Raw genomic sequence first — 243,793 nt, forward strand, 5'->3', positions numbered from 1 at the left:
GCCTGTAACCACTGCACAGCAAAAGACCCGAACCGGAGTATCAGCTGCGCTCAGGTTACTCCGCTAGCACTTGTCTCCCGGTTGCCATGACGACGTGGCAGCACAGGGCAGGAGACCCTAACATGAACGACACAAAAATTCCCTATCTGTGATATGTAGAGCTCGCCAGATATGGAGTTTTATTCCATAAATTTTAGTTTCTGCAAAAACATATCTGTTATGCTTACACTCAGTTATGTAGGTTTATAGGAGGTGCCTTGTGATGCTCATGCAATTACCCAGTGCCCAGTCTTTTAGACTTCTGCAATGCTAGCCTTCTCGTTTAGCAGCCACCTTTCCAGGATAAATTAGGTCCACCCCATACTCAGATGCCCCCAGGTTTTATGTATGGACAAGGTGACTATAGGAGGCTGGGCAGGGGTAAATGCAATACCGTGAGACATTCGCCAGACACAACCTTACTACTATACTAAGGCACAGATGGAGGAGTATATAAGCAGTGCACGTGAGTGCAACAATGCACAGGTTGGAATATAATCTTAACACAATCAATATGTACATGCAACAATGCCCAGGGTGTTATTAGCAATGAGACTGTATATACAATTGATTTGCAAATGCAACAATACACAGCATGTAATAAGCAGCTTAATTAAATATTAATGCAACCATACACAAGGTGGATACAATAAAGAAATGTAGGCAAAGGCAGTGCATGTGTGGAAACTCTACACCAAAACCTGAATACAAGGCTAGCTGGTTCTGATAAGGAAAGCAGTCAGACAAGGTCTCAGAATCACGGATATTAACAGGCTGACAGGTTCTCACTAAGAGCATGAACTATCACCAGCGATATAGGAGAGACCAGGAAGGGAATATAAATGGTTCTTGCACCAATCAGAACCATGTAGTCTATTTAATAAAACTCTATGCAGCTGACCTGCTGCACGTACCTTACACCCTAAGCAACGGGGAACGGCGTCTGCCTCCAGCATCCCAGTTGCTAGGAGTGTGGATTTTCCCAGCGCCCGGTGTCTGCCTGTTCCTAGGCATCGGGCAGGGAACCAGGAGACCTTGTGCCCAGCACCCGCCTGTTGCTAGGCGCCGGGCGGGGGTCAGCGAGAGGTGCGGCATCCCGGCGCCTAGGCAATGGCTGGTACGTGCACCTCCCAGCGCTAACAATATCTTCCTTCGGTATCTGCTTCCACAGACATCACTTCCAGACCCAAATGAGTCCTAGCCAAAACAACCACTCCTCTGGATTTGGAATTAAATGAGGAAGCGGCAACTAAGGACCATTGAAGCATTTGGAGTTTTTTAGTTTCAGGAGGTAAAAAGTGTGTCTCTTGTAAGCATACTATGTATAAAATAAGATTTTACTTACCGGTAAATCTATTTCTCGTAGTCCGTAGTGGATGCTGGGGACTCCGTAAGGACCATGGGGATAGACGGGCTCCGCAGGAGACATGGGCACTTTAGAAAGAATTTAGGTTCTGGTGTGCTCTGGCTCCTCCCTCTATGCCCCTCCTCCAGACCTCAGTTAGAGAAACTGTGCCCAGAAGAGCTGACAGTACAAGGAAAGGATTTTGGTAATCCAGGGCAAGATTCATACCAGCCACACCAATCACACCGTATAACATGAGTTTATAACAACCAGTCAACAGTATGACAACAACAGAGCATCAGGTCCATCCCTGATGCAACCATAACATAACCCTTATTGAAGCAATAACTATATACAAGCATTGCAGAAGAAGTCCGCACTTGGGACGGGCGCCCAGCATCCACTACGGACTACGAGAAATAGATTTACCGGTAAGTAAAATCTTATTTTCTCTAACGTCCTAGTGGATGCTGGGGACTCCGTAAGGACCATGGGGATTATACCAAAGCTCCCAAACGGGCGGGAGAGTGCGGATGACTCTGCAGCACCGATTGAGCAAACACAAGGTCCTCCTCAGCCAGGGTATCAAACTTGTAGAACTTTGCAAAAGTGTTTGAACCTGACCAAGTAGCCGCTCGGCAAAGCTGTAATGCCGAGACCCCTCGGGCAGCCGCCCAAGAAGAGCCCACCTTCCTAGTGGAATGGGCCTTAACTGATTTTGGCAGCGGCAATCCAGCCGCAGAATGAGCCTGCTGAATCGTGTTACAGATCCAGCAAGCAATAGTTTGCTTTGAAGCAGGAGCACCAAACTTGTTGGAAGCATACAGGAGAAACAAAGATTCTGTTTTCCTGACCCTAGCCGTTCTGGCTACATAAACCTTCAAAGCCCTGACCACATCAAGCAACTCGGAATCCTCTAGTCAGTAGTAGCCACAGGCACCACAATAGGTTGGTTTATATGAAAGGATGAAACCACTTTCGGCAGAAATTATGGACGGGTCCGCAATTCTGCTCTATCCGCATGGAAAACCAGATAGGGGCTTTTATGTGACAAAGCCGCCAACTCTGACACACGCCTAGCCGAAGCCAAGGCTAATAGCATGACCACCTTCCACGTGAGATATTTCAACTCCACCGTTTTGAGTGGTCCAAACCAGTGGGATTTCAGGAAACTCAACACCACGTTAAGATCCCAAGGTGCCACTGGAGGCACAAAAGGGGGCTGAATATGCAGCACTCCATTTACAAACGTCTGAACTTCAGGTAGAGAAGTCAACTCCTTTTGAAAGAAAATGGATAGGGCCGAAATCTGGACCTTAATGGAACCCAATTTTAGGCCCAAATTCACTCCTGACTGTAGGAGCTGGAATTCCTCCGTAGGGGCATTCCTGGCCTCACACCAAGCAACATATTTTCGCCATATACGGTGATAATGTTGAGCTGTTACGTCCTTCCTAGCCTTTATCAGCGTAGGAATGACCTCATCCGGAATGCCTTTCTCTGCTAGTATCCGGCGTTCAACCGCCATGCCGTCCAACGCAGCCGCGGCAAGTCTTGGAACAGACAGGGCCCTTGTTGCAACAAGTCCTGTCTTAGAGGAAGAGGCCACGGGTCCTCTGTGAGCATTTCTTGCAGATCTGGATACCAAGTCCTTCGTGGCCAATCTGGAACAATGAGTATTGTTCTCACTCCTCTTTTTCTTATTATCCTCAGCACCTTGGGTATGAGAGGAAGAGGAGGGAATACATAGACCGACTGGAACACCCACGGTATCACCAGGGCGTCTACAGCTATCGCCTGAGGGTCTCTTGACCTGGCGCAATACCTCTGTAGCTTTTTGTTGATGCGGGATGCCATCATGTCCACCTGTGGCAGTCCCCACCGACTTGTAATCTGTGCAAAGACTTCCTGATGAAGTCCCCACTCTCCCGGGTGGAGGTCGTGTCTGCTGAGGAAGTCTGCTTCCCAGTTGTCCACTCCCGGGATGAACACTGCTGACAGTGCGCTTACGTGATTCTCCGCCCAGCTAAGAATTCTGGTGGCTTCCGCCATCACCACCCTGCTCCTTGTGCTGCCTTGTCGGTTTACATGAGCCACTGCGGTGATGTTGTCTGACTGAATCAGAACCGGTTGGTCGCGAAGCAAGTTCTCCGCTTGACGCAGGGCGTTGTATACGGCCCTTAGTTCCAGGATGTTGATGTGAAGGCAAGTCTCTTGACTTGACCACAGACCTTGGAAATCTCTTCCCTGTGTGACTTCTCCCCACCCTCGGAGGCTTGCATCCGTGGTCACCAGGACCCAGTCCTGAATGCCGAATCTGCGGCCCTCTAGAAGGTGAGCGCTCTGCAGCCACCACAGAAGAGACACCCTGGCCCTGGGGGATAGGGTGATTAACCGATGCATCTGAAGATGTGATCCGGACCACTTGTCCAGTAAGTCCCATTGAAAGGTCCTCGCATGGAACCTGCCGAAGGGAATGGCCTCTATGATGCCACCATCTTTCCCAGGACTCGAGTGCAGTGATGCACTGACACCTGTTTTGGTTTTAATTGGTTCTTGACCAGTGTCATGAGTTCCTGAGCTTTCTCTATCGGGAGATAAACCCTTTTCTGGTCTGTGTCTAGAATCATGCCCAGGAAAGGCAGACTAGTCGTAGGAACCAACTGCGACTTTGGAATATTTAGAATCCAGCCGTGTTGCCGTAACACTTCCAGAGAAAGTGCTACGCTGATCAGCAACTGCTCTCTTGATCTCGCTTTTATGAGGAGATCGTCCAAGTATGGGATAATTGTGACCCCTTGCTTCATCAGGAGTACCATCATTTCCGCCATTACCTAGGTAAATATTCTCGGTGCCGTGGAGAGACCAAACGGCAACGTCTGAAATTGGTAATGACAATCCTGTGCCACAAATCTGAGGTACGCCTGATGAGGTGGATAAATGGGGACATGAAGGTATGCATCCTTTATGTCCAGAGACACCATAAAATCCCCCCCTTCCAGGCTTGCGATGACCGCTCTCAGCGATTCCATCTTGAACTTGAACCTTTTCAGGTATATGTTCAGGGATTTTAAATTCAATATGGGTCTGACCGAACCGTCCGGTTTCGGGACTACAAACATGGTCGAATAATAACCCCTTCCCTGTTGAAGGAGGGGAACCTCGACCACCACCTGTTGAAGATACAATTTGTATACTATTTCCCTCTCGTGGGGGGAAGCTGGTCGGGCCGATTTGAGGTATCGGTGAGGGGGCATCTCTTCGACTTCCAGCTTGTATCCCTGAGACACAATTTTTATTGCCCAGGGATCCACCTGGGAGTGAACCCACTTGTGGCTGAAATTTCGAAGACGTGCCCCCACCAGGCCTAGTTCCGCCTGTGGAGCCCCAGCGTCCTGCGGTGGATTTTGTAGAGGCCGTGGAGGGCTTCTGTTCCTGGGAACTAGCTGTGTTGTGCAGCGTCTTTCCTCTGCCCCTGCCTCTGGCAAGAAAGGACGCACCTCAGACTTTCTTGCTTTGTGATCGAAAGGACTGCATTTGATAATGTCATGCTTTCTTAGGCTGTGCGGGAATATAAAGCAAAAGATTAGAATTACCAGCTATAGCTGTGACCAGGTCCGAGAGCCCTTCTCCACACAATTCCTCAGCCTTGTAAGGTAAACCTTGCATATGCCTCTTTTAGTCAGCATCACCTGTGCATGTTCCACAGGACACTTCTAGCAGAAATCGACATAGCGTTGACTCTAGAACCCAGTAGACTAATGTCTCTTTGGGCATGTTTTATATATATATATATATATATATATATATAAAAGACAGCATCTTTTATATATATATATATATATATATACGTATGTATACACATACTAGGGTCTCAATGTCCATGCTGCTACAGCGCTATAACCCCATGCCGACACAATCGCCGGTCTGAGTAGTGTACCAGCATGTGTGTAAATGGACTTCAAAGTACTTTTACTGCATGCTATCTGCAGGATAGCTGAGGATAGCTGTTAAGTCAGCGCTACCTTTTGGGTAAACGTGACAAGCTTTGTCCACCCTAGGGGAAGATTCCCATCGTATCCTGGCCCTAGTAGGGAAAGGATACTCCCTGAGAATTCTTTGTGGGAAGCTGCAGCTTCTTGTCTGGAGATTCCCGCTCTTTTTCTTCATGAGAGGCGGGAAATTTACCTCAGCTTTCTTCCCCTTAAACATGTGTACCCTTGTGTCAGGGACAGATGAGTCATCAGTGATATGCAAAACATCTTTCATTACAATAATCATATATTTAATACTTTCCTGCCATTTTGGCTGTAACTTTGCATTATCGTAGTCGACACTGGAGTCAGACTCCGTGTCGATATCAGTGTCTATTATTTTGGATAGTGAGGGTTGGGAGACTCTGAATGTCTCAGCGACATAGGGACAGACATGGGTAGATTCCCTGTCTGTTCTCTAATCTTTTGTGCAATAAATTTACCTCAGCACTTAATTTCACATATCCAATCAGGTGTCGGCGTAGTCGACGGAGACACCACACACACACACATTTGCTCCATCACCTCCTTAGGAGAGCCTTTTACCTCAGACATGTCGACACACACGTACCGACACACACCACACTCAGGGAATGCTCATCTGAAGATAATTCCCCCACAAGGCCCTTTGGAGAGACAGAGAGAGAGTATGCCAGCACACACCCCAGCGCTATATGACCCAGGAAAAAACACAGCAATTTAATGTTTACCCAGTAGCGCTGTTATTATCTGCGCTGAATTATGTGCCCCCCCCCCTCTTCTTTAAAACCCTCTCTTCTACCGTGGTATAAGCAGGGGAGAGACCGGGGAACTTCCTCTCAGCGGAGCTGTGGAGAAAAAACATGGCGCTGGTGAGTGCTGAGGAAGAAGCCCCGCTCCCTCGATGGCGGGCTTCTGTCCCGCTTAAATATACATTTTCTTGGCGGGGGCTCATACATATATACAGTGCCCAACTGTACATATGTTTACTTTTGCCAAAAGGAGGTCCAAATGCTGCCCAGGGCGCCCCCCCCCCCCCCCCTGCGCCCTGCACTCTCACAGTGACCGGAGTATGTGAGGTGTGTGGGAGCAATGGCGCACAGCTGCAGTGCTGTGCGTTACCTCAGTGAAGAACGGAGTCTTCTGCCGCCGATTTCGAAGTCTTCTTGCTTCTCATACTCACCCGACTTCTGTTTTCCGGCTCTGCGAGGGGGGCGGCGGCGCGGCTCTGGGATCGGACGGCGAGGGTGAGATCCTGCGTACGATCCCTCTGGAGCTAATGGTGTCCAGTAGCCTAAGAAGCAGGACCTAGCTAGAGTAGGGCTGCTTCTCTCCCCTCAGTCCCACGATGCAGGGAGTCTGTTGCCAGCAGAGCTCCCTGAAAATAAAAAACCTAACAAAATACTTTCTCTCAGGAAACTCAGGAGAGCTCACTGAAAAGCACCCAGCTTGCTCTGGGCACAGTATCAAACTGAGGTCTGGAGGAGGGGCATAGAGGGAGGAGCCAGAGCACACCAGAACCTAAATTCTTTCTTAAAGTGCCCATGTCTTCTGCGGAGCCCGTCTATCCCCATGGTCCTTACGGAGTCCCCAGCATCCACTAGGACGTTAGAGAAATTATTTTTTTTAACTAAAGCAATATTTTCATTCATTTTGCTGAGGAATTATATCCCCCAACATTTAGAGTACCAATTTGTAAATTAGTCATATGTATATAAAACACAAATGAATATAGACGCATCACTGTTCAAAGCCATGAAGACACCCTAATAGCTAAGGATAGAAAGGGAGAAACAAGAGGGTAGAGACAAACCAAGATAATGGAGGAACATCGGGAGAAATATAAAGTACAACATTAAAAAAATATACGAGCAGAACAAATCAAAGCCAAGGACTTCAGGCTAACATTAGGATCCTTCAAAATGAGGACACTAATAACTTTGGCGTTAATGAGCTTCACACCCTAAGCCCGCATCAATATATGAGATAATGGTGGGGTACAGTAATACAGTAATTATGAAGGCAGAAAATACTTCTAACATTCAAACATTGGACTGTAAATATACATAATAAGGAGGAGAAGTACATCATAACAGTAGTAACTAGCAGATTTTAAATACCAGGTGTCACGTGAAAGGTGTCTAACAAGAAGATGTTATTTGAAGAGAAGAAAGTACACTGCTCAAAAAAATAAAGGGAACACTAAAATAACACATCCTAGATCTGAATGAATGAAATATTCTTATTAAATACTTTGTTCTTTACATAGTTGAATGTGCTGACAACAAAATCACACAAAAATTATCAATGGAAATCAAATTTATTAACCCATGGAGGTCTGGATTTGGAGTCACCCTCAAAATTAAAGTGGAAAAACACACTAAAGGCTGATCCAACTTTGATGTAATATCCTTAAAACAAGTCAAAATGAGGCTCAGTAGGGTGTGTGGCCTCCACGTGTCTGTATGACCTCCCTACAACCCACACAAGTGGCTGAGGTAGTGCAGCTCATCCAGGATGGCACATCAATGCGAGCTGTGGCAAGAAGGTTTGCTGTGTCTGTCAGCGTAGTGTCCAGAGCATGGAGGAGTTACCAGGAGACAGGCCAGTACATCAGGATACGTGGAGGAGGCCGTAGGAGGGCAACAATCCAGCAGCAGGACCGCTACCTCCACCTTTGTGCAAGGAGGAACAGGAGGAGCACTGCCGGAGCCCTGCAAAATAACCTCCAGCAAGCCACAAATGTGCATGTGTCTACTCAAACGATCAGAAACAGACTCCATGAGGGTGGTATGAGGGCCCAACGTCCACAGGTGGGGGTTGTGCTTACAGCCCAACACCGTGCAGGACATTTGGCATTTGCCAGAGAACACCAAGACTGGCAAATTCGCCACTGGTGCCCTGTGCTCTTCACAGATGAAAGCAGGTTCTCACTTAGCACATGTGATAGACGTGGCAGAGTCTAGAGTCGCCAAGGAGAACGTTCTGCTGCCTGCAACATCCTCCAGCATGACCGGTTTGGCAGTGGGTCAGTAATAGTGTGGGGTGGCATTTCTTTGGGGGGCCGCACAGTCCTCCATGAGCTCGCCAGAGGTAGCCTGACTGCCATTAGGTACCGAGATGAGATCCTCAGACCCCTTGTGAGACCATATGCTGGTGCGGTTGGCCCTTGGTTCCTCCTAATGCAAGACAATGCTAGACCTCATGTGGCTGGAGTGTGTCAGCAGTTCCTGCAAGACGAAGGCATTGATGCTATGGACTGGCCCGCCCGTTCCCCAGACCTGAATCCAACTGAGCACATCTGGGACATCATGTCTCGCTCCATCCACCAGCGCCACGTTGCACCACAGACTGTCCAGGAGTTGGCGGATGGTTTAGCCCAGGTCTGGGAGGAGATCCCTCAGGAGACCATCCACCACCTCATCAGGAGCATGCCCAGGCATTGTAGGGAGGTCATACAGGCACGTGGAGGCCACACACACTACTGAGCCTCATTTTGACTTGTTTTAAGGACATTACATCAAAGTTGGATCAGCCTGTAGTGTGTTTTTCCACTTTAATATTGAGTGTGACTCCAAATCCAGACCTCCATGGGTTAACAAATTTGATTTCCATTGATCATTTTTGTGTGATTTTGTTGTCAGCACATTCAACTATGTAAAGAACAAAGTATTTAATAAGAATATTTAATTCATTCAGATCTAGGATGTGTTATTTTAGTGTTCTCTTTATTTTTTTTATCAGTGTATATCATATGATACTAGATATAAGATTCTCAGGTGGAAGTAGAAGCTTCATCCATAGTATAATGGGAGCAATTCTTATTTTCCTTGTGCAAATAGTCTAGGCTAGGGCATCTGCTGGATTTAGAAAGTCCTAGAAAGTCCTTGTATGAAGAACCATCGAATAGCCTTAAGTAAGCCGGGTAGATCAATGCAAATTTGCATTTGGATTTAATTAAAGAGGCACAGACCGAAGCAAATGCTTTCCTCACTCTGGATAATTCAACAGAATAATCTTGGAATACTCGTAATTTATGACCTTCCCCGATTAATGGATCAATTTTACGAGAAGCTTTCCAAAATAAAACATTGGGAATACAATTGAGGCATTTAAATAACACAGGGCAAGGACGATTAGGTGTTAGACAAGTAGTATTCTGTGGACTCTCTCGATGACCAGATCAGAACATTCAGCAGTAATTCCTAGAAGTGTAGGAAGGGTATTGTGCACACAATGATCTAGGGCATGACCCTTAATAGTTTCAGTGAGCCCCACTAGGTGGATGTTACTTCTTAAAGATCTATTTTCCATATCATCTCATTTATTAATTAGACGCAGGTTATTCTTCTCTAGCGTGTTAACTTTCAATATCAACTGAGCTATGTCATGAAAATTAGCTCCAGACTGCTCCTCCATAGAAGAAACCTGGAGTGTTAGCTGTTGTAGCTGTGAGGATATATCTGTGACAGCCTGTTGCAGGAGGGTCGTCGTATATTTAATAGCTTCTACGGTGCGTCTAGTGCACAATGTACCTGTGCTGAATCTAGTGCTGAGTTCACCTCATCTATTGCTTTCTTGGCTGCCAGGGTTTCCTCCCAGGAGTCCGCACCCGGCGTCATGTTTGCATCAGCCCGTCTCGTCTCCTGGTGCGGCAGCTGAGAGTGCGGCTATTTGGTAGCATGTGGGGTGGCTTAAAACTTTTCCATGGATGTCAGGAGGCAGCTGAGAAGTAGCGAGTACCTGCGGTGAGGCTGAGTAGGCAGCTGAGAGAAAAACAATACGGGCTGGAGGACAGAACGTGAAAAACCATTTTTTTAATCGCAATAAATTTTTCTCTGTACTAAATTTCTGCTAATGGCATAACAGCATCTGTTTGTGATACCTGATAAATTTGCTCAAAACAAAAGCCAAGCATGGCATCAGAAGTAACCCCCTTTCAAAATATTTGTATTACTAAAATACAAATATTTCGATTTATTCATCAAATTAATGGGGATAACTAAACCAATATATTTCAAACCTTTAAAAGGTCTTCATTGTTTTTTAATGTTTACTATCGTAATCTACTGTTTGTATTTTTATTATTTATTAATATCTATTTTTTCTTTGTTTTTGTTTTTCAAGTTTACAGATTTAATTCAGGGTGGTAATAGAAAAATTAGGTCATTACAAGCATAATATAATTTATGTGCAAAAAGAATACCTTAACTTGAGATTGACAAAATGCAATGCTTTAATTACTCAGAGCCAATGCAATGTATTTCCTAAAACCATTAATCAGATCCGTCATGGTTAAAATACTATACTTAATCAAGTTTTCTCCTAATTAGTGAAATTATTAAGAGTAGGCTAGAGATCATTGCATTTTAACACCTGTTCAATTTCAAAGCTTTTATATGATGGTATTCTTATATACGCATATGGCTTTCTTGCATATGCAGCCAGATCTGCGTTCATCTCTGCACATGCTGGGGGCCGCCCAGCAGAGGGCAAGGCCACCCTGCATGTGTGAAGCCGCCCTCTGATGCATCGGATCTAGGGTTGACCCCTGGTGTCAGGCGGTCAGCGGGCATTTTTTTTTCCGGAGCAGCTGCATGTGACGTCACACAGCTGCACCAAAAACGCTCCCAACGTGCCTCCGTTCGGTACGCTCTGCCCCCCCAACGCCGCAACGACACCCTTCCATCGGCCGATGCTGTCAATCACACTGCGGCCGCATCCGGCAAGGATGCGGCTGCAATGTGTAAGGGCGCACATGCACACCGCGGTCAGTGCACCGACCAGATGGACGTGGCCGCTGGTGAGCGACCGTGCGGCTGTGTCCATCTCTGAATTAAGCCCTAAGACAAAAACTAAATTGAAAATCTTTGTCAAAAATAACATTGCCCCCCAAGATTTAATACAACTGAGTTGATCGCAGCAGTGTTTGTTAGCAATTGAGCAAAACCATGTGCACTGGAGGGGGGCAGATATAACATTTGCACAGAGAGTTAGATTTGGGTGGGTTATTTTGTTTCTGTGCAGGGTAAATACTGGCTGCTTTATTTTTACACTGCAATTTAGATTTCAGTTTGAATACACCCCATCCAAATCTAACTCTCTCTGCACGTTATATCCGCCCCTCCTGCAGTACACATGGTTTTGCCTAACTGCTAACAAATGTGCTGCTGCGATCAACTCATAATTAGGCCCAAGTTAGATTACAGAACGCAAATCCAACCACAAAAAATACTAAAAAGATGCAGGTACATGTGCAGCGCTCATCCTGCACATTCACCGCATTTTCTGCGGGGAGCAGAGAAAATGCGATCGCGATATAATGATATAAGAGAAAATAAGTAAAAAAAACAATAATAAACACCCTATAGATGCCTGAATAAAGAAACACAATAAAATTCCATGTTGGAGCTAGGTGAACACTGAAAGGCAGACACATATGTAGCATAAAAGGCAGACCAGGAATTTCACTTAATCAATGAGGAATAAGGGGATTTGGAATATCTGATTCCAAGAGTTTCCATTTCAAAATGTCTTTGGAGATTGGCTATAATTTGGCAACCGAGGGGGTCAGATAGTTTCCAGTATTGGGCTCAGGTTGCCCATTTAGCTATAAGAATGTGTCCTATAACATATTTGTTATGATCCTGAATTTTAAGGGGGAAATAATGTAAAAGGGAAATTTCAGGGAGTTGAGGGAGAACTCCTGTTGTAACCTGGGTAATTCATTTAAAAACCTCTGCCCATAATGAAGTAATTATGGGACTAGTCCAAAAGAAGTGTATCAGGGAATCTTCTGTCCCACAATTTTTCCAACAGGATTTAGAGACTTCGGGCCATATTCTATGTAGTTTATCAGGTGTATGATATATACCATGTATTAATTTAAACATCATTTTGGAATTATTAAAACATTTGGACATTTTGAAAATATTAAACTATTGTGGTTCAATCTTCATCTGATAAGGAAAGTTGGAGGTCTGAATCCCGCAGGGTTTGTATAAAGAGTCAGTTATCTTCTATAGGGGATAACAGTGTTCCATACCACATAGTTATACCACCCTTCTGCCCCGATAAGGAGGTATGGTGGTGGTGGGGAAAATGGTTCCTGTCGTTGTTGAAATGACTTAAGACAGATAGTATCGTACAGGACTTTAACAGTAACGATACCTTGATATAGAGACAATTCTGTAGATGTAAGTCTGGGATCAATTTTGAGACTCCAAGGAGATATTAGAGAATGGAAGAGAAAAATCATCATGTGTTTTAATTCATTTATCCCAAAATATAAGGTTGTCAGTTACACTGTTCAGAATCAGAGAAGAAGGTCTGTCTGAGGACTTAACCCATATCAGGTAATGAAGGGGAAAGGATTTAAAGAAAGAGTTTTCAATATCTACCCACAGCTTAAGAGGCAGAAGGGATAGTCACTCTTGCATTTGATCCAAAAGGCAACTTCTGCTGCTTCCCTTCCTAGCTTATGAGCTAGCACTATCATTACACTCTCTGTATCCCCGCCTTATAACTTCATCTCACCTCATCGCTACAGCAACCCTGATAATCTCATTCACATCACCCCCTCAGACTATCTCACTCTCTCCTGTGGCCTCTGGAATGCCAGATCTGTCTGTAACAAATTGGACCCCACCCATGACCTTCATCTCCTAGACATCACTGAAACCTGGATTACCCCCTCGGACACAGTTTCTCCTGCTGCTCTCTCTGATGAAGGATTCACATTCTCACATACCCCCTGACCTGGGGGTCAACATGGTGGTGGAGTTGGGGACCTACTACCCTCTAGCTACTCATATCAACTCCTACCACCAGAACACTCCCTTATATTTCCTGCATTTGAGGTCCATGCTATACGCCTCTTTCAACCTGTTCACCTTTAAGTAGCTGTCATTTACCATCCCCCTGGCATTCCCTCTAAATTCTTTGACAACTTTGCTTCTTGGCTTCCTTACTTCCTCTTCTAAGTCATTCCCTCCATTATCTTAAGTAATTTCAACATACCTATCCACCCCTTACAAAATATCCTGTCTCTAAACTCATTAACCTCACATCTTCACTTGGTCTCCCAGTAAACCTCCTCTCCAGCCCATGTGAATGGGAACTCGCTTGATTTAGTCTTCACTCACCACTGTGATATTTAGGATTTCTCCAACTGCCTGTTTTCACTCTCTGATCATCATCTGTTCTCTCTCTGCTTCTCCGTCTCTACCTCCTAAGGCTTCACTTACTATGTGCAACATTAAGGCTATCGTCACCACTTCCCTTCCTCCCTGTTTGACTCACTTCTCTCTCCTATTTTCTCTCCCCTGACCTGAACAAGCTACTTCCCTAAGCAACGCATTCTTTACTTTTGTTTTTGACTCTGTCACCCCTCCAACCATTATTCACCCTCGCAAATTGTCACCGCAACCATGGCACTCCAAATGCCCCAGATATCTGTAAAAGTGCTCATGTATCACTGACTGACAGTGGAGAAAATCATGCTCCAAGGCAGACTTCCTCCATTACAAATGTATCCTTTCATCCTGCTGTGCTTCCCTTTCCTTCTCTAAACAATCATACTTTAAGAACCATATCTCCTCTTAGTCCTCAAGCCCCCGGCGTCTTTGTCACTGTAAACTCTCTACTCTGCCCACCCCTGCCTCAACTCCTCTCTTCACTCTCTGCTCTTGATTTTGCCACCTCCTTCACATCCAAAATGGACTCCATATGAAATACCATCCTACCTGACCCCGAGCAGACTCCCTGTCTCCATTCCCTGACCCCTCCTCTCCTTCCCTCCCACTGGCTCTGACATCTGTCTTCCCTGTGTCTGGCTATAAAGTCATGGTCCTCATCCGTTCCTCACACCCCTCCACCTCCCCACTTGAACTTATCCCCTACCACCACCTCCGCTACCTCTCTACTTCTGGATGTTCCCATCTTGCCCATCTACTCAATCTCTCCCTCTCATCAGGCAATGCCCCTCTGCCTTCAAGCATGCTCTTGTCTCCCCTATTCTTAAAAACCTAACCTTGATCCAACCACTCTCTCCAACTACCGACCCATCTCTCTCCTTCCTTTTGCCTACAAACTCTTTGAGCATATAGTCTACAACTGCCTTACTGTCTTTCTTTCCCCCATCTCACTGCTTGACCCATTCCAGTCTGGTTTCCATCCTCTCCATTCCACTGAAACTGCACTCATGAAAGTCTTCAATGACCTTCTTGCTGCTATATCCAAGGGCCACTACTCTCTGCTTATTCTCCTTGACCTCTATGCTGCATTTGACACTGTGGACCACCCTCTCATCCTGCATATCCTGTACTCTTTTGGTCTGCATGATACTGCCCTCTCCTGGCTGTCCTCCTACCTTTTTGACCATTCCTTCTCTGTCTTTTCTCATGACTCCACCCCCCACCACTTCCTATACCAGTAGGTATCCCCCAAGGTTCTGTTCTTGGGCCTCTCCTTTTCTCTCTCTCTCTCTACGCATTCTCTTTAGGTGATTTCATTAGATCTTTTGACTTACAATGTCACATCTACAATAATGCTAAAATCTAACTTTCCTCCCCGGACCTCTTCCCCAATCTCCTCACTTGTATCTCCAACTGTCTCTCTGCTATCTCTTCATGGATGTCCCCTCACTTTCTTAAACTTAACATGTCTAAGTCTGAACTGATCATCTTTCCTCCCTCCCACATAACCTCACCTCCCACAATTTCATTATCTATTGATGGCACTACTATCTCCTCTAGCCCCAAGTGTGCTGTCTTGGAGTAAACATTGACTCCTCCTCTATTTCAAACCACACATTCAGTACCTCTCACAAACCTGCCGTTTCCATCTTAAAAACATTTCCAGGATCAGAGCTTTTCTCACCCAGGATGCTACTAAGACACTCATGTACTCACTGATCATATCCAGATTGACTACTGTAATATCCTCCTTTCTGGCCTTCCTGACACAAGCGTCTCTCCACTCCAATCTATCCTCAAGGCTGCTGCCCAGCTCATCTTCCTCACAAAACATACTACAACCACCTCCCCTCTCTTACAAGCCCTTCACTGGCTCCCCTTCCCATTCAGAATCCAATTCAAGCTTATCACATTCACTTTCAAATCCCTCACCCACCTTTTGCCTTCTTAGATCTCTGAACTCATCTCTCTTTACACTCCCACCCATCCTCTTCACTCTGTTAATGCATGCCGCCTCTCCTGCCATCTTATTAACTCCTGCCACTCCAACCTACAAGATTTTGCACATGCTGCTCCCTATCTCTAGAATTCTCTACCTCTCCCCATCCGACTCTCCACCTCTCTACAAATTTCAAACAGGCTTTCAACACGTACTTCTTCACCAAACTTAGCCAACTGTCCTCCTAACCCTCTTGTCCATGCTCATGGACTACCCATTCTGTGTCACCCCGGTCTTTTAGCCCTTCACCTTTATATTATAAATTCTAAAGTGCAGGGCCTTCTCTCCTCATGTGCCTTTTCTTCTCTTACTTACACTATCTTACACTCAATGGGGGTAATTCCAAGTTGATCGCAGCAGGAAATTTTTTAGCAGTTGGGCAAAACCATGTGCACTGCAGGGGGGGCAGATATAACATGTGCAGAGAGAGATAGATTTTGGTGTGGTGTGTTCAATCTGCAATCTAAATTGCAGTGTAAAAATAAAGCAGACAGTATTTACCCTGCACAGAAACAAAATAACCCACCCAAATCTATCTCTCTCTGCAAATGTTATATCTGCCACCCCTGCAGTGCAAATGGTTTTGCCCAACTGCTAAAAAATATCCTGCTGCGATCAACTTGGAATTACCCCCAATACTCCCTTTTATGGCACCTAATCCCTGGTTTTCTGTATATACCTTGTACTTATCCAACATTGGGCCTAATTCAGACCTGATCGTAGATGTGCTAAATTTAGCACATCTACGATCAGTCACACAGACATGCAGGGGGGCGACCAGCACAGGGTTAGTCCACCTTGCATATCAGGCCCGACCCCCCCCCTCCCCCGCACAAGTACAAAACCATCGCACAGCAGCGATGCTTTTGTACTTTAGGAGTAGCTCCCTGATGCCACGCAGCCGCCGCAGCCCGCCACCCCAGCGGTCCGGACACGCCTTCGTTGCCCAGACCGCTCCCCCTAAATAGTGCCCAAATGGCGCCAAAATGCCACCGGACCACAATTTCCCCCCAACGACCGCCACTGCCTGTCAATCAGAAAGAGGCAATCGCAGGGCTGAGACAGCCGTCGGCTGTCTGGCATGTGCCGGAGCACTGAAGCCGGCGCATGCGCAGTTCAGACCTGATCGGCTGCTGTGCGAAAAAGCACAGCGGTGATCAGGTCTGAATTAGGCCCATTGGCTCAAAACTGTAAGTGTTTTTGTCTTGTTTTGTTCATTTGTTTATGTACTATTACATTACTATGTAATTGGTGCTGTGGATCCCTTGTAGCACCATATAAATAAATAAAAATAATAATACTACAGATCTCTTGCCTCTCTGCTGGGACATGGTCTGAGTTGGAAGTTATCACCAAACAAATAAGCCAAAAGGTCAATCTACTAGAGAGGTAACTCCACCTTGCACTGTCTCCACACCATCCTTACCATCACCTTAAGCAAGGTATCACACAAGGATTGGCAGCCTTCCCATTGAACTTTGGTGTGGCCAGTGTATGCAACATATCTCCTACACTGGGTATTGTTGCTGTAGTAAGTGATTCTACCTATAAAGTTCAATGAAAAATACTATGTGCACTGCCACTTCCGTGGACAGCGTGGACTGCAAGGTGGAGGGTTTGCTTTCTCTGTCTATTCCTTTTGTTTTTGTACCTTTGTCTTCAATTTTGTATATGCACTTATCTTTATTTGTTTCCCCCTCCCACCTTACCACCACCCTGCGCTGCCCTCTTCAGTTTAAACTTGCAAAGTGGGCTCCCTCCAGCTCAAATAACTTCCCATCCTTGTTATACATGATGCCTACGATAGGCACGGATTGTATAAGGAAATAAATGGTTAAATAAATGGTGCTTATAATGAGAAAATGTTGTAAGGTCTTCTGAATATATTTTGGTATTGGTTGATTATTTGGTAACTAGGTGATTCATCGTGCCCTACGGGCGCTCTTCACACCGTCGGAAGGGGCTACGCCCCCTTAACCCTTGCGCGCCCTTGTGGCGTGCAATATTTCTATTATATGGAGTATTACCTCCAACCATAATTGTGTGAGTGGTTAAATATTGCACGGACAAAGGGCATGCAATGGTTAAGGGGTAGTAGCCCCTTGCAACAGCGTGAAAAGTGCACGCAGGGCCTGATGAATCACCTAGTAGCTATTATGGTTGGGGGAGTGGCAGTTGCAGGGGACATGCGGGTGGGGAGGGGTCCAGGGGTGCCGCGGGTGCGTGGGTGCCGCGGGTGGGGGAGGGGGTCCAGAGCCACCTCAGGTGGGGGAGGAGTGGTTGTGGGGGTGCCGCGGGTGGGGGAGGCGGTCCGGACCCACCGTGGGTGGTGGAGAGGTGGTGTGGGGGTGCCGCGGTTGGGGCACGGAGGTACTGCGAGTGGGGAGTGGCGGGTAATGTTTCTCCTGCTTCTCCTCCTGTAAGCAGCTAAGCCGCTGTTCTTCCTTTGGCAGTGTCTCTTCCAGAGACTCGCACAGCAGCCAAGCAGCCAGTCACTATTGTTAGCGCCGGTGTCCCAATGCGCTGCATTACAGGGAAGAAGATGCACTCAATAAACTACAGCTCCCAGCAGCCCTTAGCGCCGGAATGCTCCTGCGCTAAGGGCTGCTGGGAGCTGTAATTTATTTAGTGCATTTACTTCCCTGTAATGTGATGCGTTGGGGCACCGGCGCTAACAATAGTGACTGGCTGGTAGAACTGACTTACTCGCTGAATCAATGTAAAATGTGCGAGTGCTGTGCAGTATCAGTGACACTGCACACCCACTGCACTGCACAGCACCGTCAACTTTTACATTGATTCAGTGTCCAGACATTACCCTCCGCGATACCACTCTATCCGATACATTAGCCATCTCGGGGCTCTTAGGCCGGCAGACCAGGTGCTTTGTTGCGGAGTCAGGGTCTCTGGCAATCTGGACGCGGCTGTGGCGGGGAGGCACTTCTGTGACATCACGCGCAGAGATGGCTCCGAGGCTCCAAGAGTATGTGGCGCAGGGAGGACTGTGAAAGCCTTCCGCTGCGCCGCTTTCATACACATGTATGCCGGTGGCCACAGCAGCTTTTGTTCCACCTGCACCGCGGCTAGGGAGTGGGGATTGTTGATGCTGGAGGGGGCAGGCGGACTGGCAGCATGCAGCATGACATAGGACCATACTTGCCTTCTTTTGAAAAAGCATTTCAGTGAGATTGTGAAAGTAACACCTATAAGCGCGGACGTGTACTGCTGCATCTGAGAGGCGTGTCATGAAAATTACTTACATCAAAAGGTAAATGAGCCCCAAAGTTAGTATACTGTATACACATATACTGTAAGTGGCCATGAGAAACCTTATTTAAAATGAATGTAGCCATAGGGATCATTGTGGGTCATTCCGAGTTGATCGTAGCTGTGCTAAATTTAGCACAGCTACGATCGTAAACTCAGACATGCGGTGGGACGCCCAGCACAGGGCTAGTCCGCGCCCCGCATGTCAGTGCCGCCCCCCCCCCCCCAGCCCCGCACAAATACAAATATATATGTGGAGTAACTCCCGGCCAGCGCAGCTCCAGCGGCTGGCCGGGAGTTGTGTCTTGCTGCCGCAGCAGCTGCGTGATACGTCACGCAGCCGATGCGCCACGCCCCCCCCCCCAACGGTCCGGCCACGCCTGCATTGGCCGGACCGGGCCTACTAAACGGCGGCTTAACGCCGCCATTCAGCCCCCTCCCGCCCAGCGACCGCCTCTGTCTCAGAGGCAATCGCTGGGCACCAGCGACTGCCATGCGCCAGCGCACTGCGGCGCTGGCGCATGCTCAGTTCCGACCCGATCGCTGCGCTGCCACAAACTGCAGCGAGCAATTGGGTCAGAATGACCCCCATTGTGCCTTATAACCAATACAGGAAAATGGCACTGATGATCCCATTTGAATGTATATATCTCTAATTTATTTTTTCCCCAAGAATGTAACAGCTATATAATGGGGGTAAGGTAAAATCCGGGAGATTGCTGGTCTATTCAGGAAGTCAGGGTAATTGCTGCTATTTCAGGGAGTCTCCTGCAGAATGACGGAGGGTAGGCAACTCTGCATAGGACGCTGCAGTAAAAGGATTTTTTTCCCCCAATCTACAGTGCACAGACTTGCTGCACATGCAGTGGCATACCCTCCAGCTGTACCTTTTTGGCAGGTACTTTTTTATGGTCTGATTTTTGGCTCTCCAAACTTCAATTAAAAGTATAGAAAAAGGGGCTATGCCCCCTTTTCGAATTTGTAGCAATTTTTATGTGTAAATTGTTGGAGGGTATGTTGCTGCAGATGCAGTGGGCCTATTTTGGGGTGTGGACCTGGAGCTGCCGCTCCATCAGCCCCATTGTTAATCCTGCTCTGGGAAACACACAGCAGCCAAAGGGCAGAGCCTCCCAATCAGCTGTGGACTGGGTTTGATAGACCTGCTGCTATCCCAATGAGAGCTCCTAGCCACGCCCAGCATTATCCACACAGTCATAGAGTGACAGATCTGGGAAATTATATAGGATATTTGGAATGACTGAACAATAGCAGATTAAATTAAAAAAAGAAATGAAGCATGAGCCGTAAATAAAACCAATTGAAACAAAAATAAAATAATTGGGGTATTGGTATAATGCATAAGTATGGTATGATGGGTAGTAGACTAAAGCCTTGTCTAGGGTGCTGAGAAGCTTTGCATTGGCCCTGCATCTGCCCCCAATCATTTACTGCATTTCACTATACTGTATCATACTGTACCTTTGCTTGTGGGCTGTAAAACACTCTGGATGCATTAACTGACACTGGAGGTAATACATTGCTCAATGCATACCCACCTGAATTGATTTGATACACTTTTTGTCCCATCTGATGCCCATGCACTATTTAACTATAAATGTTTGTGTTTAAAGTTAGCTTTAACTATTTTGTAGCATTGATCATTACATCTTAACTATACTGTCTGTGTCATTGCTGCCATCTTGTGACCACATATGATTTTGTCCTTAATGTAATTTTAAATAGCTGATGTCCTCAAATTGCTATTTCTTTTTTTTGTGCCATTGCAAATCACAGCATGTTCCACTTTGGATGATGATTTATCTAAAATATCCTATTGGGTGACTGCATATTATACCAATTCCAACATTGGTTATTTTGTATGTTCAAGGCTCTATTATTAAATTCATTGTGCCATATCACCAGTGCCGGCCCGAGCCTAATTTTTGTTAGTAAGCGAAAATATATTTTGGTGCCCCTTAGTGGAATATATTGGGGCATAGTTTCCTGGGGAAGAGGTGTGGCCACAGAATAGTACCAATTCACATTACACCGCACAGTAGCGTCTGTTACTCACATTACACCGCAAAGTAAATTCACTACACAAAGTCTGATTTATGAGAGGGAGATATTTTATTAGGGTATCAATCAATATCTAGCTAGGCAAAGTCAGCATAGATTATACAGTATACAGTATAGTGTGCATATATGGGATGCGGTTAAGATTCCGACTGTGGGTATTTTTACTGCCGGGATCCTGACACCGATTGAAACCCTGATATCGGAATGCCAACACTGGTGCTGGAACTCTAACAGCCGGAATGCCGACCGTGGTAAGTATAGTGTAGCGCGTTCAGGTTATAGCTGGAGGGGGTGGAGGTTAGGCTGAGGCTACACCGGGGAGGAATAAGGTTAGGCTGCGTTGGGTGGGAGATTAGGGTTAGGCTATGGACAGGGGGGTTAGGCAACACAGGAGGGAGCATGCTTCGCCGGGATCTGTATATATCTATCTGAGCTGTCCAAGAAAACGGTTTATGTTAAATATCCATTAAACAATTTCACATCCTGTTGATGTGTCACAATAGGAAATAATACTTTTCAGATCCAACTGCCACCACTGAAAGATGTACTCAGACCTAGATTAAGCTTCAAGACCATTTTTAAGGTCCACACCTAATTCTTGGTGTCCAGAAATAAAAAAGAAACAGAAATCTGTGACCACATTTGAGAGCTGGTGCAGCAGAATCCAACCCACTTTCACTTTAAGGCAGTGGTTCACAAACACGGTGCTCAATGACCACACCCCCTCACCCAGCACCAGCACTCACCCGCAGAGACCAGCAGGAGGTAGGTAGAGAAGCCCAGCAGGAGGTAGTGTTAGAGGCACGGGGGTGGGGGACCTGGGGAAGGAATACGGCGCGCTCACTTACCAGGCCTACGTACTTCACGCCTCCCGTCCTCCACCTTCAGTCCGTCGAGGTAGCTCAGACGATACTGGCACATGTCCAGACACACTGAAGAACTTCCTGGGGTGACCTGAAAAGAATGGGGGACACACTACGCAGGGGTGGCCTACACTGGGCTCAGTGAAGGGTCATCATTGGCACTTGTGGCCTCAGACTGGGTGCCCCCGTAGTGGTGCGAAGCACCAGGGGCGACCCTGAACGAAAACGCCCAAAGGGGAGGTGGGAGAGGGGCAACATACACCACGAACACACACGAAACACCTTTATGCTCACCAGCTATATACTCTGCTTCCGCCAGACGGCTGGCCCTTCTTCTTCTTTGCTCCTGTAAGAGAACACACAACACAGCCCACGGGACGTGGCGCTGATTACGCTTTATGACGGAGAGACACTTATACAGAGGTTATAGCATGACACCGTAATACTGTTTCAACCTTGTGGTACTCACCAACGCGTACTTCCGACAGCCTACCTTTCATGGGGGCCTGGCTGTGGGGAAAACTGAGAACTCATCACACATGCGGCGTAGCGCCAACTTCTGCGAACCGCGGCCTAGCGCCGACTTTAGCAACCTGCAGCGTATTGCCGACTTAAACAACCTGCGGCGTAGCGCTGACTTCAGCAACCTGCGGCGTAGCGCCGACTTCAGCCACCTGCGGCGTATCGCCGACTTACACACCCTGCGGCCTAGCGCTGGGTCAAGAGATACCACGGCCTAGCGCCGACTTACCACACCTGCGGCGTAGCGCCGACTTCAGCGACCTGCGGCCTAGCGCCGACTTCAGCCACCTGCGGCATATCGCCGACTTACACACCCTGCGGCCTAGCGCCGGGTCAAGAGATACCACGGCCTAGCGCCGACTTACCACACCTGCGGCGTAGCGCCGACTTCAGCGACCTGCGGCCTAGCGCCGACTTCAGCCACCTGCGGCGTATCGCCGACTTCCCATACACACAATTGCGTTGGGCTTCCTTGCCCTGGATGCCCCCTACCTATGGCTGCCTATCTGGGGGGTAATGGGGGGCCTTGCGCCCTCTGCTGCTCAGGCCATGGGCCTGCCTAACTGTGGGGGGTAATGGGGGGGGGCCTGGCGCCCTCTGCTGCTCAGGCCGTGAGCCTGCATAACTGTGGGGGGGTAATGGGGGGGGGGGCTAGCGCCCTCTGCTGCTCAGGCCGTGGGCCTGCCTATGTTGCCTCAGGCCTAGTGCCTGCCTAACTGTGGGGGGTAATGGGGGGGGGGGGGCTGGCGCCCTCTGCTGCTCAGGCCGTGAGCCTGCCTAACTGTGGGGGGGTAATGGGGGGGGCCTAGCGCCCTCTGCTGCTCAGGCCGTGGGCCTGCCTATGTTGCCTCAGGCCTAGTGCCTGCCTAACTGTGGGGGGTAATGGGGGGGCCTAGCGCCCTCTGCTGCTCAGGCCGTGGGCCTGCCTATGTTGCCTCAGGCCTAGTGTCTGCTTTGCCCCACGGGCCTAGTGCCCGAATACCTGGTGGTCTAGGGGAAGGGGGGGGGAGGGGGCACCACCTGTACTTACCTGTCCAAAGGGCCACGGCTGGACCAAGCCTGGTCAAGCCGCGCCCACCGCGTTGTCTTCACCAGAGGCGGGATGGCTCCCACCACCTCCGGGCTTCCTGGAGGCTTCACCTGGGCAGCGGTGGCCCGTGCAAGCTCTTTTGCGTTGCACACCGCTGGCCCAGGGCTTCCGACGTCTTCCCCGACGGGTGTCGGCTCTTTGTACTTCACCCGGCGGGCGGCGGCGTGTAACAGCTCTTTCGCAACCGCCGCCGCTTTCCAGGACTTCCGGCGCCGTCTTCTTGCTGCAGTCTTCAGGAGCTCTTCTCTGCTCCCTCCCGGCCGACGAACTGAGCCCTCGCGCCCGGCGCTGGCTAATACAAGCCAGTGCCAGGGGGCGGGGCTATGATGCGGCGAGCCGGGATTGGCTTGCCGCCGCCACTCCTGATTGGCTGCCAGCTCACGAGCCGCGATTGGCTCGCGGCTGGCACCAAATTCAAAAAGCTGCACGGTGATTGGCGGGGCCTGAGTCCCGGAGGATGCAGGCCCGCCGCCATCACCCGCGTGGAGCGGCGGTGGATACGCACCGCCGCCCCCACGCCCACTGCCGAACTCTGCATTCCGCTGGGCAGGTGGAGACCGGACCAGGTCCGGTCCCCAGTGCCGCCCGAAGCCAGCTCTACCTCCGGCCCCATGGGACGGCGCCGGGCCGTCCCAGGTGAGGAGGGACGCGCATGCTAGTAGCAGGGCCAGTGACCGCATGAGTACACTGGCCCTCGCTACAGTACCCACTTGCCCCGGAGCGCAGCAGCAGGTAGAGGAGCCACATGTCCCGGAACACAGACCTGTCCTGGCGGCTGCTAGGCTGCACAGGCCCCTCCCCAGTGTGGGCCGGGCGGCACGTCTAGAAACGACATGGTGGGAGCTGGTTGCACAGCTATACATTTCTGAGAGAGCAGCCTGTATCCAAGGTGATCGGCTGTACGGTGAGTGATGGTGACTCACTGTCAGCAACGGCACCCTCCAATGTCCAGCTTCATAGCCCACATATGCGTCGGGCCGGCCCTGCATATCACCTAACATTAACAATGATATTACGGCATACTTACCTACTTACCTCCCCTGGATAATCCCAGAAAGGAGATGCTGCTGCACACTTCTGGGAGATCAGGGGAGGGTGCTCACGTTGTTCAGCCACAGCCCCAACATGGGAAACCACTGCAATCCACAGTCAGTCCATGGTGAAGGTGGGTCTAACTGATGCAATGTACATAATGTAGCCCCTGCCCCCTTCATATGGTGCCGGAATTCGCCTGCTGATCTCCATCCTGCCCGCTTCACTAGTAAGGCAAGTATGGGATCCGGTCTCTAGGTCGACAGTAACTAGGTCGACACTATCTAGGTCGACCACTATTGGTCGACAGTAACTAGGTTGACAAGGTTTCTAGGTCAAAAAAGACAAAATGTGCTCAACGCGTATCGGACATTCAGTCCTTCATCAGGAGATGCTCCTGATGAAGGACTGAATGTCCGATACGCGTTGAGCTTCGCTTGTCTTTTCATTTCCGTGGACCTGTTCTCCATTTCGCTCTGAAGGATCTTCCTTGGACTTGTGGTAGCTGTGGATCCGGAACCCAGCATTTCCACTCACCGTGTCCAGCTGGTGTTGCAGGAATTTCCCGAGGAGGAGAGATGCCATCTTGGTGATATGTCCATTGGATTTGATTTTAATTGCTCTTTTTACATTATTGTTCTGTAAGTGCGGTCTGTGGAATAAATCTTTATTCATGTTTAAGGACTGCTACACTATGTCTCTCTCTTCTTAAAGCATTTCAGGATGTTCAGCAAGAAGTAAAACTACATCCAAATCCTTTGTGGATTTTTCTCTGGGGCTCTGGAGAATTTTCCCTTGGTTTGTGATTCAAAGAGAGAAGTGTGTGCTGCTGCTTATATAGATCTAAGCAAAGGGAGGGCGAAGAATCCCTCCATTCCCTCAGGGTGAATCAATTCTATCAATTTTGTTTCACTTCTGTTGGGGGCTTCTATACATGGTGGTTGGAGAGCGCTACTGTTAATGCACATTTTGTCTTTTTTGTATATGTCTTCTGTGTGTTTGGTGGATTCACACATTTGTGTATTGTGTAGCTGCACCCCAGTCTAGTGCGCACGGAATCTGGAATTCTTTTCTTCTGAAGGTTTCTAGGTCAACAGGTTTCTAGGTCGACTGGTCAAAAGGTCGGCATGAGTTTTTCCAGATTTTTCTCTTTTTTTGAACCTTTTCATACTTTACGATCCACGTGGACGATTGGAATGGTAATCTGCCCAAAGCATGGCGGTTCCCGGTCACTGGCCCTCATTCCGAGTTGATCGCTCGCAAGGCGATTTTAGCAGAGTTGCTCACGCTAAGCCGCCGCCTACTGGGAGTGTATCTTAGCATCTTAAAATTGCGAACGATGTATTCGCAATATTGCGATTACAAACTACTTAGCAGTTTCAGAGTAGCTCCACACTTACTCTGCATCTGCGATCAGTTCAGTGCTTGTCGTTCCTGGTTTGACGTCACAAACACACCCAGCGTTCGCCCAGACACTCCCCCGTTTCCCCGGCCACTCCTGCGTTTTTTCCGGAAACGGTAGCGTTTTTTCCCGCACGCCCATAAAACGGCCTGTTTCCGCCCAGTAACACCCATTTCCTGTCAATCACACTACGATCGCCGGAGCGATGAAAAAGCCGTGAGTAAAAATACTATCTCCATTGTAAAATTACTTGGCGCAGTCGCAGTGCGAACATTGCGCATGCGTACTAAGCGGAATTTCACTGCGATGCGATGAAAAATACCGAGCGAACGACTCGGAATGAGGGCCACTGTATGAAGAAAACTACACCAAAAAAACATAAAAAACTCATGTCGACCTTTTGACCTATTATTAAAAAAAAACACAACACAGACTACACAGAAGGTATTGTAGGTGGGATGCAGTGAAGATGCCGGCTGTTGGGATCCTGGCAGTTGAAATGCTGATGCTGGAATCCCGACAGCCGCAGGATTCCTGACAGCGGAAGTCTGAAAAGGGCAGGAGACTGACCTGGAATACCAACGGTAATAACAGCCAGTGGGTTAGGTTTAGGAATGAAGGGGGGTTAGGTTTAGGTGCCACAAGGGGGGTTAGGCTGCAGGGGTGGGGTAGGTTAGGATTAGGCTGAGGGAAGTTGGGGTTAGGCACCCCCTGAGGGAGATCAGGGTCAGGCTGCGAGAGAGGGACGGTTGGAATTAGGCAGTGGGAATGAGGGGTTGGGTTTAGGCACCTCCATTGTGTGGTTAGAGTCAGGCATTAAGGGGGAGGTTAGGGTGTGGAAACAGTGGGTTCGGGGGCAGGGGACAGGGGGAAATACCTTCTACTCACCCCTGTCGGGATACATTGAGATCCTGGCATCTGTGTTATGAATGGCAGATCCTGAGACCTGATACCAAAATTATATTTTTTTTTAGGTTGTGTGAGTGTGTTGGCGCTTATACCACCCAAAAATGTAATAGCCCCAAATTACTGTCCTTAATGTACAAGGAGCGTATAGGCATTAAAAAAAACATATTTAATAAAACATATTGCATATACAATTCTAAATAAAAACACACATGGCAATGTGTAAAGTGGCAACAGTGCAGGTACACTTTAGTCAAAACAACCCGCCTAGGGGTGTTGCAATGAGCTTAGCTTGAAGTAAAGCAAAATAAGGTTCTGAGCTGGAGAGCACGGCACCACTGGAGGTAGTATAAAAGGAGGCCCAAAAAGCAAATATTCCTTCAGAGTCCACTCCAACAGCCAATGTACTGTCCGTGCGACAACTTTTTTCAAGAGTGGATCCGTTGCCTCCTTCTATGCTACCTGCTGTGGTGTTGTGCCCGGGACCTTCTTTTCCTTTACTTAAAGCTAAGCCTACCGCAGCAATTCCCCCCCCCCTCCCGTCACCTCATGCTGCTCACTTTGCACTGGTGAGATAGACTCACAGCCCCCTCAGCGCTACAGAGGCCGCACTACAGCTACTGCTCTCCGCCTGCGGGACCAATCCGGTGCCGGGTTCCCGTCCTGATTTGATGGACACGTAGCTTGTACTTGGCATGAGCTCCTGATGGCAGGGCAAGGACAGAGGTCTCAGATGGGGAATGGCTGCTAGCGGTGAGTGACAGGGGAGACGGCTACTGATGAAAGAGAGGGGCCTGCAGAACACGCAGCGAGTTAGAGTCCTGTGTGCGCCCCAGCCAATAGCATTCCAGTAGTGGCTAAAGCGCACACAGAACTCTGACTTACCCGCTAATTTTTAAAAAGTGAGTCCCACGTGCGCTGTAGCCTGTAAAAACGTTCTACAGCACATATTTTGAAATCACTGTAGTCCTTCAACATCATCTATTAAAACCTATGCCCAAGGACAGGGGCGGATTGGGATCGAACACCAGCCCAGGAAATTTATGGAAGCAGACCTAATGGGGGTGGAGTCTGTTGTGGGGGAGGGTTCTGTCAAGAGGGCAGGGTCACTCCTTAGTGGTCCTGATTCTGAGATAGACACAGTTGGGGTCTCCTTTGCTTTATGTTATGTTAATGTTTACCTGCGACGTTATGCATATGCTACTAGAATGCCCTTCCCTGATGTCAATCCGTACATCTGAATATACAAGGACTGAAATGCCTACTTTCAGTGTCTACTGACACTGCAGTCATGCCTTTAATCTACTTCTGATTTTATTGATTTTTCATTCTACAAACCCCTTTTTTTTTACCTTATATGTTTAAAAGTACAAGGAGAAGGAGCACACACTACATATAGCACAGTACAGGAAGGGAGCACACACAAGTAGTGAAACACAGACACAGGGGACCAGCGCAGCAGAATCTGTCCCAGTGGCCAATCCGCCCCTGATTACATACATAGCCACCACATTACATACATAGCCACCGCATTATTACAGGAATAGCACCATATCACATATATACAGTATCACTGCATTACATGTATAGCAACGCACTACACGTCTAGAACCACATTACACAAATAGCACCACATTAAACGTATATCACCTCATTATACAAATAGCACCAAATTACATACATAGCCCCCACATATGTGGCCACTGCATTACATACGTAGTCATCTCATTACATAAATAGGCTCTATAGCAGACATTGGGCAGCTATAGGGCTGAAGTACTTTGCATAAGAGATTGTCCCAGGGCTGGCTGTGAGTGCTGCCTGATCAGCTGGCATCCTGAGAACAAGGTGCATCCTGCTCCTGTCCAGTCCCCAACCATACACTGTGACCGGGGACGCCTTGACCCTTACACCATCATAATAATGCAAATAATGTCATTAAAAATAACCTCTCTGCTGGGTCCCCTTCAGTTCTCAGTCGCCTATCTGTCCAGTTCAGTGAGAGTGCTGGAGCTAAGGTGGCGGTGGGTGTAGTGAACCCGGCTCCGAACATCGCTATGCTGCTGTTCCCGGGCCGGGCTCATTGAAGAGACCTTTGGCCGGGGCCAGGGAGAGGATGCTGCTGGGCTGGTTAACTTTCTCCAGGTCCCCTGTTGGTAGAACAGCTTCACCACTTTTAACGGCTAGTGGCACCCGGAAGTCCTTTCTAGCCTAACTTCCGGATTGTGCTCCAATGAACCGCAAGTACTGGAAGCAGGGGGGCCAGTCCAGCCTGAGTATGAATCGGCCTGGATGAGGGGGATATGGGACTGGCCTATCGGAATCTGTCATGGTGTCATGGTGGGCCAATCCGCCCCTGCCCAAGGACATTGAGGGTTTAAGTCCGGGCATCTGAAATAAAAAAACAACAACAATATTTTACAGTGGTAAAAAAAAAAGAATACCTCTAAAAAAGGGAAAGTTTAGTGCAGAAAAACATAAAATTGCCAACATACCATTCACCACATGCAGTGGCAAGGAGAGGTTCAGGCTGTGGCCTTTATGTATGAGCCCTTCCCACCTAGAGTATAAAAGAGGTGTCAAAAAAAATTACATCCAGAAAATCAGGATGAAAGTAACCACTAATGCAGTAGAACCAACTGTGTGTTCAGAACTGTCACAAATTCCTGAGAGAGTCTAAAAGGTAAAGTTACTAAGCTCCCAAATCCATTCATGTTGCCGAAAATGCGTTTTAGTAATTTACTAAACACAGCAGTGTTGGGAAAATTCGTATTGAGTTTCAAAGCAGACCACACAAATACGAATCAATATTCCATTGGTCAAACGCTGTTGGTATTTCACATGCACTTCATACGACATGAGAATTTACCAAGGATTCATATTTGTAAATTTGGAAGTAAACAGCTTAAAAACAGCCACAAAAGGCTGTGATTCATACCAAAAAAGAACTTAAAGATAGAAATGCTTTGCGCTGGCGTGTTAAACATGTGTGTCTAGTTATCCATTACTCACACCTAAATTATGATGCCTTTAAAAGGGTACTAAGCACATTATTCACTTACCACTCTCAAAAAATGGCTGCAAGTGTGTGTTGTGGAAATGTTCTGGGTGCTGTGGGAGTCCTGAGACTTAGCAACCAGAATAAAAAAAAACTGCGGCAAGAAACTGAACATGGGTGGTCATTCCGAGTTGATCGCAGCCAGCAACTTTTAGCTGCTGCTGTGATCAATAGTCCACGCCTATGGGGGAGTGTATTTTAGCTTAGCAGGGCTGCGATCGCTTGTGCAGCCCTGCTAAGCTAAAAAAAAAAATCAAGCAGAAGTAGACTATGGCTGGACATACTTACCCTGTGCGATGGATCCAGCGATGATGAGCCCGGCTTTGACGTCACACCTCCACCCTCCATTGTCCTGGACATGCCTGCGTTTTACTCACCACTCCCCAAAAACGGTTTCCAACGGTCTGGACCCGCCCATCCACGCCTCCTTCCTGTCAATCTTCTTAGTGGTCGCCGCTGCGACCGCTTCCGTCGGTAGCCGCGATGTAACCCGGTGACCCCTATTGCCGGGCAACGTCGCGCACATGCACAATGGCCGCCGCGCATGCGCATTCCGCACCCATTCACACCGCAGCGTGCGAATGGGTCAAAATGACCCCCATGGTCAGGAGGTTGTGCAGATACCGCGGAGGCTGAACAGGCCTCTCTGAACGTAAATGCATTGGCCGATGACCAGGTCATACAGATGTTCCGGCTCAAAACAACATTTCCAGCTCGAAGCAACATTTTCCGTTTGTATGACCTTGTCAAACTGGACCTAGAACCTAAAAAGCACATTCACGCTCTGTCTCAGGTCTGCATAAACCCTTTTGCACTTTATGGCTACTGGCTGTTTTCAGGCTGTGTCAGGTACAGTTACTGGGATATCACAGGACACTATTTCAAGATATTTAATGCAGGTGATATATGCCTTACAGCCAAATATAGATGCTTGCACTTTCTGACTAGTGGCAGCTTTCAGGCTGTCTCAGCCACAGTTATTGGGATCTCACCCCCATCATTTCTCACTTTCCCACATGGTGTTGGATGCATTACAGCCCCATATAGATGCCTCTATTTGCTTACCTAGCCAGGAGTCACGGTGACATACAGTCAGGGTAGCTTTCATCTTGCATTGCTGGCATGCCCAATATGCTTGGTGCGATAGATTGCATAGACATACAGCTCAGACCACCTAGGGGTAGACAATACATCTATACCAGTAGACATAAGTCAACCAGGCTACTAATGTGCAGGTGGTTTGTGATGCAAATCTTAGAATTGTGAGTATTGTTACGAGGTACCATGGTGGATCTCACGACTCTTTCATCCTCAGTCAGCCATCCCTCAATGAAAAATTTGAAGTCAGACAAATGCCAGATGGGTGGCTGCTGAGAATGTAATTATATGATTGGCTTTTGTAATGCAAACACACTAACCACTATGTTACTGTATGCCTACTTTGCATTCTATACTATCTATGTGTTTCAGATTATGCAGGGTATGGCAGCTTCTCCTGGCTTCTGACTCCATTGTTGATTCCTGATTCCCCTGCTGGACACAATTCTAATTATTCGGTCAGTGATAGAAAGATGTTTTGGTGTGCTAAACTCTTGGTTTAGGTGCTTGAATAAATTTGTTTGCCTTTTGATGTATAGTCTCTTAAAGGTGACTAGAATTGTGTTCTGCTGCTGTTTTCTCCATAACATGTTTGCAACAACATCTGCCACATGATGCTGAAGAAAACAGTCAGCAAGTAGAGAATTTAATACCATCTGGCGACAGTTGGAGTACAGATGTAGGGAGGCAGGTAGGGCAGCAATTAATAGACCATCTTTCAGGTAAGTGTATTTCAATCACTGTTTGTCAATGAAAGTAGTGTAAATATATTTTATTTTGTGTTGATATTGTCAACAGAACAGTTTAAATCATATGTGTTTCACAATCATATGTGTTTACCCTATATTTGAGGTCCTCAAGGCACCCCAATGGTCCAGATTTTATGTTTATCCATGCCTTGCCACAGGTGACTTAATTAGCACTTCAGTCAATTTGATTTAACCATCTGTGCTGGGACATGGATATACCAAAAACCTGGACTAACTGCTATGCAACCACAATTCTAATATCCACTATGTTACTGTATACCTACTTTTCATTCTATACTATATATTCTATACCAGAGCTGGCCAAACCAGTCCTCGAGATCTACCAACAGTTCACATTTTTCAGATCACCTAGATGGTGCTCAGGTGTAGTCATTACTAATTAAGATGTGCTGCATTCATTCCTAACTCACAATTCTACAGATCTCCAGGAGCCCTGGAAAACATGAACTGTTGGTAGATCTCGAGGACCGGTTTGGCCAGTCCTGTTCTATACTATAGAATACTATACTATATATTCTATACTATACTATATATTCTATACTAACCCAGATTACAAGCATGCTGCTAATTCAGCGGTGAGACGCTGCCAGCAGGAAATCATCACAATACACGGGCAGCTGGAGCATCAAGTGGCTGCCTAGGCACGGCATTAAAAGAAAGCATTATCCTCTAAGAATTACCAGCCTCATACCAACCAGTATTGCCACAAGAAAAAATCAGTGAAATGGTTGAAAGCCCCTTCCCATTGACAAAGGAGAACATTTCAAGGTATTTCCTCATTTTTGCGGCCCCCGGGCCCCAGCTACATAACCGCTAAGTAAGGTACTTAACTTACGTAACTTGTCCCCCGCATATTTTATGTTGACGCCGCGCCGGCCCCGCTACGTAACTTACTTAACTTACATAACTTTCTAAAAAAAATTACTACTTATGCTACTGCTACTGTATTTCCGCTGTAGCCGACGTCGCGTGATATATCTGTTCTGTCCCCCGCTCTCTGCATATGACCAGCCGAACACACTCAGCCCCGCATATGACGTATCTTCACTAGTCAGTGAATCTGTGAGTACTCACAAGGAAAACTATCCTATTATTAACTATTTGCTGTTATAATGCAGGCTTGCTACAATATCTATTGACTTTCTGAATGGTGCCTACTTGTATCATACCATTTGGACAAACTATTGCAACATAGTAACAAACGGTCTTTTTCTGAACTCTTGATTTTAATTTCCTGGGTAAACTATTCCAATTCATTCCTAGACATAGGAACAGTATAAATATTAATTATGTGTTTTTTACAAATGTGTTTTTTTTTTTTTACTTTTATATATATATATATATATATAGATATAGATAGATAGATATATATATATAGATAGATATAGACGTCGTTCGGGCAGCACTCCCAATAAACAAACAAATGTCCCGGTGCCTTCCTAGGTACCTGCAGCAGGTCCAAATAATAGAAGCAATGTACGGCGGCACTCAGAAAAATAGACTGGTACAGCAGAGTAGTATACAACGTTTCAGGTATGATGACGGAGGGACATTAAAGCTCCGAAACGTTGTATACTACTCTGCTGTACCAGTCTATTTTTCTGAGTGCCGCCGTACATTGCTTCTATATATATATATATATATATATATATATACATACTGTAACAGGAGTCTTGCTAGAATGTGCTCTGCTACAAAAATTCCACCAGCGACCGACTCCAGGCTTGTGCAAAAACAACAAATACCTTTTATTCAGGTAGCTCAAAAACAAAGATATACATAAAACAAAGATCACTGTCTTTAGTATAAACTACCAGGGAGGTTAGGCCCTGCCTCACTCCCTCTTACTAAATAAGGAACCCTTCAGGTCCCGGCATCCTGACACTAGTGGCCCAGCCCTCCAGATCCCACTGTCCCTAGCAGGCCTATCACCTGGACACTAACTGCCTTCAGGAGCCCTGACTCATGGGAGAGACTCTGCTATAAAAAAAGACATCAGTGAACTTGAATGTGTTCAAAGGCGAGCTACTAAATTGATTAAAGGCCTAGAAGGACTGGACTATAAGGAAAGACTTACTAGGCTGAATATGTATACACTAGAAAAGAGGCGCCTAAGAGGAGATATTATTAATATCTTCAAATATATAAAGGGACATCACAAAGAGTTATCAGAGGAATTATTTATTAAAAGAACACAGTTTAGGACACGTGGGCACTCGCTGCGACTGGAGGAGAGAAAGTTCCGAACGCAACGGAGGAAAGGGTTCTTCACTGTTAGGGCAATCAGGATGTGGAATTTCCTGCCAGGGAAGGTGGTAATGGCGGACTCTGTAATTGGATTTAAAAAAGGAATGGATAAATTTCTGAATGAAAAAGCTATCCAAGGTTATAATACTTAAAATATCAACATGGTTAATCCGGGGGTAACATGAGTTATAGTAGCTAAATAGTCATAAAACATTATTTAGCAAATATGTAGAATCATCATAACTTAAAAGGGGTTGAACACGATGGGCAATTGGCCGCTATTCAACCTCAAATACTATGTGACTATGTTACTAAACCCAGCACCCAGGTGCTGGCTGATGAAGCAGCTTCTTGGGCTAAGAAGCCTATAAGACCTGGTCTGGGCCAAATGGATGGGAACCGGTCCATCCACACTTCCCATCCACCCCCAGAATCCTGTGTGTAGCTTACAGGTGGCAACGTACCTCTCCTGCCACACAATATATATATATATATATATATATACATACATCTCCTATATAATAGCCCAGATCTGTGACTCTGTGCCTGTGTGTATAACGCTGGGCGTGGCTAAGAGCTCTCATTGGGTTAGCAGCAGGTCTATAGCACCCAGTACACAGCTGATTGGGCGAGAAACACCCTCCCACACAGGTTACATCCAATGGGAGGCTCTGCCCTTTGGCTGCTGTGTGTTCCCAGAGCAGGATTAACAATGGGGCTGGTGGAGCTGCAGCTCCAGGTCCTCACCCCAAAATAGGCCCACTGCATCTGCAGCAACATACCCTCCAACAATTTACACATAAAAATCACTACAAATTCGAAAAGAGGGCGTCGCCACGGGTACAGTGACGTGACAACACCCCTTTTCTTATACTTTCAATGGAAGTTTGGAGAGCCAAAAAACGGTACAGACCATAAAAAAAGGTGCTGTACCTGCCAAAAAAGTACAGCTGGAGGGTATGCCAGTGCATCTGCAGCAAGTCTCTGCACTGTAGATAGGGAAAAAATCCTTTTACTGCAGCATCCTATGTCCTGCTGCCAGTCCGCCTGCCCCCTCCGGCATCAACAATCCCCACTCCCTAGCAGCGGCGCAGGTGGAACAAAAACTGCTGCGGCCACCGCCATAGCCTCTTTGCACCGCATACTCTCTGAGACCCAGAGCCTTCATTTCAGAGTTGATCGAAGCAACAAATTTGTTAGCAGCTGGGCAAAGCCATGTGCACTGCGGGGGGGGGGGGGGGGTGCAGATATAACATGTGCAGAGAGAGTTAGATTTGTGTGGGGCGTGTACTTCAAACTGAAATCTAAAAATAAAGCAGCCAGTATTTTCCCAGACCAGAAACAAAATAACCCACCCAAATCTAACTCTTTCTGCAAATGTTATATCTGCCCCCCCTGCAGTGCACATGGGGGGTAATTCCAAGTTGATCGCAGCAGGATATTTTTTAGCAGTTGGGCAAAATCATGTGCACTGCAGAGGGGGGGGCAGATATAACATTTGCAGAGAGAGAGTTAGATTTGGGTGGGTTATATTGTTTCTGTGCAGGGTAAATACTGGCTGCTTTATTTTTACACTGCAATTTAGATTGCAGATTGAACTCACCACACCCAAATCTCTCTCTCTCTGCACATGTTATATCTGCCCCCCCCCCCCCCCTGCAGTGCACATGGTTTTGCCCAACTGCTAAAAAAAATTCCTGCTGCGATCAACTTGGAATTACCCCCATGGTTTTGCTCAACTGCTAACAAATTTGCTGCTGCGATCAACTCTGAATTAGGTCATTTGTCCCTGTCAGTGAAGTGCTTGGTTTGTTAAACTGTGCATGTCCTTTTTAATAACCAACATACTGTACGTTTGGGTAGAAGGGCCCAAGAACAATTCCATCATGCACCACTTGTGGATTTAGATTTAGAATTACCCCCAATGTCAGAAATGACAGACTTGCACATAGCTAATGTGGACACACCTAGATGTTCCTCAGGGATTTGTGAACACACGGTTTGTTCTTCAGCCTTATGGGCATATTTATCAACATTATTTTAACTAAAAAAAAAAATTTTTCAAACCCTTTTCCCATTTTTTTGTGTCAACTAAATGTAGTTTATTGCAATTGGTGGAGAATTTGCAAAACTCTCTCAAACCCTTAATATTGCATTTTTTAGTAACCAGATTACATTTCCCATAATTGTAATGCTCTGCTTAGGTTAAGGGGTTATGCAATTAGGTAAATTTTTTACTATTTTTAGGGCGAATGAGGATTCGCACTATTCAATAGCAGGGCCTTTTTTTCACATAGGTGAAAAATTCAACAGGAGTAGAAAACATGTTTTCTCACCAATGCCTTATCACACAAAAAAAAAATAATTAAAAGGCATTGGCGGAAAACAGTTGAAAACGGGCTGTAATTGAAGGGCGGTGAAATCAATAGCTTTGAGATTACCGGAGCAAATTGATTACCCCTTAGACTTTCAATCGCCCAAATATTATGTAGCAAAGGAAGTTTTAAATAAAATAAATAATTATAAATAATATTATAAATTTATTAAAAAATATGAAAATGATGGTTCAATATAAACATATCTTAACACAAGTCAAACATTTTCTGCCTCATTAACTGAAGGGCCATGTAATCAGAGCACTCACTTGGGACTGGTTTACATTTTTATGGATGACTGCTGTGTTATGTATGAAATGCTAATGCTGCTTACTATATGGATTATTTTTTTTAATGAGTTGTCATTTATTTAATTCTAAACATAAATGACCTTGTACTGAGCCTTTTGGTGTATCATACAAGTCTCTGCTTGGATACAATAGCTGGCTCCTGTATGATTACTGATTATTTCTTCTATTCATAGCTTTTGCTTTGCCCCTGACTTCACCTTGGCAAACAATGGTAAACTTTGCTACCTGACTGGCACTGCACCAACATTCCTGACTCGAATTTTGTGTTCATAGTTTCCTTATTCTGTTGACTTTACTCATTTCAAAACACTTACCATCAAAAACTGAAGAGCATCTTAGCACCTGGAATCCTAACTGGAGGAAACTAGATGACAGAAAATTCACTGGGGTGGCTCAATAGTTCTGGGAAATGCGATCTTCAGTTATAACTGTTACTCAATACATGGATTGTATAGTCAGGTGATTGTGAACTTGTATAAATTAAAAAAAGTGTTAGAATTACAAAAGAGATTATTTCCCAGACCTACCGTTTTATTCATTACCTACTGTACTATATAACCGATTGGGTGTGTATTGCGTGATCGGTGGTCAGAAGACCGCCGGTCAGCATACCTCTGTTGTGATCTCGGCAGGGGAATGCTGGCAGGGAGGGGGGGGGGGGGTGAGTGCATCAAGCCCTTTGTAAGCTTGGTGGCATTCTGTTCCCACTCTTTGGGTGTCCCACTCTCTGCTACGCTCTTCATTTGGTGATACCCGCTGTATCAACATAGTCTGCGGCTCAGCACAGCCGGACAGCCACAGCCGTAGCTCATTGCCGCACGTCGGATTCATTACTGCCGCACGTCCTTTTCATCACTGGCCGGGTGAGTTCCGTCTGACCTCCGCTGTGAGGCCTAATACCTGTCACCAGGAGTCATTCTTACGGCGGCTACACTTACCGTCTGTGAACAGTGTCATTTGCATTTACACAAACGAGTGTTACCTTTGGAAAGGCGGCAGATATCCGATGTTATCTAAACAGTGATTTAATGAAAAAAATACAAGATCGAGGACTGCGCTTCTTGCTTCACGTGATATAATAAGCTGCTTGTGAAGGAATAAGAGGATTCCACGTTCCTCTCAGTATATACAGATAAACAAAACAAGGGTTACCTCCCATCGCTAACTTAATCAAGTGTGATGTTGACTCACACCACCCAATGTATTTAAATATCTATTAATAATAGTAAAACTACAGACCAGATAAAAATTCAATTTTTATATTTTTATTTGTTTAAGAAAAAAAATTATCATCTATTCAATGAACATTCAAACGACTAAAAATCAATAGTGATTCCTAATACCGGTATACTGTAAAATGGACATAACGTACATACATATAACATATATAGGCTAGTGATACGCCTGTTGGCGATTTACTCACTTTCTTAGCCGTAATATTTCTATTCCAAATCCAGTATGGTGTCAGATATATCACTCCAGTACTATACTCAGTTACTGGAAAAAATTGCACTTAAGAGTCCCCTTCTTATGTCTTTCGTCCTCTTATATAGTGCTAAAACTCAGTCTTCATAATGGGCTTATTACAATGGAGTCAAATGAATATAAACATCCTCTGTTATTTCCCACAGCTTTGTATCCAAAAGACTTACTGTACTTTCTTGTGGCTGGAAGCATAAACATCAGGTGTCTGCCGGCAGACGTTTGCTGGTGCCTCTGCGATCTACTAGTTTTGCCTATCTAAGCAGGCTTCATCAGGATGCCTGAGCGCACCTCTTAACCCGATATTTATGCTTCTCTGATTGTCTGTAGTCATGGTTACCCTGCTTTCAGCTGGCGTCACGTCATTTCCGCCCATCTCGTGCTTAAGCTTTTTGTCCCCTCCTCATATTGTGTGTCTTTGTTGCCTGGGCGACGGCCGCGTCACTTCCGCCCCTTTCGTTCGTGCTTCTTCTCCTCCTTGTCCCCTCTTCATATTTGTGTCTTCGTTGTCTTGGCGACGGCTGCGTCACTTCCGCCCCTTTCGTTCGGGTTTCCTCTCCTCCTTGTAGTGTGCCTTAGTTACCCGGGCAACGGCCGCGTCACTTCCGCCCTTCCTGTAGACCTTTGCTGCGGCTCTCGTTTGGCGTCACTTCCGCCCACTTGTCTATCATATCGAAGTTGTTGTGCTTTTCATATGAACGTGACTTGGCTTTCTCAGTATTTCTTTGTTCCCACTGATCGTCATAGTAACCCCAGCTTGTAATTTATTATAAATAGAAATGATCATATACATGTTTTGCCCATCATTTGGGCTAATAGAAGTCATGTTTACTTTTTATACACATTTTTTCCATCATCGGGCAGCTTTCTTAGTATATTGTCACTTATACTAACCCCAACTTTATAGTTTATTATGGATAGAAGTGGTCATATTCTCATATATATTGTGTCCATCATTAGATTTGGGTCCGAATTGAATAACATATAACATACATATAACAAAGTGATTAAAATAAATTATATTATTAAATGCACATTATGTTCTAAAACATATTTCTCAAACTATAAAATGTACTACACAAACTTATAACGAATAAAATAATTATTTATATAGTTCCCTATTTATATACTGGTATTCTATTATCTAAAACATATTTCTCAAACTATAAAATCTCTACTTAAATGGCTGTGGTCAGTATTTGCGAAGAAAAATATTGGTCCTATTTGTTTCATTGTCCTTCTTTCAAAAAGGGATGGAGGTCCCAATCTATATTGAGACCTTTTGGTATTAGAGTCCCAAGTTCAAAAATAGTTCTTGCTTCTTCCTTTAATAGTTCACTATCCCAGTCTCCTCCTCTCCATGCTTTTTGTATTAATCTGATCCCAATAAAACTCAGAGATGAGGGATCGCTGTTATGAATTTTCGTGAAATGATCCGGAATACTGTGGTTCTCTTTATTTGTCCTTATATTATTTAGGTGTTCGTTGATTCTAGTATGAAGACACCGGTAGGTCTTTCCTACATACTGAAGTCCACAGGGACATGTTAACAAGTAAATGACTCCTTTGGAGTTGCACGTGATTTTATCCTTTATCTTGTATTCCTTGCCAGTATTATTCGATTTATAACTCAGGGTGGGTTTCGTAGTTAATGTCTTTGTTTTTCTACAGACTATGCAGTTATTGCATCTATAGAAACCCGGCTCCAAATCTTTCAACCAGGTCGCCTTCCCCTTGTTATCCTTTTTCTGATAGCTTCGTACTATATTGTTCTTGATTGTAGGTGCTCTTCTGTATATTATCTTGGGTTTCTGAGGTAAAATGTCTTTCAGATCTTCATCTGTGGTCAGGATATGCCAATGTTTATGTATACTTTGTTCTAAAAGCGTACGTTGGCTGGAATAGTTGGTCAGAAAGAGTACATCCTTTCTCTCATATTTGTTCTTGTCTTTATATTGGAGGAGGTCTCTTCTGTCCACTTTATCAACCTCTTCTTTATTTTTCTCAAGATTCTTTCTGTTGTAATTTCTTTCTTCAAATTGTTTCATTAAGCCTGTTGTTTGTGCTTCATAATCTTCTTTTCTTGAACAGTTTCGTCTTAATCTTTTCATCTGGCCTTTAGGAATATTCGACAGCCATTTCGGGTGGTGGTTACTCCGAGAGTCCAAATAGCTATTACAATACACTTCCTTACTGTAGGTCTTTGTCTCAATTTTATTGTTCTCAATGAAGATGGTTAAATCCAGGAAGTTTATGCTGGTGTCACTAACTTCCTTTGTAAACTCCAGAGTAAAAGTGTTGTTGTTGATCTTAGTAATAAACTGCTCCAAGTCTTCTCTCGTTCCATTCCATAGAATGATCACATCATCGATATACCTTGCCCACAATATAAGATTCGATAGGTATTCATTATTAGTCCATATAAATTCATTCTTCCACTGAGCAAGGAACAAATTCGCATATGAAGGGGCAAAATTTGTACCCATTGCTGTTCCCTGGGTCTGTATATAAAATTTATCACCATACCAGAAGAAATGATGGTTCAACGTGAACTCAATACCTTCTAGGATGAAGTCTACTTGCTCTTTTTTCCTCTTTGATTCGTTAGTCATGATTTTCCGAATGTTCTCCACTCCCTGTTCATGTTGAATTGATGTGTAGAGCGACTTCACGTCACATGTTGCCAGCAAAAATTATTTTTTCCATGTAATGCCACTCAATAAGGATTTGTGTGGTATCCTTAATGTAACTGTGCTGTGTAGTTACCATTTCTTTAAGGAAGGTGTCAATGTAGCATGAAAGATGTGCCGTTAGAGATTGAATCCCCGCCACTATGGGTCTCCCTGGGGGAGTGTTCGCATCCTTATGGATTTTTGGCAGATGATAGAACACTGCCATCTTCGGATGTTCTGGATGTAAGAACTTATACTCATCTTTGGTCAGAATCCCTTTCTCCAATGCTTTTCTGAGGATTTTTTTCCAGATCCTTCTTATATCTCTCCATGGGGTTGTTTTGCAATTGTTGATATGTTTTGGTATCTCCCAAAAGTCTAATGCATTCCTCGACATATTTCACTTTATCCATTATAACGATGCCACCCCCCTTATCCGCTTGTTTGATGACGATTTCTTTATTCTGTTTAAATTTTTCCAACACCTCTTTCTCTCTCTTGGTGAGATTGTATTTACCTTTATATCCAATATTTTCAGGAATCCTTCTAATGTCTTCTTCTACCATTTTCTGGAATGTATTTTGGAAGTGGCCTTTTAAATGTGTGGGGTAGAATGTTGCTTTTTCCTTCAGATCCGTATGTTCAAACGGATCAGGACTCTTTCTCCTCTCTGTATTATTTTCTTGTTCTTTGCGTTTGAAGAATTTTTTCAGGGTGATCTTCCTGATAAACTTCTGAAGGTCGATAATGGTATTAAATTTATTTAGCTGATTCGTCGGGGCAAATTTCAGTCCCTTTTCTAGGATTTTAACTTCAGATGTATTCAATACATAATTACTTATGTTGAATATCCCCTGCGTTTTTTTCTGGTTTTCTTTGATCTTTTCTTTGGGCCGGTTCTTAACCCCTCCACGCTTTCCTCGTTTGTAGATACCGAGCTTCTTTTTCGTCTCCTTCTTTTTCTTGTTTCTGAATCTGGAGTTTTTTTCAGGATTGCTCCCAGATTTTGTGACGAGTTGTTCCTCTGTGCTAGTTCTAAAAAAGCATCCAGAAACGCTTCTGTATCCTCAAATTCTTCCTCTTCCATTAATTGGTGTTTATCTCCCATTCTCTCATCTTTTTGGCCTCTGTTATTAAGACGTTCCATCAAAGTTCTAGCGGATACATCCAGGGTTTCTTGATGATCCTCCCTTCTATTGTGCGAACTTCTGATTAGGGTTTCTGTGGTAGGACCTTCATGCTTCTTCTCTTTCTTTTCAAGATCTTTCTTTGTTATTTGTCTCCCCATCCGATGGTATCTATTATTCTCCATCCTTGGTTCGTATAGCTCCTCTTTTTGTGATCTTCTTTGTGGTGGCATCCTTTCCTTCTCCGGGGATCTTCGATATTCATCATTCCTTCTACTTGACTTATTTCTATAGTCTTCAAACTCCCTATTCACTACTGTATGTGGGTGGTAAGTTCTTCCTCTATGGTGATCATAGGAATCTCGTTTAGGAAGGTGTGAGTTTTAGCACTTTATAAGAGGATGAAAGACATAAGAAGGGGACTCTTAAGTGCAATTTTTTCCAGTAACTGAGTATAGTACTGGAGTGATATATCTGACACCATTCTGGATTTGGAATAGAAATATTACGGCTAAGAAAGTGAGTAAATCACCAACAGGCGTATCACTAGCCTATATATGTTATATGTATGTACGTTATGGCCATGTTACAGCAGAGGTTCCCAAACTGTGTGACGTGGCTCCCTGGGGTGCCTCGGGACACTTGCAGGGGTGCCCTGGGTTGGTGGTCCAGGACCAATTCAAATTATTCATGGTCAATATAATAGGCAAAACCAGTGCTGGTGGCTGCCAGTCATAAAATATGTGGCCAAACAGAACCAAATCTTGTCCCTCACCACACAACTGATCCTAAGGAGGACATATAAACGCGATCTACTTAATGTAAGATTTCTTTCTAAATTTCTCAATAAGAAATTTTTGGCATAGGGGTGCCGTGAAAAAAATTCTGATATTCTAGGGCGCCGTGATTCAAAAAAGTTTGGAAACCACTGTGTTACAGTATACCGGTATTAGGAATCACTATTGATTTTTAGTCGTTTGAATGTTCATCGAATAGATGATCATCTTTTTCTTAAACAAATAAAAATATAAAAATTTAATTTTTATCTGGTCTGTAGTTTTACTATTACTAATAGATATTTAAATGCATTGGGTGGTGTGAGTGAACATCACACTTGATTAAGTTAGCGCTGAGTGATTTAATGATACATTCCTGCTCCACGTATAATCTATCTTCATAAAGGACCCTGACTGCACTTTAATACAGGAACCAGCACGTGGGCACCTATCACAGGTTGCATCTTTTCTTCTGTTATATATAAAAATGAGACTGTGAAAATCTATTGCGGGAGATACAAATATATATTAACACACTGGGATGCCAGTGTTCTGACTTTTATTACCACCACCTGAAAGAGCTCATATAAATCAGTTTTACTGCATGTTGCATGCTATTTAACATCCTATTTATTATAGTCTTTGTGTGAGAACGTGCTAATTGCTATTAATTGCATGTTGATTGTGTGTTATAAATGTTGGTCTTAAGAGATACCATATAAATTGTCTTACTTATATCCAAGCCTCACTGACTCAATCTTTTCCTGTGACAGACTGCACATATTTTTTAGATACATTGTTTCAAGCGCAGAGTATTCTTTCTTTTAAAGTTTCCATTTGTAGCAACTTGGCAAGTTGTTTTTACTCAGCTGCTGAATCATTTTTCTTTAATAAGATACTTATTACTTATAGCGCCGGTCTATCACAATTGGTAACTTCTTGTCCTGATTTGTGACTTTTTAAAAATTCTTTGTCGTGGGAATAGTACCTGTTGGTCAGAATGTCGACCATCAGGATTGTGAGGGGGCGGGATGTAAGGGGAGGTAATGTGACCAGCGGTCTCCTGACTGCCGGTCACATAACTACATCCCTAACCGATTATTGCAGTGAAGGAAAATGGTTACTACACAATGGCCCTTATTCCGAGTTGTTCGCTCGCTAGCTGCTTTTAGTAGCATTGCACACGCTAGGCCGCCGCCCTCTGGGAGTGTATCTTAGCTTAGCAGAATAGCGAACGAAAGATTAGCAGAATTGCTACTAAAAATTTTCATGCAGTTTCTGAGTAGCTCAAGACCTACTCCTAGATTGCGATCACCTCAGTCCGTTTAGTTCCTGGTTTGACGTCACAAACACGCCCTGCATTCGGCCAGCCACTCCCCCGTTTCTCCAGACACTCCCGCGTTTTTCCCTGACACGCCTGTGTTTTTTTAGCACACTCCCGGAAAACGCTCAGTTACCACCCAGAAACGCCCCTTTCCTGTCAATCATTCACCGATCAGCAGTGCGACTGAAAAGCGCTGCAGGATCCACAGCAAAACTGCTAAGTTTTTAGTAAAATAACTAAGCGCATGCGCCCTGCGTACCATGCGCATGCGCATTTAGCAACAAATCGCAGCATAGCGAAAATCGGCAACGAGCGAACAACTCGGAATGACCACCAATGTGACGTCATGTTTTACTTCTGAATCTTGTTTTCTGCTTTGTGATCCTGTGTTATATACTCTGTTGTTCCACAGCTCCATTTATATGTGTTACAGACATTGTTTTCGCACATCATTTTTAGAACCGCAGGAAAACACCCAGGCAATGAGAATTTGTGTCTAATTGTTTTTGTGTTTCTTTTAAGGGTGCCAATAACCCTGCTAATGCGCCTTGAAATTGGAATTGCTAAAACTCTGGAAAAGAGAACAGATGTAGACAATGCTGAGAAATACAGGTAGGTAGTTATGCATCATGCAATATCCGTGAGGCATCTGATTGGCTCCAAATTTATTCTACAGCAGAACAACAGCCCCAAACATACAGCCAATGTCATTAAGAACTATCGTCAGCATAAAGAAGAACAAGGAGTCCTGGAAGTGATGACATGGCCCACACAGAACCCTGATCTCAACATCATCGAGTCTGTCTGGGATCACAGATTAATTTGAGCAAGCCAACATCCACAGAAGATCTGTGGTTAGTTCATCAAGATGTTTGGAACTGTCCCCCTGCTGAGTTCCTCTAAAAACTGTGCAAGTGTACCTAGAATAATTTGTGCTGCTTTGAAGGCAAAGGGTGGTCACACCAAATATTGATTTGCTTTAGATTTCTCTTCTGTTCATTCACTTTGCATTTTGTTAATTGATAAAAATAAACTATTAACACTTCTATTTTTGAAATCATTCAAAAGGGCTCCATACACTAGAACGATAATACCTGATTTCATCCAATTTCGGGCATTCATATATTGGATGAAATCGGGCATTTTGGCTGTGTTCCCGTGAGGGCCGGATCGACTCCCCTTGATCGTTAGTGCTGCACTCATGATATATCGTAATTGGATGGAAAAGGTGTGTTTTTTGTGAATGCAATATTAGATAAATTCCTAATGGATGAGGATATTCAGGGTTATGGTGCTTGGTCACGCACTATAGTTATTAAAACACAATGGCTGTCATTAAAACAAAACAGCTGACATCAGCATGAGGCAAAATTAGTCCTAAAAGAAAACTGCATTGGAGACCACCAATAGGTTGAACTCGATGGACAAATTGTCTTTTTTCAGCCTTAGGTACTATGTTACTATGTTACACATTGCACCAGGTAGAGCCTCTTATACACATAGCACCAGGTAGCCCCTTATAAACATTGCGCCAGGTAGAGTTTCTTATACACATTGTGCCAGGTAGCCCATCTTATACACATTGTGTCAGGTAGCCCCCTAAACATATTGCATCAGATAGAGTCTGGTAGCCCCTTATTCACATTGTGCTTGGTAGCACCTTATCCACTTTGCACCAGGTAGAACCTCTTATACACATTGTTCCAGGTACCCCTTATAAACATTGTGCCAGGTAGCCCCTTATATACATTGCACCAGGTAGCCCCTTATACACACTGCGATAGGTAGAGTCTCTTATACACATTGTGCCATGTAGCCCCTTATACACATTGCGCCAGGTAGCACCTCTTATACACATTGCACCAGGTAGTGCCTCTTATACACATCACGCCAGGTAGCCCCTTATACACAATGCACCAGGTAGTTCCTCTTATACACATTGTGCCAGGTAGCCACTTATTCACATTGTGCCAGGTAGCCCCTTATACACATTGCACCAGGTAGAGACTCTTATACACATTGTGCCAGGTAGCCCCTTATAAACATTGTGCCAGGTAGAGCCTCTTATACACTTTGCACCAGGTAGCCCATTATACACATTGTGCCAGGAAGCCTTTTATACACAGTGTGCCAGGAAGAGCCTCTTATACACTTTGCACCTGGTAGACCCTTATACATATTGCGCCAGGAAGCCCCTTATACACACTGTGCCAGGTAGAGCCTCTTATACACATTTTGCCAGGTAGCCCCTTATACACATTGCGTGAGGAAGTACACATTGCTCCAGGTAGCCCCTTATACACATTGGACCAGGTAGAGCCTCTTATACACATTGTGCCAGGTAGCCCCTTACATACATTGCACCAAGTAGAGCCTCTTATACACACTGTGCCACTTAGCCCCTTATACACATTGCACAAGGTAGCCCATTATACACATTGCACCAGGTAGAGCCTCTTATACACATTGTGCTAGGTAGCCCCTTATACACATTGCACCAGGTACTACACATTGCGCCAGATAGCCTTTTATACACATTGTACTAGGCAGCAAAAAAATGGCGATGGCCACACTGCGCCCTCAGCAGCGACATCTTGGGGGTTTGGGAAAGACTCAGTAGTGATGGGAGGTGGGGCACCTGTTGAGTACTGGAGACTGAACTGGGAACCTGCCGGAATCTGTCACAAAGCACGAGGTTCATTGCAGTCGTAGGCGGTGATGCCATCACTCTACTACCCACTGCTGCCCAGAAGTCTCCCCCACCATTAGAATAGATGTCAGAGTGGGTGCATGGGGAGCAGGGCTGCTGTTAGTAATTACACAAAGGGATATAGGTAGCTGTGTGCCACTGTGCGGCCAGCGGGGTGTGGGCAGATGAAAAGCGTGAGGCGGAGTCAAGGAGAGCCTCTGGGAGGCTGACGGTGCAGCAGGGGCAATTCAGATGGTGCTGGTGGGGTGACTATGGCCACTCCCTCAGGGAACAGCACCCCGATTACTCGCCCTGCTAGCCTACACCTAAAACCGCCACTGGTCACAGTAGTGCTGCAGCCCACAGCTCTACACTGACAGTCACAGCAGTGCTATACCTCACAGCCCATCAAAGTCTATCTGATACAGAAATAGTAGTGCCACAGTAGTGCTGCAGCCCACAGCCCTTCACTGATATAGTCACAGTACAGCAGCCTGCGCCCAACACCCTAATGCATTTAGTGAAATAATACTTTATGACAATATGATAATTATCTCTGGACCATTACTGTATTGCTAGTGCCAGGAAACAAGGACTTCTACCCTCCTTTCTCACAGTGTTTCCTTCACCCATTCTCCACCTTTCTCTTTTACTGATGCTACTGCAGTAAGTCAGGAGGTGCAGGAGGGGTTATGGTTAGTGATGCACATTGCACAGGTATATAATCTATGAAGCCAGTCTAATTACCCACACTCTTCATCACAAATGTTACAAAAACACACTAGCCAAACTGCAAAGTCACAGTTTTTGCACTTGATCTGCCTTCCATGTTTCGGTGCCCATGCTGCTGCTTTCCCCCGACACCTGGTGCCCGGTGGCATATGCTTGCATTGTCTCCAGGAATTGTGTGACTAGAGCACACTCTGAAAACCTTATTATGTCCTATTAATAGTGCTGCACTGTGCCCTGTGTCGGCCATGCCCTCTGATCAGGGGTTAAAGTGAGTCGGAACGGGGCAGAACTGCGTTCCGTCAGTTCCACTTGGAGACGGAACGCAGTTCCACCTCCCCCGGCTCACCTAATCCGATGTGTACCCGGCGCCGCAGGGAGATGCCGGGCACCCGCTGAGATTGTGTTACCAGCAGGCGCCCCGCTCCCTCTCCGAGTCCACAGCGGAAGCCGGCGGCAGGAGCTCACTACTGAGCTCCGGCTTCTGGCTCTGTCAGTGCACACTATGGGAGAGACGTCATGACGTCTCTCTCATAGTGCTGAGGAGCGGATGCCAGGAGAATCACAGTGGTCGGACGCGGGAGAGGGTCTTGGTAAGTATGTGGGGTTTTTTTTAAACATATGTGTGAGTGAGTGTATTAGCGGTGTGTCTACTGGGGGCAAGCTACAAGTTAGCAAGCTACAAGTTGGCAAGCTACTGGGGCAAACTACAAGGGGGCAAGATACTGAGGGCAAACTACAAGGGGGCTAACTACTGGGGGCAAACTACAAGGGGGCAAGCTACTGAGGGCAAACTACAAGGGGGCAAGATACTAAGGGCAAACTACAAGGGGCAAGCTACAAGGGGGCTAACTACAAGGGGGCAAGCTACTGGGGGCAAACTACAAGGGGGAAAACTACTGGGGGCAAACTACAGGGGCACATTACTACTAGGGGCATAACTACAGGGGTGCATTACTACTGGGGACATAACTACAGGGGGACATTACTACTGGGGGCATTACTACTTGGGGGCAAACTACTGGGGGCATAACTACAGGGGCTAAACTACTGGAGGCATTACTACATGGGGGCTAAACTACAGGGGGGCTAAACTACAAAGGGGCAAACTACAGGGGGTCATTACTGCTTGAGGGTATTACTACTGGGGGCATTACTACTTGGGGCAAACTACTGTGGGAAAACTACATGGGGCTAAACTACAGGGGCTAAACTACTGAGGGCATTACCACTGGGAGGCTGAACTAAAGTGGGGGTAATACGCTGCTAGATACGGCCCTACCTATTAATTATGTATTTTGTATTATGCTCTGGAATTGATAAATTAATACAATTTTAAGATTCAGGCATATCAACTAATCTTTCCCAGACTGCAAAGAGAAACAGTAAGCCATATAAAAGACATGCAACTCAATTGTATACAGCACAATGATGCTAGGAATGCTACTGTAATGAAATTAGATCTAATGCTAAAATATAAAGTTGGTCATTCCGAGTTGTTTGCTAGCTGTTTTCGGTCGCTGCGCAGCGATCAGGCAAAAAAACGGCACTTCTGCACATGCGTATGCAGCGCAATGCGCACGTGCGACGTACTTTCACAACAGCCGATGCAGTTTCACACAAGGTCTAGCGATGCTTTTCAATCGCACTGCTGGCCGCAGAGTGATTGACAGGAAGTGGGTGTTTCTGGGAGGTAACTGACCGTTTTCGGGGAGTGCGTGGAAAAACGCAGGCGTGTCAGATGCAAACGCAGGCGTGGCTGGCCGAACGCAGGGCGTGTTTGTGACTTCAAAACAGGAACTAAACAGTCTGAAGTGATCGCAAGCCAGGAGTAGGTCTGGAGCTACTCAGAAACTGCACAATCTTTTTTGTAGCAGCGCTGCGATCCTTACGTTTGCACTACTGCTAAGCTAAGATACACTCCCAGAGGGCGGCGGTTTAGCGTTTGCACGGCTGCTAAAAGCAGCTAGCGAACGAACAACTCGGAATGAGGGCCAAAAACAGCTCCTCTGTTTCCACTGCTATGGTAACAAGCAGACCTGGGAGCCAGAGTGAGTCAAAAATGTGTAAAAACTATATAAAATAAAAGACACATATAAAACAAATACACCAGGCAAAAAAAATTCCCTTCTTATATACCTGCGTACCATAAAGTGAAAAAATGTACGTGCTCATCAATAAATGTACATCTCATGTTTTACTATAAATACTTGGTATACTTCAAAATCTTCAAAGTAAAATGAGATGCTCTCTGGACTTATATCTTTCTAGAAACAGGCTACCACAAACTGATGACACAAATAGCTTTACAATGTACCTCAGGAAAAATAATATAAAAATATCTTAATGTAGTATTTTCTAATAGGATTTTAATACCTACCGGTAAATCCTTTTCTCTTAGTCCGTAGAGGATGCTGGGGACTCCTTAAGGACCATGGGGTATAGACGGGATCCGCAGGAGACATGGGCACACTATAAGACTTTGAATGGGTGGGAACTGGCTCCTCCCTCTATGCCCTTCCTCCAGACCTCAGTTAGAAAACTGTGCCCAGGAAGACGGACATTTCGAGGAAAGAATTTATTGTTTAAACACGGTGAGTGTCCTACCAGCTCACATCCCGAACATACCGCAGAACGTGACATTCAATAGAATACCAGCCAACGGTATGAACAATACACAGCCACATGCTGAGAGAACATGTAACACAACCAGTGTATCAACACAACCAATAATAAGACACCGCATGCCAAGGCATGCACAACGTCAGCAACATCCTGACAGAAAAAAACACCACAAGAGTGTAACCATCACCAACATGGCAGTCAACAACAACGCATTCACAGGCATGAGCAACGATAGTCACAAGCTGACTGAACTCAACGCAACATGAGCGTAACTACAACCAATACTGCAGACACAGTATGCACTGGGACGGGCACCCAGCATCCTCTACGGACTAAGAGAAAAGGATTTACCGGTAGGTATTAAAATCCTATTTTCTCATACGTCCTAGAGGATGCTGGGGACTCCGTAAGGACCATGGGGTTTATACCAAAGCTCCAGACCGAGCGGGAGAGTGCGGACGACTCTGCAGCACCGATTGAGCAAACATGAGGTCCCCATCAGCCAGGGTATCAAACTTGGAGAGCTTAGCAAAAGTGTTTGAACCCGACCAAGTAGCCGCTCGGCAAAGTAGAACCGCCGAGACTTCTCGGGCATCCGCCCAAGAAGAGCCCATCTTCTTAGTAGAATGGGTCTCCACCAACTTCGGTAACGGCAACCCAGCCGTAGAATGAGCACGCCGAATCGTATCACAGATCCAGCGTGTAACAGACTGCATATTGACAGAGCCCTCACATATGTCGAATAAAAACTATGGCTCTCATTCCGAGTTGATCGGTCGCAAGGCGAATTTAGCAGAGTTACACACGCTAAGCCTACGCCTACTGGGAGTGTATCTTAGCATCCTAAAATTGCGACCGATGTATTCGCATTATTGCGATCACAAACTACTTAGCAGTTTTAGAGTAGCTCCACACTTACTCTGCCTGTGCGATCAGTTCAGTGCTTGTCGTTCCTGGATTGACGTCAGAAACACACCCAGCGTTCGCTCAGACACTCCCCCGTTTCTCCGGCCACTCCTGCGTTTTTTCCGGAAACGGTAGCGTTTTCATCCACACGCCCCTAAAACGCCGTGTTTCCGCCCAGTAACACCCATTTCCTGTCAATCACACTACGATCGCCGGAGCGAAGAAAAAGCCGTGAGTAAAAAAACTATCTTCATAGCAAAGTTACTTGGCGCAGTCGCAGTGCGACTATTGCGCATGCGCACTAAGCGAAATTTCACTGCGATGCGATGAAAAATAACGAGCGATCAACTCGGAATGAGGGCCTATAGTGGGTAATCTGACAGGAAAAACACAGAGATACATGCACCACACAACAATGATTATACGCCCATTATTGAAAATAGTGCTATATTTCTCTCCATATAGCACTAAAACACTGTGCCCCCCTCGTTAGTACTGTATACATAGCCTTGGCGGGGACATGGAGGAAAATGGCGCTGAATCTGTTGTGAGGGCTAAGCTCCACCCCTTCCTGGCGTGCTTAAGCCCGCTAAAATATATATATATATATATATGTTGAGCTGGGGGGGTCCATATACAGCACCTACCCTATATATATATATATATATATATATATATATATGCCCTGTATATATATATATATATACCCTGTATATAAATCCTCCATAAAAGCGGCACTGGGAGACTTGGTTAAAGTGAAAAAAACGGTGCTTTTATTGTAGCATAATCGATCTACGTATCGGGGTCGCAGCCCCTTCGCCCCATCCTGACGAAGGGGCTGCGACCCTGATACGTAGATCGATTATGCTACAATAAAAGCACCGTTTTTTTCACTTTAACCAAGTCTCCCAGTGCCGCTTTTATGGAGGATTTATGTACGGGAGTATGCACTCTCGTCTAAGAGGGCACGGGAGCAGCTATATCTGACGGAGGGAACACATAGGAGTGCCGGGTAAAGTGGTTTTGTATATACCCTGTATATATATATATATATATATATATCGCTGCCCTGCACCCTCGTAAGCCGTTGGTGTGTGGGAGCAATGGTGCGCGGCGCGGCCGCTGCGTTACACTGGCGGGGGTATCGTACGCGGTGCCCGGGCACCTAGTATGTCCCTCTTGCCAGCGATTTTGGCCCTCAGTAACTTGCTGCCCAGGGCGCTCTCCCCCCAGCGCCCTGCACCCTGTGAGTGCCGTTGGTGTGTGGGAGCATGGAGCGCAGCGCTACCGCTGCGGTTACCTCCTTTACTGAAGTCTTCTGCCGTCACTAAAGTCTTCTTTTCTTCCAGTACTCACCCGGCTTCTTTCTTCTGGCTTCTGTGAGGGGGGTGACTGCGCGGCTTGGGAACAAGCAGCTAGGCGAACCAAGTGATCGAACCCTCTGGAGCTAATGGTGTCCAGTAGCCTAAGAAGCAGATCCCTTAACTAAGAAGAAGTAGGTCTGACTTCTCTCCCCTCAGTCCCTCGATGCAGGGAGCCTGTAGCCAGCAGGTCTCCCTGAAAATAAAAAACCTAACATAAAGTCTTTTAGAGAAACTCAGTAGAGCTCCCCTAGTATGTGTCCAGTCACTCCTGGGCACAAAGTCTAACTGAGGTCTGGAGGAGGGGCATAGAGGGAGGAGCCAGTTCACACCCATTCAAAGTCTTATATATACCCCATGGTCCTTACGGACTCCCCAGCATCCTCTAGGACGTATGAGAAAAATAAAAGATTTTATTCAAACAAGTAATAAAATGCCCGTACATAAAAATAGAATAGAAAGACTTATCTGATAATGGTAAAGGAACTCCTGGCCACAGAGGAACCAACCAATTATTACACAGTCCAAAATTAGGGAAGCAATGTCACCAAACCAGGCCCCAACGTGTTTCGTCCAATTAGGACTTACTCATATCGTTGTGGATGTGCTTATTAATATTAATAGGAGGGCTCTCCTTGTAGCTAGTATCTTATTTCAATAAAAAAATCTATGAGTGGCCAACAATTGCAGATCTTTATTATACCTTAACCGGAAGACCACTGCTGGTCCATGGTAAAGGGGGGTACACACGAAGCGATCGCTGCTTAAAATCTAAGCACTCTGACTAGATTGCTTAGATTTTAAGCCTGATCGCTCCGTGTGTACCCCCTACAGCGATAGCAATGCGCAGCCCCGCCATCGCTATCGCTGGTGCTAGATCGGCCTGCGGTGTGACATGAGCAGCCCCCCCCCCTGTCTACCCCCGCACGCTCAGCACACCGCGCGGTGCTGAGCGGCGGGAGAGATGTGTACTGAGAGGTTCGCTCAGCACACATCTCTCCCGCATCGGCCAGTGAGTACTGGCCTTAAGACTTGCAGTTTGTAGATCTTAAAGTACTAATATTTATCGAATAACTGCCTAACTGGACATTCCCATGCCTTACTTCTGGTCCGTGGTCCTGTTGGCTGGTGTATTCTGTTTAAAATTCCCCATCTCTGGGTTCTTGAATAGGAAGTGAGGAGTTTTTACACTTCTTCCCTTTCTTGTAAGTTATTTAATTTGTCCGGTGTCTAAATGAGTTTAAATACTTGAAACCATAACAAATATATGAAAATAAAATGCAAAAAATACCTAAATATGCTTATAATAAAACAATTTCTAATCTGAAAAGAAGGAATACTATATACTATATTATTTATAGGGGACTACCTCAAAATAATCATTATAACCTTTATAGTACAAAGTTACCAATTTTCAAATCCAATAATTTTCCCTGTGAGATGCTGTAGTTTAAGAGCTAAATCCTAACCCTGCCCCACCCCCTCCCCATTTCACCGATTGTAATCAATTAAATCCACTTGAATCTCAAAAAATAGAGGGGTCACAAAATTATAATCTTTAAAATGTTTTGATAGCAGATGTCGCTCCATACTAATTTTAATAGTCTCAATGTGCTCTTGAATGTGAAGTTTTAGCATGCTTTTGTCTTTCCTATGTACCCCATTTTGCAGTGGCATTCTAAATAATAGATGACTGAGGTGGTCAGACAGTTAATATAATTCTTTATTTGAAATTCCTTCATACTGTATTCGTTAGGTTATAAAAAATAATTATTGTTAGGTTCTGTATATCTACAAACATTGGTGTTGAAATAAAAAAAAACACATTCTTAGGGACTAGTGTTTGGGTTATTTTATACAATAGTGGTGCCCTAAGGGGTGCCAGCTGATTCATTGGCAACTGGCAGGGTACAGGAGCTTGAGTCTCACTTAAAAGGACTGGTGCTTATAGAGGGGACTAGAGCTTGGAGTGCAAGGAGATGTGGCAATATGGAAGGCTTGAACAACCCTCCATGTGTTGCACAGAGTGCCTCAGTGCATCTTCTTTGTGAGACACAACAATGTCAGCACAGAGGCCGAGCATCTCCTTGACATCAGCCTCCACATGACTGACTGAGACCTGTCACCTGAGAGAATTCAGATTGAGGTAGGTAATCTGATTTTGTTACATAGTGGTTGCGGGTAGGCACTAGCTATGCCCTACATGGCTAAACCCCATGGCACAGGCAACACACCCTGTGTAGGCCACACCTACACAAAACTGGTCAGGCCCCCATATCACTAGTCACACTGCCACAGCGCTGGTCACCACTAAATAAATTTCAACTTCAAGCCCATTTCAACCTTAATCTGGCACTGGGCCCGGCGCTACTCACTCAGCGAAGGGTTGCAAAGCAGGTAGGCGCCAGGCTGGAGAGGTGCTCTTCCGGTGCTGCATCCCTGCTGCTGCACCACCCTGTCCCCCCTGCTGCTGCTGCCGGCTACTGTATGACATGCAGCAGCATCGGCAGCATGAAAAGCCTTCTCCCACCTCACCTATGATAGCGGCTGTGTGCGGGTCCCGAAAAAAGGGCACAGCTACATGAGATGGAGGGGGCAGAGCTACACGGGATGGAGGGGGGGAGCTACACTGGATCAGGCTGCTGTACAGAGGGTGAGTAAACATTGGTGCCAGCCAGACTTAGGTAAGTGAAGTCAGGGTTGGACTGGCCCACAGGGGTACAGGGGAAACCACCAGTGGGCCTTACTGCCTGGGAGCCCACCCCCTCCTCTAGGCATCAGGTTCTAGACTGTGCTGTTACTAATCTAGTACATTACCATGCATGCACTACAGTATTTACTGTATATATTTATCTAGGGGACCAACCCATGCAAAATGGTTAGGCAATCCAATGTGGCGACTGGGCACACCCCCTCTAGAGACTGGCCACACAGCTAAACATTAGCCTCTAACACTGTATTCCCCCGGTGGGACCTACATCAGGGCCGTAACTAGGGGGGGCTAAGGGGGCATGTGCCCCGGGTGCAGGATTTGAGGGGGAACCAAGGAGTTACAGAGAAACAGGGTTGTTGTTTTTTTTACCGCCAGTGCTGTGTTGCTCCAGTGAGACAGCAGACAGGTCCCAGGGCAATGTGTCTGACCCACCTGTCTGCTCGCAGCTGGCTCCAAAGCTGTGCGGGTGAGCTCCAGTACCTGGGATCTCTCCTATGTCGGCTTCTGTCTTAAACTCTCTTCTTTGTCATGCAGTGCTGCGACTTGTGTGCAGTGCACCGTACAAGCTTTAGAAGCTCACTGTGCTCCCAGTTAGCAGTATCAATCTCCGCTTTGCCTCCCACATAGGGGGATTTGGTGTAGCTTATAGGGGGGTGTAATGCAGTGATGTAGTGTACCATATAGTGTATGTAGTGTAGTAATGTATTGCAATATATAGGGGCATGTAGTGCACTGATGTGGTGTAGCATATAAGGGGATGTAGCTAAGTGATGTAGTGTATCATATGTGGTATGTAATGCAGTGCATAGGTGCATTTAGTGTAATTATATAGTGCAGTGGATAGGAGATGAAGTGTTATGATATAGTGCAATGTAAGAGGACACACAGAGAAGCATATAGTTGAACACACTGATGGGGCATGTGACGCATAGGACATTTGAGGCACGTAGGGGAATATTGTCCAGTAGTATCCCCTTTTAAAAAAAATAAAATGATAATCTAATTATTTTAGTCTGATAGGCTTTTTGTTTTTTTGTTTTATGTTTTTTTGGGGGGGACCAAATTAGTGCCTTGCCCCGGGTGACGAAAATCCTAGTTTTGACCCTGCCTACATGCCCCAGTCTGACACTGAGTGGAGTATGAGAGAGAAGTGTGTGTGTGTGTGTGTGTGTGTGTGTGTGTGTGTGTGTGTGTTGTGTGTGTATGTTGGGGGTGTAGGGTGTGTATGTGTGTGCATTATGGATGATACTACTGGGCGCCATTATGTACAAGGACGTGACTACTGTGGGGCATTATGTATAAGGACGCTACTACTGGGGGGCATTATGTATAAGGATGCTACTACTGGGGGTCATTGTGTGAAAGGACACTACTATTGAGGGCCATTATGTACAAGGACACTACTACTGGGGGACATTATGTATAAGGGGCACTTCTGTGGGCATTATGCATAAGGATGCTACTACTGTGGGCATTATGTATAAGGATGCTACTACTGGGAGGCATTATGTATAAGGGTCACTTCTGTGGGCATTACGTGTAAGGACGCTACTACTGGGGGCATTATGTATAAAGATGCTGCTACTGGGGTCATAATGTATAAGTGTAACTTCAGTGGGCATTATGTATAAGGAAGATACTACTGGGGCACTATGTTTATAAATGGTATATTGGGGGCATTATGTATAAGAGGTACTTCTGTGGGCATTATATATAAGCTGCACTACTACTGTGAGCATTATGTGTATAAGTGGCACTACTACTGTGGGCATTATGTGTAAGTGGTACTACTACTATGGGCATTCTGCATATAAGCAGCACTACTACCATGGACATTATGTATAAGCAGCACTACTACTGGGGGTGTTATGTGTATAATGGCACTGCTACTGGGGGCATTATGTGCATAAGTGGTGCTACTACTGTGGACAATATACAGTATGTATAAGTGGCACTACTGTGGGCATTATGTGTACAAGCTTCAGTGCAATTGGGGGCATTATGTGAATAAGCAGCACTACTATGTGCAGTGTAATGTGAATAGGATTGTGCTACTGTGTGGTGTTATTTGAAATGGTACTACTGTGTGACCATGCCCCTTCCTTGTGAAAATACACCCCTTTTCCCGGGATGCGCTGACCCTTTGTGAAGTATGGGAAGGCGCAAATGTATAGTTTGCAGGGGGGCGCCGAACACCCTAGCACCGGCCCTGCTTGAACGTTATTTGCCTCTTTAAAAATAGTCAGAGTTCGGCTGGCATCCCACATGGCCGCTGAACTCGGGCGGCATTACATCCCACCCATGGATGTGATCAGTAGTTGGAGGGTGTGCTGAACCTTGTAGTGCCATATTGGAAAATCCTTGGGCCTCCAAGTAAGATATTGTAGATCTCAGTTTAGGAATACATGAACATACTGTATGGCCGAAATCAGTTGCTATTAACATACAGCATACTATAGAACCACTAAAGCAGTGGCGCCTTGGCTTGGCTGGTGGATTACCATGTTTGCAAATGTATAACTGAGATCTTAGCATTTTTTATTATTATGTAGGATTTAAATCTCTCTTGCTGATCTACTGGCAGTGTGCTGGGAGAATTTTGTTTGTTTTTTCTTGTCTAGATTAAATTGATTTGAGCAACTACCACTTTGTGTATCGCTGTTTCATAAAAAGAGGCTGTGAGCCAAGTAATCTTTTCACTTGTTTTTATGATTTGAATAAAATGCATTATATGTATTTTAGATTATTTTTTATACCAAGTTAGTATTTACAGTTCTAATCTATCCCAAGAGCTGATTTGATTGCTAACATATACTTGTTTGCCATTAGAAAGAGTTTCAGAAATATCTCTTAAACAGCAATAAGTATTTGCCTTTTATTGTTATTTTTATGCTCAGCTCTAAAAAATGTGTTATTTTTAGTGTTTTCATTTTTAGTGGTTAAAAATGTAATTATCAGAACAGATTAATGTTAAAGACATCTAAATAGGTAAGGTGTAATAATAGATAAATACTATACAGTATATCTCATGCAATTGTAAAGCGCAACGGAATTTGCTGCGCTATATAAGAAACTGTTAATAAATAAATAATGTTTTGGATAACACTAAACCGGTCTGATAATTGTAATTTCAAGCAAAAAGATATTGGGAATATGTACGATTTATCGGCGGACAAGATGCTGGCTGTCAAGATCCCGACAGCAGGATCCCGTCCGCCAGAATGCCGGCAGCGGTGCTAGCTATAGAAAGCTGCGCTGTCCACGCTGTGTGCACGGTAGCTCACTGTGCTCTCCACAGGTTATATTCTCCCTTTATGGGTGTCGTAAACACCCAGAGAGGGAGTATAGCCTGTGTTGCCGGTATTCCAGCGGCAGCATTTCACCGCATGTTGAGATTCCAGCATCGGTATTGTAACCACCAGGATCACGAAATTCGGTATATAAACCGCTTCCCAAATATTGACTAAGCTGTTATACACTTGGGTTTCCAGTAAACTGTTAACAGAATTGCATTGACAAGCACTGTACTACCACAATTAAATTATTATACATTATCACTGAGAATCTGCAATTGCATTGACAAATAAAAGTCAGTTGTAGCATGTCACTATGCACTGAGCGCTTTTCAGCCCAGCGATGTCAGCGATCATCGCTATGCATACACGTTGGGCAAAAACGCCCAGTGTGTATGCACCTTAAGATGTAATTCAAGAGTTTCTTCAGTTCTTCCTTTACTTCACCATATATATAGTTCTTCCACAATTTAATAAATCAGACATACTGTTACCCAAACATTCCCCTGTTGTTAGCTATACAGCATTAAAAAATATCAAGCTACAGTAACATGTGACACTTGAGCTGTGACAACACAGACTCCGGACTTATTACTAGAGATGAGCGCCTGAAATTTTTCGGGTTTTGTGTTTTGGTTTTGGGTTCGGTTCCGCGGCCGTGTTTTGGGTTCGACCGCGTTTTGGCAAAACCTCACCGAATTTTTTTTGTCGGATTCGGGTGTGTTTTGGATTCGGGTGTTTTTTTCAAAAAACCCTAAAAAACAGCTTAAATCATAGGATTTGGGGGTCATTTTGATCCCATATTATTATTAACCTCAAAAACCATAATTTCCACTCATTTTCAGTCTATTCTGAATACCTCACACCTCACAATATTATTTTTAGTCCTAAAATTTGCACCGAGGTCGCTGGATGACTAAGCTAAGCGACCCTAGTGGCCGACACAAACACCTGGCCCATCTAGGAGTGGCACTGCAGTGTCACGCAGGATGGCCCTTCCAAAAAACACTCCCCAAACAGCACATGACGCAAAGAAAAAAAGAGGTGCAATGAGGTAGCTGTGTGACTAAGCTCAGCGACCCAAGTGCCCGACACAAACACCTGGCCCATCTAGGAGTGGCACTGCAGTGTCACGCAGGATGTCCCTTCCAAAAAACCCTCCCCAAACAGCACATGACGCAAAGAAAAAAAGAGGCGCAATGAGGTAGCTGTGTGAGTAAGATTAGCGACCCTAGTGGCCGACACAAACACCGGGCCCATCTAGGAGTGGCACTGCAGTGTCACGCAGGATGTCCCTTCCAAAAAACCCTCCCCAAACAGCACATGACGCAAAGAAAAATAAAAGAAAAAAGAGGTGCAAGATGGAATTGTCCTTGGGCCCTCCCACCCACCCTTATGTTGTATAAACAGGACATGCACACTTTAACCAACCCATCATTTCAGTGACAGGGTCTGCCACACGACTGTGACTGATATGACGGGTTGGTTTGGACCCCCACCAAAAAAGAAGCAATTAATCTCTCCTTGCACAAACTGGCTCTACAGAGGCAAGATGTCCACCTCATCATCATCCTCCGATATATCACCGTGTACATCCCCCTCCTCACAGATTATCAATTCGTCCCCACTGGAATCCACCATCTCAGCTCCCTGTGTACTTTGTGGAGGCAATTGCTGCTGGTCAATGTCTCCGCGGAGGAATTGATTATAATTCATTTTAATGAACATCATCTTCTCCACATTTTCTGGATGTAACCTCGTACGCCGATTGCTGACAAGGTGAGCGGCGGCACTAAACACTCTTTCGGAGTACACACTTGTGGGAGGGCAACTTAGGTAGAATAAAGCCAGTTTGTGCAAGGGCCTCCAAATTGCCTCTTTTTCCTGCCAGTATAAGTACGGACTGTGTGACGTGCCTACTTGGATGCGGTCACTCATATAATCCTCCACCATTCTTTCAATGTTGAGAGAATCATATGCAGTGACAGTAGACGACATGTCCGTAATCGTTGTCAGGTCCTTCAGTCCGGACCAGATGTCAGCATCAGCAGTCGCTCCAGACTGCCCTGCATCACCGCCAGCGGGTGGGCTCGGAATTCTGAGCCTTTTCCTCGCACCCCCAGTTGCGGGAGAATGTGAAGGAGGAGATGTTGACAGGTCGCGTTCCGCTTGACTTGACAATTTTGTCACCAGCAGGTCTTTGCACCCCAGCAGACTTGTGTCTGCCGGAAAGAGAGATCCAAGGTAGGTTTTAAATCTAGGATCGAGCACGGTGGCCAAAATGTAGTGCTCTGATTTCAACAGATTGACCACCCGTGAATCCTTGTTAAGCGAATTAAGGGCTGCATCCACAAGTCCCACATGCCTAGCGGAATCGCTCCCTTTTAGCTCCTTCTTCAATGCCTCCAGCTTCTTCTGCAAAAGCCTGATGAGGGGAATGACCTGACTCAGGCTGGCAGTGTCTGAACTGACTTCACGTGTGGCAAGTTCAAAGGGCATCAGAACCTTGCACAACGTTGAAATCATTCTCCACTGCACTTGAGACAGGTGCATTCCACCTCCTATATCGTGCTCAATTGTATAGGCTTGAATGGCCTTTTGCTGCTCCTCCAACCTCTGAAGCATATAGAGGGTTGAATTCCACCTCGTTACCACTTCTTGCTTCAGATGATGGCAGGGTAGGTTCAGTAGTTTTTGGTGGTGCTCCAGTCTTCTGTACGTGGTGCCTGTACGCCGAAAGTGTCCCGCAATTCTTCTGGCCACCGACAGCATCTCTTGCACGCCCCTGTCGTTTTTAAAAAAATTCTGCACCACCAAATTCAAGGTATGTGCAAAACATGGGACGTGCTGGAATTTGCCCATATTTAATGCACACACAATATTGCTGGCGTTGTCCGATGCCACAAATCCACAGGAGAGTACAATTGGGGTAAGCCATTCTGCAATGATCTTCCTCAATTGCCGTAAGAGGATTTCAGCTGTGTGCGTATTCTGGAAAGCGGTGATACAAAGCGTAGCCTGCCTAGGAAAGAGTTGGCGTTTGCGAGATGCTGCTACTGGTGCCGCCGCTGCTGTTCTTGCGGCGGGAGTCCCTACATCTACCCAGTGGGCTGTCACAGTCATATAGTCCTGACCCTGCCCTGCTCCACTTGTCCACATGTCCGTGGTTAAGTGGACATTGGGTACAACTGCATTTTTTAGGACACTGGTGAGTCTTTTTCTGACGTCCGTGTACATTCTCGGTATCGCCTGCCTACAGAAGTGGAACCTAGATGGTATTTGGTAACGGGGGCACACTGCCTCAATAAATTGTCTAGTTCCCTGTGAACTAACGGCGGATACCGGACGCACGTCTAACACCAACATAGTTGTCAAGGACTCAGTTATCCGCTTTGCAACAGGATGACTGCTGTGATATTTGATCTTCCTCGCAAAGAACTGTTGGACAGTCAATTGCTTACTGGAAGTAGTACAAGTGGGCTTACGACTTCCCCTCTGGGATGACCATCGACTCCCAGCAGCAACAACAGCAGCGCCAGCAGCAGTAGGCGTTACACGCAAGGATGCATCGGAGGAATCCCAGGCAGGAGAGGACTCGTCAGAATTGCCAGTGACATGGCCTGCAGGACTATTGGCATTCCTGGGGAAGGAGGAAATTGACACTGAGGGAGTTGGTGGGGTGGTTTGCGTGAGCTTGGTTACAAGAGGAAGGGATTTACTGGTCAGTGGACTGCTTCCGCTGTCGGCCCAAGTTTTTGAACTTGTCACTGACTTATTATGAATGCGCTGCAGGAAACGTATAAGGGAGGATGTTCCGAGGTGGTTAACGTCCTTACCCCTACTTATTACAGCTTGACAAAGGGAACACACGGCTTGACACCTGTTGTCCGCATTTCTGGTGAAATACTTCCACACCGAAGAGCTGATTTTTTTGTATTTTCACCAGGCATGTCAACGGCCCTATTCCTCCCACGGACAACAGGTGTCTCCCCGGGTGCCTGACTTAAACAAACCACCTCACCATCAGAATCCTCCTGGTCAATTTCCTCCCCAGCGCCAGCAACACCCATATCCTCCTCATCCTGGTGTACTTCAACACTGACATCTTCAATCTGACTATCAGGAACTGGACTGCGGGTGCTCCTTCCAGCACTTGCAGGGGGCGTGCAAATGGTGGAAGGCGCATGCTCTTCACGTCCAGTGTTGGGAAGGTCAGGCATCGCAACCGACACAATTGGACTCTCCTTGTGGATTTGGGATTTCGAAGAACGCACAGTTCTTTGCGGTGCTACTGCTTTTGCCAGCTTGAGTCTTTTCATTTTTCTAGCGAGAGGCTGAGTGCCTCCATCCTCATGTGAAGCTGAACCACTAGCCATGAACATAGGCCAGGGCCTCAGCCGTTCCTTGCCACTCCGTGTGGTAAATGGCATATTGGCAAGTTTACGCTTCTCCTCCGACAATTTTATTTTAGGTTTTGGAGTCCTTTTTTTACTGATATTTGGTGTTTTGGATTTGACATGCTCTGTACTATGACATTGGGCATCGGCCTTGGCAGACGACGTTGCTGGCATTTCATCGTCTCGGCCATGACTAGTGGCAGCAGCTTCAGCACGAGGTGGAAGTGGATCTTGATCTTTCCCTAATTTTGGAACCTCAACATTTTTGTTCTCCATATTTTAATAGGCACAACTAAAAGGCACCTCAGGTAAACAATGGAGATGGATGGATGGATACTAGTATACAATTATGGATGGACTGCCGAGTGCCGACACAGAGGTAGCTACAGCCGTGGACTACCGTACTGTACTGTGTCTGCTGCTAATATAGACTGGTTGATAAAGAGATGTAGTAGTAGTATGTATGTATAAAGAAGAAAGAAAAAAAACCACGGGTAGGTGGTATACAATTATGGACGGACTGCCGAGTGCCGACACAGAGGTAGCTACAGCCGTGGACTACCGTACTGTACTGTGTCTGCTGCTAATATAGACTGGTTGATAAAGAGATGTAGTAGTAGTATGTATGTATAAAGAAGAAAGAAAAAAAAACCACGGGTAGGTGGTATACAATTATGGACGGACTGCCCAGTGCCGACACAGAGGTAGCTACAGCCATGGACTACCGTACTGTACTGTGTCTGCTGCTAATATAGACTGGTTGATAAAGAGATGTAGTAGTAGTAGTATGTATGTATAAAGAAGAAAGAAAAAAAAACCACGGGTAGGTGGTATACAATTATGGACGGACTGCCGAGTGCCGACACAGAGGTAGCTACAGCCGTGGACTACCGTACTGTACTGTGTCTGCTGCTAATATAGACTGGTTGATAAAGAGATGTAGTAGTAGTATGTATGTATAAAGAAGAAAGAAAAAAAAACCACGGGTAGGTGGTATACAATTATGGACGGACTGCCCAGTGCCGACACAGAGGTAGCTACAGCCGTGGACTACCGTACTGTACTGTGTCTGCTGCTAATATAGACTGGTTGATAAAGAGATGAAGTAGTAGTATGTATGTATAAAGAAGAAAGAAAAAAAAACCACGGGTAGGTGGTATACAATTATGGACGGACTGCCGAGTGCCGACACAGAGGTAGCTACAGCCGTGGACTACCGTACTGTACTGTGTCTGCTGCTAATATAGACTGGTTGATAAAGAGATGTAGTAGTAGTATGTATGTATAAAGAAGAAAGAAAAAAAAACCACGGGTAGGTGGTATACAATTATGGACGGACTGCCCAGTGCCGACACAGAGGTAGCTACAGCCATGGACTACCGTACTGTACTGTGTCTGCTGCTAATATAGACTGGTTGATAAAGAGATGTAGTAGTAGTATGTATGTATAAAGAAGAAAGAAAAAAAAACCACGGGTAGGTGGTATACAATTATGGACGGACTGCCCAGTGCCGACACAGAGGTAGCTACAGCCATGGACTACCGTACTGTACTGTGTCTGCTGCTAATATAGACTGGTTGATAAAGAGATGTAGTAGTAGTAGTAGTATGTATGTATAAAGAAGAAAGAAAAAAAAACCACGGGTAGGTGGTATACAATTATGGACGGACTGCCCAGTGCCGACACAGAGGTAGCTACAGCCGTGGACTACTGTACTGTACTGTGTCTGCTGCTAATATAGACTGGTTGATAAAGAGATGTAGTAGTAGTATGTATGTATAAAGAAGAAAGAAAAAAAAACCACGGGTAGGTGGTATACAATTATGGACGGACTGCCCAGTGCCGACACAGAGGTAGCTACAGCCGTGGACTACCGTACTGTACTGTGTCTGCTGCTAATATAGACTGGTTGATAAAGAGATGTAGTAGTAGTAGTATGTATGTATAAAGAAGAAAGAAAAAAAAACCACGGGTAGGTGGTATACAATTATGGACGGACTGCCGAGTGCCGACACAGAGGTAGCTACAGCCGTGGACTACCGTACTGTACTGTGTCTGCTGCTAATATAGACTGGTTGATAAAGAGATGTAGTAGTAGTATGTATGTATAAAGAAGAAAGAAAAAAAAACCACGGGTAGGTGGTATACAATTATGGACGGACTGCCGAGTGCCGACACAGAGGTAGCTACAGCCGTGAACTACCGTACTGTGTCTGCTGCGACTGGATGATAAATAATGATATAAAAAATATATATATATCACTACTGCAGCCGGACAGGTATATATTATATAATGACGGACCTGCTGGACACTGTCTGTCAGCAGAATGAGTTTTTTATAGAATAAAAAAAAAAACACCACACAAGTGAAGTCACACGACGAGTGTTTAACTTTTTCAGGCAATCACAATATAGTATACTATACTACTAACTATACTGGTGGTCAGTGTGGTCAGGTCACTGGTCAGTCACACTGGCAGTGGCACTCCTGCAGCAAAAGTGTGCACTGTTTAATTTTAATAATAATATGTACTCCTGGCTCCTGCTATAACCTATAACTGGCACTGCAGTGCTCCCCAGTCTCCCCCACAATTATAAGATGTGTGAGCTGAGCACAGTCAGATACGAGTGTTTAACTTTTTCAGGCAATCACAATATAGTATACTATACTACTAACTATACTGGTGGTCAGTGTGGTCAGGTCACTGGTCAGTCACACTGGCAGTGGCACTCCTGCAGCAAAAGTGTGCACTGTTTAATTTTAATAATAATATGTACTCCTGGCTCCTGCTATAACCTATAACTGGCACTGCAGTGCTCCCCAGTCTCCCCCACAATTATAAGATGTGTGAGCTGAGCACAGTCAGATACGAGTGTTTAACTTTTTCAGGCAATCACAATATAGTATACTATACTACTAACTATACTGGTGGTCAGTGTGGTCAGGTCACTGGTCAGTCACACTGGCAGTGGCACTCCTGCAGCAAAAGTGTGCACTGTTTAATTTTAATAATAATATGTACTCCTGGCTCCTGCTATAACCTATAACTGGCACTGCAGTGCTCCCCAGTCTCCCCCACAATTATAAGATGTGTGAGCTGAGCACAGTCAGATATATACATAGATGATGCAGCACACTGGGCTGAGCAGTGCACACAGATATGGTATGTGACTGAGTCACTGTGTATCGTTTTTTTCAGGCAGAGAACGGATATATTAAATAAAACTGCACTGTCTGGTGGTCACTGTGGTCAGTCACTAGTAAACTCTGCACTCTCTACAGTTCTACAGTACTCCTAAGCTCCAGTAAATCAGGTCAATCTCTCTCTCTCTCTCTTCTAATCTAAATGGAGAGGACGCCAGCCACGTCCTCTCCCTATCAATCTCAATGCACGTGTGAAAATGGCGGCGACGCGCGGCTCCTTATATAGAATCCGAGTCTCGCGAGAATCCGACAGCGTCATGATGACGTTCGGGCGCGCTCGGGTTAACCGAGCAAGGCGGGAAGATCCGAGTCGCTCGGACCCGTGAAAAAAAACATGAAGTTCGTGCGGGTTCGGATTCAGAGAAACCGAACCCGCTCATCTCTACTTATTACATTCTATAAAATTATATGGAAAAATATTATCAATGCTTAAGTACAAAAATGACAAACACATAATATACTGTAAATTGCACAAGAGTCTTTAAAAATGGTAAGAATAAAATACAGAAGGTAGTACACTCAAAGTTTAGTTTCTGTAATAGGAAAATGGCCGACAATTTACTATCTGGAAATGAACCACCTCTGTTTATCTGAAATGGCATTTTATCCCTACTTGGGCTGGAATGGTCTTTTGAATAACTCTAGGGGCTGTGACATTTTCAAGGTACAGTATTTGGAGGTATGAGTAGCCTTTGGATTATCATGTCATAGGAAGCTGCCATATTAGTAATTAGAGTTATAGTTATTGTTTAAACATCCTTTTGGATACAGACTTTCCAAGTACTATAACTGCACTTGATATAGGATATAAGAAAGTTTGTTGCAATAGCTTGCTGACTTCTAACACCTAGCATCTATCCTTATGCTGCTATAGAATATCTTTGTTGCAATAGATTTACTAACATTATATGGTGGGATATAAGTATATCTTTCTTTCGGGATCCGGTCTCTAGGTCGACACTATCTAGGTCGACACTATCTAGGTTGACCACTATTGGTCGACAGTAACTAGGTCGACAGGGTTTTTGTGTCGACAGGGTCTCTAGGTCGACAGGTCAAAAGGTCGACAGGTCGACATGAGTTTTTCATGATTTTTGTTTTTTTTAACTTTTTCATACTTAACGATCCATGTAGACTACGATTGGAGCGGTAATCTGTGCCGAGGGAAGCGGTAGCGGAGCGAGGCACCTTGCCCGAAGCGAAGCGAGCCATGCGATGGGACACGGTGCACTAATTGGGGTTCCCGGGCACTCTACGTAGAAAACGACACCAAAAAAACATAAAGGACTCATGTCGACCTTTTGACCTGTCGACCTAGACCATGTCGACCTACAGACCCTGTCGACGTAGAGACCCAGTCGACTTAGCTACTGTCAACCAATAGTGGTCAACCTAGACACTGTCGACCTAGTTACTATCTACCTTCCATACCACACCCCTTTCTTTCACAGCTACGATAAAATGTGTAATAGTATTGTTATGTTTTATCTGTATTTTTATTAATTGTAAATTTGTATGTAGTGTATATTTGATTGATAAACAAGTGGAAATCACTGATTAATGAACCAGTTATTAAGGTTAATAGTCAGATATTTTTATGGAAATATAAAATAAGAAATCTTTTTAAATATAGTAAGCCAGTGTTCTCTAGACTTCTTTTTTGTAATTAGAGTTATAGGCCCAGAAGTTATGACATAAGTTGTAAAGCGTTATCTATCCCCTGATCTACCTCTAAAGAGGGGTACTGACGGGAGAGATGTGTGCTGAGCGATCTTAACACAGACCGCTCAGCACACATCTCTCCCCTTCCCGCTCAGCACAGCGCGATGTGCTGAACGAGGGGACGGACGGACGGGGGGCCGCTCACTTCACACAATGGTGAAGTGAGCGACCCGCTAGATTGAGCCTGCATGCAGGCTCAATCTAGCACCGGCGATAGCGATGCGCGGGGCCGCGCATCGCTATCGCTGGGGGGCATACACACGGCAGATCCGTGCTCAAAATCGAAGCAATCTAGTTAGATTGCTTAGATTTTAAACACGGATCTCTCCGTGTGTACCCCCCCTTAACACACAGTATATTTGTTGACCATTTGTCTCTGAACAGGTCATGAAAGAGAATCTACACATGTGATAACCAAGTGCCGAAATATAGACATACAGTACATTTACTTGTTGCATTCACACATGACCTAATATTTCCCGTCAGACCAAAATCTACATTATTTGATTTAAAATTCACTACATTCTGACATTTCAAAATAGTCTATGGCAGTGGTTCTTAAACGCGGTCCTCAAGCCAACCCAACAGTCCAGGTTTTAGGTATATCCATGACTCAGCACAGTTAGTTAAATCAAATTGATTGAGGTGCTAATTAAGTCACCTGTGGCCAAGCATGGATATACTTAAAACCTGGACCGTTGAGGTGTCTTGAGGACCGCGTTTGAGAACCTGTGGTCTATGGCATTTATCAAAGAATGGACTACCGTACAGCCGTGGACTACCGTACTGTACTGTGTCTGCTGCTAATATAGACTGGTTGATAAAGAGATGTAGTAGTAGTATGTATGTATAAAGAAGAAAGAAAAAAAAACCACGGGTAGGTGGTATACAATTATGGACGGACTGCCGAGTGCCGACACAGAGGTAGCTACAGCCGTGAACTACCGTACTGTGTCTGCTGCGACTGGATGATAAATAATGATATAAAAAATATATATATATCACTACTGCAGCCGGACAGGTATATATTATATAATGACGGACCTGCTGGACACTGTCTGTCAGCAGAATGAGTTTTTTATAGAATAAAAAAAAAAACACCACACAAGTGAAGTCACACGACGAGTGTTTAACTTTTTCAGGCAATCACAATATAGTATACTATACTACTAACTATACTGGTGGTCAGTGTGGTCAGGTCACTGGTCAGTCACACTGGCAGTGGCACTCCTGCAGCAAAAGTGTGCACTGTTTAATTTTAATAATAATATGTACTCCTGGCTCCTGCTATAACCTATAACTGGCACTGCAGTGCTCCCCAGTCTCCCCCACAATTATAAGATGTGTGAGCTGAGCACAGTCAGATACGAGTGTTTAACTTTTTCAGGCAATCACAATATAGTATACTATACTACTAACTATACTGGTGGTCAGTGTGGTCAGGTCACTGGTCAGTCACACTGGCAGTGGCACTCCTGCAGCAAAAGTGTGCACTGTTTAATTTTAATAATAATATGTACTCCTGGCTCCTGCTATAACCTATAACTGGCACTGCAGTGCTCCCCAGTCTCCCCCACAATTATAAGATGTGTGAGCTGAGCACAGTCAGATACGAGTGTTTAACTTTTTCAGGCAATCACAATATAGTATACTATACTACTAACTATACTGGTGGTCAGTGTGGTCAGGTCACTGGTCAGTCACACTGGCAGTGGCACTCCTGCAGCAAAAGTGTGCACTGTTTAATTTTAATAATAATATGTACTCCTGGCTCCTGCTATAACCTATAACTGGCACTGCAGTGCTCCCCAGTCTCCCCCACAATTATAAGATGTGTGAGCTGAGCACAGTCAGATATATACATAGATGATGCAGCACACTGGGCTGAGCAGTGCACACAGATATGGTATGTGACTGAGTCACTGTGTATCGTTTTTTTCAGGCAGAGAACGGATATATTAAATAAAACTGCACTGTCTGGTGGTCACTGTGGTCAGTCACTAGTAAACTCTGCACTCTCTACAGTTCTACAGTACTCCTAAGCTCCAGTAAATCAGGTCAATCTCTCTCTCTCTCTCTTCTAATCTAAATGGAGAGGACGCCAGCCACGTCCTCTCCCTATCAATCTCAATGCACGTGTGAAAATGGCGGCGACGCGCGGCTCCTTATATAGAATCCGAGTCTCGCGAGAATCCGACAGCGTCATGATGACGTTCGGGCGCGCTCGGGTTAACCGAGCAAGGCGGGAAGATCCGAGTCGCTCGGACCCGTGAAAAAAAACATGAAGTTCGTGCGGGTTCGGATTCAGAGAAACCGAACCCGCTCATCTCTACTTATTACATTCTATAAAATTATATGGAAAAATATTATCAATGCTTAAGTACAAAAATGACAAACACATAATATACTGTAAATTGCACAAGAGTCTTTAAAAATGGTAAGAATAAAATACAGAAGGTAGTACACTCAAAGTTTAGTTTCTGTAATAGGAAAATGGCCGACAATTTACTATCTGGAAATGAACCACCTCTGTTTATCTGAAATGGCATTTTATCCCTACTTGGGCTGGAATGGTCTTTTGAATAACTCTAGGGGCTGTGACATTTTCAAGGTACAGTATTTGGAGGTATGAGTAGCCTTTGGATTATCATGTCATAGGAAGCTGCCATATTAGTAATTAGAGTTATAGTTATTGTTTAAACATCCTTTTGGATACAGACTTTCCAAGTACTATAACTGCACTTGATATAGGATATAAGAAAGTTTGTTGCAATAGCTTGCTGACTTCTAACACCTAGCATCTATCCTTATGCTGCTATAGAATATCTTTGTTGCAATAGATTTACTAACATTATATGGTGGGATATAAGTATATCTTTCTTTCGGGATCCGGTCTCTAGGTCGACACTATCTAGGTCGACACTATCTAGGTTGACCACTATTGGTCGACAGTAACTAGGTCGACAGGGTTTTTGTGTCGACAGGGTCTCTAGGTCGACAGGTCAAAAGGTCGACAGGTCGACATGAGTTTTTCATGATTTTTGTTTTTTTTAACTTTTTCATACTTAACGATCCATGTAGACTACGATTGGAGCGGTAATCTGTGCCGAGGGAAGCGGTAGCGGAGCGAGGCACCTTGCCCGAAGCGAAGCGAGCCATGCGATGGGACACGGTGCACTAATTGGGGTTCCCGGGCACTCTACGTAGAAAACGACACCAAAAAAACATAAAGGACTCATGTCGACCTTTTGACCTGTCGACCTAGACCATGTCGACCTACAGACCCTGTCGACGTAGAGACCCAGTCGACTTAGCTACTGTCAACCAATAGTGGTCAACCTAGACACTGTCGACCTAGTTACTATCTACCTTCCATACCACACCCCTTTCTTTCACAGCTACGATAAAATGTGTAATAGTATTGTTATGTTTTATCTGTATTTTTATTAATTGTAAATTTGTATGTAGTGTATATTTGATTGATAAACAAGTGGAAATCACTGATTAATGAACCAGTTATTAAGGTTAATAGTCAGATATTTTTATGGAAATATAAAATAAGAAATCTTTTTAAATATAGTAAGCCAGTGTTCTCTAGACTTCTTTTTTGTAATTAGAGTTATAGGCCCAGAAGTTATGACATAAGTTGTAAAGCGTTATCTATCCCCTGATCTACCTCTAAAGAGGGGTACTGACGGGAGAGATGTGTGCTGAGCGATCTTAACACAGACCGCTCAGCACACATCTCTCCCCTTCCCGCTCAGCACAGCGCGATGTGCTGAACGAGGGGACGGACGGACGGGGGGCCGCTCACTTCACACAATGGTGAAGTGAGCGACCCGCTAGATTGAGCCTGCATGCAGGCTCAATCTAGCACCGGCGATAGCGATGCGCGGGGCCGCGCATCGCTATCGCTGGGGGGCATACACACGGCAGATCCGTGCTCAAAATCGAAGCAATCTAGTTAGATTGCTTAGATTTTAAACACGGATCTCTCCGTGTGTACCCCCCCTTAACACACAGTATATTTGTTGACCATTTGTCTCTGAACAGGTCATGAAAGAGAATCTACACATGTGATAACCAAGTGCCGAAATATAGACATACAGTACATTTACTTGTTGCATTCACACATGACCTAATATTTCCCGTCAGACCAAAATCTACATTATTTGATTTAAAATTCACTACATTCTGACATTACAAAATAGTCTATGGCAGTGGTTCTTAAACGCGGTCCTCAAGCCAACCCAACAGTCCAGGTTTTAGGTATATCCATGACTCAGCACAGTTAGTTAAATCAAATTGATTGAGGTGCTAATTAAGTCACCTGTGGCCAAGCATGGATATACTTAAAACCTGGACCGTTGAGGTGTCTTGAGGACCGCGTTTGAGAACCTGTGGTCTATGGCATTTATCAAAGAATGGACTACCGTACAGCCGTGGACTACCGTACTGTACTGTGTCTGCTGCTAATATAGACTGGTTGATAAAGAGATGTAGTAGTAGTATGTATGTATAAAGAAGAAAGAAAAAAAAACCACGGGTAGGTGGTATACAATTATGGACGGACTGCCGAGTGCCGACACAGAGGTAGCTACAGCCGTGAACTACCGTACTGTGTCTGCTGCGACTGGATGATAAATAATGATATAAAAAATATATATATATCACTACTGCAGCCGGACAGGTATATATTATATAATGACGGACCTGCTGGACACTGTCTGTCAGCAGAATGAGTTTTTTATAGAATAAAAAAAAAAACACCACACAAGTGAAGTCACACGACGAGTGTTTAACTTTTTCAGGCAATCACAATATAGTATACTATACTACTAACTATACTGGTGGTCAGTGTGGTCAGGTCACTGGTCAGTCACACTGGCAGTGGCACTCCTGCAGCAAAAGTGTGCACTGTTTAATTTTAATAATAATATGTACTCCTGGCTCCTGCTATAACCTATAACTGGCACTGCAGTGCTCCCCAGTCTCCCCCACAATTATAAGATGTGTGAGCTGAGCACAGTCAGATACGAGTGTTTAACTTTTTCAGGCAATCACAATATAGTATACTATACTACTAACTATACTGGTGGTCAGTGTGGTCAGGTCACTGGTCAGTCACACTGGCAGTGGCACTCCTGCAGCAAAAGTGTGCACTGTTTAATTTTAATAATAATATGTACTCCTGGCTCCTGCTATAACCTATAACTGGCACTGCAGTGCTCCCCAGTCTCCCCCACAATTATAAGATGTGTGAGCTGAGCACAGTCAGATACGAGTGTTTAACTTTTTCAGGCAATCACAATATAGTATACTATACTACTAACTATACTGGTGGTCAGTGTGGTCAGGTCACTGGTCAGTCACACTGGCAGTGGCACTCCTGCAGCAAAAGTGTGCACTGTTTAATTTTAATAATAATATGTACTCCTGGCTCCTGCTATAACCTATAACTGGCACTGCAGTGCTCCCCAGTCTCCCCCACAATTATAAGATGTGTGAGCTGAGCACAGTCAGATATATACATAGATGATGCAGCACACTGGGCTGAGCAGTGCACACAGATATGGTATGTGACTGAGTCACTGTGTATCGTTTTTTTCAGGCAGAGAACGGATATATTAAATAAAACTGCACTGTCTGGTGGTCACTGTGGTCAGTCACTAGTAAACTCTGCACTCTCTACAGTTCTACAGTACTCCTAAGCTCCAGTAAATCAGGTCAATCTCTCTCTCTCTCTCTTCTAATCTAAATGGAGAGGACGCCAGCCACGTCCTCTCCCTATCAATCTCAATGCACGTGTGAAAATGGCGGCGACGCGCGGCTCCTTATATAGAATCCGAGTCTCGCGAGAATCCGACAGCGTCATGATGACGTTCGGGCGCGCTCGGGTTAACCGAGCAAGGCGGGAAGATCCGAGTCGCTCGGACCCGTGAAAAAAAACATGAAGTTCGTGCGGGTTCGGATTCAGAGAAACCGAACCCGCTCATCTCTACTTATTACATTCTATAAAATTATATGGAAAAATATTATCAATGCTTAAGTACAAAAATGACAAACACATAATATACTGTAAATTGCACAAGAGTCTTTAAAAATGGTAAGAATAAAATACAGAAGGTAGTACACTCAAAGTTTAGTTTCTGTAATAGGAAAATGGCCGACAATTTACTATCTGGAAATGAACCACCTCTGTTTATCTGAAATGGCATTTTATCCCTACTTGGGCTGGAATGGTCTTTTGAATAACTCTAGGGGCTGTGACATTTTCAAGGTACAGTATTTGGAGGTATGAGTAGCCTTTGGATTATCATGTCATAGGAAGCTGCCATATTAGTAATTAGAGTTATAGTTATTGTTTAAACATCCTTTTGGATACAGACTTTCCAAGTACTATAACTGCACTTGATATAGGATATAAGAAAGTTTGTTGCAATAGCTTGCTGACTTCTAACACCTAGCATCTATCCTTATGCTGCTATAGAATATCTTTGTTGCAATAGATTTACTAACATTATATGGTGGGATATAAGTATATCTTTCTTTCGGGATCCGGTCTCTAGGTCGACACTATCTAGGTCGACACTATCTAGGTTGACCACTATTGGTCGACAGTAACTAGGTCGACAGGGTTTTTGTGTCGACAGGATCTCTAGGTCGACAGGTCAAAAGGTCGACAGGTCGACATGAGTTTTTCATGATTTTTGTTTTTTTTAACTTTTTCATACTTAACGATCCATGTAGACTACGATTGGAGCGGTAATCTGTGCCGAGGGAAGCGGTAGCGGAGCGAGGCACCTTGCCCGAAGCGAAGCGAGCCATGCGATGGGACACGGTGCACTAATTGGGGTTCCCGGGCACTCTACGTAGAAAACGACACCAAAAAAACATAAAGGACTCATGTCGACCTTTTGACCTGTCGACCTAGACCATGTCGACCTACAGACCCTGTCGACGTAGAGACCCAGTCGACTTAGCTACTGTCAACCAATAGTGGTCAACCTAGACACTGTCGACCTAGTTACTATCTACCTTCCATACCACACCCCTTTCTTTCACAGCTACGATAAAATGTGTAATAGTATTGTTATGTTTTATCTGTATTTTTATTAATTGTAAATTTGTATGTAGTGTATATTTGATTGATAAACAAGTGGAAATCACTGATTAATGAACCAGTTATTAAGGTTAATAGTCAGATATTTTTATGGAAATATAAAATAAGAAATCTTTTTAAATATAGTAAGCCAGTGTTCTCTAGACTTCTTTTTTGTAATTAGAGTTATAGGCCCAGAAGTTATGACATAAGTTGTAAAGCGTTATCTATCCCCTGATCTACCTCTAAAGAGGGGTACTGACGGGAGAGATGTGTGCTGAGCGATCTTAACACAGACCGCTCAGCACACATCTCTCCCCTTCCCGCTCAGCACAGCGCGATGTGCTGAACGAGGGGACGGACGGACGGGGGGCCGCTCACTTCACACAATGGTGAAGTGAGCGACCCGCTAGATTGAGCCTGCATGCAGGCTCAATCTAGCACCGGCGATAGCGATGCGCGGGGCCGCGCATCGCTATCGCTGGGGGGCATACACACGGCAGATCCGTGCTCAAAATCGAAGCAATCTAGTTAGATTGCTTAGATTTTAAACACGGATCTCTCCGTGTGTACCCCCCCTTAACACACAGTATATTTGTTGACCATTTGTCTCTGAACAGGTCATGAAAGAGAATCTACACATGTGATAACCAAGTGCCGAAATATAGACATACAGTACATTTACTTGTTGCATTCACACATGACCTAATATTTCCCGTCAGACCAAAATCTACATTATTTGATTTAAAATTCACTACATTCTGACATTTCAAAATAGTCTATGGCAGTGGTTCTTAAACGCGGTCCTCAAGCCAACCCAACAGTCCAGGTTTTAGGTATATCCATGACTCAGCACAGTTAGTTAAATCAAATTGATTGAGGTGCTAATTAAGTCACCTGTGGCCAAGCATGGATATACTTAAAACCTGGACCGTTGAGGTGTCTTGAGGACCGCGTTTGAGAACCTGTGGTCTATGGCATTTATCAAAGAATGTACAAATCTTTGATAAAGTTGTTGAGAATTTTGAGAATTTGACCAAGGAGAAACAGGTCATGATCATGACAGGGGATTCTGTGATTTCAGAGCACTATACTGGTTACAGACAAGTCAGGTTATTATGGTTTTACCAGAGAGTAAGTATATACAGTATGCTCATGCTTGCATGAAGATGGGTACATTCTAAAATGCATTCAGGTGTAATAAAATCACTTTGATCTGATAAATAGTAAGCAGACGATTTAACTTCAAAGAGGTTGAACCCTTATAGGAATAAGATAGTACTGATGAAATACTATATTTATTATATGTTTTTAGTTGTATGACATGCATCTAGGAGTAATTATACACCAAAGAAACTAACTTATGTTAAGATTTTTTTACAATATAGTTTTATAAAACATATTTTACATTGTGGGATTGCAATTGGATATACATATTATAGTACAAAAATTATTGTTTTATATAGTGATAAGAATTGCAACTGATAACTGCTTTTTAGATCTATTTCTATATTCTATATTCCCTACATTTCTCTATGTCTTCTCATTTATAAAAAAAAAGAGGGAATACACAAAGAAAATATGATAAGGCACCACTACCAACATGATGTAGGGCCTAATTCAGGTTGGATCGCAATTTGTGATCCAACCGCAATAATTACAATAGCCATGCGGCCGTATGTGAAGGTCCCGTCCTGCGCATGCGCCCGCATTAAATTCAGGCGACCTGCAGTATTTGCAAACACCTCTGCCTGAGTGACAGGCAGAGGCGTTCACTTGGCAGCAATGCTCTGTTTCCAAGGCAGAGGAGTTGCGGGGATGGCGGCTTACAAATGGGGGCATGGCGGTGGCTTTATCGGGGCAACGGCGTGACATCACACGAAGCCGCTCTGATCAAAAAGATGGCAGCGGGCCTCCTGTTGTTGCAGCCAGGCTGAGCCGGCAGGAGGCTTCCGTCATTTCTGCGACCACGCACTAATTGCAGTGCGATCGCAATTAGTGCGTCGTCGCTGATGGGGGGCGTTGGATAACATGCTGGACGGCCTTGTCCTGCAATGGGTGGCCCCCAGAATGCTAGTCAAAGGATTGCAAATTCTGCTAAAAAGCAGAATTTGCCATCCTTAATGAATAAGGTCCATAGTACAAAAAAAAATAATCTGAGCACAAGGACACAAATTTGGGGAAATGAGTAGACTTCACTGTGCCCTATAAATACACTTATATTTGACTTGGCCAGTGGACAAGGACTTTATGCCTGCGTACAGTTATTTTGTCCCCTAATCACGAATACAGACCGGATGTAATCATGTTACCGGCAGTCGGGATCCCGCCGGTCAGTATACCGACCCCAGAATCCCGCCCGCTAGAAATCCCGCCAGTTGGCATGCCGAATAACAGGGAATAACAGCGAGCCCGTTACGTTGTGAGCACAGCGAGCCCACAAGGGGCTTTTTTCCACTCACCCCCCCCCCCCCAACCCGTTCCTTGCTGGCAACCTAGCGTCTGGGATCCCGCTGTCAGTATGCTGGCCACCAGGATCCTGACTGACAGTCACTCGATCCCAACGCATACAAAATACATCTATGCAAACATAAAAGCTTACAACACAGGGATATTACATATGAAGAGGGTAGCTCTAGACACAAAGTACAATGCATTGTAAAATTGGGATTCACATATAGTATACAGCAGGGCCGTAACTACGTGTGTGCCAAGTGGGCTTGGCACACGGCGCAGTTGCCCTGAGGGCGCCCGGCCAGCGGCATGTAATGAGTCAAATTGACTCATTACATGCCGGCTCTGAAGTCTGCGCCGTGCGCCGCCACCGCACTGAGGAGGAGAGCAGCGCTGGGCAGCAGAGAAGGAGGAGGAGGGACGGGGACTGGAGCCGCAGCAGCGCTATTTCATTGGTAGTAAGCGCCGCTGCAGCATCCCCCTCTCCTTCCGTATTGGCTGCCCGGCGCTGCTGTGGATGCTGTGATGCGGTTCCTCCATCCCAGCATCCACAGCAGCGCTGGGCAGTCAATACGGAAGGAGAGGGAGATGCTGCAGCGGCGCTTACTACCAATGAAATAGCGCTGCTGCGGCTCCAGTCCCTCTCCCTCCTCCTCCTTCTCACCTGCCTGCACCGAGGGAGCTGCACGAGGAGCCTCTCAGCGGGGAGATGGTAAGTATGTCTCTCTCTCTCTCTCTCTCTGTCTCTCAGGGGGACACCGTCTGCCATAATGTGTAAAAAGGGGGCCTGGCTGCCGCAATGTGTAAAAAGGGGGCCTGGCTGCCGCAATGTGTAAAAAGGGGGCCTGCCTGCCGCAATGTGTAAAAAGGGGGACTGGCTGCCGCAATGTGTAAAAAGGGGGACTGGCTGCCGCAATGTGTAAAAAGGGGGCCTGGCTGCCGCAATGTGTAAAAAGGGGGCCTGCCTGCCGCAATGTGTAAAAAGGGGGACTGGTTGCCGCAATGTGTAAAAAGGGGGACTGGCTGCCGCAATGTGTAAAAAGGGGGCCTGGCTGCCGCAATGTGTAAAAAGGGGGCCTGGCTGCCGCAATGTGTAAAAAGGGGGCCTGGCTGCCGCAATGTGTAAAAAGGGGGCCTGGCTGCCGCAATGTGTAAAAAGGGGGCCTGCCTGCCGCAATGTGTAAAAAGGGGGACTGGCTGCCGCAATGTGTAAAAAGGGGGACTGGCTGCCGCAATGTGTAAAAAGGGGGCCTGGCTGCCGCAATGTGTAAAAAGGGGGACTGGCTGCCGCAATGTGTAAAAAGGGGGACTGGCTGCCGCAATGTGTAAAAAGGGGGACTGGCTGCCGCAATGTGTAAAAAGGGGGACTGGCTGCCGCAATGTGTTAAAAGGGAGACTGTCTGCTGTAATGTGTAAAAAGGGGGACGCTGTCTGCTGTAATGTATAAAAGGGGCTCTACCTGGTGTAGTGGCGCTACTGTGCAGCGTAATTTGAATAATGTAGACTACTGTGCACCGTAGTATGAATTGCTATTATTTTGTGGCTACGCCCCTTCCCCATAAAGCCACGCCCCTATATATTTTTCACGCGCCTACGGCGCGCACTGCCCCTATCTTACATGGGGGGGCGCCAATGTCATTTCTTGCACACAGCGCTAAAATGCCTAGTTACGGCACTGGTATACAGTAAACTGTGGTTTCTCAAATAGCTTTAAATGGCATATTCCACAGGTCTCATACGGGATGCCGACCTGGGAGGCAAAGGATTGTGTCAAAGTCCTGCTTTGCTCTCAGCCTTAGTTCAGGTCAAACGCTAATTTACAGTTGATTTCCTTTCTCAAAATGTTAAAAAAAAAAAAAAAAACTTATTATTATTACTACCAAAAATCTGATTTCCAATATTATATGCCAGGTGCACTGCATGAGTACTGAAACATTTCTGGGTAGTTTTAGGGGAATTGGGCTAAATAAGTAAACATAACCTTGGGAAAAAATAGACAAAATATATTTATTAATTTATTTATTAACAGTTATTAATATATCACATACATAGCTTTACAGAGTATATTCCAGTCATTCGCAATAGTCCCTACCCAGCGCAGCTCACAATCTAAAGGCCCTATCACATGTATACATGTACTCTAGGGTTAATTTATTTTATTTATTTTTTGTCAGAAGCCATTAAACCTGCCATTATGTTTTTGGAGTGTGAGAGGAAATCAGAACACCTGGAGGAAACTCACAAAAATATGGGGAGAACATAAAAACACCACACAGGTGATGCCTTAGTCGGGATTTGAACTCATGACCTCAGAGCTGTAAAGCATTTAAAATTAGTGATCATTTCTGTTTCTACCAGAAGTACGGTAGGGTTTCTACCTATTTCTAAAGGCCGCAGCCGCTAATGGCTCTAACTGGATATTACCTGCAGTAGTCTCTACCAGCTAACTCCAATGATAACTTCTCCTTCCAAGGTATGGGAAAGAGAATTACACCCAGATTTATCAAACCTTGGAGAGTGATAATTAGCACGGTGATAAAGTACCAACCAATCCGCTCCTAACTGTCATTTTTCAAACACAGCCTGTAACATGACAGTTGGGAGCTGATTGGCTGGTATTTTATCTCTGTTCTACTCATCACTCTCCAAGGTTTGATAAATTGGGGCCTGATTTTTTTAAGCTGGTAACAATCAAGCTTTCCTACTGAATAGGATACTATTATGTCTAAGAATAATAACACACATTGATGAATCAGCTTTATTAAACATGCTATAGTGCATAAGTAAATGGTAGCCTGCCATATGTTATAGTAATAAAAATTGCCTTAATCAGTGTTTGTGCTGACACACAGTAATATGTTCTCGATCTGATGACATAAGGTTAATGATTAATATAGCCTAGTGTTTTGTATAAAGAGCAGCTGCTCATGCAAAATATATGTTTCTGCAAGCTGATATAAATATTAGACAAATAATATAATAATAAATAATGGTGTTCATTTCATGCTCTGTGTACAAGATATTCAGTATCATTAATCACTTATTACATGCTTTTTTTTTTTTTTTATACAATCAAGATAAATGAACGGGATCCGGTCTGAAGATCGACACTGTCTAGGTCGACAATGTTTAGGTCGACCACTATAGGTTGACAGTCACTAGGTCGACAGGGTCTGAAGGTCGACAGGGTTTCTAAGTCGACATGTGCTAGGTCGACAGGTCAAAAAGGTCGACATGAGTTTTTCACTTTTTTGGACCTTTTTCATACTTTACGATCCACGTAGACTACGATTGGAATGGTAATCTGCCCGAAGCATGGCGAACGAAGCGAGCCATGCGAGGGGACACAGTGCACTAATTGGGATTTCCGGTCACTGTACGGAGAAAATGACACAAAAAACCCATGAAAAACTAATGTCGACCTTTTGACCTGTCGACCTAGCACATGTCGACCTAGAAACCCTGTCAACCTTCAGACCCTGTCGACCTAGTGACTGTCGACCTAGTGACTGTCGACCTAAACATTGTCGACCTAGGCAGTGTCGATCTAATGATCCACACCCAAATGCATCTATGGGGTATATTCAATTGAAGTCGAATCCATTCCGACATTCATTTGTCGGAATGGATCCGACCTGGGCTATTCAAAGCAATCTCAATTCGACTTTAAAAAAAGTCGAATTGAGATGCAGGAGCTGAGATGGGAGAGCAGCGTCGGAGGAGACGAGGAGGAGACGGGAGGGGGAAGGGAGAGCTGGGAGCGCAGCGCTACAGCAGCAGGCAGCGTAGCCGGAGGATGTCACAGCCACCACTCACTGCAGCGTCCACCCAGCTCCAGCAAGCGAGGTCCTGCTTGCTGGAGCTGGGTGGACGCTGCTGTAAGCGGCGGTTGTGACATCCTCCGGCTACGCTGCCCGCTGCTGTCCCCCGTCTGCCCCCACCTTCTCCTCCGGCGCTGCTGTCCCCCTGTGCCCGCGACTCTCCCGTCTCCTCTCCTCCGGTGCTGCTGTCCCCCTGTGCCCGCGGCTCTCCCGTCTCCTCTCCTCCGGCGCTGCTGTCCCCCTGTGCCCACGGCTCTCCCGTCTCCTCTTCTCCTGTGCTGCTGTCCCCCTGTGCCAGCAGCTCTCCCGTCTCCTCTCCTCCGGCTCTGCTGTTCCCCTGTGCCCGCGGCTCTTCCGTCTCCTCTCCTCCGGCGCTGCTGTCCCCCTGTGCCCGCGGCTCTCCCGTCTCCTCTCCTCCGGCGCTGCTGTCCCCCTGTGCCCGCAGCTCTCCCCCCTCTCCTTCTCTAAGGTCCCTCATCTCAGTCCGACAATTTTTTATGTCGGCCTCAGATGGACGGAAACGGGGCCAAATCATGTCGGATTTGGCCCTGTTTACCTCAAAAGTACGTGAATCGGCAGCTAAACCGCCGATTCACGTACTATTCGACAAGTCGAATTCCCCGACTTGTCAAATAGAAATGCTGGGGACTGAATAGATCGAATCACGATTCGACCTTAAAAAGTTGAAAACTGCCGTCTTTTTGACAGATGGCAGCTTTCGACCCTAATTGAATATACCCCTATAAGTGTTAAAACTTTACCTGAGCTGGGTGCTAAGAATGCAAAGAAAACACATTGGCCAGATGCAGAATGGTGCTAAGGGGGGTATTCAGTAGCAGACGCTACTGAGATGGCATCTCCTCGCTTGTCCCCGCAGTGTGCATGTGCAGGTCCCGCACTGCGCATGCGTGGGCCGTGGAGATGCAATCTCATCTCACTGAAGTTAATCACTCACAGGGTGGCGACGCAGCGTTTCAGGGGTGGTGCAGGAAAACCTGGGAAGGGGGGGTTGGCACCATTTTCGGGCCGGCCACGGGACGTCACATGCGGCTGCCGTGATACACAATATGACGTCAGTGCGCCTACCTTTGCAGCTAGGCTGCGCAGGCAGGTGGCTAGCCTTGTTTTGCAAGGGTCAGCAATGTGATCGCAACTGAATTGCATTTGCATCGCTGAGCAGCTATTTGCATGTTGAGCGGCCTTGCCCTGTGCTGGGTGGCCTCCAGCATGCAAGTTTTTCACTAGCAATTTTGCAATCTTAGCTTTGCAAATGCAATCAATAGTGATCCATATGCAGTAGGAGGTGTTAAACACATCCTTGCTGCATTTGCGATCCCAGAGACTGCTTACTACATTATTGATCAACAATCTATCCACACAGGTAATCCGGTCAGGATCCCGGCTGTCTGGATCACAGCAGACAGAATACCGATGCCGGAATCCTGACACTATTCGGAATGCCAGCATCGGCATCCCGAATAGGTTCACCATCCCAACAGCCGTACTCCCGACTGTTGGGATGCTGAACTAACATACACCGGTAGAGAGGTAAGCCGCGGGTTGGGAAGGTTAGGTTCAGGCTGCGGGGGGAGGGTTTGGCTTAGGCTGCACCCCAAGGGGATTTAGCATTGGCGCTTCTATAATGGGGGGCCCACGCCGCACACACTGCACCCATTTCTCCTATACTTACCTTTCCGGAGTTCATTGTTGACCATGTGTGGGCCACCTCCTCTACCGTAGCCACTAGCGCACTGACCACTAGAGACTCTGGCACATTGACAGAGTCTACAGCGCATGCGCAGGACTCTGAAAAAATGGTGCAGCGCCATGCGCATGCGCTGTAGACTCTGGCACTGTGCCAGAGTCTACAGCGCTCAGAGCGCTAGCAGCGGCGTGATGGCTACGGTAGAGGAGGGGGCCCACACACGGAGCCTGCACATGGGTCCCCTCCTCTCTAAAGACGCCTGGGATTTAGGTTTAGGTTGCCTGAAGAGAGAGAGCTGCGGGGAGAGGGTGTTAGGTTTAGGCGCCCCCCAGGGAGGGATATGGTTATGCTACAGGGGGAGGGTTAGGTTTATGCTGCAGGGAGGGGGGGGGTTAGGTTTAGGTATCACCAGGGAGGGTTAGGCTGTGGGGATAGTGGGTCAGGGTGCGGGGAGTAAGTATACTTACCTTCCCCTGTCAGGATTCCAACCATTGGGATGTCACAGTCAGTATTTTGACCGCCGGCATCCCAATCGCCAGCAAATCGAACCCAACACCCACTCAGGATACATATGATAAACAGTGTTTGCGGATAAGTCGAGAATACCATTAAAGATTCTGATGATCTGATTTAAGGTATTTTACTCTGTCACCTTCACAAAAACGTTGTAGATGCATTAAAACATGAACGTTAAGGTTTGGGACTAGTTTTCTCCCCACAACAGTTGTTAGGATGAATGTTAGGTTATCCAATTAATAGCTACTCTTATCTTCTGTATTTAGAATGAGCAAAAAAAAGAGCGAAAGAAAAAAAATGGTATTTTTCCCCCATATGTTTTCTTGCAGCTAACCAGAGTGATTGATGTTTTTTTAAAAAGAACCATTTTTGTAGATGGGATTGCACGTATTTTAATCTACATTAAATCATGATTTCTATAGTGTTAAGAGTAATGCATATTGTTATTAACTTTTTCATATAGCACCACAAAAAGTCTGCAAGAGCTTACAAGAGATTAAAAATAACATATTATAAAATCACAGCGTACTAGAGCATACATACAATACACAATAGCATAAGTGTGATACCCAATAAAGGTAAGGATATAGAGGGTGGTGAGTATAAATTGGAATTACCTCTCTAGTGGAGTCACTTTCTCACTTCTTCCTTCAGCTGCAACTCGACTGAGACTACACCCTGAAGAGAATGGGCCTAATTCAGACCTGATCGCTGTGCTGCAAATTACACTGTCCTGCGATCAGACAGACGCCCACAGGGGGAGTGAAAATTTGCTTTGTGCAAGTGCGTGATTGCATGTGTACACTGCGTGAAAATTCCCCTCAGTCAGCGGACAGCTGCAAAACCGTTCGCATCACACTCACCAGCAACTGTTTTTCCCATTCTGTGCAGTGTGTGCAGTCTATGCGTAGCTCAATACTTACTCCTCCAGTGTGAAGAAATCAGGCTAATCGGGTCCGGAGCTGACGTCACACACCCTCCCTGAAAACGCTTGGGCACGCCTGTGTTTTTCCTGACACTCCCTGAAAACGGTAATTTACCACCCACAAACGTCCTCTTCCTGCCAATCACCTTGCGAATACCTGTTCAATTGAAATTTTCGCGTCATCCTGTCGCTGTTTGGCGATGCACCTGCGCAGCAGTGATTGGGTCTGAATCGGGCCCAATGAGAGGCAAATGTTTTTATACTCTTATTAGTAATAAACATAAAAGAATGTTGGAATGGGTAATTTTTTTTAAAGGGGTATTGAAAATGTTTTTTTTTATTCAAACTATAATACAGTTAAAATAGAAGTAGTTTAGATAATATAGTGAAGTACAGTTTATTAATATGACAAATGATGATTAAAAGTTATTAAGAGATTTGCTCCACATATGGTAGTATACATGGAACGTCTAAACAGCCATGATAGAGCGAAAAGAATTACCAGAAAATATGAACTGATGTAATCAGTTCAGAACAGCGTGATAAAGGTGAGTCCCGGGCGCCTACAGGTGTTCTTAGTGCTGTTCCCAGTCTCCTGTCTCCATCAACCACGGTTGTCACCGGCAGTCACTTGTCGGTAGCTCCGATGCGTTTCTACCCCTGACACTGGGGTCTTTTTCAAGGAGTCTCAAATGCTGTTTTGAACTAACTACATCAGTTCATATTTTCTGGTAATTCTGTTCACTCTATCATGGCTGTTAAGACGTTCCTTGTATACTACTATGGTGGTTATTCTGAGTTGTTCGCTCGTTGCCGTTTTTTGCAACGCAGCGATTAGGTGGAAAATGCGCATGTGCATGGTACGCAGAGCGCATGCGCTAAGTATTTTAACATCAAACGAAGCAATTTTACACAGGTCTGAGTGACGCTGTTGAGTCGCTGTGCTGATCGGTGAGTGATTGACAGGAAAGGGGCGTTTCTGGGAGGTAACTGAGCGTTTTCCGGGAGTGTGCTAAAAAACGCAGGCGTGCCAGGTAAAAACGCAGGAGTGGTTGGAGAAACAGGGGAGTGGCTGGCCGAACGTAGGGCGTGTTTGTGACGTCAAACCAGGAATTAAACGGACTGCAGTCATCGCAATCTAGCAGTAGGTCTGGAGCTACTCAGAAACTGCGAAGAATTATTTAGTAGCAGTTCTGCTAATCTTTCGTTCGCTATTCTGCTAAGATAAGATACACTCCCAGAGGGCGGTGGCCTAGCGTTTGCAATGCTGCTAAAAGCAGCTAGCGAGCGAACAACTCGGAATGAGGGCCTATATGTGCAGCAAATCTCTTAATAACTTTTAATCATCAATTGTCATATATTAATAAACTGTACTTCACTATATTATCTAAATTGTTTTTTGGGGTTTAACTGGAGAACGATATCCCAGAATAACTACAAAAACAAGACGCCATCCAGACAGTAGCGCCGGATAAGTCATACCCAATTTTATTTTTCTTTGTACACATTGTGGTGGAGGTTAGAGGAACTCTATTTGTGGTACAAAACAATTCAGCTGCACACTGTCAACTAAGCGCACTTTGGTTAAACTCACGTTTCTCCTTTCTTCAAAATAAAAGTAGTGCCTAAGATCTTCAAAGCAATATTCAGTACAAAAAATGATGCAGTATATGCAGGGTTGCCATCGGTGGGTAACTGCCAGGACCAGAGTTCCAAGCCCTGACACATGAACAGAGATGGGGGGATGAGGGGGAGGGGGTGGCCTGCTACTACCACTGTGCAATAAAATGACAAGGGAGCCTGCTACTACCACCTGTCCACTTTCTACTACCACCTGCCCTCCTTCTACTACCGCCAGCCCACCCACTCACTACAACTGCCATGCAATTGAGCTCCTACTTGGTTCCATCATCTACCTTCTGATGGCTGGAAAGCACTATAGAAGATGGGAAGGGGAATCCATAAGAGTGACTGCTGACCCGGGCAGAAGGTAGGAGGCTGTGTGTCAGTGGTCCTTGATTACTATGTGGCATAGGATGGTGCACAACTGGGGTGTAGTGTGCCCAGGAGTGACTGGTGGGTGAGTGCGCCCCTTGCGGAGACACCTGAACAAGACGCCATGGGTGGGTGGGTGAGTGCGTCCCTTACGGAGACACCTGAACAAGTGGCGGAACTGTACCTGGGTTCAACATGCATGGCACACCCAAGCTCCGTGGCCAGGGATAAGAAGACCGGGTGAGGTAAGCTGGTGCCCAACCCATACATCTGTTGTCTGTCTGTCCCTTTTTACCAGTCACACTTCCCCTTCCCCTGCAGTCTACATAGAGAGATCAGTTCCATATTGTCATGTGGGCTGTATGTACTGACCAGCGCCTTTATTACTATGCTTTTTACATTCATATGTGTATTGAATAACTCCTGTTATCTCTATCATGTGTTATCTTTCTTTTGCATGCAATCGCAGTACCTGCTCTTTTATTTAATTGTTGCATCCAGACCATTGCATTATGTTGTAAATTTAATTCTATTTTTTTTTTTTGCTGATTATATTATGTATGATAATCCATTAACTACAGTGGTGCAAGTAAAAATATTTTCTTAGCGGTACTAAGTGCCGAAAAATGGGCATGGTCATGTGTTGTGAGGGGGCGTGGTCACATACCATTAATGGGAGTGGCTACATGACACTAGTGGCGTGGCCACACGACACAGCCCCTTTTCTTTGCATTCTGGAGGCAAGGTTAGAAATATATAGTAATGCCTCCAGTATAATAGAAATATATAGTGATACCCCCAGTATAATAGAAATATACAGTGATACCCCCCAGTATAATACAAATAAATAGTAATTCCCCCAGTATAATAAATATATATAGTAATGCCCCCAATTTAATAACACTATTAGTAATGCCTCCATTATAACAGGAAAATATACCGTAGTAGTGCCCCTTGTATAATAGAAATATATAGTATTCCCCTAATAATAATAATAATAGAAATATATAGTAGTGTCCACATCACAATAGAATTATATAGTAACACCCCCATAATAATAGAAATATATAGTAGTGTCCACATATTAGAAATTAATAACCCCACACAGTGAAGCCAGAAACATGACCAGCAGCCTGTGAACCTGTGAAGAACAAAAGCTTCTCAGTGCCGATGCGTCACACGAGCCAAGTGAATGGAAACAGCTGCACTGCTGCTCCCAGCAAGGGACGCTGGGGCAAAGTGGAATCTGGCTCCTCTCTTCACACCAGCCACAGCCGCCAGAGGAGGAAGTGTGATGTGATGTGATGATGTCACCGTCGCGCTTCCAGTAACCCTGATAAAGTGGGCGCATTATAATTGTGGTAATGGCAAAGTGCGTAAGTACCCACTGCCAAATTCTTAAGGGTACTCCATACCCAAGCGTACCCGCATACTTGCACCACTGATTAACTATGAAGTCGGTTTTATGCCCATGTACAAAAAACAAACAAACCCAAACAAAAAAAAAGATAGGCAAGGAAGAGGCAGGAGGGTTTATTAAGGCACATACAAGTGTTAAGTGAAAAAAACAAATAGATAAAAAATTGGAAGTGCATGCATTTTTGTTTGTATTTGCACTTATGCCACTGTTCACTGTTGTACATTTCTTTATGTGCAACTTTATTTTTTTCTGATGGGTATGCATTCACGAGGTTAAATTTACTAAGAAGGGAGTACTTTTTAAGATGGAATGTTGCTAATAGCAACCCATCAGATTCCAGGTATTATCTTCTAGAAGTTGCTAGATAAATAAGAAGGTAAATCAGCTTGGTTGCTATGGGCAACATTCCATCATAGATAGAACTCCCATCTTCGTAAATTTACCCCACTGTGTCAACAATCACGGCTGACATAAAAAAAATTACATTTTTATATTGACATGATTAAAAAGTCGACCTTAGGGTTACCTTAAAAACGACTCACCAACACAGTGAGTATTGATCTAATATACTGTGACTGTTTTTGTTATATATTGGAATCTGGCTCTACTAGATTCACATTAATTCAATACCTGCAGTACCGTGCCTCACCACTGTGTTACATCACTGTGCTGTTTTGCAACTGCTGTAAAACGTGTCGCTTTATGTTTATTCTTCAGTTCAGTAAAGTGTTTGAAAGCATGCTTATCACAGCTCCTGGGGGGTCATTCAGACCTGATCGCATGCCAGGATTTTTCGCTTCGCTGCGATCAGGTCAGAACTGCGCATGCGTATGCACTGCAATGCAGATCGTTGCTGGGCGATGGATTGTACGAAGAATCCATTCACACAGCCGATCACAAGGAGTTTGACAGGAAGAAGGCGTTTCTGGGTGTCAACTGACCGTTTTCTGGGAGTGGTTGGAAAAACGCAGGCATGTCCAGGCGTTTGCAGGTCGGGTGTCTGACATCAATTCCGGGCCAGAACAGGGTGAAGTGATCGCAGCGGCTGAGTAAGTTCTGAGCTACTCAGAAACTGCACAAAACTTTTTTGTAGTGCTCGGCTGCACATGCGATCGCACACTTGCAAAGCTAAAATACTCTCCCCTATAGGCAGCGAGGGTGGTCTTCTGTATGCCGAATGTCGGGATCCCGGCGCACAGTATACCGGCGCCGGAATCCCGACACCCGGCATACCGACAACTATTCTCCCTCGTGGGGGTCCACAACCCCCCTGGAGGAAGAATAAAATAGCGTGGCGAGCGCAGCGCGGCGAGCGCAGCGCGGCGAGCGCAGCGAGCGTGGCGAGCCCGCAAGGGGCTCCTTTGCGCTCGCCACGCTGTCGGTATGCCGGCGGTCGGGCTCCCGGCGCCGGGAGCCCGAGCGCCGGCATACCGTACGACACCCGGCAGCGACTATCTGATCACAGCGCTGCAAAAAATAGCTAGCGAGCGATCAGGTCTGTATGACCCCCCTGGTCTCCATGTTTATTTATATGATTGAGCACAAAGACACCACAATTTTAATGTTTTCCCCATATATACTTCTTTCACTGAAAAATGCTTGCTGATGCAGACCATATAAGTGCTGATCATATTCTTCGAAAACAGGTTTAAACTGTGTTTTCATTTATGTTAGGGTCCAAGCTAAAGGTACAGGTCCTGGCGGGATTTGTCCTTTTTTAGTAGTATCCTTCATGTCATGGATCACCTACAGTAGATGAAGTCTGCCTATGTGGGCCAGTACACCCATGTCATGTATGCGGAAAGTGGAGATGTTGGTGGCTATCACTTAGTAGTGATTACAAGTGTTAAGATCATTGACATACATTGAGTTGTTTGTCTTTTTGTGTGCTTTGTTTCCATCCATAATGGAGCAGAAAAAAATAATACAAACTTTTGCCAATTTTCCAATTTTCATTTGAAAAATAAGAATTTGTGACAGTACATGTGAAAAAGTGGTCACAGAAATGTGACTATTTAGCAGTGTTTACCCATAGCATGTGCTGCATTTTATAATCTTGAAATGTTGAATTTCAGCACATGTTGCTTTCTCCCCACGATGTGTAGGGATAAGGTAGTGGGGGGCTGCCTATTTTGTCAGTCCCGGGCCCCACAATTTCTGATGGCAGCCCTGAGTATATGAGTAGTTTGGTCCTGCACAGTCTATATAAAACTACATAATTGGATTCAATAAGTAATATTACACTCATCTAAATAACACTTTACAATAAATATGACCTTCATTTCCATTTAACCTAACTAAAACTTCACACTCATGTCAAATAAATAGTATTCCAGGCTATTATTGCACATGAGAGAAAGTGTAGAGAAGCAATAGTGGACAGTGTGTGGAGCTGCAGCAGCGGTTTGGGGCTGATATGTCGGTGGTCGGGATGCCACATCTCAATAGTTACAATCCCAGGGTCGGGTAAGTATGCTTACCCTTCCCCCTACCCATCCCTCACAGCAGCCTAAACCTACGCCATCCCCAGCAGCTTAACCCTAACCCTCCATGATGGTGTCTAAACCTAACCCCCCCCCCCCTTCCCACAGCCTAAACGTAACCCCCATAGCTTAACCTTAACTTATTCCAGTGGTGCCTAAACCTAACCTCCCTGCCCGCAGCCTAAACCTAACCCACCTCCCCCACAAACTAACCCTAACCCTCCGCCCACCAGCCTAATCCTAACCCACTCCTTCCCTGCAGTTTATCTGTCCGGCAGTCAGTTTGGGATCCCGACTGTCTGGATGCAGGAGCTGGGATTGTGACTGCCGAGATCCCGACCATTGGGATCTTGACTGGATCAAGCAGCAGCGATGCTGGAAGCAGGACACTAGTGGCATCATCCTATAGTAATGTGTGGGCTGAGGATGACAGACTCATGGATGGGTTCGGAGACAGAAGATCAGGATATTGCTGTGTGAGGGGATAAGGTGACTGCATTGTTATAGTGTAAAAGTTTATTACTTTGCAACATGGTCTCCAGCTTCTTCCAGTCCTCTAGCTATGAGGGTAAATCAGACTGCATCGGTGCAGCGGCAGCGATCGCAGTCTGAATTGACAGGCAGAGGCGTACGTGGGGCAGGAGGGGGCATGCCAACAGCGTTAGAACGCTGTTGGCGGGGCGCGGTCTGGACAACAGAGGATTGTCTAGACTGTTGGGGGGGGGCAGACCGCGGTGGCTGCGTCACGTCACACGCAGCTGCTGCGACCCGGAAACGCGGCGGGTAGCTCCCTGCCAGTGCGCAGGAGCTGCACAAGTAGGAAGCTACTCGCCAGGTACAAAAGCATCACTGCCGTGCAATGCCTTTGTACCTGTGCAGGGGGGGGCAGGGCCTGACATGCAGGGCGGACTAGCCCTGTGCTGAACGTCCCCCCGCATGTCAGAGTAAATGATCGTAAATGTGCTAAATTTAGCACAGCTACGATCATCTCTGAATTAGCCCCTATATCTCCTCTCCCCACTTGGGTGTCGTGGAGGTTGGCTGGGCCTGGGGAGTCATCCTCAGAGCCGTGGAGCGGGGAGTCTGTGCTCCACTTGCTGTTGGATCCTGGGTCCAACTGGTTCATGCATCCGCTCGTGGAGTCACACTGGGCTGCCATGGTTTTATCGCCGGTTTATTGTACTTGCCTACGCTCTCTCATTCTGCAGGAGACTCCCTGAAATAGCAGCAATCTCCCTGACTCCCTGAATAGTCCAGCAATCTCCCTGATTGCACCATAACCCCATTGTGCAGCTGTTACATTCTTGGGGGAAGGGGGGAATAAATCACAGATACTGTAAATATATTCAAATGGGAACATCAGTACCATTTCTCTGTATAAGACACAATGATCCCTATGGCTACATGCATTTTTTAAATAAAGTTTCTCGTGGCCACTTACAGTGTATGGAACCTCTTGTAAACTACAATACATGAACAAATTCTGCAAAATATTAGAGTCTTTTCTTCAACAAGTAGATCTTACTAACTTTGGGGCTAATTTACATTTGGATGTAAGTCATTTTTATGACACGCCTCTCAGATGTATCAGTACACGTCCGCACTGATAGGTGTTACTTTCACATCTCCCTCAAATGCTTTTTCAAAAGAAGGCAAGTATGTGGTTAATAAATGCACTTCCAGTGCCCAATCATGTATACACAGCAGCAAGGAGGAGGAGGAGTAGTGTCCTGAAGAACCAGGACCATGCCATCTTTTCCAGGCAGCCTCAGCAGGCCGGCCCCTAGGCAGCTGCCTAATGGAAGCGCTGTCCCTGGCAGCACTGTTAGAAAATTAGTAGCAGCAATGTTTATCACACCTGCTAGTTACATGTATAGTTATAATAAATGATTTCCCACACCAAATGTAAGATCTACGGAAGGACACCACTTTCCCTCTGAAGGTAGGTACAGCCTACACTAGGACACTGCAACTGGCTGTTGCCCTAAAAGTCCCAGACTCTGGATTTTTCTGAAGCCTTGTCTCTGTCTTCTTTGGCTTTTTGCAGGGGTACTCTCTTCCCATCTGTCTTGACGGGATCCGGTCTCTAGGTTGACAGTAACTAGGTCGACCACTATCGGTTGACAGTAACTAGGTCGACAAGGTTTCTAGGTCAACAGGGCCTCTAGATCGACATGCTCTAGGTCGGCAGGTCAAAAGATCGACATAAGTTTTTCACAATTTTTTTATTTTTTAAACTTTTTCATACTTAAGAATCCACGCGGACTCGAATTGGGAATAGTAACCTGTGCCGAGCGCAGCGGGAGCGGAGCGAGGCACCTTTGCTCGCCATGCAAGGGGACATGGTGCACTAATTGGGGTTCCCGGTCACTGTACGGAGAAAACGACACACAAAAAAATAATCAAAAACTCATGTTGACCTTTTGACCTGTCAACCTAGAGACCCTGTCGACCTAGAATCCCTGTCGACTTAGTTACTATCTACCTTGGCTTCCATACCACATCTAGACACTGTCGACCTAGTTACTATCTACCTTCCATACCACACCCGTCTTGACAGGGGCGCTTTAAGAGAGGAGGAGGCCCGGGTGCAGCCTCCTCCGTTCGGGCCCCCTCCTCTCTGCCGGCAGCACTGAGAGTCTGAGCACTAGATCGCTCAGACTCTACTGCGCATGCGCAGATCTCCGGGAAAATGGCGCAGCGGCCATTTTCCCTGAGATTGCTCTACTGTGCATGCGCAGAACTCCGTGAAAATGGCCGCTGAGCCATTTTCACAGAGTTTTAATACCACCATGGACGTCGCCACGGGACTCCGGAAGGGTGAGTATTTAGAAAATGGGTGCAGCGTGTGCGGTGGGGGCCCCCTCGGGACTCAGGGGCCCGTGTGCACCGCACACACTGCACCCATTATAGAAACGCCAGTGCGTCTTGACCAGGTCTCTGTCATTTACATAACTGTCTCTCTGATCATTTACCCCTGGCTTCAGATATCTGGCTTAACTCTCATACCTGAGCTGGGTGCTGTTGTTTTCAGAAGCTAATAAGTAAAATGGCAGTACTCCTAAGGCTGAGTGGCCAATATCTGCAGACTGTTTAAACTGTTGTGTTGTCATATACAGATGCAGTAGCTTAAGCTGCACTTTCTGACAGACAATGTTTTACTGGCAAAGTCAGAATATACTTGTGCCATTCATTACAACCGATTATTGTTCTGCCATTACTAAACTCTAATTTGATTACATTTAGACAGCAGCATAACCACTTCTATTTCCCAATAACCCAGACTAGGGGCCGGATGTAACGACGCCCTATTTTGGTGGACGTGCAGGATGCTGGACGAACTCAGACATTTTTTATAGGGGCAATCACTTACAAGGCATGGTTTTGCCTTGGAAGTTATTGCCTCTTTAACAAAATCCGACAACAAGAACTGAAGAAAAAATCTGCACTCTCAAATATCCAGTAAATTGACTACAGTGAGGGAGAAAACCTCACTCAAATACCCCAATGTATGTCATGAGGGATTCCTCATATGTACCTCCTGGGGGTGCTACCTAGGACAACCAAACTGGCATATAGTACAAAAGAGAGAGTGGGGTTGTACTAATAAAGTGCACAGAGAAATTTAATAAAATATAACTTTTATTTATTAATAAAAAAACGGTATTCGGTCGACATGCGAAATATAGAGGTAAAAAGAATAGAGATTCAAGAATGTGCTCTAAGATAGGAAAGTGATGAAGATTAAAAATTCATCCGCTCCGATGATTGCATTGGCTATTATATATACTAATATATTAATGTGTGTACCACAAAAAACGTTTTGATAAACAAATAAACGCTGATGTATCTCTTCTGATTCAAACAAATGTGGCTATCTGATATTCTTTTGTTGATTAATAAATATCATATACTACCAGTTTATGCACTCTTCACCAATCACACAGAAATGAAATATCCAGCTATTGGGTCATAGTTTGAATAAATAAGAATTTACTCACCAATAATTCTATTTCTCGTAGTCCGTAGTGGATGCTGGGGACTCCGTAAGGACCATGGGGAATAGACGGCTCCACAGGAGACTGGGCACATCTAAAGAAAGATTTAGGACTATCTGGTGTGCACTGGCTCCTCCCCCTATGACCCTCCTCCAAGCCTCAGTTAGGAACTGTGCCCGGAAGAGCTGACACAATAAGGAATGATTTTTGAATCCCGGGTAAGACTCATACCAGCCACACCAATCACACCATATAACACGTGATAGGAACCCCGGTTAACAGTATGATAACAAATGGAGCCTCTGAAGAGATGGCTCACAACAAAAACCCGATTTTTGTAACAATAACTATGTACAGGTATTGCAGACAATTCGCACTTGGGATGGGCGCCCAGCATCCACTACGGACTACGAGAAATAGAATTACCGGTGAGTAAATTCTTATTTTCTCTGACGTCCTAGTGGATGCTGGGGACTCCGTAAGGACCATGGGGATTATGCCAAAGCTCCCAAACGGGCGGGAGAGTGCGGATGACTCTGCAGCACCGAATGAGAGAATTCCAGGTCCTCCTCAGCCAGGGTATCAAATTTGTAGAATTTTGCAAACGTGTTTGCCCCCGACCAAGTAGCTGCTCGGCAAAGTTGTAAAGCCGAGACCCCTCGGGCAGCCGCCCAAGATGAGCCCACCTTCCGTGTGGAATGGGCTTTTACAGATTTAGGCTGTGGTAAGCCTACCGCAGAATGCGCCAGCTGAATAGTGCTACAAATCCAGCGCGCAATAGACTGCTTAGAAGCAGGAGCACCCAGCTTGGTGGGTGCATACAGGATAAATAGCAAGTCAGTCTTTCTGACTCCAGCCGTCCTGGAAATATAAATTTTTTAGGGCCGTGACTACGTCCAGCAACTTGGAATCCTCCAAGTCCCTAGTAGCCGCAGGCACCACAATAGGTTGGTTCAAGTGAAAAGCTGAGACCACCTTTGGGAGAAACTGAGGACGAGTCCTCAATTCTGCCCTATCCATATGGAAAATCAGATAAGGGCTTTTACAAGACAAAGCCGCCAATTCTGAAACCCGCCTGGCCGACGCCAAGGCCAACAGCATGACCACTTTTCACGTGAGATATTTTAAATCCACAGTCTTAAGTGGTTCGAACCAATGTGATTTCAGGAATGCCAAAACCACATTGAGATCCCAAGGTGCCACTGGGGGCACAAAAGGAGGCTGAATATGCAGTACTCCTTTGACAAAAGTCTGAACTTCGGGCAGTAAAGCCAGTTCTTTTTGGATGAAAATCGACAGAGCCGAAATCTGGACCTTTATGGACCCCAATTTGAGGCCCAACGTCACCCCTGCTTGCAGGAAGTGCAGGAATCGACCCAGTTGAAATTCCTCCGTCGGGGCCTTCATGGCCTCACACCACGCCACATATTTTCGCCAAATGCGGTGATAATGTTTTGCGGTGACATCCTTCCTGGCTTTGATCAGGGTAGGGATGACTTCCTCCGGAATACCCTTTTCCTTCAGGATCCGGTGTTCAACCGCCATGCCGTCAAACGCAGCCGCGGTAAGTCTTGGAACAGACAGGGTCCCTGCTGCAGCAGGTCTTGTCTGAGCAGCAGAGGCCAAGGGTCCTCTGTAAGCATCTCTTGAAGTTCCGGGTACCAAGCTCTTCTTGGCCAATCCGGAACCACGATTATGGTTTTCACTCCTCGCCTTCTTATTATTCTCAGTACCTTGGGTATGAGAGGTAGAGGAGGAAACACATAAACCGACTGGTACACCCATGGTGTCACTAGAGCGTCCACCGCTATCGCCTGAGGGTCTCTTGACCGGGCGCAATATCTTTTCAACTTCTTGTTGAGGCGGGACGCCATCATGTCTACCTGTGGTTTTTCCCACCGGTTGACCAGCATTTGGAAGACTTCTGGATGAAGTCCCCATTCTCCCGGGTGGAGGTCGTGTCTGCTGAGGAAGTCTGCTTCCCAGTTGTCCACTCCCGGAATGAACACTGCCGTCAGTGCTAACACATGATTCTCTGCCCATCTGAGAATCCTTGTGGCTTCTGCCATCGCCATCCTGCTTCTCGTGCCGCCCTGTCTGTTTACATGGGCGACCGCCGTGATGTTGTCTGACTGGATCAGTACCGGCTGGTTTTGAAGCAGGGGTCTTGCCTGGCTTAGGGCATTGTAAATGGCCCTTAGCTCCAGGATATTTATGTGAAGAGAAATCTCCTGATTTGACCACAGTCCTTGGAAATTTCTTCCCTTTGTGACTGCCCCCCAGCCCCGAAGGCTGGCATCCGTGGTCACCAGGACCCAGTCCTGTATTCCGAATCTGTGGCCCTCTAGTAGATGAGCCCTCTGCAGCCACCACAGCAGCGACACCCTGGTTCTGGCCGATAGGGTTATCCGCTGTTGCATCTGGAGATGGGACCCGGACCATTTGTCCAACAGGTCCCACTGGAACGTCCTTGCGTGGAACCTTCCGAATGGAATTGCTACCATTTTTCCCAGGACTTGTGTGCATTGATGTACCGACACTTTTCCTGGTTTTAGGATGTCTCTGACCAGAGATGACAATTCCTCGGCTTTTTCCAGTGGAAGAAACACTCTTTTCTGGTCTGTGTCCAGAATCATTCCCAGGAACAGAAGACGTGTCGTCGGGACCAGCTGTGACTTTGGAATGTTTAGAATCCAGCCGTGCTGTTGTAGCACTTCCTGAGAAAGTGCCACCCCCACTATCAACTGTTCTTTGGACCTCGCCTTTATCAGGAGATCGTCCAAGTACGGGATAATTAAAACTCCCTTCTTGCGAAGGAGTATCATCATTTCGGCCATTACCTTGGTAAAGACCCTCGGTGCCGTGGATAACCCGAACGGCAGCGTCTGGAACTGATAGTGACAGTCCTGTACCACAAATCTGAGGTACTCCTGGTGCGGAGGGTAAATGGGGACATGCAGGTACGCATCCTTGATGTCCAGGGATACCATGTAATCCCCCTCCTCCAGGCTCGCAATAACCGCCCTGAGCGATTCCATCTTGAACTTGAACCTTTTGATATAAGTGTTCAAGGTTTTTAAATTTAAGATGGGTCTCACCGAACCGTCCGGTTTCGGTACCACAAACATTGTGGAGTAGTAACCCTTTTCTTGCTGAAGGAGGGGTACCTTGACGATCACTTTCTGTGAATACAGTTTTTGAATAGCCACCAACACTGCCTCCCTGGCAGAGGGAGTTGCCGGCAAGGCAGATTTTAGGAAACGGCGGGGGGGAGACGTCTCGAATTCCAGCCTGTACCCCTGAGATACTACTTGAAGGACCCAGGGATCCACTTGTGAGAGAGCCCACTGTGTGCTGAAAAACCTGAGACGTGCCCCCACCGTTCCCGATTCCGCCTGAGCAGCCCCAGCGTCATGCTGTGGACTTACCGGACGCAGGGGAGGACTTCTGCTCCTGGGAACTAGCTGTGTGCTGCAGCTTTTTCCCCCTTCCTCTGCCCCTCGGCAGAAAGGATGAGCCTCTAGCCCGCTTATTTTTCTGGGGCCGAAAGGACTGTACCTGATAATACGGTGCTTTCTTTTGCTGTGGGGTAGCCTGTGGCAAAAAAGTCGATTTCCCAGCAGTAGCTGTGGAAACGAGGTCTGAAAGACCTTCCCCAAAAAGTTCCACCCCTTTATAGGGTAAAACTTCCATGTGCCGCTTGGAGTCGGCATCACCTGACCATTGCCTAGTCCATAACCCCCGTCTGGCGGCAATGGACATAGCGCTTATTTTTGATGCCAGCCGGCAAATATCCCTCTGTGCATCACGCATGTATAAGACCGCGTCTTTTATATGGTCAATCGTTAGCAAAATATTGTCCCTATCCATGGTATCAATGTTTTCCGACAGGGAGTCTGACCACGCAGCAGCAGCACTGCACATCCAAGCTGATGCAATAGCGGGTCTCAATATAATGCCAGTGTGTGTGTATATAGCTTTTAGGGTACTTTCCAGCTTTCTATCAGCAGGTTCTTTTAGGGCGGCCGTATCCGGAGACAGTAGTGCCACCTTCTTTGATAAGCGTGTCAATGCTTTATCTACCCTAGGGGGTGTTTCCCAGCGTGACCTATCCTCTGGCGGGAAAGGGTACGCAGCCATTAACCGTTTAGAAATGATCAATTTCTTATCTGGGGAAGTCCACGCTTCCTCACACACCTCATTTAATTCGTCAGATGCAGGAAAAACTACTGGTAGTTTTTTCTCACCAAACATAATACCCTTTTTTGTGGTACCTGGGGTATCATCAGAAATGTGTAAAAGATTTTTCATAGCCTCAATCATATAACGGGTGGATCTATTGGAGGGTACACTCGTCTCATCATCGTCGACACTGGAGTCGGTATCCGTGTCGACATCTGTATCTGTCATCTGAGGTAGTGGGCGTTTTATAGCCCCTGATGACATTTGAGACGCTTGGACAGGCACAAGCTGAATAGCCGGCTGTCCTATGTCGTCAAACCTTTTATGTAAGGAGCTGACACTGTCACGTAATTCCTTCCATAAGTCCATCCACACTGGTGTCGACCCCGCAGGGGGTGACATCACATTCACAGGCATTTGCTCCGCCTCCACATCATTATCCTCATCATACATGTCGACACAGCAGTACCGACACACAGCAGACACACAGGGAATGCTCTTACAGAGGACAGGACCCCACAAAGCCCTTTGGGGAGACAGAGGGAGAGTATGCCAGCACCAGGGCCGGTTCAAGGGCGCTCTGCGCCCCGGGCAGGAAATGGGGCGTGGCCTAATACAGGGGGCGTGGTCAATTACGCCCCCTGTACATTAAAAGCGCCGCTTGAATGCTGAGCGGTGCGCGATGACGTCATCGCGCACCGCACAGCAAAAGGTCCTCTCCACGAAGGGAAACTAGACGCTATGAGTCTAGTTCCCTTCGTAGAGAGGACCTTTGCTGTGCGGTGCGCGATGACGTCATCGCGCACCGCTCAGCAAAGTTACTCTCCAGGAAGGGAAACTAGACGCACAGCGTCTAGTTCCCTTCAGGAGGCGGACGGGGACGGGGACGGGGATCGGGACGGGGACGGCAGCGGAGGCGGACAGGGACACAGCGGGCAGCAGTGGCGGATCTTGCCACGGTGCGGCGCCCTCCGGATGGCGCCAGCGCCCTCCGGAAGGCGGCGCCCCGGGCAAAAGTCCTGCTTGCCCGTGGCAAGATCCGCCACTGGCCAGCACACAGCAGGGCGCTATATAACACAGGGATATCACTATACAGTGTTTTCCCCTATAGCTGCCTATAATATATATATATATTGCGCCTAAATTGTGCCCCCCCTCTCTTTTTTACCCTTTCTGTAGTGCAGGACTGCAGGGGAGAGCCAGGGAGCTTCCTTCCAGCGAAGCTGTGAGGGAATAATGGCGCCAGTGTGCTGAGGGAGTTAGCTCCGCCCCTTTTTCGGTGGGCTTTCTCACGCTATTTTATCGTTTCTGGCAGGGGTTAATATACACCTATATAGCCTCTGGGGCTATATATGGTGTTAGTTTTGCCAGCCAAGGTGTTATTATTGCTGCTCAGGGCGCCCCCCCCCAGCGCCCTGCACCCATCAGTGACCGCAGTGTGTGGTGTGCATGAGGAGCAATGGCGCACAGCTGCAGTGCTGTGCGCTACCTTGGAGAAGACAGAAGTCTTCAGCTGCCGATTTTCCGGACCACCTTCTTGTTTCTGGCTCTGTAAGGGGGGCGGCGGCGCGGCTCCGGGAACGGACGACGAGGTCAGGTCCTGTGTTCGATCCCTCTGGAGCTAATGGTGTCCAGTAGCCTAAAAAGCCCAAGCTACCACCACTTAGGTAGGTTCGCTTCTTCTCCCCTTAGTCCCTCGTTGCAGTGAGCCTGTTGCCAGCAGGTCTCACTGAAAATAAAAAACCTAAACTATACTTTCTTCTAGGAGCTCAGGAGAGCCCCTAGTGTGCATCCAGCTCAGCCGGGCACAGAAATCTAACTGAGGCTTGGAGGAGGGTCATAGGGGGAGGAGCCAGTGCACACCAGATAGTCCTAAATCTTTCTTAGATGTGCCCAGTCTCCTGCGGAGCCATCTATTCCCCATGGTCCTTACGGAGTCCCCAGCATCCACTAGGACGTCAGAGAAAAGTTGCAATTGTGCAGTGTGTCTAGCTGTCAATTACTCCATAAATGGGTGAGCTACAAAAAATTAGCTTAGAAGACACATGTGCTGACTATATTTGCTGCTCATACCCCATATTTGCCTGGCACAGTCAAAAAACGGTCACTATCTGTTGTGTGGGGACTACCTTTAGTATCCTAAGTCCCGTGACGGGAGGATGACAACCCTGCAATATTGTAAAATAATCGATATTAATTGTCGTGTGTTGCCATACTAATAACAGTTCAACTGAGGTGTCCCTCATACATTTTAATATGGTATACAATTGAGACTGTGCTTAAATGACATGGAGGCGGCCGTGCTGCAGCAATGTCCCACTTCACCCGTTATATAGTCGGTAAGTATTGCCTCATATGTCCTGATTTAATACATTGACCTCTAGAGCATCCAAAGTACAAGATGCTATAAGTGATAGTGCTGTTTATAGGCAATAGGACAGTACCTATACTGCAACAGCTGTACTACAACGATTACACCAACGTTTGTCCTATTAACGGCAATCAGTACTGCACGGCTAGCACGGGAACACCCGCCGATCGTACAAGTGCTGATCAACTATATGCTGATGCAGTACTAACAACCGGGTTATTTGTAAACCTTAGCACTCTTTTCAACAGTAACTTGTAATTCGAATGTAATAGGGATTGAGAATTATAGCACGGCAAAGACGGGAATCCCCGTTAATAGGACAAACGTTGGTGTAATCGTTGTAGAACAGTTGTAGCACAGTTCTACTCACAACACAAAAGGAGTCGCGCTTAACTCATTCTATCTCACAATAAAATTGGCCTGTATTGTGTCAGAACAGATGACTGTCACAGGATCAATACAGGAATATTGGATTAGTTAATAAATTACAGCTGTTGCAGTATAGGTACTGTCCTATTGCCTATAAAACAGCACTATCACTTATAGCATCTTATACTTTGGATGCTCTAGAGGTCAATGTATTAAATCAGGACATATGAGGCAATACTTACCAACCATATAAGGGTGAAGTGGGACATTGCTGCAGCACGGCCGCATCCATGTCATTTAAGCACAGTCTCAATTGTATACCATATTAAAATGTATGAGGGACAACTCAGTTGAACTGTTATTAGTATGGCAACACACGACAATTAATATCGATTATTTTACAATATTGCAGGGTTGTCATCCTCCCGTCACGGTACTTAGGAGACGGATACTTCGTTTCCTAAAGGTAGTCCCCACACAACAGATAGTGACCGTTTTTTGACTGTGCCAGGCAAATATGGGGTATGAGCAGCAAATATAGTCAGCACATGTGTCTTCTAAGCTCATTTTTTGTAGCTCACCCATTTATGGAGTAATTGACAGCTAGACACACTGCACAATTGCAACTTTATTCAAACTATGACCCAATAGCTGGATATTTCATTTCTGTGTGATTGGTGAAGAGTGCATAAACTGGTAGTATATGATATTTATTAATCAACAAAAGAATATCAGATAGCCACATTTGTTTGAATCAGAAGAGATACATCAGCGTTTATTTGTTTATCAAAACGTTTTTTGTGGTACACACATTAATATATTAGTATATATAATAGCCAATGCAATCATCGGAGCGGATGAATTTTTAATCTTCATCACTTTCCTATCTTAGAGCACATTCTTGAATCTCTATTCTTTTTACCTCTATATTTCGCATGTCGACCGAATACCGTTTTTTTATTAATAAATAAAAGTTATATTTTATTACATTTCTCTGTGCACCTTATTAGTACAACCCCATTCTCTCTTTTGTACTATACTCTTTAACAAAATGCCTGAGTTCGGCCGGCATCCCGCACAGCGTCATTACATCTGGCCCTATATGTGATGATCTAGAGCACAGGTTCTCAAACTCGGTCCTCAGGACCCCACACAGTGCATGTTTTGCAGTTCTCCTCACAGAATCACAAGTGAAATAATTTGCTCCACCTGTCGACCTTTTAAAATGTGTCAGCGAGCAATTAATACACCTGTGCACCTGCTGGGTTACCTGCAAAACATGCACTGTGTGGGGTCCTGAGGACCGAGTTTGAGAACCACTGATCTAGAGAATGGTGTTTATTTTATTGTAGCGGCAATTTGTAAAACTGTAAAATACAAATAATAGAATGCAATTATGATATTCATACATATAATGTAATCCAAACATATAAACAAACTACAACACTTAAGTACTGGTAAACGGGTGTATAGTAATAAAAGTTTAATATCAACAAACAATATAAATACATCAGCTGGTATAAAACCACAGTAACAATTAAGAAATCAATTATAAAATTAGTAATCCATATAGAGTAAAAACAAATAATCTATAACGTACCCCTGAGAGAAAAGTCATATAAGCAGGCACTTGGTTAGTAGTCTCAGTTCTTAGGGCTTGGTCAAGCAACTATCCTTGTGGTTAGTAGGTATTACAAACTGCAGAGCTACTTCATACCTCCCAACAGTCCCGATTTTTCTGGGACTGTCCCACTGTTCCACCCATAGGCTGCAGTACCCCACAGTGGGGTGGGGGGGGCAGTCTATTCACAGGAGACAGGGTGGCTGGAAACATGGCCAGCTACTCACAGAGCACTAGGCACAGTGATGAAAACTGCGTAACGTGCGATCACTGCATTCCACTGTAGCCACACACCCTTTCCTTAAGGCTGCACCTCCTTTCAGAGTCCTGAGTTGAGAGTTTTAAATGTTAGGAGGTATCTAGTCCATGAATATCCATTCTTGGCCAGGCAATGGGAGTCAACAATTTAGTAATCCTTATTATGTAGTCAAATACAAGTTCTTTGTACTTTACAGGACTTTTGCTGGTGCAGTCCTATGTGCAATTTTCTCTGGAGGATCAATTTCAGTTACTGCAACCCTTGTAGAAACAAGTTCAAATACCATCTGGAGCAAAGCAAAGATCCTTGAAGCGTAAATTCAATTGGCAGCTGCCTCAGAAGGTGACATATAAATATGCAAGATATAGAAACATGAGCAAAGTCTACAAACAACATGTAATGACATATGCAAGAAATCACTGAAATTATTAGCATACAAACAAACATACCTGAGTACATGCAGAGAAATAGTGTAAAAGAATGCAACTAGCAGAAATACCATAGCTCTAAAGGGGGGTAATCACGGAGCGATAATCTAAGCAATCTGACTAGAATGCTTAGATTTTAAGCATGATCTGTCCGTGTGTACCCCCCAGAGCGATAGCGATGTGCGGCCCCGCGCGTCGCTATCGTTGGTGCTAGATTGGCCTGCATGCAGGATCAATCTAGCAAATCGTTCATTTCACCCGCTTGGTGAAATGAGCGGCCCCCCATCCACCCCCGCACGCTCAGCACACATCGCGCTGTGCTGAGCGGGGGGAGAGATGTGTGCTGAGCGGGGGGAGAGATGTGTGCTGAGCGGTGCTGAGCGGTTCGCTCAGCACACATCTCTCCCCACATCTGCCCGTGAATACGGGCCTTAACTGTTAGCACATATAATGATTACAGATTTAGCTGAGTCCTTATCATCAATGCTGTGCTGAGGGGAGGACATATATGTCCATTTCATTCATACTTGCCTACTCTCTCAGAAGCTGCTGGAGGCTCCTGATTTTTTGGGTAGTCCCCCACAGATTTACACACTTCCTAGTACAGTGGGCAGGACGGGGAGCAGTGGCAAACGCAGGATTTCTGGGACGGGGTTTTCCAAATGCAGTCCACAATGTTCCACTCTGTGGAACATTGGAGCAAGTGCGGGAGTCTGAGGGAGTGGCAGAGAAATCTTGTAATGACCCTGGACATTAATGTACACATTGGTCTTTTAACATTGTTTATACACTGGATACTGTATGGAATACAGTATTCACATTTAACATTATAGCTGGTCTATAGTATATGCTGTATCAAACATTTAAATAATATCACTTACCAGCCCAACATTAATTCAGTAGAGCACTTATTTAATATGATCTCATTACTGCAATCAATGCATTCGCATTCTCCTGACCCGTGCAGTACTGCGCATGTGCATCAGCCGCAATGCGCGTGCACTGGCTATCATATTGCGGTTGCATCCCAGACGGATGCGACCGCAATATGAGTGACAGTGGCAGGCGTTGGGTAGGTGGCAGCGCGGCATTGAGGGAGGGGTGTTTCGGGAAAATTTACATGGCCGTATCGTTATCGGGGTGGCTGTGTGGTGTCACACGCAGCCGATCTGATAAAAAAAAATGCCAGCATAGCGTCTGCCTTCACAGCTAGGCTGCACAGGCAGGGAACTACCCTTAAACTGTGGGGACAGCGATGTGATTGCAATTCAATTGCGACTGCATCACTGGCGGCAATTAGCATGCTGTGCGGCCTTGCCCTATGCCCCCAGCATGTGATCGTCAGCAGCTGCAATTTTGCTATTTTAGCAAATCTGCAACTCATGCTGAATAAGGTCCAATATCGACATATAGGAGGTTATTCAGAGATGGTCAGAGATTTTTGCAATCTTAGCACAGGTCAAGGCCAGCATGTGTAGCGTCGCCCAGCAATGCGATCACAATTCAATTGGGATTGCATTAAAAAAAAAACTCAAATAGAGATTGAACCCTGCCTTCACAGCATGGCTGCATAGGTAGGCACACTGCCGCCATGTTTCCGATCACAGAAAACGCAGGTGATATCATCAGCCAACCCAAAAATATGACCATGACACGCCTGCGTTTCCTGCTGCCTTCCCTTTGGATGCCCACCGCCTGTCAATCATAAGGTGATTGCATCCTTCCAGGGTACGTTTGCATAATGATTGGTCGTGCATGCTGCCACAATGCATGCACACTGTTCCAAAAATCACCAGTTTGCGATTATCGGGACACTGCGATCAACTCTGAATAGTTCCCATAATGAATAGACCTATTCACCCACCCCAACAGGCTTAACTGAATTAATAGTATATACATTCAACAAATAAACCTTTTTCCCAAAAAGCACAAATATTAAATAATTAGCTCTTCTCCCCAAACTCTAGTCTACGTTTAATTAATAACCCTCAAAACACCCAAAATTCATTATATTGTCCCATCACCCCACATTTAATTAATAGGCATCTCCAAGATGCCAATATTATATTAAATAGCCCCCACCAATAAATTGATAGCTACCAGATACTATTAAATGATTAACTCCCATCAGAACAGTTAATGAAAACCCCAGCCCACACTTCCATTACAGTAAATGATTAATAGAGGTCTGGGAGTGGAGTCTGGGTGAGTGTGAGGCCTGCAGCATTCTGCTGTTAGATGACAGACAGCTTAGGACGGTTGAATCACTTAAGAAGTTACTATAAATAAGTCCCAAGGCTATGGCTGCTAGCAAATTAAATAAAAAGAAAAATAGAAAATGTCACACCTGGTAGAAGAAAGGGCTGGCAGCAGAGAAAGGTTAGATAGCCAAAATTGTTCTGAAAATGGTTTAGATGGAGAGTGAAACATGGCAGTGCTTTTTGGGGAGTTTTCTTCCTATGAAAATTGTTACCATTAATGCATAAACTAAGATGATTAGCATAATGGTAACTTTGCCAACTTTGTTGTCATGTCATAAAACTGCCTGACAGGAGAATAGAGAACACACATTGGGAACAGATCCTACCTGTGCCTAAAAGGAGGAATATTCGTGGAGTTTTAGGATCTAAAAAACTAAAATTAGGATTTTTTAATCCATGTATTAGGATTTTATAGGTTTTAAAATTCTCAGTTTAGGAATTTATACGTTGTATGAAAATATAACGCAACATATCATTGTGCTTGAAACACTGTGCCTTTATTACAGATGTGTTTTATTACCATACCTCACAACTGTCTCGTCCCATCCGCATGTGGCAGTGTCCCACAGTGGGGGGAGAGTTGGGAGGCTCCTGCCACTCACTGCTCTGCTGCAGAGCAGTGGTGAATAGCCGATGAGCGAATGCACACAGTCAGGGCCGGAGCTTCCATTAGGCAGCTTAAGGCAGCCGCCTAGGGGCGCCGTATCCTGAGGGGACGGCCGGCTACAGCTGCCTGAAAAAGGTAGCGTGGTCCTACCTCACAGTCGTTGCAATCCCCCCCCCCCCCCCTCCCGGCACTCATATCTCACAGTAGTCGCGACTGGCAAGCTCCCATATTGCAGCCTCCAGCTCCGCCTCCACCTGGCACAGGCAGTAACTTTGACAGCTCCTGGAGTCCTGGCTGGGGGTGACATGGGGCGCTGCTCTTCATTCCAGACTCTTTCGCAGATTACTCAGTCCCAACTCTGCATCGCAGCCTGCAGGTAAGGTGGTTGCACAGTGCACTCTCTGCATTTGATAAGGAAAGAGGGGGAGAGCAGCAGTCTGGGGAGGGAGGGGGGGGGGGGGTCGGAGATAAGCAGCAGGCACTCACACTGTCTGTGGGGGATGAGCAGCAGCACACACAGATGGTGGGGGAGATAGAACAGCAGACATTTAATAGAGTGTGTGGGGGTGGGGGAGGGGAGAGCAGCAGGCACCCACACATACTGGGGAGATCGGGAGAAGAGAGCAGCCATACAACAGACTGGGGGTGGGGGAGAGCAGCAGCATGTCTTTCACCTGGAGGGCATATAGGGGGAAGGGGCAGTAGACAGAAGTTTTGCCTAGGATGCCAAGAAACCTTGCACCGGCCCTGCACACAGTGTCTATTCACGGGAGACAGATGGGCTGGAGGCATGGCCAGCAGCTCACAGAGCGCTGGACATGCCACCACAATGACAAAGATGGGAGGCGTGGCATGCAACAGCAGCATTCCTGAAAAGCTATGCCCCCTTTTGAAGTGGCTGTGCCCTCTTTTTGGGCAGGCATGCATGTGAGTCCCATTCTGAGCACTTACGATGTTGGGAGGTATATGCTACTTTCTTGTAGCATTTGTTCCCGTGATGCGCTATGCCATGGGAGATTGCAATCCATTCAAAGTGCGGATTTCCTATATAAGCAAAAAGTATGCTAGCACCTATGAATCTCGGGATCCGGCAAGTTGCACTGCATAAGCTACAGAACAAGACTGTAACAGGACACATCTGTATATATTAATTACATATGAATAGTACTCAGTCCACGTTTCCACTGTGTATGTATATATATATATATATATATATATATATATATATATCTATATGGGATGTGTCTATATAGAATAGACCAGGCGGCACTCCTTCGGTCTTTCAAACAAATGTGGCTTTAATCCATAATGTCAATGTGTCAACGCATAAAGCCTTTTCGTCAGGACGTGTTAGAACAAAGTGAAAACAAACTTACACACCTTAAATAGGGTAAAAACCCTGTGACGCTGCAGTGATTTCCCGCCTCCCGCCGCCGTCTGACCGCCGCGGGTGTGTGTGACGTCATCAGCGTGTCATCGCCGCTCGGCATGCTGGGAATTGCAGTTGCCGCTGGGTAAGTAGTCATAGTTACTCAGAATGCACTAGTTATGGAAACCACTACAAACAGGAAGTCTGTGTCACCGCTCATTGGAGAAGGCAGGAGGAAGGAAATAACGTGTTGTAGCCCAATCTGTAACAAAGTGACATAAGTAAAGTGCATAATAATGATCAAAGGCACAATACTACCATAGCACATATGTATACAAAGAACAATATATATATCTATTAAAATACAGGTGAACTATACCAATTATCATAAAAACACTTGCCAGGAGAATTTCTCATTTAACCCTTTAGGTAGGGGATAAAGTGTCCAATGTACTTATCCATTTTGCTTCCACCTGCAAAAGTTTTTTGACAAGATTTCCTCCTCTAGGCATGGGAGGTACATGATCAATTATTTTATATCGTAGACAGGATAATTGGTGGTTGTTCTCCTTAAAATGTCTAGTGACCGGCAAATCAGATTCCTTGCCCTCCAAAGCTTGTTTAATATGTCAAAGTCAGAAAAATATCTCTATACACACTGCCATATTTGCACCTCACACTGGTCCGCGCTGCGCATGCGTGCGCTCTCCCGTGAAGGCGCATACCCGCTGTTGCGTGCACCCGCTGGTGCACGGTATGCGTATTTACGGTAAAGTTTGTGTAGTCGTAGCGTGCGACTCAATCGTTACATATTTTTCACAAATAATGTATTTTATAGATCATGGTCCCTTTGATAGATTCTGAAAGTTTGGTTAATATAGAATGTTTATGAACAGAGGAATCCCTCTTTGTTTGATACGAAGGGTCAGATAGGAGTAATACAGTGGTGTTTAGTATCCATCGGAAGAATATTTAATTAGAAATATTCCGGTGTTGGTTTGAAGCAGATCAATCGCTCGTGCGAATAGTTATGGACATAAGAAGTTTATGAACATTTACTTTATTTGCACTTTATTACCCATGCGGCGGGAAACCCAGTTTCCCTCCCACCTGAGCAGTTGGAAATAGTCACAGCCCACCTGTATGAATCAACCTATGACCTTTTGTTATAATGCGAAGCCGAATTCCTGTGTCCAATGAACAATGAGATTGTAGGGACCATTGAATTGTATTGTGTGTGGGGCATAAATAGCAGGCCGACCATATCCAACTTCACTCTCTTCAACGGTTCTCATTGCTGATAATCGGGAGCTGGATATCGAGGCGCATGCGATCGTTCCCCTTGTGCGTAAGTTCTCTCCGTAATCATATTGTCTTACTGTGAGCCATTTCTCTCTCTCCCTCTCTTCTCTTTCTCTCGTATCTTTCCTTGATTAGACTTTAATTGTATTGTATTGTATTTCCTGTGTAGTTATCTGGTTAGTTGGTTTATGTTATATTGTAGTGTATGCTTTGTACTGTGATTCCTTTTGCAAGTATAATAGTCATAATACACATAATAGGTTTCGGACCCTAAGCCCAGGTATCTGCGTATTCTTTATAGTGTTAAGTACTCCCTGAGCATCGGTGACACTCAAGCAGCTTTGTAGTTAATCAGGTTACACAAGGTTGCACTTACACTTTGTCTCTACATTAAGGTTTGCTGTGTATTTCATTGCTAAAGGTATAGATATAAAGGTTTAACGTTGTGAGCGTCTGCATCGCTGGTGATCTCCTCGTGGTCCCGAGCGCTGCTACGCTATAGCGAATCATTACGATAAGTCAACAGCCAATAGTCTGCCTGCCTGCGATCACTTGGCCGTGAGTGAACGTGACGCCTGAGCGTCTCGATCACGGCTAAGCGATCGATACGCAACTTGCGTACCCTTACGGTACTTCTTACGTAGATAGCGTACATTGTTCTTAGACCTCATAAAGGGTTATATACACGATAAATATTTAGCTTTATCAATTGGCGGCTCGTCCTGTCCTTCACATATCTGCACTAGGTAGATCAGCAGACATTATCCCTCAGCAAAGGGCGGGAGGTTGTCTCGTAGTGCTGACGGGATAAGCGTCTGCTTCGCTTAGATAAAAGAGTGCTGAAGGAATCCGGGAACCGGAGGTAAGAACAAAACGCTAGTGTCTTTTAAAACTGTTTATTTTTCTGTCTTGCGTACACACGCACGCACACATATATATCTGCATTTCCGTTTCATTTTCGTATATCATTCTCCTGTCTGCCAGTTTTATAGTTGATAAAAAAAAGTGCCAAAAGAGATTTGCTGTTATTTCATAGTTTAAGAGTAAAGGTAATATAGTTAAAAGATAGACAAACACACAGTTTTGCCTGGGAGATAAGGCGAAGTCAGTGTGTTGTGTGGTAGATGATCAGGGATCATCTACATTGATAAAAATATAAATTGTGTTACGGTGGATCTTTGCTTTGCGTACACGTGTCCCTAACAAAAGACTTGTGTACGCAATCCAAAGGCGGACGCACGCAGCGTACATTACGCAACGTAGCGTCCGGTTACGCCCACGTAGCTCAAGTCACGATAAGTTGATTTTTAACGCAACGCGGTAAGTAACGCAAAGCGGTAAATAGCGCCACAGGCGATAAATAACGCAAGTCTATTTTTGGAAATCCAAAATTTAAATTAACAGATCCTGCTCCTAATTGGTAACACAGCTGGGCTAAAGAAAAAAATTTCTGCGCAGAAATAGAAATAGAAGCAAAAGTGTACATGTGATGAGTGAGTGTTTTTGTATTACATAAGTTTATATAACTTAAAGGTTGAACCACAAGAAAAGTCGAGTACTCGTGAGGTACACGCGTGTAAGTGACGTGCACGGTGGCTAGGGAGGCATCCTTGGTTAAACATAATATTTGAGCATTAGAGTATAGCGGACCAGTATAGAACAAGACCAGGAGGTCAGACCAGGAGGTCGTATAGAACAAGACCAGGAGGTCATAGTAGACCAGCAGGTCCAGGTACAGTAAACAGGGAAGTCCGCTATACAGTTCAGAGGCACAACACCAAGAGAAGGGTTGGTGCAAGACCCATATAGGCCGTACAAGCTCTGGCTGAAGGAATTCGCAGTCGTAAGTTTCGATTCCATTGGTCTTTCCGTACACAAGCTTAGTTGTTTGTGTACTGAACGACTGGACCGCACGTAATTGTGTACAGTAGTTAGTAATCTGACCTAGTACCATTAGAGTAAAGGGGTCACAAACGCTATTTGTACATTCTGACGTGATTTGTGTAATTTTTTATTTTTCAAAAAGGGAAGTTCGCTGGTCACTCAGGAACTATCTGACAAACCTCACCTTTACTGGAAAGAGTAAGTGTTCTGCGGATAACCCTCGCATGTTCCAGTAAACAACGGTTTTTATAGGTGCCCTGGGTCGAGTGCGCCAGCACCATATCGGTGTGATCAGGTCGCATTGGTCGGCGTGGGCGAGTGAGTGGGGTACTCGGTAAACCGCCACCGTCAGCCTATTGTGAACAATCTGGTTTTCTGTAAGGGTTCGCTGAAGACCTTGATATAGAGATCAGAGGTAGAGCAAGCAACGCCTGCAGAGTTATGGGGGCCAGTTGTTCAGGTAGGGGGCGATCAACCTCGGTTCGGGTTGATTCAGTGGTCCGACCAATTGGGTCGGCCAGGTATATCATGTGTGAGAAATATGGAAGTCACACAGAGGTTTTATGTGATGAATGGGAGAGAATGACGGTACAAGACCGGGAGAAATTCCCAAGAATAGGTAGCTTCAGTCCAGAGGTGTTACAAAATTTAAGGAGGAGGATATGTCTCATAAAATCAACAAAGAGACGAGTTCAGCATTATGATTATTTACAGTTGTGGCAACAGGAAGGTGAGATACAGAGAGGTTTGGCTCAGGCGGCAGGATCTGGCTCTAACAGAAAACTGATTGCCACGGCCCCGCCGCCACCATATATAGCAGGAGAGAAGTTGATTACGGAGAAGGACGCACTAAGGTGTAACGCACAATCACTTAGTAACTGTGTAAATGTTAATGATAATGTTAACCCATTAACCCATACAAGTATTAACCCGTGCAAGTTGTACCCTGTTTTGAACTTTCCTCAGGAGTGTGATCAAGAGGACGAAGCGACAACGATTTCAGCGCTCTCTCTAGCGGCCACCATAGCAGAGACCACAGTAGGCACAGCAACACCCACGAGATTAGTAAAGGCCCCTAGCGGAGGGATAGGTGAGGTCGTATCAACTGGTAAGTACGGCACCATGCATTATGCTGAGACTATTTCACCACAAGCTGTAGAATCTACACAGAATGAGGTTGTTAGAATTACTCCTGTTAGGGTAATAGCAGTTCCCAATGGGAAAACAGATGTATCAGGAGCCACTCCCATAAGGAACATTGCCATGTACAGCCCATTTTCCCGAATGGAATTAAGGACCATAGTGTCTGAATTCCCTGACCCTAGAAAAGATTTAGTTGCCAGCCAAAAATACATCACAGACTTAGGAAACACTTTAGAGCCCAATAATAAAGATTGGCAGATATTGCTAAAAGCTTGTTTACCCTCCAATGTCGACTCAGCTCAATTTTTAGCTGATTGTGGACTAGATCTGGATGTACCTCTTACAGATGTGTACAACAAAGATAACGTAAGAAGGATAAACTTACAGTTAAAGGAGCATTTCCCAGCAGTTGTTAAATGGAACAAAATATTTTCCATTAAACAAAAAGAGTCAGAAACAGCTGCAGAATATTTTCACCGGGCACTATTAGAAATGGCAAAGTACACTGGTATAGAGGACATTAGGACAAATCCAAACCATCGAGAAGTAGCAGTATCTGTACTAATGGATGGTTTGAAGGAAACATTAAAGGCAAGGGTACAGACCACGCAACCATGTTGGCGAGGTCTGTCAGTGTCCACTTTGAGAGAGGCTGCTATTGATCACGACCGAAACATCACCAGACACAGGGAGTCACAGAGTGATAAGCTAATGTCAGTAAGTATACAGGCTCTGACCACAAAGCAGCCTGCGTATGTACCGTCCAACCCTGTGGGTAAGTCAACTATGATAACATGTTATTCTTGTCAAAGACAGGGACACTATGCACGAGACTGTAGAGCGAAAAATTCGCAAAGATCATACCAACCCCCTAGACAACGACACGACACACGACATTGGGAGCAAGGTCCGCAGAGACGGAGTTATGAGCCACATACAGGGGAAACAAAAAGATATCCCCCGAACAGAGACTGGCATGCCTCTGGTAGTTCCCAGCTAACTCCCTCGCAAGTAGTTGCTGCCAGCGGGATACAGGCCGGTCACCATACCCAATAGGGGTGTGGCCATACCTGTAATCTGCAGCCAGTGAAATTGATTGCCAACCTTGGAAGTGAACCCGAGGTCGCAATTAATGTAGCTGGTAAAACTTTAAACTTTCTTGTAGACACAGGGGCGGCCAAGTCAGTGATAAATTCGACAGTGGGCATGAGAACCACTGGTAGGACAATTCCAGCCATGGGAGTAACAGGAGTAGTCCAGCACTACCCTGTTAGCAAACCAGCCGAGATTACAATAGGGCCTTTGCATACCAAGCATTCCTTTTTGCTGGCTGCATCGGCACCAACCAATCTCCTGGGAAGAGACTTACTGTGTAAAATGGGGTGCGTCATTTATTGTACTCCTGAAGGTGTATTCTTGGACATACCTGAGAATCACGCTCAGGAAGTGCGAGACATGTTAGACTCCCCATCAAAATTAATGTCACATACCATTATGACAAATAGGAATCCATCCCAAGTAGAAGAGATGACATCTCAGATACCAGAGTCACTTTGGACAAAAGACGGACAGGACACTGGATTAATGGCAAACGTAGCTCCAGTAGTTGTACAAGTAAAAGATGGTAGGATAGCTCCAAAAATCCCACAGTATCCTCTGAAGCCAGAGGTGGAGTTAGGAGTTTACCCAGTAATAGAGCGCTTGCTACAACAGGGCATTCTGGTAAGAACGTCCAGCACTGCCAATAGTCCCATCTTCCCTGTTAAGAAGAGTGGGGGGAGGGGTTACAGGCTAGTGCAGGATCTAAGGGGGATTAACAAAATAGTTGAGAGTCAGTTCCCCGTAGTGCCAAATCCAGCTGTCATCCTAATGCAAATCCCTCCCACTGCCAAATTTTTCACTGTTATTGACCTCTGCTCCGCTTTCTTTTCAGTACCTCTGCACCCTGACAGCCAATATTTGTTTGCATTCACATACAGAGGAGTCCAATACACGTGGACTCGATTGCCCCAAGGTTTCATAGATAGTCCAAGTATATTTTCTCAGGCTTTGCATGATTGTTTACAGTCTTTCCAACCAGACAGTGGATCAGTATTGATACAGTATGTGGACGATTTATTACTGTGTTCAGATTCACTGGAAGCATCTCTGAAGGATACGAAACAGCTCCTGTTTCATCTTTCAGACACAGGACACAAGGTTTCCAAAGACAAGTTGCAATTATGCCAAACTAAGGTAAAATATTTGGGACACTGTCTAACACAAGGACTGAGACACCTGACCGCTGATAGAATCCAAGCAATTAGAGACATGACCCTGCCACAAACCCAGCAACAGATCAGAACGTTTTTAGGAATGTGTGGGTATTGCCGTAATTTGATCCCAGGGTTTTCCATTTTGGCGTTACCTTTGCAGGAAATGGTCTCCTCAAACAAACCTGATAGGATTTCGCATACAGACGAGTCCGAAACAGCATTTGAGAGACTCAAACAGTGCCTAACGCAGGCACCAGCACTAGGTATGCCAGACTATGGGAAACCCTTTGAACTATACGGAACAGAAAGTGCTGGTTGCGCGGCAGGCGTACTAACCCAAAAACACGGTGATGCCAGCAGGCCAGTTGCATACTACAGCGCTCAGCTAGATACGGTAGCGCGATCCCTCCCCACATGCTTGCGAAGCGTTGCTGCGATAGCATTGCTAGTGACAAAAAGCGAAGATGTCGTGCTAGGCCACAACCTCACAATCCATACGCCACATGCGGTATCAGCCTTATTGAATTCTGCCCAAACCAGACACGTCTCATCAGCGAGGTTTACAAGATGGGAATTAGCACTAATGGCCCCCGTAAACATCACCATAAGGAGATGCAGTGCATTAAATCCTGCAACATATCTCCCAGGTGTGCCTGGTCAGGCACAAAGGGTGGAAGGTGAGAGTGCTGGGGAAGGAGGATTTAATACAAAGGAAGATACACATGATTGTATGGAATATTTGACCCAAAATTTTACCGCAAGGCCTGACATCAGTGACAACCCACTGGAAGATGCAGAACTCACGTTCTACACGGACGGTAGTTGTCACAGACAGTCAGACTCGGGAGACTTGTGTACTGGATACGCAGTCGTAGATGACCAAGACACCATAGAAGCGGAACCGCTAGGCCCACCTCACTCAGCCCAGGTTGCTGAACTGGTCGCCCTAACCAGAGCATGTGAATTGGCTAAGGGTAAGTCAGCCAATATCTACACCGATTCTAGATACGCATTCGGGGTAGTCCATGATTTCGGAGCCCTATGGCGCCTCAGAAATTTCATGACGGCAGCTGGTACACCGGTAGCGCATGCAGCTCACATAAAAAGGCTTCTAACAGCGATACAGGAACCCGACAGAGTGGCTGTTATCAAATGTAAAGCACACACATATAGCCAAGACCCAGTATCACTTGGTAACAGCCGAGCAGACGAAGCTGCTAAGTTAGCAGCTGCTACCCCCATACAGACAGACACCACACAACTGATGGTATTCAATACCATCAACACACAGAAGTTGTGTAAAATGCAAAATTTGTGTTCCACACAGGAAAAGGCAGTCTGGAAGGCAAAGGGATGTGGCCAAGAGTCCTCAGGACTCTGGACGGATGGACATGGTAAACCAGTGGCCCCCAGAGCATATCTCCCATGTCTGGCTGAAGCAGCTCACGGGCTGACTCATCTAGGCAAGGAGGGAATGTGCAAATTGGTAAGAGCCTATTGGTGCGCCCCAGGATTCTCCTCTCATGCGAGTAAAAGAGCAATGTCATGCCTTACCTGTCTGAGAAAGAATATTGGAAAGGCAATACCCACAGAACCATCCCATATCCCACCTGCCGGCGGCCCTTTCCAGGTAATACAAATTGACTTCATTCAATTACCCCCTTGTCGGAATTTGAAATATGTACTTGTTTGTATAGATGTTTTCTCGAATTGGGTCGAAGCATTTCCTGCAGCTACAAATACCGCTATGTTTACAGCTAAGAAAATTGTGCAGGAATTTGTATGTAGATATGGTATCCCTAGAATAATCGAAAGTGATAGGGGTACCCATTTTACAGGTGATGTCTTTCAAGGAATGTGTAAGTTGATGGGAATTGATAGCAAGCTGCACACTCCGTACCGTCCACAGGCGAGTGCGAAGGTCGAAAGAGTGAACAGCACTATTAAAAATAAATTGAGTAAAGTGATGGCAGAGACAGGATTGACATGGCCAGAAGCTTTACCCATTGTATTGTACAGTATCAGAACCACTCCCAGGTCCCCTCTTAATCTGTCCCCCTTTGAAATCTTATTTGGTCGACAACCGCATGTCATGATTAACCCTCAGGATGATTTGAAATGTAACAATGAAGTAACTGTAAAGTACTTGATTAACATGAGTAAACAGTTAAGGAATCAAAATGATAATCTAAAGTTGGTGATTCCTGATCTACCTGATAGTAATTGTCATGACATTGAACCTGGGGATTATGTAATGATACGAAATTTTCTACGCTCAGGTTGCCTTATTGACAGATGGGAAGGACCATACCAGGTCTTATTGACTAGCACTACAGCATTGAAGGTTGCTGAGAGAGAGACTTGGGTCCATTCATCCCACTGCAAGAAGGTTGCTGATCCAGAGAAGTCCCGTGATAAGGAACAGACGGTAGAGGTTGTATCACTGGAGTGTCTGTTCCAGGAGGACTGAGGCGGCACCTGAGCCTTGAAGACCGAGAGCTGTTGTCGACTCCCCACTCCCTTTTATTGTTTTTTTTCCACTTCCCATCCCCTGTCCCTCAAATGTATTTTTCCTCCTTCTCATTCTTCTTCGTCTCATCCTCAAAGATGGACTTGCCCCAAGAGACTGTGATCCGGATTTTCCTGTTGACCATGATGTTGACCAGAGCAGTCTGTTCCGGCGAGAGTACCATGGAGGTCGATAGAGGTTCTGGAATGAGTTCTGATGATAAAGATGGAGGCGTAGTTTTCCAAGATCAACCTAACCAACAAGCAAAGGCGAGTATCAGAAAACGATCCGATAGCATTGATCATAGAAGAAATTGTGACGGATTGTTAGCTGAAGAAAACTGTATCTGTAGGCTCTGTAACAATGTCATTGAAGATGGGTGCATTAAGAAATGCCAATCCAGTTTTAATATCCATATGGACCGGCATCCATTGAGTGATTATCACTCCTTAGTGGGTAATGTATTAAACAAAACAGATTGTTGGGTATGCTCTCAAGTACCTCAGGGTCATAGCAAATCAGGGCTAGTACCATTTCCTTTAACGATAGGGGAGGTACTTGAGTTAAATGGTGGGAGACCGGTGGACCGGAGGTTTAATATCTCCAGCCCTCCTAGTTTGAAGCTCCACCAATACCACGTGGATAGGTCCCTATTATGTTTTAACATCTCCAATCCCAGAAAGCCGGGAAATTGGGAAGTATCATGGAGTAACCACACCATGACCTTTTCACATAGAGCAGATAGAATGCCTACAGATACAGAGCTTGTACGCCACATAGCCAGTAGAGGAAAATCCTTCCGGTATAGATACACCTTAGGAAATAGGATTACTAGAGTTGGAGAAGTATCACCAGGATACTGTGCACATATCGTACAACCTGATACGTGCATTAAGCAGATGGAGGAATTAGGGCTAGGAGATTTCACCTGGAAGGTGTGTAATATGGTAATGTCTTTCTCCGTCCCATATGTTCTCCCCGATGATGCATATTTCATATGCGGGAGAAAGGCGTACAAGTGGCTTGCCCCAAACTCTGAAGGATTGTGTTATATTGGAAGAGTATTGCCTGAAGTAATGACTGTAACTCATGATAAAATGAAAGACATACACCGTGGTGCCCAAGCTCCTTATACTCACACTCATTACGAGCACCTCGTTAAAAGACAACTGTCAGAAAGGTTAGAGCATCCGGCCTCTGATCTGATCCATGAATCCACCGGGATTCAGGTTCTGGTGGCATTAGATTTCACTCGCACCGCTCGAGGAGTGATGAATTATAGATACATTTCCGCACTCGCCAATTTGTTAGATAATATCACTGAAATGTATGATGACACGTTTAGATACACTGGAAGAGAACTTCAAGCTTATAAAACAGAACTGGTACAGCATAGAATGGTTCTTAATTACCTCACAGCAGTGACAGGCGGATATTGTGTTACATTGGCAACACAGTACGGCGTGAAGTGTTGCACGTATATCACAAATAGCACCGAGGATCCGGTAGAGGTCATAGACCAAAAGATGGACGATATTCTCCAATTAAAGTGGGAATTTCGCCGAAAACACAATCTCACTCTTGCTGCTGAGGTAATGAGCTGACTGGTTGGGTGTCATGGTTGAACCCGCGAAATTGGTTCTCTGGTTTAGGAGACTGGGCTCAAGGAGTCATAATGGATGTTGGGAAGTTTCTACTATGTATCTTAGGTGTCGTTATATCGATTGGATTGATATTTAGATGCGGGCAGGCTTTAATGAGGTGCAAACAAAGTACCAGAGTGATGAGTTTGAGGAGTGAGGAAACTGTAATTAACCTGGATTTGATTTACGACCCAACGATAGAAACAATGATGTGATGAAAATGCGATTTCTACGGTCCGTTTCTTTCACCTGTTTTTCTGGTTTTTCTCCAAGATAACAAGACCCCCTTGGACGAGGAAGTTGATGAGACGCTATACAGACAACGGATAGACCAAAGAAGAAGTTTTGACCACTTGAGATATGGACACTTGATGAACTTTGCCATGGATCCCCAGTTTCCCTAGAATTCTTAAAATTACGCTAGCCCAACATTTTTTGTAAATCTAATGGCATTGACAAAGCTTATTGCTCACGCTTAATGAGCAAAACAGCGCAAAGAAGACGACTTTCAACTGATACCGAACAAAACTTCAACCGACAGATGTACATTAACCTGACATAGAATACCACCGCATTTACCGTAATTATGTCTTTTCTTCATTTCTACAACCCTCAGGTAATGACACACATAGTATAGGGAATACAGGCACAGATATCAGCAATCACATATTCCCCCATTCATGCATCATCAACTAAAATGTGCTCCCCATTTTGTTCAAAATCCGAAAAGAGCTCGGTAAAGTTTGACAGCCCATCCACAGACCTGTACCACAGGATAAGAAGGAATTCAAATGTATACTTCGCAATACCTCGAAGCTTGATTTACAACACGTACGGCACGATGATACATGACCCCCCAAACATGGACTCATACACACATGCTTCTGCTATCACACTAGGTCATACCTTCTTCACACCTACTCCTCTCTCCTCCCTCACCCAACCATGGAAATGAATTAACCCCTGACATATATTTTTCTCCTTTTTGAAATGTTTTAGAAGGTGGCAGTTATTATTGACTGCCAAAGGGTGGACTGTCAAAGTCAGAAAAATATCTCTATACACACTGCCATATTTGCACCTCACACTGGTCCGTGCTGCGCATGCGTGCGCTCTCCCGTGAAGGCGCATACCCGCTGTTGCGTGCACCCGCTGGTGCACGGTATGCGTATTTACTAGAGATGAGCGGGTTCGGTTTTACTCGGTTTTACTCGGTTCTCAAAACGGCATCTAATTGGCTCACGGATGTCACGTGTTTTGGATAGCCAATAAGGGTCGGTTTTGAGAACCGAGTAAAACCGAGTAAAACCGAATCCGCTCATCTCTAGTATTTACGGTAAAGTTTGTGTAGTCGTAGCGTGCGACTCAATCGTTACATATTTTTCACAAATAATGTATTTTATAGATCATGGTCCCTTTGATAGATTCTGAAAGTTTGGTTAATATAGAATGTTTATGAACAGAGGAATCCCTCTTTGTTTGATACGAAGGGTCAGATAGGAGTAATACAGTGGTGTTTAGTATCCATCGGAAGAATATTTAATTAGAAATATTCCGGTGTTGGTTTGAAGCAGATCAATCGCTCGTGCGAATAGTTATGGACGTAAGAAGTTTATGAACATTTACTTTATTTGCACTTTATTACCCATGCGGCGGGAAACCCAGTTTCCCTCCCACCTGAGCAGTTGGAAATAGTCACAGCCCACCTGTATGAATCAACCTATGACCTTTTGTTATAATGCGAAGCCGAATTCCTGTGTCCAATGAACAATGAGATTGTAGGGACCATTGAATTGTATTGTGTGTGGGGCATAAATAGCAGGCCGACCATATCCAACTTCACTCTCTTCAACGGTTCTCATTGCTGATAATCGGGAGCTGGATATCGAGGCGCATGCGATCGTTCCCCTTGTGCGTAAGTTCTCTCCGTAATCATATTGTCTTACTGTGAGCCATTTCTCTCTCTCCCTCTCTTCTCTTTCTCTCGTATCTTTCCTTGATTAGACTTTAATTGTATTGTATTGTATTTCCTGTGTAGTTATCTGGTTAGTTGGTTTATGTTATATTGTAGTGTATGCTTTGTACTGTGATTCCTCTTGCAAGTATAATAGTCATAATACACATAATAGGTTTCGGACCCTAAGCCCAGGTATCTGCGTATTCTTTATAGTGTTAAGTACTCCCTGAGCATCGGTGACACTCAAGCAGCTTTGTAGTTAATCAGGTTACACAAGGTTGCACTTACACTTTGTCTCTACATTAAGGTTTGCTGTGTATTTCATTGCTAAAGGTATAGATATAAAGGTTTAACGTTGTGAGCGTCTGCATCGCTGGTGATCTCCTCGTGGTCCCGAGCGCTGCTACGCTATAGCGAATCATTACGATAAGTCAACAGCCAATAGTCTGCCTGCCTGCGATCACTTGGCCGTGAGTGAACGTGACGCCTGAGCGTCTCGATCACGGCTAAGCGATCGATACGCAACTTGCGTACCCTTACGGTACTTCTTACGTAGATAGCGTACATTGTTCTTAGACCTCATAAAGGGTTATATACACGATAAATATTTAGCTTTATCAAATAGATGATCGATGTGTGGCCATTCTTTCTTTGAACATTCTTGTTGTCTGGCCTATATAACTTAACCCACAGTCTCATGTAATCATGTATACCACATACTTCGTGGTACACGTCATAACTGGTTGGATTTAGATTTTTTTGCCAGTGTGTGGATGATTAAAGCTGGAACCAGGTTGTAAGTACCTACATCTGGTACAGGATATACATCGATAACACCCAGGTTTTTTAGTTGTTGAGACTTATTGTGTTAATGGATTTATATCTATTACTACAACTCTCACCAGCTGCACAGTGAACTAGGATACTATAGCATTGCAGTGTCTGTTTTGCCTAGGTAATCTGGAGTTATTGTTATAAGCAGAATTTAGGCTGTTTAATTGTTAGATATTTGGGGAATTTGGGATGTCCTCCTCCCCTATCATTGTTTGTTTTAGCTTTTATTGCCCACTAGTGGCTGTTGGGCAATAGGTGGGGTTTTAATCAGTGAACCTATACCTTACAAATGTTATTGTTAGTTCATATTAGAGGATAGTTGGCTGATTAAGCCTGGCTGATTGATACAGGGTGTAGGACTCCAAGGGAGTAGGCTCAAAGGGAGAAGATATATCATTTTAATATCAAAGCCTGGACTTATCCTGGACTTAAACTGGATGAAAAACAGAAAGAAAAACACAAACAACAACAGATGAACTACTTATCAATATCAACTGTATATGCACATTTATCACCCTCCAACTTTCACTCTGTGAACACTATGCAACCCATTTGCAGATAGGAACATATGTAAGATCAAGTTTCCATCCATAATCAGGATCACAAAGATCTTCTTTGGGACAATTGTGAGTTCATCTTCTTATCACACCTAACAACTCCTGTCTGTGTAACCTGGACAGGGACGGATTGGGATCGGACACCAGCCCGGGAAATTTATGGAAGCAGCCCTAATGGGGGGAGGGGTCTGTCAAGAGGGCGGGGTCACTCCTCAGAGGTCTTGATTCTGAAACAGACACAGTTGGGGCCTCCTTTGCTTTACGACTTTATGCATATGCTGCTACAATGTCCTTTCCTGATGTACATCCGTATGTCTGAGTATACAAGGACTGATATAGTAACATAGTATTTGAGGTTGAATAGAGGCAAATTGCCCATCGTGTTCAACCTATTTTAAGTTGTGAAGATTCTACATACTTGCTAAATAATGTTTTATGACTAGTTAGCTACTATAACTCATGTTACCCCCGGATTAACCACGTTGATATTTTAAGTATTATAACCTTGGATAGCTTTTTCATTCAGAAATTTATCCATTCCTTTTTTAAATCCAATTACAGAGTCCGCCATTACCACCTTCCCTGGCTGGAAATTCCACATCCTGATTGCCCTTACAGTGAAGAACCCTTTCCTCCGTTGCGTTTGGAACTTTCTCTCCTCCAGTCGCAGCGAGTGCCCACGTGTCCTAAACTGTGTTCTTTTAATAAAAAATTCCTCTGATAACTCTTTGTGATGTCCTTTTACATATTTGAAGATATTAATAATATCTCCTCTTAGGCGCCTCTTTTCTAGTGTATACATATTCAGCCTAGTAAGTCTTTCCTTATAGTCCAGTCCTTCTAGGCCTTTAATCAATTTAGTAGCTCGCCTTTGAACACTTTCGAGTTCACTGATGTCTTTTTTATACAATGGTGCCCAAAACTGAACACAATATTCCAGGTGCGGACGTACCAATGCCTTATACAGCGGCATGATTACATCCGAGTCCCTTGTCTCAATTCCCCTTTTTATGCACGCTAGCACCCAGGGCCGGACTGGGACTAAAAATAGGCCCTGGCATTTTTGAAGCACACAGGCCCACCTCTGTGACTCCTCCCCTTACTATTCCTGACTCCTCCCACTTATTAGTCTATGTTCTTACAAATATAATTCATATTCTAACAACATACAGGTGTACATCATTCTCTATTAAAATATACTCAACCAGTGGTTGAAGAGGAAATTTTGAAGTGGGGGTATGGAAATGTGAGGTTTGTAATTAAGCGCGCGCCGAAGGCGCGTGCGCTCCGGAAAAGGGGGCGTGGTCACTCAAAAGGGGACGTGGTCACTCAAAAGGGGGCGTGGTCTTCAGTGTAGTTTACCACACCATACACCCCTTATACGCATTATGCACCACAATAGTAGGACCCCTTATACTATCTAGTACTGCTGCCCCTTTCACATTATACCACACAGTATGAGCCAAAATTCACATTACAGCACCCGGTATGAGCCAAAATTTACATTATATGCCCCCGATAGTGCAGTGCCAGGTATACAAATGCCCCCACAGTGCCAGGTATACAAATGCCCCCACAGTGCCAGGTAAACAATTGCCCCCACAGTGCCAGGTAAACAATTGCCCCCACAGTGCCAGGTATACAAATGCCCCCACAGTGTCAGGTATACAAATGCCCCCACAGTGCCAGGTATACAAATGCCCCCACAGTGCCAGGTATACAAATGCCCCCACAGTGCCAGGTATACAAATGCCCCCACAGTGCCATATCCACAAATGCCCCCACAGTGCCATGTATACAAATGCCCCCACAGTGCAAGGTATACAAATGCCCCCACAGTGCCAGATATACAGATGCCCCCACAGTGCAAGGTATACAGATGCCCCCACAGTGCCATGTATACAGATGCCCCCACAGTGCCAGGTAAACAATTGCCCCCACAGTGCCAGGTATACAAATGCCCCACAGAGCCAGCCAATTGCCCCCACAGTGCCAGGTATACAAATGCCCCCACAGTGCCAGGTAAACAATTGCCCCCACAGTGCCAGGTAAACAATTGCCCCCACAGTGCCAGGTATACAAATGCCCCCACAGTGCCAGGTATACAAATGCCCCCCACAGTGCCAGATCCACAAATGCCCCCACAGTGCCAGGTATACAAATGCCCCCACAGTGCAAGGTATACAAATGCCCCCACAGTGCCAGATATACAGATGCCCCCACAGTGCAAGGTATACAGATGCCCCCACAGTGCCATGTATACAGATGCCCCCACAGTGCCAGGTAAACAATTGCCCCCACAGTGCCAGGTATACAAATGCCCCACAGTGCCAGCAAATTGCCCCCACAGTGCCAGGTATACAATTGCCCCCACAGCAGCCAGTGCTGCAGCTACTTACCGCTGCTGCACTGCTGCTGCTGCTGCTCCTCCTCCTCCGGGCTGTGAGGGACGGGGGTGAGAGCACCGGGCGCCCGCCAGCGCGGCTGTGTCTGGCGCGGCAGCGTATAGCGTTCAAACCAGCCGCCGGTTCGTGAGCCAATCAGAGCTCGCGGACCGGCGGCTTCTGATTGGCTGCCGGTCCACGAGCTCTGATTGGCTCACGAACCGGCGGCTGCTTTGAAGTCCGCTATACGCGCCGTGCCAGACACAGCCGTGCTGGCGGGCGCCCGGCGCTCTCACCCCCGTCCTTCACAGCTCTCCAATCCTGACAGCTGAGACGCGCTGCCGCCGGACTGAGCGGCAGCGCGTCTCAGTGACCGCTGGACCGGCCCACGTGGCCATCGGCCCTTCTGGCATTTGCCAGAAGTGCCAGATGGCCAGTCCGGCCCTGCTAGCACCTTACTTGCCTTCTTTACTGCGTTTTGACATTGTGTACAGTTATTAAGCCTATTATCAATGAATACCCCCAAATCTTTTTCCAACTCTGTTTCCCCTAGGCGTTCCCCATTTAATATGTAGGATGCAAGTTTGTTTTTAGTCCCAAAATGCATAACCTTGCATTTGTCTGTATTGAACCTCATTTTCCATTTAAACGCCCAGAGTTCAAGTTTAGATAGATCATTCTGCAAGGACACCACATCCAATTCTGAACTAATTACCTTAAACAGTTTAGTATCATCTGCAAAGATTGACACTGTGCTTTCCAGGCCTATTTCTAGGTCATTGATAAATATATTGAACAGTAGTGGTCCGAGTACGGACCCTTATGGTATTCCACTGACTACTGGGGACCAGGTTGAGGACTTCCCGTTGACCACTACCCGCTGTACCCTGCTATCCAAACAGCTGCTTATCCATGTGCAAATAGTTTTTCCTAGGCCAATCTCCTTTAATTTGATCATCAGTCTCCTGTGAGGAACTGTATCGAAGGCCTTTGTAAAATCTAGGAAGACCACATCCACTGCTTTTCCTTGATCAAGATTATTGCTCACTTCCTCATAGAAGCTAATTAAGTTAGTCTGACATGACCTGTCCCTCACAAACCCATGCTGGTTCTTGACGTCCCTTAGAATTCCTTCCAATATTTTCCCCACTATAGATGTTAAACTAACTGGTCTGTAGTTTCCCAGAAGATTTTTGGATCCCTTTTTAAATAATGGCACTACCTCAGCTATACGCCAATCCTTCGGTACCATGCCTGATCTAATTTAACTATTGAAAATCAAGTATAGGGGTCGTGCTAGTTGTGAACTAAGCTCCATAAGAACCCTCGGGTGAAGTCCATCAGGACCAGGTGATTTATTAATCTTAATTTTGCTTAGTCTCTCCCGGACTACTTCTTCGCTTAAACAAGTATCTAACCATGAATCATTACTGTCACAATTGTTATGCTCTACTCCCACCATCAGTTCTTCACTGGTGAATACTGATGAAAAGAATTTGTTCAGTATTTCCGCTTTTATTTCGTCATCATTTATCATTTCTCCTAATTCATCTTTTAATGGACCTATATTCTCCTTTTTTAACCTTTTACCATTTATATATTTAAAAAACTTTTTAGGATTGGTTTTACTCTCTATAGCGATTTGCTTTTCATTTTCCATTTTAGCTGCTCATTTTGCTTTTTTGCATTTCTTATTACACTCCTTGTAATACTTGAAAGACTCCTCCTTTCCATTAGATTTAAATGCTTTGAAAGCCCGCTTTTTTTTAATCCATTTCTGCCTTAACCTTCTTGTTAAGCCACATCGGTTTGAGTTTAATACTCCTGCGTTTACTGCCCATGGGAATAAAGTTATGAATATTGCTATCCAGCAACCCTTTTAAAACATCCCACATTTCCGAAGTGTTCTTGTTATTAAACATAACCTCCCACTCTATGTCATTAAGTGCACATCTAAGCATACTGAAATTAGCCTTCCTAAAGTTAAAAGTTTTGGTGGAACCCCTGTAGCTATGTTTCCTGAAACTGATGTCGAATGTGATCATATAGTGATCACTGTTACCCAAAGTCTCCCCAACATTAGTGTTTGATATAATGTCCACATTATTAGTAATTACTAGATCCAGGGTAGTTTTACCCCTAGTTGGGTCCTCGACTAATTGAGACAAGTAGTGATCCCTAATCATATTTAAGAACCTGCTGCCCCTCGCATTAGCACATGAATCGTTACTCCAGTTTATATCCGGGTAATTAAAATCCCCAATGACAAGGATGTCCCCCAATCCCACAGCCGTTTTTATTTGCTGCAATAGTTGTTCTTCCTCATGTATGCTAATATCCGGCTGTTTGTAGCACGTGCCTATGACTAGTTTTTTTGCATCAATTCCCCCACTTGAGATTTCTACCCATACTGACTCCACATTATCGCCAGTCTCCTCATAGATAACCTCCTTTAGGTATGGTTTAAGTGATGGTTTAACATAAAGACATACACCTCCTCCTCTTTTGTTAGCCCTGTCCCTCCTAAAAATAGAATACCCCTCCAAGTTAGCAACCCAGTCGTGAGAGTCGTCCCACCATGTTTCCGTAATACCTATAATGTCATACTCAGCCTTTGATGCTAACAATTCCAATTTCCCCATTTTACCTGCTAGACTTCTTGCGTTTGCAAGCATACATTTTAGTTTATCGGTTCCTTTATTTGTTTGTTTTCCTAAAGATTTCCCATCCTGGTTAACTAGTGCATCCGTAGAGTTACTGATACAGACTGTCCTTCTCGCTCCCTCTCCAACCCCACCATACTTAGTATTGCCCACCTTACTTTTCTCTTTGGTCAACCCAATGTTCCCATCTAAAATCACCGCCCTGACATAAGTATTTTCCCTTAAGTCCCATACAACATTTTCTATAGTCTGTAATGATGACACATAATTGTTATTATTTAATGCTTTAGCAATACCTTTCTTAACACCCTTAATAGAACCCATGTAAATACCCTTACCGGCTGCACTTTCTCTCCCCCCTTCTCCACCCCCATTTATCTCACTACCACCATCCCTACTATACTCGCTGCATGACCCATAGTTTCTAGCTAAACCCTCCCCCCAGGCTCCTAGTTTAAAAGCTCCTCCAACCTACTAACCATCCTACCCCCCAGCACCGCAGCCCCTTCCTCATTCAGGTGCAATCTGTCACGAGAAAAAAGATGGCGCCTGATTGAGAAGTCCACCAGTCTCTGAGCCACACATTTACCTCCCTAATCTCCCTCTGTCTCTCTGGGCTAGCACGTGGCACTGGTAATATTTCTGAGAAAATTACCTTAGATGTCCTTTTTTTTTAGCTTCTGGCCTAAGTCCCTATAATCTTTCTTAAGGACATCTCACCTACCGCTAACTTTGTCATTGGTGCCAATGTGCACCAAGACTGCTGGGTCTTTCCCAGCCCCTCCCAACAATCTATCTACCCGGTCCGCGATGTGCCGTACCCGAGCACCCGGGAGACAACAGACCATATGGCGATCACGGTCCGGTAGCAGATTGCCCTATCTGCCTTCCTAATGATAGAGTCCCCTACCACCACCATCTGCCTGGGCACCTCTCTAGCTTTCATCCCATCCGAGCCAGAGGGACCACTCCTCTGGTTGCTAGAGGGAGCGGTCTCCACCGGCTCCGTCATTTCGTCGCTATCATCCACCGAATCTTGTTCCAATCGGGCAAATTTGTTCAGGTTTGATAGATCCGAGATGTCGTGCCTCCCCCTCTTTTTCTCCCTTCTAACAGTGACCCAACTGCCTACCTGATTTTCCTCATCTACCAGTGACCCCTGCTGCAACTCCTCCACCGTTCTATCTAAACTTCGCTCAAAATTGTAAATATCCCTCAGTCACGTAACGGTCTGCTCTAGATCAGTTACCTGGGCTTCCAGGGCAACCGTTCGCTCACATCTCATGCATATGTATTCGCCCTGGGTCGGCTGCTCCAGGTGCGCATACATCTTGCACGACACGCACTGAGTGAGACTCTCAATCATGGCCCCTCCCATTGTTTGGGAACTCACTCCCTATTACCTTTCGAAAGTACAATAAAGAGAATAAAAAACAACTAACCAATACAATCAATACACAATAAGTAAGTAATCAATACTTATCCGAGTGGGACCTCTCCTGCGGCACTGATACTCCACCTAGCAGTTGCAGTTGTTCCAGCTCACTGCACCTCCTTTTCACTCGGCTTCCAGCTCCTGCTAAAAAAAAAAAATGCCCCTCACACACGCAACAATCACAGCCCCTCTGCTACTCCAAGTAAGAGACCCTCTCACTCACTCACAAGGTCAGCCCCTTGCAGCCTCACCAGAAGTTTAATGGTGTTGCAAATATGTGTGTTCCTGATTGCGTATTATAAAACTCACCTTTTTCTATATTCTAACTCACCTGCTGCTGATTCCAACTCACATACACTTACAAATCCAAGCTACACTTTGAAATACAAGCTCCCTTACAATATGCCCACTTTCAGTGTCTACTGACACTGCAGTCTTGCCTTTAATCTACTTCTGATTTTATTGATTTTTCATTCTACAAACCGCTGTTTTTAACCTTATATGTTTCAAAGTACAGGGAGGGGGAGCACACACTACATCACAGGTTCTCAAACTCGGTCCTCGGGGGCCCACACAGTGCATGTTTTGCAGGTCTCCTCACAGAATCACAAGTGAAATAATTAGCACCACCTGTGGACCTTTTAAATGTGTCAGTGAGTAATTAATACACCTGTGCACTTGCTGGGTTACCTGCAAAACATGCACTGTGTGGGGTCCTGAGGACCGAGTTTGAGAACCCCTGCACTACATACAGCACAGTACAGGGAGGGAGCACACACTACTTAAACAGCACAGTACAGGGAGGGAGCACACACTACATACAGCACAGTACAGGGAGGGGGAGCACACACTACATAGAGCATGGTACAGGGAGGGAGCACACACTACATACAGCACAGTACAGGGAGGGGGAGCACATACTACATACAGCACAGTACAGGGAGGGAGCACACACTACATACAGCACAGTACAGAGAGGGAGCACACGGAACTTTTTCGGGTTTTGTGTTTTGGTTTTGGGTTCGGTTCCGCGGCCGTGTTTTGGGTTCGAACGCGTTTTGGCAAAACCTCACCGATTTTTTTTTGTCGGATTCGGGTGTGTTTTGGATTCGGGTGTTTTTTTCAAAAAACCCTAAAAAACAGCTTAAATCATAGAATGTGGGGGTCATTTTGATCCCAAAGTATTATTAACCACAATAATCATAATTTCCACTCATTTTCAGTCTATTCTGAACACCTCACACCTCACAATATTATTTTTAGTCCTAAAATTTGCACCGAGGTCGCTGGATGGCTAAGCTAAGCGACCCAAGTGGCCGACACAAACACCTGGCCCATCTAGGAGTGGCACTGCAGTGTCACGCAGGATGGCCCTTCCAAAAAACACTCCCCAAACAGCACATGACGCAAAGAAAAAAAGAGGCGCAATGAGGTAGCTGTGTGAGTAAGCTAAGCAACCCTAGTGGCCGACACAAACACCTGGCCCATCTAGGAGTGGCACTGCAGTGTCACGCAGGATGGCCCTTCCAAAAAACATCCCCCAAACAGCACATGACGCAAAGAAAAATGAAAGAAAAAAGAGGTGCAAGATGGAATTGTCCTTGGGCCCTCCCACCCACCCTTATGTTGTATAAACAGGACATGCACACTTTAACCAACCCATCATTTCAGTGACAGGGTCTGCCACACGACTGTGACTGAAATGACGGGTTGGTTTGGACCCCCACCAAAAAAGAAGCAATTAATCTCTCCTTGCACAAACTGGCTCTACAGAGGCAAGATGTCCACCTCATCATCATCCTCCGATATATCACCGTGTACATCCTCCTCCTCACAGATTATCAATTCGTCCCCACTGGAATCCACCATCTCAGCTCCCTGTGTACTACTTTGTGGAGGCAATTGCTGCTGGTCAATGTCTCCACGGAGGAATTGATTATAATTCATTTTAATGAACATCATCTTCTCCACATTTTCTGGATGTAACCTCGTACGCCGATTGCTGACAAGGTGAGCGGCGGCACTAAACACTCTTTCGGAGTACACACTTGTGGCAGGGCAACTTAGGTAGAATAAAGCCAGTTTGTGCAAGGGCCTCCAAATTGCCTCTTTTTCCTGCCAGTATAAGTACGGACTGTCTGACGTGCCTACTTGGATGCGGTCACTCATATAATCCTCCACCATTCTTTCAATGGGGAGAGAATCATATGCAGTGACAGTAGACGACATGTCCGTAATCGTTGTCAGGTCCTTCAGTCCGGACCAGATGTCAGCATCAGCAGTCGCTCCAGACTGCCCTGCATCACCGCCAGTGGGTGGGCTCGGAATTCTGAGCCTTTTCCTCGCACCCGCAGTTGCGGGAGAATGTGAAGGAGGAGATGTTGACAGGTCGCGTTCGCTTGACTTGACAATTTTGTCACCAGCAGTTCTTTGAACCCCAGCAGACTTGTGTCTGCCGGAAAGAGAGATCCAAGGTAGGTTTTAAATCTAGGATCGAGCACGGTGGCCAAAATGTAGTGCTCTGATTTCAACAGATTGACCACCCGTGAATCCTTGTTAAGCGAATTAAGGGCTCCATCCACAAGTCCCACATGCCTAGCGGAATCGCTCTGTGTTAGCTCCTCCTTCAATGTCTCCAGCTTCTTCTGCAAAAGCCTGATGAGGGGAATGACCTGACTCAGGCTGGCAGTGTCTGAACTGACTTCACGTGTGGCAAGTTCAAAAGGTTGCAGAACCTTGCACAATGTTGAAATCATTCTCCACTGCGCTTGAGACAGGTGCATTCCACCTCCTATATCGTGCTCAGTTGTATAGGCTTGAATGGCCTTTTGCTGCTCCTCCAACCTCTGAAGCATATAGAGGGTTGAATTCCACCTCGTTACCACTTCTTGCTTCAGATGATGGCAGGGCAGGTTCAGGCGTTTTTGGTGGTGCTCCAGTCTTCTGTACGTGGTGCCTGTACGCCGAAAGTGTCCCGCAATTCTTCTGGCCACCGACAGCATCTCTTGCACGCCCCTCTCGTTTTTTAAATAATTCTGCACCACCAAATTCAAGGTATGTGCAAAACATGGGACGTGCTGGAATTTGCCCATATTTAATGCACACACAATATTGCTGGCGTTGTCCGATGCCACAAATCCACAGGAGAGTCCAATTGGGGTAAGCCATTCTGCGATGATCTTCCTCAGTTGCCGTAAGAGGTTTTTAGCTGTGTGCGTATTCTGGAAAGCGGTGATACAAAGCGTAGCCTGCCTAGGAAAGAGTTGGCGTTTGCGAGATGCTGCTACTGGTGCCGCCGCTGCTATTCTTGCGGCGGGAGTCCATACATCTACCCAGTGGGCTGTCACAGTCATATAGTCCTGAGCCTTCCCTGCTCCACTTGTCCACATGTCCGTGGTTAAGTGGACATTGGGTACAACTGCATTTTTTAGGACACTGGTGAGTCTTTTTCTGAGGTCTGTGTACATTTTCGGTATCACCTGCCTAGAGAAATGGAACCTAGATGGTATTTGGTACCGGGGACACAGTACCTCCAACAAGTCTCTAGTTGCCTCTGCAGTAATGATGGATACCGGAACCACGTTTCTCACCGCCCAGGATGCCAAGGCCTCAGTTATCCGCTTTGCAGCAGGATGACTGCTGTGATATTTCATCTTCCTCGCAAAGGACTGTTGGACAGTCAATTGCTTGGTGGAAGTAGTAAAAGTGGGCTTACGAGTACGACTTCCCCTCTGGGATGACCATCGACTCCCAGCAGCAACAACAGCAGCGCCAGCAGCAGTAGGCGTTACACGCAAGGATGCATCGGAGGAATCCCAGGCAGGAGAGGACTCGTCAGAATTGCCAGTGACATGGCCTGCAGGACTATTGGCATTCCTGGGGAAGGAGGAAATTGACACTGAGGGAGTTGGTGGGGTGGTTTGCGTGCGCTTGGTTACAAGAGGAAGGGATTTACTGGTCAGTGGACTGCTTCCGCTGTCGCCCAAAGTTTTTGAACTTGTCACTGACTTATGATGAATGCGCTGCAGGTGACGTATAAGGGAGGATGTTCCGAGGTGGTTAACGTCCTTACTCCTACTTATTACAGCTTGACAAAGGCAACACACGGCTTGACAAATGTTGTCCGCATTTCTGTTGAAATACTTCCACACCGAAGAGCTGATTTTTTTGGTATTTTCACCAGGCATGTCAATGGCCCTATTCCTCCCACGGACAACAGGTGTCTCCCCGGGTGCCTGACTTAAACAAACCACCTCACCATCAGAATCCTCCTGGTCAATTTCCTCCCCAGCGCCAGCAACACCCATATCCTCCTCATCCTGGTGTACTTCAACACTGACATCTTCAATCTGACTATCAGGAACTGGACTGCGGGTGTTCCTTCCAGCACTTGCAGGGGGCGTGCAAATGGTGGAAGGCGCATGCTCTTCACGTCCAGTGTTGGGAAGGTCAGGCATCGCAAACGACACAATTGGACTCTCCTTGTGGATTTGTGATTTCGAAGAACGCACAGTTCTTTGCTGTGCTTTTGCCAGCTTGAGTCTTTTCATTTTTCTAGCGAGAGGCTGAGTGCTTCCATCCTCATGTGAAGCTGAACCACTAGCCATGAACATAGGCCAGGGCCTCAGCCGTTCCTTGCCACTCCGTGTGGTAAATGGCATATTGGCAAGTTTACGCTTCTCCTCCGACAATTTTATTTTAGATTTTTGAGTCCTTTTTTTACTGATATTTGGTGTTTTGGATTTTACATGCTCTGTACTATGACATTGGGCATCGGCCTTGGCAGACGACGTTGCTGGCATTTCATCGTCTCGGCCATGACTAGTGGCAGCAGCTTCAGCACGAGGTGGAAGTCGATCTTGATCTTTCCCTATTTTTGGAACCTCAACATTTTTGTTCTCCATATTTTAATAGGCACAACTAAAAGGCACCTCAGGTAAACAATGGAGATGGATGGATACTAGTATACTTATGGATTGACGAGCGACTGCCGACAAAGAGGTAGCTACAGCCGTGGACTACCATACTGCGTCTGCTGCTAATATAGACTGGATGATAATGATATAAAAAATATATATATATATCACTACTGCAGCCGGACAGGTATATATTATATAATGACGGACCTGCTGGATACTGTCAGCTCAGCACTGCAGACTCCTAAAGTAAGCTACTAGTAGTATCAAGAAGATAGAAAAAAAAAAAACACCACAGGTAGGTGGTATACAATTATGGATGGACGAGCGACTGCCGACACAGAGGTAGCTACAGCCGTGGACTACCGTACTGCGTCTGCTGCTAATATAGACTGGATGATAATGATATAAAAAATATATATATATATCACTACTGCAGCCGGACAGGTATATATTATATAATGACGGACCTGCTGGACACTGTCAGCTCAGCACTGCAGACTCCTAAAGTAAGCTACTAGTAGTATCAAGAAGATAGAAAAAAAAAAAACACCACAGGTAGGTGGTATACAATTATGGATGGACTAGCGACTGCCGACACAGAGGTAGCTACAGCCGTGGACTACCGTACTGCGTCTGCTGCTAATATAGACTGGATGATAATGATATAAAAAATATATATATATATATCACTACTGCAGCCGGACAGGTATATATTATATAATGACGGACCTGCTGGACACTGTCAGCTCAGCACTGCAGACTCCTAAAGTAAGCTACTAGTATCAAGAAGATAGAAAAAAAAAAACACCACGGGTAGGTGGTATACAATTATGGATGGACGAGCGACTGCCGACACAGAGGTAGCTACAGCCGTGGACTACCGTACTGCGTCTGCTGCTAATATAGACTGGATGATAATGATATAAAAAATATATATATATCACTACTGCAGCCGGACAGGTATATATTATATAATGACGGACCTGCTGGACACTGTCAGCAGAATGCGTTTATAGAATAAAAACACCACACGACGAGTGTTTAACTTTTTCAGGCAGACAATCACAATATACTGGTGGTCAGTGGTCACTGGTCAGTCACACTGGCACTGGCAGTGGCACTCTGGCAGCAAAAGTGTGCACTGTTAAAATATGTACTCCTGCTATAACTGCTCCCCAGTCTCCCCCACAATTAAGCTGTGTGAGCAGTGAGCACTCAGCACAGTCAGATATACAGTATTACATAGATGATGCAGCACACTGAGGGCACACTGAGGCTGAGCACAGATATGGTATGTGACTGTGTCACACTGTGTATCGTTTTTTTTCAGGCAGAGAACGGATTAATTAAACTGGTGGTCACTGGTCACACTATCAGCAAGTAGTAGTGGTCACTGGTCAGTCACACTGGCACTGGCAGTGGCACTCTGGCAGCAAAAGTGTGCACTGTTAAAATATGTACTCCTGCTATAACTGCTCCCCAGTCTCCCCCACAATTAAGCTGTGTGAGCAGTGAGCACTCAGCACAGTCAGATATACAGTATTACATAGATGATGCAGCACACTGAGGGCACACTGAGGCTGAGCACAGATATGGTATGTGACTGTGTCACACTGCTGTGTATCGTTTTTTTTCAGGCAGAGAACGGATTAAACTGGTGGTCACTGGTCACACTATCAGCAAGTAGTACTCCGTCCTAATATGCTCCCCAAAATTAGTAAATCAAGTGTCACTCTCTACTCTCTCTCTAGTCTACAGTCTAAACGGAGAGGACGCCAGCCACGTCCTCTCCCTGTCACAACTGAGGGCCTGAGCTGACGGGAGGCAGCCTCAGTTGTAGGGGCTGAGATGTACCGGAACCTGGGAGGTTGTATCAGACCCCTGGACATGTAAGTAACATGAATAATAACTGCCCGAAGGCGTGACCACGACAACTTGGATAAAAGTCAATGATGTTTATTATGACAACTCCGCAACACAGCAGCAGTAAAAGAAAACGTAAAAGTCAGCAAAGAATAAATACAGTTCCTGGGTACTACAGGATGGCAGGAGCCACAGGGCACTGGTAGTGTGAGATAGTTCTTATGATCTTCTAGATGGAAAGTCCTTACCAGGCCCGACTGTAGCAATGGAGATAACCCAGGATTGTGCCAGCTGGTGTTCCAGGAAAAGCTGGGTTGCTGAAGATAAAACAGCTGCTGTGGATACTGGCTGGAACCAGACTGTTGTTAGCACGGAGTGGATACTGGCTGGAACCAGTTAAATAATAAATGAACTTGGGAGCGATGAAATATGAACTGAAATGTAGAACTTGAGAGCGGAGAAATAATAATACCGGTGGAGAGTGGTAAAGTGTAGAAAGGACACCGGCCCTTTAAGGGAAGCTGTACTCTGCTGGAAGCTGAGCTGGAAGCAGGTAATGTTGTAGCTGGAAACAGATGAATCCACAATGGATTGGAGAGTCAGGCTACACCGCAGGTGGAATGCTGGTGCGGGTCTCTATGGTGGAAGTCTTGAGACAGGAGCTGGAACCTGGAAGACAATCACAGGAGAGAGACAAACAGGAACTAGGTTTGACAACCAAAGCACTGACGCCTTCCTTGCTCAGGCACAGTGTATTTATACCTGCAGCAAGGAAGGGATTGGCTAGGCAATTATGCAGATTATCAATACTGAGAACAGATTGGAGGAAATGATCAGCTGACAGAATCCAAGATGGCTGCGCCCATGCAGACACTTGGAGGGAAGTTTGGTTTGTAATCCATGTGGTAATGAAAACAGTAATGGCGGCGCCGGCCACCGGAGACGGGAGGCGCCAGGCTGACAGATGCACATCCAACCACGCGGACACAGCGGAGGCCGCGGCTGACGTAATCGCCACTCAGACACTCTGCATGCAGAAGTTCAGGGACGGCGGCGGAGGCCGCGGGAGACGCCATGCCAGGTGTAATATGGCGTTTACTGTGACAGCGTCCCAGAGTGACAGGAGAGGATACAGGAATGTACACATCAGGATAACAGATGGGATCCGGTCCTGGAGCGCTGAGCCAGCCTTAGGAGGCATCTGATGGGTAAGAAATGGCGTCCAGATACCCGGATCGTGACAGCACCCCCCCTTTAGGAGTGGCCCCAGGACACTTCTTTGGCTTTTGAGGAAACTTGGAATGGAATCTCCGGACCAAGGCAGGAGCATGGACATCAGAAGCATTGGTCCATGAACGTTCCTCAGGACCATAACCCTTCCAGTCAATAAGATATTGTAGTTGACCGTAACGGTGACGTGAGTCCAGGATCTTGGCCACTTCATACTCAACGCCTCGTTGAGTTTGGACTTTCGGAGTTGGAGGAAGTGAGGAATGAAACCGATTCAAGATCAGCGGTTTCAACAGGGAAACATGGAATGTCCTGGGTATTTTTAAGAAGGGAGGCAACTGGAGTCTGTAAGCAACAGGATTGATGACTTGTTCAATCTTGAAAGGACCGATATAGCGAGGTGCAAACTTCATACTGGGAACTCTTAACCTCAAATTCTTCGTGGATAACCATACCCGATCACCCACCTTGAGAGCAGGAACTGCTCGACGCTTCTTATCCGCAAACTTCTTGTACCTGAACGATGCCTTGAGCAGAGCTGATCGTACGCTCTTCCAGATATTGGCAAACTGATGCAAGGTGATATCCACTGCGGGAACAGAAGTTGCTGGAAGCGGTTGGAACTCAGGGACTTTAGGGTGGAATCCAAAGTTAGTGAAGAATGGTGTTGAAGCAGATGAAGAATGATACTGGTTGTTATGACAGAACTCGGCCCAGGGAAGTAATTGAACCCAGTCATCTTGAGAGGAGGACACATAGATGCGGAGGAAGGCCTCCAAGTCCTGATTCACCCTCTCGGTTTGACCATTGGTCTGAGGATGGTAAGCCGTGGAGAACTTTAGCTTGACTTGGAGGACTTGACATAAACTTCGCCAGAATTTGGCTGTGAATTGAACTCCTTGATCTGAGATAATTTCTTCAGGAAGACCGTGGAGTCGGAAGATCTCTTGTATGAATACTTGAGCCAACTTGGAAGCTGACGGAAGACCGGTGAGAGGAATAAAGTGTGCCATCTTGGTGAAGCGGTCAACTACCACCCAGATGGTATTGAACTTGTTGCACATGGGTAAGTCTGTAATGAAATCCATCGACAAGTGGGTCCATGGTCGACGGGGAACGGATAGTGGAACCAGTTGCCCCGCAGGCGACTGGCGGGATACTTTATGTTGGGCACACTTTGGGCAAGATGCAATAAACTCCAAGACGTCCTTTTTCAGAGTTGGCCACCAATAGGACCTAGAGATAAACTCCAGGGTTTTTTGGATACCTGTATGTCCGGCAAAACGGGAAGCATGGGCCCAATGCATGAGCTTCTTCCTTAGCATCGGCTTCACAAAACTTTTCCCTGATGGGGGCGTAGAGTCCATCCCTACCGTGGAGAATGCCAACGGATTTATAATAGGATGCTTGTCTGAAGACTCTGACTCATTTTCTTGCTCCCATGAGCGGGAAAGGGCATCGGCCTTGCGATTCTGAGAGCCCGGACAGAACTGGAGTTTAAAGTCGAACCTGGAAAAGAAAAGTGCCCATCTGGCCTGACGAGGGTTGAGACATTGTGCGCCCTTCAGGTATAAAAGGTTCTTGTGGTCTGTAAGTATGGTGATTGAATGAGAAGCTCCCTCCAACAGATACCTCCACTCTTCTAGAGCGAGCTTGATGGCTAGCAACTCCTGGTCGCCAATGGCATAGTTGCGCTCAGCTGGGGAGAACTTCCGGGAGAAGAAACTGCAAGGGTGTAAATGGCCATCTTTAGCCCTCTGAGATAACACCGCTCCTACTCCAACGGAGGAGGCATCCACCTCTAAGATGAAAGGAGAGTCGATGTCAGGCTGTTTCAGAACAGGCGCAGAGATGAACCTTTGTTTTAAAAGATGAAATGCTTGCATGGCTTCTTCAGTCCACTTGGACGGGTTAGCACCCTTCTTAGTGAAAGCAGTAATAGGCGCCACAATGGTGGAAAAGTCTCGTATAAACTTTCGGTAATAGTTGGCGAACCCTAAGAACCTCTGGACCCCTTTGAGGGTTAAGGGTACCGGACAATTTTGGATTGCTTGTAGTTTCTCTGGATCCATCTCTAGTCCGGAACCGGACACAATGTACCCTAGAAACGGAATGGACTTGACTTCAAAGACGCATTTTTCTAATTTGCAATAGAGATGATTGACACGGAGACGGGACAGAACCTCTTTAACCCAAAAACGATGTTCCTCTAAATCGTTGGCAAAAATGAGGATATCGTCTAGATAGACCACGACATGACGGTATAGAATGTCTCTGAAGATCTCATTGACAAAATGCTGGAAGACAGCTGGAGCATTGCTCAATCCGAAGGGCATGACGAGGTACTCATAATGTCCGTCACGGGTGTTAAAGGCGGTCTTCCACTCGTCACCCTCACGGATCCGGATGAGATTGTATGCACCTCGCAAGTCCAGCTTTGTAAAGATGGTAGCTCCGCTAACTCTGTCAAAGAGCTCAGTAATCAGGGGTAAAGGATAACGGTTCTTGATGGTAATGTCGTTCAAACCTCTGTAGTCGATGCACGGCCGCAGACCACCATCTTTCTTTTTTACAAAAAAGAAGCCTGCGCCGGCTGGAGAAGAAGAAGGTCGAATGAACCCCTTTGCTAGGTTCTCTTTAATATATTCCTCCATAGAATGCGTCTCAGACAGAGACAACGGATAAGTTCGGCCTCGAGGTGGAACCTTCCCTGGAACGAGATCAATCGGACAGTCCCATTCTCTATGAGGAGGAAGGATATCAGCAGAAGCTTTACTGAACACATCCGTGAAATCTTGATATGGAGGAGGTGGAACATCAGACGACCTGGGGGAGGAAGAGCAGACAGGCAATACTTTAAACAAACATGTCTCAGCACAGGAGGAACCCCATGCCAGGATTTGCGTAGTCGTCCAATCAATTGTAGGATTGTGAAGACGGAGCCATGGAAGGCCCAGGACCACAGGATGTGTGGCTCTTGGAATCACTAAAAAAGAAATAAGTTCGGAATGAAGAACTCCCACTCTCAGACGAACTGGTAGAGTCCTTAAAGAAATAACTGCATCAAAAATTTTGCTGCCATCCACGGCAGTTAAAGAAATGGACGAAGGAAGTCTCTCGGTGGGTAGGGACCACCGTTTAACATAGGCTTCGGTAATAAAGTTCCCAGCTGCTCCGGAATCAAGGAGGGCAATGACGTTCCGATAACGTTGAGCAACTTGAAGCGAGACTGGGAGATTACAATCTTGAGGAGATGGAGAGGAGATCATTACTCCTAGCCGGCCCTCTCCTTGGCGAGCTAGGATTTGGAGTTTCCCGGACGTTTGGGACAGGCATTAATGGTGTGAGACGGAGCTGCACAATAGAGACAGAGAAACTCGGAGAGACGTCTTCGGCGCTCAGCAGGAGTTAAACGGGAACGGCCAAGTTGCATGGGCTCATCTTTAGATGGTGACAGTTGACGAGGAGGAGGAGCAGAAGATTTTGGAGCAGATGATCTTCCACGCTCAGTTGCTCTCTCTCTGAAACGTAAATCAACTTTCGTGCAGAGTGAGATTAGCTCATCTAACTTAGAAGGTAAGTCTCTGGTAGCTAACTCATCTTTAATACGCTCAGATAAGCCATGCCAGAATGCAGCATACAGGGCCTCGTCGTTCCATGCCAGTTCGGATGCCAGGATCTGGAACTGTATCAGATATTGTCCTACAGTACGTGACCCCTGGCGTAAACGGAGAATCTCGGATGAAGCTGAGGTTACCCGGCCTGGCTCGTCGAAGATGCGCCTGAATGTTGACACGAAGGCAGTGTAGGAAGATAGCAGGGTGTCGGACCTCTCCCATAACGGTGATGCCCAATCAAGGGCTGAGCCACTGAGAAGAGAAATAATGTAGGCAATTTTTGTACGGTCACTGGGAAAATTGCCAGGTTGTAGCTCAAACTGAATCTCACACTGGTTGAGAAATCCCCTGCAGAATCTTGGAGATCCGTCAAATTTTGCTGGCGTTGGAAGATGAAGACGTGGAGCAGAAATGGGTAAGGTGGGTGGGGTTATAGCTGGAGTCACTGTGGTTGACGCACCAGACGCGCCTGATCCACGGAGAGTTGTCTGAATCCCATCCAGCCGAGTAGAGAGATCCTGGAGACAGCGGATGATGTGGCCCTGTGCAGCCTCCTGATGTTCTAGTCGGGCTGCCAGTTCTTGCATCGGCCTGGCCGCTTGATCCTGGTCTCCGGCTGGATTCATTAGGTCAGTGCTTACTGTCACAACTGAGGGCCTGAGCTGACGGGAGGCAGCCTCAGTTGTAGGGGCTGAGATGTACCGGAACCTGGGAGGTTGTATCAGACCCCTGGACATGTAAGTAACATGAATAATAACTGCCCGAAGGCGTGACCACGACAACTTGGATAAAAGTCAATGATGTTTATTATGACAACTCCGCAACACAGCAGCAGTAAAAGAAAACGTAAAAGTCAGCAAAGAATAAATACAGTTCCTGGGTACTACAGGATGGCAGGAGCCACAGGGCACTGGTAGTGTGAGATAGTTCTTATGATCTTCTAGATGGAAAGTCCTTACCAGGCCCGACTGTAGCAATGGAGATAACCCAGGATTGTGCCAGCTGGTGTTCCAGGAAAAGCTGGGTTGCTGAAGATAAAACAGCTGCTGTGGATACTGGCTGGAACCAGACTGTTGTTAGCACGGAGTGGATACTGGCTGGAACCAGTTAAATAATAAATGAACTTGGGAGCGATGAAATATGAACTGAAATGTAGAACTTGAGAGCGGAGAAATAATAATACCGGTGGAGAGTGGTAAAGTGTAGAAAGGACACCGGCCCTTTAAGGGAAGCTGTACTCTGCTGGAAGCTGAGCTGGAAGCAGGTAATGTTGTAGCTGGAAACAGATGAATCCACAATGGATTGGAGAGTCAGGCTACACCGCAGGTGGAATGCTGGTGCGGGTCTCTATGGTGGAAGTCTTGAGACAGGAGCTGGAACCTGGAAGACAATCACAGGAGAGAGACAAACAGGAACTAGGTTTGACAACCAAAGCACTGACGCCTTCCTTGCTCAGGACCAGTGTATTTATACCTGCAGCAAGGAAGGGATTGGCTAGGCAATTATGCAGATTATCAATACTGAGAACAGATTGGAGGAAATGATCAGCTGACAGAATCCAAGATGGCTGCGCCCATGCAGACACTTGGAGGGAAGTTTGGTTTGTAATCCATGTGGTAATGAAAACAGTAATGGCGGCGCCGGCCACCGGAGACAGGAGGCGCCAGGCTGACAGATGCACATCCAACCACGCGGACACAGCGGAGGCCGCGGCTGACGTAATCGCCACTCAGACACTCTGCATGCAGAAGTTCAGGGACGGCGGCGGAGGCCGCGGGAGACGCCATGCCAGGTGTAATATGGCGTTTACTGTGACAGCGTCCCAGAGTGACAGGAGAGGATACAGGAATGTACACATCAGGATAACAGATGGGATCCGGTCCTGGAGCGCTGAGCCAGCCTTAGGAGGCATCTGATGGGTAAGAAATGGCGTCCAGATACCCGGATCGTGACACTCCCTATCAATCTCAATGCACGTGTGAAAATGGCGGCGACGCGCGGCTCCTTATATAGAATCCGAGTCTCGCGATAGAATACGAGCCTCGCGAGAATCCGACAGCGGGATGATGACGTTCGGGCGCGCTCGGGTTAGCCGAGCAAGGCGGGAAGATCCGAGTCTGCCTCGGACCCGTGTAAAAAGGCTGAAGTTCGGGGGGGTTCGGTTTCCGAGAAACCGAACCCGCTCATCTCTAGCACACACTACATACAGCACAATACAGGGAGGGAGCACACACTACATACAGCACAATACAGGGAGGGAGCACACACTACATACAGCACAGTATAGGGAGGGAGCACACACTACATACAGCACGGAACAGGGAGGGAGCACACACTACATACAGCACAGTACAGGGAGGGGGAGCACACACTACATACAGCACAGTACAGGGAGGGAGCACACACTACATACAGCACAGCACAGGGAGGGAGCACACACTACATACAGCACAGCACAGGGAGGGAGCACACACAACATACAGCACAGTACAGGGAGGGAGCACACACTACATACAGCACAGTACAGGGAGGGAGCACACACTACATACAGCACAGTACAGGGAGGGAGCACACACTACATACAGCACAGTACAGGGAGGGAGCACACACTACATACAGCACAATACAGGGAGGGAGCACACACTACATACAGCACAGTACAGGGAGGGAGCACACACTACATACAGCACAATACAGGGAGGGAGCACACACTACATACAGCACAGTACAGGGAGGAGGAGCACACACTACATACAGCACAGTACAGGGAGGGGAAGCACACACTACATACAGCACAGTACAGGGAGGGAGCACACACTACATACAGCACAGTACAGGGAGGGAGCACACACTACATACAGCACAGTACAGGGAGGGAGCATACACTACATACAGCACAGTACAGGAAGGGAGCGCACACTACATACAGCACAGTACAGGAAGGGAGCACACACAAGTAGTGAAACACAGACACAGAGGACTGGTGCATCAGAATCTGTCTAAGTGGCCAATCCACCGCTGATTACATACATAGCCACCACATTATATACATAGCCACCACATCACACGTATGCTGCATTACATGTATAGCACCGCACTACACAAATAGCACCACATAACACGAATAGCACCACATTACACGTATAGCACCGCACTACACGTATAGCACCGCATTATACAAATAGCACCACATTACATACGTAGCCACCACATTACATACGTAGCCACTGTATTACATACGTAGTCACTGCATTGATTACATACGTAGCCACCACATTATATAAATCGTCCCATCATCATGGACAGACATTGGGCAGCTATAGGGCTGAAGGACTTTGCATTAGAGATTATCCCAGGGCTGGCTGTGATTGCAGCCTGATAAGCTGACATCCTGAGAACAAGGCACATCCTGCTCCTGTCCAGTCCCCAAGCCATCATGATAATGCAAATAATGTAATTAAATATAACCTCTCTGCCGGGTCCTCTTCAGTGCTCAGTTGCCGCTCTGGCCAGTCCAATGAGAGTGCGGGAGCTAAGGTGGTGACGGGTGTAGTGAACCCGGCTCTGACCATCGCTATGTTGCTGCTCACGGGCCGAGCTCATTGAAGAGACCTTTGGCTGGGGTCAGGGAGAAGATGCTGCTAGGCTGGTTAACTTTCTCCAGGTCCCCCATTGGTAGAACACTTTTCACGGCTCGCAGCACCTGGAAGTCCTTTCTAGCCGAACTTCCAGGTTGCGTTCCAATGAACCACAAGTACTGGAAGCAGTGTGAGCCAGCCCAGCCTGAGTGTGAATCAGCCTGGCTGAGAGGGATATGGGACCGGGCCCTCGGCATCTGTCATGGTGTCCTGGTGGGCCAATCCGCCACTGTATGTCCATGTTTTTTATAACACATTTACAACTTTTAATTTGTCCTTCAGTTACTTGTATGCTTATTTGCAGTATTCACAAACATCTTCATGCACATGCTGAACCTATATCTTTTTGTCTTTACACACCTACAAATCTAGTCCAAACTACCTTTGCTTCTTGCTAACCCTCTCGTGTCTTCTCATTTCTAACACCTCCTTCTACTTCAATTTCTGCAACCACATAAACTTTCTGCTGTAACCAAATTACTGCCACTGAACACTTCCAACAGTGTACTTTCACCTGTATTTCTGCTATCCTTCTGCTTTGTTCATCTTACTGTTATGCACACCAGTGCCTGCAGGAATGTACTGGTGTTTGAACTGTTATGCACACCAGTGCCTGCAGGAATGTACTGGTGTCTGAACAGAGAGGGATGCAAAACAAATGAACTCACAGACAGACTGGGAAATATGACATAACGTACACAGAAGGTGATAGGGTAACAAAACCAACACAGAGTGAACAGAGAAGCCCAGAGGCTAAGAAACTGGGTGTCTCCCTAGTATTAGAAATGCTCAGATGGAAAAAGCAAGATGTTGTGTTTTAATACGTAGAGAACCCGAAATGCTGTTGCTAAGGGCAACAGCAAAACCCTAAAGGGTTACCAACGGGTGTGGCAGTAAACTCCTTGGTCAGAGATGGAATAATAGACACAAGGAAAGTCTCCACAATCCTAATTCTCACTTGCAGGGCCCAGGTTCAGCTTACTGCCACTAAACTGACACATGAATGCCCTGCACAGTGAGAGAGGATTATGCAGGCAGGTCTGAAAGTACAGCCACAAACCTGCTGGGTTCACAGAATAGCAAAAGAACCTCAGCAGGCTAAACGACTGACTCCAGTCTTACTGCTAGGTCTGGATTGGCAGAGTGTAGTACCAAATCCCCAGGCCTATTTGCAGTAAGCAACAACAAATACAAAGCTACACAGTATTGGCTAACTTTCAGGAACTGACTAACCAACAAAGATTCAGCAGCATCTGCTTAACCTGAGAAGGGGCCTTATAAAGCAGGTGCTGTCCACGCCCCCCTCAGACCTCACAGACTGTGAGCACAAAAACCAGTACCGGATCCCCTGCCTGTAACCACTGCACAGCAAAAGACCCGAACCGGAGTATCAGCTGCGCTCAGGTTACTCCGCTAGCACTTGTCTCCCGGTTGCCATGATGATGTGGCAGCACAGGGCAGGAGACCCTAACAGTACCCCCCCTCTGACGAGGGGTCAAAGAACCCCTACCACCGGGTTTATCGGGGAACTGCGAGAAGAAAGAGCGTATCAGTCTGGGGGCATGAAGATCACAACTGCGCACCCACGACCGCTCCTCCGGGCCATACCCCTTCCAGTGCACCAAAAATGACAGCCGACCCCGAACCATCTTGGAGTCAAGAATCCTTTCAACAACAAACTCCCTCTGGCCACGTATCAGAAGAGGGGAAGGTCTTCCTCTGGAAGAAGGATTACTAATCGCCCGTTTTAAAAGGGAACAATGAAATGTTTTATTGATACCCAAAGAACGGGGCAGATCTAACTGAAATGCCACCGGATTGATAACCCTGGTGATCTTATAAGGGCCGATGAACCGGGGGCCTAACTTATGAGATGGCTGTCTCAACTTCAAATTCTTGGTAGACAACCAGACGAAGTCTCCTAATTTGAAGCTGCAGGGTCTTTTCCGCTTATCAAAAACCCTTTTGGTCACTAATGACACAGACACAAGGGCTTTCTTCACTTTCCTCCAAATACCTCTAAGGACCGAAACGACAGAGGAACCACCAGGCGTGGAGTCCAGGGGGTCAAAAGAGTTGGCCTTAGGATGATGCCCATACACACAAAGGAAGGGAGAGATCCCTGTAGCAGAGTGAGCCGCGTTGTTATAGGCAAACTCCGCCATTGACAGATGAGCAACCCAGTCAGTCTGACACTTGGAGACATAACACCTGAGGAACTGCTCCAAGGACTGGTTCACCCTTTCAGTCTGCCCATTAGACTGCGGATGGTAGCCTGACGACAAGCTGACAGAAATCTGGAGATCGGAACAAAATGCCCTCCAGAATTTGGCCACAAACTGGGATCCGCGGTCAGAGACCACATCAAGTGGCAACCCGTGGAGACGCACAACATGCAGCATAAATAATTCAGACAGGCGTCTGGCCGATGGCAGCCCAACCAGTGGAACGAAGTGCGCCATCTTCGAAAACCTGTCAACGACAACCCAGATGGCTGTCATCCCCGAGGATTTGGGCAAGTCCACAACAAAATCCATTGAAATGTGGGTCCATGGCTTAGATGGAATAGAGAGTGGATGTAATGGGCCAACAGGAACCCCTCTAGGAGTCTTATTTCGGGCACAGATGTCACATGCCCGAACCCACTGATCCACATCCTTAGCCACCGAGGGCCACCACACCGCCCTAGATAGCAACTCCCGAGTTCTGGCAATACCCGGGTGACCTGCCGACTTCTTGGCATGGAATTCCAGGAACACTCGCTGTCTTAACCTAGGAGGCACAAACAAAAGACCTACCGGAAGGTCTGGAGGAGCCTGCTCCTGTGCTCTAAGGACTAATGACAAGAGGTCCTGGGTAATGCCCACTTTAATACATGATGGGGACACAATGGGCAACGGCTCCTCGTGGTCTCCTGGATTGGAGCAAAACTCCGCGAGAGCGCATCAGCCTTGATGTTTTTTGACCCAGGGCGATATGTTATCAAAAAATTAAAGCGAGCAAAAAACAAAGCCCATCGTGCCTGCCTGGCATTGAGACGCTTCGCTGACTCTAAATATGCCAAATTCTTATGGTCGGTGAGAATTGAGACCACAAACTTAGCCCCCTCAAGCCAGTGCCTCCACTCCTCGAGTGCATCCTTAATAGCCAACAATTCCCGGTTACCCACGTCATAATTCATCTCGGCAGGCGAAAATTTACGGGAAAAGTAAGCACAGGGATGAAGGCGATTATCAGACACTCCCATCTGAGAGAGCACTGCCCCAATACCCATCTCAGAGGCATCCACCTCCACCACAAAAGGACGCTCTGGATCTGGGTGTCGCAGCACCTTGGCCGAGACAAATGCCCTTTTGAGACGGGCAAAAGCCGCTTTGGCCTCACGAGACCAGTGAGCAACATCCGCCCCTTTCTTAGTGAGTGCCACCAAGGGCGCCACTATAGACGAAAATCCAGCGATAAATCGTCTATAAAAATTTGCAAAGCCCAGGAAACGCTGAAGCGCCTTCAAACTAGTGGGCTGCACCCAATCCAGGACTGCCTGTACCTTGGAACCCTCCATTTGGAAACCTTCTGGGGAGATAATATATCCTAGAAATGCGATTTGCTGAACTTCAAATTCGCACTTCTCCAGCTTCGCCCCAAGCCGGTGGTCTCTGAGTTTCTGGAGGACTAAGCGTACATGCTTCCGATGTTCCTCCAGGGAATGGGAGAAGATTAGGATGTCATCTAAGTATACAACTAAGAATCTATCCAAATATTCCCTGAGCACATCGTTCATGAAATCCTGGAAGACTGCCGGGGCATTACAGAGCCCAAAAGGCATCACCAAATATTCATAATGCCCTGAGTGGGTATTAAAGACAGTCTTCCATTCATCCCCCTCTCTTATTCGGATTAGATTGTACGCACCGCGTAGGTCAATCTTAGAAAAAATGGTGGCAGTACGAAGCTGGTCAAACAAGACCGAAATGAGAGGCAGTGGGTATGAGTTTTTAATCGTGATACGGTTCAATTCCCTGAAGTCGATGCAGGGTCGCAATGAACCGTCCTTTTTACCCACGAAGAAGAACCCCCGACCCAACTGGAGACTGTGAAGGTCTGATAAATCCTTTAGCCAAGTTCTCCTGAATGTACTCTGCCATAGCCTGAGTCTCAGGACGTGACAGGGAGTACAACCTGCTCTTGGGAAGCTTAGCATTCGGCAACAAATCAATGGCACAGTCATAGGGGCGATGGGGAGGTAGTACCTCTGCAACTTTTTTGGAGAACACGTCCGCAAAATCTGCATAACACCCTGGCAATCCTGGCAAACTTAGCTGCGAGAGCCTGACTGGAAGGCTCAAGCAACTCCTGAAACAATCAGTACCCCAACTAAGAATCTCCCCAGAGACCCAGTCAAATTGAGGGTTATGGGCCCTTAACCAGGGTAACCCCAACACCAATGGGGCAAAAGTACAGACAGTCACATAAAAGGACAATTTTTCAGAATGTGTGGCTCCAATAAACAAAGAAATCTGGCTAGTGCAAGAGGTAATTTTACCCTGGGATAATGGTTCCCCGTTTAACCCACAAATCTCAATTTCCGACGCCAAGGGTACTAAGGGAACAGAGTGTTTCAGGGCGAATTGGCGGTCCATAAAAACCCCGTCGGCCCCACTGTCCACAAAGGCCTCAGTCTTGACAGTTTGACCGAGGATCTTCAAGGTCACCGGAATGATAAAAGTCTTCTTGGGAAATTCTGACTTCTGGCCTGACAGGATATTTCCCATCACCCTCAGGCCCTGAAGTTTTCTGGCTTTTCTGGGCATGATACTACCACATGACCCTTATTCCCACAGTACAAACACAACCCCTGCTGTCTCCTCCGTGTCTTCTCACGCGAGGAGAGGCGGGTAGCCCCAATCTGCATAGGCTCCTCGGAAAATTCCTCAGAGTCTGAGGTTCCCTTGGGAAAGAAGGAAACCTCGGTCTCCCTTTCAAGCCTACGCTCTCTCAGCCGTCTATCCACCCGGATGGATAACTGCATGAGCTGATCCAAGCTATCAGGCAAGGGATATTGTACCAGTTGGTCTTTTATCTGGTTAGAAAGACCTCTTCGGTACTGGTGTCTCAGGGCTGGGTCATTCCACTGGGTATCATGGGCCAACCTCCGAAACTCCGTACAGTAAACCTCAACTGGCCTTCGCCCTTGCTTAAGGATCGAAATCTGAGCCTCGGCTGAGGCCGTCTTGTCAGGGTCATCATACAACATGCCCAGTGCCGTAAAAAAAGCATCAACACTTTTAAGCGACGGACAGTCAGGCTGCAACCCAAATGCCCAGACCTGTGGGTCTCCTTGTAGCAAGGAAATCACTATGCCCACCCGCTGAATCTCTGACCCAGAAGACTGAGGCCTAAGCTGGAAATATAACTTGCAGCTCTCCTTGAAACAAAAGAACTGCGAGCGATCTCCAGAAAAACGATCCGGAAGATTTACTTTCGGCTCCTTAACCCCTGAAGGTGCTGCTGCTGCGGGAGCTCCGCCAGCGGCCTGGGAGGTGTGCATTTTAATGGACAAATCATTAAATTGACGAGTCAGGACCTGCACCTGATCGACCACCTGTTGCAACGTATTTTGAGGGGTATGCTCCATATTCCCACAAAATTTCAACAGGAGTATTGGGCTGCTGAATATGTTATGCACACCAGTGCCTGCAGGAATGTACTGGTGTTTGAACTGTTATGCACACCAGTGCCTGCAGGAATGTACTGGTGTCTGAACAGAGAGGGATGCAAAACAAATGAACTCACAGACAGACTGGGAAATATGACATAACGTACACAGAAGGTGATAGGGTAACAAAACCAACACAGAGTGAACAGAGAAGCCCAGAGGCTAAGAAACTGGGTGTCTCCCTAGTATTAGAAATGCTCAGATGGAAAAAGCAAGATGTTGTGTTTTAATACGTAGAGAACCCGAAATGCTGTTGCTAAGGGCAACAGCAAAACCCTAAAGGGTTACCAACGGGTGTGGCAGTAAACTCCTTGGTCAGAGATGGAATAATAGACACAAGGAAAGTCTCCACAATCCTAATTCTCACTTGCAGGGCCCAGGTTCAGCTTACTGCCACTAAACTGACACATGAATGCCCTGCACAGTGAGAGAGGATTATGCAGGCAGGTCTGAAAGTACAGCCACAAACCTGCTGGGTTCACAGAATAGCAAAAGAACCTCAGCAGGCTAAACGACTGACTCCAGTCTTACTGCTAGGTCTGGATTGGCAGAGTGTAGTACCAAATCCCCAGGCCTATTTGCAGTAAGCAACAACAAATACAAAGCTACACAGTACTGGCTAACTTTCAGGAACTGACTAACCAACAAAGATTCAGCAGCATCTGCTTAACCTGAGAAGGGGCCTTATAAAGCAGGTGCTGTCCACGCCCCCCTCAGACCTCACAGACTGTGAGCACAAAAACCAGCACCGGATCCCCTGCCTGTAACCACTGCACAGCAAAAGACCCGAACCGGAGTATCAGCTGCGCTCAGGTTACTCCGCTAGCACTTGTCTCCCGGTTGCCATGACGACGTGGCAGCACAGGGCAGGAGACCCTAACACTTACATCCACCACTCCTATTTCCAAATTTATCATACTATTTACCTCCTCCACACTACAGTATGTATAGCCTGTCGCTATCACCCCCCAATACTCCTTGTCTGCCCTATCCTTTTCTCTGTCCATTGCTCCCACCTCTGTCCTTCTCCCCTAGTCTCCTACATTTCCTCCTCTCTCCCCTCCTTTGTCTCCCATCCACTCCACTGCCTCACTTCCACTCCTCCCCTGATACCCCACTGTCATTCACCTCTACCCTACCTTGGGCCCAATCGTCCAACACTCTGCCCTGCTCCCTCCCTCCTCTACCTACCTCACCTCATACCACTCTGTACCACACTTTACTCCCTCCATGATCAACTGCTGCAGTGTCCCTTCCTAGCCCAGGAGCCAGCACCATCTCACCTCATTGCTACAGCAACCCTGATAATCTCATTAACATCACTCCCGTAGACTCTCTCCCTCTCTCCTGTGCCCTCTGGAATGCCTGATCTGTCTGTAACAAACTGGTCCCCACCCATGACCTTTTCATCTCAAATTCCTTGCATCTCCTAGCCATCACTGAAACCTGGATTAATCCCTCTGACACAGTTTCTCCCGCTGCTCTCTCTGCTGGGGGTCTCACATTCTTACACACACCCTGACCTGGGGGTCGCCACGGGGGTGGTGTTGGGCTTCCACTACCCTCTAGCTACTTATACCAACTCATACCACCAGAACCATCCCTTACATTCTCTACATTTGAGGTCCATGCCATATGCCTCTTCCAACCTGTTCATCTTCGAGTAGCTGTCATTTACCGCCCCCCTGGCATGCCCTCCAAATTCCTTGACAACTTTGCTTCCTGGCTGCCTCACTTCCTCTGTTCTGACATTCCCTCCATTATCCTAGGTGATTTCAACATCCCTATCGATATCCCCACAAAATCACCTGCCTCTAAACTCCTTAACCTCACCTCTACTCTTGGTCTCTCCCAGTGGACATCCTCCCCCGCCAATGTGAGTGGGAGCTCAATGGATCTGGTTTTCACTCACCACTGTGATCTTTCTGATTTCTCTAACTCCCTGTTCCCCCTCTCTGACTATCACTTGCTCACTTTTAACCTATCTCTATCTGCTTCTCCATCTTTACCACCTAAGACTACCATCACTAAGCATAACATTGAGGCTATTGACAACACTTCCCTATCTTCCCTGTTTGACTAGCTGCTCTCTCCTATTCTCTTTCCTGCCTTGAACAAGCTACTTCCCTTTACAATGCATCTCTTACCTCTGCTCTTGACCCCAAATGCACCAGATATCTGCAAAAATGCTCACGTACCGCTGAACGTCAGTGGAGGAAATCGCGCAGTAAGGCCGACTTCCTCCACTACAAATGTATGCTCTCATCCTACTTTGCTGCACTTACCCTCTCAAAACAGTCTTACTTCAAAAACCTCATCTCCTCCCAATCCTCAAACCCGAGGCGCCTCTTTGCCACTGTCAACTCGCTCCTCTACCCACCCCCGCCTCAACTCCCCTCTTCGCTTTCTGCTCTTGACTTTGCCACCTACTTCACATCCAAAATTGACTCCATTCGTCAGGACATAACATCCCACCAGAACCTGAGCAACCTCCCTCCTCTATTTCTCAACTCCCCCTCTCCTTCCCTCCTACCAACTCTGACATCTTTCTTCCCTGTATCTGGAGAGGAAGTCATGGTCCTCATCCGCTCCTCGCCCCCCCCCCCCCTCCACCTCTCCACTTGACCCTATTGCCTCCCGCCTTCTCCGCTTCCTCTCTTTTTCTGCCTGTTCCCATCTTGCCCATCTACTCAATCTCTCACTCTCATCAGGCACTATCCCTTCTGCCTTCAAGCATGCACTTATCTCCCCTATTCTTAAAAAACCTACCCTTGATCCAACCAATCTCTCCAACTACCGACCCATCTCTCTTCTCCCTTTTGCCTCTAAACTCCTTGAGCGTATTGTCTACAACCGTCTCACTGTCTTTCTTTCTTCCCACTCACTGCTTGACCCTTTCCAGTCTGGTTTCTATCCTCAGCACTCCACTGAAACTGCCCTCACGAAAGTCTGCAATGACCTCCTTGCTGCGAAATCCAGGGGCCACTACTCTCTGCTTATTCTCCTTGACCGCTCTGCTGCTTTTGATACTGTAGACCACCCTCTCCTCCTGCAAATCCTTTACTCCCTTGGTTTGCATGATACTGCTCTCTCCTGGCTGTCCTCCTACCTTTCTGACCGATCCTTCTCTGTCTCCAATCATGACTCCACCTCCCCACCACTTTCTCTACCAGTAGGTGTCCCCCAAGGTTCTGTTCTTGGGCCTCTCCTTTTCTCTCTCTACACATCCTCATTAGGTGATCTCATTAGCTCTTTTGACTTAAAATATCATCTCTATCAAATCTACCTTTCCTCCCCTGCTCTCCTCACTCGTATCTCCAACTGTCTCTCTGCTATCTCCTCCTGGATGTACCAGCGCTTTCTTAAACTTAACATGTCTAAGACTGAGCTGATCATCTTCCCTTCCTCCTGCATAACCTCACCTCCCACAATTTCATTATCCATTGATGGCACAACTATCTCCTCTAGCCCCCACATGCAATGTCTTGGAGTAATCCTTGACTCCTCCCTCTCCTTCAAACCACACATTCAGTACCTCTCACAAACCTGCCATTTCCATCTCAAAAACATCTCCAGGATCAGACCCTTTCTCACCCAGGATGCTACTAAGACCCTCATCCACTCACTGGTCATCTCCAGACTGGACTACTGCAATCTCCTCCTATCTGGCCTCCCTAAAAAATGCCTCTCTCCACTCCAATCTCTCCTCAATGCTGCTGCCCGTCTCATCTTCCTCACCAAACGTACTACATCCACATCCCCTCTCTTGCAGGACCTTCACTGGCTACCCTTCCCATTCAGAATCCAATTCAAGCTTCTCACACTCACCTACAAAGCCCTCACCCACTCTTCTCCCTCTTACATCTCTGACCTTATCTCTCTTTACATTCCCACCCGTCCTCTTCGCTCTGCTAATGCACGCCATCTCTCCTGCCAACTAATTACCTCCTCCCACTCCTACCTACAAGATTCTGCACGTGCTTCTCACTATCTTTGGAATGCTCTACCTCTCCCCATCCGACTCTCCACTTCTCTACAAAACTTCAAACGGGCTCTCAAGACCCACTTCTTCACCAAACCCAGTCAACTCTCTTCCTAACCCTCTTGTCTATGGTCACTGTCTACCCCGTCTGTGTCACTCTGGTCTGTTAGCCCCTCACCTTTTAGATTGTAAGCTCGCAAGAACATGGATTTCTTTCCTCATGTGCCTTTCCTTTTCTTACTTACACTATCTTATACTCCATACTCCCTTTGATGGCACCTAACCCTGGGTTTTTTATACCTGTCCTATTTTGTCATGTACTGTAAGGGCGGTTTGCTTGTTTGCTCATTTTATTATGTACTGTGTAAGGGGCGCTGCAGATCCTTTGTGGCACCATATAAATAAAGGATAATAATAATAATAATAATAATAATAATAATAATATCCGTTTTAACCAGTATATCCCTGAGGTTAGGTCCCCTCTTGTAACTGATAAGAGGTTGTGTCTGTTTGAGTGATGTTAACTCCTTATCTGAGGTTATCATAGGCCAGAGAGTTTTAACAGAATTAGTAATGTGGGTGCTAGCTGTAGTGAATTCACTAACATATGGAATGCGGTCACCCATTTTCTGTTTGGATTTAGGTATCAGAAGATTGGACCAAGGTATAGCTAACACCTGAGCTTTATGTTTCAGAAGTAAATCTTTATGGTACCCTCTCTGAATAAATCTGTGCACTACTTTGTCAATTTCCCTTTCCACTTGGGTAGCATCACTCGTAATTCGAGCCACTCGCATCATTTGTGATTTTGCGAGACCATTTTTTAAGGCCAGAGGGTGAAAACTATTTGCTGTTAATAAGGTATTCCTATCAGTTTCTTTTTTAAAGACTGATGTTACAATGTTCCCTTCCTGTTTGGAGAGTTTGACATCCAAAAAATTCACACTTTCATAGCTCAAATTGAAGGTAAATTTGATGACAGATGCCCGCTGGTTGATTTGTTCCACAATGTGTTGTAAGTGTAACTCCCCTAGTTCTCCAATCCACACAATCAATAAATCATCTATGTAGCGCGTGTATAACAAAATATTTTTCTTAATTGAATTTACCTTCAATTTGAGCTATGAAACTATTTGCTGTTAATAAGGTATACCTATCAGTTTCTTTTTGAAAGACTGATGTTACGATGTTCCCTTTTGTCAGAATCCGTTTGGAATTCCCTCTGTAGGAACATATTCACAGGGACTGATGTTCTTGGTACAATAGCAGGTTTATTTATACAGGGTAAAGCAGTGTACAACTGTAAACAATAAGTACCGGTAAAATCCAGGAATGATTGGAGGACACAAAATGAAAGGGAGAACTGGAATTGCACTTGCAATGCTGGGAGTCTGGGAAGTACTTGGCAGTACTGGATACTTGGGAACACACTTGTGATACTGGGATTGGAAACTCACTTATGATGCTGGGAACTGAGGGGACACAGAGACGCTGGAAACTGTGGGTACACGGGATGCCAGGAGACTGTGAGTACACGGACACACTGAAGACTGTGATTACATGGAAACGGTGTAGACTGTGGAAACACTTGAGACACTGGACTGTGAAGGCACTTGTACCACTGTAGACTGTATAGACACTGTAATAGGATTGTTCTGTAGCAGAATTAGCACCATAGCAGGATGCACTTGAGCAGAGAATGCAGGGTTGCAGGATTGCACTGTAGAAGGTTAGCACCGTAGCAGGATGCACTTGAGCAGAGAATGCAGGGTTGCAGGATTGCACTGTAGAAGGTTAGCATCGTAGCAGGATGCACTTGAGCAGAGAAATGCAGGGTTGCAGGATTGCACTGTAGAAGGTTAGCACCGTAGCAGGATGCACTTGATCAGAGAATGCAGGGTTGCAGGATTGCACTGTAGAAGGTTAGCACCAAAGCAGGATGCACTTGAGCAGAGAATGCAGGGTTGCAGGATTGCACTGTAGAAGGTTAGCACCGTAGCAGGATGCACTAGAGAATGCAGGGTTGCAGGATTGCACTGTAGAAGGTTAGCACTGTAGCAGGATGCACTTTAGCGGAGATGCAGCATTGCAAGATAGCACTGTAGAAGGTTCACAGAATAGCACTGTAGTAGAGTATGCAACGTAGCAGGATAACAGGATTGCACTGTAGCAGGATCACAGGATAGCACTGTGGTAGAGTATGCAACGTAGCAGGATAACAGGATTGCACTGTAGCAGGATCACAGGATAGCACTGGAGTAGAGTATGCAACGTAGCAGGATAACGGGATTGCACTGTAGCAGAGTAGCTACACAGGATAGCTGTTGGAGCCTGGCAGTACTATGGATAATTTTAGCAGTAGAGACCAGCATAACCAGGAACAGGAACTGAGACAACCTTGACACGATGAACTGGGAACTGGGAGCCTGTGTGGCTGGCCTATATAGTGAGTTCAGGTGCTGCTCACAGCTGTGGTAACAGCTATTTACCAAGCTGCAGATACAGAGCAGAGTGCTGAGCAGCAGAGCAGAGGGTGCCACCCCAGGCACGAACGAGAAACTGCATGGATCGTGACACCTTTCTGTATGGAGATTTTGACATCCAAAAAATTCACACATTCATAGCTCAAATTGAAGGTAAATTCAATTAAGAAAAATATTTTGTTATACACGCGCTACATAGATGATTTATTGATTGTGTGGATTGGAGAACTAGGGGAGTTACAACACATTGTGGAACAAATCAACCAGCGGGCATCTGTCATCAAATTTACCTTCAATTTGAGCTATGAAAGTGTGAATTTTTTGGATGTCAAACTCTCCATACAGGAAGGGAACATCGTAACATCAGTCTTTAAAAAAGAAACTGATAGGAATACCTTATTAACAGCAAATAGTTTCCACCCCCCGGCCTTAAAAAACGGTCTCGCAAAATCACAAATGATGCGAGTGGCTTGATTTACGAGTGATGCTACCCAAGTGGAAAGGGAAATTGACAAAGTAGTGCACAGATTTATTCAGAGAGGGTACCATAAAGATTTACTTCTGAAACATAAAGCTCAGGTGTTAGCTATACCTCGGTCCAATCTTCTGATACCTAAATCCAAACAGAAAATGGGTGACCGCATTCCATATGTTAGTGAATTCACTACAGCTAGCTCCCACATTACTAATTCTGTCAAAACTCTCTGGCCTATGATAACCTCAGATAAGGAGTTAACATCACTCAAACAGACACAACTACCTATCAGTTACAAGAGGGGACCTAACCTCAGGGATATACTGGTTAAAACAGATATAACTCCATTTACACAACCAGTCTTAACAACTAAAAAACCTGGGTGTTATCGATGTATATCCTGTACCACATGTAGTTACTTACAACTAGTGATGAGCGGGTTCGGATCCTCAGGATTCGAACCCGCCCGAACTTCACCTTTTTTTTCACGGGTCCGAGCAACTCGGATCCTCCCGCCTTGCTCGGTTAACCCGAGCGCGCCCGAATGTCATCATCCCGCGGTCGGATTCTCGCGAGATTCGTATTCTATATAAGGAGCCGCGCGTCGCCGCCATTTTTCACTTGTGCATTGGAGATGATCGTGAGAGGACGTGGCTGGTGTCCTCTCAGTTTCTATGTTCAGTGGGCTGCAAATTGTACTGCAAATATCTGTGCTCAGTGTGCTGCAAATATCTGTGCTCTGCCTGAAAAACGCTCCATATCTGACTGTGCTCAGTGTGCTGCAAATATCTGTGCTCAGTGTGCTAATTGCTTTATTGTGGGGACTGGGGACCAGCAGTATTATATAGTAGGAGGACAGTGCAGAGTTTTGCTGACCAGTGACCAGTGACCACCAGTATTATACGTTCTCTGCCTGAAAAACGCTCCATATCTGTGCTGCATTGTAGTATATAGTAGGAGGACAGTGCAGAATTTTGCTGACCACCAGTATAACTATATATATAGCAGTACGGTACAGTAGTCCACTGCTCTACCTACCTCTGTGTCGTCAAGTATACTATCCATCCATAGCTGTGGTGCTTTTCAGTTTTGCACAGTTTGCTGACCACCAGTATATACTATATAGCAGTACGGTACAAAAGGCCACTGCTCTACCTACCTCTGTGTCGTCAAGTATACTATCCATCCATACCTGTGGTGCATTTCAGTTTTTCACAGTTAACTGACCAGCAGTATATACTATATAGCAGTACGGTACAGAAGGCCACTGCTCTACCTACCTCTGTGTCGTCAAGTATACTATCCATCCATACCTGTGGTGCATTTCAGTTTTGCACAGTTTGCTGACCACCAGTATATACTATATAGCAGTACGGTACAGTAGGCCACTGCTCTACCTACCTCTGTGTCGTCAAGTATACTATCCATCCATACCTGTGGTGCATTTCAGTTTTGCACAGTTTGCTGACCACCAGTATATAATATATAGCAGTACGGTACAGTAGGCCACTGCTCTACCTACCTCTGTGTCGTCAAGTATACTATCCATCCATACCTGTGGTGCATTTCAGTTTTGCACAGTTTGCTGACCACCAGTATATACTATATAGCAGTACGGTACAGAAGGCCACTGCTCTACCTACCTCTGTGTCATCAAGTATACTATCCATCCATACCTGTGGTGCATTTCAGTTTTGCACAGTTTGCTGACCACCAGTATATAATATATGGCAGTACGGTACAATAGTCCACTGCTCTACCCACCTCTGTGTCGTCAAGTATACTATCCATCCATACCCGTGGTGCATTTCAGTTTTGCACAGTTTGCTGACCACCAGTATATACTATATAGCAGTACGGTACAGAAGGCCACTGCTCTACCTACCTCTGTGTCTCAAGTATACGATCCATCCATACCTGTGGTGCATTTCAGTTTTGCACAGTTAGCTGACCACCAGTATATACTATATAGCAGTACGGTACAGAAGGCCACTGCTCTACCTACCTCTGTGTCGTCAAGTATACTATCCATCCATACCTGTGGTGCATTTCAGTTTTGCACAGTTTGCTGACCACCAGTATATACTATATATCAGTACGGTACAGTAGGCCACTGCTCTACCTACCTCTGTGTCGTCAAGTATACTATCCATCCATACCTGTGGTGCATTTCAGTTGTGCGCAGTATATATAGTAGTAGGCCATTGCTATTGATATATTACTGGCATATAATTCCACACATTAAAAAATGGAGAACAAAAATGTGGAGGGTAAAATAGGGAAAGATCAAGATCCACTTCCACCTCGTGCTGAAGCTGCTGCCACTAGTGATGGCCGAGAAGATGAAATGCCATCAACGTCGTCTGCCAAGGCCGATGCCCAATGTCATAGTAGAGAGCATGTAAAATCCAAAAAAATAAAGCTCAGTAAAATGACCCAAAAATCTAAATCAAAATCGTCTGAGGAGAAGCGTAAACTTGCCAATGTGCCATTTACGACACGGAGTGGCAAGGAACGGCTGAGGCCCTGGCCTATGTTCAAGGCTAGTGGTTCAGCTTCACCTGAGGATAGAAGCACTCATCCTCCTGCTAGAAAACTTAAAAGAGTTAAGATGGCAAAAGCACAGCAAAGAACTGTGCGTTCTTCTAAATCACAAATCCCCAAGGAGAGTCCAATTGTGTCGGTTGTGATTCCTGACCTTCCCAACACTGGACGGGAAGAGGTTGCGCCTTCCACTATTTGCACGCCCCCTGCAAGTGCTGGAAGGAGCACCCGAAGTCCAGTTCCTGATAGTCAAATTGAAGATGTCACTGTTGAAGTACACCAGGATGAGGATATGGGTGTTGCTGGTGCTTGGGAGGAAATTGACAAGGAGGATTCTGATGGTGAGGTGGTTTGTTTAAGTCAGGCACCCGGGGAGGCACCTGTTGTCCGTGGGACGAATATGGCCATTGACATGCCTGGACAAAATACAAAAAAAAATCACCTCTTCGGTGTGAAATTATTTCAACAGAAATGCGGACAACTAGTGTCAAGCCGTGTGTTGCCTTTGTCAAGCTGTAATAAGTAGGGGTAAGGACGTTAACCACCTAGGAACATCCTCCCTTATACGTCACCTGGACGGCATTCATCAGAAGTCAGTGACAAGTTCAAAAACTTTGGATGACAGCGGAAGCAGTCCACTGACCACTAAATCCCTTCCTCTTGTAACCAAGCTCCTGCAAACCATACCACCAACTCCCTCAGTGTCAATTTCCTCCTTACACAGGAAAGCCAATAGTCCTGCAGGCCATGTCACTGGCAAGTCTGACGAGTCCTCTCCTGCTAGGGATTCCTCCGATGCATCCTTGAGTGTAACGCCTACTGCTGCTGGCGCTGCTGTTGTTGCTGCTGGGAGTCGAACGTCATCCCAGAGGGGAAGTCGGAAGACCACTTGTACTACTTCCAGTAAGCAATTGACTGTCCAACAGTCCTTTGCGAGGAAGATGAAATATCACAGCAGTCATCCAGCTGCAAAGCGGATAACTCGGGCCTTGGCAGCCTGGATGGTGAGAGACGTGTTTCCGGTATCCACCGTTAATTCACAGGGAACTAGAGACTTGATTGAGGTACTGTGTCTCTGGCACCAAATACCATCTAGGTTCCATTTCTCTAGGCAGGCGATACCGAAAATGTACACAGACGTCAGAAAAAGAGTCACCAGTGTCCTAAAAAATGCAGTTGTACCCAATGTCCACTTAACCACGGACATGTGGACAAGTGGAGCAGGGCAGACAGGATTATATGACTGTGACAGCCCACTGGGTAGATGTATTGCCTCCTGCAGCAAGAACAGCAACGGCGGCACCAGTAGCAGCATCTCGCAAATGCCAACTCGTTCCTAGGCAGGCTACGCTTTGTATCACCGCTTTCCATAAGAGGCACACAGCTGACAACCTCTTACGGAAACTGAGGAACATCATCGCAGAATGGCTTACCCCAATTGGACTCTCCTGGGGATTTGTGACATCGGACAACGCCACCAATATTGTGCGTGCATTACATCTGGGCAAATTCCAGCACGTCCCATGTTTTGCACATACATTGAATTTGGTGGTGCAGAATTATTTAAAAAACGACAGAGGCGTGCAAGAGATGCTGTCGGTGGCCCGAAGAATTGCGGGCCACTTTCGGCATTCAGCCACCGTGTGCCGAAGACTGGAGCACCAGCAAACAGTCCTGAACCTGCCCTGCCATCATCTGAAGCAAGAGGTGGTAATGAGGTGGAATTCAACCCTCTATATGCTTCAGAGGATGGAGGAGCAGTAAAAGGCCATTCAAGCCTATACATCTGCCTACGATATAGGCAAAGGAGGGGGAATGCAGCTGACTCAAGCACAGTTGAGAATGATTTCAACGTTGTGCAAGGTTCTGCAACCCTTTGAACTTGCCACACGTGAAGTCAGTTCAGACACTGCCAGCCTGAGTCAGGTCATTCCCCTCATCAGGCTTTTGCAGAAGCAGCTGGAGGCATTGAAGGAGGAGCTAAAACAGAGCGATTCCGCTAGGCATGTGGGACTTGTGGATGGAGCCCTTAATTCGCTTAACCAGGATTCACGGGTGGTCAATCTGTTGAAATCAGAGCACTACATTTTGGCCACCGTGCTCGATCCTAGATTTAAAACCTACGTTGGATCTCTCTTTCCGGCAGACACAAGTCTGCAGAGGTTCAAAGACCTGCTGGTGAGAAAATTGTCAAGTCAAGCGGAACGTGACCCGTCAACAGCTCCTCCTTCACATTCTCCCGCAACTGGGGGTGCGAGGAAAAGGCTAAGAATTCCGAGCCCACCCGCTGGCGGTGATGCAGGGCAGTCTGGAGCGAGTGCTGACATCTGGTCCGGACTGAAGGACCTGCCAATGATTACTGACATGTCGTCTACTGTCACTGCATATAATTCTGTCACCATTGAAAGAATGGTGGAGGATTATATGAGTGACCGCATCCAAGTAGGCACGTCAGACAGTCCGTACGTATACTGGCAGGAAAAAGAGGTAATTTGGAGGCCCTTGCACAAACTGGCTTTATTTTACCTAAGTTGCCCCCCCCCCCTCCAGTGTGTACTCCGAAAGAGTGTTTAGTGCAGCCGCTCACCTTGTCAGCAATCGGCGTACGAGGTGATAAAGCTAAATATTTAGCTTATAACACTCACTATATATGGGTAAGAGACTCAGTACGCAATTGGCGTATGGGGTACCGTAAGGGTACGCACTTAGCGTAACAGACGCTTAGCCATGGTCGAGACGCACATGCGGCACGCTCGCTCACAGCTTAACGCTTGGTGTCGAGCACGCTATAGGCGGCCGACTACCGTAATGCTACGCTACCAGCGTAGCGGACGCTCGTGACCACGAGGGGAACACGAGCGGCGCAGACGCTCACGGGATGACACTCAGTAAACCTTGTATGCAACTCAATGAAAGGCTGAGCCTATACTGTAAACCTTGGTTTTGTATTGTGAGCACAATGCAATGCTAATTAACCTCTATTGTATGAAAGCCTCTTGAGCGATTGAGACGCTCTGAATACTCTCAGCAATGTAATAAACACACAATACCTTGCTAAGGTTCCAAAACCTTTACTAACAATATCTAGCTATGTAAAAAGGGGAAAACAGTTAACAATTCATACACTACAAACTAACATCAATATCTAAGCAGAATAACTACACATAAATATACAATAGCGTCACAATCTTATACAATAACAGAGAGAGAGAGTATGGCAAATACAAACAGGGAATAAGTTGGTCACAGAGAGTACTTACACACTGGGAATGAATCGCAGGCGCAATCTGGTTACCAGCTCCTGGTTAGTCAATGATGAAAACCGTTGTGGGGAGAGACCTGAGCTGCTCTAGGCTGGCTGTTTATATATACACTACATACAGTACACTACAAAGGGCCCTACCATCTCATTGTTCATTGGACACAGGAATCTGTCTTCATATTACAACAAAAGGTCATAGGTTTGTTTGAACAGGTGGGCTGTGACTATTTCAGACTGCTCAGGTGGGAGGGAATCTCAGGATTTCCAACACATGGACAATGAATAAATGTCCAGAAACTACTTATAGACATAACTATACGCAGGAGCGATTAATCTTTACCTAACCAGCACTGGATTGTTTCTAATAAAATGTTCTTTAGTTAGGTACCAAACACCACTGCTCAAATCCTATCTGACCCTTCGTATCATGCAAAGAGGAATTCCTCTGTCCAGGGACCAGTCACAATAAACAAACTTTCAGTTATTATTAAGGGGAACATTACCTATAAAACATACTATTTGAATTTATTATGTAGCGATTGAGTCGCCCGCTAGACACACACAAACTCTACCGTAAATGCGCATACCACGTGCCAATGCTCACGGCCGTGGAGGCGCCGTCACGCAGCTGCGAATATGTGCACGCACGGGAGAGAATGTGCACGTGCAGCGGGCAAGAGCATGGGGTGAATATATGGCAACGTGTAGCATGATATTTTTCCGGCTTTGACAGTCCACCCTTTGGCAGTCATCAATAACTGCCACTTCCTAAAACAGTTCAAAAAGAAAAATATATGTCATCATGTAAATACCATTTTATGATTGGGAAAAGAGAGAAGAGAGGAGAAGGTGGGAAAAAGGTATGACCTAGTGAGATAGAAGAAGCATGTGTGTATGAATCCATGTTTGAGGGGTCATGTATCATCGTGCCATACGTGTTTTAAATCAAGCTTCGAGGTATTGCGAAGTATACATTTGAATTCCTTCTTATCCCGTATCAAGGGTCTGTGGATGGGCTGTCAAACTTTACCGAGCTCTTTTCGGCTTTTGGTTGCAACAAATGGGGAGCACATTTAGTTGATGATACATGAATGGGGGGGTATGTGAGTGCTGATATCTGTGTCTATATTCCCTATCGACTATGTGTTATTACCTGAAGGTTGTAGAGGTGAAGATAAGAAGCAATTATTATAAATGCAGTCATAAACTATGTGAGTTTAATATGCATTTGCCGATTGAGGTCTTGTCTGATGTCTTGTCTTTGTTAGGCGCCGAGGGTCCGCCCGTCAGTGCGGCCCGGCGCCTAGCAACTAGGGACGCCGCATGCGGACAGCCGCCGGCTCCCTAGCAACGCTAGACGCCGGGCGCACGGAGCCGCTCAGACCCTAGCAACGGGGACGCCACTGTCGGACCGCGTTCCCCGTTGCTGGGTCTAGATTAATCACCTCATTGGTATCCTGGCCGTGCAGCATGCAGCTGCACGGCATGATTGTTAATTACCCTGTCTGGCTCCTGATTGGAGAGCTCCCAGTTAAAAGCACTCTCTGGACTTCTCACAGACGCCGGTAATAGCTTCCTGTTTGCTGTGTCTGTTGCAGAGAGTTTTCCAGTCCTGTCTATCCGGTCGTTCCTGTCCTCAGTGGTCCAATACTCGGAAGTTGTCATCTTTTCCTGGAGTCCTGACCGAGCACCTTTAACATCCTGTGGTGTTCGTGAGTCGCGGCGTAGCCGTGTGTTGCGGCTTGACCGCTTACTATTTATTATTTGGTTATATTGTGTTTCGGAGCTTTTGCGGAGGATTCCGCTCCCACAAATCCACTCTGGTATCCAGCGGTGCTGGATAGGAGTTACGGATTCGTGGATTTTTGGTTGTCCTTTTCCCTGGCGGTTTGTCCGCACATACTTCTGGTTTAAGTTAGTTAGCTTGTAGCCCCTGGCCTGGTTGCTTAGTCAGAGGGCCCCTTGTTATCACCCTGTCTCGGATTTCCCTTTGTCTCCCATTAAGACCTGAGGGGGCATCGGAGTTGGGCAGACATAATCCGCCCTTCAAACGCGGCTGCCATGGGCTCAAGCAACCATAGTCTCGCAGGGGATTTCTGATAACACGGGCGAGACAACGGAGTTAGGGCGCCAGGGGTTACTAGGCTTTCCTGCTCCCGTAACCAGCATTCCATTCCAGTACTCTGACCTCCGTCATAAGATCACCTCTGGTCAGACGTACTGGTATCATAACATTATTACCGGCCAGACTAAAATTTAAAATTAAACAGGGTTTGATTTTTTCCCTTATTTCAGTTTGGAAGATTTGTCGGCCTCATGAATCCCACTGGTGTAGGGCCAAATCCTGGCCAGCTTCTAGTTAGTCAGATTCAAGAACTTACTCAGATGGTTCAGGATCTATCCCTTCGGGTGAGGTCACAGGAAGATCTGTTACGGACTTCCCCGAGGGTCGTTCCTGAACCAAAAATGCATTTGCCTGACCGTTTTTCTGGGGATAGAAAGCAGTTTTTTAATTTTAAAGAGTCTTGTAAACTTTATTTTCGTTTAAGACCAGTCTCCTCAGGTACGGTATCTCAGCGGGTCGGAATTATTATTTCTTTACTTCAGGGGGATCCCCAGACCTGGGCTTTTGGTTTAAGAACTGACGATCCGGCATTGTTGTCTGTAGACGCCTTTCTGGGGTCTTTAGGGCTATTGTATGATGACCCTGATAGAGAGGCATCCGCCGAGAGTCATTTGCGTGCTCTCAGACAGGGTAAGAATCCCGCAGAGATTTATTGTACGGAGTTTCGCCGTTGGTCGAACGACTGTGGATGGAATGACCCAGCCCTGCGCAGTCAGTTTCGCCTCGGCTTATCTGAGTCTATAAAAGACAGTCTCCTTCAGTATCCCGCTCCTGAGACTCTTGATAAACTCATGGAGCTTTCTATTAAGATTGATCGTCGTCTCAGAGAGCGGAGGGCTGAAAAAGGAGCATCTGTCGGGTCTACTCCTGGTGTTTTTTCCATTCCTGTGGACCTAGAGGAGCCCATGCAGATAGGTCTCTCCAAGCTGTCTCCTGAAGAAAGAACCAGAAGGCAAAATTCTGGTCTTTGTTTGTACTGTGGGAGTAAGGGACATTTTGCCCGTAATTGTCCGAACAAGTCGGGAAACGCCTCGACCAAGTGAATTGTGAGGGGGTTCACTTTGGTCTGCAGCTTATCTCCTCAAATAATTCACTGTTAGTCCCAGCTAAAGTTTCCTTTGGCAGCCTCTGTTCCTCGGTGTCGGCTTTTGTTGACAGTGGAGCTGCAGGGAACTTTATGGACTTAACGTGGGCCAAGGCCTTAGGTATTCCTCAGTTAGCCTTGGGTAGGTGTATCACCATGCATGGTTTAGATGGGAGTCCCTTGTCCAATGGGGTTATTTCTCTCTGTACACCTCCTGTACTATTTTCGGTAGGAGCTCTTCATTCCGAAAAAATTGAATTTTTCCTTACCCATTGCACAGCAGTTCCAGTGGTTCTGGGTCACCCTTGGCTGGCCTTTCATAATCCCATCATTGATTGGCAGTCGGGGGAGATCTCACAGTGAGGTACCATCTGTAATAAGGAATGTATTACGCTTCCCATCAGAATAGCTGCTGTCATTCCCGCACCCATTCCTGTGGAATACCAGGATTTTGTTGATGTATTTTCCAAGGGCAATGCGGACATTCTGCCTCCCCATCGGCCTTATGATTGTGCTATTGAGCTAATTCCTGGTGCCACTTTGCCTTAGGGAAGGTTATATGCATTGTCCGGACCAGAAACTGTGGCCATGAATGAATATGTTAAAGAAAGCCTAGGGAAAGGATTTATCAGGCCGTCTAAATCCCCTTTAAGTGCAGGCTTCTTCTTTGTGGAGAAGAAGGATGGATCACTCAGACCTTGCATTGACTTTAGAGCCTTGAATAAAATCTCAGTAAAAAATACTTACCCTTTGCCGCTGATTTCTGTCCTCTTTGATCAGCTACGTTCGGCTGTGAATTTTTCTAAGATTGACCTGAGAGGAGCATATAACCTCATCCGAATCAAGTCAGGGGATGAGTGGAAAACGGCATTCAGTACTCAGTCGGGTCACTATGAGTATCTGGTTATGCCATTCGGCCTGTCTAACGCTCCGGCAGTTTTCCAGGATCTCATTAACGATGTGCTCCGTGATTTTCTTGGAAGATTCGTAGTAGTCTATTTAGACGATATCTTGATATATTCTGACTCTATTGAACAACACGTTACCCAGGTGCGTCAGGTTCTAAAAAAATTACGTGAAAATCACCTATATGCCAAGCTGGAGAAGTGTGAATTTCATGTCACGGAGGTATCCTTTTTAGGGTACATTATTTCCCCTCGGGGATTCTGTATGGAACCGAAGAAGCTCCAAGCCATCCTTAGTTGGGCGCAACCCACCAACTTAAAAGCAATTCAGCACTTTTTAGGGTTTGCGAATTATTATAGAAGATTTATTCACTCTTTCTCCGACCTAGTTGCTCCCATTGTGGCACTGACTAAGAAGGGAGCGGATCCAACCAACTGGTCACGTGAAGCTGAGTTATCTTTTCAGGCCTTGAAACAAGCCTTTGTCTCAGCCCCGGTCCTCAGACATCCCAACCCAGAATTGCCTTTCATTGTTGAGGTTGATGCCTCGGAGGTTGGAGTAGGGGCTATCCTATCTCAGAAGGATCCGGATTCTCTAGAATTACATCCTTGTGCCTTTATGTCCAGGAAATTCTCATCTGCTGAATCCAACTACGATGTTGGTAACCGGGAATTACTGGCTATTAAATGGGCTTTCGAGGAGTGGAGGCATTGGCTTGAGGGAGCAACACATACCATTTCAGTTTTGACTGATCACAAAAATCTTCAGTACATTGAATCAGCTAAACGGCTGAATGCCCGGCAAGCTCGTTGGGCTTTATTTTTTACTCGTTTCAAGTTTATTATCACCTTCAGGCCAGGTTCCAAGAATGCCAAGGCGGATGCCCTGTCACGCAGTTTTCTTCCAGTTCATGATAACAGTCCTGTTACTCCCATACTTCCGTCTTCAGTCATTCGGGCAGGCCTCACACAAGATTTATTTACCCAGTTAAAGCAGCTTCAACATCAAGCTCCTGGAAATACTCCTGCTGGTCGTCTTTATGTCCCTGAGTTTTTGAGAGCAACTGTTTTGACGGAGTTTCATGATAGCAAAGTTGCCGGGCATCCGGGGATCGCTAAGACTTTGGAATTAGTCTCCCGCTCAGTATGGTGGCCTGGTCTTTCCAAAGACATTAAGGAGTTTGTTTTTTCGTGTCAGGTCTGTGCACAGCATAAAGTTCCCCGTTCCTTGCCTATCGGTCAACTTATGCCCTTGAATGTTCCTCTCAGGCCATGGTCTCATATTTCCATGGATTTTGTGGTGGACCTCCCTCTGTCAGCCGGATGCCGAGTCATATGGGTGGTAGTTGACCGTTTTAGCAAGATGGCCCATTTCATTGCTCTTCCCCGATTGCCATCTGCCCAGGGATTGGCAGTTTTGTTCCTCCGCCATGTTTTCAGACTCCATGGGTTACCCACTGATATTGTTTCTGATCGGGGTCCACAATTCATTGCACAATTTTGGAAGTCTTTTTGTGCCTCTTTAAAGATGAAATTGTCTTTAACGTCTGGCTACCATCCCCAATCCAACGGGCAGACTGAGCGAGTTAATCAATCATTAAAACAATATTTGCGTTTGTACTTGGCCAAACTCCAAAATGACTGGTCCGAGTTTCTTCCGTTGGCGGAGTTTGCTTACAACAATGCCTGTCATTCCTCCACCAATGTGTCTCCATTTTTTACAGTTTTTGGTTTTCACCCCAGAGCTAATTCCTTTTTTCAACATTCCTCTGTCTCCTCACTGACCTTGACCGCTCATCTCAGACTCATTTGGAGAAAAGTGCACCTTGCTCTCAGAAAAGCGGCATTTCGGGAGAAAAAATTTTCTGACAGGCTCCGGCGGCCGTGCACTTTTAAAGTTGGAGATAGGGTGTGGTTGTCGACTCGCAACATTAGACTTCGACAAACCTCAGCCAGATTGGGCCCTAAATTTATTGGACCATTTCATATTATAAAAAAAATCAATCCAGTTGCTTTCCGGTTACGTTTACCAAGAACTCTCCGGATCGGAAATACTTTCCATTGCTCCCTGTTGAAACCATACGTTTCTTCCAGTAGATTTCCTCGGAAGATCTCTCAGGGGAAATCACCAATAGATGTACAGGGTCAGCAGGAGTTCTTGGTGGAGAAGGTTCTCGATTCCAAGTTGTCCCGGGGTCGGCTTTATTTTTTGGTACATTGGAGAGGTTATGGTCCAGAAGAAAGGTCTTGGGTCCTGGATGAGGATCTCCATGCCCCGAGGCTCAAAAAGGCATTTTTTCGAGAATTTCCTCAGAAACCTGGCCTTAGGGGTTCCTTGACCCCTCCTCGAGGGGGGGGTACTGTTAGGCGCCGAGGGTCCGCCCGTCAGTGCGGCCCGGCGCCTAGCAACTAGGGACGCCGCATGCGGACAGCCGCCGGCTCCCTAGCAACGCTAGACGCCGGGCGCACGGAGCCGCTCAGACCCTAGCAACGGGGACGCCACTGTCGGACCGCGTTCCCCGTTGCTGGGTCTAGATTAATCACCTCATTGGTATCCTGGCCGTGCAGCATGCAGCTGCACGGCATGATTGTTAATTACCCTGTCTGGCTCCTGATTGGAGAGCTCCCAGTTAAAAGCACTCTCTGGACTTCTCACAGACGCCGGTAATAGCTTCCTGTTTGCTGTGTCTGTTGCAGAGAGTTTTCCAGTCCTGTCTATCCGGTCGTTCCTGTCCTCAGTGGTCCAATACTCGGAAGTTGTCATCTTTTCCTGGAGTCCTGACCGAGCACCTTTAACATCCTGTGGTGTTCGTGAGTCGCGGCGTAGCCGTGTGTTGCGGCTTGACCGCTTACTATTTATTATTTGGTTATATTGTGTTTCGGAGCTTTTGCGGAGGATTCCGCTCCCACAAATCCACTCTGGTATCCAGCGGTGCTGGATAGGAGTTACGGATTCGTGGATTTTTGGTTGTCCTTTTCCCTGGCGGTTTGTCCGCACATACTTCTGGTTTAAGTTAGTTAGCTTGTAGCCCCTGGCCTGGTTGCTTAGTCAGAGGGCCCCTTGTTATCACCCTGTCTCGGATTTCCCTTTGTCTCCCATTAAGACCTGAGGGGGCATCGGAGTTGGGCAGACATAATCCGCCCTTCAAACGCGGCTGCCATGGGCTCAAGCAACCATAGTCTCGCAGGGGATTTCTGATAACACGGGCGAGACAACGGAGTTAGGGCGCCAGGGGTTACTAGGCTTTCCTGCTCCCGTAACCAGCATTCCATTCCAGTACTCTGACCTCCGTCATAAGATCACCTCTGGTCAGACGTACTGGTATCATAACAGTCTTGATGTACATGTTGTCTGATGTCTCTCGGTGCTTTTGCTATAAATAGCGACAAAAGCTTTTCCAGTGTCCATGAAATTACAGTCTCTAAGGTATTTGGGCTATCGTAAAAATTTAAAGTCACTAGGGATATTGGGGGTCTGTGGTATAGTCCATCAATGGTCTGTATTAAAAGAGGTTGTCAAATTCTTCTTCCAAGTGGATGTCTTTGTACCTTGGAGGAAAACAAAGGAGAAACGGGTGAAAGAAACGGACCGTGGAATCACATTTTCATCACAACATTGTCTCTATCGTTGGGTCATAAATCAAATTAGTTGTTGTTATTACAGTGTCCTCGCTCCTCAAACTCATCACTCTAGTACTACCTTTACACTTCGTTAAAGCCCTAACGCATCTAAATATCAGGCCAACCAATATGACGACTCCTAGAATACACAAAAGAAATTTCCCTACATCCATAATAATACTTTGGGCCCATTCTCCTAAACCAGAGAACCAATTTCGTGGGTTCAACCATGACACCCAACTGGTCAGCTCATTACGCCACAGCGGTGAGAGTGAGATTATGTATCCTCCGGAACTCCCATTTTAATTGCAAAATGTCATCCATCTTTTGGTCTATGACCTCGGCCAGGTCCTCCGTGCTGTTTGTGATATACGTGCAGCATTTTATTCCATATTGAGTTGCTAGGGTAACACAATACCCGCCTGTCACAGCTGTGAGATAATTGAGAATCATCCTATGCTGAACCAGTTCTGTTTTGTAGGCTTGTAACTCTTTCCCAGTGTACCTGAATGTGTCGTCATACATTTCGGTGATATTGTCTAATAAATTTGCAAGCGCAGATATATATCTATAATTTATCACTCCTCTGGCGGTGCGAGTGATATCTAACGCGAGTAGGACTTGAATCCCGGTGGATTCATGGATCAGGTCAGAGGCTGGATGCTCTGTTCTTTCTACTAGGTGTCGTTTAACGATGTGCTCGTAATGAGTGTGAGTATAAGGAGCTTGGGCACTGCAGTGAATATCTTTCATTTTGTTATGGGATACAGTCATTACTTCAGGCAGTACTTTTCCAATATAACATAATCCCTCTGAGTTTGGGGCAAGCCACTTATACGCCTTCCTCCCGCATATGAAATATGCATCATCGGGGAGAACATATGGGACGGAGTATGACATTACCATGTTACAAATTTTCCATGTGAAATCTCCTAACCCTAATTCTCCCATCTGTTTAGTACACGTATCTGTTTGTACGACATGTGCACAGTATCCTGGTGATACTTCTCCAACTCGCATAGTCCTACTTCCTAAAGTGTACCTATACCGGAAAAATTTTCTATGGTCGGCTATCTGGCGTATAAGTTCTGTGTCTATGGGGATTCTGTCGGCTCTGTATGAAAAGGTCATGGTTTGATTACTCCATGACACTTCCCAATTTCCCGGCTTTCGGGGATTGGAAATGTTAAAGCATACTAACGACCTATCCACATGATACTGGTGGAGCTTCAAACTAGGAGGACTAGAGATATTAAACCTCTTGTCCACCGGCCTCCCACCACTTAGCTCAAGTACCTCTCCTACAGTTAAAGGGAATGGTACTAGTCCTGATTTGCTATGACCTTGAGGTACTTGAGAGCATACCCAACAGTCTGTCTGGTTTAACACTTTACCCACTAAGGAGTGATAGTCACTCAATGGATGCCGGTCCATGTGGATATTAAAACTGGACTGACATTTCTTGATGCACCCATCCTCAACTATGTTGTCGCAATGCCTACAGATGCAGTTCTCTTCAGCTAACAATCCTTCACAATGTCTATAAATAACATGGCTGCTAGATCGTTTTCTGGTACTCGCCTTTGCTCGGTGATTGTGTTTCTATTGGAAATTTACACCTCCGTCTCTGTCATCAGAACCCATTCCAGATCCTTTCTCGACCTCACTGGTACTCTCACCGAAACAGACTGCTCTGGTCAACATCATGGTCAACAGGAAAACACGGACTGCAGTCTCTTGGGGCGAGTCCATCTTACAGGAGGAGAAAGAGAAATTTGTAATGGGGGTACAAAAAAAATACTTTGAGGGGAAAGAAAAATGTTACGATGTCTTATGTCCTCTAGTCTTGTTGTTCCTCTTGCTCTGCTGTCATCTCAAAGGTGCTGTCTCTCAGTCTTCCAAACGAACATTCCGGTGATACAATATTCCTTCCAAATCTGCGATCTTTCTGTAAGGAGCAAAAATCTTGCATTACCATTTGTCTAACTGATGTGTGACATACCATCTTTAAAACATAAGAACATGAGAGAGAAGAGAGAAAAAAAAAAAACGAGAGAGAGAACAATTGATCACATTTTACATTAAACAACAAACAAAAAACCATTGTCAGGTCTTCCGTTCACCATCAGGCTGTCACACAAACACATCCATTGGTATCTTTGCGCAGTCCCCTCCCCACCAGTATTTCCACACTCCACCCTTTTGTGCCTAGCCAGGACACACAGATGTCGGTAGGTCACACTGGGGTTAGGTAGACTTCTGCAAAGACCAAGTAGCTATGTGATGTTTGAGTTCTGCCGATGAACGTCAGAGATGGGGAAAAAGAAACATTTACAAATAAATTACAACATTTTACCCGGCCGTTCCTGTGTCTACAAGGAACTGACCTCCCAATATCATTAACTGTAACCTCAGGTTTACTATCAGTCCTAATGATCACCTTTCCTGATTGCATATTACAGGTGCGGCCCAAACTCCTTCCTATATGATCCCTGATTACAATTTTGTGTGTCATAACTTTGCTCATGTCTTTGTCTAGGGGGTTTATATACCTTCTGTGGTTCTTTAAACCTACAATCTCATGCATAATGACCTTCCTTCTGGCAATTATAACACCTTATCACCTTTGACTTACCCACAGGGATCTGAGGCCTCTTACCTCTCTGTGCTTCCCTGTGCTTGATGATGTTTTGCTCATGCCCAACGGCGGACTTCCTTAATGCAGTCACCGAGATATTCCTCCAGTTTGGGTTGGTGGTCTGTACCCTTGTTTTCAATACTTCCTTTAAACCATTCATTAATACCTTAACCGCTATCTCTCTATGCGGTGTATTTGTTTTGATGTCCGTGATCCCAGTGTCTCTAGCCATTACTTGCAGTGCTCGATTGAAGTAATCAGAAGTACTTTCCCCTTCTCCTTGTCTTATGGAGAGGATTTTGTTCCACTTGACAATGGCTGGGAAATATACTCCTAACTGCCGGTTGATCTGCTTAATACATTCCTGATTGTGTTCCTCCGTACGAGGTACCTCTGTGTCTAATTTACAATCAGCAATAAATTTCGCAGGGTCAACGCTGGAGGGCAAGCATGCCCTCAGCACTGCCCGCCAATCTTTGTTGGTGGGTTCTGTGGAGTTTCCTAGTTCTTTAATAAATCTCTGACATGCAACTAGATCTTTCCTAGGATCAGGGAATTCAGACATGATTGCTCTCAATTCCATCCGGGACCAGGGACGGCGCATTGCACTGTCCCTGGCGGAAATGATTCCCACCCTGACAGGATCAAATTCAACTACATCATCTTGTGTTGGTTCTACAATATGAGGTACATTTGTTTGTGCGTGATATATAACACCGTACGTAACTGTGGACACGACCTCACCTGACCCTCTGTTAGGGGGTTTGATTACTGCCTTTACCGATTTGGTCGCATCCACCTGGATGTCTTGTATGATGGCTGCTGGAAAAGGTTCCGACATCGTGCTGGGTTCACTTTCTTGCTGGTAATCCTGAGGGAAGTTTAACATGGGGTGCAACTTGCATGGGTTAACAGTTGTACATTTAACAGTATTACAATTATTCTTGTTACATTTATTACAATTATTCTTATCATCTATACAGTTGCTAAGTGCATGTTTATCAAACACCAGTGTGCCTTTCTCTGTGACCACTTTCTCTCCTGTTATGTATGGTGGTGGGGGAGCGGTGGCTATCAGTTTTCTGACAGGGTTAGATCCAGCTGCTTGAGCCAATCCTCTTTGTATTTCACCTTCCTGTTGCCATAACTGTAAATAATCATAATGTTTGATCCGTTTCTTTGCAGATTTAATGAGACATATCCTTCTCCTTAGATTTTGTAACACCTCGGGGCCAAAACTGCCTACCCGTGGGAACTTTTCCCCGTCATGCACAGTCATTCTTTCCCATTCATTGAATAAAACCTCTGTGTGTGATCCATCTCGGACCTCCTGGTCTGTATCGCACGTTATAGACCTTGCCGACCTTATGGGCCGGTTTACTAAATCAACCTGAACCAGGGTTGATCGCCCCCTACCTGAACAACTGGCCCCCATCTTTGCAGGTGTTGCTTTCACTACCTCTGACCTTCAAATCAGGGTCTCCAGCGAACCCTTACAAAAACCAAGATGTCCGGGGTAGGCTGACGGTGAAAGTTCAACCGAGTGCTTTCACCCACTTCTCGCCCACGTTGGCCAGTACTGCAATCACTGACTCAGAGCTGCTGTACCCAACCTAGGGCCCCTATGAACCTTTATTTACTGTGGCGTGTTGGACCTACCAGTCCCCAGCAAGTATCGGTTGTTAGAGAATTCCCGAGTGACCAGCGAACCTCCCTTAAAATAAAAAAAATTACACAAATCACGTTAGAATGTACAAATAGCGTTTATGACCCCTCTAGCGTACGCAAATGGTACTGGGTCAAGTTACTAACTAATGCACACAATTACGTGCGGTACAATCGTTCTGCACATAAGCAACTAATCTTATGTGCGGAGCGACCAGTGGAATCGAAAATTGTGGCTACGAATTCCTTCAGCCAGAGCTTAATGGCCTATATGGGTACCGCACCAACCCTTCCTGGTGTTGTGCTCCTTTACTCTTTATCTATAGCGGACTTCCTAGTCTGCTGTACCTAGACCTCCTGGTCTGTTTCTGGACCTCCTTGTCCGTGACCTCCTGGTCTGTGCTACAGTAGACCTCCTGGTCTGCTATACTCTAATGCTCTTCTTTTAATATGTTTAACAAGGGATGCCTCCCAAGCCACCGTGCCGTCACTTACACGTATGTACCTCACGAGAACTCAATGATTTCCTGTGGTTCCACCCAAAATTTAGAAACATATATGTATACACACACTTTCACCTCATATACTCTTTACTTTCATTTCTGCGCAGAAATCCCTTTCATTCAGAATCGCAGGCTAATCCCGAGGAGTTGCAACTAGAGAAGGATCTATTAGCTTAAAATTTTGGACACTGAGATTTGACTTGCGCTATTATCGCGTTGCCTCCTTATCGCCTAACTAAAACAATACTATCGTGTGATTTGTATCACGTGGGCATACCCAGACGCTCTGTTGCGTAATATACGCTCCGTGCGTCGGTCCTTGTGTCGCGTACGCTCGTTCTGCCTCTTGTTAGAGACACGTGTACGCAGGCCAGATATGTCCACAGTAACACAACTAACACATTTATAGTAATGTAAATGATTTTTAACTGTAATCATCTACTAAGCACCACACAGATCTTTCCTTGTATCTTTAGGCAAAGCCGTGTGCGTGTTTTACAATTTACCCCTTAACGTATTATTTTTACTTTTAACTACCAATAGCAACAAATCTTTCTCAGCACGTTATCAATTATAAATGGCAAACAGGAAAGTGAGATATGTGAAAATACACAAATGAAAATGCAATTCTAAATTAATCTAATAACATACATTGATGTAAGCACGCACATATAGATATTACATATATGTACTAATCACTATTACATATATGAGACCCTATTCAGTGCTTCTAATTTGCATATGAATGTGCGATTTCTTTCACTGCTGGGAGAGGAAAAAAAAAAAACCCCAGTTATACAGGTTAATTTGCACTTCAATGGCTATCCTACACCAAGCAGAGAATCCTAGAATAGGGAGGTAAAGAAACCAAAAAAAAAACAAAAAAAAACAACTTTGTTTTATCTGTGTATCGTTCTTAAATCAAATACTCATTCCACTATTAACTTATATCAAACTCTATCTGAACCACTCATGATTGACCATGACATGGACTAAACAAATGCATTAAAAACTCATTAAATGATGATTTCTTTTTGACAATGGATGGCTGATTATTTCCTGAGTCAACTGAAAATCAGCCGCTTAGAAAAAAAAAATTTGACCTTCCCAAAATGGCCACTGCTCCTCCCCCTTCCACATCCATGAGGGTTACACAAAATGGAAGACAGACCATGCGGCTCCTTTTGTCACAAAGAAAATCATCATGCCAGCCCCTGAAGTTATTTTTAAGCCTGGGTAAAAATTATCACGCTATGCAGAGCGATTAAAAATACTGTTAAACCTATTTAAACAGACAAGCCATCCAATCTGCGTGTGCAGTTGGCACCAAATAGAAATAAAAACCAGATTTACAAAGACAATAGCTTAATGTTCCTACCTTCTTCGGATTCCACCAGCATCCCTACAAGCCAAAAGAATCAGACGCAGACTCTCATCTGATCAGCACTACAAGATACTACCTTTCCTCCCTTTGCTGATCGATAAAGTCTGCGCATTTTCGCCGGACTGCGGATATGAGATGGACCGGACTTGCCCAATTGATAAAGCTAAATATTTATCTTATAACATTCACTATATATGGGTAAGAGACTCAGTACGCAATTGGCGTATGGGGTACCGTAAGGGTACGCACTTAGCGTAACAGACGCTTAGCCGTGGTCGAGACGCACATGCGGCACGCTCGCTCACAGCTTATAACGCTTGGTGTCGAGCACGCTATAGGTGGCCGACTACCGTAATGCTACGCTACCAGCGTAGCGGACGCTCGTGACCATGAGGGGAACACGAGCGGCGCAGACGCTCACGGGATGACACTCAGTAAACCTTGTATGCAACTCAATGAAAGGCTGAGCCTATACTGTAAACCTTGGTTTTGTAATGTGAGCACAATGCAATGCTAATTAACCTCTATTGTATGAAAGCCTCTTGAGCGATTGAGACGCTCTGAATACTCTCAGCAATGTAATAAACACACAATACCTTGCTAAGGTTCCAAAACCTTTACTAACAATATCTAGCTATGTAAAAAGGGGAAAACAGTTAACAATTCATACACTACAAACTAACATCAATATCTAAGCAGAATAACTACACATAAATATACAATAGCGTCACAATCTTATACAATAACAGAGAGAGAGAGTATGGCAAATACAAACAGGGAATAAGTTGGTCACAGAGAGTACTTACACACTGGGAATGAATCGCAGGCGCAATCTGGTTACCAGCTCCTGGTTAGTCAATGATGAAAACCGTTGTGGGGAGAGACCTGAGCTGCTCCAGGCTGGCTGTTTATATATACACTGCATACAGTACACTACAAAGGGCCCTACCATCTCATTGTTCATTGGACACAGGAATCTGTCTTCATATTACAACAAAAGGTCATAGGTTTGTTTGAACAGGTGGGCTGTGACTATTTCAGACTGCTCAGGTGGGAGGGAATCTCAGGATTTCCAACACATGGACAATGAATAAATGTCCAGAAACTACTTATAGACATAACTATACGCAGGAGCGATTAATCTTTACCTAACCAGCACCGGATTATTTCTAACAAAATGTTCTTTAGTTAGGTACCAAACACCACTGCTCAAATCCTATCTGACCCTTCGTATCATGCAAAGAGGACTTCCTCTGTCCAGGGACCAGTCACAATAAACAAACTTTCAGTTATTATTAAGGGGAACATTACCTATAAAACATACTATTTGAATTTATTATGTAACGATTGAGTCGCCCGCTAGACGCACACAAACTCTACCGTAAATGCGCATACCACGTGCCAATGCTCACGGCCGTGGAGGCGCCGTCACGCAGCTGCGAATATGTGCACGCACGGGAGAGAATGTGCACGTGCAGCGGGCAAGAGCATGGGGTGAATATATGGCAACGTGTAGCATGATATTTTTCCGACTTTGACAGAGGTTACTTCCAGAAAATGTGGAGAAGATGATGTTCATCAAAATGAATTATAATCAATTCCTCCGTGGAGACATTCACCAGCAATTGCCTCCAGAAAGTACACAGGGACCTGAGATGGTGAATTTCAGTGGGGACGAATTAATAATCTGTGAGGAGGGGGATGTACACAGTGAAAGGGGTGAGGAATCGGACGATGAGGAGGAGGTGGACATCTAGCCAGTTTGTGCAAGGAGAGATTGATTTCTTCTTTTTTAGTGGGGGCCCAAACCAACCAGTTATTTGAGTCACAGTCATGTGGCAGACCCTGTCGCTGAAATGATGGGTTTGTTAAAGTGTGCATGTCCTGTTTATACAACATAAGGGTGGATGGGAGGGCCCAAGGACAATTCCATCTTGCACCTCTTTTTTCTTTCATTTTTCTTTGCATCATGTGCTGTTTGGGGACTATTTTTTTGAAGTGCCATCCTGCCTGACACTGCAGTGCCACTCCTAGATGGGCCAGGTGTTTGCGTCGGCCACTTGTGTCGCTTAGCTTAGCCATCCAGCGACCTTGGTGCAGCTCTTTTTTTCTTTGCATCATGTGCTGTTTGGGGACTATTTTTTAAATCTGCCATCCAGTCTGACACTGCAGTGCCACTCCTAGATGGGCCAGGTGTTTGTGTCGGCCACTTGGGTCGCTTAGCTTAGCCATCCAGCAACCTTGGTGCACCTCTTTTTTTCTTTGCATCATGTGCTGTATGGGGACTATTTTTTAAATCTGCCATCCTGTCTGACACTGCAGTGCCACTCCTAGATGGGCCAGGTGTTTGTGTCGGCCACTTGGGTCGCTTAGCTTAGTCACACAGCTACCTCATTGCGCCTCTTTTTTTCTTTGCATCATGTGCTGTTTGGGGACTATTTTTTTGAAGTGCCATCCTGTCTGACACTGCAGTGCCACTCCTAGATGAGCCAGGTGTTTGTGTCGGCCACTTGGGTCGCTTAGCTTAGTCATCCAGCGACCTTGGTGCAAATTTTAGGACTAAAAATAATATTGTGAGGTGTGAGGTGTTCAGAATAGACTGAAAATGAGTGGAAATTATGGTTATTGAGGTTAATAATACTATGGGATCAAAATGACCCCCAAATTCTATGATTTAAGCTGTTTTTGAGGGTTTTTTGTAAAAAAAACACCCGAATCCAAAACACACCCGAATCCGACAAAAAATGTTCAGGGAGGTTTTGCCAAAACGCGTCCGAATCCAAAACACGGCCTCGGAACCAAATCCAAAACCAAAACACAAAACCCGAAAAATTTCCGGTGCACATCACTACTTACAACCTGGTTACAGCTTTAATCATCCACACACTGGCAAAAAATCAAAATCCAACTTGTGATGATGCGTACCACGAAGTTTGTGGTATACATGATTACATGCCCCTGTGGGTTAAGTTATATAGGCCAGACAACAAGAATGTTCAAAGAAAGAATGGTCACACATCGATCATCTATTAAACAAGCTTTGGAGGGCAAGGAATCTGATTTGCCGGTCACTAGACATTTTAAGGAGAACAACCACCAATTATCCTGTCTACGATATAAAATAATTAGATAGATATATATAGTTCTTTGTATACATATGTGCTATGGTAGTATTGTGCCTTTGATCATTGGGGGTCATTCTGAGTTGTTCGCTCGCTAGCAGTTTTTAGCAGCCGTGCAAACGCTATGCCGCCTCCCACCGGGAGTGTATTTTACCTTTGCAGAAGTGCGAACGAAAGTATCGCAGAGCGGCTACAAAATTATTTTGTGCAGTTTCAGAGTAGCTTCAGACCTACTCAGCGCTTGCGATCACTTCAGACTTTTCAGTTCCTGTTTTGACGTCACAAACACGCCTGCGTTCGCCCAGCCATGCCTGCGTTTTTCCTGGCACGCCTGCATTTTTTTGAACACTCCCTGAAAGCGGTCAGTTGACACCCAGAAACGCCCTCTTCCTGTCAATCACTCTGCGGTCAGCAGTGCGACTGAAAAGCTTCACTAGACCTTGTGTGAAACTACAACGGTCACTGTAATAGTACAATGCGCGTGTGCATTGCACCGCATACGCATGCGCAAAAGTGCAGTTTTTTTACCTGATCGCTGCACAGCGAACGAAAGCAGCTAGCGAATGAAAGCAGCTAGCGATCAACTCGGAATGACCCCCTTTATTATTAGTGATGAGCGGGTTCGGTTTCTCGGAAACCGAACCCCCCCGAACTTCACCCTTTTTACACGGGTCTGAGCCATACTCGGATTCTCCCGTATGGCTCGGGTAACCCGAGCGCACCCGAACGTCATCATCCCGCTGTCGGACTCTCGCGAGATTCGGATTCTATATAAGCAGCCGCGCGTCGCCGCCAGTTTCACTCGTGCATTGGAAATGTTAGGGAGAGGACGTGGCTGGCGTCCTCTCCGTTATTGTTGAACTTGATTGTGCTGTGCACTATTGCTTAATTGTGGGGAGAGCAGGGGAGCAGCTGTATATAGTAGGAGTACAGTGCAGAGTTTTGCTGATCAGTGACCACCAGTTATCCGTTCTCTGCCTGAAAAAAACGCTCCATATCTGTGCTCAGTGTGCTGCATATATCTGTGCTCACACTGCTTAATTGTGGGGACTGGGGAGCAGCTGTATTATATAGCAGGAGTACAGTGCAGAGTTTTGCTGACAGTGACCACCAGTATACGTTGTCTGCCTGAAAAACACTCCATATCTGTGCTCAGTGTGCTGCTTTATTGTGGGGACTGGGGACCACCAGTATAATATTATATAGAAGCAGTAAAGTGCAGAGTTTTGCTGACCAGTGACCACCAGTATATAATATATAGCATTACGGCAGTGCCGTAACTAGGCATTTTAGCGCTGTGTGCAAGAAACGACATTGGCGCCCCCCCTTGCAAGATAGGGGTAGTGTGCGCCGTAGGCGCGCCAAAAATATATAGGGGCGTGGCTTCATGGGGAAGGGGCGTGGCCACAAAATAATAGCAATTCATACAACGGTGCACAGTAGTCTCCATTATTCAAATTACGCTGCACAGTAGCGCCACTACACCAGGTAGAGCCCCTTTTATACATTACAGTAGACAGCGTCCCCCTTTTTACACATTACAGCAGACAGTCCCCCTTTTTACACATTGCGGCAGCCAGTCCCCCTTTTTACACATTGCGGCAGCCAGGCCCCCTTTTTACACATTGCGGCAGCCAGGACCCCTTTTTACACATTGCGGCAGCCAGGACCCCTTTTTACACATTGCGGCAGCCAGTCCCCCTTTTTACACATTGCGGCAGCCAGTCCCCCTTTTTACACATTGCGGCAGCCTGGACCCCTTTTTACACATTGCGGCAGCCAGGCCCCCTTTTTACACATTGCGGCAGCCAGGCCCCCTTTTTACACATTGCGGCAGCCAGGACCCCTTTTTACACATTTCGGCAGCCAGGCCCCCTTTTTACACATTGCGGCAGCCAGGCCCCCTTTTTACACATTGCGGCAGCCAGGACCCCTTTTTACACATTGCAGCAGCCAGGCCCCCTTTTTACACATTATGGCAGACGGTGTCCCCCAGAGAGAGAGAGAGAGAGAGAGGGATATACTTACCTTCTCCCCGCTGACAGGCTCCTCGTGCTGGCATCTCCCTCGGTGCAGGCATCGGACAAGGAGGAGGAGGGAGGCGGACTGGAGCCGCAGCAGCGCTATGTCATTGGTAGTAAGCGCCGCTGCAGCATCCCCCTCTCCTTCCGTATTGGTTGCCTGGCGCTGCTGTGGATGCTGGGATGGAGGAACCGCATCCCAGCATCCACAGCAGCGCCGGGCAGCCTATACGGAAGGAGAGGGGGATGCTGCAGCGGCGCTTACTACCAATGAAATAGCGCTGCTGCGGCTCCAGTCCCCCTCCCTCCTCCTCCTTCTCACCTGCCCGGCGCTGTAGCTCTCCTCCACAGCACGGCGGCGCACGGCGCAGACTTCAGAGGCGGCATGTAATGAGTCAATTTGACTCATTACATGCCACTGGCCAATGGCCATGCGCCCTCAGGGCAACTGCGCTGTGTGCCAAGCCCACTTGGCACACACATAGTTACGGCCCTGCATTACGGTACAGTAGGCCACTGCTGTACCTACCTCTGTGTCGTCATTAAGTATACTATCCATCTACATTCTATACCTGTGGTGCATTTTAGTTTTGCAGTTTGCTGACACAGTGACCACCAGTATACTATATATAGCAGTACGGAAGGCCACTGCTGTACCTACCTCTGTGTCGTCATTCATTAAGTATACTATCCATCTACATTCTATACCTGTGGTGCATTTTAGTTTTGCAGTTTGCTGACACAGTGACCACCAGTATACTATATATAGCAGTACGGAAGGCCACTGCTGTACCTACCTCTGTGTCGTCATTAAGTATACTATTCATCTACATTCTATACCTGTGGTGCATTTTAGTTTTGCAGTTTACTGACACAGTGACCACCAGTATACTATATATAATAGCAGTACGGTACGGAAGGCCACTGCTGTACCTACCTCTGTATCGTCATTAAGTATACTAGCCATCTACATTTTATACCTGTGGTGCATTTTAGGTTTGCAGTTTGCTGACACAGTGACCACCAGTATACTATATATAATAGCAGTACGGTACGGAAGGCCACTGCTGTACCTACCTCTGTGTCGTCATTAAGTATACTATCCATCTACATTCTATACCTGTGGTGCATTTTAGTTTTGCAGTTTGCTGACCCAGTGACCACCAGTATACTATATATAGCAGTACGGAAGGCCACTGCTGTACCTACCTCTGTGTTGTCATTCATTAAGTATACTATCCATCTACATTCTATACCTGTGGTGCATTTTAGTTTTGCAGTTTGCTGACACAGTGACCACCAGTATATTATATATAGCAGTACGGAAGGCCACTGCTGTACCTACCTCTGTGTCGTCATTCATTAAGTATACTATCCATCTACATTCTATACCTGTGGTGCATTTTAGTTTTGCAGTTTGCTGACACAGTGACCACCAGTATACTATATATAGCAGTACGGAAGGCCACTGCTGTACCTACCTCTGTGTCGTCATTCATTAAGTATACTATCCATCTACATTCTATACCTGTGGTGCATTTTAGTTTTGCAGTTTGCTGACACAGTGACCACCAGTATACTATATATAGCAGTACGGAAGGCCACTGCTGTACCTACCTCTGTGTCGTCAGTCATTAAGTATACTATCCATCTACATTCTATACCTGTGGTGCATTTTAGTTTTGCAGTTTGCTGACACAGTGACCACCAGTATACTATATATAGCAGTACGGAAGGCCACTGCTGTACCTACCTCTGTGTCGTCAGTCATTAAGTATACTATCCATCTACATTCTATACCTGTGGTGCATTTTAGTTTTGCAGTTTGCTGACACAGTGACCACCAGTATACTATATATAGCAGTACGGAAGGCCACTGCTGTACTTACCTCTGTGTCGTCATTAAGTATACTATCCATCTACATTCTATACCTGTGGTGCGCCTCTTTTTTTCTTTGCATCATGTGCTGTTTGGGGACAATTTTTTTGAAGTGCCATCCTGCCTGACACTGCAGTGCCACTCCTAGATGGGCCAGGTGTTTGTGTCGGCCACTTGTGTCGCTTAGCTTAGTCACACAGCGACCTTGGTGCGCCTCTTTTTTTCTTTGCATCATGTGCTGTTTGGGGACTATTTTTTGGAAGTGCCATCCTGCCTGACACTGCAGTGCCACTCCTAGATGGGCCAGGTGTTTGTGTCGGCCACTTGTGTCGCTTAGCTTAGTCACACAGCGACCTTGGTGCGCCTCTTTTTTTCTTTGCATCATGTGCTGTTTGGGGACTATTTTTTTGAAGTGCCATCCTGCCTGACACTGCAGTGCCACTCCTAGATGGGCCAGGTGTTTGTGTCGGCTACTTGTGTCACTTAGCTTAGTCACACAGCGACCTTGGTGCGCCTCTTTTTTTCTTTGCATCATGTGCTGTTTGGGGACTATTTTTTGGAAGTGCCATCCTGCCTGACACTGCAGTGCCACTCCTAGATGGGCCAGGTGTTTGTGTCGGCCACTTGTGTCGCTTAGCTTAGCCATCCAGCGACCTCGGTGCAAATTTTAGGACTAAAAATAATATTGTGAGGTGTGAGGTGTTCAGAATAGACTGGAAATGAGTGGAAATTATGGTTATTGAGGTTAATAAAACTATGGGATCAAAATGACCCCCAAATTCTATGATTTAAGCTGTTTTTTAGGGTTTTTTGTAAAAGAACACCCGAATCCAAAACACACCCGAATCCGACAAAAAAATTTCGGTGAGGTTTTGCCAAAACGCGTCCGAATCCAAAACACGGCCGCGGAACCGAATCCAAAACCAAAACACAAAACCCGAAAAATGTCCGGTGCACATCACTATTTATTATGCACTTTACATAATTTATGTCACTTTGTTACAGACTGGGCTACAACACGTTATTTCCTTCTTCCTGCCTCCTCCAATGAGCGGTGACACAGACTTCTTGTTTGTAGCGGTTTCCATAACTACCTCATTCTGAGTAACTATGACTACTTACCCAGCGGCAACTGCGATTCCCAGCATGCCGAGCGGCGATGACACGCTGATGACGTCACACACACCCGCGGCGGTTGGACGGTGGCGGGAGGTGGGAAATCCCTGCATCGTCACAGTGTTTTACCCTAATTAAGGTATGTAAGTTTGTCTTCACTTTGTTCTAACACGTCCTTACGAAAAGGCACAGCTACGATCAACTCGGAAGGACCCCCATAATCTTTTATTAAAACTAAAAAAAAAAACGGGAGATTGACTATCTCCTACATGGAAATACACTATCGGACTACAATAGATCAAAAATGATCCCCAGAGGGTTTAGGGTGAAAAACTGCCCTACAATAGGATGACACAATGCCGACTTCTGCCGTCGCTGGATCGTTATCCTAAACAAATGTAGCCTGGACTTGATGATTTTAGTCATAGAGGAGGCAGGCAAGGAATTATCAAGCGCACGTTCAAAAATTGATTCCTTTACCCAATTACATATGGATGTCCTCTAGGATGAGACACATCAACAATTGTGGAGTCGTTTAAACACTCAATGTGACAATTACAAAAAGGATCTACTCAAATTTAAGAAACGCAAACTACAAGTAGTCACTGCGGATTATGAGGATAAACAAGTTTATAGATGGCTTAGTGGCATGGAACGACCAACTCCGCAAACATGACGTGGACCAAAAACATCCTGGAAAAATAGAAAACACTACCAGGCAAGGACACAGGATCATCAACTAGTGATAGCGATTTTCAAGTACCAGATCTAGATGATGCTATTCCCTCTTCTTCAAAAAACATCCCTTTAGGGACAGTCACCAGAACAAGGGCAGAAGTCTCACCCTCAGGCCTACAAGACGGGGCAAACAAAACAAAAGGATCCACAAAAACCAACAAGTCCAAAACGTAATCATTAATTTCTCTAACGTCCTAAGTGGATGCTGGGGACTCCGTAAGGACCATGGGGATTAGCGGCTCCGCAGGAGACTGGGCACAACTAAAGAAAGCTTTAGGACTACCTGGTGTGCACTGGCTCCTCCCACTAAGACCCTCCTCCAGACCTTAGTTAGATTCTTGTGCCCGGCTGAGCTGGATGCACACTAGGGGCTCTCCTGAGCTCCTAGAAAAAAAGTATATTTAGGTTTTTTATTTTACAGTGAGATCTGCTGGCAACAGACTCACTGCAGCGAGGGACTAAGGGGAGAAGAAGCGAACCTACCTAACAGGTGGTAGTTTGGGCTTCTTAGGCTACTGGACACCATTAGCTCCAGAGGGATCGACCGCAGGACCCGACCTTGGTGTTCGTTCCCGGAGCCGCGCCGCCGTCCCCCTTACAGAGCCAGAAGCATGAAGAGTCCGGAAAATCGGCGGCAGAAGACTTCGGTCTTCACCAAGGTAGCGCACAGCACTGCAGCTGTGCGCCATTGCTCCTCATGTACACCTCACACTCCGGTCACTGATGGGTGCAGGGCGCTGGGGGGGGCGCCCTGAGGGCAATATATGACACCTTGGCTGGCAAATCTACATCATATATAGTCCTAGAGGCTATATAGATGTAAAATTACCCCTGCCAGTATTCCAGAAAAAGCGGGAGAAAGTCAGTTGGAAAAGGGGCGGGGCTTCTCCTTCAGCACACTGGCGCCATTTTCTCTTCACAGTGCAGCTGGAAGACAGCTCCCCAGGCTCTCCCCTGTAGTTTTCAGGCTCAAAGGGTTAAAAAGAGAGAGGGGGCACTAAATTTAGGCGCAAATATATGTATACAAGCAGCTATTTGGGGAAAAATCACTCAGTTATAGTGTTAATCCCTGCATTATATAGCGCTCTGGTGTGTGCTGGCATACTCTCTCTCTGTCTCCCCAAAGGACTTTGTGGGGTCCTGTCCTCAGTCAGAGCATTCCCTGTGTGTGTGCGGTGTGTCGGTACGGCTGTGTCGACATGTTGGATGAGGAAGGTTACGTGGAGGCGGAGCAGAGGACGATAAATGGGATGTCGCCCCCTGTGGGGCCGACACCAGAGTGGATGGATAGGTGGAAGGTATTAACCGACAGTGTCAACTCCTTACATAAAAGGCTGGATGACGTAACAGCTGTGGGACAGCCGGCTTCTCAGCCCGCGCCTGCCCAGGCGTCTCAAAGGCCATCAGGGGCTAAAAAAAAAAAAAAAAACGCCCGTTACCTCAGATGGCAGACACAGATGTCGACACGGAGTCTGACTCCAGTGTTGACGAGGTTGAGACATATACACAATCCACTAGGAACATCCATTACATGATCTCGGCAATGAAAAATGTGTTACGCATTTTCTGACATGAACCCAAGTACCACATAAAAGGGGTTTTATTTTTGGGGAGAAAAAGCAGCCAGTGTTTTGTTCCCCCATCAGATGAATGAATGAAGTGGGTAAAGAAGCGTGGTTTCCCCCGATAAGAAACTGGTAATTTCTAAAAAGTTACTGATGGCGTACCCTTTCCCGCCAGAGGATAGGTCACGTTGGGAGATATCCCTTAGGGTGGAAAAGGCGCTCACACGTTTGTTAAAAGGTGGCACTGCCGTCTTAGGATACGGCCACCTTGAAGGAACCTGCTGATAAAAAGCAGGAGGCGATCCTGAAGTCTGTATTTACACACTCAGGTTATATACTGAAACCTGCAATTGCCTCAGCATAAATAGTGCTGCTGCAGCGTGGTCTGATACCCTGTCAGATAATATTAATACGCTAAGACAGGGATAATATTTTGCTAACATTGAGCATATTTAAGACGTTGTCTTATATATAAAGGATGCACAGAGGGATATTTGCCGGCTGGCATCAAGAATTAATGCAATGTCCATTCTGCCAGGAGGGTATTAGAAACCCGGCAGTGGACAGGTGATGCTGCATTTAAAAGGCACATGGAGATTCTGCCTTATAAGGGTGAGGAATTGTTTGGGGATGGTCTCTGGGACCTCGTATCCACAGCAACAGCTGGGAAGAAAAATTTTTACCTCAGGTTTCCTCACAAAAGCCTAAGAAAGCACCGTATTTTCAGGTACAGTCCTTTCGGCTTCAGAAAAGCAAGCGGGTCAAAGGCGCTTCCTTTCTGCACAGAGACAAGGGAAGAAGGAAAAAGCTGCACCAGTCAGCCAGTTCCCAGGATCAAATATCTTCCCTCGCTTCCTCTGAGTCCACCGCATGACGCTGGGGCTCCACAGGTGGAGACAGGTGCGGTGGGGGCGCGTCTCGGGAACTGCAGGGACCAGTGGGCTTGCCCACAGGTGGATCCCTAGGTTCTGCAAGTAGTATCACAGGGATACAGGTTGGAGTTGGAGACGACTCCCCCTCGCCGTTGCCTCACATCAGCCTTGCCTGCTGCCCTCGGAGAAAGGTAGTACTGGCGGCAATTCACAAGCTGTACTTCCAGCAGGTGAAATCAAGGTACCCCTCCTTCAACAAGGCCGGGGTTACTATTCCAAAATGTTGTGGTACCGAAACCAGACGGTTCGGTGAGACCCATTCTAAAATTGAAATCCTTGAACACTTATATACGAAGGTTCAAGTTCAAAATGGAATCGCTCAGGGCGATTATTGCAAGCCTGGAAAATTTCAGGGTATCACTGGACATCAAGGATACTTACCTGCATGTCCCTATTTACCCTCTTCACCAGGTGTACCTCAAAATTGTGGTACAGGATTGTCATTACCAATTCCAGACGTTGCCGTTGGTCTGTCCCCGGCACCGAGGGTATTTACCAAGGTAATGGCCGAAGTACTTATCCCGTACTTGGACGATCTCCTTATAAAGGCGAGGTCCAGGGAGCAGTTGTTCGTCAGAGTAGCACTATCTCGGGAAGTGCTACAACAGCACGGCTGGAGTCTGAATATTCCAAAGTCGCAGCTGGTTCCTACGACGCGTCTACTGTTCCTGGGTATGGTTCTGGACACAGAACAGGATAGAATTGGGAGGGAAAAAAGACAAGAAGAAGTCTGTACTATTGACGCACTTGAGACAGAAAATGATTATGTAATAAAAAATAACCTTTATTAAATATACATTAAAATTGAGATGTATTTATATATTTATCCCAAACTCGCAGTGAAACATAAGGTTTAAAATCACAAAACAAACATATAGGTGATGAGAAAAAATAAAGAAATGTGAATGAAAGATTAAGAAGCGTGTCCACGTGTAATTCTTTACTAGACCACCTCAACCGATTTATCCTGTGTATGGTCAAGTTACTAATGTAATAATTTTATACTATAATATTCTTAGTGAAACTTGTTATTTATACACTATTCACCCGGCGAGGGTAGATTCTTAAATAATCATTCCCAGTAATAGGGCTGTGGGGGTAGATAGGTATAATAAATTTAACCCACCTCCAGTTACAGGGTTGATCAGTCGTTAGGGATCACTATATCTCTATGTCCCTTTAAACCATATTCCCGATTAAGATTCTTTGGGCGGAATGTTTCAATGTATGTAGTATAGAAAATAATAGATAGATCTCCAAAGAATGGGGGTATTTATATTAATTATTATCCCCAAAGGAGAAAATTGCTCCCATTTAACTATAGGTTCCACTTATTTGCTGGAGTATTAGTAAGTGAGATAACTTTAAGGAGTATAGATATTCTAGTTGTCATATATAACCTTCTTCCTTTACAATCACATTCAGACCCTTTTCAGTCTGATTTCTATGTAGTCCCTATTGCTTCCCTTGGAGATATAGCAATCTCAGATCTATTGGAGAGCAACAAGTGGTTAATATGACAGCTTCATTTATATAATTTCGTGTCTACTAATGTCAGGTAGAGTTGCTTAGAGGAATGTAGCAATTCCAATTATCTTATATAGCACTCTTCCTTTATGATGACAATCAGAAATCATACAATTTGATTTTAATATGTATAGTCCTGCTTTCTTAAGAGGTATAGCAATCTCTAATACATTAGAAAGCAGACAATGTAATACGTCTCCTTAATGGAATATAATAATTCCAGTTATCTCATATATTACTCTTCCTTTGTAATGACAGTCAGGACTTATGTAGTTTAATTTCAATGTAGATAGTGCTGCTTTCTTAGGAGGTATAGCAATCTCCAATATAATGGAAAGCAGACAATATGATGCTGCACTGTTAAAGGGATATTCCTTATTGTTTTGCAGTGCAATTTTTATTAATATAACTTGTAACGGTCCCGTTTGTTATATATATGGTAGTCCTATAGGTCCTGAAAATAGATATAGCCTATTGTATTGTGAATTAAGGAGGCCCAGAAGGGCTTATATCTTCATGTGTATTGCAAAACAATAAGGAATATCCCTTTAACAGTGCAGCATCATATTGTCTGCTTTCCATTATATTGGAGATTGCTATACCTCCTAAGAAAGCAGCACTATCTACATTGAAATTAAACTACATAAGTCCTGACTGTCATTACAAAGGAAGAGTAATATATGAGATAACTGGAATTGTTATATTCCATTAAGGAGACGTATTACATTGTCTGCTTTCTAATGTATTAGAGATTGCTATACCTCTTAAGAAAGCAGGACTATACATATTAAAATCAAATTGTATGATTTCTGATTGTCATCATAAAGGAAGAGTGCTATATAAGATAATTGGAATTGCTACATTCCTCTAAGCAACTCTACCTGACATTAGTAGACACGAAATTATATAAATGAAGCTGTCATATTAACCACTTGTTGCTCTCCAATAGATCTGAGATTGCTATATCTCCAAGGGAAGCAATAGGGACTACATAGAAATCAGACTGAAAAGGGTCTGAATGTGATTGTAAAGGAAGAAGGTTATATATGACAACTAGAATATCTATACTCCTTAAAGTTATCTCACTTACTAATACTCCAGCAAATAAGTGGAACCTATAGTTAAATGGGAGCAATTTTCTCCTTTGGGGATAATAATTAATATAAATACCCCCATTCTTTGGAGATCTATCTATTATTTTCTATACTACATACATTGAAACATTCCGCCCAAAGAATCTTAATCGGGAATATGGTTTAAAGGGACATAGAGATATAGTGATCCCTAACGACTGATCAACCCTGTAACTGGAGGTGGGTTAAATTTATTATACCTATCTACCCCCACAGCCCTATTACTGGGAATGATTATTTAAGAATCTACCCTCGCCGGGTGAATAGTGTATAAATAACAAGTTTCACTAAGAATATTATAGTATAAAATTATTACATTAGTAACTTGACCATACACAGGATAAATCGGTTGAGGTGGTCTAGTAAAGAATTACACGTGGACACGCTTCTTAATCTTTCATTCACATTTCTTTATTTTTTCTCATCACCTATATGTTTGTTTTGTGATTTTAAACCTTATGTTTCACTGCGAGTTTGGGATAAATATATAAATACATCTCAATTTTAATGTATATTTAATAAAGGTTATTTTTTATTACATAATCATTTTCTGTCTCAAGTGCGTCAATAGTACAGACTTCTTCTTGTCTTTTTTCCCTCCCAATTCTAGCTTACCATTACTGTAGTTGACTGCACCCCCTCCTTTATAAAATACTCTTCAATATTAGGAAGAAAGGGGTTTATATTAAGTGGATTTATGGTGACGAAAAACATATATCCACTATATACTAGTACAATATCGAGTGTGCAGATACTATACTTGTGTGTATGTCATAACCGGTCCTAGTGACCAATCTGTCCTTGTATCTGGCACCTCTCATTTGAACAATATATCTTGATTTATTGCACATTATAGATTTACATCACTGAGCGCTCTTGTTAGAATCATGTCTATATTCAATCTGACCAGAGATTTAGAGAATAGAAGAGACAAGCTGAAAAACGACATTGACTCCATATTTAATACAGATCCCAGTCAACAGGATGTAAATGACCCGAATTGGACTGATGATCTCTATAGCCTTAAAACAGCTCTCATGAAACAAAGTAAAACAAGTTGGAACAAAAGTACTTTTGATAACTATCTTCGCAATAAATTGATTCCGAGGGGTTTGAGACCCAAATTATTTCCAGCATATGAGTTAGCAGATGAGATCTTAAAAAAAGAATGGGAAGGGGTTCTTACCCAATGCTCAAATGATTTAATGAAAATTCTCATCAAGCATGATGAGATAATACTTACCCAATTAAATCAAGAAATTACCCTTTTAGGGGAAAGATTGAAAAAGTTTGAGTCTTTAGAGCAATTTCAGTCACGATACGAAAAATATAGAAAGGACGTAGAAGAATTTGAGAAGGAAATCATCGAGAAGAAACGTAGGAAATTTCAAAGGGATAAAACTGACTATGCCACCAATCGAGTATTCAAATGGAATACATTCACACAGCGCAATAGAACCAAATGGTCTACTAATTACTCGACATCTGAAATGGACTCCTCAGAAAGTGAGAGTCCCAACAATAGAACCACCAGCGGTGTGTTTAGGCGGGATTTTTTAGAGAAGACCCCAAGGCACCCCAGAACAAACCAAAACATGGGTGGCGAAAAATTAGGAGGGGCAAGAGGAGGCAGAAGAAAGAGAGACGATCTGGACTGGCGAGAGGAACCGAGAGAGAGGAGACAGTACAAGAAGTGACATCATCATCAGAGATAAGCACGGTTAATGAAACGGAAGATCTGAAGATTATCAATCTAACTGAAAGAATATTAACCCCCAATCAAATATCCGTTTTAAGCCGGGGATTATCATTCTCCCCAGCACAAAAACCCGATCGTTTTGAGTGTGAGAAAGACCTCCACCTATTCACTAGGAAAATTCTCCTAAAGAAATTTTTCTCCAATCAAGAACATAGGAGAACCAATCCACCAGCATCTAATTTTGATAGTGAGGATCTCTTGGCCATGCAAATGCTGGAAGAACTCTCTATGGAATCCCACCCTACACACACTGCTGATGACGGAATGGAAAACAAATCCAGAATAACTAAAAAATCCTCATTTTTCCCAGATACAAAAATCTGCCCTCAAGTGGAAGTTTTTCAAAAACTTGTATCCAGAGATCTTGACCAACTGTACTCACAGAATAAGAACTTTACAGACAATCTAACTAGAGAGGAGAGAACTGCCCTTAATGAGATCGCAAAGTGGCAAGATACCATTATAAAGCCCTCTGACAAAGGGGGCAATATTGTATTATGGGCAAGAACGATGTATTTAGAGGAGCTTGATAGACAATTGAGCGATGAGAGCTGTTATAAAAGACTCTTTTTCAATCCCACTAACACATTTCTTCAACAATACAGAAGTATTGTACAAATGGCATATAACAATAATATTATTACTAAAAAAGATTTTGATTTTCTGACAATACATAAGCCAAAAACACCAACACTATACCTCTTACCTAAGGTACACAAAAACAATAAGATACCACCAGGCAGACCCATTCTATCAGGAATGGGCAGCCTAACGGAAAATGCCAGTATCTATGTAGACCATTACCTACGCAAACATGTAGTTACGCTTCCTTCCTACGTTCGTGACACAATGGATGTCCTTAATAAATTGAACAACCTTAGCGTCAACCCTGGGGTGTGGCTCGTTACATGTGACGTTGAAAGCCTCTATACCAGCATTCATCATGATCATGGTACTGAGGCGACCAAATACTTTTTGAATATGGAGACTCAGAGTGAACACAGTGAATTTCTCATAAATTTACTAAAATTCATACTGTCTCACAATTACTTCACGTGTAACGAGCGTCACTATCTCCAGGTAAGAGGGACGGCAATGGGGACGGCATGTGCCCCCACGTATGCCAACCTCTACCTGGGGTGGTGGGAGAGGGAGATAGTCTTCCAGGAATCATTGGAAAAATATACCGATAACATACTGGTATATTTACGATATATCGATGATATCCTGATGTTATGGGAAGGCTCCTCCAGAGACTTGAATGACTTTATCAACATCTTGAATACTAATGAGTTAAATCTAAGACTGACATTAGAGGCTAGTCAGAAATCTATTAATTTCTTAGATATAACTATCCACATTGACACCGATGGAAATGTATCGACAGACTTATATAGGAAACCGACAGCCACTAATAGTCTGTTACACTCAACCAGTTCTCACCTCCCTGCAACCATCAGAGGAATCCCCAAAGGGGAATTACTAAGAATCAAAAGAAACTGCTCTACCGAAGATGCCTTTCACATAAGGCAGAATGAACTTACCACACGCTTTAAGAAAAGAGGATATAGTAACCGATTAATAAAGAAATCAATTAAACAAGTGGAATCATATCCAAGAGACTCTCTGCTAACCCCTAAGAGAAAATCTAAACAAGAGGAACCCATTAGATATGTTGGCACCTTCAATGTATATTGGAAGGAAATTAATAATATCTTAGCTAAACACTGGTCTGTCTTACACACAGACGACGACTTAGCTAAAATACTCCCATGTAAACCACAAACGAGTTGGAGAAGATCACCAAACATAAGAGACAAGATAGTACATAGTCATCTATCTCAACCTATGGGGAATGAACGAGAAAAGAAAGGCTCCTATCCTTGTGGAAGGTGCAAGGCATGTAAATACATGATTCCCACAAACCATTTTTTTGACAGATTTGGGAAAAAGTGGATGATATCCTCTAAGATCACATGCACCACCATAGGAGCTGTGTACCATCTAGAATGTCCCTGCCACAAGAGCTATGTTGGAAAAACATCTAGACCGTTAAAGGTCAGACTTCTAGAACACATTGGGAGTATTCGAAATGCTAAGAAAGAACAGGCCAGATTTAAACCTTTACCTCCGGTAGCCAGACATTTCTTGATCCATCATAATGGGGACCCAAATGGTCTCAAAGCCTTTGGCATCAGACACATACAACTTGGTCTCAGAGGGGGAGACCTGGATCAAGCCCTACTGAAATTTGAAACTAAAATGATTTTCTTGCTAAACAGTATTCATCCATTCGGCATGAATGAATCCAATAGCTACACTCCATTTTTGTAATAACTCATCCACATAAAGTCATAACCTATGACAATAAAGACCAATAAAGGTTGGAATAGCCTACTAAAACTATATAATCTATATGAACAGATTGGCATGCATTCATATACACATGTCACTCCGTTTATATGAACCACATATATCCTATTAAAATTATATAATCCATATGAACAGATTGGCATGCATCCACATATATATTACTTTGTTTGTTTGATCCACACATATCCATATTTGAGTGTCTATGCAAGATGACAAAGTACTTATATATCATTCACGTATCATTATTCACTCACAAACGTGTGTGCATGTGTATAGATACGCATATACATATACATGTGTATGTATATATACATACATGCGCATCAATATACATTTTGTCAGGTCTCTGTTTGTTTTATTAGCTATACACGGACACATTTAAGCAATAGATATCAGCACACTTTATTTGGATCTAGGATATTTTGTTTTCACTGCACCAGTGTTTTCTACACTTATTTTTTGATCATTTTGATGTCTGCACCCTCACCTATTTCACTTTATGATTCAGATCCAACTAGGAATTTGATGTTATCATCCACTATTAGAACCTTACATTTATAAGGTCATTTCACCTTATCCAAGACCCCAACGGTTCACTTTTTCACTTTCTTCTTTTTTCTTTTTAGGAAATAATTTTATTTGATATGTGGAGTATACACAATAGGATATACACTCCACCCAGACGCCTATACATCATAGCGGTATATATCATCCCTAACATGTGGTGGTGGTGGTGGTGGTTTGGGGGGGGCTTTCTAATATTGCCCCTCCATCATATGGAGTTTCAATATAAATTACAATGGATGAATAATAGAGATAGCTATTGGACTTGGTGAACGTAAGGTGACTGATGCAACAATACATTGAAGGATGGATGGGAAATGCCTGCTCCAAAAACTGTCATATACAACATGCCTTGTGTAATTTCTTTACACAAGAATTAAAAAGATATAACTTAAAAATTAAAAAATAAAAACAAATAACAAAAAAATATCACCTGATACTCACCTATGAGAATACTTACCTGTTTTAGCGGAATATCTGTCATTGAAATATACATGAATATGCCTCACATGAGGAATAACAACAACTCAAACTGAGAGGAGATACCCTATATATCGAATGAGAGTGATCCCATATCAGTATTATCACATCCCCCCACCTACCTTTGAAACTTAATATCTTATAATAACCTTATAAAAATCGAAAAGTGAAAATAAGTATATAATTCAAAACAATTTTCAAATAATAATCATAGGTTATGAAAATTTGGAGAAATAGACCTTATAATATACATAGGGCAGGGCTCCACATGAGAAGGAAAATCCGGGAGTATGTTCATTTCATTACAAGACCCAATATAGAGGTATAGGTATCATCAAACCTGATACATATCAGCTAATTTATGATATAACTAAATACTATGGAAGATAGCTTCATTTAAAATAACTAATAGTAAGATCGTGTACAGCATCAATGTTTATTAAGATTAATCATCTGTCACATACAGAGGCCGGGGCACGAATGTCCCGTTCTCTAACATCCTCGCAATCCACAGTATACGACTCAGCCGCTGATAAATAGACAATATGATTGGACAGCGGCGGCACGTAGAACCAATGAGTGGGTCCCTCCTGGATGACAGCTGTGAGTGACGTATCGGGACGCCGCCGATCAGTGATTGGCGGGCGTCCCCATGCGAAGAGAAGTAAGATGCTGATTGGGCCATGCAAATGAGATATATTCATGGCTAACAGAGCCGCTCGTGTTGCTCCCTGACGAAGCTGCCATAGACGCAGTGAAACACGCGTGTAGGGCACGGCGTGTCCGCGTGTACTTTACTCCATTAAATGCAGAGAATGATTATATATTCATGTAATGTGTTACCTCGTAGCCTTTACCAGTAAAGGACTGACACTGAGATAGATGGGAATAGAGTGATAACATGACTATAGCACCTCCAGCTTATACTGATAGCTACTAGTAGTCTCAGCTGCCATAATTAAACACTGTATGGATTGTATTACTTCTGTGCACTATTAGCTGCATGACTGTACCAACCTCAATATACCTATTAAGAAATTGAGACAAATGAATGTCTAAGAGTTATCCAGTCAGCAGGATACTTAAATGAACACAGTGTAACAAAATTTCTTGTCTAGTAACACTGCAAGACTGAGGAGCAGCTGTATGTCTCATGAGTAGCTGTATGTGCAACAGTATCTTTATATAAGACTGTTGCAAATAGACACCTATTTAAGTGAGACAAGTAGCTGGATGCTTTAGTAATACACAACAGCATACATTTTGGAATAACTTACTAATAATAAATAATGATTAAAACAGTAGCAATATACCCTACTGGCCTCTTTCCTGACACAGTGTTGCAATAAACCAATCTTACTTATGAAACAGTGAATATACAATGGTTTGAAGTAGCTTAATGCCATATTCCCGAATACACAATTCATCCAAGCATTTTTATTAATCAATGCGAATATTGGATGAATTGATGATAAACTCTTTTTCATAGATATTAAAATCTATTAGATAAATTGATGATAGATTCTTTTTTACAGATGATATAACTTGTATTATGAACTTAGAGATAATTTACTTTGCTCCTATTTATGTAGGATCTACTTAGTACACATGAAGATATAAGCCCTTCTGGGCCTCCTTAATTCACAATACAATAGGCTATATCTATTTTCAGGACCTATAGGACTACCATATATATAACAAACGGGACCGTTACAAGTTATATTAATAAAAATTGCACTGCAAAACAATAAGGAATATCCCTTTAACAGTGCAGCATCATATTGTCTGCTTTCCATTATATTGGAGATTGCTATACCTCCTAAGAAAGCAGCACTATCTACATTGAAATTAAACTACATAAGTCCTGACTGTCATTACAAAGGAAGAGTAATATATGAGATAACTGGAATTGTTATATTCCATTAAGGAGACGTATTACATTGTCTGCTTTCTAATGTATTAGAGATTGCTATACCTCTTAAGAAAGCAGGACTATACATATTAAAATCAAATTGTATGATTTCTGATTGTCATCATAAAGGAAGAGTGCTATATAAGATAATTGGAATTGCTACATTCCTCTAAGCAACTCTACCTGACATTAGTAGACACGAAATTATATAAATGAAGCTGTCATATTAACCACTTGTTGCTCTCCAATAGATCTGAGATTGCTATATCTCCAAGGGAAGCAATAGGGACTACATAGAAATCAGACTGAAAAGGGTCTGAATGTGATTGTAAAGGAAGAAGGTTATATATGACAACTAGAATATCTATACTCCTTAAAGTTATCTCACTTACTAATACTCCAGCAAATAAGTGGAACCTATAGTTAAATGGGAGCAATTTTCTCCTTTGGGGATAATAATTAATATAAATACCCCCATTCTTTGGAGATCTATCTATTATTTTCTATACTACATACATTGAAACATTCCGCCCAAAGAATCTTAATTGGGAATATGGTTTAAAGGGACATAGAGATATAGTGATCCCTAACGACTGATCAACCCTGTAACTGGAGGTGGGTTAAATTTATTATACCTATCTACCCCCACAGCCCTATTACTGGGAATGATTATTTAAGAATCTACCCTCGCCGGGTGAATAGTGTATAAATAACAAGTTTCACTAAGAATATTATAGTATAAAATTATTACATTAGTAACTTGACCATACACAGGATAAATCGGTTGAGGTGGTCTAGTAAAGAATTACACGTGGACACGCTTCTTAATCTTTCATTCACATTTCTTTATTTTTTCTCATCACCTATATGTTTGTTTTGTGATTTTAAACCTTATGTTTCACTGCGAGTTTGGGATAAATATATAAATACATCTCAATTTTAATGTATATTTAATAAAGGTTATTTTTTATTACATAATCATTTTCTGTCTCAAGTGCGTCAATAGTACAGACTTCTTCTTGTCTTTTTTCCCTCCCAATTCTAGCTTACCATTACTGTAGTTGACTGCACCCCCTCCTTTATAAAATACTCTTCAATATTAGGAAGAAAGGGGTTTATATTAAGTGGATTTATGGTGACGAAAAACATATATCCACTATATACTAGTACAATATCGAGTGTGCAGATACTATACTTGTGTGCACAGAACAGGATAAAAAGGGTTTCTCCCGGAGGAGAAGTCCAAGGAGTTGGCGTCTCTAGACGGAGACCTCCTAATACAAATACAGGTATCGGTGCTTCAATGCACGCGAGCCTTGGGAAAGATGGTAGCTTCTTACGAAGAATTTCCATTCGCCAAGTCCCATGCAAGGATCTTCCAGTGAGATCTGTTGGACAAGTGGTCCGGGTCGCATCCTCAGATGCATCGGCGGATAACCCTGTCTCCAAGGGCCAGGGTGTCGCTGTGGTGGTGACTGCAGAGTGCTCATCTTCTAGGGGGCCGCAGATTTGGCATACAGGACTGGGTCCTGGTGACCACGGATGCCAGCCTTCAAGGCAGGGGGGCAGTCACACAGGGAAGAAACTTCCAAGGCCTATGTAAAAGTCAGGAGACTTCCCTACACATAAATGTTCTGGAACTATGGGCCATTTACAATGCCCTAAGTCAGGCTAGACCCCTGCTTCAACACCGGCCGGTGCTGATCCAGTCAGACAACATCACGGCGATCGCTCATGTAAACCGACAGGGCGGCACAAGAAGCAGGATGGCGATGGCAGAAGCCACAAGGATTCTCCAATGGGCGGAAAATCATGTGTTAGCACTGTCAGCAGTGTTCATTCCCGGAGTGGACATCTGAGAAGCAGACTTTCTCAGCAGACACGACCTCCACCCGGGAGAGTGGGGACTTCATCCAGAAGTCTTCCAAATGATTGTACACCGTGGGAAAGGCCACAGGTGGACAGGATGGTGTCCCGCCTCAACAAAAAGCTACAAAGATATTGCGCCAGGTCAAGGGACCCTCAGGCGATAGCTGTGGACGCTCTGGTAACACCATGGGTGTACCAGTCGGTGTATGTGTTCCCTTCTCTGCCTCTCATACCCAGGGTAATGAGAATAATAAGAAGGAGAGGAGTAAGAACTATACTCATTGTTCCGGGTGGCCAAGAAGAGCTTGGTACCCAGAACTCCAAGAAATGATCTCAGAGGACCCATGGCCTCTGCCGCTCAGACAGGACCTGCTGCAGCAGGGGGCCTGTCTGTTCCAAGACGTACTGCGGCTGCGTTTGACGGCATGGCGGTTGAACGCCGGATCCTGAAGGAAAAAGGCATTCCGGAGGAAGTTATCCCTATGCTATTTAAAGCTATGAAAGAAGTGAACGCAAACCATTATCACCGCATATGGCGGAAATATGTTGCGTGCTGTGAGGCCAGGAAGGCCCCAAAGGAGAAATTTCAGCTAGGTCGATTTCTGCACTTCCTACAAGTCAGAGGTGACTATGGGCCTAAAATTGGGTTCCATTAAGGTCCAGATTTCGGCTCTATCGATTTTCTTCCAAAATAGAACTGGCTTCACTGCCTGAAGTTCAGACTTTTGTTAAGGGAGTGCTGCATAGTCAGCCCCCGTTTGTGCCTCCAGTGGCACCGCGGGATCTCAACGTAGTGTTGGATTTCCTGAAGTCGCATTGAGTTGAGCCACTTAAATCCGTGGTGCTACAATACCTCACGTGGAAAGTGGTCATGCTGTGGGCCTTGGCGTCGGCCAGGCGTGTATCAGAATTGGCGGCTTTGTCAAAAGCTCTTATCTGTATTTTATATGGATAAGGCGGAATTGAGGACTCGTTCCCAATTCCTTCCTAAGGTGGTAGCAGTTTTTCATGTGAACCAACCTATTGTGGTGCCTGCGGCTACTTGGGACTTGGAGGATTCCAAGTTTCTGGACGTAGTCAGGGCCCTGAAAAGTATATGTTTCCAGGACGGCTGGAGTCAGGAAAACTGACTCGCTATTTATCCTGTATGCACCCAACAAGCTGGGTGCTCCTGCTTCTAAGCAGACTATTGCTCGCTGGATCTGTAGCACGATTCAACTTGCACATTCTGCGGCTGGACTGCCGCACCCTAAATCTGTGAAAGCCCATTCCACGAGGAAAGTGGGCTCTTCTTGGGCGGCTGCCCGAGGGGTCTCGGCTTTACAAATTTGCCGAGCTGTTACTTGGTCGGGTTCAAACACTCTTGCAAGAGTCTACAAGTTTGATACCCTGGCTGAGGAGGACCTAGAGTTTGCTCATTCGGTGCTGCAGAGTCATCCGCACTCTCCCGCCCATTTGGGAGCTTTGGTATAATCCCCATGGTCCTTACGGAGTCCCCAGCATCCACTTAGGATGTTAGAGAAAATAAGATTTTACTCACCGGTAAATCTATTTCTCGTAGTCCGTAGTGGATGCTGGGCGCCCATCCCAAGTGCGGATTGTCTGCAATACTTGTATATAGTTATTGCCTAACTAAAGGGTTATTGTTGAGCCATCTGTTGAGAGGCTCAGTTGTTATCATACTGTTAACTGGGTATAGTATCACAAGTTATACGGTGTGATTGGTGTGGCTGGTATGAGTCTTACCCGGGATTCAAAATCCTTCCTTATTGTGTCAGCTCTTCCGGGCACAGTATCCTAACTGAGGTCTGGAGGAGGGTCTTAGTGGGAGGAGCCAGTGCACACCAGGTAGTCCTAAAGCTTTCTTTAGTTGTGCCCAGTCTCCTGCGGAGCCGCTAATCCCCATGGTCCTTACGGAGTCCCCAGCATCCACTACGGACTACGAGAAATAGATTTACCGGTGAGTAAAATCTTATTTTATCGTCCAGAATTTTAACAGATGAGGAAATATGTGTGCTAAACAAAGGCTTGTCCTTTTTACCCACCAACAAATATCACAAATTTAATTGGAAAGTGGATAATTATAAATTTACACGTACACTTCGTCTAAAGAAACATTTCCAACATAAACAGAGTGAAAACTTTGAACAAAGGACTTGAAGTACATTTTACAGAAACGTTTCTACATTTGATCCCTTCTCAATGATTGCATCCATAAAAACCTTCACAAGACTGATGGAAGCTATGGTTACTATCTAAACAACACAATAACATACAGCCAAAGGTATGCCATAATTTATCACCTAAGGAACAATCAACATAGAAGAACCTGTCTTGTTACCCAGACATCATTATACGCCTCGCAGACAAAGGCGGAGCAATAGTGATTCAGGACCTTAAAAATTATATGAAAGAACTGGATGCTCAATTACTTGATTACAAAACGTATGAGAAATTACAGGGAGACCCGACATCCACCTTCAAAAAAGAATTGGATTTAGTATAACACAAAGCTGTCCAAAACAAACTACTAAGCTCCAACATGGTTAAACAATTGGAACACACTCATACGAGAGTACCGGTAATTTACACAGTCCCGAAGATTCATAAACATGCCACACAACCACCCGGGAGGCCAATAATATCGGCCAATAATTCTTTATATGAACCTGTTTCTAAATTTCTGGACAGTTTGATCCAACCCATTATTCAGAAACAACAATCGTACCTAAAGGACACAACAACTTTACTAACCAAATTGGACCAACTAGGCCGGGTCCCTGAACATACTGTACTGTGCACAATGGATGTGCACAGTTTATATACAGTGATCCCACATCAGGAGGGACTTATATCTATGGAACGATTCTTAATTGACAATAAATTCAATTCCATCGATGTTTCATTGTTCATGGACTTATTAAAACTCACTCTCACTAGAAATTATCTTATTCATAATGGTATGTTCTTTAGACAAACAAGCGGCTGTGCGATGGGATTCTGTGTCTCTCCTTCTTTCGCAAATGTATATATGTTTGAACAAGAAAATTATTTATATATCACGGATCCTCATATTAAGAAAAATATTTTGTTATACACACGCTACATAGATGATTTATTGATTGTGTGGGAGTGGAGAACTAGGGGAGTTACAACACATTGTGGAACAAATCAACCAGCGGGCATCTGTCATCAAATTTACCTTCAATTTGAGCTATGAAAGTGTGAATTTTTTGGATGTCAAACTCTCCATACAGGAAGGGAACATCGTAACATCAGTCTTTCAAAAAGAAACTGATAGGAATACCTTATTAACAGCAAATAGTTTCCACCCTCCGGCCTTAAAAAATGGTCTCGCAAAACCACAAATAATGCGAGTGGCTTGATTTACGAGTGATGCTACCCAAGTGGAAAGGGAAATTGACAAAGTAGTGCACAGATTTACTCAGAGAGGGTACCATAAAGATTTACTTCTGAAACATAAAGCTCAGGTGTTAGCTATACCTCGGTCCAATCTTCTGATACCTAAATCCAAACAGAAAATGTGTGACCGCATTCCATATGTTAGTGAATTCACTACAGCTAGCTAATTACTAATTAATTACTAATTCTGTTAAAACTCTCTGGCCTATGATAACCTCAGATAAGGAGTTAACATCACGCAAACAGACACAACCTCTTATCAGTTACAAGAGAAGACGTAACCTCAGGGATATACTGGTTAAAACGGATATGTAACTCCATTAACACAACCAGTCTTAACAACTAAAAAACCTGGGTGTTATCGATGTATATCCTGTACCACATGTAGTTACTTACAACCTGGTTCCAGCTTTAATCATCCACACACTGGCAAAAAAAAATCGAAATCCAACATATGATGTCGCGTACCACGAAGTTTGTGGTATACATGATTACATGCCCCTGTGGGTTAAGTTATATAGGCCAGACAACAAAAATGTTCAAAGAAAGAATGGCCACACATCGATCATCTATTAAACAAGCTTTGGAGGGCAAGGAATCTGATTTGCCGGTCGCTAGACATTTTATGCAGAACCACCACCAATTATCCTGTCTACAATATAAAATAATTGATCATGTACCTCCCATGACTAGAGGAGGAAATCGTGTCAAAAACTTTTGCAGGTGGAAGCAAAATGCATAAGTATAAGTACATTGGACACTTTATCCCCTAAAGCAGGGGTGGGGAACCTCAGGCCTGAGGGCCGTATAAGGCCCGCAGAGCCACTTGATCTGGCCCGGCCAGGCTCACCTAGCCGGGCGCCCACTGAGATTTTGTTACTAGTGGGCGCCTGGCTTCTTACCCTCAGTAGCAGCCAGAGGCAGGAGCTCACTCCTGAGCTCCGGCTTCCGGCTCTGGCAGTGTGCGTGTGCTGCTGTGCGGTGTTATGGGAGAGATGTCATGACTTCTCTCCCATAGTTCTGAGGAGCGAGCGGTCAGGCGGAGGGCAACGGTCCAGGAGCAGGAGCGGGGCTGGTGAGTATTGTGGTTTTTTTTTCTTTTAATGTGTGTGAGTAAGCGTTGCTACTAGTGGGCATATCTAGTGGGGCATAACAACTGACTGGTGGCATATCTAATGGGGTATAACAAGTGACGGGGCATATCCTATGGGGCATAACAAGTGACTGGGGGCATACTTACTGGGGGCATATCTACTGGGGCATAACAGCTGACTGGGAGTATATCTACTGACTGGGGCATAACTACTGACTGGGGGCATATCTACTGGGGCATAACTACTGGGGGCATATCTACTCGGGGCAGGCTCATTTTTAAGTTGATAATTTTTGTATGGCTCACGAAGGATTTTATAAATATCCAAATGGACCTTGGTAGAAAAAAGGTTCCCCACCCCTGCCCTAAAGGGTTAAATGAGAAATTCTCCTGGCAAGTGTTTTTATGATAATTGGTATAGTTCACCTGTATTTTTATAGATATATATAGTTCTTTGTATACATATGTGCTATGGTAGTATTGTGCCTTTGATCATTATTAAGCACTTTACATAATTTATGTCACTTTGTTACAGATTGGGCTACAACACGTTATTTCCTTCCTCCTGCCTCCTCCAATGAGCGGTGACACAGACTTCCTGTTTGTAGTGGTTTCCATAACTACCGCATTCTGAGTAACTATGAATACTTACCCAGCGGCAACTGCGATTCCCAGCATGCCGAGCGGCGATGACACGCCGATGACGTCACAAACACCCGCGGCGGTCGGACGGCGGCGGGAGGTGGGAAATCACTGCAGCGTCACAGGGTTTTACCCTATTTAAGGTATGTAAGTTTGTCTTCACTTTGTTCTAACACGTCCTGATGAAAACGCTTTATGCCTTGAAACGTTGACATTATGGATTAAAGCCACATTTGTTTGAAAGACCGAAGGAGTGCCGCCTGGTCTATTCCATATAGACACATCCCATGTATGCAAACTAGAGGATGGCACCCCGGCATTACACAGGAATCTGAACCAAGAGTGCCATTCCACATGCAAGTATATATATATATAGAGAGAGAGAGAAGAGTAGAAATAAACGGCACCCGGGAAACAGTTAGTTAAATGCAATAACGGTGAACGTTTCGGAGACCTTTAATCTCCGTCGTCAGGACATACATGCAGACAGTAAAAATTACATACCTTATATAAGTCACCCAAGTGCTCTAGTTTGTTCACGCCCGCTTCCCGGCATGGTCCCATCGACGTCACTGGAAGTGACCTCCCACCCACATCATCAGCCAGCCGGCCGGAGAAGAAAGGGCCGAACTTTTGTGATTACACCATCACCATGACAACGCTCAATACATTCAATTGAACACCGCTCTGTACAACAACAAAAAAAGAGTGGTTTGTACTTTGTATACAGGATAACTACTGTAGCCACAGCATATCATATATTACTTATCCAACGATATTAATCACATAAACGATCTCTGTAAATATATAAATATTACGTGTAAAATAAGTGGGACCTCTTGTACAGTATGTCTAAATTAGTCAATATATGAAACACTTAATACACAGTATCAGCTTTAAACACCAAGAAAACTACTATATGATAGCTGTTCATTGAGACTAAAAGGGTTGTAAGGTTTTCAGTGTGTCAATCCACTTTGTTTCACGCTGCAGGAGTATATTATCCCTATTACCCCCTCTTTTACATGTGGGGGACCCAATCGATCATTTTATACCTTAACGCGGATATATTGTGATAGAAATCACGAAAATGCCTCGCTACTGGTAAATCATTCATTTTAGATTTACTGGTACTAGTTTCAGAGGAATCAAGAGCTTTCCTGATACTAGACCTGTGTGCCGCCATCCTCTCTTTAAAGCTACGTATAGTTTTACCTACATACATCAGGCCACAGGGGCACCTAATGTAGTAGACAACATGAGTGGTGGAGCAGGTTAACGGGTATCTAATTTTATATCTTTTCCCAGAACGTGGATGAGCAAACGATGCTCCTGTCTCCAGATATTGGCAAGTGGTACAATTAATGCACTTAAAGTTTCCTGGTTTTCTCATCAGGAAATGAGTCACAGGATTTTTAATAAATCCAGTAATGTCATTGTGTACTACAGCATCCTTTATATTGCGACCTCTGCGATAGCCAGGCATCACCGATTTATTAAGTAGGCCTGGCAAAGATGGATCCGTATTAACTATAGGCCAATATTTCCTGGCTGCCGTCATAAATTGCTCAGAGTTCGCAGTATATTGCTGAGGCCAGATCATTTTGGTTTGTACTGTGGGGGTTCTGTTATACTTCAGGACATAGTCCTTAGAAACTGCTAATGCTTTATCCCTGGCGTCCCTAAGTATTTTGGGAGAATATCCCCGCATTAAAAATTTGTTTAACATGAGATCAATTTGTGTTGCCGCATCTTAACGATTAGAACAGCTGTGTATAATGCGCAGAAATTGTGAATACGGTAAACCTCATTTTAATGAGGGAGGGTGGTGACTACCTGCATGGAGGTAAGTGTTCCTATCAACTGATTTATGGAAAACACTCGTAACAATTTGTTGTTCAACAATAGAAACCGAAATATCCAGAAAGTGGATATTAACTTCGCTGAATTCATAAGTAAACTTGATATTATCATCCCACTGATTTAAATCTTGTAAGAATTTAATTAAATCCTGTTTAGGACCACCCCAAAACATGCAGATGTCATCTATATACCGGCAATAAAATGTAATGTTTTGCGACAATTGGGAATTAGAAAAAAACAGATCATTTTCCACAGTGAACATAAAAATATTCGCAAAGCTGGGGGCCACACAAGAACCCATTGCACACCTGAGTAACTGGATGTACAATGAGCCATCAAATGTAAAGTAATTTATTTTAAGGGTTAATTTCATCAGAACCAGGAACAATCAAGATCAGGAGCCTTGTAATGCACATTATTCGTTAAAAAACGTCTAAGTGATTGCAGACCTCTCTGGTGTGGTATGTTAGTATATAAACTCACTACATCTATAGTGCACATAATGGTATTGGCATTGACTGGATTTAGATCCTGTAATTTCAAAATAAATGAGGTAGTGTCTTGTAAGAAGCTTTTTACAGCCTGTACCACTGGATGGAGATAGAAATCCAGAAATTGAGACACAGCATAAAACAAGGAATCCCGGGCCGCAATAATAGGCCTACCGGGAGGTTTTTGGGGATCCGTATGTAATTTAGGGATCACATAAAAGACTGGGATTTTAGGCCAGTCACAACTCAAGGAATCCCTAGTTTTTTTTTTTTTATCATTGAGACCCTGTTCCATTGCTGTGTTCAAAACTTCATTCAATTCATGTTGAAAACTTAATGTGGAGTCACTGTCTAATCATTTATAAACTGTATTATCCGACAATTATCGGATTGTTTCAGACCTTTAATCACTTAGATTTTGGACAACTAGTCCCCCTCCTTTGTCCGCTACCCTAATGACTATATCTTGGTATGAACCCAGCGCGGAAAGTGCTTTACGTTCAGCTATAGAAAGATTGTTCTGTCTGACCTTAATGTTACTACATTTGGTCACCTCACTTTCCATGCGCTGTGTGAACACCTTGATAGCCATATTAGAGATGGGGGGATCAAAACTAGACTTTTTTTAAAAAGCAGGTGTCATAACATTTTGATTGTTGGTATCACCAAAATGATCACCTAAGCTGTAGCTGACGGTTGAATTTATACAAATCGCCACTACTACCAAAAGCGTCAAAGCCATTAGTTGGAACAAATGTAAGGCCCTTGTTCAGGACAGATAACTCATGTTCAGTAAGAATCCTGTTTGATAAATTAAATACTAAGTTCTCTTTCTGTATTGTCTTTTTCCTTTCATGGGCACACTGGCATCCCCGTCTGGTGGTACCCCATTGGGTTTGTCGGCTTTTGCTCTGGTGGTAACCCCTAAAGGGGGCTTTTGTGAGGAGGACCGTCCACTGTTTCCAGCACATTCTTGATCACTGTTGGTAGAATTTCCACCACTAGAAATTTCTGGATTCCTAAAAGGATGTCTTTGGAACCTGCGGCGTCTGGGATTATCCCCAATAGGGGTTCTCAGATTGACCCAAATGTATACCTTTTGCTCAGAATAGTCCTTTTGAACAGTCACCAATTTAGCTTTTTTGAACTTAATAAGCTCAATGCAATATTTATCAATTTGTTCGTTCAATTTTTGTACCCACGGGGTCGAGATGTCTGCTTGTAATTTATCAAGATGTTTTAATTCAACTTCACTGATCATAGACCATGTTTTAACCAGTTCTTGCTTCCTCTATAACAAGAAGAATAAGGTCAAAGGAACACTTGTTCAATATTGCCGCCCACTTGCGGCAAAATTCAGGATTATATCTCCCTATAGTAGGGATGTCATGTCCCACGATATATGTGTTTCATGTGTTGTCATGTTTTTATTGCAGAGCTTTGCATTTTGTTAAAATTTGTCCCTCCTGATTTGCTGTAGCCAGGTTCTGATGTCATTAGTCCTGCCCTCATCCTGTCCTCAGCTCTGTGTGTGTCTGCCATTTTAGATTCTAACCAGCTCTGGTAAATCATCATCTTTTCACCTACTGCTGTTTTGTGCATAACTACAAGAATATCAGCTTGAAATAAACCCTCATCTGGATTCTTCACACATGCCTCTGAGTTGAGTTGACACTATCTGATAAGGTCTCTAGGTGTGAGTACTGGTTAATGTAGACATATACCTAGAGTAACTGTCTGAAGAACACTACACTTACAGCCTAGTTATTGAGTCAGAATAATGAAAAGATGGTTGATAAAAACTACCAGTAAGCCAGTTGCAGCTTCTGCAGATACAAATACATAACAAACTTGCCTGTAGTGTAACAGGAAATCAGTTTTTGCAGCTATAGCACAGCTCATTCTAGCATAACCAGCTACAAACTTACTCTAGCTTTATTCAGATCCATTTTCCTGTGTACTATCATGGCTGAAGGAAATACAGTTCCGGCTATTCAGGATGAGCAATGTCTACAATCAGAACAAGGAGAAGTTATGGATCTCAACCTGCAGTCTAAACGCCCTGCTAAGCCTACATGGAAGGTAAAAGAGAATCTTGAAGGTAGGAAACATGAGCTTTCTTCCACTGTTCTAAACTTATGGCAAAAATTGCAAAGTCATATGTCCACCATTTCTCAGCCTGTTTGTGATGTGTCACCGCTAGAGGGCGCACTAGGACAGCTTTGTTCAGTATATGAACTTTATAAAGTGTCAAGTAAGGAATATATAAGCATCTTGAAGAAACTCAATAGCCAGGATTCTTTAGAAGAACTGCAAAACTTTAATCTTCTTAATTTGGATCGAGACAGTCTATTGCGTGAAGTTAAGTCTAAGACAGCAGCCAGAATTGCACAATTATTGGAAACATCATCACTCATTTCTGTGTCCACCAGGCGTTCAAAACGATCATCTAAGTCACGAAGCTCAAAATATTCCATGCTCAGCGAACAACTTATAAATGCACGTGCAGAAGCAGAAACTGCTAAAATACAAGCCGATTTTGCACAACGGAAAGCAGAAATGGAATCTAAAGCAGCACGTGAAAGAGCAGAAATGGAATCTAAAGCAGCACGTGAAAGAGCAGAAATGGAATCTAGAGCAGCACAAGAAAGAGCAGAAATGGAATCTAAAGCAGCATGTGAAAGAGCAGAAATGGAAGCTCTAGAGCATAGATTCTCAAACTCGGTCCTCAGGACCCCACACAGTGCATGTTTTGCAGGTAACCCAGTAGGTGCACAGGTGTATTAATTACTCACTGACACATTTTAAAAGGTCCACAGGTGGAGTTAATTATTTCACTTGCGATTCTGTGAGGAGACCTGCAAAACATGCACTGTGGGGGGTCCCGAGGACCGAGTTTGAGAACCTGTGCTCTAGAGAAACAATGTGAGTATGCCACAGCAATGGTACGGTTAAAGGTTTTGGAACAAGCTAGCCGTGGAAGTGAAAGGGACAGCATCAGTTCAAGTGAAGTGGATGTGGAGGATCCTCTTAAGCGCACAAGAGACTACGTCCTAAGTCAAAACAGTGAACCCCTGATTGCTGCAAACATTCCTGACTGTGCGGACATCCTTCCAGGGGACATCCTTCCAGAACAAAAAGACTCCAATCCCTATGCAACACGCCACATCCAAGGCCAGTACAATGCACAATCACTTGGTCATCCTGACCCATTTTCACACACCACAGTGCACCAAGGCCTAACACCTCAACAAACTCAATATACAAATGCCTGGTCACAACCCAATATGCCAGTAAGTCACCAAATCCCTGGCAACCACACAGTTCCACATGCAGCGAGACCTACAGACTTTAAACCAGCTCTTAGGCTGAATGCCTATGTCTCTTACCCAGAACACCACAAATAATATGAACAGCACTACACACCCAGCAATTCTTTGGCCAAAGTCAAAGAAAACAGACATGTCAGACTTTGCAAGATTCATGGTTCGTCGTGAACTTATTAAGACCAGCCTCACTAGGTTTGATGACCAGCCTGAGAACTACAGAGGTTGGAAATGTGCCTTCAGATCCACAACTAATAACCTTGGTATTACTGCTGCTGAAGAACTAGATCTGCTGATCACGTGGCTGGGCCCACAGTCTACAGAACGTGTCAAGAGACTCAGATCCGTCCACATTGATAATCCTGCGGCAGGCCTCATTGCTGCTTGGGAAAGGTTAGAACGAAGCTTTGGAAGTCCTGAAGCCATAAAGAATGCTCTGTTCAAACGGCTACGGGATTTTCCAAAAATATCCGGCAAGGACAATGAGAAATTCCAAGAGCTCAGTGACCTACTCTTTGAACTACAGCTGGCCAAAATGGACACTCACTTACCTGGCCTCAGTTACCTGGACACAGCTCATGGGGTAAACCCAATAGTTTCCAAGCTGCCATACGGTATTCAAGATAGGTGGACTACACTTGGGTCAAGATATAAAAGAGAAAATCGAGTCTCCTTTCCCCCCTTTTCTTACTTCTGTGAGTTTGTCAAGAACATTGCGGAATCCAAGAATGACCCAAGCTTCTCCTACAGTGAGTCAAGTCATCCTGGTTCACCTACCCCCAAGTTTGACAGCCCACGCTCTAACTACAAGAACCACAGAGGTCCAGTATCAGTGAAAAAGACTGAAATCCTTCCCACACCAGCATCAGCTCCTGTCAAGAGCAACCAAGGTGATAGGATCGAAAACCCCAACCACATGTGTCCCATTCATAAGAAGCCACATCCCCTCAAGAAATGCATCGGTTTCAGAAAGAAAGCCCTCCAGGAACGCAAGAAACTTCTAAAGAATGTTGGGGTATGTTTCAGATGTTGAGCTTCTACTGAATATCTTGCTAAGGACTGTAAAACTGCTATTAAGTGCATAGAGTGCGGGTGTGAGGACCACGTGCAGGCACTGCACCCATCTCAACCCAATACTACACTCTCTGCACATTTCCCCTCTGTATCAAGGCATGGTGGGGAGAATGCAGATCAAACAGCAAGTCCTACTATTGTATCTTCTTCATGCACTAAAGTCTGTATGGAAGATCTCTGGGACAAGTCTTGTGCAAAGATATGTCTAGTCCAAGTATACTCCAAGGGACAAGCCGATTTTGCACAACGGAAAGCAGAAATGGAATCGAAAGCAGCACGTGAAAGAGCAGAAATAGAATCTAAAGCAGCACGTGAAAGAGCAGAAATGGAATCTAGAGCAGCACGTGAAAGAGCAGAAATGGAATCTAAAGCAGCACGTGAAAGAGCAGAAATGGTGTGCTGCCCTAGGGTGGTCGGGCCTGAGCCAACTTTGTGGGGTCCAAGCCCTGGACTTATGCTTAGTTAAGGACCTACAGTAATAGAGCAGCCGTGAAGTGGCCTGGAGGCTTATCATATCTTTTGCAAAACATATGTAACGAAGAGCTCTACATTTTCTATTATTACATAGTATATAGTTCTTCTTACTTACAGCCAGCAGAGTGCGTGGGAAAAATCCCTTTTGTTTTTCTTGTCTAGAGTAACCCCCTCCCGCAGCACCTGAGGATTGTTACCAGCTTGATTAGAGCAGTTTGCTACTATTTATTGTACCCCAAGTGACAACCAGAAAAGACTCTAAGGGTGTACACCATCTTGGATGCCCAGAGCAACCAATCACTCGCAAGATCAGAACTCTTTGATCTGTTAAACTTAAAGGGAGATGCTTACCCTTACACCTTTGGTACCTGTAGTGGAATTACAGAGGAATCTGGAAGAAGAGCCAGTGGACTGGTTGTAGCTTCTCTCAAGGACAATCTTGAGATACCCTTACCCACACTTTGTGAATGTAATGAGATACCATCCAATGAAGAGGAGATTCCTACGCCAGAGGCCGCTCTTCATCACACTCACCTAAGGCCTATAGTATATCCAATGAAAAACCAACCCTTGACAAAAATGCAAAGATCTTACTTCTGCTTGGTAAAGACATTCTCAGGGTACATAAAGTACGTCAACACATCAATGGACCAAATGATGCTCCATTTGCCCAACGTCTTGATCTAGGCTGGGTTAGACAAGATAGACAAGATGAAGACGCCTACCAAGATTTCCTCATTCAAGACAAACATCTTGCTTAATGGTCGCAGCACCTGTTTTCAGCCATGCTCACATCATTACTGGGTGAAAGAGAAGCTGGGCAGCAGTAATTCGCAGCATAGCCATCAAGATAACATGAACATGGTCCTGTTTTGGGACGACAGTCTCGGATCGACAGTGTTCAATTCAACAAGTGAGGACAACAAGTTAGCATCTGCGAGAGAAGATAAAGAATTTCTCAAGATAATGGACAAAGATTTCACTCAAGACGATTCCAACAGCTGGGTAGCACCTTTACCCTTCCGCTTTCCAAGAGTTAAACTACCAAACAATCTACAGCAAGCAGTTGCTAGATTTTCCTCTTTAAAACGAACTCTAAAGAGGAAACCAGAGATGGAAAAACATTTTGTGGATTTCATGCAAAACATATTTGACAGAGATCACGCAGAACCTGCACCACCAGTAAAGGAAGGAGAAGAATGCTGGTACCTTCCATCCTTTGGCGTGTATCACCCACGGAAACCCAATCAGATTAGAGTGGTTTTTGATTCCAGCGCTCAGTATGATGACGTCTCCCTCAACAATCTGCTCCTTACTGGGCCAAACCTAAACAACAGCCTCATAGGAGTGCTAATTCGCTTTAGAGAAGATCCTGTGGCAGTAGTAGCTGACATCCAGCAAATGTTCCATTGCTTCATAGTCAGGGAAGACAATCGGAACTACCTGAGGTTCCTGTGGTACAAAGACAACAACGTCAATAATGAAGTCATAGATTACCGGATGAAGGTACATGTATTTGGCAACAGCCCTTCTCCTGCTGTAGCAATCTATGGACTCAGGAGAACAGCCCAGGAAGGTGAGAAGGACTATGGATCTGATGCTCGTCATTTTGTTGAAAAGAACTTCTATGTTGATGACGTACTTAAATCCCTACCCACAAGTGAAGAGGCAATTGATCTCCTCACCAGAACACAAGAAATGCTTTCTGTAGCAAACCTCAGGCTCCACCTGATTATCTCCAACAGCCAGAAAGTAATGGAAGCATTTCCTTCTGATGATCATGCCACCAACTTGAAAGATCTTAATCTTGGTTCTGATGTTCCTCCCATACAACGCAGCCTAGGCTTGCTCTGGGACATTAAACAAGACATATTTACATTCCAAGTATCAGGCTATGACAAACCTTTCACCAAACGAGGAGTTTTATCTGTCATAAACAGTATATATGATCCTCTTGGATTTGTAGCTCCAGTCACCATTCATGGCAAGATGTTGCTGAGACAGTTAACCAAGGTGAACTTAGACTGGGACACTCCATTACCTATTGAGCAACAACAAAGGTGGGAGACGTGGAAGAAGTCGTTGAAGATATTAGAACAACTCCAAATACCACGTTGTTACACTCCCAGCTCCCTTTCAGCTGCCACCAGGAGAGAAATCCACATTTTCTCAGATGCATCGATGGAAGCCATAGCCGCAGTAGTCTACCTGAGGATCTTTGAAACCAACAACAATCTACACTGTGGATTTGTCCTGGGTAAAGCCAAATTAACCCCAAAACCTGCACACTCTGTACCAAGACTCGAGCTTTGTGCAGTTGTGCTAGCAGTAGAAATTGCTGAAGTTATAAAGGATGAACTGGACGTTCCAATTGATTCATTTGCATTCTACACAGATAGCAAAGTTGTGCTTAGTTATATACACAACCAAACAAAATAATTCTATGTATACGTCAGCAACAGAGTAGAACGCATCAGAAGTTTCTCCACTCCTGAGCATTGGCATCACATCACCACTAGCCTTAATCCAGCTGATCGTGGAACAAGACCTTCACCAGCACCCAACCTTTGTGACATGTGGTTGTCACCTCCAAGATTCTTATATGATGATCCCTGCTTACCTCCTACCAATACCAACTATGGGCTGGTCGATCCCGAGTCCGACAAAGAAATTAGGCCTACAAGCTCCACGCTCTACACTACCGTGACTACAAAACTGAAGCTGAAGTCATATCGTTTTGAGCGCTTCTCAAGTTGGTCATCCTTAGTGCGAGCTGCTGCTCGCCTAATCCACATTGCTCACTGCTTTTCAAAGGACATTTACAGACGTTAGTGGAAACAGGTTCAACACCTGTCCAATGTGTTTTGGCATCGCTGGAAGACAGAGTATTTACATATGCTTCAAAGTCGTCACAAATGGCAGATGTCAAAACCCAACCTCCAGATTGGTCACCTTGTTCTTTTGAAGGATAAAGAGGCCCATCGCAATGAATGGCCAATGGGACTTATCACCAAAGTTGTTCCCAGCAACGATGGAAAGACTCGTAAGGTAGAGGTTAAAGTGACCAAAGGAGGCTCTGCCAAACTTTTCTTCCATCCAATCACTGAACTAGTACTTCATCTTCCAAAGGAAGATATCACATAAAGAAGTACATGGCTGCTAGATTCACCTCATGATGGGAAGTATTCTACCTCAAACTTCCAGCTATAATATACCATCGACACCTTATTATTTGGATCATACTGTGGGTTGGCGGAAGTATTTGCAAGTTGCGGCTTCCCCAATCCGAAGATGGGTTTATTACTTGGAACTTGATCTAACATTTTCCTACTGTTATGGATTACAAGCTTCAAGACCTTCAGCCTCAAGACTTCGACTGAACTTATTGCTTGTTATTGTTTGTTGTTTATTGTTACAGGTTTTCTCTTTTGTCTTACAGGTCGCAAGATTAGTTCTGGAATTCATCTAAGGACATTACTATAATGTTTGATTTATCGTGAAATCTAAAGATTTCAGACGGGGAGTGTCATGTCCCACGATATATGTGTTTCATGTGTTGTCATGTTTTTATTGCAGAGCTTTGCATTTTGTTAAAATTTGTCCCTCCTGATTTCCTGTAGCCAGGTTCTGATGTCATTAGTCCTGCCCTCATCCTGTCCTCAGCTCTGTGTGTGTCTGCCATTTTAGATTCTAACCAGCTCTGGTAGATCATCATCTTTTCACCTACTGCTGTTTTGTGCATAACTACAAGAATATCAGCTTGAAATAAACCCTCATCTGGATTCTTCACACATGCCTCTGAGTTGAGTTGACACTATCTGATAAGGTCTCTCGGTGTGAGTACTGGTTAATGTAGACATATACCTAGAGTAACTGTCTGAAGAACACTACACTTACAGCCTAGTTATTGAGTCAGAATAAGGGATGTTCACCACTCTGAAACCTCTTGGAATAAGACGGTCTCTGTAGTAGTCGGAAAGCGTTACCCCATGGAGATAGAAGTCCACTTCTCGTTTCTTCATGAGTTTCAATTCCTGCTGTAGCAGACAAATTGTCTTTGAAAAGCATGGTATCCGCATCACTGTCCGAGAAAGAGAACAATTCACCCTTGGGTAGGCTTAAATGACTGAATCCTGTAACTTGAGGGGTATCTCTCTCAGATGCTGGCTCCATCCATATACTGTATAGTTCGTTGAATAAATAACAGTCTATGGTCTTATTGCTAGACCATTAAAAACAACAGGATATCACCTGAATGATTTATGTCCAGTGTGCAATCAATTATAGTAACAGATGCCTTGACTGTAACTCCACACAACTGGCAGGGTGCTGTAGGCAATAATATAGACTCCCAGCACGGTCCGGCACTCTGAACAAACAGCAGCTTCCCCCGGTGCCCGAATTCAAGAGTAATGCAGAAGAGTAGAAATAAACGGCACTCGGGAAATAAATGCAGTAACGGTCAACGTTTCGGAGACCTTTAATCTCCGTCGTCAGGACATACATACAGACAGTAAAAATTACATACCTTATATAAGTCACCCAAGTGCTCTAGTTTGTTCACGCCCGCTTCCCAGCATGGTCCCGTCGACGTCACCGGAAGTGACCTCCCGACCGTGTCATCAGCCGGCCGGCCGGAGAAGGGAGGGCGGAACTTGTGTGATTACACCAGCACTATGACAACGCTCAATACATTCAATTGAACATCGCTCTGTACAACCAAAAAAAAGAGTGGTTTGTATACAGGATAACTACTGGAGCCACAGCATATCATATATTACTTATCAAACAATATTAATCACATAAACGATGTCTGTAAATATATAAATATTATGTGTAAAATAAGTGGGACCCCTTGTACAGTATGTCTAAATCAGTCAATATATGAAACACTTAATACACAGTATCAGCTTTAAACACCAAGAAAACTACTATATGATAGCTGTTCATTGAGACCAAAGGGTTGTAAGGTTTGCAGTGTGTAAATCCACTTTGTTTCACGCTGCAGGAATATATATAGTTTCAACGTAATTATCTGAATTAGGTCTTTTTATGGTTCTAACAGTAAAAATAGGTAATTTTAGGTACTAACACCAAGCATAGGTCATTTTAGGTCCTGGACAAATTAAGCATATTATTCCCTGGTTCATAAAACATAAAAGGAAACTGAAATTTTGAGTGTACTGGAAAAGGATTAACATAGGTTAGAACCTTAGGGACCATTTCTGGTGCAACCTCAGACCCCCAATATATAAATATGGGAGAATGGCAAGAGAATGTGGCTGAGGTGTGAGGGAAGAGCAGGGCAATGGAGAAGAGGATGTGGCTGGGGTGTGAGGAAAGGAGAAGGGCAATAGAGAAGGGGATGTTGATAAAGCCAAATATTTATCTTATATAAAACCCTTTATGAGGTCTAGGAACACTGTACGCTATTTACGTATGGAGTACCGTAAGGGTACGCTCGTTGCGTAGCAATCGCTTAGCCGTGGTCGAGACGCTCAAGCGTCACGTTCGCTCACGGCCAAGAGATCACAGGCAGGCACGCTATTGGCTGCTGACTAACGTAATGGTTCACTATAGCGTAACGGACGCTGTATCGGGAGCGGGCTGCTCGAGCGATACGGACGCTCACGAGAATACGCTGTTGGTATCGGGCACACTTATAGGTGAGCGACTACCGTAATGCTATGCTATCAGCGTAGCGGACGCTCGAGACCACGAGGAGATCACGAGCGGCGCAGACGCTCACAATGTTAAACCTTTATATCTAAACCATAAACAATGTAATATGCTGTAAAACCTTAGTGTAGAGATAGGGTGTAGATGCAACACAATGTAACCTTATTAACTTAAAAGCGGTTTGAGCGTCACCGACGCTCTGAGAATACTTAACACTATAAGAAATACACAGATACCGTGCTTAGGGTCCAACGCCTAATATATATATTATGAATGTTATACTTGCAAAAGAATTAATACAATACAAGTCATACACTACAATATAACATAGACTACCTAACCAGATAACTACACATGAAATACAATACAATACTATTACGTTTAAGAGAATACGAGAGAAAGGGGAGAAGAGAGAGAGAGAGATATGGCCCATAACAACAAGAAAGACAATATGATTGCGGAGAAAACTTACGCACAAAGGAAACGATCGCATGCGCCTCTGGACATCCAGCTCCCGATTTTCAGCAATGATAACCGTTGAAGAGTGAGAGCTGGATGTGATCGGCTTGTCTATTTATGCCCCACACACAATACAATTCAATGGTCCCTACAATCTCATTGTTCATTGGACACAGGAATTCCTCCTCGCATTATAACAAAAGGTCATAGGTTGATTCATACAGGTGGGCTGTGACGATTTCCAACTGCTCAGGTGGGTGGGAAACTAGGTTTCCCGCCGCATGGATAATTAAGTGCAAATAATAGTAAATGGACATAAACTTCTTATGTCCATAATTATTCGCACGAGCAATTAATCCGCTTCAAACCAACACCGGAATATTGCTAATTAAATACTCTTCCGATGGATACTAAACACCACTGTATTACTCCTGTCTGACCCTTCGTATCAAACAAAGGGGGATTTCTCTGTTCATGAACATTCTACATTAACCAAACTTTCAGAATCTATCAAAGGGACCATGGTCTACAAAATACATTATATAGTGGAAATATGTAACGATTGAGTCGCACGCTACGAACACACGAACTCTACCGTAAATGCACATACCGCGCGCCCGCGGGTGCCCGCAACAGCGAGTATGCGCACGCACGGGAGAGCGCACGCATGCGCAGCGCAGACCTGTGTGAGGTGCAAATATGGCAGTGTGCATAGAGATATTTTTCTGACTTTGACAGTCCACCCTTTGGCAGTCAACAATAACTGCCACTTCCTAAAACATTTCAAAAAGAGAAAAATATATGTCAGGGGTTAATACATTTACATGGTTGGGTAGGGGAGGAGAGGAGAAGGTAGGAAAAGGGTATGACCTAGTGAGATAGCAGAAGCATGTGTGTATGAATCCGTGTTTTGGGGGTTATGTATCATCGTGCCGTACGTGTTTTAAATCAAGCTTCGAGGCATTGCGAAGTATACATTTGAATTCCTTCTTATCCCGTGGTACGGGTCTGTGGATGGGCTGTCAAACTTTACCGAGCTCTTTTCGGAACAAAATGGGGAGCACATTTTAGTTGATGATACATGAATGGGGGAATATGTGATTGCTGATATCTGTGCCTGTATTCCCTATACTATGTGTGTAATTACCTGAAAGTTGTAGAGATGAAGAAAAGACATAATTACGGTAAATGCAGTGGTATTCTATGTCAGGTAAATGAACATTTGTCGGTTGAAGTCTTGTTCGGTGTCTGTTGAATGCAGTCTTCTTTGTGCTTTTGCCCATAAGGTGCGAGCAAAAGCTTTGTCAATGTCCATAGATTTACAAAAGTGTTGGGCTAGCGTAATTTTAAAATTTCTAGGGAAACTGGGGATCTATGGCAAAGTTCATCAAAAATCTGTGTATCAGGTTGTCAAAACTTCTTCTTTAATCCATCTGTTGTCTGTATATCGGCTCATCAAATTCCTCGTCCAAGTGGGTCTTTTTTTACCTTGGAGGAAAACGGAAAAACAGGTGAAAGAAACGGACCGTATAATCGCATTTTCATTACATCATTGTTTCTACCGTCGGGTCGTAAATCAAATCCATTGGAATTACAATTTCCTCACTCCTTAAACTCATCACCCTGGTACTTCGCTTGCACTTCGTTAAAGCCTGACCGCATCTAAATATCAAGCCAATCGTTATGATAACACCTAAGATACATAGGAGAAACTTCCCTACATCCATTATGACTCCTTGAGCCCATTCTCCTAAACCGGAGAACCAATTTCGCGGGTTCAACCATGACACCCAACCAGTCAGCTCATTACTCACAGCAGCAAGGGTGAGATTGTGTCTCCTGCGAAATTCCCACTTCAATTGGAGAATATCGTCCATCTTTTGGTCTATGACCTCGACCGGGTCCTCGGTACTATTTGTAATATATGTGCAACATTTCACGCCGTACTGCGTTGCCAGTGTGACACAATATCCACCTGTTACTGCTGTGAGATAATTGAGAATCATTCTATGCTGAACTAGTTCTGTTTTATAAGCTTGAAGTTCTCTTCCAGTATACCTAAACGTGTCATCATACATTTCTGTGATATTGTCTAACAAATTTGCGAGCGCAGATATGTATTTATAATTCAACACTCCTCTGGCGGTGCGAGTGATGTCTAACGCGATTAGAAACTGAATCCCGGTGGATTCATGGATCATGTCAGAGGCCGGATGCTCTGTTCTTTCTATCAGGTGCCGTTTAACTACGTGCTCGTAATGGGTGTGAGTATAAGGAGCTTGGGCAACACGGTGTATATCTTTCATTTTGGCATGTGATACAGTCATTACTTCTGGCAATACTTTTCCAATATAACACAATCCTTCCGAGTTTGGGGCAAGCCACTTATACGCCTTCCTCCCGCATATGAAATATGCATCATCGGGGAGAACATATGGGACGAAGTAGGACATAACCATATTACACATCTTCCATGTGAAATCTCCTAACCCTAATTCTCCCATCTGTCTAGTACACGTATCAGCTTGTACGATATGTGCACAGTATCCTGGTGATACCTCTCCAACTCTCGTAATCCTACTTCCTAGGGTATACCTATATCGGAAAGATTTTCCTCTACTGGCTATGTGGCGTATAAGTTCTGTATCTGTCGGCATTCTATCTGCTCTATATGAAAAGGTCATGGTTTGGTTACTCCATGACACTTCCCAATTTCCCGGCTTTCGGGGATTGGAAATGTTAAAACATATGAGGGATCTATCCACATGATATTGGTGGAGCTTCAAACTAGGAGGACTGGAGATATTAAACCTCCTGTCCACCGGCCTCCCACCACTTAGCTCAAGTACCTCCCCTATCGTTAAAGGAAATGGTACTAGTCCTGATTTGCTATGACCTTGAGGTACTTGAGAGCATACCCAACAATCTGTTTGATTTAACACACTACCCACTAAGGAGTGATAGTCACTCAATGGATGCCGGTCCATGTGGATATTAAAACTGGATTGGCATTTCTTGATGCACCCATCCTCAACTACATTGTCACAGAGCCTACAGATACAGTTTTCTTCAGCTAACAATGTTTACAAATAACATGGCTGTTAGATCGTTTCCGGTACTCGCCTTTTGCTTGGTGGTTGTGTTGCTATTGGAAATTTACACCTCCGTCTCAGTCATCGGAACCTTTCTGGATCCTTTCTCGACCTCACTGGTACTCTCGCCGGAACAGACTGCTCTGGTCAACATCATGGTCAACAGGAAAATCCATATCACAGTCTCTTGGGGCAAGTCCATCTTACAGGAGGAGAAAAGATGAAATTTGTAATGGGGGTACAGGAAAACAGTTTGAGGGGGAGAGAAACTTGTTACGATAATTAAGTTCTCTAGTCTTGTTGTTCTTCTTGTTCTGCTGTCATCTCAAAGGTGCTGTCTCTCAGTCTTCCAAACGAACATTCCGGTGATGCAATATTCCTTCCAAACCAGCGAACTTTCTGTAAGGAGCAAAAAATCTTGCATTACCATTTGCCTAACTGAGGTGTGACATACCATCTTTAAAACATAAAAACATGGGTGAGAAGAGGGAGAGGAAAAAAAAACAACAAGAGAGAGAGAACCGTTCACATATGTGTATATATATATATATATATATATATATATATATATATATATATAACATAACACATCAATAAACAACAGAGAGAAAAAAAAAATTTCAAACATAAACATTTTCTAAAACATTGTCAGATCATCAGGCTGTCATATCTACATGTCCAATGGTTCCCTTTGTCAAAGTCAGAAAAATATCTCTATACACACTGCCATATTTGCACCTCACACTGGTCCGCGCTGCGCATGCGTGCGCTCTCCCGTGAAGGCGCATACGTGCACCCGCTGGTGCACGGTATGCGTATTTACGGTAAAGTTTATGTGGTTGTAGCGTGCGACTCAATCATTACATATTTTCACTAATAATGTATTTTGTAGATCATGGTCCCTTTGATAGATTCTGAAAGTTTGGTTAATATAGAATGTTTATGAACAGAGGAATCCCTCTTTGTTTGATACGAAGGGTCAGATAGGAGTAATACAGTGGTGTTTAGTATCCATCGGAAGAATATTTAATTAGAAATATTCCGGTGTTGGTTTGAAGCAGATCAATCGCTCGTGCGAATAGTTATGGACATAAGAAATTTATGAACATTTACTTTATTTGCACTTTATTACCCATGCGGCGGGAAACCCAGTTTCCCTCCCACCTGAGCAGTTGGAAATAGTCACAGCCCACCTGTATGAATCAACCTATGACCTTTTGTTACAATACGAAGCCGAATTCCTGTGTCCAATGAACAATGAGATTGTAGGGACCATTGAATTGTATTGTGTGTGGGGCATAAATAGCAGGCCGACCATATCCAACTTCACTCTCTTCAACGGTTCTCATTGCTGATAATCGGGAGCTGGATATCGAGGCGCATGCGATCGTTCCCCTTGTGCGTAAGTTCTCTCCGTAATCATATTGTCTTACTGTGAGCCATTTCTCTCTCTCCTTCTCTTCTCTTTCTCTCGTATTTTCCCTTGATTAGACTTAATTGTATTATATTGTATTTCCCGTGTAGTTATCTGGTTAGTTGGTTTATGTTATATTGTAGTGTATGCTTTGTACTGTGATTCCTTTTGCGAGTATAATAGTTATAATACATATAATAGGTTTCGGACCCTAAGCCCAGGTATCTGTGTATTCTTTATAAGGGTTAAGTATTCTCTGAGCGTCGGTGACGCTCAAGCAGCTTTGTAGTTAATCAGGTTACACCAGGTTGCACTTACACTCTGTCTCTACACTAAGGTATACTGCGTATCTCACTGTTAAAGGTATAGATATAAAGGTTTAACGTTGTGAGCATCTGCATCGCTGGTGATCTCCTCGTGGTCCCGAGCGCTGCTACGCTATAGCGAATCATTACGATAAGTCAACAGCCAATAGTCTGCCTGCCTGCGATCACTTGGCCGTGAGTGAACGTGACGCCTGAGCGTCTCGATCACGGCTAAGCGATCGATACGCAACTTGCGTACCCTTACGGTACTTATTACGTAGATAGCGTACAGTGTTCTTAGACCTCATAAAGGGTTATATACACGATAAATATTTAGCTTTATCAATTGGCGGCTCGTCCTGTCCTTCACATATCTGCACTAGGTAGATCAGCAGACATTATCCCTCAGCAAAGGGCGGGAGGTTGTCTCGTAGTGCTGACGGGATAAGCGTCTGCTTCACTTAGATAAAAGAGTGCTGAAGGAATCCGGGAACCGGAGGTAAGAACAAAACGCTAGTGTCTTTTAAAACTGTATTTTTCTGTCTTGCGCACACACGCACGCATACATATATATCTGCATTTCTTTTTCTTTTTCATTTTCGTATATCACTCTCCTGTCTGCCAGTTTTATAGTCGATAGAAGTGCTAAAAAAAGATTTGCCGTTATTTCATAGTTTAAGAGTAAAGGTAATATAGTTAAAAGATAGACAAACACACAGTTTTGCCTGGGAGATAAGGCGAAGTCAGTGTGTTGTGTGGTAGATGACCAGGGATCATCTACATTGATAAAAATATAAATTGTGTTACGGTGGATCTTTGCTTTGCGTACACGTGTCCCTAACAAAAGACTTGTGTACGCAATCCAAAGGCAGACGCACGCAGCGTACATTACACAACGGAGCGTCCAGTTACGCCCACGTAGCTCAAGTCACGATAAGTTGATTTTTAACGCAACGCGATAAGTAACGCAAAGCGGTAAATAGCGCCACAGGCGATAAATAACGCAAGTCTATTTTTGGAAATCCAAACTTTAAATTAACAGATCCTGCTCCTAATTGGTAACACAGCTGGGCTAAAGAAAAATTTCTGCGCAGAAATAGAAATAGAAGCAAAAGTGTACATGTGATGAGTGAGTGTTTTTGTATCACATAAGTTTATATAACTTAAAGGTTGAACCACAAGAAAAGTCGAGTACTCGTGAGGTACACGCGTGTAAGTGACGTGCACGGTGGCTAGGGAGGCATCCTTGGTTAAACATAATATTTGAGCATTAGAGTATAGCGGACCAGTATAGAACAAGACCAGGAGGTCAGACCAGGAGGTCGTACAGAACAAGACCAGGAGGTCATAGTAGACCAGCAGGTCCAGGTACAGTAAACAGGGAAGTCCGCTATACAGTTCAGAGGCACAACACCAAGAGAAGGGTTGGTGCAAGACCCATATAGGCCGTACAAGCTCTGGCTGAAGGAATTCGCAGTCGTAAGTTTCGATTCCATTGGTCTTTCCGTATACAAGCTTAGTTGTTTGTGTACTGAACGACTGGACCGCACGTAATTGTGTACAGTAGTTAGTAATCTGACCTAGTACCATTAGAGTAAAGGGGTCACAAACGCTATTTGTACATTCTGACGTGATTTGTGTAATTTTTTATTTTTCAAGAAGGGAAGTTCGCTGGTCACTCAGGAACTATCTGACAAACCTCACCTTTACTGGAAAGAGTAAGTGTTCTGCGGATAACCCTCGCATGTTCCAGTAAACAACGGTTTTTATAGGTGCCCTGGGTCGAGTGCGCCAGCACCATATCGGTGTGATCAGGTCGCATTGGTCGGCGTGGGCGAGTGAGTGGGGTACTCGGTAAACCGCCACCGTCAGCCTATTGTGAACAATCTGGTTTTCTGTAAGGGTTCGCTGAAGACCTTGATATAGAGATCAGAGGTAGAGCAAGCAACGCCTGCAGAGTTATGGGGGCCAGTTGTTTAGGTAGGGGGCGATCAACCTCGGTTCGGGTTGATTCAGTGGTCCGACCAATTGGGTCGGCCAGGTATATCATGTGTGAGAAATATGGAAGTCACACAGAGGTTTTATGTGATGAATGGGAGAGAATGACGGTACAAGACCGGGAGAAATTCCCAAGAATAGGTAGCTTCAGCAGAGAGGTGTTACAAAATTTAAGGAGGAGGATATGTCTCATAAAATCAACAAAGAGACGAGTTCAGCATTATGATTATTTACAGTTGTGGCAACAGGAAGGTGAGATACAGAGAGGTTTGGCTCAGGCGGCAGGATCTGGCTCTAACAGAAAACTGATTGCCACGGCCCCGCCGCCACCATATATATCAGGAGAGAAGTTGATTACGGAGAAAGACGCACTAAGGTGTAACACAAAATCACTTAGTAACTGTGTAAATGTTAATGATAATGTTAACCCATTAACCCATGCAAGTATTAACCCGTGCAAGTTGTACCCTGTTTTGAACTTTCCTCAGGAGTGTGATCAAGAGGACGAAGCGACAACGATTTCAGCGCTCTCTCTAGCAGCCACCATAGCAGAGACCACAGTAGGCACAGCAACACCCACGAGATTAGTAAAGGCCCCTAGCGGAGGGATAGGTGAGGTCGTATCAACTGGTAAGTACGGCACCATGCATTATGCTGAGACTATTTCACCACAAGCTGTAGAATCTACACAGAATGAGGTTGTTAGAATTACTCCTGTTAGGGTAATAGCAGTTCCCAATGGGAAAACAGATGTATCAGGAGCCACTCCCATAAGGAACATTGCCATGTACAGCCCATTTTCCCGAATGGAATTAAGGACCATAGTGTCTGAATTCCCTGACCCTAGAAAAGATTTAGTTGCCAGCCAAAAATACATCACAGACTTAGGAAACACTTTAGAGCCCAATAATAAAGATTGGCAGATATTGCTAAAAGCTTGTTTACCCTCCAATGTCGACTCAGCTCAATTTTTAGCTGATTGTGGACTAGATCTGGACGTACCTCTTACAGATGTGTACAACAAAGATAACGTAAGAAGGATAAACTTACAGTTAAAGGAGCATTTCCCAGCAGTTGTTAAATGGAACAAAATATTTTCCATTAAACAAAAAGAGTCAGAAACAGCTGCAGAATATTTTCACCGGGCACTATTAGAAATGGCAAAGTACACTGGTATAGAGGACATTAGGACAAATCCAAACCATCGAGAAGTAGCAGTATCTGTACTAATGGATGGTTTGAAGGAAACATTAAAGGCAAGGGTACAGACCACGCAACCATGTTGGCGAGGTCTGTCAGTGTCCACTTTGAGAGAGGCTGCTATTGATCACGACCGAAACATCACCAGACACAGGGAGTCGCAGAGTGATAAGCTAATGTCAGTAAGTATACAGGCTCTGACCACAAAGCAGCCTGCGTATGTACCATCCAACCCTGTGGGTAAGTCAACTATGATAACATGTTATTCTTGTCAAAGACAGGGGCACTATGCACGAGACTGTAGAGCGAAAAATTCGCAAAGATCATACCAACCCCCTAGACAACGACACGACACACGACATTGGGAGCAAGGTCCGCAGAAACGGAGTTATGAGCCACATACAGGGGAAACAAAAAGATATCCCCCAAACAGAGACTGGCATGCCTCTGGTAGTTCCCAACTATCTCCCTCACAAATAGTTGCTGCCAGCGGGATTCAGGGAGGTCACCATACCCAATAGGGGTGTGGCCATACCTGTTATCTGCAGCCAGTGAAATTGATTGCCAACCTTGAAAGTGAACCCGAGGTCGCAATCAATGTAGCTGGTAAAACTTTAAACTTTCTTGTAGACACAGGGGCGGCCAAGTCAGTGATAAATTCGACAGTGGGCATGAGGACCACTGGTAGGACAATTCCAGCCATGGGAGTAACAGGAGTAGTCCAGCACTACCCTGTTAGCAAACCAGCCGAGATTACAATAGGGCCTTTGCATACCAAGCATTCCTTTTTGCTGGCTGCATCGGCACCAACCAATCTCCTGGGAAGAGACTTACTGTGTAAAATGGGGTGCGTCATTTATTGTACTCCTGAAGGTGTATTCTTGGACATACCTGAGAAACACGCTCAGGAAGTGCGAGACATGTTAGACTCCCCATCAAAATTAATGTCACATACCATTATGACAAATAGGAATCCATCCCAAGTAGAAGAGATGACATCTCAGATACCAGAGTCACTTTGGACAAAAGACGGACAGGACACTGGATTAATGGCAAACGTAGCTCCAGTAGTTGTACAAGTAAAAGATGGTAGGATAGCTCCAAAAATCCCACAGTATCCTCTGAAGCCAGAGGTGGAGTTAGGAGTTTACCCAGTAATAGAGCGCTTGCTACAACAGGGCATTCTGGTAAGAACGTCCAGCACTGCCAATAGTCCCATCTTCCCTGTTAAGAAGAGTGGGGGGAGGGGTTACAGGCTAGTGCAGGATCTAAGGGGGATTAACAAAATAGTTGAGAGTCAGTTCCCCGTAGTGCCAAATCCAGCTGTCATCCTAATGCAAATCCCTCCCACTGCCAAATTTTTCACTGTTATTGACCTCTGCTCCGCTTTCTTTTCGGTACCTCTGCACCCTGACAGCCAATATTTGTTTGCATTCACATACAGAGGAGTCCAATACACGTGGACTCGATTGCCCCAAGGTTTCATAGATAGTCCAAGTATATTTTCTCAGGCTTTGCATGATTGTTTACAGTCTTTCCAACCAGACAGTGGATCAGTATTGATACAGTATGTGGACGATTTATTACTGTGTTCAGATTCACTGGAAGCATCTCTGAAGGATACGAAACAGCTCCTGTTTCATCTTTCAGACACCGGACACAAGGTGTCCAAAGACAAGTTGCAATTATGCCAAACTAAGGTAAAATATTTGGGACACTGTCTAACACAAGGACTGAGACACCTGACCGCTGATAGAATCCAAGCAATTAGAGACATGACCCTGCCACAAACCCAGCAACAGATCAGAACGTTTTTAGGAATGTGTGGGTATTGGTAATTGGATCCCAGGGTTTTCCATTTTAGCGTTACCTTTGCAGGAAATGGTCTCCTCGAACAAACCTGATAGGATTTCGCATACAGACGAGTCCGAAACAGCATTTGAGAGACTCAAACAGTGCCTAACGCAGGCACCAGCACTAGGTATGCCAGACTATGGGAAACCCTTTGAACTATACGGAACAGAAAGTGCTGGTTGCGCGGCAGGCGTACTAACCCAAAAACACGGTGATGCCAGCAGGCCAGTTGCATACTACAGCGCTCAGCTAGATACGGTAGCGCGATCCCTCCCCACATGCTTGCGAAGCGTTGCTGCGATAGCATTGCTAGTGACAAAAAGCGAAGATGTCGTGCTAGGCCACAACCTCACAATCCATACGCCACATGCGGTATCAGCCTTATTGAATTCTGCCCAAACCAGACACGTCTCATCAGCGAGGTTTACAAGATGGGAATTAGCACTAATGGCCCCCGTAAACATCACCATAAGGAGATGCAGTGCATTAAATCCTGCAACATATCTCCCAGGTGTGCCTGGTCAGGCACAAAGGGTGGAAGGTGAGAGTGCTGGGGAAGGAGGATTTAATACAAAGGAAGATACACATGATTGTATGGAATATTTGACCCAAAATTTTACCGCAAGGCCTGACATCAGTGACAACCCACTGGAAGATGCAGAACTCACGTTCTACACGGACGGTAGTTGTCACAGACAGTCAGACTCGGGAGACTTGTGTACTGGATACGCAGTCGTAGATGACCAAGACACCATAGAAGCGGAACCGCTAGGCCCACCTCACTCAGCCCAGGTTGCTGAACTGGTCGCCCTAACCAGAGCATGTGAATTGGCTAAGGGTAAGTCAGCCAATATCTACACCGATTCTAGATACGCATTCGGGGTAGTCCATGATTTCGGAGCCCTATGGCGCCTCAGAAATTTCATGACGGCAGCTGGTACACCGGTAGCGCATGCAGCTCACATAAAAAGGCTTCTAACAGCGATACAGGAACCCGACAGAGTGGCTGTTATCAAATGTAAAGCACACACATATAGCCAAGACCCGGTATCACTTGGTAACAGCCGAGCAGACGAAGCTGCTAAGTTAGCAGCTGCTACCCCCATACAGACAGACACCACACAACTGATGGTATTCAATACCATCAACACACAGAAGTTGTGTAAAATGCAAAATTTGTGTTCCACACAGGAAAAGGCAGTCTGGAAGGCAAAGGGATGTGGCCAAGAGTCCTCAGGACTCTGGACGGATGGACATGGTAAACCAGTGGCCCCCAGAGCATATCTTCCATGTCTGGCTGAAGCAGCTCACGGGCTGACTCATCTAGGCAAGGAGGGAATGTGCAAATTGGTAAGAGCCTATTGGTGCGCCCCAGGATTCTCCTCTCATGCGAGTAAAAGAGCAATGTCATGCCTTACCTGTCTGAGAAAGAATATTGGAAAGGCAATACCTACAGAACCATCCCATATCCCACCTGCCGGCGGCCCTTTCCAGGTAATACAATTGACTTCATTCAATTACCCCCTTGTCGGAATTTGAAATATGTACTTGTTTGTATAGATGTTTTCTCGAATTGGGTCGAAGCATTTCCTGCAGCTACAAATACCGCTATGTTTACAGCTAAGAAAATTGTGCAGGAATTTGTATGTAGATATGGTATCCCTAGAATAATCGAAAGTGATAGGGGTACCCATTTTACAGGTGATGTCTTTCAAGGAATGTGTAAGTTGATGGGAATTGATAGCAAGCTGCACACTCCGTACCGTCCACAGGCGAGTGCGAAGGTCGAAAGAGTGAACAGCACTATTAAAAATAAATTGAGTAAAGTGATGGCAGAGACAGGATTGACATGGCCAGAAGCTTTACCCATTGTATTGTACAGTATCAGAACCACTCCCAGGTCCCCTCTTAATCTGTCCCCCTTTGAAATCTTATTTGGTCGACAACCGCATGTCATGATTAACCCTCAGGATGATTTGAAATGTAACAATGAAGTAACTGTAAAGTACTTGATTAACATGAGTAAACAGTTAAGGAATCAAAATGATAATCTAAAGTTGGTGATTCCTGATCTACCTGATAGTAGTTGTCATGACATTGAACCTGGGGATTATGTAATGATACGAAATTTTCTACGCTCAGGTTGCCTTATTGACAGATGGGAAGGACCATACCAGGTCTTATTGACTAGCACGACAGCATTGAAGGTTGCTGAGAGAGAGACTTGGGTCCATTCATCCCACTGCAAGAAGGTTGCTGATCCAGAGAAGTCCCGTGATAAGGAACAGACGGTAGAGGTTGTATCACTGGAGTGTCTGTTCCAGGAGGACTGAGGCGGCACCTGAGCCTTGAAGACCGAGAGCTGTTGTCGACTCCCCACTCCCTTTTATTGTTTTTTTTCCACTTCCCATCCCCTCTCCCTCAAATGTATTTTTCCTCCTTCTCATTCTTCTTCGTCTCCTCCTCAAAGATGGACTTGCCCCAAGAGACTGTGATCCGGATTTTCCTGTTGACCATGATGTTGACCAGAGCAGTCTGTTCCGGCGAGAGTACCATGGAGGTCGATAGAGGTTCTGGAATGAGTTCTGATGATAAAGATGGAGGCGTAGTTTTCCAAGATCAACCTAACCAACAAGCAAAGGCGAGTATCAGAAAACGATCCGATAGCATTGACCATAGAAGAAATTGTGACGGATTGTTAGCTGAAGAAAACTGTATCTGTAGGCTCTGTAACAATGTCATTGAAGATGGGTGCATTAAGAAATGCCAATCCAGTTTTAATATCCATATGGACCGGCATCCATTGAGTGATTATCACTCCTTAGTGGGTAATGTATTAAACAAAACAGATTGTTGGGTATGCTCTCAAGTACCTCAGGGTCATAGCAAATCAGGGCTAGTACCATTTCCTTTAACGATAGGGGAGGTACTTGAGTTAAATGGTGGGAGACCGGTGGACCGGAGGTTTAATATCTCCAGCCCTCCTAGTTTGAAGCTCCACCAATACCACGTGGATAGGTCCCTATTATGTTTTAACATCTCCAATTCCAGAAAGCCGGGAAATTGGGAAGTATCATGGAGTAACCACACCATGACCTTTTCACATAGAGCAGATAGAATGCCTACAGATACAGAGCTTGTACGCCACATAGCCAGTAGAGGAAAATCTTTCCGGTATAGATACACCTTAGGAAATAGGATTACTAGAGTTGGAGAAGTATCACCAGGATACTGTGCACATATCGTACAACCTGATACGTGCATTAAGCAGATGGAAGAATTAGGGCTAGGAGATTTCACATGGAAGGTGTGTAATATGGTCATGTCCTTCTCCGTCCCATATGTTCTCCCCGATGATGCATATTTCATATGCGGGAGAAAGGCGTACAAGTGGCTTGCCCCAAACTCTGAAGGATTGTGTTATATTGGAAGAGTATTGCCTGAAGTAATGACTGTAACACATGACAAAATGAAAGACATACACCGTGGTGCCCAAGCTCCTTATACTCACAGTCATTACGAGCACCTTGTTAAAAGACAACTGTCAGAAAGGTTAGAGCATCCGGCCTCTGATCTGATCCATGAATCCACCGGGATTCAGGTTCTGGTGGCGTTAGATTTCACTCGCACCGCTCGAGGAGTGATGAATTATAGATACATTTCCGCACTCGCCAATTTGTTAGATAATATCACTGAAATGTACGATGACACGTTTAGATACACTGGAAGAGAACTTCAAGCTTATAAAACAGAACTGGTACAGCATAGAATGGTTCTTAATTACCTCACAGCAGTGACAGGCGGATATTGTGTTACATTGGCAACACAGTACGGCGTGAAGTGTTGCACGTATATCACAAATAGCACCGAGGATCCGGTAGAGGTCATAGACCAAAAGATGGACGATATTCTCCAATTAAAGTGGGAATTTCGCCGAAAACACAATCTCACTCTTGCTGCTGTAGGTAATGAGCTGACTGGTTGGGTGTCATGGTTGAACCCGCGAAATTGGTTCTCTGGTTTAGGAGACTGGGCTCAAGGAGTCATAATGGATGTTGGGAAGTTTCTACTATGTATCTTAGGTGTCGTTATATCGATTGGATTGATATTTAGATGCGGGCAGGCTTTAATGAGGTGCAAACAAAGTACCAGAGTGATGAGTTTGAGGAGTGAGGAAACTGTAATTAACCTGGATTTGATTTACGACCCAACGATAGAAACAATGATGTGATGAAAATGCGATTTCTACGGTCCGTTTCTTTCACCTGTTTTTCTGGTTTTTCTCCAAGATAACAAGACCCCCTTGGACGAGGAAGTTGATGAGACGCTATACAGACAACGGATAGACCAAAGAAGAAGTTTTGACCACTTGAGATATGGACACTTGATGAACTTTGCCATGGATCCCCAGTTTCCCTAGAATTCTTAAAATTACGCTAGCCCAACATTTTTTTTGTAAATCTAATGGCATTGACAAAGTTTATTGCTCACGCCTAATGAGCAAAACAGCGCAAAGAAGACGACTTTCAACTGATACCGAACAAAACTTCAACCGACAGATGTACATTAACCTGACATAGAATACCACCGCATTTACCGTAATTATGTCTTTTCTTCATTTCTACAACCCTCAGGTAATGACACACATAGTATAGGGAATACAGGCACAGATATCAGCAATCACATATTCCCCCATTCATGTATCATCAACTAAAATGTGCTCCCCATTTTGTTCAAAATCCGAAAAGAGCTCGGTAAAGTTTGACAGCCCATCCACAGACCCGTACCACGGGATAAGAAGGAATTCAAATGTATACTTCGCAATACCTCGAAGCTTGATTTACAACACGTACGGCACGATGATACATGACCCCCCCCAAACATGGACTCATACACACATGCTTCTGCTATCACACTAGGTCATACCTTCTTCACACCTACTCCTCTCTTCTCCCTCACCCAACCATGGAAATGAATTAACCCCTGACATATATTTTTCTCCTTTTGAAATGTTTTAGAAGGTGGCAGTTATTATTGACTGCCAAAGGGTGGACTGTCAAAGTCAGAAAAATATCTCTATACACACTGCCATATTTGCACCTCACACTGGTCCGCGCTGCGCATGCGTGCGCTCTCCCGTGAAGGCGCATACCCGCTGTTGCGTGCACCCGCTGGTGCACGGTATGCGTATTTACGGTAAAGTTTATGTGGTTGTAGCGTGCGACTCAATCATTACATATTTTCACTAATAATGTATTTTGTAGATCATGGTCCCTTTGATAGATTCTGAAAGTTTGGTTAATATAGAATGTTTATGAACAGAGGAATCCCTCTTTGTTTGATACGAAGGGTCAGATAGGAGTAATACAGTGGTGTTTAGTATCCATCGGAAGAATATTTAATTAGAAATATTCCGGTGTTGGTTTGAAGCAGATCAATCGCTCGTGCGAATAGTTATGGACATAAGAAATTTATGAACATTTACTTTATTTGCACTTTATTACCCATGCGGCGGGAAACCCAGTTTCCCTCCCACCTGAGCAGTTGGAAATAGTCACAGCCCACCTGTATGAATCAACCTATGACCTTTTGTTACAATACGAAGCCGAATTCCTGTGTCCAATGAACAATGAGATTGTAGGGACCATTGAATTGTATTGTGTGTGGGGCATAAATAGCAGGCCGACCATATCCAACTTCACTCTCTTCAACGGTTCTCATTGCTGATAATCGGGAGCTGGATATCGAGGCGCATGCGATCGTTCCCCTTGTGCGTAAGTTCTCTCCGTAATCATATTGTCTTACTGTGAGCCATTTCTCTCTCTCCTTCTCTTCTCTTTCTCTCGTATTTTCCCTTGATTAGACTTAATTGTATTATATTGTATTTCCCGTGTAGTTATCTGGTTAGTTGGTTTATGTTATATTGTAGTGTATGCTTTGTACTGTGATTCCTTTTGCGAGTATAATAGTTATAATACATATAATAGGTTTCGGACCCTAAGCCCAGGTATCTGTGTATTCTTTATAAGGGTTAAGTATTCTCTGAGCGTCGGTGACGCTCAAGCAGCTTTGTAGTTAATCAGGTTACACCAGGTTGCACTTACACTCTGTCTCTACACTAAGGTATACTGCGTATCTCACTGTTAAAGGTATAGATATAAAGGTTTAACGTTGTGAGCGTCTGCATCGCTGGTGATCTCCTCGTGGTCCCGAGCGCTGCTACGCTATAGCGAATCATTACGATAAGTCAACAGCCAATAGTCTGCCTGCCTGCGATCACTTGGCCGTGAGTGAACGTGACGCCTGAGCGTCTCGATCACGGCTAAGCGATCGATACGCAACTTGCGTACCCTTACGGTACTTCTTACGTAGATAGCGTACAGTGTTCTTAGACCTCATAAAGGGTTATATACACGATAAATATTTAGCTTTATCACCTTGCGCAGTCCCTCCCCCCAGCACTTCCATATTCCACTGTCTGTATCTGGCCAGAATACATTGATGCGGATAGGTCATGCTGGGGTTTGGTAGACTTCTGCAAAGACCAAGTATATATGCAATGTTTGAATCCTACCAATAATCGTCAGAGATGGGGAGAGAGAAAAAGAAACATTTCACAGATACATTTACAACGTTTCACCCGGTCATTCCTGTGTCTTCAGGGAATGACCTCCCAATTTATTAACTATAACCTCAGGCTTACCATCAGTCCTAATGATCACCTTTCCTGATTGCACATTATGGGTGTGGCTCAAAATTCTTCCTATATGATCCCTGTTTATAATTGTGTGTGTTATAATTTTGCTCATTTCTTGGTCTAGGGGGTCTGACTTTATGTGGGTTATTACAGTTGCTGGCATAATGCCCTTCTCTTCTACAATGATAACAAATCCTTGGCTTCCTCCATGTGCTAGGGGCCTGGGGTTTTGGTCGACTTGATGCCTCCTCTAGTGCTTGGATGCTCAGTACCATCAACCGTTCTCCCTGCGTTTCCCTGGTTCTTTGGATATTGCGGTCATACTCGATAGCGGACTCTCTTAATGCAGCCACCGAGATGCCTCTCCAGTGAGGTATGGAGGTTTGTACCCTGATTTTTAGTGTGTCTTTTAAGCTGTCCATTAATACGGACACAGCTACCTCTCTGTGGTGTACATTAGTTTCAATGTCATCTATACCAGTGTACCTAGCCATATCCTGCAGAGCCCGGTGAAAATACTCTGATGCGGATTCACCTTCTTTTTGTTTTATTGTAAAGATTTTATTCCACTTTACTACTGTAGGAAAATATACTCCTAACTGTAGATTGATTCTTTTTACATTATCTTGGTTATACTTGTCTGTTAGTGGTACTTCCTCATCTAGCTTACAGTCAGCAATAAATTTCAATGAATCAACATCGGGGGGTAAACATGCCCTCAAAACTGTCCTCCAATCTTTGTTATTTGGCTCTGCAGTGTTTCCTAGCACTCTTATGTACTTTTGACAAGCAACTAAGTCTTTCCTGGGATCAGGAAATTCAGACAGAATTGTTCTTAATTCTGTTCGGGAAAAGGGGCAGTACATGGCGATGTTCCTGACAGGAGTGACTCCTGAAGAGTCAGTTTTCCTATTTGGTACTGCAATTACCCTGACAGGATTAAGTCCAGTAACGTCATTCTGAATTGATTCCACGATATGAGGTACATTTGTTTGTGCGTGATGTATAATACCATACGTACCTGTGGACACGACCTCACCTGACCCTCCGTTAGGGGGTTTGATTACAGTCTTTACCGATTTGGTCGCGTCCACCTGGATGTCTTGTGTGATGGCTGCTGGAAAAAGCTCCGACATTGTGCTGGGCTCACTTTCTTGTTGGTGTTCCTGAGGAAAGTTTAACAAGGGGTGCGACTTGCATGGGTTAATAGTTGTACATTTAACACTTTCATTTTTATAAACCTTATTACGTTTGTTACATTCATTCTTAATATAGTTACTAAGTGCACTTTTATCGCACCCCATTGTGCCTTTCTCCGCAACCATAATCCTCTCCATTGCCATGTCTCTCCTCTCAAGATGAAAGTTAGGTATGTAAGTTACATTTCTTTGCATTTCACTTTCCTGTAGCCATAACTGCAAACAATCATCATGTTTAACCCGTTGTTTCCAGGATTTTATGAGACAGATCCTCCGCCTTAAATTATGCAATACCTCTAAGTCAAAACTACCTATCCCAGGAAATGGTGCCTTATCCCCCGCAGTCATTCGTGTCCATTCATCACAAAAGGTCTCAGTGTGGGGACCATACCTCCTCCACATTACTAACCGAGCAGACCCTCGGGGTCTGCAAGCCTCTGCAGTCTGAACCCTGACTGCTGAACGTCCCTGTGTTGTGCACTTGGCTTCCATTGTGGACCTCTTTTAACACAGAAAAAACTTCCTAAAATGCACCAAACACAGTCTACGTTGGAAATCCTTAAAGCTCTTCCACTGAACTTCTTCTGCTCCGGGTATCTCCGGTCCGCCTTCTAGCAGACACGTGTAACCGTTGCAGGCCCTATCTCTAGAGATTTTCCTGTGACCAGTGAAAATTCCCTTCTTTACACAAATCACGCTTGCATGTGCTCCCTACAACACGTATGAGGGCAAGATTTACGTATGGATATACTACCTCATATCACGTTGCGTTATTGGTCACACATACAACCGTGCGGTCCAATCGTACCACTTATAGACACTTGTTGCCCATAAATGGTAGGATCATTGGAGTCTCCCTACTGTGCTCCAAAACAGCCAGAGCGTAATACAACGAAAACCTTATCACACTCTGTCGCACGTTTTCACTTAGACCGTGCTCATCACGTATTCACCTTGACCGTGATTCACCAAGACTTACTTCACCAAGATTTCACAAAGACTTCACCAAGAGGAGTTCAATACACTCATACCGTTTTCAACCCACTATCATTCTATAGTTTTCTGATCAGAAAAATCATTTCCCGTAGTCTGATAGCTGTCCCCAGAGGCATTACAGTAAAGTAAGGTATTTAAACTAAGTTTTGGAAAAAAAACTGAAATCAATTTGTGCTATTATCACGTGGCTATGCTATACCGCCCCCACTAAAACAATGCTATTGTGCGATTTGAGTTTCGGTGGGCGTACCCAGACGCTCCGTTGCGTAATATACGCTGCGTGCGTCGGCCTTTGTGTTGCGTTCGCGAGTCTCAGCCTTTTGTTAGAGACACGTGTACGCTGGTCATACAAAAATACAATTAGCACGTTTATCAATGTAGATGATCTTTAACTGTAATCATCTACCAAGCACCACACAGGTCTTTCCTTGTATCTCAGGCAAAGCTGTGCGTGTGTTTTACAAATTACCCCTTAATGTATCGTTTTTTCTCTTTTACTACCAATAGCAACAAATCTTTCTCAGCACGTTATCAATTGTGAAATGGCAAACAGGAGAGTGACATGAAAATACACGAAAAAGAAATGCAGCTATATGCGTGTGTACGCAAAACAGAAATAAAACAGTTTTAAAAGATACTAGCGTGTTGTTCTTTCCTCCGGTTCCCGGATTCCTTCAGCACCCTTTACTAAGCGAAGCAGACGCTTATCCCGTCAGCACTGCGAAGAATATGATCTCCCGCCCTTTGCTGATGGATAATGTCTGCTGAAATTACCTAGCAGAGATATGTGAAGGACAGGACGAGCCGCCAATTGATAAAGCCAAATATTTATCTTATATAAAACCCTTTATGAGGTCTAGGAACACTGTACGCTATTTACGTATGGAGTACCGTAAGGGTACGCTCGTTGCGTAGCAATCGCTTAGCCGTGGTCGAGACGCTCAAGCGTCACGTTCGCTCACGGCCAAGAGATCACAGGCAGGCACGCTATTGGCTGCTGACTAACGTAATGGTTCACTATAGCGTAACGGACGCTGTATCGGGAGCGGGCTGCTCGAGCGATACGGACGCTCACGAGAATACGCTGTTGGTATCGGGCACACTTATAGGTGAGCGACTACCGTAATGCTACGCTATCAGCGTAGCGGACGCTCGAGACCACGAGGAGATCACGAGCGGCACAGACGCTCACAATGTTAAACCTTTATATCTAAACCATAAACAATGTAATATGCTGTAAAACCTTAGTGTAGAGATAGGGTGTAGATGCAACACAGTGTAACCTTATTAACTTAAAAGCTGTTTGAGCGTCACCGACGCTCTGAGAATACTTAACACTATAAGAAATACACAGATACCGTGCTTAGGGTCCAACGCCTAATATATATATTATGAATGTTATACTTGCAAAAGAATTAATACAATACAAGTCATACACTACAATATAACATAGACTACCTAACCAGATAACTACACATGAAATACAATACAATACTATTACGTTTAAGAGAATACGAGAGAAAGGGGAGAAGAGAGAGAGAGAGATATGGCCCATAACAACAAGAAAGACAATATGATTGCGGAGAAAACTTACGCACAAAGGAAACGATCGCATGCGCCTCTGGACATCCAGCTCCCGATTTTCAGCAATGATAACCGTTGAAGAGTGAGAGCTGGATGTGATCGGCTTGTCTATTTATGCCCCACACACAATACAATTCAATGGTCCCTACAATCTCATTGTTCATTGGACACAGGAATTCCTCCTCGCATTATAACAAAAGGTCATAGGTTGATTCATACAGGTGGGCTGTGACGATTTCCAACTGCTCAGGTGGGTGGGAAACTAGGTTTCCCGCCGCATGGATAATTAAGTGCAAATAATAGTAAATGGACATAAACTTCTTATGTCCATAATTATTCGCACGAGCGATTAATCCGCTTCAAACCAACACCGGAATATTGCTAATTAAATACTCTTCCGATGGATACTAAACACCACTGTATTACTCCTGTCTGACCCTTCGTATCAAACAAAGGGGGATTTCTCTGTTCATGAACATTCTACATTAACCAAACTTTCAGAATCTATCAAAGGGACCATGGTCTACAAAATACATTATATAGTGGAAATATGTAACGATTGAGTCGCACGCTACGAACACACGAACTCTACCGTAAATGCACATACCGCGCGCCCGCGGGTGCCCGCAACAGCGAGTATGCGCACGCACGGGAGAGCGCACGCATGCGCAGCGCAGACCTGTGTGAGGTGCAAATATGGCAGTGTGCATAGAGATATTTTTCTGACTTTGACAATGTCATTGGTGTGTGAGGGAAGGAGGGGGGCAATGGAGAAGAGAATGTTGCTGGGGTGTGAGGGAAGGAGAAGAGCGATGGAGAAGAGCATGTGGCTGGGTATGAAAGAAGAAGGAGGGTGATGGAGAAGAGGATTTATCTGGAGTGTGAGGAAAGGAGGAGGGCACTGGAGAATAGAATATGGCTGGGGTGTGAGGGAAGGAAGGGGTAATGGAGGATGTAGCTGGGGTGCGAGTGAAGGAGGAGGGCGATGGGGTGTGAGGGAAGGTGAAGGGCAATTTAGCAAAGGCTGTGGCTGGGGTGTGAGGGAAGGAGGATGGTGATGGAGAAGAGGATGCGGCTGGGGTGTGAGAGAAGAAGCAGAATGATGGAGAAGAGGATATGGCTAGGGTGTGACAGAATGAGTATGGTGACGGAGGAGAAGATGTGACTGGAGTGTAAGGGAGAACGGAGGGTGATGGAAAAAAAGATGTGGGTGGGCTGTGAGGGAAGGAGGAGGGTGATGGAAAAAAGGATATGGCTGTGATGTAGAGAAGGAGGATGGCGATGGAGAAGAGGATGTGGCTAGGGTGTGAGGGAAGGAGGAGTGTGATGGAGGATAGTATGTGGCTGGGGAGTCAGGGAAGGCGCAGAGTGAACAGAAGAGAATGTGGCTTGAGTGTGAGGGAAGATGAATGGTGATGGAGGAGAGGAGAGGTCAGGTTGTGAAGGAAGGAGTAGTATGATGGAGAGAAGAAAATGAAATGTGACCTCCGGCATGCGTCTTTTGGGCATCAGCGGCATCCTACCATATTCCCCTCTCTTTTCGGCATATGCGGACATGCCCCTGATTAGTCCAGAAAGTGTGGAAGCCACATGAGACCACAAAATCCACCGTGACACCCCTCAATGGGGGCGGTGCTGACAAGAGGGGGAGGACCAGAGGTGTATGTGTGTGCCTACCTTTTCATAAGTGCCCTGGGCCCCCCGAAGGCTTAAGCTGACCCTACTGGTACCTACTGTATAGTCCCCCTGTAAAATAAAAATAAAGTACTTGCACACTGTAGAAAGTAAAAGTTTAATACATACACTCATGCTATACTCACCTTGTCCCTGGCACTGGTCAGTCCACTTGTCCAGTAAAATCCAGCTGCAAGGATAAAAGATATATACATACTCACATAACCCTTGGGGCCAGTTGGTTTTCTTGTCCAGTAGGCATCCCAGGAGTTAAAAAAAATAATACAAATCTGCTGAACAAGCTGGATATAACCATGCTATATGTACATGCCGTACATACAACTGGGCTCCCGCAAGTGGTGGAACCTACGTGAGTTCTGTCAGTTATGTGGCGGCCAGCCAATCAGCAGCCATTACCATGAAAAACAGGCCGCTGATTGGCTGTAAGTGGCCTGTCTGTTAACCAATAATAGTATAGCCTCCAAATAGTGTATTGCATAGTCTAGCACCAAAACTGTACCCAAAGGGCACAAGTACCAATGGTAGTTCATTAGAGACAATAAGATTTCAGTGGCTATTGGCCTGATTCTGAGATGGGAGTAAATAAAAAACAACTGTTTTTGTCCATTTTCCAGTGTTTGGGAGCTATTGGTCAATTGTCATTTGCTCCCATACATTAACAGATTTTCATTCCAATCAGCCAGATTGGACAGATGGTCTGCCAGATATTTGTATAGTGTATGGCCATCTAATCTTGCACCTTAGTAAAACCATGATGTACTGCAGGTGGGGCAGATTTAAAATGTGTAGATAGATTTAGATTTGAGAGAGGTGTGTCCAAACTGAAATCTAAATAGCAGTATAAAAATTAAGCTGCCCAGTATTTGTGGGCTACATGCAGGGCTGGCAACAGAAATCTTGAGGTCTAGTAGTACACTGATGTCTCTGGGGTCCCCCTACCTTGACTCCACACCCACTCATTTCTCCTTGCTGGTTTATTACCTGCTAAGCCTTGGAGATCTGTTATTCTTTGAGAGGAATAATGGGGGTAATTCAGAGTTGATCGCAGCAGCAAATTTGTTAGCAGTTGGGTAAAACCATGTGCTCTGCAGGGGGGGCAGATATAACATGTGCAGAGAGAGTTAGATTTGGGTGGGTTATTTTGTTTCTGTGCAGGAAAAATATTGGCTGCTTTATTTTTACACTGCAATTCAGATTTCAGATTGAACACACCCCACCCAAATCCAACTCTCTCTGCACATGTTATATCTGTCCCCCCTGCAGTGCACATGGTTTTGCCCAACTGCTAACAAATTTGCTGCTGCGATCAACTCTGAATTATCCCCAATGTCCAGTACAGGATATAAGTTTAACATAATAATGTGTGTGTGTTATGGAATGTATTCCTTTTAAAGAATAACAGATTTCCGAGGGTTGGCTCTGCAGCTAATAATAAACCAATGGATTATGGGCTTTATTCAGCTTCAGTTGCAAAATGCAAATTAGGTGATTATCGGACGACTGCGCATGCGCTGTTACCACATCGCACGCGAGCAATGGTTAAAATGCATTTGCAATGCAATCACAGGCCCATCAAAGTGCAATCACATAGTGATTGTTAGGAAGTGACCATTAGTGGGAGGTATCATGTAGTTTGTGGGGAGTGGTTGGGAGAACACAGGCGCGTCATCGTCATTTTCGGGGCATGTATCTGACGTCAGATGCTGCAACCTAAAATTTGGCCCCTGCTGCTACTGCATTCTCATTATTCTGAGTAGCCCTGAGTCAACTGTCGATGGTGCTCAATTTCTGTGTATGCATTGCAGTTATGCAACTGCATATGCAAATTTGCAAATGCAGCCATGTGCATTTTTTTCCTTTCTAGACGGCCCTTCATATACATTTTTAAGCTGAAGCTGGATTGAGAAAATCGCAATTTCTGTTTCAATAACGATTCAAACTGATTTAGGCCCTATTTTATAAACCTATCATTATTTTCTACATTACCATGTTTGTTGTAGTATGGGATTTGAATGAATTGCTGTTACTAAGGTGAAGCGGGGAGCTGGTGATAAAAATGTAATAAAAATGTACACACTGTCATATACAGATGTAGCCATGCTCATCGTTGCTGCTGCTGTGGCATACAGGCTTCCTAATCACGCAATACAAATAGCGCAGGTTGGCGAAGTAAGGCGTAATAAGGCGCAAGAGGATCCACAGCATGCAATACACAGCATCACCGCTGGGTGGCAATTGTTCCACTAATAAAAGCTACAGTACAGTGCTGAATAGCAGAGGACAGATATGGCACTACAGAATACTGTAAGTTTGGAAAAACAAAGCGCTAAATGAACAATGCTTAGAGGGAGAAGATGCAGAGGAGAAAGATGCAGCAGGAATAAGAAATTAGAAAATAACAAAGAAATTATGATAAAATAAAAAATAAAAATAAATATAAAAGGATTCTTTTAAAATAGATTTTTCAAAATACAATAATAATGTTTAAGCTCTTTTGTGAAAAATTGCTGTTTGATGAGGGCAGAGAGGAAAAGAAGAAGTCCTTTAATCAGGATTTTACACCGCCTTAATTAAATGCTAATCTGTCCCTGGTTCTAACCTTTGTGCTCCGTCGTTCTCTGACCAGAGCTTGTTAGCCGGGCGCTCCTTCCAGCGGCTCAGTGCAGCGGCTCAGTGTAGCGGGTCTTCTTACGCTCTGTCCGAAGATAGTTAGCAGAGTGCTCCTTCCAGCAGCTCTATGCAGCGGCTCAGTGTAGCGGGTCTTCTTGCGGCTTTACGTGCTGGGGCCGGACACGTCTATTAGCGGCTCTTTGATGTTTGTTCTGTTCGGTGCGGCGGGTCTCTTAATGGCTAAGCATGCCAGTATCTTTCTTTCCTCCTAAAAACAGCTGTATTAACGTACCAACGCGTTTCGTGCATGCGCACTTAATCATGCTGTTTTCGGGAGGAAAGAAAGATACTGGCACGCTTAGCCATTAAGAGACCCGCCGCACCGAACAGAACAAACATCAAAGAGCCGCTAATAGACGCGTCCGGCCCCAGCACGTAAAGCCGCAAGAAGACCCGCTACACTGAGCCGCTGCATAGAGCTGCTGGAAGGAGCGCTCTGCTAACTAGCTTCGGACAGAGCGTAAGAAGACCCGCTACACTGAGCCGCTGCACTGAGCCGCTGGAAGGAGCGCCCGGCTAACAAGCTCTGGTCAGAGAACGACGGAGCACAAAGGTTAGAACCAGGGACAGATTAGCATTTAATTAAGGCGGTGTAAGATCCTGATTAAAGGACTTCTTCTTTTCCTCTCTGCCCTCATCAAACAGCAATTTTTCACAAAAGAGCTTAAACATTATTATTGTATTTTGAAAAATCTATTTTAAAAGAATCCTTTTATATTTATTTTTATTTTTTTATTTTATTTATTTTATCATAATTTCTTTGTTATTTTCTAATTTCTTATTCCTGCTGCATCTTTCTCCTCTGCATCTTCCCCCTCTAAGCATTGTTCATTTAGCGCTTTGTTTTTCCAAACTTTCATTATAAACAATATATACAGAGCTGCTTAAATTATATTTACAAGCGCAGCAAACGGTTCTATTTTCCAACTACAGAATACTGTACAATGTAGCAAGCCCTGGCAAGCGGACCAGTACACAGTAAATCTAGTAGTTCTTTTTTTAATACAATAATACTGCAGGGTGGACTACGAAATCACTGGAACGGCAGACACACACAGTGACAACATGCCTTACAACTGAAGGCTCCCCTGGTGCTCTGTATAAAATGATCCCTAAATTAAGCAGAAATGTGAACACAGAAAAAGATTTGCTCTACGTCTCCAACGTACACAAATAAAAGCACAGTTCAGAGTTCTATACAGCTTTCTGAAAGAAAAAAAATCATTACAATCAGCAATAGAATTGGGACACACAGCACCATGAAAAAAAATACAATGAGCGACATCACTATGTCACTGCAGGTGTCAGTCACCTGTCTTTGTGGCTCTAGTGGTATCACCGATGGTAACCATGCCCGTGAGCTAGGGTTCAGTTCCCGCAAAGGACAAGGTGTTTTGAAAAACATTTTAGAATACTTTTATGTTATCAATTTTATGCTGGATATATTGTATGTTTTACATATCAAATCTTGTTTTATTACACACTGTGACTTGCGCAGTACAAATTGTTCAGCAAGCTCCGATCATCAATTTCTGCAGTGTGCTCACACAATGCTAACATGTCTTACAAATAAACATGCCGTCTGTGCCTTCTGGGTTCCCTTCCCCCATCCAAAGCCAGCATAAGCAATTCATTTACATAGTGTACCGGCTGTGTTGTGTTTATCATTTACTAAGCAATACAACCAGTTCATAAAATCACAAGTCTCACAGGGGGTGGGATTGGGTGTGGGAGAGGCTGCCTGTTAAAGCAATGGGGAGGCCCAAGAAGAAGTACAGTCAATTCAGTCTCGTAAAGATAAGACTCTCGTAATATATCTGTGTAAAAAGCAGCATC

At 45.0% G+C, this 243,793-nt stretch overlaps 1 long non-coding RNA gene across 1 annotated transcript; it reads right to left on the bottom strand.

Annotated features, from left to right (window-relative positions):
• Positions 1-26,942: 26,942 nt before the first annotated feature.
• Positions 26,943-242,209, bottom strand: LOC134927973 (uncharacterized). Its single transcript, XR_010177794.1, has 5 exons — positions 241,887-242,209; positions 215,644-215,826; positions 204,392-204,574; positions 29,248-29,312; positions 26,943-29,143 (listed from the first exon to the last, which is right to left on the bottom strand). It is a non-coding gene; the product is annotated as an uncharacterized LOC134927973 (long non-coding RNA).
• Positions 242,210-243,793: the final 1,584 nt, after the last annotated feature.

This window comes from Pseudophryne corroboree, chromosome 5 (assembly GCF_028390025.1).
Source record: "Pseudophryne corroboree isolate aPseCor3 chromosome 5, aPseCor3.hap2, whole genome shotgun sequence".
NCBI lineage: Eukaryota > Metazoa > Chordata > Amphibia > Anura > Myobatrachidae > Pseudophryne > Pseudophryne corroboree.